We start from the raw sequence: 288,358 nt of genomic DNA, 5'->3' as shown, positions 1-288,358 counted from the left end.
CACTAAATAAATGTATCAGCAGGCACATATCTGTAGCTTCTCTGGGCAGCAATGAGGTAATCCGGGTGTGCAATGATCACCCAGTTAGACCTCAGAAAATAAAAATTGAGTCAAGGAATCAAGCACACCTCAGGCCTTAAACTTGACAGGATGCACTTGAAATGTAAGCAGAGGGAAAACTTGACCATCCTCTGTATTGTATGTTGTCTGCTTAGTTCTATATCTGACAGATGAAGCAGTGTTTGTCGCTGGTAAAAGCTCTACGGAGCGTAGGGAACGTCTAAAATGTCTATATAACAGCAAATGGTATCAATGGCATTTTTTTTTAGGTCAGATTTTTTTAATGGGTAATGTCACTTGTGATAGATGAAGAGTTTTGTATGCTTTATCGGTTTAACCATTTGTCGTGGGAAGCCATATGCTTTGTTTAAACTGCTGCTGGTCAGAATGAAAAGGTTTAGAAATGTAAGGAGACTGGGACAGTCGGTGTTACGTGACGCTAAAATGATGGAGAGGTGCACTGTGGATGGACAAACGTCAGTCATGTACCATTTTTTTTGGATGGTACACCCGGGAGTCTGTGTCCCAAAGCCCTTAACATGACCATAAATGTTAGAGAGATAAATAAGTCATTGAAATGCAGATTCTGCATCACTTGAGCGACGATTTCTCGCAGTTTTTGTCCAATTCCAACTGAAAACTACTTTCAGGAAGAGAAAAGCCAAACTATTTAGTTCACTATTCCAATTCATGTCAAAACTAATTTTAAAAAAGACACCTGTAATAATTATTTATTGTTTTATGCATAACCTAAGCGACAGAATAACAAACTATACCTTTCACTGGTATTTTGATGAGACTTCTTTTTGTTTAAGACAAAAAATAATAATGTCACTTGTTCAGTTTCTATCTACAAGCACAAGCACCGTAGCAATCCCGCCCTCCCCTCCACTTCACCTGATCGTCCTGCGTCACTTTTTCCGTCTCCTCTGCAAACCTGCTGTGAAATCTTGCCTATTTGCTTCAATCCGTTGTTATGTAATTTATTATTTGGGCTGTATAATGGCAATGAATTATTTATTAACATACGGTATATTGCTGTAAATTCGGATGTAAATTTACATTAAAATACTTGTAAAAACTCCTCACTGTTATTGTTGCATATCTGAGTTTTTACTTCTCTGAAATATTTATCAGAGGTCTGTGTTTGCATTTATTCAGCAAGTGGTCTTACACAGAGTAGCTGATTAAAATGTCATTATGTCTGACCCTCCATAGCTCAAAAAAACAAAACAAAACAAACCGAGAGCAGCTACATAAAACTCCCAATCCTTTGGAGGTCTTCGAAGTTTGCATACAAATTGTGTCCTCCATAATTATTATGAATGGATTTAATCATTGTAATTCTCAGACAGCGAGCATCTCCTGTGGACCTGGTGGTTATATTTGAAAGGATAGCATTACCAAGTTTTAATAACAGACTTTAACATGCACTTAAGGAGGCACTCTCAGTTGCTGTGATTGCTAGGTTTAAAAATAGTCCGCATCAATGTGTTGCTCACAGCATGCCTTCCCTTAGTCATTTCTTCACCTGATATTTTATTGCCTCAGTGTATGGGATTTAAACGACAGAAGCGGATACCGTTTGGATTTTTCTTTTTTAATCATTAGTGTAAGGCATGTCTGCACAGGGAAAAAAAGCCCTGATATCTAGTACGGTGTAAAAGTCTTGATACTCCCCTCATTTCTTCATATTTTGCTTCCAAAGAGCCAGACTTTGTTTTAATGCTTTTAAAGTACTCTCAAGCAACAATTCACCAGACTTTCTAAAGGTTTTTCTTTAATTATTGGCTACTTTTTCACTCACTTTTAATTTAGTCCTTGTACCAACCACTTAACACTGGCCCTTGAGTTATTACACCAGTCACCTAACTCAAGGGATGAACCAGTGTTATGTTTACACATAACAACTAATCAAGGAACCAATTTTAAATGTATGCACTTTGGCATTGTTTGTGACAGGCTGCTAGTAACAAAGATAAGTTTGATCAACAAGGTGATTTCCAGAGCACTATTAGCCAAAACCTTGACATATCTTATCAGGGTCTATAGTGTGTCATTAACAAATCTGAAGTACGTAAAGGAAACTGAAACAAGTGGAGGAGAAAAGAACAGTATCTGTAAGTCATGTCCATAGAAAACAAAATCCAGCAATGACCTGACACAGAACCTGAGATTCGACTCGATCTACTATCTGCTGTTCACTGACCATCTGAAATGGTCTCACTGGAAAGGTGGCTGTCAAGAAGGCAGCCTCAAGGAAGGGGAATCATGAAAAAAGGCTGAGATGCCAAATTACACAAGAATTAGACTGAAAATCAGTGGCAACAGGTTTTATGAAGTAATGAATCCAAATTTGAAGTTGTTGGCTCAAATCGTCAATATGTATGAAGTAGATCAGGAAATGTGTACAACTGTGAGTGTGACCCATTTATACAACACAGTGGAGGCTCTTTTGTGGTTTGCGACTGCATTTTAGCCAGTGGAGTTGGAGATCTTGTGAAGACTGACAGTATCATGAACATAGAAAAGTACATTCAGATACTGATCTATCTGGAAAGCATCACAAACACATAATGGATCAACATCAGTCATGGACTGGCCTCCCCATAGCCCAGACCTCAGTATTAATAAAGCAGTATGGCGTCATTGCAACAGAGAATGCAACAAAACGCAGCCAACATCCAAAGAAGACCTTTAAATGTCCTTCAAGAAGCCCAGAGAGCTATTCCTGAACACCGGTTCAAGAAATTACAAAAGAAACACAGACTGTGCTGGAGAATAAAGGTGGTCATACCAAATATTAACTTTCAAGGTTTTTAGAATTGTATGTTTCTGCCTATTTCCATTTATTGCACCTATTTCCCATTCTGTACTTAGTAATGTACTTGTCATATATTAAACTTTTTTTAGTCCCAGAACTAAAGGGACATCAGTTTTTGAAAAATGAGCTCTGGTCTCTGTTTTTTTGTTTTTAAAGGGTCTTTGTGGTCTCCAGCTCAGATAAGATGGCATAATAATCTATGGTATGGAATAAATACTATACCGTGGATAAGCATTAAGTCAACAAACCCTATCTCAGTTCATTTAAAAAAAATAACACAAGAGATTTTCCTGAAAAGATTTTTCACGATTGGGAGGTTTTGATGACCACATTTGAACATGCTGTATGACCTGATGCTCCAAAATCAGCAAAAGATTCTTTAACTGCATTCCGTGCAGTGACTGTGAAGACCATAACATGCGATTCAATTTCACATCCATAAAAACAGAAACATTTTCTGTGTTCTGCAGCACAGTGTGATCCTAAACCGATTCTTCTCTCTCATCTCGACAAAAATGTTTCAACTTCAAAACACAAGCACAAAGTAATTGTTATGTTTTATGTCGCTTTATATTTCTTGCCCGAAGGAAAACTTCTGCCTTGACATTTATTTGACAGGTTTAGCCAAACTAAAAGCTGTGCACATAAGATAGAAATGATTACTTTTAGTTTTGCTATCATCAGGCATGATTTGATGCAAGTTCACACTTAGAGCTTGCACCACTCCTTTATCACATGCTTTTTTTGATAACACCTAAGCAATTTTAGTCAAGTAGGTAGCTGAGCTTTGATTATACTACAATATTTCCCCACTGCAAATGACTGCTTTGACTTTTCTAAAACTTATGAATACTTTTTTGAACTTCTGGCTAAAACAGATCACTCTCTTTAAGATGAGAAGGGGATTCAAACTAACTGGTGAATCGTTACCATGTTTTTAATGACCACAGGTTGGAAAATGATTTGGATGAGAATACTGATACACAGAGGGACAATTCCAGGAGTTTGCGGCCTCCATTAGCATGACTATGGAGATCATCAATCTGCTGCTCTTTCTTTCAAAAAATAGATTTGTTTGAGTGCAATTTTTAATTTCTAACCAACTGCATCTAAGATATGTAGCATTATTTGACCATGATGCTTGGCTATTAAGACCAAAGACATATTCAGTATTATTACCTATTTATTAAAACTTCCTAGATTAATAATAATGGGAATATTACTTAAAACATTTTAACACGTTTAAAGGGAACCTACATAGACAAGGAGATAACACGTGACAAACAGAAAAAGACTAATAAACAAGGAGACACGGGTGAATCATAAAGACTAAAACTCACCCAGAGCATCCTGACCAACTGTGTCACAGTCTGGTACATAAATTGCTCTATTGCTGACCGCAAGGCACTGCAGCAGGTGGTGAAAACCGCTCAGTGCATCACAGGGACTCCACCTCCTGCCACTGAGGATGTCCACAAGAATAGATGTCTACGCCGAGCAAACATCATTCTCAGGGACTCCTCTCATCCTGCCAAGATACTCTTCCAGCTCCTCCCCTCCAGAAGGTGCTACAGGACCCTTCAGACTAAAACCAGCAGGTTTAGGAACAGCTTCTGTCCCACAGCTGTCACCCTACTGAACTCAGTCCCCTGCTGAACCTTTTCATCCACACTCACTCAATCGTTCTACACTCCTCCACTTATCCCTCCTAGTGACCACGATCATTGCTGTCATTCATTCTCAATATTCACCATATTCTCACATTGGTTACGGCTATAGATTTTAGGACACTGACATACATAGTCTCTGTTATAATGCGTACGCTGTTCACTATTATAGTCAGTTCAGAGCGTTACGCTTCCACTACTGTAGATATATTCATAGCACTCTGTAGATCTGTTTGCCACACACTGGTACATCTATGTATGTATTTATGTAGCACATCTGTGTATTTGTTCATAGTACATCTGTATTTTTGCCCATCTGTATAGCAATGTAGAGCATCTGTATGCTATACAGGCCATCTGTATATCTGTACATATGTATACAACAGTATACATATGTATACACAGTGTACATTTTGTAGCTCATCTGTATATTTGGTCTCTCTGTACATAATTATTACACCATTAATCCTGCCCTTATCTATATATATCTGTATATTTGTTCTCCACTTAAATTATCTGTATATAATCTGCTCTTATTGCACTTACTGCTCTTGCACTTCTGGTTAGATGCAAACTGTATTTCGTTACCCTGTATTTATACATGTGTAATGACAATAAAGTTGAATCCTAATCCTAAACCCTAACTAATAATAACAATACAGGAACTTAACATAAGAAATCAAAAATACAAAATAAACTTAAAATATATTTTGTATTTTGACACTTTATAGGGTAAAAGTATCAGTATTGGTATTGTATTAGCAATAATGGACCTGTATTTACTTGGTATTGTTTTTATCTGTTTGTTTGTTTTTTCATTTTAAAGCATGACATTATTTTGTAGTTGTAGGAGTAATTTCTTGAACTAAGCAATCATTGTGGTGTACCAGTTTAAGATGAAAAAATATACATAAAATCAGGCCTTTACTCATGTGTTATTACTGCTCCAGCCCAGTATTGACCTAAATTATCAAAAGTGAATACATACTTTACCTCACCGTGCCAGCACCTTCTTTCCTCAGTCTCATTTCGTGAGGATGACAAGAAACAGTGTGGTTCTTGGACAATGACAACTTTGAGAACCTGTTCTTGAAAAATATCAGCGAGCTCATCAAGCGGTACTGTACCAACCTGGAATGTAACTGATTTGCTTTTCCCTTTTATTAATTTGCATGTTCATGGACATCAGCTCGCTTTAATTCTATGCTTTCTGACATAAACGTTTCTTCTGCACTTCCAGGTGTTGATCATCATAGACGTGAAGCCCAAAGATCTCAGTCAGGCATACAGAAGTGTACATCTCCCTGGATAAAATCCATGATGTCAGTGAATGTTAAGTTGCACCAAAACATTTCGAGACAAGTATTAGTTTATTTATCCAAGACATTTAAACGTGTCACCAGTGAATTGAAAAAAATAACGCTGTCTTGCCATCTAGTGGTGACAGTGTGCACAGCCTCACAGTGTATGTGGTCTTCTTATGATGTGATTAAAAATGGCTTCAAGGACAGACATTGTTATTTTGTCTCCTTCTTTTCTTCTCTCAGCTGAAACATTCATCTCATCCATGTCTTTCAGCGTGCACACATCAATAGCCATCACTTCACTCCTTCTGTAGCCAACCAGGATACTCTAGTCCCAAGGGAGAACCTGTCTGAGGATAAGGAAGAGTCTGATCAGCAGGAGGAAAAAGAGGACGAGGAACAAGACGAATAAAGTATCAGGGCAATGAAGCTGTTTCTGAGACCTACCGGGAGTATGTGGATAGTGAGTCAATGTCAAGTTAGTGGAATGTGTGTACATACGTTACCTCAAGGGTAATTTGTATTTGATATGACGGAAACAGTTAAAAAGTGACCATATAGTGGATATAAAAACATATTTTTTCATGTAATTGGTTCTCAAAATATTTGATACTGATATGCAATGCTAGGCATACACCGTATTTGACAATTATTGGATTATATAATAATCCAGAGGTGACTTAGTATCCAGAGGTTAAGGTGATAAATTCCCTGATTCTGGGAACAAATGTCCAATGAGTTCAAAGAGTCCATTAGAACATTCATCTGGGACAGATGTGTGATACTCTTTGGCATCATCGTTGACCATAACCATGACCGGAAGTTGGAAAATTATGATTTTGAAGAAGACACTGATACACACGGAGACAATTCAAAGAGTTTGCAGCCTCCATGAGTATGAGGATGGAGCTCATCTATCTGCTGCTCCTCCTTTATGATCTTTTTACAAGCTAATCATTCAAAAAACAAACAAACAAACAAACAGAAAAATAAATCTAAAATTTGCTTTCGTACAATTGTGAGTTGAAAGATGCATTTGTAGCACCTGGTGATAAGGCTATGTGACATAATTTGACCATGGTGCCTGGTTATTTAAAGGCAGAAAAGATAAATAACAACAGAAATATTATTTAAAACATTTTAAAACTTTTCAGTCTTTCTTTCTTTTTCTTTTTGCACTTAGCAGGTGGTGCTGCAACACACTCAACATCCCTACCCCCATGCCCATGGAAACGTCTGGCTCAGGAAGCTTCTGGATGCCTATCACCAGATAGTTGTTCTCTGCAAAGACATAAAAGACAAGCTGAACCATGGAAATGCAGGCAAACAACTGAGCCAAAAGTCAACATCCCTATCACAGATAATCATTAAGTCAACAAACCCTAACTAATATACATTCACCTGTTACAACAATGATCTCATTGCTCTTGGAGCGGACTCGGAGGGCGCTGAGATCATTCTGAGGGTCAATATCTCTGACTGCACTTCTGGCCAATGCCACAAGTTGTCGAAGTTGCCCTGCATATTGTAGAGTCATGGACTGATCCAAAGTTGATCTGATGGGAACACCTTAACAGAAATTCATTCATTCAGAAATTCATCAGACATTCAGACTGTATTTTTAATATTTTCCTGGATAAATATTCTTTTTGGCAGAGGTTTAGTGCTTCCTATTTGAATAGCTGAGAGCATCAGTCATGCACATGTTTGAGCTGTTACTTGTTTACACACACTGATCAGGCATAACTGAGCAAAAGTGATCAAACAGATTAAATTTACAAACATAAAGTCATCTGTCTGACCATTTTCATCAGTTCATACATGGTGCTTTCAGTTCCCTCCTCCCTGGATATGTCTTCTCTCTCTGTTTCACACTATCCTGTGGGACTCTTGCCCACACACTCTAACTTTGAGGCCCTCTCACTCCCTCTCTTATTCTCTAGTGAATTTTGAATGTCACAGTTACAGATGTATGTGACAGCTCAGGTGGAGCGCAGGATTCATCCAGAGGAGAGCTGCTTTATTATTATTATTATTATTTATTATTCCACGGTGTAAACCTGGACTCTAACACTTGATCTAAGCACACATTTTTTTCTTCTGTATGCCATGTGAGGTTATGTATTTTTTAAAATTACTACTAAATACTGTAATTCAGACATTAATCTGCTCTCATTTTTTTTTAGTAATTTTTTCTCTCAACTGTTGCATTTTCACAGATATTTAAATGTTCTATATTACAGATCTGAGAGAAGGAGAAAAACAAACTACATAAAAATGATTTTTGATGTTGCAGAGCTTTATGACTGCATAATTTGACTAAAAATCTTAAACACTGCAAATCTATTATTTAAAAAAATATATCTCAGTTGCCTAATGCATCTTGTACCGTGGCTTCGCTGTAGTTCTCTGAAAGGGAAACCAAATACATATGAACTGCAATAATAACTGTGTCCATGGGCCAGATTTATTAATGCTCTCCTCTAGAACACAGCTATCTTTTGGCATTAAAAAGCAGCTGTTGGGATTTAATGAAGAGGCACGGTATCGGTTATGGTACTGAAAGCAGTTTAACAGTAAATTTAACATAGTAAAAGCTGACATATTGTTTTGGGGGTTTGTGACAGTTAGAGTGCTCAGTTATTTGAAATGAGAAGGCTAAATGTTATCAGAGAGTGTGTAATTTTAAATGGAAATAGACTGGTACTTACACGGCATTTTTCTACTTTAACTGAGCACTGAAAGTGCTTTGTGGCGGGTGGATGACTCAAAGCTGTGAGCACAGCACTCTGTCCTGTAACACTTCATTCTGTCCTCATGTAGAATGTTTAGAGCTGAGTCCCTTTCTGGTCCTCTGTAGTAATAGTATTTTACTGAAACTGAGCAAAACTGAGCTGCAGCTTTTCAACTGCATTTCTGCACAGAGATCATTACAAAATGAAAACATCTCTTCACACCTTTTTTCAGCAGTGTGTACACAGAGCGATTTGGATCGTTCCTCACACACATGGGGGGGGGCTCACAATCTAATGGCAAACAGTGTTGGTGTAAGAAAGCGTGTTAACCATGCAGTTACACTGTGTTATTTTTGTTAGGCAATAACTTGCTCCCTTGTAATCCTTCATGGAGCCACTAATCTGTGCTGCTCTTGCTAGTTATTTACTGAAATGAACTGTCGATAGCTGTCAGTTGCAAAACTAACACGGTGCCTCTTCGGAAAAACCCAACAGTAACTTTTTAACACCAAAAGAGGGTTTTAAGCTGCCGCAGACCATTATTTTTGTCCTTTACCTTTATTAACTTTCTTCCATTTCAACTAATTATAACATCCATGAATATTTTATTTCCTCTCTGTGAAAAAAAGTGACAGAGCATCATTCTGAGCAGTACTGCTCTGCTTTTTGGTGTTGCTTACCATCTGGATCGACGACTAGCGTTCCAATCACACCTTTAGTGGCTTCAATCCTCTTCATTTGTGCCTCAACTTCCTCACCCTGCTCAACCAAAAACATGATCAGGCGCATGTTTACATAAAAAATGTGGCTTTTCCAGAACTGATAAAACTGTAATCAACCTGATGGTTGAGGGATTTCGTGTCCCATTTAAAGTTAGAAAATGTTAAATAATAATAAATGTTAAATATATTCTAAAAAAAAAAAGGACATTTTTATTAATGTATGTGGCCTATTTACACCCTGCTTCTCAACTGTTAGTGGGATAACAAATTGGAATGATTTATAACAATGTCTTACAAGTATAAGTGGCAGCAGGCATACTCAAGTAATGGGAGTAAAGTCACCCCCATTTGACTTTACTTACTTATCGGAAGTATCATTCATTTTCAGATACTAAGTGTAGCTTGCTAGAATCAAATGACAGAACAAATACTAAGGCTTTCTGTCTTATATAGTTCATAATCCATCGTGATTAGTTTCGTATAATATTACTGAAATGTAGCAAAGAGAAAATAAAATTATAACATAATAAATGAACACAAAATTAAATATAAAGCCAAGACTTCTACTTTGAGTGGTTATTTGATAGTGGTTTGTATCATTTCGGTTTGTAAACCTGTTATAATACTTTTATACCCCTACGGTAGCCGGTAACTACTGGCAGGTTGATGTATTGTTCACCTTGTTTGGGAAACATAAACATTATTAAAGTTATCATTATGTAGTAATGATAACTTTAAGCGCCTTGAGGCTTCTGCTGTTGTGATTTGACGCTATATAAACAAAACTGAATTGAACTGAATTAAAAGTTGTTCATAAAGTCGTACCATTTCGTCGGTGTTCAATTGCCTTCTTGCTCTTTTTTGTGCGTCTCTACGGTCTCTCTGTTGCCAAGAGAAACGGAAGAGACGTCAGGAGCGAGCGGAAGTGTAGCGTAGCCGTCATTGTGTGGAGGTGTGTTGTGTTCTGTTTATCCTGCCTGCGAAAATGCCGGAGTTAGCGGTGGAAAATGTGGTCGTTCACCCCCTTGTGTTGCTCAGCGTGGTGGATCATTTCAACAGGTCAGTGAGATCTGTATTTAAGTTCCGTCTTATTATCAATATTGAACTCCAAAGTGTCCTGAAGTGTGACGCCGCAGCTAGGCTAAGCTAAGGTTAGCCATGCTGAGTCAGAGTGCCGTTAGCTAGTTAGCTTCTGAAAGTGTCAATGTACTGTATGAGCTGTAAATGAATCCGCAAAACAGTGTTATTCATTAGCATTTCTACAAACTAATCCACGTACCCGAACAGTTTGATCTGGTGTCATTAAACATGACGGAGCTGTGCACTGACTCTAGCTTAGCTTACAGGTTAGCTAACGAGTCAGGCTGTATGGGCTCCATTGATTACATTTTTACAGAAATCTGTGACGATAACAGCTTCCTCTGCTCGTTTCTTTTTTAAATTCTTGAATCTACAGGATAGGAAAAGTGGGAAATCAGAAACGAGTGGTCGGTGTCCTCCTGGGGTCATGGCAGAAAAAAGTTCTGGACGTCTCAAATAGTTTTGCAGGTAAAGTACATCCTCAGACATCTTTTCACCTTAAAATACTTAAGCCAAGCATCTACACTGTCAATTTCCACTGTAATATGTTTATATCTTTAGAAAATGTGTGTTCACGGAATGTGTTTTAGTTAGAACAGTCAGAAACGGACACTTTATGACTCCAGTGCCCATGTTAGGTTCTTGATTATCTTATTCCCACATATCTTTTAGCTTTATAGTCTACCAAGTCCAGCAGCATCTCACAGTCTGTGATTTCTGCTTTATTTTCTTTTCTTGCATTTAATACCATTAAACATCTTTGTCAATTGAAGTAAAGAAATCTCTGGTATTCTGTTTCTGACCTTTGCTTTTCATCCTCTTTTTGACACAAGCATGTCCACTAAACATATGGGTGACCAACCTGATTCATTTTCTGCCATGTTAATATAGACAAATGCTGTTTCTAAAGCAGTGATAAAACATTTGTTCAAACACCTATTTTTGTTTTCATTTTAAAGCTTGGAATCATTTTTATGAAGTTGTATGTGCCTGGACATGGCGCAGTGTGTTCATAACAGCCAGTTTTTACCCAGATTGTCCTGACAACACATCATCACTACCTTTAAGGGCTCAGTACTAGTGATGGGATTTCCGGCTCTTTTTAGAGAACCGGCTTTTTCGGCTCGGCTCACTAAAAAGAGCCGGCTCTTCGGGTTGTTTTGTTGCTTTAATTAATTTATTATTAACAATAATATAAAATTATGCACAAAAGGAATTACTAATGTAAAAAAAAGTTTTATTTATATATGTTTATATATAAATATATGTGGTGGCCCCTAGAGACAAAGCACGTACAAACTCCAAAACACACCTACCTAGATCACTTAAATTACACAATTGAAAGCATATATGTATGGTTTGTGTATTTATACACAAGTACTCATATATATTCAAGTAACATAAATAATATAAAATAAAAAAAATAAATAACTTAATTTACCTGTTACTACCACATACCAAATCCGGTCGTTGGTACTTGCTGGCTTGTGTAGCCACTAGGTAACAAAAGCTCAACACTGCGCCTAGCATCCTGGAGCACTTCTGTTGTCTTTTGTACGTGTTAAGGAGTTTGTACGTGCTTTGTCTCTAGGGGCCACCGTAAATATACTTTTATTTATTCACTCCACATGAAATGTAATAAATAAATCATATAATACAAAAACAAACTAGTCACAGTTCAACTTTTAACTATTTAAATTCTCAGCTTTTTCCTTTTAAACAAATTTAAAGTGAAACAACACAAAACACTGCAAACCACAACACAATTAAATATAAATTACAATATGAAAACAAAAAGAACATGCATATTCTCTGTCATATGGGCCTGCATGAATAAACTTTCTGAATCCTTTATCATCCACAACTGAAAATAGTTGTGGATGATTACTATACCTTTCTAATATGACGTTGTTGTCCCTGGCTCCCTTTCTCTGTCTCTCCCTCCCGCTCTGTTCCTGTGCTACTGCCAGTGTAACTACCACCCCTCCCCCTCTTCCCAGTGCAAAGCACAGGGCTCGTGTATGGAGTGAAGCGGGAAAAAAAAGTGCGAGAGAGAGGGTGAGAGAAAAAAACAAAACAAAACCCACGGCTCGCGATAAGGAGCTGGCTCGCGTCGTTCACGTCAAAGATCCGGCTCTAAGAGCCGTTTTGTTCGCGACCGACACATCACTACTCAGTACATTGGTCACATTGGTGACTTCATGTGCTATTGGTAGCGTCAGCACACAGCCGGTGTATAACTTAGCCAGTGCAGTGTTCTTCTGAATAATTGATCAGACAAATCTCCACATCAGCGCTGATATAGGAGGAAGAGAAGTCAAAAGCGAAAATAAATCATTTTTCCACAAAGTCTCATCTTTTCAGACTAATGCAACATCTCCCTTTGTATAAGCTGTGAATCTCTTTTGTAGTGATATAGCATTAAAACAGTGGTCAAAACTGACAGTTACACACTTGTGTCTTCAACTGTGTCTGCAGTGGCACAACACACCAGATTACAAAAATTGAGAGGTGCACAGCTGGCAGAAACAGACTTGCGACAGCAGATGTGACGTCAGTTTGGTGTCAGCTTTGCTATACGGTGGATATAATGGGGTCTTCACACCTACAAATCCCTATATGCTCTTGCTCCCCAGTATTTATCTGACATTCTCCTCCCCTGCGCCATGTCCTTATTCATTTAATTATTATTTTTGTTTGTTCTATTAAGCGATTACAGGACACCAGTGTAAAAATAAGTGATGTACCAGTTTAAGAAGATCTATTAAGTCAGGCTTGTCTCATGTCTCATTACTTACTGCTACAGCACAGAATATGTATTCTGAGCCAGTTTTTAACACACTCTCAAGTTGTTTTTGTTTTTTTTTCCTCCCCAGTGCCATTTGATGAGGATGACAGGGATGACTCAGTTTGGTTCCTGGACCATGACTACTTGGAGAACATGTATGGCATGTTCAAGAAAGTTAATGGTAAAAGCAGTGCGTCTGTCTCTTAAATTAGTGTTTTTAATGTTAGTGTGTCATTCATACATTTGCGTTCACTTTTTCAGCCAGAGAACGAATAGTTGGCTGGTACCACACAGGACCCAAATTACACAAGAATGACATTGCCATCAATGAGCTCATCAAGCGGTACTGTACCAATTCAGTAAGTAACTGATTTGCTTTTTCCTTGTATTAATGTGCATGTTTGTGGACATCAGCTCGCTTTAATTCTAATCATTCTGACATAAACGTTTGTTCTACACTTCCAGGTGTTGGTCATCATAGACGTAAAGCCCAAAGATCTCGGTCTGCCCACAGAAGCATACATCTCTGTGGAGGAAATCCATGATGTAAGTGATCGCTAAGGGGCAACAAAAGTTGGAATAAGTAGTTTGTTTTTCCTCAGATCAGATTAAAAAAATCTTAATTCATATGGATAATTCCTTCTTTCTAGGATGGCACTCCTACGTCCAAGACATTTGAACATGTCACCAGTGAGATTGGAGCTGAGGAAGCAGAAGAAGTGGGAGTGGAGCACCTGCTGAGGTACTGAACAAACATTTGAATTTAAACACATTAATGCTACACTGTTAGTCGAATAGAGATTTCAATAAACAAACAATAAGTGGTATAACAGTACAGAGCATCAACTGTGCATTGCTAGGGCTGCACGATTATGGCAAATTTTATCACAATTATTTTGATTGGTGTTGAGATAAAAATTTATTTTAGTGACAAAAATGTTTTTATTGGACTTTGATATAAGCATAACTCTGCTTTCATGTTCCTGCTGATGTAAAAATCTCTGCATCAACATAACATTCATCCTCGTTCGCCTAAATTGCACCTCTCAGAAGAAGAAAAATAGAAATAAAGAAATTGGACCAAAATTTAACACACAATTAAATTAACCGGGCACTGTGTTCACTTTTACACTGTGCTTCATTTCTTTTAATTAAAACATTTTTGCCGACATATAAAATGTTTATTAAGCTGTCTTAAATGCAGAAAAGGTAAAATATAAAATCCTTTGTAATAGAGCAGAGTGATATGGCCAAAAATATTTATCACGATATATATTTGAAAATTTGCGATAACGATATAACTGACGATATAATTGATGCGAGACAAAATACAACTCCACAACTTTACTAGCGCAAAAAAACCCCATCCATTCATTTTCACTTAAACAAGCAGCTGTTTTTTATGTGCATTAAAGCTATATAAAAATTTAACAGTGCAAATGCAAATTCCTTGCGAAAGTTTAACCAAAAGGCATTTCCAGTAGAAATGGGCTGACATATCCTGAGAATAACCATTTATAATATCCACTGTAGTTAAAAAGAGGTGCCTTGCAACATTAAACTGTGTGCCAAATGGGCACACTGCATCGCAAAAATATATCGCAAAAATGTCAAATACGTATTTTTCGGACCATAAAGTGCACGGGATTATAAGACAAATTAAGCGAAACAAAGCAGTCAGATAAATCAAACTTTATTCAACTCATTCTTCTTGCTTCCTCCAGTTCTGTACAATTGATTCATTAATGCTGTATTCTATCACAGCTGCTCTATTCCCATGTTGTTGCAGTATATTAATGACTAACCTCGTATTGTGGGTGGATTATCTCAGTTGTTCTCCTGAATGAAGTTTGGTAACTTTTATCGAGTGGAAAAGTGTTAGCGTTCATCCTCCAGCTTCACTGTTTATGTTATGCTAACATAGCTGTGTTGCTAGCGATCATGTAGCACATCATTATATACCACATAGCCCAACTTCAGTAACCTTACAAACGTCACTGCTGTTTAGTTTCCTGTCTTCATTTATGTTGGAAGTGATAGGAGAGCTGTACGTTTGAATTTTTTCAGAAATATCTCATGTTTAGGTAACTAGCAAAACTAGCGAGCTAACTTCCGCTAACTTCTAACTCCGTTAAATGTAATAAATTCTGTTTTCATGGATGCCTGGATGTTAAACTTAATAGTTATACCTGGTAAAGCAGCAATGCTGATCGTTTTATTAAAGATGAAAGAATTTAGACAGTTTTTAACTCTCAGTGATGTTGCAGTGTTCGTTTGACTGTGGGAATGAAATTGACGGAGTTTAGGACCCAGATTACTCCCAGAGCACCTTAGTCCGACAAATACGGCAATAACGATGGCCCGCTTGCATGTTCTACAAAAAAAATGTGCTTTGGTGGGTATCTGACGGACAAACACCAAACCAGTTCCACATAAATGAAGTGGCACCATTTTTACAAACCAATTCTGGTTCATCCCTTTCACTCAACGATCCGCTTTCTCCCCTCTCACATTCCGTTACCCATGCTTTTTCGGCCATGTGCATATGAAAACAAAAGCACTGCGCATGCGTGTTTTACCTATATTCTATCGCGATATTTCATTTTCTTATCAATGCCTAACATTGTACCAGTATTACTGTGAATGGTATAATATGGCCCAGCCCTACTTTGTAACTGCATGGATGTGAAGTGACGAAGTTCTCATGAGTTGTGATATACCTCTTCATGTCCCATGCAATATTTAGTTGTTCTTGTCAGAGGGAATAACTTATCTTTTGTCCACTGTGCTGATCAATTTCTTGCAGTCTTTGTTACTCACTGTCTTTAGTGAACATGCACACTGCAGTGTGTGTGTGTGTGTGTGTGTGCTTGTTTGGTGGGTTTTTTTTTGGGGGGGGGGGGGGTTTTGTGGGAACACACAAATGAGAAGAAAATAAAAAAACAAGTTGATTCTTGTTCACATGTGTGAGCCAAATGTGACGCAGCTGCATCCCCTCTACAGAGACATCAAAGATACAACGGTGGGCACGCTATCACAACGCATCACAAACCAGGTTCACGGCCTAAAGGGACTCAACTCTAAGCTGTTGGACATCCGCTCTTACCTAGAGAGGGTGGCTGCAGGCAAACTTCCCATCAACCACCAGATCATCTACCAGCTGCAGGATGTTTTCAACCTGCTGCCTGATGTAAATCTACTGGTAAGTTGTTTATGTTTGAGGTCTGTTTACTTCATGTTTAATCTGGCAGCTTTTTAAATGCAAGAGATTACAAAACACGTATAGCTGTATGTTACTTTGGGAATTTCATGTTTGCACTAAATTAAAGATGTGACTGTTACTTTTTTTTTCTTTTTCATTAAAGCTTTACAAATACTTTAATAATCAATGCAGAAACGTAATAAGGAAAATTGTGTTTAGTTTGATGGTGTTTTTAAACAAAACTCAAAAATGAACTGGCATTTTCAATATCGTGATAAAATACTCATATGCCTTACTAATGTGTGTTTTTAATTGCTGTGATAAACAAAACCTTGGGTGTGAATATGAGCTGTGTGTGTGTGTGTTGGGAGGGGTCTTATCTTAAAAAATATGTGGTCAAATACTGCATCAAATAGCAATATTAAATCTCTTTTATTATACATAATAAACTACTAAGATGTTTGCTGGGATAATATGTAAGTTTTTTTTATTTTACAGGAGTTCACAAAAGCCTTTTACCTAAAGACCAATGACCAGATGTTGGTGGTCTACTTGGCCTCGCTCATACGCTCTGTGGTGGCTCTGCACAACCTGATCAACAACAAGATTTCCAACCGAGATGCAGAAAAGAAGGAAGGACAGGAAAAGGAGGAAGGCAAGAAAGAGAAGAAGGATGACAAAGAGAAAAAAGATGACAAGGAGAAAGAAAAAGAGAAGGAAAAGGAGAAAGCAGACGGTGCCAAGAAAGATGAGAAGAAGAAAAAATAGTGAGCATTCTTCCTCTGCGGTCCTCTCTCAAATCACACCGCCATCTTCTGGATGGTGCTCTACTTTGTGTCCACAGGCACAGCTCTGTATGTGGGTCTCGGGCTAAAAGTAGGACTCTATATGGGGAACGGTGTCATTTGAGATTTGGTCTCATGGTCACAAACGGCACTCTCAAAGACTTGTTATCCTACGGAGATGATGTTGTTTGCTCGTCGGTGTTGGCCAGTGTGAGAACATGCAGCGTCCTGTTTTCATAGTTGCCATAGCCTCGATGTTGCAAACACCCGGTGTTGCTTTTTTTTTTTTCTTTTTTTTTGTATGTTCAAGGAAATGTTTCTGTATCACTCATTAAACTTGGATCATATTATAAGATGATTGTTCTGATTCTGTCTTTACATTTTTACACATTGTTTTTCCTTAATATTTAAAAGCAGACATGTGGTAAAGTCCCTGTTATAATTTTAGAATTGTGACTCCACTTATTATTATGGAAGGGGAAGTTGAGTTGGAGAAAAACAACAAGCAAGTGCTTATGCTGTGTGTGTTTGTGTAAACTGGTAGGGCAGTTTTAACTTGACAAATTGCCAATTGTCAACTGATATAGCTGACTTGTTTTAAAGCGATACTACATAAATACAGCAAAACTAAGCTTTAATTTAAATACTTAAGGCAAGAAAGACAGGGGAATAACAAATGTTTCCCTGTAGAGAAACTGTTATTAATGGAGCATAATGGGAAAAGAAAATACTTTAGATCTTTTAGAAATTGCACACAATTTGTTTTCACATTTGAAGCTCATCAAGCAGATGATGCAAAGCAATGTCCTCAGCAAAGGTTCTGACTAGTCTGAAAGACACAGCTAGCACCTTAATGAGTAATAACCCAGTGAATTGCCTGTTTCAGTATAACTTTTTCACACTTATTCTTTCATACACAAGTTTTGCATTAGTAAAAAATAAACACTTTAATTACAACTTTGATAATCATTTAACATTTCTGATTTTTTAAATTTGAATTAAGCTACAGGAAACATTTCTAGCAACATATTGTCAAATTAAAGGCGGTTTAATTAATATATTGGGCTTGTCTGTGAAATCATTGCGGAGCACAGTTGCGTGATAAACGCTCGCGCACATCTCTGATGAGAAGGAGCCGTCACCTGGCATGTTTGTTTGTTTTTTTTAAACTGCGTCATCTGCAGCTTCTCCCCAGCGCTGGAAGTTTCTCGCTCTTTCACTTACCAAAATATACGAGAAGTAGGAGTAACACCACCATAGCACGTTTAAGCCCTGGTTGTGTGGGACAAATCAGATTATCGGAAAGACAAACTGGATTCTGACGTAAAGGACTTAAAACCCGGCGGAGGAGCGTCGCGTGTGCCGCTCCAGCTCACAAGCAGTCCGTTTAAAAAAAAGGAAAAGAGGAGAGCCGCTCGTGCAGCCTCCTGTCATCAAACCTCCACACACCCCTCCTCTTCCCCGTCTCTCAGGACCTGAGCATGACTGTTCAGATTTTTCGCTGCGACTGAACGGATCGGACGGCCGCCGGTGGTGTCATGGCTTCCTATCTGCAGGTGAGGCTGCCAGCTGCCGTCCTCTCTCCGGGCTGGGGTGTTTCGTACTTGTCAGGGTGTGGTTGTTCGCGTGGCACGGTAGGCCCTTTTAAATAGAAGGGAGGAGGCACGAGCTTTTCCCTCACAATCTAAGCTGTCATGCCTTTTTACCTTACCGCCACCCTACCACTAATTCGCCCAGTAAACTGGGTAAACAGGTGGTTGAGAGGCTCGGTGTTGCCGGGGTGGGGGCTTCACTTTGATTTAACGCATCTTTGGCGCACATTATCTGTCAGTGCCAAATAGTTTGCGCATTTCAATTTATGGTTCCAGATAGCTGATGATGAGAAAGGCCACGACCTGGACCTTTTCTGTGTTCCCAGACATTACGAGAACGATTTGGACAAGGTGATTATCCCACATGGACTCATCATGGACAGGTAAAGTGATTTGTCACCTCTCTGGCTGGGTTTTTTGTTTTGTTTGTTTTGGTTTTTTGGGTGGGGGGGGGGGGGGTTCACAGCAGACATCTTTGTTGCACAGGTGTACTGATGATGGGAAACTGCTGCAATCGTGAGGTACTTAGTGGAGCGGACTCGTGTTTTCAGAATGTGTGCTATGAAAAACAGGTGTGCGCTATACAAAATACTGCTACCCACAACCAGGGGTGGATTTGTATGTGGGTTTGAGTGCATATGAAGACTCGATGCCAGTAGTGCTAAAGTGCAAAATCACTTGAAGGATATTCTCCCCATCATTTAAGAACTAGGCTTCATTATGATTTACAGTGCTGTCACTGTTTCTCTCTCCCACCTCCTCTTTGATGCAGGACAGAGCGTCTGGCCCGCGACATCATTCGAGACATGGGGGGACACCACATCGTAGCTCTGTGTGTGCTGAAAGGTGGCTACAAGTTTTTTGCAGACCTCCTCGACTACATTAAATCACTGAACCAGAACAGCGATAAATCAGTCCCGCTGACAGTGGATTTCATTAGGGTGAAGAGCTACTGCGTAAGCCGCCTTTCTCATTTCATGGATGTGAGCGGAGGGAAATGGAGTTGGCAGAAGTACAAATGAGAGCATTCTTGTTAAAAAACGCTGCAGTGCAGAGGCATTTTGGAAAAGTAGATTTTTTTTTTTGATTAAAAACTTTCATTATGAGGAAGTTTCAGCTTATGGATACTGTCTCATTTTTGTGTCCCCCCAGAATGATAAGTCAACTAACAATGTTAAAGTCATTGGAGGGGATGAGCTGTCCAATCTCGCAGGCAAGGTTAGTCTTTCTGTCACAGAGAAATACTGCTGTCTTCTTCATAGAGGTTTAAATTATTAACTTTGCTTCTGTTTTTTTGCTCTGCAGAATGTTTTGATTGTTGAGGTAAGCTCTTGTTATTATCATTCAGGTGGCTGATGTGGATTAAAAAAAATCTACATCTAAAACATGATCTCTATTATTAGGGTTAAATAAAACATTAAATACTCATATTTTATTACTGCTACTGTAGTGGCAAACTTTTAAATTAGTTATGTTTGCTTGCTTTTAACATTAAATATCAGACATGATATCTGATAAATGCTTATTTGTGCTTACATCTCTAATTCGACCACTTCCGGCCTTGTTGAAAGGATATTGTGGAGACAGGAAGGACAATGGAAACACTACTTTCCCTGCTGAGTGAATGTAATCCCAAGATGGTTAAAGTTGTAAGGTAGGCACCCTTAGATGCTGTTTATAGTGCATGAGACTGAATTACAGACCTCCACAGTAACTGGCTGGTATGTCTTCAGAGAGACAAAATGCATCTAGCTAACGGATACTCTCCTTTAGGACTGTATTAGAGATGTGATGTGATGGAAGGATGGAGCAGCTTAAGAGTTAATCTGCAGTTCTATTAACTGCACTGTGGAGGCAGAGGCCATTTCTCTGATGTATTTCTGATAGCTGGTTAGAACAGGAAAAGTGCTCAGCCGATACAGTTCCCCTCTGTTTGCACCACTTACAGTAGTTTGGGAGGGACATCTCTGTGGCTTTGATGTGTGCCGTGTGATAGTCTCCTATCAGTTTTTTGTCATACCCCTTTAAATAGAATTATAGACTTTTAAGGGGTAGTTTACCACAGGAAAAAATAAAACTCCTCCCACTTGAGTGTGATTTCGAATCATGTGATTATTTTCTGTTCCCCCTGAGGTTTTGCAATATCTACCACTGAAATGTCTTTTGAGCACACTGCAGCTGAAAGGACACTTTTACAATCCACAAGCTTCTATTTTTTCAGTTAGAATTGTCATTTTCTAGAATCTACCACAGTAAAAAATAAATTTTGTGAAATAGGATTCCCCAGTTTTGTCTGTACATGGGTCCATAAGCTCAAAAAAAGAGTTTAATCTTGGACTGCAAATAGCCATCTATGGGTGGATGTAACGGGGCAGTGAAAGATGTAAAATGTGACCTGAACGGTCTTTGTTTTGATGACAGCTTTTTGTCTTTGACTTCCTCATAAAGCTTTCCGCATTTATCATTCTAGTCTCCTGGTGAAGAGGACCCCAAGAAGTTCAGGATATAGACCAGACTGTGAGAACCTCTTATTTTTCTTCTACATTCTCTGTGTAGTGACGAATGGTATGGCTCAATTTGTGACTTTCAGTCATTTGCGACTCTTCGAAGATCCAGTGAAAATTTTAATGAAGCAGGATTATAATTAATCTCAGGGAAATCTACTCTAAATGTAGCCGAGCCTGGCACTTATGTACTAATGCAAGCCTTATAACCCCCTGCTCACACCATCTATGATTATGTAATGCTTTTAGGTTTGAGTTGGGTAATCTCTTTAAGATCGTCCCTCAAGGACAGCTGTTACTGTAAGTGTTTTGACTTTCCGCTGAGACCATAAAAGAGCAGTGACTGCTTGTTTATGTCAGAGCTAGTTTGTTGCTTGTTTTCTTCCAGTGGTCTTAAAAGTAGCTTCTGGTTTCTCTTATTTATAACCCCTTGTATCAGTGATGTTACATAGGGAGATTTCCCCTTCTCACAGCTCCTAATGCTCCTATCACTGCAGCCACTTTAGACCTTACCTTTCCCATCTGCTCCAGTTGTTTCTTCTGCCCTTGCTAGTTCTCTATTTTTTGTGTTTCTTCTTAGTTGCTGTCGGCTGAGATTCCCACATCTATCACAGATGCACTTTGTTAACCACCACTATGTCTGGTTGGTTGGTCAGCAGCTGCTTGTCTGTCTAGAAGTCAAGCTCTGATAGGACCTTGTTGTTATACTGCTATGATCAGAACTCTCCTCTAAGCCATCCTTTTCTATCCACTGGTAGTATTTCTTAATGCCAGCCTTCCTCTATCCGTTGATGGTACATTCCAGGAACAGATTTCCATAGGGGTTTGGTCATCCATGATAGTTCCTCGTCCTGTTCCCCAACTATCCTCAGTTGTCTGAGGTATTCTTGGCACTCACTAATCCTCTCCGTTCCTTTTTTCTGTTGCTCATAGACCCTCAGGGTGCTAGACTTCAGGTAGAGAGCTCCGCACATTGTGAGGAGTTTTGGTGTCTTGACATGAGTGCCATCTCTCTCCTCCTGTGGTCAGCTTATTATTCCAACTGGGCATCAGATGATCGATAGGGTACAGACATTGATGGCTTGGATCTTATTCCTTCTGTTCAGCTAGCTTCTTAGAACCTACAATACCTTTTGGAGGTATATGGCTGTGGCTGATCTTTGTGCGACTTTGTCATGGTTCTCGTTGGCCTGTGGGATATACAGGTACTTATAGTTGTTCTATATATCTGCTATTTTATCTTCTGGCGACTCCACCCCTTCATATCCATCGTATCAGCTCTTAATGATGAGCTGGCTTAGAGGGTTGAGGCCTATGCAGAACAGCAGCGGGGACACTTTGGTATATTCTGCATTTGATGGCAACTTGAGTGATTGCCTTCGATTTTGTGTCCTGTGTTGTGTTCCACAGACCCGCTGACTTCCTGATGAAGGTTATTAGTATACTATTAGCTTTGTACAGTGCAAACCACTCCAGTATCCATGTGATTTTACTTGTATGATATAAATACATATTATAATGTATGTATGTTTGTTTGTTTGTTTTCCCCCAGACATCGGTTTTGAGGTACCGGATGCCTTTCTGGTTGGCTATGCTTTGGATTACAACGAGTACTTCAGAGATCTCAGTGTAAGTGTTTTGTGGAAGTTGATTACTCAAGGTCTCCTATTATAAAGGTGATTTTTAACACAGATTTAGCTGGTTTGGGTTACTGCAACATCCACTGGAGATGGCTGTGGTTCTAATAATCGCTGGCAAGCTGGTATAATACTGGACCCTGATTTGCCCCCATGCATCCATTGGCATGCAAGTTTGTGAATGTGTGTGATAGGGTGAATGGTGCTTGTAGTAAAAAGTGCTTTGAGTGCTCAGAGTAGAAAACGAAAGTGCACAAGTGCCAACCATTCTATTTACACAGAGATGTGGAAAATGTTAGATGTTTTTACATGCTCACAAGAACAAGTGCACCTGAGAGACTGAATGAGTAATTGGCTTGATATTTCACAAATTATCTGTCTGCCCTAAGATGAAATTATTTTAGATATTATTGCTTATACATAGTTGTTTTGAGGACCCATCTAATATGAATTATCAGGATTTATCCTGCATTTAAAAACTGATTTTGACCTTCACTGAAAGGAAAAAAATTTTTTTTCTCTAAATGGTCTAAGTGGGATCACATTTTCTTTAGCTTAGTTTGAGTGCACTAGTTGTGCCATAACAATATGTGGACCAGTTATGCTTACATACATAGTCACCCACCAGAGGCCCAATTTTAACCTAATCATAACATTATTTAGGCAGACTGAGGTTAATTTTAGTCACTTTATCCTCAAAAATCTTCAAAGTGGAAAAGTATATTTATAGTGTTTTGTATAGTTACAGGATTGGGCAACAAATGATTTTTTTTTTATATGGTTGTGTAGTGTTGTATCAAAATGTTAAGGTATTTCTGAAAATAACTTTGCCTTAAATATTTGCTGCAGTAGGAATAAAAGAGGTGTAAAAAAATAAAAGGCAACTGCAGTTTCAGGGTCCTGATGTTCTGCCTGCTTACGCACCATGAGGCTGCCATGTTTGGTGTCACTGGTTTTTATTGAAACCAATGCTACAATATTCAGCATTTCTGTTAATGTTTTTTCCTCTTCTTTTCTTCAGCACATCTGTATACTGAATGACCAAGCAAAGGAGAAGTACAAAGTGTGAGCAGATGAAGTGCTGCAGAGGCCGATGTCTGAATCGCTGAAGACTTGGACCACTGTGACGAGCCTCGTTAGCTTTGCTGTGTTTTGAAACGTATTTATTTTTCTATATGCGAATCCACAAAAAGTGACTTGTGGGTTGTAACTAACTTTAAGAACATTTCTTTCCCCCCTTATAAGTGGGATTAATTCTGTATATTATCAATATTTTGGTTGTCAATTTATTGAATTTATGTTAAGACTTAAGGTGTAAATAACAGTTTTGAATAGAAGTGGAGATAAAAAATGTCATTAATTTGCTCTTATGGAAGTACACACATCTCAGGCTACTGCTTTATTTTCAGTGAGCTGTCAGATTATTTGTAGCCTTCGAATGTTTGAATGTTCCAGTTTGGATTTATACTGAAGACATATCCTCTCATTATGCCATAAAATGACTTGTCATGTACTGTATGTTTTGATTCATGTCCAATGTTTTCACCAAGGATCTCTTTACAGCAATACAAATCCCAGTGAAACCTCGAGTCTGTTTTCTATTTTTTCCAGAAGAGGGAGTAACACTGCATTTATGCATGTTTTTAAAAAAGTAATAGGCCTACTTTAAACTAATTACAAAAACACACTTGACTGTGGTACTATGTGAAATAGGAGTGGCAAGAAAAATGGATGTGAGGGGGGTGTAGGACATGTTTCAGGGCAGCAAGACTGTGGTTAAGAATGACAAGTACAGTTGGGATTGTATCATGAATGAGGCTGAGCTGGAGGTGACCAGGATATACAGGATTAGCAAATGAGTACATCAGATGGATAGCTCAGGTTGGAGAGACGAGGCTGAGGTGGTTTGGATGTGTGCAGATGATAGATCGCGGATATACTGGAGAAAGGATGTTGAAGATGGAGCTGCCAAGCAGGAGGAAAAGAGGAAGGAGTACGTACAGTGGGTTAGTGAGACAGAGGATAAAGCTACGGATAGGGCGACCTCTAAAGGAGGCAGCAGAGAGAAGAACGCGACAAAAATACCCTCTCGAGTTTCTCCGCAGTCATGATAATCTCCGTGATCCTATTAGAGAATGTTTTAAATTATCAAACACTCTCAAAATACACTTGTACTCTTTTTGAGGCTCAAGCATCAACACCAAATGCTTTAGCTAATTGAATAACGTGTCTAAAGCGGAAGTTGTCGCAATTCGTCATCACATCCGTTTCTGGTGTTAGCTTAAACTCGGGTAGGAAGTAGCTGTCAATGAAGGGCGAATGGTGTTGGGAAAGTTTACCATTATATATACACATTAGCTTTCCTACAACGCAGGTGTTTTCTGAACTACCATGGACTGATTAGACTTAGCTCTGCTGCTAACGTTAGTTTCACTGTAAGCATTACAGTATTGTTTTTAGCTGTCAACGTTTGTTTTCCAAGATTTTGTGTATTTAATAATAAGTCGTACCGGAAAATTCTGTTTCAAACTCACCTTCCAGATTGTTCAAGACTTGGACTTTAACCAGGTCACTCACTATCATGCACGTTAAAGAAGAGATTATAGGCATTTTAAAGCAGTTTGACATAGGAGATAAGTTTTCCTATCTGCCATTGCTGCCCAGAGCTTCTGTGCTGATCCCGCTGTTCGTGAGGAGTGGGCGGCTGTACACCTTGCTGACGCTGCGTTCAAAAGAGGTAACTTGAGTGGGTAAATGCGGTTTCTTCTGACTTCTCTATCTGGGGTTCGCCACAGCATTTCATCTACCTTTATCTGACCCCTATCCCCAGCTTCCTTTTCTGTCACACCAACCCCGTGCATCTCCTCACCATCCTTCTCCAATGCAGGCACCCTCTCTTCTCTGCACTTCCAAACCGTCCCAGCCTTGCCTCTAACCCGAACTATCCCTTTGATGTACTCATTCCTAATCCTGATCATCCCACTAACTTCCCCCAAAATCTCAAAAAGTCAGAACCACCATCTCCAAAACATACATAAATACATATAGGTCGTCTCACTAACATCTTACAAACTTTCACTCTTGCTACTGTCTTTCCAAGGGCAGTATTGTGGCAAGCACTGTTTCCTCACAGCAAGGTGGTCCAGGGCCTGAACCCACCATCTGGCTGGGGTCTTTAAGTCTAACGTTTTGCATGGCTACCTCCCATAGACAGCAGTTAGTGGGGTTATGTTAATGGTTGATTCTAAATGGCTGATAGGTGTGAAGGTGAATGCAAATGATTGTGTCTGTGTAGCCCTGTAACAGACCTGTCCAAGATGTACCCTTCCTGTCACCCTGTAGCAGCTGAGATAACACGGAGTTGGATACTATCTCCCAGTCACTGTCTTCATCTATCCTGTAAATCCATCTTATTTATGTTTGTTTCTTTGTAGCTGAGGACCAGTGCTGGTGAGGTGTGTTTCCCAGGTGGAAAGAGAGACCCCAGTGACCATGACGATGTGGACACAGCTCTGAGAGAAGCGGAAGAGGAGATAGGTCTATCACCTGATGACGTTCAGGTGGTCTGTACGCTGTTTCCAATCATTAATAAGGTAGAATAAAACATAATTTTCTTTAAGAGTATTGACTGACTTGAGTCTTATTCATTTTCTCAAATCACCCCCTCCTTATTGTCGTTCTTTGTCAACAGACCGGTCTGTTGGTGACCCCAGTTGTTGGCTTCATAGAGGAGTCATTTTGTCCCAGTCCAAACCCAGCTGAGGTCAGTGCTGTGTTCACAGTCCCATTGGACTTCTTCACCAGCAAGGAGGACCACCACTCTACATATGGTGTCGTTGGGATGTCGGGGCTGCTGCACTCATTTTATTTTGTGGACACTGATTCGGGAAGCCAATATCACATATGGGGATTGACTGCCTTGATGGCCATCCTGGTTGCCGTCCTTGCTCTTAAAAAGAAACCCGAATTTGAAGTTGGCTTTGACTCTGAGGACGCACTAGCATTCTTCCAACAGATCCTACACAGAAGAATCAGTAAACTATGAACAGCTTTTCCACAATACCTGAAGCCCCATTGAATTTACTGTATAATTTCTATGAATGTGTGTAATAATTGTTTGAAAGGATGTATATAAACTTTTCAGAGTGCGGTGAAAAGATGCAAATAAAAAGATATTCAGTTTTTCAAAATTCATTTAATGTAGCAGCAGGATTACAGATATAAACAAAGAGTATACAAATGTCCAGACAAAGGCAAAATTACATGTTAATAATAGTTCAGATGTATGATAACACACCAGGTTTGACCTTTATCCCTACTGCAGGGTCTTAAGGCTAGATACTAAAGCTCAAGCTACACAGAACGGATACAACAGAACTGTTGGAGAATGTGAAATAGAAGCGAACTAGGAAAAGTGAGCAAACTGATTACACACAAGATACAGCTCACACTATTGGCAATTTAATTTATCATGGTTGCCCCTTTTGATCAAGCGTTTCACAGCAACAATAGTAATGTTGACAAGCACATCAACACAAAGTTCTCGATAAAAACAATCTCCACTGTCTCGTCCCTTTTACCTCACATGTACAAATCTCATGAGGCATGAAAAGCATTTTCAATAGAAAACAACAAGGTGACAAATCACTGGTGAAGCTGCACAATATTATGTTGATATCTTGCAACGGATTGAGAACATGTTAAAGTATAACAGTTACGGTTATGTCCGTGTCAGGGGGAGGAGAGAGTAACGGAAAAGCTTTCGGATGTTAAACAGTCTTAGAGAATAAAAAGGAGCAATGAGACAAAAGGGACACCAGTAAACACAGCAGAGCAATGTTTAAGTTATCAAGGCACACAAAGTTCTGTTGAAAGCGTCACAATTGAAATTCAAAATACCCCTGCAGTATATTTCACATTTAAATATACATGGATATTCATTTACATGACTAAAGGACAAAAATATTATGCAAAGATTTGTGTGCTCTTTTCAACGCCTTTAAATCAACACGGCTTCTTTTTTTCTCCCCCCGGTGAAGTGGCTATTCGACAAAGTCGGACTGAAATGAATAATAATAATAAAACTAATGGTCGGTTTTGAAATAAACACCACAATCAAAAACAATTTGACCAATGTGCAGTGACACAAATGACAGCTGGTGCCGCCCTGCCCATCCCCTTCCCTCCGCCTCAAAATATATCTTCTCTAAGCCTAGGATTGGTCCGATGTCAGATGTAGAGCAAGCTCCATTCCACACACCATGAGGTAAAAATTTACATTCATGAAACCGAAGTCACGGGTTGGCTTTCTGTGTTGGTATGGCTTTAAGAGGCATTACTGTTCCGCACTTCTTCCACAACATCATGTGCTCTTTAGCTCCCCTAACTGAGAGGGATGGAATGCTTGGAAACATCACTACTGCACTCTAACTTGATCTACAGTTAATGGACGAGTCAAAGTGCCATTTGAGATGCATGATGTTAAAAAACAAAAACAAAAGAGGAGTTTAAAATACAAAACGCCCACACAAAACACACAGAACACAAAAAAGAGGAGTAAACTTCACGTTATGTTCTACAGTTTGCGTAAAGTCAATATCATGACAGTAGATTTAAGTCTAACATAATCGCTTGATGTCCACTTACATTTCTAGTTTCAGTCATAGACTTAATAAACCTGCGCTTCATTTCAGGGGGGAAAACCAACAAAACACTAGCAATGATAGTTCTTTGCTATGAGCAAAAAAGAAAAAAAGTTTAGTTTTACAAAAATACTCTACATTTTGATACATGGATTACAAAATTCTAAAAAAGATAAGTTACTTTTAAAATGGATCACTAACAGCTGCAAAGATAAAAGAGTATGACCATGAAAATGTAAACAATGCATGTGAGCAATGCGATACTAATGTCTGAAGTTTCCAAGAAAAAAAACATGTCCTTTTTTGGGGGGAAATAACACCAAATTGGCTAATATTAGATTTGGGAAGTTCAGCAATGTCAACGTCTTCATTGAAAAATAGAGTGATTGGTGGAAATGTTAATGAGATAAACTGATCCATGAAGCAAAGTACCTTCGCAAAACTATCAGAAATCTTGTAAAAGAGCAAAACAAAACAACCCCCCAGCATGCTGAATTGTTAGCCATGTGAGAGCTGCATTATGTGAACGAACAAATGCAAATGAGTAAACGTTACGATGGCGAGGACAAAATGGCGACCATTCACAATCAGGAGCTTTGGTATGCCTGGGTGGGTGCACTCCAGTCTGATCCCTCAACAACAGCCAGCACTGTAGACTCGACTTTGCTTCCAAACTAAAAACGAATGTAAGTGCTATTGATAGTACAAACTGTACTAACACGACGACAGAAGTGTCCATTACTCCTCTACATAGCACCAAGGATGGAATCAAAAATGGCAACCTCTATGTAACAGATTTCATCTACCAGTGAGCCCCTGTTCACAACACAAAGAACAGGAGCCAGCTTCATGCGGCGCCAACCTGCACGGGCTACAAACAGAAACAAAAACTTAATATTGAAACACAACACGAACAACAGTAAAAACATTCCAACGAGAAGAACCGAGACTTAGTACAAAAGAAAAAAACAAAAACAACAATGAAGATCCTTCATGTAAATGTACAAACTAAATGAATCAGTATTTCAGATGTGTTGTCAGTGTCTAAAACACAAAAGGCCTAGTTACCACTCAAACACTGACAAGTGACAATGCCGTTTGTGGGAATGGCTGTTTTTGGATAGACTGACTGGACCACTGGGACTGAATACAAAGAGGGACTCAACAGTGAGCAGATGTTCTATACAAAGTTGTCTAGACCTCAAAAATACTCTGACATGAGAGAAAATGTAAAAACGATGTATCTATTTGTACAAAGATGACTGCTTTCAGCTTTTTTTCCCCTCTTCTTCTTCTTTTTGTTTTTTTTAACCCCACCCACTGGACGTTTCAGAGTACAAATTCATCTTAGATCAGTAGAGAGCTGTGGACGGATATAAGGAGTAGCAGGTTACACAAAAGAGGTTATAAAGTGCTTTAGATAAAATGTTTATAAAACCACACAACACTCCATTTTCACTAGTGGAAAGTTTTTTTTCTATCCACATTTAACTGATAAAGAGTTAACTTTTTCAAAAGCAACAAAAGAAAAAACAAAAAAACAAAAAACCACACCCTAAATAGTTGAATGCTATTTAAAATTTCACCAAGAAAGGCCTGCACATAAGAGAACACTGGGAAGTGCCAAGCAAAGGCCACGTCACATGGATGAATCTCATTTATGAGTGTGCAATATTCCCTCAACTCACCAGCGTGCTTTCAGTAACACAATGTCTTTACCGGACTTTTTGTGATAAAAAATTAATTTCATACTTCATGTGCCGACACCAATATTAAACTGCGCTGCCTCTAATAATAAACCGCTTGAGTGCAGACTCCACCCATGCCAGTAAATGATATTAAAAGAAAACGTGAAACATTATCCTACAAAGAACTGTACAGTCTAATATTCTGTACTCTTGGAGCAAATTTAATGGCATTTTTGACATATGCAAATGTAAGCTGTGTATTAACAGCATGATTGTTCATATTCTCCACAGCAAAAGAAGCTTAAACCTAATTACTGTGATGTGATTTCATCCCTGTTTTTACCCAAACTGACAAAAATAAAAAAATAAAAAATAAAAACACCCACTGTCTCAAAGTGAAATGAAATCTTGGGGAGTTTACACACTCAAAATGAGATTCTGCCTTTATCTGACAGTTATGTGCAATCTGATATTCCATAACTGACTGTTTTTTATTTTTAAATCTGCCTTCACAACACTCTCCCATCACGGCACCATTCCTCTGTCACCGTTCCTCTGTTGCTGACATTCTTTATCCCTTTCCTGTTTTTTTCCACAAATATTTTTATCCTCATCATCATAATCATTACCACCACCGTCATCATCTCTTAGGCTCACATTATTTTAAAAAGAAACAGAAAAAAACCCAAACTGGCAACAAAACACTGCATTTGTGCGGCTGGATAAAGCAGTTATTACAGGCCTCTCTGATCCTGCAAGAGGGGTAATAACAAAGGTGGGTTCATTAATTCAAGAACAATGGATAAATGGAGGCTACAGTTAATGATAAATATTTCTTAAAAACAGGTCACATGAACTCATGATTTGGGTTTTCAGTAAAAAGGGCAAGTAATTCTTAAATATTTAAATGACTTTTTTTTTAAGCATTGGCACAAACCCCTACACACGGCCATTTTTAGGGTGTATAACTCTGAGCTACATACACATCACTCACCCCCTAAGTGCTGACAATGGTCCAAACAATAATCACTGCTTCTGTAGGCTTTCCAGTAGGTCCTCAATTTTATCCATGCTGGACGATGTCGATATGGATGCCTGCAGTTGATTCTGTAAGCTGCTCTGTATCTGTGTCTGTAGACTGGTCTGCATTGGTGTTGGTAGGCTCGCTTCTAGGTTTCCTTGTAAACTGGACTGAAGGGCTGTTTGTGTGTTTGCCTGCATTGCGTTCTCCAAGGTGGTCTGCATTTGTGCCTGAAGGGTGTTCTGCAAGCTGCTATGCATGGTAGCTGGGATTGGGGAGGCAGCCTGGGCCATGGGCTGATCCAGCAGAGTCTGCATGTGACCAGAGTTCTGGATTTGGTTCTGCGCAGGTTGGCTGGGTCCAGAAGAAGTGAGCAGCTGGGATGAGTCTAAAAGAAAAAGAAAATAATTTTATACATCATTAAACAGTAAATGTAGCATATAACTGTAGCAATGGAGTAACACAAGAAGCATATGGATTAGAGCTGTGCCTGACTAGATGACCAATTATCACTACTGTCACTAGTGGGTACCAGACATACTAGCTGTTTAATCTAATTCTTTCAAATTTTAATTGATGCCAAATGCCGGTATATTGTGTCCTGGATGCTATGCAGCCATCTATCACCAGATGGAGCATCGTTGTTGATAAATGCCAAAAATCTGTTAATCAGGCTTGATTTTTTTTGTTAAGACTATTAGGGTTAGGTCTTTTAAAGGCGAAAGAATGAGTTTGCGGATACAAGCGGTACCCTTCCTCTGAAGGGTGGATGGACTCTCCCTGAGTGATAGGGTGAGGAGTTCAGTCATTCAGGACGGGCTCAGAGCAGAGCCGCTTCTGCTCAACATCAAAAGGGGTCATTTGAGGTGGTTGTCTCCTGAGTAAGATGTTCCAGATGGGCATGTCCCACTTGGGATACACAGGAGAGATTAGACCTTTCGGCTGGCTGTGAACAACTCAATGTTTCTTCTGAGAAGTTGGAGGTGGTGGCTGGCAAGAGGGATGTCTGGGATTCTCTGCTTAGGCTGCTGACCCGTGACCCAACTTTAGATAAGCAGAAGCAAATGGCTGGATTATTAACTGATTTGTTCTTTTAGATTTTAACTTTTAATTAAGTGGTTGTCAAGAGTTTTTGAACAAGGTGCATCATTCGCAATGCACAGCCCAATACGCAACACTTTTCAGTTGCAATTTATTCATTTCTCGGATGTCAATTTGTCATATTTTAATAATATGTGAAAATCTTTTTTAGTATGGAACGCCAGGACTGCCATAATGAATTAATTAAATACACCATTAAATAATTAATTAAATGTGTCAATAATTAATTAAAATGGGAAATAATTAATTAAATAAATAGTTATGACACATGTAATTAATTAATTATTGACACATTTAATTAATTATTTATGTATTTCACATTTTAATTAATTATTGACACATTTAATTAATTATTGACACATTTAATTAATTAATTATTGACACATTTAATTAATTATTTATGTATTTCACATTTTAATTAATTATTGACACATTTAATTAATTATTTAATGATATATTTATTTATTTCATTTTGGCAGTCCTGGCGCCTGGCTCTCATCATGAAATAATTTTATCTGTCAACTTCACCCATCAAACTCAGGGGGCGGGGTTAACGCTGATCGACTCAAAACCATTGCTTTGGCCTGGTGGCCATTGTTTTTAGCACACAACAACCAGCATGTGGAAACTAACAGAACTGAACTTTGAAAACCCTGTTTATGTGTGTCACCAAATACAGTTTTAATATTTTTTTAGCCGAGAATGTAGTGGTTTAATCCTCATGTGTCTGGTCGGTTTCTCAAGATAGAGCCTCTTTGCAAAAGTGCTTCGATGATTTCGGAGATGTCTGCCCAGTCTCACGGCAAAGCGTGGATAGACCCGCTCGCCTCACAAGCAAACGAGCTGTTATTACCACCGACAAAGCTCAGGCCCCGGTACACAGCTGTAATAACCCCCGCTGACACGGACTTCTTTTACTGAGGTTATATTTATCAGGGTTTTATTTCCTGATGTTCGTCATACATGTTTCAGTATAATTCTGAATTATAACTAACATTAAAAACATGTTTAAGGAGGAGAGAGAGCAAATAAATTCGATTAACAGCTGATCTTTGGGTTTTTGTTCAGTAATCAGTGTGACCTGTGTATAAACGCATAAAAGAGATAACGTTGGTGTTTCCTCATGTAGTAACTGCTGGCTTTAACTGTACAAAGGTTGTTCGAAACTATGACACACATACAGACTTCATGATGTTCGGCTAATATTTTTATTGTGAATATTAATCATGAGGGTAAATGGACCTGTACACCACAGAGCGAGGTCAGCATATCCACGATATCTTCAGCTCTCTGAGGTAACACAGAGTTTCCCAGCTGACTAATCTAACTGTCATCTACGAATAATTCACGGGTCATATCAATATGATTTTACAGAAAAGCATCCTTAGTACTGCCAACTATTCCAGAGACGTGAAAATCTACAGCATAAAGAACACAAAAATATAGCAGTCTAACGCAACACTGTAACAGAGATGAACGCGTCAGTTTGTCAAAGTGGAATGAAAGCGATTGGTTGAACAGGTGTTCGTGATCTGTGTTTTCTGCATTTTCATCAGCGTAAGAGACTCAGCAGTTATAACAGTTATACATTTAATAAATTACCAAATGAACGCAAGAAACGAGCAAACCTGTTCCGACAATTTGAGTTTGTATTCCCTCAGCTGCAGACTGTTTAAATGTTTGAGAGGAAGATTAGATATAAAGCAATCGTCAAACATAGACTCAGTCTGCGTTCACATTTGATATGAGGCCAGGACGGATAATGGCTGTGTCCTGTTTTAAGATCATACATGTAAAATTGTTGTCTGACCTCCGTCGATCCAGCCGCTCAGAGTTAACTGAAGTTAACCTGGATAAATTATAGTTAAGGAGTATCACAGATAACACCCACGTGAGCTGTGTGACTGTTCACCACTACACTGAAATCAGTAGGCTATTACTGAAATACACGTGCTATTTCATAAACTATGATATAAATACTAAAGTCCTACTAACATGTTTAGTTTTAAAGGACACCTTCCTGCCTTATTAGCAGTATTAGTTTTCTTCTAACATCCAGAAGTCTGCACCATGTGTTTCATAGTTTGTAACAAACCTTTGACAGTTAAACATAACATGACCGAAAAAGCAAAAAAATAAATAAATAAATAAAAAGAGAGAGAGAGAAAAAAATCACACAAATTATATGTTAACCTCATTTATTTTTAGTTAAGTAAACTCTAAAAATTCTAACAGATCGCTGGTGCTTAGAAAACCTATTAAAAACAGATGATATAATATTTCTGTCCAGGTTGCAGTCTGCATTATGAACATGTAGTTGGAAACTCTGCTCCTCTCGGTGGAAATGCGCCTTCTCTTTCCTCTTTGTATAAAAACATTTTAAAAGTCAGTTTAATCTCAAAATTTACTGTTAAATCCAAAACACACCAGATAAAGAAAAGCGAATGATTCAGTCTAACACATGTGCCAGTGAACCATTAAACGTCTGTAAAACTGTGCAGTTATGAAACGTAACTTTAACCTCAGCCAAACCGATTTGCTCAGTTGTAAATAAAACAGCGAAGTAAACGTGACCCGACAGACAGAACCTGAGTGAATTAAGTCCAGCGTTTAACCACTGAGAGCTAAAACTCAGCTGAGGTTTCAAAGCTGTGCCGGTGATTGGACATCAGCCGCTGATGAAGTGGGTTCGCCAATAAAGTGCTCTGTTGGGAAACAAGCTCCAGCAGCTCTGCGCTCGGGAAAAACTATATTTACTTATCTTGTGCAGAAAAATGTGCTGACGTTGCGTAATATCGAGCACCGGCTGCCCAGTTAAACTGTGACTATCACCAGATAACGTGGGCGTGTTTCTTGAATTAGCAGCAGGTGTTAAACAGCTGACAGGTGAGGAGGAGGATGCATGCAGGTAAACTGAGGGTCTGTTGAGCTGATCGCTGGTTTCGTGAGAAAAATGTCAGCTCGTTCTTTATGTTACAGAAGCACAGAGACACAAGACCAGGTGGAAAGAGACGATCGTTCGGTGAAAATGAGAATCTGCGAATGCAACACGTGGAACACGGAGAGTGGAATATGTAAACAAACCGGTTAACGTAACCCCCTCGGTGCACTCTGCATGCTGACTGTTAGCAGAGCTACTGAAATCTCTGAAAACATCTGAGCACCTTTGCAAACATGTATAGAACATGTTTGCAAAGGTTGACAACCTGACCCGACATGTGAAGATTACAACGCGACATTCGCGGCTAAAACACGGTTAAAAGTGTAGTTGGTGACAGAAAAACGGGGTATTTTAAAACTACACCACCAACATTGCTGCCTGTGATTTGAAATGCATTCTGGGATACCTGGCTGCCCCAAGTCTACACAAGCAATCGATTATCTAGGATCGACCTGTTTTGACTTACTTTGCACGGCAACCAATCAAATGTTAGAGAAGCTGCATGGGCAGCGTTAACCCCGCCCCCTGCGTTTGATGGGTGAGGTTGACAGATAAAATTATTTCATGATGAGAGCCAGGCGCCAGGACTGCCAAAATGAAATAAATAAATATATCATTAAATAATTAATTAAATGTGTCAATAATTAATTAAAATGTGAAATACATAAATAATTAATTAAATGTGTCAATAAATAATTAATTAAATGTGTCAATAATTAATTAAAATGTGAAATACATAAATAATTAATTAAATGTGTCAATAATTAATTAATTACATGTGTCATAACTATTTATTTAATTAATTATTTCCCATTTTAATTAATTATTGACACATTTAATTAATTATTTAATGGTGTATTTAATTAATTCATTATGGCAGTCCTGGCGTTCCATATTTTAGTACCATGTTTTCTTATTATATTTAATATTGGATTATTTTAAGTGTTTTGCCTTTTCTGCATTGTCTGGAGTAAAACGTGAAATATTCATAACGCAACATGTGAGGTACCGCACAGTTAAGAGGCATGATTTATTGTTGATAGATGTGATTAATGGTTTCAAATGCCTTTGTTTAGAGATTTTGACATTGTCCATTATACTTAATATCAGAGTGTTTCTTAGTTTTAGACTATTCGGTTAGACTAATTTTTTTATCCCTCTCATTTAGCCGACTAAGAGAATAGTCACCAGGAACCGGATATGGATATATACAAGTTAATAGGTCGAGCATGATAGTACCATATTCTTCAGAAAATAAGAATTTAACACAGGTAACTTTGATTTACTCTACATTAAAAGGTGTAAGAAGATCAAAATTGTCTTACCATTCTGAATGCCAAAAACAAACAGACTGGCCTGTCCTTGAGAAGCCACATTGCCACCCACAGATGTCTGGAAAAGCTGCTCTGGGGGCTGCTGACCAGGGCTGGCTACCACACCGACACCACCCTGCACCACAAAGATGGTTGTGGCGGGGGCTGGAGCCTGGTTGTTGAGCTCCTGTGAGCCAATAGTACTCTGCAAGCTGGACAGATTTGTCTGTGGTATGAACAGCTCCACAGGTTGATTGTTTTGGACAGAGCTTGAACTTGGGCCCACTTGCATTGGCTGCTGTTCCTGGAACAAGCTCTGTTGTTGGTTCTCAGTGGTTGTTGAGTTGCTGCCCGAAGAGCTCTGGTCTTGGAAGGACATGGGCTCTGCTGTATCTGACTGGGTGATTCCAACGCTAATGGTCCCCATAGGGGAAGGGCCTGGGGTCTGGGTGCTAAAGAGAATAGTAGGGGCGATAGCCTGTGGGTTCAGATCTGTGGTGCAGAGAAGCAGACCTGTTTGCTGTGGTGCAGGGTTGCCCTGTGAGTGATTGGGAATACTTTGAAATAAGGAACCCTGCTGGCCCATTGGAAGCTGCGCTGGTTGTTGTTGGTTCTGCTGTGGGGACTGCTGCTGATCCATTGGGGTGCTCTGTTGCTGCATTTGAGACTGCGGTTGATTTTGAAACATTGAAACAGACTGATGTTGGCTGGCTGATGTCTCCATGGAGGAGATGAATGCCAGCTGCTGCTGTTGCTGGGGCTGATGGTTCGGCGTCAGGTATAGGGTTGATCCTGTGGACTGCTGCTCTGAGTTGAGACTGCCACTAGCCAGTACGGTCAGGGTATTCTGGATGAGGGCAGCCTGGACCTGCTGTTGGGACCCCTGGGTTTCGGCCATGGGCCTAGGCGACTGGAAAAGTTGCTGTGGGGGGGATGTGTGTGAAGGAGGCTGTGTTGGGAAGCTAGTCTGGATAGTAAGCAGTTCTCCAGCCTGTTGAAGGAGAGAGCTGGCCTGAAGGTGTTGCTGTAAATTCTCCAAAACCTGCTGCTCTTGAAGTTGCTGCTGTTGCTGTTGTAAGTTGCTCAACGCTTGATTTTGCTGCTGCTGCTGTTGTTGTTGCAGCTGATGTTGCTGTAAATTGGTAAGAATATGATTTTGTTGTTGCTGATCCTGAAGCTGAATATTGTTTAGAACTTGCTGTTGCTGATTTTGTTGCAATTGTTGTTGCTGTTGTTGAATATTCTCCATAATTTGCTGTTGCTCTTGTGGCTGTAATATAAGTTGCTGTTGCATCTGTATGTTGTTGATGACTTGCTGCTGTTGCTGCTGAAGGTTTCCAAGTATTTGTTGCTGTTGTTGAAACTGCTGTTGTATTTGTTGTTGCTGCTCCTGTTGTTGTATCTGTAGCTGTTGCTGTGCTGACAGTGAATTATCTGTACCCCCCAGTCTAAGGCTGTTCATGTTCTCCTGGACATGCTGCTGAAGGGATTCTGCAGAAGGTGTGGGGCTATACAGCACAGAATTTAGCTGCTGCTGAGCTACAGCTGCTTCTAACACCTGCTGGAGCGTGGTGTTACTTCCCCCCTGGAGTTCTCTAACTGCCCTTTCCAGCTGGGCCACCTCTTCCTGGGGAAAGAGGGAGACTTGGGACTGCTGTGGCTGTGCCTGAGAGGAAGGTGCTATCTGTGGCATGGCCACAACCACCACCCCTGCACTACTACTGGAACTCTCAGGTGACAAGCTTTCCTGGGGGTCTCTAAGGAACTGCTGGGGGACTTCTGGTGTCACAGGTGGTATTGTGGTGTCTCCTGACACAGAGAAGGAGGTTGTTGGGGCAATTTCTTGCTTTTGTATCGTGCTGAGGGACTCTAAGCTAGGGAAGACCGGGGGTGCCTGGGGAAGGTCCACATCTTCTGATGGTAAGGGAATTGTTCTCTGAAAGGACTCTCCACCTGGATGAGGGCTAGAGCCAAGGTCCAGAGTCTGCTGCACTGTGATGAGTGGATCAGGGGATGACTGAGAAAGAAAAACAGTGTTACAGACCGTATTTCTCAAGTAAATATTTTAAAATCTCTTCCTCAAAAGAAGAGGAAGAAGTAGGGGGTATCTTACTTTGAAGACCTCTGTGGATGGTGGATTGCTAGACACTTCCATAGGTGTGTCCTCTTGCCGTTTGGATGTCTGGTCAGAGATTTCTGTTTGTTCAGAGGGCATAGATTTGATCGGGGTATCAAATAAGCAGGTCTTGACCATGGATATCCCCTCCGTTTTTACTGTCAGGACATTTGAGTTATCAGCTGGAGGTAAGAGTGGAGAAAAGGACTGTTAGAATGTGAGATGGCAATGATTAGCTACTTGAAATCAACACGAGGAGCTTAGCACACATGACAATACATGACACGCTGCATGTTCCATGTTTGTAATGGATGATGTGGAGAAAAAAACCCATCCAACACCAAGCACAAGGCAGTTTGCAACAACCATACAAATCAGGAGGGTATTATCTACTTTTACCATAACCACTTGCCATCAAAACGCTTTTTGTAATCCAACTACAAATGTTATTTGTTAGATTGCGCACATGGCAAACAGCTACTTTGTGTTCCTGTTTTAAACTTAAATTGAATCAACTAAAACTACTAAGCTTCAACATCCAGCTTAAAAAGGAAGGAGTTTCCAAAGTTCAGCCAGGAATTTTAAAACCAAGAAATAGATGTTTCTGATTACGGCCTGACAGCAGCAAAGCATTCTGACACATTTTGTTAGTAAACCTTTCTATCCAGCGGATTAGATAGCGTTCTGTCTTAAATATGGAGGCTGTTTTTGACACCCTGCACCTTCACCATTTCCCTCTCACTCTCCCACTCTTACCTGTGATCCACCTCCTCTTTATTTTCTGTGCAGTTTCTTCTTTTCCCCTTGTCACTCAGACTCAGGCTACCAGCTTCACCGTGCCTAAAATTACTTGAACCCACACAAAAGTCCCCCTTCATCTTCCAACATTACGCTGATATGGACTTATAGATTCACTTAAACAGGATTTTCAGTGAGTTAAACAATTCCCGTTTTTGTCTCAGCTGGTGGGGGGCTTTGACAGTTCTGTGCCATTGTGAGCTTTAATTTTTTTAAATGAAACACAAGAAGAAAAAAACAATTAAATAACCTTGTAAAGTAAAAGCCATAAGTGTCTGTTTTATTAAATGTATTTGACATTTGCAGATTTCAAGTAAATCAATACGATATTCCAAGAGTTTTTAGTAGAGATCACTTACAATAAATCTGCTGACTTATAATTATACATTTCTTAAATGCTACATCTCCTAAAATAACAATAAAACAAATAATTCAGATTATTTAAATAAACTACCATCCTGCTACTACAATTCCTTGTTAATAATAAGATCGCTGAATGCTATGCCACCTGTTCCAGACATGCTCCAATGTCAGGACCAATTATATCTGCTACACATTTACATATTAAACCTTCATCTGTTAGTGGAAACACAAAGGACTGCCAGTGATCCCTACATCTCTTTTTGCCATTAGGGTAAATGTGTCTGTGACAGCAATAATTGCGGCACTGCTTAATCAGCCATTAGATTTGTCTATATGATTGATTATAATGGTGTAGTGCTATTAAAACTTGTTATAACTATCCGAAAACAGTACTATGTTAGCTCTATTCACTCTCTTCAAAACAGAAATAGCCCATAAGTGTCACACTTATAACTGTCAACATTTAAAAGCCATCAATGCCACGACGGCTGAACTATGTAACTTTCATGCATAGGCTGCTTGCTGTTACCTGAGTCTGGAGTGTAGGTGAAGGGTTGGGCTTCATGTGATCTACCAGCATTGGTCATCACAAAAATTCCCACAGAAACAGGAGAAGTGATTGACTGGTTGTGAAACGGAGGGACTGTCACTATCAAGTGATTCTGGAAAAAAGAGATCACATTTTTGTGTCAAGTGTATGCCAGAAAACAGGTTTGATACAGCAGCTTAGATTATTCAGTGTAAAACTCAAGGGGATCACCATCATCCCCACTTGCATATACCTGATGGAAAAGATCCATGTCAATCTTTGCTTCGGCTTGCCAGGAATTATCATCTGAGAATTCAAAAAGATTTGAGAGAGTTTATATGCAGAAAACCATTCACACACATGACATCGAGCTACAATGCTACTGACAAAAGAAATTGCTACAACACCTGTAATGTTCTCCTGAAAAATAACTTTGGTTCCTTTAAGGAAGTTCTTTCCGATTATAAAAACTTCCTCGCCTCCTTTCACTGAGCAGCTGTGGAGACTCTTTCTCAGGATCTCTGGCACTCCTGCTGGCTGAGCTGAAGAGTAAAAGAAGATTCAAACTATCATTAATAACATAAAACTAAAACACATATTATAAATATTAGCCATCAAATTGTTTCAGGAATCCTAGTTGACTGTTACTCACTGCAGAGGATCGGCGATGAGGGAACCTGTAAAGTCAGGGTTGATCCATCAGGCTGGGGGATGCTGACTCTGAAGGCCAACCTGGCTCGTGTACTCTTCTTCTTGGATCCTGCAACACCAATGCGGGCTTCGACATCTGCATTACGGAGCTTCAAAATTCCTACACAGTCCACTCTGTAGAAACAACACAGGAAGGAGAAGGAAGGGATAACTAAATATACAAAAGCACATACCCAATACTTTTTAAATATCAACACTGCAAGTAATAACTAGTCTTTAATTATCTGTAAGAACTCCTTACGCAAGTGTCATGTCATTGCTGGGCTCCAGGGGAATCTCAATAACTGTGGTGCCTTCTATGTCCACCTCTTTGCAAGCAGTGGTGTTGCGTCCTGTCACTCTGCATGCCTGGTAGAAACCATGAGGCTTCACTCTGCCTGCATCATTTGCTACAAACACCTGCAGCACAACTGATTCACTCACACCTTCCAACTGCAGACAAAAAAAATAAAAAATAAAATTAGTTTTCCAGATTCTAATAAAAACCCCAAAACAAACAAATAAACAAAACACCTCAGCCCTGAAAGATTTTCAGTTAAATATAAAAGTTTTAATCATTTGCTAATCAACTGAATCATTTATCTGTGAGCATTATTCATGGTACAAAAGAAGCATGTGATCTGTTCATAACCACTGAGCCAATCAAGAGCGATGTCAAGAATTTATTACTTTAATAATGAATACAAGGCAGGGTTAGGGTATCCCTACCCTGATTTATCATCAAGAGGTAAAGGTACTTGTTTGGTTGTTTGCAGTGTGAGTACTGGATTTACTGTTGATTTAAAAAAAAAAAAAAAAAAAAATGAAATCAAAGAGACAAGTAGGTTATCCATGTTAAATGCCAGCTATTGAAATAGGAGAAAGGAATCAAGCACGTGGGCAGTGCCTGTACAATCTTTCTCGTGCAGTACTCCACACTCAGTATATTGGTTATATTCGATCTTATTCGGCAGCTTCTTCCTTAGGTGGTAATATTTCGTTTTTTAAGAAGCTACTGGAAGCTTTTGTACTCCAACCTTGACAGTGGGGAATCCTTGTTGTGTACGATCTTTGACAGAACCTCTGCTGCCCTCAGTCAGATAGCGAGCTCTGTGCTGGGTCTCTGGCTGCACCAGGATCTTTAGCTCCTTCCCATCACTCCTCTGAGGGAACTGAGCAGACAGTGACCCACCTTTCACTGCAGTTCCTGACTCGAGAGAGCTGCAGAGGACAAAAAATGATGATGACATTAGTGTGACATCCAAGAATCCAATTACCCCAAGCAAAACTTTAATCGACCTTAATGTATTCCTACAAAGGGGAGAGGCACTCTGACCTAAAGAGACAGAATGTACTCTAGTAAGTGTCACCATACCTGGATATGGAACTGGTCTTATCTGTGCCCAGCTGGGATAGCACATAGTGAGGGGCTTTGGCGCTGTCAGCATCAAACACATCCATGCTGTCTTCTGGAGGAGCAGGCTTGGGACCGGGCCGCTGGCGAGGAGTGCGTTTTCTAGACTTGCGTGGCACCTCCGTGTTGTCATTGTAGGAGATGGAGCTGATCAAACTGAAGTTCGAGACAGAATCATCGGCCCACATGCTGCTGCTTTGCTCCGAGTCGGGACCTGGTGCACCAGATATGGTAGGTTCCTCTTGGCAAGACATCTGGCTGTCATCAAACAGATCCTCAGGTGGTGGGGATATGCTCAACACAGTCCTTCGCTTTGATGGAGTGTTCTGGGGCTGCTGGACTCCTAGCCCCGGCAACCCTCCCGGCCCTACATCCCCTACTGTAGCGTTTGCTCCACTGCTGCTTCTGTTGGGGGCACCCTCCGCACCTTGCATCTCTGAAACACCAGCGCCATCTCCTCCGCTGGAGTGGAGATGCTGGGCAACCTTGAGATGGTCTGACGATGAGGTAGAGGGGCCAGAGGATGTAACGCCTATGGCGAGGGAGGAAGAGGCAGAAGGGCTGGAGGTGGAAGAGGTGGCATCTGTAGTAGTGCATATAGATATAAAAGTTAGGACAGATGTTCACCACATAGCAGGCTAGCAGTCCCATTCAAGCAGCTGAATTTGTGCATGATTTGTATAGATTTCCCCTCTTCCCAACTCTAATTTCAACAAACTGTTGTGGGTTATGTGCTCTCACTGTGCATGCGAGAGCTGTCAAGCACTGACCAAATGTTCTGAAGTTAAAGTTGAGAAGGGTACTATAGGTCCCACAATGTTTTGATTTCCTACAAAACCTCTGATTAAAAATCAATGTGACAAAACTGACATGCCTTGTTTACAAAAACAAAAGCAAGCTACAAATTGTTACATACACATTGCCAGAAAGAAAAATAACAAAATCTGGTCAAACTTTCTTGTACAGCCAAATTTGCAAGCTGATAATGTGGCGCCAAATTAAATTTGCCAGGTTTACAGTAGAGTTTTATGCAATGTGCATTCAATAGTAAACAGTAGTTTGCGCATGCCAATTGGAATATTTGGTTGGGACTGAGCGTAGCCATGGAGACAGAATAAACAAGCCTCTGACCTATGGAGCAGTGAACTGCAGACCATTTTATATGCAGACACTCCCTGCCTCAGAGGGCACTTCCTGCAATAAAAACGAGACAGCCAATGAGCAACAAGAGAGCTGATCATTCAAGACTTAACTTCTGTCAATCAGTAAACTGGATGAGTTAATATACTGAAGGAAGGAGTATCTTTTGAAGTTTATCATTTATAGACACTCGGAAGCACGTTTGTTTGGTTAATGATGATCTAAAAGACATCACATGAGTCATGCTTTTGATCAGCACTGCTTAGGGCCAGCTGGGTCAGACATGATAGTAAAAAGGCAGCGTTAAAAAAGAAAAAAGAAAAAGAAAAAGCGCGCTCTCTCCAACATGATTGTTCACCGGTTAGTTTGCTTTTTAGATGAAAACCATGACTAGAATCCTTCACAGTTTTAACTGATGTCAAGAACATCAAAATGCACCATGATCCAAGATCAGGCCATTTTCTTTGCTTTTGATAAGTGATATTCAAAAATACAGTCCAACGTTTGCTGGGGCAACTTCACTGTTTCATGAGTAGACTAAACCATTGTAATTAGTGAAAATGTTAGCAACTCTGTAACATGAGAGTCAAACACTTGTGCACGGTTCACGGTGCAACAGATGCATCTCTTTTACTTTTGTTAAAGGCATTTAAAACTCAAACTATAGAGAGGGCAATACTCAAATAAAGCGAAAGAAATTGAAAACATGAAATGCAATATGCCAACTCTAAAACACTATATAACGTCATAACATGAGGGATGTTGTAGGAGATGATTTGGATCTGTAAAGCTGAGACAATCTGATGGTTTTTTTAAATTTACATTAAGAGCCAAGGGAAAAATAAAATTTAGTACAAGCGTCAAAAAGTTATAAAAAAAGAAACCCAAATCATCGGTGAAACAATAAATAAGAGGCCATATCAGCATGCAAACGCTGCATTCTGAATTTCAAATTTTGATGTAGCTGTACATGTAGCTGGTGTTTGTTGTCAAAGATGCAAAGGTTGAGTCTGCTGTGATGGTGAAAACAGGGGAATTCAAATTGGTATTTATCTGCTCAGCTATAATACATAATACAAACAATAAATGATCTGAACTGTTATTGAATAACATGAACGGCAGAACACTTTTTCCTGGTCACACTCAAAAGACGCATAAAATTACCGTCCCTGGCCTGTGGGCCACGCTTTCAGGAACCTGGCCACAAAGAGTGTTAAATGACCAGTTAAGACATTAGTCTAAAACACTACATAAATATATATATTTTTTAGAGATTTCGATTCTTACTGTGAACTGGTTAAGTGAGGTGGTGGAGGTGTGTTTGTAGAGTGGGTGAATATAAAAGGTAAAGCGCTGTTATGGTGCTTGATATGTTTTGAAATGTTTTTATTAACACTCTAAAAAAAATCAAAACATTGAGTGGTTAAAATGTTGCCACTGTAGAGTTGGTTCAGAGCAGCTTCAACTCCATTGTTTAAAATACTGTCAACACTGCCTGCAGCCTCTGTACCAAAGTACACAACACTACTTAGCACACAGCTGTGTGGAGTTAAATGATATCTTCACATCAGGTGCTAAGGGTGTTGAAATTTTTCACTAGGCCCGAAAACAGCGAGTGTCAAGTCAGGCTTCATAAGCAACGTCACTTTCCATGCTGCTGCTAGTTAACAGGATCGCCCACCACTAACAGTAAAAGATGCTGACAGACAACAACAGAACAGACATCAATACGGTATAATATTGGAAAAATTTAAAGTTACAACATATATTTGAATAAATCCTGTGTTTAGCTGCACAGAAGGGCTTTAGAACTAAACCCCGACTGACTTGTTGGTGCTGTACCCTTGTATAACATGGGGCCCAGCTGACACGTAATAACCAATGTAATAATGTATCGTCATGTCAGCAGTTTTGAAACACTTAATACACACTAGCCTATATAAATCTCTTTTAGTCACAAATCTTGCCTCGGAAACTGATGAAAGGGTGAAGTTGCCCCCAGTCACTCACACAAGGCCACATTTCTTTACCCCTGCTGACTTGGGTAATAGTTTGTTACAGGGAAACTGATCCCAGATCATGGTTTTCATGGACTGAGCAGGTAGCTCACCTGACGCCAAGGCTGCAGAGGGGGGAGGTCCCGCCTCTCCCCCACTATTCTGGCTCATGGTGGGTGGGTCTGTCTGGGTGGACGACGGCTGGAGCTGGAGTTCTTTGGGGAGGAGGTCATATACCGACTCTGCCATAAAGGATGAGCAGGAGAATACAAATTAGTTTCTGAAAAATAAATGAGATTATTGGTAATTAGAGGACAATGCAACTAAAAAAAGATCCATACCCGCTCTTCTTAGATGAAAATATTCTGTTTTTAAATACCCATTTTCAGCAGGTTTCCTTTTAACCTGTTAGGAACGGTGGACCATGATGAAAATAGCAACCTTCAAGTCACAACTGCTCCCAACTTTTAAAAATAGAACAAAAAAAACACCTGCCTTTATTGCCAGTTAACTCAAATAGGTGTTGTCACAATTTAACCCTGGAAACATGAAGCACACAATGTTCTAACTTATTCTACTGAAAACAAGGCCTCAAGGGTTGCATAAGGCAGCCGTCTTAGCCTCAAACTGAAGCTAATGCAGAACTGCTCTCAAGCACAGTTCAAGTAATAATACAACCGCTGGAGCTTAGTTCTAGAAATCGTCACAATTCTTTGCAAAATAGAACCTTGCCAACAGTCAATTTCACTTCCACTAATGCAAGCTTCATGGCAAAAACAAAACTCCTGCAGTATCTCACCAAAACTGGTTGTTTCCTTTTTTGCTTTTCGAAGACAAGTGGAAGCAATACTGCAATCCTCCCACATCTCTTACAAATTCTGCAGTCAACACTAGCACAACACAGGGTATCTTATGATGAACTAAATTAGCCTCCCGTGGGGTTTGGTGTAATAAAACCCACAGAGTCATGAAGATATTTAATGGCAACATGATTCCTTGTAGACATAACGACCACTGCAGCCACACTGGAATAAATCAGATCGGATGCTAGATAAACACATGATTAGGTAGTGCGGTTGCTAAGAAACAGGCACCTATCAACACCTTGATATGGATATTTCAGCTTTGCATCGACAGCACCAAGGATGCGTAGTAGTCATCTAACACTTGCCTATGATTTTGTTCCCAACAGAGCGATGACGCTGACAAGACACATGATCTTGCACTTCTGTGATGTCAGTGATGGTGCTGAGCTGGTGGCAATGCATCACCAAGGTTCACACAACGAACAAATAAAATCTGCTATTGTTTGCATCAAATCCCCTTACAGCACTGCTGAATGAATAGCACAATCTAAATGTCAAAAGGCCAGAGAAAGTTTCATCTCTTTTTCTTAACAAATATAGAAAGAGCTGTGATATTTCACAGATCTCGGTGAGATCAGTTTCCTGTGCAGCTAGAAAAAGAAAACGTGGATTTCAGTGAACCTGTTCACAGCGAGCTTCAGAGACTGCCAGCAACCGTCCAATCGTGTGCACGAATATCACAACAGCCCTCAATCTTTGCCTGTGGTGCGTGGCATGAAGAAAGTGAGTCTTTGTTGCTGATTGCATTACAGATTGACTGACAACGAGACATGACCTCAGCCTTAACTAGTATCCCTATGGACAATAGAAGCATGCATAGTGGGTCCACTGAACATGTGCTGTCACCTGCTTTGAACCCATGTATTAGGGCTGTTCGATATAACGATATATATCGGATGACGATATAAAAACGTCTATGTTTAATTTTACGCTATCGTTTGTTTCGTGGTGTTGCAAAATAAACTGTTTATGGCAATATTTTTTCATTATTTTGATGGTCACTGTAGTGGCTATATTAATTTCTTAAATTTCTCACTTTCTCTTATATTTAATATAACCACACTACAGACAGACAAGCGTTTGTTTTTATGCGTTGTGGTTAGCAACAACAACGGAAAAACCACCGCGTGTCTGCTTGTTCCACATAAACCTTTCACAATAAAGCTCAAGATCCTGTTGAGACTTTTCAAAATAAACAGAATCACGTGAAAGATACAGAGTGTTTACGGATGAGAAGCAAAAAAGAGCGGTGCTAAAAAAAATAAACCTTAGACTCAAATGTTAGAACAGGCTTTTCCCTGCAGCACGCCGTGTAATAAATACTCACAAAGAAAACGGCAGCCGTTACAACTTATGTCTAAAAATGTATCGTTTCATGCATCAGTTAAAACACTCGACTCCAGGTACGCGACGCCCAACTGGAAACACTTCACGCAAGTCGAGCTGCCCGAGATTCACAGAATTTATAGAAAATGTTACATTTTTGTGATTTATATCGTTATCGGACGATAGATGTCTTAATATCAGGATATGAGATTTTGGTCATATCGCACAGCCCTATAATGTATATGCTTCAGTATTCAGTCACATGCAAACAAATGTTCTCTTCATAGACTCCCAACACATGTGCAGGAGTAGCATGGCACTTCTGCTAAAAAAAAAAAAAAGAGCAGCACATAATAAAAAACAAAGGACAAAAATTGCTATTCACTAAGCTGGGTACCCTCTTGCCAAGGTTGGCAAAAGGCTTACATGTACTGGACAGATCAAAAGGAGTCCACACTGTGTTAAAGAATGTCACTGTTGGCCTGAAAGGGGTATAAATCACCCGTTCTCTCTGGGTGCTTGCTGGTCACACAGCAACACAAAACAACCACAGAAAGTCAAACTGTAAAAGGGTTCATTGTTCATGGGATTTTTTCTTTTAAAAAAAACAAAAAAAAAACAGCACACATGCACTACAAATGGTTGTTTATTAGAAATAAACTTTACAGAATCGTATAATCTGCTTGACTACAACTCAGAGCTCTACTAAATTACCCCTCTAAAAGTTCACCACAGTGCAGTTTAAGCCTAAAGGATTTGCTCGTGATGGGAAACCTACCCAAGAAATGTTTTCAAATCAGAGGCATTTTAAGGAGTCTGTTATGAATCATAAAAGCCAAAAATAATGATTAGCATGTTTACCTGCAGCACAAATTTGTTTAAATGTGCACAAATATTAGGTTGAGACACACACAAGATTCAATTATCTTGTGACACAGGCCAATAACCACACATTGTTATTGAGTCAATCACTTCAGGTTCATAAATGCACAGATTGGAGTGCTGTCAGCGATTTTATTTTTACTTTTGAAGCACACTTTCCAGTTTAGGGTGTGCAGTATATGCAAGAGTGCTTCTATATTCAAACTGTGCTGTGGCTTGTGCTCGTGGAGACTTGAAATAAAAATGATTAATTGGAGCCCTATTGTTTTCTCCCGATTATTCTCTATTTTCTTTGAATTTAAAATTCCATCTAAAGCAAAAAAAAAAATGCTCATAATAATCCATCAACTAAACAGCAGGATTTCCAAATGCTTTGTTGAGAGAGTCCAACAGCCATAATGTTTAGTAGGGCTTTTATTTTCATGTACAATTTTGGCTTCTGGCGATTATTAAATTAAAATGAATGTGGTAAAACAAATATTCTGCTGGAATCAATTTCATTTGAATGTTCCTGTTTAAATATAAATCCAGCAGAAGTTGTGCGTCTACACCCCTGCATAAACCTGCACCTCACTTATTTAATCTATCCAAAAGTATAACTTTCAAAACCAAACAAGCTTTCTGTAGGTGAAAATGTCATTTTCCCCAAGAGTGCAGCTCTGTGGCTACCTGGGCTTCTTTTTTACGCTTCCCATTTGTATATAAACCTCCAGTGGCGGAACCGCTCTATATACCTTTACGAAGATAACAACATCAAACGAGTAGCGCCGATTAAAGCTAGGTGATAGATTCACTTTTTCAGGAAAACCAGAAAATGTTATTTTTACTTTTTAAACAGACTCCGTGGGCTTAGAAGCCGTTTTGCAGCATATACAAAAAATCCTGAAGTTTGAAAACAAATGTTATCTCAATTTTAAATGTGTGTGAGAAACAGTATACTAAGTGCTTCAATTAGTGGAAATGCCATACTAAGAAACTGCTGCAGTGTCAACAGCTGCTGTTTGGATTTTGTTGCACACCTTCTCCTGCAAGTCCTTGAAGCCAGTCTCGTCAGTCATCACTGTCCTGAAATGCCTCCAGGAAAATTATCTTTAATTTTATTCGTCACCTGTGCTTAACCCTAGAACACTAACGTCGGATGATTTTCACCCACGTGCTTGTAGTCAAATGCCATCTTTTGTTTATTTCTCCCACAGTTGTCAGCGATGCACAGAGAGTGTGCCTTCTCTGGACAAGGCTCACACGACAAGGAAGAGGTGGGCAGAAGAAAAAGTTATGTCTGTTATTTAATTTGTAAACAATATTTTTGTTTACGATTCTCAGTTTATTTATTTTTTACTCATTTTGAAGCGTTTGTATAGGGTCCCCCAATGATACTGTTTTCATTTCATGAGACGTTGTTTAAGGGGAAATGTAACAAGACTACTTCAATTTGCCACATATTAGGTTACTTATTCGGATGGGAAGTATGTTTTATCAGGCATATGATATCAGGTAAAAAAATACCTGACATTAGTGACAGTGTTATAAAACTGCACATAAGTGTTCTAGGGTTAAGAACTGCCCTCTGTCAAAACAGATAAAAACCTCTTTAAAGGTTTTCTGACCAATCCTTAAAATAGGTTTTAAAATGTAGGTTAACTCTCCAGTTCACAAAATACACTTCCTGCACTACATTTTGGTCTTACTTTGTCTGTTTGGACAAATCTATAAGCTTGTCCAAACAGTAGCCTGCAGCACACTAACCTACCAGAAGGTGGACTGACTTTAACCTAGACTTAGAACAATTAAATTATTAGACAAGCACATGTTTGGTTTGTTTTTTCCATGTTAAAAAAAAAGGGGGCAGGGAATGCATCATAACCTACAGTGGTGCTTTAATTATGGTTTTGAACACATAACAATATGGTCAAGCCAGAGTAGCGACATAAAAGCTACTTGCCACATTTAAACCACAAAGAATGCCATTTTGGCTTTTAAAGCTAATGGTTTATCTTAAATTTTAAATTACTGCAAGAAATGGCCCAATACAATTTTTATTTGCTTTCAGCCTGCTAGTGCAAATCAGATGGATAAACAAGGTTTAACAAAATTACTTAAACGACATTTCTACAGTGTAAATTGATTGTACTGTACTCCTAATCATAATTTTATGGATTCTGCTTGTGGCTGTAGCTATAGAGGTGAGCATGCATGGGGATGTGGATGTTAGCAGAGGGAAACCACAAGGCCACATTAATTATTAAACAATACCATACAAAAGATGGTCCTCTGCTAATATATGTAGGCAACTTTGTGACAACTACATATCTGAGCAACAATCAGCTGCTTCTAAAAGTAGTCTCTGGTCTCTACAGTGTACAAACTGAGTCTACATGTAATACATGCCATACGCATTTCGACTTTCAAGAACAGAAGCTCTGTGGCCTTTAACTTGTGCCCTGTCCCCATTGAACCTGCCATTTGTCCACCTAGAGAAACTGTATAACTTTTTGGAAGTGAGGCTGAATTTCACTGGTCCTTGAGGATAAAACAAAACAAAAAAAAAACAAACAAAAAAAATGGAAACCTGCATCATGTGGGGAGATTTCAGCACTCTACACCAAGCAACAGCTAGCACTGTCTGATGTCCAATAACAACTCCAAGGACATTGTATTAAAAGAAAACATATGGCAATGATTGACTTTTCTACTCCTGCACAAGACAATCTGCATTTATGAACAAGCCGCCAAAGGTGCACCGAAAAGGCAAACACAAACTTGATTGTGATTTAAAGTTATGAGGCAGCATGCTTTAAAAGAATATTTCAAAGAGGAAATGTCCAGGTAATTATGAATACACAGATATCCACATAACAGAATGAAAAATTAACTCCAGTTTCATTAATAGTTCACCATTTATTGCAAGCTCAGCAGTCCTTGGGGCCACAGATACCACCTGGTGTGTGTAGGCGTTATTATTTATTAATTTCTGCATGTAAGAAACACAAAGGCACCCCCCCCCCAAAAAAAAAAAAGAAAAAAAAAAGAAATCAATAATGGCAACATTAAATGAAGGAGTCTTAAGGCAAATGACTGTTCTTTCAATCGATTCAAATGCAATTTGTTTCAAAAGCGGACTATGCAGTGGTGTACATCAGAAAATTGGCACAATGAACGCTAATTTAAATGATGATAAAGCACTTTGGATGTAGTTTCCAGTATGTAGCCCTTTGCTTACTTTGTCTAAGTAGGTATGGCCTGTTGAAAAAAAACAACAACAATAAAACGCTGTCCACCCCTGAGACTTTTTTTTCCTTGGAAGCCATTATTTAGCTAATGTATCCTAATGTAAACCATTTTTACACAGATGAAAGAAGCAGATGAAACTTGTTACTAAAGTTGTTACTTGTAACTTTAGTAACAAGTTAACTGACATCCACCTTACTTAGTCACCAGGATACATCATATATTGCGGCACGTGAATAACATTGAATGGGATTCTGTGCCTTCATTCAACATAGAGTAAGTAGCAAGAGCTGCACTTGCATACTGTTGTCCCGTTGCTATAGGCTGTTGCAAGCTTTTTTTGTTATACAACACTTAACGGCGTCGTTACTTTCCAATAATCATGGTTTCATTGAGTGTCTTGTAATAAATTAAATATTTAAAAGGGTTTCACTGGAAAGTACTGCTGTCTTTAGACTGTAGTGAAGTCAGCCCATGCTTTACCTTTAAAGGACAGCCAAGAATTACCCACAAGACTGCAGTCATTAAAGTGGAAGGCAGGGCTATTAACACTAAAGCAAGGGAGAGTTTACTATTGGCCTACATTTATACCTGAGAGACATAACAATGGGAGAAGGGCCTGCTTTCTTTAAAAAGAAACAAGTGAATGTCTGTACTGAGTGTAAACATATTACACAAAGCAAAGGCAGCCAGGGACAAGTGGTTAATGTATCCTGTATGTAACCTGTGGGAGAAATGTGTTGTGGAAGTAAATCTCCCTTGTGTATATGCTACAAACAAAACATGCTTCTTTTTCTTTTTTTCTTTTTTTTAAATCACAGTAATGAGAGTAACGTAAAATCTGTGTCCTGACATAAGGTAACATTGAGGAGAAAACCAATTAACACTTTCTCCAATACCCAATCCAATAAGTGTTTTCACTTAAACATTGTGCTACTTTCCTGTGAATTAAAACATATTTGCAGTGAATTGTTGTTCACCTAGCCTAACTGGATTTCCTAAAAGCAAAATATAAAGTCTTTCACTCAATTCACTGTACATGCATGATGGGTATGAACAAAACTTTTGTTGAGTATGTTGACAATTTTTCTGGACCTCTCTTTATGTCCTGTGATTACTGGACACTTATCTTTGGCCAAATAGACATGATCGAGTATGTAAGTAAGTAATTTTTAGGAAGGTACAGGTGCGCTTTTATGAGCGTCTGAGTTGGTGTTGGATGATCTTGTTAGCAACCACTGCACCGTTTTTCTCATCCTTCGTGCATTCATTATACGCCAGTCTGTGGTGTGTTTTCATGCGGCTGAATCACCAGCTTGTAATGCTTTGCAATGCAGACACACCTCTACAGCACTCTTTGCATATCATTTCTTCTAGGTTAACGTCATTTAGACTAGATTCGAGTCATTTCCAAACAACGACTCATGCTCCACTTCAGGGGACAAGCGCTACACATTTCGCTGTGCTAGACATTTAATTTCAGTCATTGGCTGTCTTCTAATGCACTGTTAGTCATCCAGGTAGTCCATAAAAGTTCAGTGGCTTTAATGCACTGCACTGTGTGGGAAAGCAAACATTTTTAACTCTTGAGCATCCCTTTAAATTTACATCCACTGTTGTCCCTTCGTACCCACACGGGTACCCATCCAAAAGGTGATATAGCAATATCATATATTAATTTTTTTTTCTTTTTTTTTCACATCAGATCTTTTAAACAACTTCAGACCTAACCACAGATATAAAGTTTTTCATTATTTTTTTAATTATTTTTAGGTTTTTATGGCTTTATTGTCATAAAAACCCCTGTTTTTTTGGGGGGAAAAAACCATAATATGCAATATTTTCAAAAAATTAGTTGCAAATGGAACTACTTGGCATGAGGTTATTACAGCCTTGAATGGGTAAATAATTCATAACAACATTGATTTGGATGCATTATTATTTTTGGAGCAATAAGAGTTTTTGCAATTTACATCCACTGTTGTCCCTTCGTACCCAAACGGGTCCCCATCCAAAAGGTGATATAGCAATATCATATATTATTTCTTTTTTCATTTTTTTTCACATCAGATCTTTTAAACAACTTCTGACCTAACCACAGATATAAAGTTTTTCATTATTTTTTTAATTATTTTTAGGTTTTTATGGCTTTATTGTCATAAAAAACCCTGTTTTTTGGGGGGGAAAAAACCATAATATGCAATATTTTCAAAAAATTAGTTGCAAATGGAACTACTTGGCATGAGGTTATTACAGCCTTGAATGGGTAAATAATTCATAACAACATTGATTTGGATGCATTATTATTTTTGGAGCAATAAGAGTTTTTGCAATTTACATCCACTGTTGTCCCTTCGTACCCACACGGGTACCCATCCAAAAGGTGATATAGCAATATCATATATTAATTTTTTTTAATTTTTTTTTCACATCAGATCTTTTAAACAACTTCAGACCTAACCACAGATATAAAGTTTTTCATTATTTTTTTAATTATTTTTAGGTTTTTATGGCTTTATTGTCATAAAAACCCCTGTTTTTTTGGGGGGAAAAAACCATAATATGCAACATTTTCAAAAAATTAGTTGCAAATGGAACTACTTGGCATGAGGTTATTACAGCCTTGAATGGGTAAATAATTCATAACAACATTGATTTGGATGCATTATTAATTTTGGAGCAATAAGAGTTTTTGCAATTTACATCCACTGTTGTCCCTTCGTACCCAAACGGGTCCCCATCCAAAAGGTGATATAGCAATATCATATATTAATTTTTTTTTATTTTTTTTTCACATCAGATCTTTTAAACAACTTCTGACCTAACCACAGATATAAAGTTTTTCATTATTTTTTAAATTATTTTTAGGTTTTTATGGCTTTATTGTCATAAAAAACCCTGTTTTTTGGGGGGAAAAACCCATAATATGCAATATTTTCAAAAAATTAGTTGCAAATGGAACTACTTGGCATGAGGTTATTACAGCCTTGAATGGGTAAATAATTCATAACAACATTGATTTGGATGCATTATTATTTTTGGAGCAATAAGAGTTTTTGCAATTTACATCCACTGTTGTCCCTTCGTACCCAAACGGGTCCCCATCCAAAAGGTGATATAGCAATATCATATATTATTTCTTTTTTCATTTTTTTTCACATCAGATCTTTTAAACAACTTCTGACCTAACCACAGATATAAAGTTTTTCATTATTTTTTTAATTATTTTTAGGTTTTTATGGCTTTATTGTCATAAAAAACCCTGTTTTTTTGGGGGGGAAAACCCATAATATGCAATATTTTCAAAAAATTAGTTGCAAATGGAACTACTTGGCATGAGGTTATTACAGCCTTGAATGGGTAAATAATTTATAACAACATTGATTTGGATGCATTATTATTTTTGGAGCAATAAGAGTTTTTGCAATTTACATCCACTGTTGTCCCTTGGGACCCAAACGGGTCCCCATCCAAAAGGTGATATAGCAATATCATATATTATTATTTATTTTTTTTTCACATCAGATCTTTTAAACAACTTCTGACCTAACCACAGCTATAAAGTTTTTCATTATTTTTTCATTGTTTTTTTAGGTTTTTATGGCTTTATTGTCATAAAGACAATAAAGCCATGTTTTTTTGGGAGGGAAAACCCATAATATGCAATATTTTCAAAAAATTAGTTGCAAATGGAAATATTTGGCATGAGGTTATTGCAGCCTTGAATAGGTAAATAATTCATAACAACATTGATTTGGATGCATTATTATTTTTGGAACAATAACACTTTATTGCAAAAAAACAAACTGAACTGACCTGAACAAACTCAACAACAAACTGAACAAAGATGTAATTTACATTTTATAGCATGAACCACAAGATGGATAGATTTTGCAGACAGGACATATCTTATATATATATCTAACATTTGCAGCAGTTACGATAATAATGTGCTGTATGCACGATGAGCCCTGCTTCCGCTTTTTGGAACGCTGCTCTTTCTCAGCAAAAGCCTCCCCTAAATTGACCGTGCGCTTCGTGTTGTTCGTGGCGTCTGTGCAGAAATGACAAGGCTGCAAACTATTCTCACAGACTTCAAAGGTGCACCTGAATTTAAAAAAAGATCATCCTCTATCTTATTGTACAGACAATTATCTTTTTCTGCCTCTCCCTCCTGTTCTGTGTTCCTGTGCCACTGGGAAACTGAACTGACCTGAACAAACTCAACAACAAACTGAACAAAGATGTAATTTACATTTTATAGCATGAACCACAAGATGGATAGATTTTGCAGACAGGACATATCTTATATATATATATAACATTTGCAGCAGTTATGATAATAATGCGCTGTATGCACGATGAGCACTGCTTCCGCTTTTTGGAACGCTGCTCTTTCTCAGCAAAAGCCTCCCCTAAATTGACCGTGCGCTTCGCGTTGTGCGTGCGCGTGTCAGTGCATTTCGTGGCATCTGTGCAGAAATGACAAGTAAGACAAGGCTACAAACTATTCTCACAGACTTCAAAGGTGCACCTGAATTAAAAAAAGATCATCCTCTATCTTACTGGATAGAGGATGATCTTTTTCTGTCTCGCCCTCCTGTTCTGTGTTCCTGTGCCACTGGGAAACTGAACTGACCTGAACAAACTCAACAACAAACTGAACAAAGATGTAATTTACATTTTATAGCACGAACCTCTAGATGGGTGGATTTTGCAGACAGAACATATCCTACCATTTGCAGCAGTTACAATAATAACGCGCTGTTTGCACATGAGCACAGCTTCCAAACTTCCCCAAAATTGACCGTGCGCTTCGTGTTGTGCGTGCGCACGTCAGTGCATTTCGTGTCGTCTGTGCAAACTATTCTCACAGACTTCAAATGTGCACTTAAATCCAATGACTGGAAAAGGATCTCTCTCTGTCTCTCCCCTCCCCCCGGCTCTGTAGTGTCACTGGCACAAAGACTGCCCTTCCCCTGTCTGCGTAGCAAACAGCCAGCCAGGTGGCTGATTTCACACCCCTCCCCCCTCTGCTTAACAAAGACGTGCCTGCTCTTGCACCCCACCCCCCACCCCCCTCACTGCTCAGAGCAAACAGGGCTCATTCAGAGTGAAGAGATTCAAACATTTAGAGAGATTTAGAGGAAGAGAAGAAAGTTGCAGGCTGTTGTTCACTTCAAGGAGGCGGCTCTATGGGCTGTTTTGTTTGCGACCGACACACACACACACACACACACACACACAGTATATATATATTCTCAATCACATTCACACCACTCTCTTATATCAGTTCCACTACATCAAGACTATTTTATGGTGGTCAGCTGTTTTATTGCCATGTAATTTGCATAATAAGATAACCATGACCTGCATTCAAAACCACTGAAAATGTCTATGGGAGTGCTGTACCTAATATTGTGCTCATTTGATCCAAAACCTATTTTTCCTTTATTTTGAAGGCTGAGGCTTAGATCCATTAGGTATTCACGAGAAAAGAATTATCACATGTCAGAATTACAGTATATCGAAAATATGCGATTATAATGGGAGTCAATGGTACCCAGGCGGGACGAAGGGACAACGCTGGTAAGCCATATGTGAATCTCCTTAACTATACACCACACCATAGAGGGGATCATTGAATTTTTAAAAAATCCTAAAATACACATCCTGGCCAAGTTTCATGCAACTAGTCTTTAAAATGACTGATATATTGAGAATCAAAAATCCAAAGTTACCCAGGCGGGCCTGTTTTTTCGCTAGGGACTCTCGAGGGTTAATATTCCTTGAACACGTTTATTTAACTGTAGGGGTTCAAAGCATGTTCATGATTAATCAATTAACTGGGCAGCCCTAATCTGTATATCTGTTGGGTAGGTATTTGGTTTTCAATTTTGGGATTTCAGCACTTGGATTTGGAAATAGCATTCCAGTTTGTCTGTCTGTTCATCACATTTCAATTCACTTTGCTGTTGCTAACTCATTTTTTGCAAGGTTGAAGCCACTTTTCATTTCCCTCTAGCAGATTGTTTTTCAAATCAGCCAAAAGGGGGGAAAAAAAACAAAAAAACAAACAAAAAAAACTGTTACAGTTTTGCTCGAGGGCTTGCTCTCCTCACACAGGAACAACAGTCTCTCTGCTGTGAGAAAGGGGAAGAGACTTTTGTTTCTCTCCGAGTAATCATAATTTTTATGTAAATATAGCCAAAAATCACTATCTTGATCATTAGTTATATGTTTATGGTGTATTGTCGCAGTAATAAAATCAGACACGAGTTCTTGAGCTGTCCAGGTTCCAGTAGGACCCTGCTTGCTTCTCAGTAAACCCTGTGTTACTATTTCTATTTGTAACTTCTGAGATTTCACATTTTACTCAAAACAAACAAAACTAAATAATGCAATATATTCTGGCAGCTTGGTCAGTTGTCTCTACTCACCCACATAGTCTGACATACATGAGCTCTCCCAATAGATCGTTGATGAGCATGTCTGTTACCTTGACCCCAACGTGAGAGCGCACACCCAATTACAGAGATATAAATAAACAGTCATCATGTGATACGGTGTGACCATATGGCAGTCTCAACTGAGAATTTCAGGGTCACAGAGCAAAGCTTTCTGCTGGCTCATGAGCACCCTATACATAGCAGCCAGACAGATGTGGGGCCAGCAGGCAAGTTAAGGCCCAGTCGTGTACAAATAATATTTGAAAAAAATAAAAAAAGGAAAGAATAATATTTGTTAATGTGATTAAAATGTAAGGGGAAAAACCCAAAGGGGTGAAATAGCACCATTGTTTTTAGCAAAAGTAATATGCATAAATTCTTGTGTCTCATGTTACATTTGCACTTTAGGATCAATAGTTTATATACAAGCCTCCTTCATAAACAAGCAAATGCATGATAGCTGCCTGAGTAGAGTAAGCATATTCAGTGACAGTTGCTTTGCACATTAAATTGAGGCGATGTTTAAAAAGGGAAAAAGACAGACTTACAGGCAAAGTGCTGCTCTAACCAAGCTAAATGCAACATTAGTTAACGGTTTTGCACTCCAGAGATGCAGCAACACCCACCTAATAATAACATAACAGTTGGCTGACAAGTGTGCAGCGATATTAGAGGCAAAATATATTTTGGCACTAGAGGGCCCCTTATCCTGATAGGCAGAATAGCACACTCTAGGCTTTGAAGGGCCAATAACTGCATTCTTTCAGTGAAACCAGAGAATGTGAGGAGGATACACTGGCTCAATTCCACCAAACAAACCAAAACAACAGAGGGACTGTCACTCGCTAAAACCAAACAAGGAGAAAACACAGGACAGCCATGCACTACTTTTCCATCCATGCGATATGCGCACCCACAAATACACACCTCTGCAGAACCCGAGCACTACTTAAGTACCTTAAACCACGGAACAATGTGGTGGGTAGGCAGCGACCTCACAAAGCTGTGTTAGCTCATATAGGCAACTAAAATGATGCTAGTCATCAATCTGCATGACAAGTGTAACCAAAAAACACACATAATTGTTGTTATATTTACTTTACTATTCTAACATACCATGCTTTTCCACGCATGTGACATGGACAACTAACCAGCAAGGGTAGTCGAGCTGACTAACTATGCTAGCTAGTCTTGCTACTAGCAGAAAAGAGGCTAACCATTGCTAGCTAGCAGCTTAACATGAGCTATCAAGACAATCATATTAGTTCCAATTAGACAAGGACAAAACGGATTAGCGACCTCACAGTAACCTTCCTTTAGATAAATCTTACCTTTAGAGTATAGAGATTTGGGGGAATTGAGGTCGATATCCGAGCTAAGGAGGGATATAAAATCAGAGGGCATCGCAGCGCTTCATCGAGGGGAGGAGAAGCGGACACTCTTTAGTAGAAACGAAGTCGGCTGCTCCTGGCGGATAAATATTACGTTTTACAAGCGGAATGTTTTAATATACATAGTATAAAATCGCAACAATCTTAAGGCGGCAAAAAGAAAACTTTCAAAACCAAGAAAAAAAAACAAAAACGTTATCTAGCACGTCTCACGTTTGTGTGTCTTTGCTGAGAGGAGACACGTTTCGTGCTACGTTGAGACGAACACACACACCGACACACACTCGACTACAGCGGGTCGACCCACCTCCTCCTAGCCCGCCTCTCTTTGCTTAGAGCATGCGCAGTGGCCCGAGTGAGAATAGAGGATTTCCAGCCATCAGAAGAAAAGGAGTATTGGATCGTTCTTATTTTAGGATAAATGGCATCAGGTTGAACCAGCTCGTGTGACCTAGATAGATTTATCCTGAGTTCACTTACACCGTAAAAGTAAGGGTATCTTGTTATAGTTTTTTATGTTGTTTATAACAAATTGAAAAATATGCAAACATTTTATCTCTTATTTACGTATAACTATTAAAGGTGGGAATCACCAGACATCCCGTGATTCCATATTATCACAATACTTGATTCTCAGTATGATATTATTGACATTTTTTAACATTCTGTGATGTCCTGAGTATTGTAATAATACATGTTGCAGTTTATCACCTCTCAAGCATATCAAGCATACTAACACTGTAAGATGAAGACAGGTCAGTCTGACTCTATTTTACAAAGACTCATTCAGACTGATGGCAACATGTTGGCACATCTGTCTGTTTTTATCGATTAGATAGTAATTATTTGACAATCTCTAAGAAAGTGATTGCAGTCATTTCTCGTCAGACTGAGACTATTTTCAGAAAGGTTGCCTCCTTGTAATCAAAGGGGTTGTGAGTACCCTTGAGCTTTGGGCAACCATCTAGTCACAAGAAGTTGCAAGAAGTCACAGAATGTGAAATAATTCAATACATAACCAGTCAGCCACTGTTTTTTCATTTTTCATGTTTATGGATAGATTTTTTTTGTAGATGCAGTAAGGTTGCATCATATCAATATCAATATTTACTGTCTCTGTATTGATCACAAGTATCACAATATTGATTTTACAATACACTAACATTAATTTTGTGAAGCTCAATAGTCAAAATCAATATTGATATTGCCTCCCTGAATCCTAACTAAATACTGTTGAAAAAACGAAAAATTATTATTATTGACAGTACTTCATTATAAAAGCTAGCTCAAACAAACTAAAAACTAGGTCATTATAAGGAATATACCTTTTTCTTGCATCATGCAACCTTTGTTCAATATCTGAAGTAAAGCATCCAAAGCAATGAACAGCACACAAGCATGGTGAGCATAAGGGAGCAAGCACGGTGACGTCAGTGAAGATGAGTGTCAGGAGTGATTTGTGACAGAAAATCGTAGTAAGACTGAAAGGGACAGTTTACAAGATGGTAGTGAGACCTACCATGGTGTATGGTTAGGAGACAGTGGCACTGACAAAAAGATACAAGCCTGAGCTGGAGGTGACAGAGCTTGAGATGTTAAGGTCTTCACTGACTAGAATGGACATAATTAGAAATGAGTACATCAGAGGGACAGCTCAGGTGGAGCAGTTTGGAGACAAAGCTAGAGAATCAAGGCTGATGTGGTTTGGGATGCACAGAGGAGGGATAGGGGCTATGTTGGATTAGGCAAGGCAGGAGGAAAACCAGAAAACTACAAAGATTCATGAATCTAGTGATAGAGGAGAGTGAAAGAGGAGGGTGCCAAGGCTAGGGTTAGATGGAGGCAGACAATATGCTGTGGTGACCTTCAAATGAAGCAATCGAAAGAAGAGTAAATAACTTTTAATAGTTTCTATGGTTTGAATGGAGCGCACAAAATCTGTTCAAGAGAAAGGTTTCATTAAGTTTATTTTTCAGGAGAATGAAATGGAGTAGGTGCGAGAGGGAGTAGGAGTTCTGTCAGGTTTATATAGTGGATTGTCATTTATGCTTAGAAATATCTACTCATATATGCTTAGAGTTTTATAATCAATGTCATGTTGGTAGAGGTTTGATCCTTAGTTGTCTGTGGAGACTCTGTGTGCCTCCCAGAGCACTCTGGCATGCACACACAACTTTTTTTTTTTTTTTTTTTTTTTTTTTTTTTTTTCCGCCTGTCCCATTTGGTTCTTTAGCCGTCAGAATTGTTGTCTGAAGACCAACAAGGATACCCAATGGATTTATTTTGCCAAATGGATCATCATGGTATTGCCGTATTGGTCCATTTGATCGACCTTTGTTTTTATTATTTATTTTATTTTCAGTTGTTACAGACGGGACAGACATGAGTGAGGGATAGGAAAGGGAGAAAGAAAGAGGAAGGAAAAGAAAAACAGAAGGGGAGAGGGACAGTGAGAAAGGGGGGAAGAAAAAATATCTCCGGGATCACCTGTTGAGAGAAAAAGAATAGAAAACAAGCAAAAAAAACAAAACAATGCAACATACTATACACAACACCATCGCATTAATCTAGCTAAGTGTAAACAGCAGTAAATACTAAATATTGAATGTTGTTGTGCAGCACGCAGGACAGACAGCGCACAATGTGCTTTGAAGTAGCAGCCAAGAAAGGTGTGATTTAAGTCTACGAACAGTGAACACCCATGTGCACACCTGTGTGGATCGGCGCGCTTGTATTCAAATGGTTTCCCCATGTAATGGTCTGCTAGAGGATGTAGAGAGCCATAGCCCCGTCCCCCAGGGCATGAAGCAGGCATGGAGGAGATCCAGGCCCCAGACATCCAGAGGCCCCAGAGTGCAAGAGCCCAAGGAGGACCACCGGAGGGGCATCCGTGCCACCTTCATGGGAAGGGCTGAGGATCCCCAGATGAGGGGTCACCCAGTAGCCACCGGGCAGAAGCTAGAGGGGGCTGCACCGGCGTGCCCGCCGGCTCCGCCGGCAGCCAGCTGTGCCAGAGTGAACCGAGCCGCAGGCACAGAGGCCGGAGGCCCGAGGGCCCCCCGCGCCCCGGAAGAGGCCTGACCGAGCAGCAGGCGCCAGGCCCCGCCAAGTAGCCACCGGGAGTGAGCTGGCACATGACCTGAGCGCCCAGCCCTGGACACCAAGAACCAACAATGCACCGACCCCTGAGGGCATCAGTCACCGGCAGGAGTGTGGTGAGGGGAGATAGGCCTCCACACTTTGGAGGGCCTTGGAGTTCCCAGAGAGGTGGAGTCTAAGACCCGACCTGACATATAGACACAGACAAACAGGCACACACAGACACAGACATGCATTCCCACCCTCATGCACACATATACAAACACTCAGCACTCACCCAACGTAGGAATAAACGTAAATGGACATGTACACACAATCACACTCCCCAAACATACTCTATACCCCGGGTCCAGGTATCCTCACCCCCAGAGATGGAAACGGCACCCAGACCCAAGAGATGTTACCCTTCCCTCTGGGGTGGAGGCAAGCAGACCGCCCCAGGCTCCGCAGCAGCAGGGAGGCCAATCGGACAGCCAGCATCTCTTCCCAGCCCCCCCGCCCCGATGGCTAGCAGAGAACGGGGGTGTGTTAAGACCCCATACCTCCCTCCTCCCGCTCAAGTGTAGTGTTGCTGCGTGTTGCTCTAAAGTGTATTTAAAACAAGGGAGAGCATGGTGCTGCTGCCAGAGAGCAGCAGGTGTTAGCACGGCCCCTCCCGAGAACCCTCAATGTCTACATGGATTTAAAATTGAGAGGTGGGCACCGGCGCCAGAAGTAGGTTTGAATACACAGACCGTCTACTGGACGCCGTTAACGTGCCCATCCTCAAGGCCCTATATATATATATATGTGTGTGTGTGTTATGAGAGTGTAAGTAATGTGGATGTCTAAGTTGTGAGATAAAATTGAGGCACAGGTGGCCAGAAGAGGACAGAGGGGGGGGGGAATGTCTCCCCTGCACCCTGGTGACACACCCGCACCCCAAAGCCCTACCTGTGTGGGTGGGTGTGGTGGAGCGGGAAGAGGGAGGCAGCCGGGGATGGGGAGGAAAAGAAGGGAGGGGAGGGTGTCCCTCCCTAGGGCCAGCTCCCCCGCTGACCCCAATATGCACCCCCGTCCTCTGGTATCCACCAAGGCAAGGGAGCCCAGGCCCATCCAGACCGGGGCCTACGGCAGCAGCACCGCCAAGCCCCACAGAACCCGGGGCAGCCCACCCCACCCCACCGCAGAGGAAACTGTACCCACCCCAACATTCAATCATCTCCCAGACTACACAAGACACAGACACCCAGGTTAAGTTTATTCTCCACCTCTCCTATGTCTCTCCCCCACCTGCAGAGTGGACTCCTGCAAAGATGGAACAACCTCCCTGCCAGTTCAAGAGCACACACAACTTAAGGTCAGGAGTGAGGTTATATCTGCTCTTACTGATATATGGTATAGCAAACACGTGTATATCTGTTTAAGTCTAAGTGCCTATTGTTTAGATGAACTGCTGGACTTCCAGACCAGCAGGTTTAGGGAAGTCGTTTATGGGGTCACACACTGACACCCCCCCCCCCCCCCCACACACACACACACACACATACTTACACAATGCACAATGCATGCAAGGTACTCTTTGTGTGTATGTAGACGTCATATGTTAATGAACCTATGTATATTCATGTAACCTCAATAAAAGAGCAGTGTTACGGGGGAGCGGACGAGAGCAACTGGGGTCAAGCGAAGGGACGGCGTTTGTCCAGTCCTCTCCCGTGCACTAGAAACATAAAGAACTTTGCCTACTCGTGTCTTGCTTTTGCTGTGTAATTAAATTGTCTTCAACGTTCCAGCGAATAGGTTTAAGCTACAAATCTATCAAGTTCTCTGGGAGGTGGAAGGTGGAAAGCAATGGGGAGTGAATAACCAAGTGGCTGAGTGGAGCAGAGAGTATACAGATAGGAGTGTGGCTGTGTGGATTTATCGGACAAACGATTTTGAATATAGAGCTGCCACGCAGGGGGAAACACATTAGTGAATGATGCTGAAGATGGCAATGACTGGCTGGCAACAAAGATAAGTTGGCCACGGTCACTACCCCTTCCACTGAGTAGTAGCCGTGGCAGTGCACATCCGACATTATCCGGCAAATTATGAAACAATCAGGTGGAAGGGTTTGGAAACAGGGAACATTGCACTACATGATCTATGTTTTAACTGGGAAACACTGATATGGGTGATGGGCTCTTAAAATGGTCCTGGGAAGTTTCATCTAGATATTATCAGAGAACAACCACATTTTCTGACCTGAATCTTGGTTAGAGGCAGGCTGCCTGGAACTGTTTGCAAGACATTCTTTGGGTGGTGCAGTCTGGGCTAGGGCAACACAGGCCTCCTTCCAAACTGCAACGTTTCATGCAATGGGCATACAAAATCTCTCTTTCCCTGCCAATAGCTCCTTATAAATCTTAATTGTTGCTCTTGGTGCTGTTGTTGGAGTGGCACCAGAGCTTGACCAAAACATATTGAAACTTGAAACAGGAATTAAACACCTTGTTCTGAGTCTATAACTCCTAATCCCTGTCTCCATATCCACAGACCTATCCATATGCACAGTCCTGCTAAATCCTTTAGGGATCAAATGTTTTAGTGTTTCCTTTTCTTTATCTCCTTTTGTATAAGATGTACTGGATCATCCTTTATGAAATGAGATTACGTCATCCCACAGTTCAGTACATCACTGTGATTTTTGTGCTGTTTTACATTTTTATTATCAGTTCAACCGTGCGCTATTCCACAGAAATTTCGCAGCCATTCTATGGAAAACATAGACTCTGCAGACGGACAAGACACATGTAGCAAGTGCACAAACTGGTTAACAGACACAACAGGCAGGTCAAGTGGCAGGAATAAGAGAAGCAAGAGACGGCCACAGATTTTGCATACAAAAGAGCTACTGAGCTGATGGGAACAGCTGTGTTGGTTAGGTCACATTGGCAGTTGTCAAATTTCAAGGCATGGGAAAAAAAAATACAGAACACAACTCGTTTCTTTTAATTTAGCTATATCTGAAACCTGTTTATATCTCATTTATTGTTTTTATTTAAACATGTGAACATTTAGAGGCAGAATAGCTCTAACTAATTTGCTTTTGTTAGTTGTTACGTGTCATTCCACTGTGTTGACTAGTTAATGAGGTGGTTTAATGCTACCTTTGTCCCCAATAGGTTTAGGGCTGTCATCTGTTCAGATTTCCTCTGGCCCTCTTGGATAGTCTGTAGGCTACTTTTCTATTACAATAGACAGGAAAGGTAAAACTGGTAAAATGTGCCCAACTGCACGGTGACCTCTTTGGTTGATAGATGTCTGAAATGTGTACAAAAGCGTAGTTATGACAGGAAAGGTGATTAATTAGTGTAGAATAAAAGGGTTGGGAGGAGATTAAAAAAACAGAAAACTTTAGCTGTGCAGATAACTCAGTGGGCCTGAGTTATCTGATTACATAAATCAACAGCTCTATCTGCCCACTTCCACCATCTCCCAGCATTATTCTCCTACTAGCTTTAAAATTTATATACCCAGATCAAAGGCTGAGAGAAAACCCAGCCAGTGTTCTCTAACATAAAGCCTTTAAGCTTATGGGAAAAAAAACCCCAACGATATTAAACTTGAGACAGTAACTCGAAATTTCGACTTAGTTCTGGCTTCTGGCTGCCATCTTTTTTCCGGTGTTGTGCCAAAAAGTGATTGCCTGCCAAAAACTGATTTCCAATGTTTGCGTGTATTTTTTATGTGTAATATCTATGTTGGTAAATAGACTTCGGTGAACAGCGTTTACAAAGGGGCTATATATGGAATTAAAAAATTATCTGTTTTTTCTAGTATCTTTACAACTCTGTGTTATTGTACTTACATTATAACCAATCCGGTCCTTTATCCCCACTTTAAATATTTTTACAGAACTATTGCAATATTTGAGCCATTTCTGCTGTCCAACTACTTCTTACAAAAGACATTTTTAATGTTAATTAGACTTTTTTTTAACGGCATAAATAAAGGTTATATAAAAGTCACTGCCAAAGACTGATTGCGGCTTACTGTTACACTAATGTTGTTTGTAGCTCAATATGACTTTATGTCATCCATGAGGGATGCATTTGACATATGTTTCACATATTATAGCCCAACAAGTTACTTATAGCAATTTAAATACGAGCAATCAGTTTTTGGCAAATACCGGAAATCAGTTTTTGGCAGACAATCACTTTTTGGCACAACACCGGAAACGTTTGAATCACAAAAAGCCGGATCTTTAAGCATATGGTCTACCGCCTCAATGTCCCAAAATGCAGTTCGGCAGTCGTCATCGTGTTGTTGCGGAAGTGCTGGAAGATCGCCGTGTCCGTGTTTCTGCGCTCTCTGACATCTGCATTCATTTTCCAGAGCAGATATTTCTTTCTGATTTTCATCATTCACTGGAAGCTATGGCAGCTCTGAAGTACGCCGGCATGGACGATACAGATAGTGAGGATGAGTTACCACCTGGATGGGAGGAGAGGTCTACTAAAGATGGTTGGGTCTACTATGCAAAGTAAGTGAGATCTCACCATTAACGCTATCAGCAAGCATGTCTGTGTATGAGTTCAGTCCTAACACTTACTGACATCAGGGCCATGCCATTTCTATTAGCACCTGGCTAACACAGCCTGCTAGCTACACTTGTTAAAAACCTCTGCCAACTGAAATGTAAAGTCTGTGTTATAAAGTGTGCCGTCCTCATTTCACTGTAGGGTTTGTGCTAATTGTTGTTAGTCTTTGATAAGTCTGTGAGTTTGTCATCTCGATTTATCCTGCTGTAGTGTCACTATTCACTAGCTGCCATGCTGTAAACTTAAGCTGAAATATAAAATCACAACCCTCCTCAGTAATGGGATAATGCATTAGAAATGTACATTTTGGATGTCCAGCTGAAAAATCTATAGCAACTGTGTGATGCTGTGATGCTATCATGACAATATCGACCAGAATCTCTACTCATCTTGGGCATGAGGAGTCATGGAGTCAATGTGGGGCTTTTGCTGATTTCTTTGAACTGTTTGACTTTATATAGGATTTTCTCAAATCCACACAAGTTCAAAGATCTACTTCCAGGTTCAAATATGTTCAATATATAAAACTTAGCAAGTAAAGCTCAATGACATACTTTTGGTAGCTGTCAACAAGCTCCTGTCTGGATACTTGACCACTCTTCTTGGCAGAATTGGCAGAGTTCATTTAAATTGGTTGGCTTCCTTGCACAGACCTGGCTTTTAAACATAGTCTGCAAATTTTAAGTAGATTAGTGGTCAGGCTTTGGGAATGTCATTCTAGAGCCTTAGTGTTAGCCTGCTTTACCTCTTAAAAAACAAGTTTTGATGTGTTTGGGAGCAATGGCTGGTTTGACATGAAGTTGAAAAATTTGGATGTAGTATTTCTTCATTATTCAGTCCACTTTGTGCAGTGTAAAATAGAATAGAACAATCCTTTAATTGTCCCACAAGGGGAAATTTTGTTGTAACAGCAGCAAGAAAAACACATATACAAACAAACAGGACACGGAACAGAAACAAACACTTTTTTTTTTTTTTTTTACATATTTACATCAAGGACAATAGTTTACCAAAAACAGAGTACTGTACAGTTGTTAAAATTAAATTAATGTAATTAATTTAATTACAGATAAGAGGCAAACCCAGGTTGTAGTGTGAATCGGTTGATAAAATAGTGCAAGTTACAGCGCTGATGTAAACTTCTATGTTTGTTGGGAGCAGTTTTGATTGTACAATCTGACAGCTGCAGGGAGGAAGGACCTGCAGAAACGCTCCTTCATGCATCTAGGATGCAGCAGTCTGTCACTGAAGGAGCTCTGCAGTTCAGCAACATTTACATGCATGGGGTGGGAGACTCTGACCATCAGAGATGTTATTTTGGCCAGACTCCTTCTGTCTCCCACCACCTGCACTGGGTCCAGGGGGCATCCCAGAACCTTCCTGATGAGTTTATCCAACTTCTGTACCAGCACCATTGGCAAAAAACTGCCCCAGAACATGATACTACCACGTATGACAGCTGGTACAGTGCTCTCAGGTTTAATAGCACCACATTTACAGCTCAAAATATACCTTTGATCATTGTGATCAAAACGCTAAATCTTTGTTTCTTTTATCCAGAAGGCAATTGGCTTGTCGATTCTGGAGCGGTGGCTTCTTTCTTGGTTGGCACCCTCTTGGGCCACGGTGATGTAAAACTCACTTCACTTCACTTCACTCACTTCACGGGGCGATCGTGGCTCAAGAGTTGGGAGTTCGCCTTGTAATTGGAAGGTTGCCGGTTCAAGCCCCGGCTCGGACAGTCTCGGTCATTGTGTCCTTGGGCAAGACACTTCACCTACCGCCTACTGGTGATGGCCAGAAGGGCCGATGACACGATATGGCAGCCTTGCTTCTGTCAGTCTGCCCCAGGGCAGCTGTGGCTACAACTGTAGCTTGCCTCCACCAGGATGTGAATGGGTGGATGACTGGGTGTGTAAAGCGCTTTGGGGTCCCTAGGGGGGACTAGTAAAAGCGCTATACAAATACAGGCCATTTACCACTGTGGACAGTGATGCTGATGTATCAGCAGGTTCCAGTACATGGCATGTGTTTGCATGTGTATACACGTATACATGTATTTTATGTTCACGTATGTGTGCTTGTGTGTGAATGTGTACATTTTTGTATATGTATGTGCATATTTGCATGTACACATATTGTTTACAAACATATATGGATGTCTCACAATGTTTCTATAAGGTTTTCATCTTATCTATTTTAATTCTTTTTATTATATTATCCCTCTGTTCAGCACTTTGGCCGATACTTGATGTCTTTTAAATGTGCTATATAAATAAAGATGACTTGACTTGACTTGGTGGTTCCTGGGTTGCTCCTGATTATTCTAACAAATTTTATCCCATTGAGGGTAACAGTTTGGGTCTATTTCCAGACTTTGGCAAAGTGATGATACATCCTGTATATAAAAAGGCATTAAAGATGCATACTGTATAATTAGTCCACCCTGGAAAAAAAAAACAGTTCAAAGAAATAATTAAAATCCCTAAATTTCCATGACATTCATGCCCATGATGAGTGTAAATACACTACTGACCACAGCTGTATATTGTAAAGATAAGGATTTTTTTTTTCATTCACTCTTAATCTCTATGTTTGTGCCAACAGTCATGATGAGATGAAGACACAGTGGGAACACCCCAAGACAGGAAAGAAGAAACGTTGTGCTGGAGGTTTGCTTTATTCACTTGTGTTTTTCATTTCCCTGGAGAATTGTAACATGTATGCAAAGCTGAGATTATTTGATATTTCTCTAACTTGGACTTGGAGTATTGTTAACCACACAACTTTTATGCAGTGGCCAGTAGCTAACCAGTCAGTTAAAAAATGAATAAAACCGGACATAGAATTCAGTTTTGGCTTGAAATGTATATACACTTTTTTTTTTTTTTTTTTTACAAACTTTTTCTGTTAAAGAATAATAAATGTCTGTCTTTTTCTACAGACTTACCATATGGTTGGGAGCAGGAAACTGATGAAAAAGGACAGATAATTTACATTGAGTAAGAAGACTTATGATCAAACCCCTTATATTTGTGGAAATGTTTGACTGCAATAAAACTACGTTGCTGCTTTCATTCCTGCTTTCCTCTGTCATTTTCAGTCACATTAACAAGCGGAGCACATATTTTGATCCACGTCACGCATTTACAGTAGAGGATGTGGTGGTGAAGCCGAAGCGGTACGATGGAAACACTGCTGCTCTCGAGATCCTGCAGGGTCGTGACCTCTCTGACAAGGTTGTCCTCATTACCGGAGGCAATGCGGGCATTGGTGAGCGTAATGTTTATTTATCTTTTTCTTTTGTCTGACAAACGTTCTGAAAAGTTGAAACCATCACTCTGCAGTAATGTGTGTTTCTGTGATGACACCACTAGGTGGTGATATGGTATTACGCTATAACAGAAGGGTGCTTGCCAAGACTGTCTCTACTCCTTGCATGTCCCCATCTCTTCACAACGGGGCATTCATCAACATTAGCCTCCAAAATGATACACTTAGACTCAACAAATCACTCCTTAATACCGAACATGACTGTATTGAAGTTCATTAGCAGGGCTGAATTGGATGTCATTGTTAACCGTAATGAATGGTGTCCATTTGTACCCAGCAAATGCATGGCTCACTATATAATGGTCTGGAAACAAATTTATTTCCTCTTTCCTTTAGTTTAAATTAGCACAAGTCCTGGCCATTTGTTCAGACTCGCTTCTTTGTTCGAGATAGATAATGACAGCATGAGGAAAATCAAATAAACATAAAATCGTTAATTGTCTTTATATTCAAATTCTTTGTCCCAACGAAAGTCCCTGCAATGCAATTGCACTGTGTGTGGGAGTGTGTGTCTCTGTGTGTATCTGTGTACGTGTGTGATATGAGATGTAGCAAGGCAGCACTGTATTACACAGATTTACAGCAGCCTGGGGACCTTCACTGAGGGAAGAAGCTTGTGAACTTAAATGCCTGCCTGACCCTGATGTTCTTCTATCTTTTATCTCTACACACATTAAGAGAACACCGTTTTTAAAAAGTAACACAAATGAAAATGATTTATTGTTTAGTCTCCTGGGACTGTGCGTCCTCATGTGGACACTGCACTTTATACTTAAAAAGTGTTTTATACTTTTTTTTAAACAATGGTGACTTTATTGTGTTTCTCTGTAATATAAACCCATTGCACCCATATGAGGACATACAGTTTTTTTCTTAAATAAAAAAGAGTTTCTGTTCAAAGATGATGCTTAGTTTTTATACTTACTGGGTCCAGCTAATGCCCAACATTTAGGAGAAATTAAAAAGAGCTCAGGTCTCAAGAGGTTCAGATTCTTGCCACACACAATAGACACTTGTTAGCTGACCAATAGGCAGTTTCAGCACTTAATAATAATAATAATAATAATAATAATTGGCTTGTATCAAATGACCTCTGATGACTGTATTTCCATTAAACCTGTGACCGTCACTAAACCAAGATCTGTTCAACCTATTTTTCTTTTTCTTTGTCTCTGAATTAAAAGACTCACAACAAACATCAATTAAAAATATAACTGACATCCATCAAAACATTATTAGTGAGAAATTACTTTTTAAAAATGTTTTGGGTTAGGATTACTTCTACGTATAGTTAAAAAAGTAATAATTTTACTGTGAAATCCGTCAAAGGAAAATGCACATGAACATGTGAAATGCAGAAAATCTGTATCCAGAATAAGAAAAAACGCCAACATTAAAATGGGAATGCCTATGATTACCAGAACAAAGTGTAGTGTGTCAGATACTAAAGGATAATTATCAAAATAAAGAAAGCGTGAACATTTATGGCTGCAGAACGACTGTAGGCATCAGAGGTTAAAAGTGCATAAGCCTCTCATTCCAAATGTATTGCTTTCACTAGACGCGGATAGAGGATTAGTTCTAAAATACATTCGATATTTGGCCTGAGCGATAATTGTATAGGATGAATGGAGAAAATTACTAATAGCTTTCTCCACAAGAGGGCACAGGAGGTCTGTGATGTGCATGCTATTGATATTAAAAAATGTTATCATATTAGCTGTTTTACATGTACTTATTTTTGCCTTAATTAAAAAAAAAACACTATATAATGAAAAAGATAATCCTCATTCAACATTTGTTGTGATATATTTAATAAAAAAAATGCTGGAAAAAAATGCAGTTTTTCACAAAAGACTGCATCAAGTAGTGGTAATACACTGACACTATATAGTGCATGAATACTTATTAGAACCCATATTAACATAACCTTTGTTTTGCTCATATTAAATATGCAGCAGCTATAATTAACAGTATTCTAATAGTAATTGCTACTTCTCATGTACTCCTTTGACATTCCTTTAGTGAAATGTGGTTATGCCAATTGGTTGGACCCACTTAGCATTTTAATGGCATCAGTAGTGTTTTAATCCAAGTGTCAAGGCTATTTCCAATTCCTGTAGTGCTTAATTCCTCCACGGGAAATGTGACATTTTTATTAGTAATGGTAGGATATTAATTAATTCCAAAAAATTTACATTAAAATATTTTAATTTAGTTTCAAATGCACATAAACATGGAAACCACATATATAACATTATTTATGCATGAAATATTACCGCCTCCTGTTTTTGTGACCAGTCTTCAAGCTCCACTGCAATAGTGCTGGGAGGCGAGACAGTGATGCAGTTTGTCTTGCCAGTGTGATCACTGCGCTCGCTTTACAACATTAGTCTTCCTCTCTCTGCTTTCTTTTGTAAATTAAAAACCAGTACCAACCCGAATGGCAATTTTTAATTGTTATAATGGAAATGAATGGTCGTAGTTTGTTTCCCCCCTCCCCCTCCGCTCGTCTCCGTCTCCCTCCCTCCTCCTTCTTTTTAAAGGTTTTCTTACTCGTATAGACCTGTGGTTGTACACCTGTACCTCTGCATTGATTCCTAAGCGGCTTTGACCCAAGCCTGAGCCTCCTATCCATCCCCATTACACAGTACTGCTCTGGCTCTAATTCGCCCCTATCAACTAACTCTCAGGTTATTTACTGGCCAGGGGTCCATGGAACAGTTGTCCTTAAAGGGCCATTGTCCTGATGTCTCTAGCCCCCACTGGGTTCAGAATGAGGATACTTGCTTTTTAAATATAAAACTGCACAACATTGCACAAAAACGTATTTCTATTTTCCATCTCAGGACACGTGGTCTTATTTACCCAGTGACAGCTCCTTTGGGAACTGTTTTTATGGACATTTATGTGTCCAAATACCTGGGGAGGGTCATCAGTCTCTCAGGTGACTTGTTGACATATGTTTAATAGTGGTCAGAAATAACATATCCGCCTCCTGTCTTACTCAACTAAAATGGTCCTGCTTTTTTTAAATTAGTCCAACTCAGCATGTGTTGTGCACAAAAGAAAGAAAACACTTGTTCAAGTGTGTTTTTTACTTATGCAGATCTCTTTTATTTTTCAAAAAGTTCTCACAGATTATAATTTTTTATTCAGTAAGTGAAATTGTGAGTTTGAAAATAAGTTTTTATTTATTCTGCTTTTCAGTGTTGACGTGTTTCATACCTGAACTTTTTGCACCTTCTATGGAGCGTCTTGCTGTTGAGCAGTGCATACAGTTGCAAAGCTTTACTCAGTCTAAATGCATGCACTAAATTCCACGTGGTCTTCTTGTTAAGGTGCAGGGTCAATGTAGGAATAAGAAGCAGAAAAGACTTAGGATGTCCAGACGGGGAATAGCGAGGATTTAAAAAAGGAGCGCTTCGTAATGTTTTAGTCTCTCTATGCATTGTCTCTGCAGTGTTTTAGGACTTTCAATGTTATTCTTATTCATGAAAGACTAACAATGTTCCATAGTTGTGTTGATCCCAGTGTTGTGTTGTGAGGATTAAGTGTCAGGCTGGTGCTCTCCTCTCTCTGGATGGAGAGATCCCTAAGCATATTCAGTGAGTCGCAGAGCTGCGGGAGCCTCTGTGTGCAGATTAAACCCATAGCCTAGCTTTGTGGCTGATCATTAGATTGAGGCAGATTTGTTAAGCATAACTGCCATTAAATTGGTTGCAAAGCTCTGGTATTTACTGCACTACTGTTTATGAATAAGGACCTCCTTAAAGACCCGTGCAGCGATGCGTTAAACCCAAGCCTCAGTAAGGAGGGAAATGCATTATTCATAGTGGGAGGAATTAGATGGATAAAAAGATGTTCCTGGTGAGGATGGTGTGTGGCGTCTGTGTGTGTGTGTGTGTGTGTTTTTGTCTCTGAGCATCTCTCAGTGACTACGTGTGGTTTAGATGACATCCAGAGTGCATCTGTGTTTATATTAAGTCTTCATTGTGTGTGTGTGGGTGTGTGTGTGTCCACCGGGTGAATGGCCGGCCAGTGTCCTGCGCTGCCTTCTCCGTATCAACTTGTGAACTGAACCGCCGAGGAAATCAAAGGGAAGTTTTATTTTATTTTATTTTTTTCATCGGGCATTTCATGTTCTCACTGATGAATGTGTTTATTGGCTACGTAATAAGAACCAGTTCCGGTTGGTTAGTCAAATTATTCAACTTTATTAACCTTAGATGAAATTTGCTATGCAGACCCAAACTGGTGTAACGTGCAGAGAGTGTAATGCTGGAGGCTAGCAGGGTTCAATAATGATTACAGCTCTAATATAATGGAACTGAAGTGGTTAGAGAAAGAGAGGATGGAATACATATATGTGCTTAAAGGCTGTAGGTAAAATAAAATGAAGGGGCATTGGGTTATTGTGTGTAGTCAAGTAGTTTATAGACCTATCGAGTTTACAGTCTGCACATGATGAGGGGGATGAAAGTTACATGACGGGGGAATGCGGGGGGGATTTTGATGACAGTGATGAAAATAGCCCTAATGCTCAGCAGCTATGTGTGCATGAGCAGGCCTCTGGGGTTTGTGTTTATCATTGTACACGTTTGTGATTTGGTGCGCTATGTGTTTATCAGCTGTACTGTCCTCCTTCCTCGCTCTGTGAGGCTGACTGCTGGAGGACCAGGGGTGTCCAGTGTGTTGTGAGGCCATGATGAAAGATTGTGTTGGGAGTTGGAGGTTGACACAGAGGGTCAGAGAAAGAAAAGGGGGGTTGGTGGCTGGGTGGGTGGGTAGGCGGGTGCTAGATAGGGCTGCATGGCTGGTGAGGTGGTAGTGGGGGTGGTGGGGGAGCCAGGAGGCGATAGGGAGGGGTAATAGAACCACTCCAGTGCTCTCACCTGGAACAGCTCAACCTTGGGCTGTAATTACTAACCATACATTCCACTTTTGGGGTGACATCTCCCTCCTCTTGGACTAATGGAGGGGAATTAGAGGGGATCTTAAAAGTCAGAAAGAGCGGGGGAGTTGTCCCCTTCTTCACTTCTTGGGCGAGAAATACACGGTAACCGCAGGAACAGGTGCACTCATGACATCAGAGATGGTCAGGAGTTTGAAGATGTCTCTCAAATCCGGCCACTCTTTGCTTTCATAGATACACATGCATATATTAACCTCCTAAGACCCGAACCGTTCCACGGCATGCATTTTTAATTTCTCTTTGATATTTGGGCTGATTGGGACCCGATGAATGTAAAAACAAAGAATTACCAGAATTTTTATTTTTATTTTTTTTTACCTAATTTTTGTTTCTGAGAAAAATGAGAGCCACATATGAGGATATTCGTTTAAAATTTTGATAGAACAAAAGCAGTATAATGTCCTCGTAAGTGGATATCAGGCCCTTGTAGAGCAAAATTGAGTATTTTGGTCTAAATAACCCAAAATGTGATGTCCACATATGTGGACACCAGGTTCTAGGAGGTTAAAGACTCGTTTTGGACTAGAGCTCAAATAATTAGTTGACAGTCAAATAATTTTTCTGTTGTTTATCAAATACTACTTTTTCGTTTTTTTAACTAAGGAATTCCCCTCGCTGTGAAAAATAGAATAAAATGTATAAAATATAGAATATGAATATCTGTTTATGTATATCACAGTTATGTTGAAAAGTGAAATAGATGGTGCTTATTAACTTATTATTTTTTAGAAACATACTGCATGTGTTATATAATATCTATAGTAACTGGGATGAGATGGGCACGTGGGATAAAGCCGTGTAACAGTGCAGTGTCGGGTCACATGAAGGTGATTGTGGCAAGTTGTTACAAAATCTACAAATTTCTAAACGCTTTACCAACTAAAATAAATCAAACAGAAGACAGAAATAAACAGCAATAAACATAATAATAAAAACCATACTTATCATGTTTATTAATTGCCTCATAAATAGCCCAAATGCAATTTCAGTTAAAAACACCTTGTAACTCAATGAGTTTGGGCGATATGTACTCTGTTCATAATCATGTTTTTTTTTTTTTTTCTCTCGTGGTCTTTCGAGCACAAATTCAGCTCTGGAAAAGAGGGATTGTGGGAACCCGACATGTTTACCCACAGGTCTTGTAATGATGTGAACCGACTTCTGTTTGCCCAATTGTACTGCAGAGCTTATTTTAGTTAAATGCCTCTTTGGATGCAGATCAAGAGAGGGAAGGAGCAGGCGGCTCCGTTTGCCAAATAAACACGTTTACTGACGAGGCTGGTAATGATCTCATTACATTGAGCCAATACACCTGTGTACGAGGGGGATCCAGAGAGGGGCAGTGGGCCAGGGAGGACAAACAAAGCGTGAAATCACTAAATCACACTCATTATTGGGGGATATCAGTAGGGCCAGGATCCTAATGTACCATGAAGAGCATTCACAGCTTAATGGACATTTTACACATTTTTATGCATTTTATACATTACAGTAAAACACATTTTCAACAATAGCTGAGCCATGTAGTGCATTCTTGCTACTTTATAAAGCTTGAGATTGAACATAAACACATTCAAAGAAAGTCTCCCCCCCCCCCCCCCCCCCCCATCTACAGACTCTTCTCTGTAAACCTCTGCAGCTACTACATCTGTTTAGACAGAAAAATCTGGGTGAGCATCACATCCAAGCGGGCCTCCCGTGCGCTGTAAAACAGCTTATGGCGTTTGTCGATCCACCAGCGCAAAAGAAACCCCTGTCTGACCTCTTGTCATGTTCCACCATCAGCATACAATGCTGAAACAGGCTCCCTTTGTTGTACACCTGACCAGGAACTAATTCCGTCGCGGCCCTCTCCACCGGTAACACGGGCAAGAGGGCGGGGAGTCTCTGTTACAGCAACGCCACACTCGTTATTTCACAATTAATGTCAAGCCCTTGTTATTTGTCATTGCAAATACATGGCTTCGGCGCTGCTGCTGTTGTCGCTGCCATATTCTAATTTGTTCCCCATTATGGAAAACACTGGTGTCGATTAATTTCACTTTCATGCTTTGTACACACAACCAGTCGGTGTGAGGTGTTGTTGTTTACCAGAAGCCAGTAGTCTTGTCCAATTTATAAAGACCGGGAAAAAATGCCTTTAAATGAAGCTGCGTTTGCGGGGGAAAAAAATGTAAAAATCATTTCGCACACATCCGTATAATTTTTATCAGTCTTAAAAGCAGTGTTCAGATTATGCCGGAGTGAAAACGCAGACACTTTGCGTGACACTCAGAAGTTACCATAACATTTATTTTCTAAAGCCCGCCGCCGCTCATTTGGATTCAAAGCCTATTTTTACCCCACCAGTCACTCTGCTTGTTTTTTCTGCCATGCTGTTTTTATTTTCATTTCCATTTCCTGTGAGTGAAATGATCTCCGCTCACAGTCACAGTCCCCTCCATTACACCTAATAAGGTGTCATATAATTTCATTCCATGCTTCACTTGTCAGAAAGGGCTTCCAATCCCACTCCAATTTTGAGTTTTAATAGATATTAGTCCTTAATGCTCTCCTCACAATTAGGCCTCCCAGTTTTGCTCTTAATGAAAATCAGATTAAGACATATAATCTAATTACAGTCCATATTAATCCACCACCCGATACACTCTGCCTACTGCTCTGCCACTCAGACCCTCTTGCCACAATCAGTTATTGAGCCTTTCACTTTGTCAGTCAGGACTCTCATACTGCATGTGGATATGTACTTGTGTGTGTGTGTGTGTGTGTGTGTATACATACACACAGGTTTGTATATTGAAGTAGGATTAAAAATATGACACGACTCTGTGCTCTTGAACTTTTCTGTGACACATGAAGGGTAGTAAATGTCAAAGGAAATAAAAATACGGTGAAGGAAAGAAAGTTAATCTCGTAAATTAATTCAACCTACGGGATGAAATGACCCATTTAGACTTGTAATTTAGAAATGAACTTCTCTCCCTCTATCTTCAGTTTTTGTCAGTTTTATCGTGACTACATGATTTGGATGGAGCTATGAAGTAGTCTTGGACTGATAAATTCTGCGCATATCGGCGGACCTCGTTTCATGGGAGAAATGTCCTTATCAGAGGCCCTTTGATGTGCCTGAAATATCACGCCAAGGTTCAGCGTGAATGTCATGTCTGTTCGATTGCTCATTTAGTTCAGTTACGAGCCGTGTTTTCATAATTGCTGCCATAATTATTAACGCAATTAACAACAGCCTCCGTTTTTCTGACTCTATGCGAGCGGCGATACCTCATTGAGAGTTGGCGGTCAGATCCAAAACTTTATCTAAGACGAGAGGAAGAAGTCGTGAACCACAATAATTCAATCAGTTTCATCACTTCAGAGAGAAATGATTAACTCCACTAGACCACTGGGTTACTCAATGAAATAAATTATATGAAAAAATTGATGGGGATCTGAAGTTATCTTTAGAAAAAAAAAACCCTCATCTTTGAGGCGTTGCTTGCCTGTAGACTTTTTCTCATGTCTGTGTCTCCCTGTCCGTCTGTCTCCCATCTCAGGCTTTGAGACAGCCAGGTCTTTTGCTCTTCATGGCGCCCATGTGATCCTGGCTTGTCGAAACCTGACCCGTGCCAACAAGGCGGTGAGCCTCATTCAGGAAGAGTGGGTAAGTGACAGTCTAAGTAATCCCGTTTTCTTGGAGCTCTAAAAGCTGGAAAGTGTGGTTAAGTTACGTCTTTCTCAAACAAAAACAAATCCTATAAAAAGACGCCAACAATAAACCGACTTATAGTAACTTTCTTATTGAGGTTTAAACAGAATAAGCTGTTAAACATCAGTGAGCCACACTCGTGTATTAGTGAGCATACATGGACTGGGATTTCTGTAGTGCTTTTCTGGCCTGACCGATCACTTAAATCACTTTTTTACCAAATTTAAACCAAATTCTCACCCATTCACACACAAATCGCAGTTGCACTTCCTCAGCAATGGATACAACTTCAGCTTCAGTATCTTGGCTATGTACACTTGATATTTCAGGCTTCCCGGGATGGGGATCAAAACAGTCCGAAGCCCAGCAAAAAGGGCTTCTCCGTGGAAAAAAGGGTCCCAAACCAAATAACCTATTGTTGTTACACTGACACTACATTTTCAGACTGAGCTTAATTTTTATAAAACATTTAATGTGATATAAGCAAAGCAATTTTTTTGGGTCTCGGTATATGCAGAATATGACTAAACAGTAGATAAAACAGTAGAAATGACTAGAACAAATACTAAAATTAATTTTTTAAAAAGTACAAAAATATAGTAAAATATAAATAACTTAATAAATGTACAATTTTGCACAATGTGTGGCAGGAAGCAGCAGGATGATGTTCAATAATACATGTTGTCAATTTCTGTCGAGTTCATACAATAATAACACTGAAACATTTTTCAAGAAAATAAAACATTGAAATTTTTTGTTGACTATAAAACTTCTTTTGGCTCTTCCCTTATTCTTAAGAGATTGCCTCAGTGGCTGGACCCGCATGTTTGATTTGGCACAAATTTTTACCTCTGATGTCCTGACACAGCTCCACGTATCCCGCGGATATGAGCCGCCTCCCAGTCTTGAACCATGGGTTACTTTTTGCTGTGGTTTGTGGAATGTACTGTTTTTGTGACATAATAGTTTATAATAGTTTAGAGTGTTTGTGTTAACTGGATGTTTTAGATTATAAAGCTCAAACAAATACAGGACTTGGAGCTTCATAAGTTCAAATTGTGTCAAGCATAACATTTATAATTTAGATTACTGCACAACCTACCTGTTTAGGGCTCTGCTACAAATAGAGGCCTTTTATTTTATAAGAGTGTGCTTTAAAGCTTCAAACCCCGCTTCCACATTTCACAGGAGCAGTCAAAAAAAACTTCTGAATGAGTGTCTCTCTTTAAAGCAGTAGAGAGAGTGTTAAACGGAGAGAGGGAGAGGGAGGAAAAAGTGAGAGGGCATCTGATAATTACCTGAGATTATTGCTCTAATATCGCTGCGCTTGTGACATGTCCCCAGATTTACGAGTGTGGGAAAATAAACAAGTGAAATGTGGGTGCTGGAGCAGAAAGAATAAGCCATTAGCACTGAGTTGATTACAGAGAGCAGGACTTGAAGAAGACGGAGAGTGGGTGCTCGGCGTAGATATGAAGAGAGAAGGAGGAAACGAGGGAGAGAGAGGAAAAGCGAGGGGGAGGGAGACAAATGCCTTTGAGCGGGAGTAGATCTGCAGTGTTTAAACTCACCAAAGTCTCTAATTGAAGTATGCCCCTGGGGCTGTCAGTGCTGCTCCACTCTGTGAAATCCAGTACTTTGACTAAATGAGTGAGGAAAAGCTCTGATCCAAGCACCAGATTTTGTTGTCAAATTGATTTTTTTTTTTAAGCTTCACACCTGCCACAGAGTTATCCATGTTAGTAAATTAACAAATGGACGCTGCCCAGGATTGCTTTTAAAGAATAAACAGCTGTGACCTATGTGCCATAAATGCTAATCTTCCTTTTTTTTTTGGTTGTACATTGGCATGTAGCATATGCAGATTGTCAGCAAAATGAATGACTGAGTTAATAGGGGTTGGTATAGTTCAAATAGAGCTGGAATGGAGAATTAGCATTCCCTAAGCCCACTCTATATTTCCTTTTCAAGGAATCCCCCTTGTTATAGGCTAATGAATAAAAGTCACAATATCAGAATAAATCTTTGCTGCAAATTCCCCCCTCTGGCGACATTATTAATAGATTCAGGAGAAGAATAGAGAGGAGGATTAATCTTTAAGATGATGGATGGGCTGTGCTTACCTTCCCATGCTCCTATGTTAAGGTCATTTTGATAAGAGGGTATATTTTGGGGTCCTCTGTACAAAAGGTCATCATATCTACTTCCAGGTCCCTCTCAGAGTTCCGCTCTGGCTGCCAGGAGTGGAACTGCTGTCCCGATTGCGCAGCACCTCTGACCTCTAACTACCTGCTTACTATTACGCTGTACTTTCTCTTTCTCTGCGTGTGGGCTCGCGTTGCTGTTCAGGGGTGAGAGTGATGGCTCGCTCGCAGCGCAGGGTGGTGCGGTTCAGCGTAGCGCCGTGTACCGACAGTAGGTATAATAGTGGGGTCGCTGACGGATAATGGGGCAGGTCAGAACAGGCAGGAAGAGCAGGGTCGGAGGGCTCATCCTTCCCAGCCAATCATAATGTATTCTCCCAAGAGTGGCTCCTGAACTTCTGCTTCATATTTAACTCTTCAGTCATTAATGCTTTATGTTGTAGAGCTTGTTTGGCACTTTAGTGATTATATTGCTTGTTTTTTCCCAACTTTCTTTTTATTAGTTTTCTTTCTGTCTTCCTTTCCCTTCCTTTCTTTTTTTTTTTAAACTTTGTTATTGCTCGTTACTGTTTTCCCGATTAGACTTTAGTGGCGTCTCCTATGCAGTCCTAATCCGAGTTGAATGTGCTGTTTTCTCTGCCTCTATTTGAGCTGTGAGGTGAAACCCCTCCAGCAGGCTCATTAGGGGAGTTTAGAGTGGCAGAGAGGGGATAAACATTTAACTTATGATTGTGTTTTACAATAAGCCTGATGCTGGTTGCCTTTATAGGGTTCAAAGGGGGCTGTCTTTACTGTGATGAAGCCACAGTAAAACCAAGGGAATAAGCAGCAGATGGGAGCTGGAGGTAGAACAGAAGGACATGGGAAGGCAGAAGGAGAAAATGCACAAGAGTTAAGCATGATAATAAAGATATGCATCAACAGTTATATTTGTGGTGCCAAAATCATTTGAGTCATGCACACCAGTGCATGTAGACACTATGATGCCACCCACCCATTCAAACTACTCTTTTGGAGCTTTGAGTCTGGAATCTTGTTGTTGTTGTTGCTGCTTTTAAAACTGGATTTGACATTGTTGCTATAGTGAGCATGCATAATTGACAGTAATATTAAATAGGATGGTAAGTCTGATTAAAAACAAGTTTAAAAATAATATATTTACAGAATAGACTAAACATCAATGTTCCCTCTAATTTTTAATGTGTCTGAGCGAACACACAAACTCCCTGAGCGATCCCTTGGACCGCTGTGAGCGACATCAGACGTGTGCACTGTGGTCACGCCACCATCGTATCCATCCAAGTTACATGGTTTATTAAAAATAATCAAATTACAGCATTTACATTTATGTTAGACTACTTTTAATTAACTGCTTCAGCCCACTTACACTGAAAATGTAAAAAAATCTAGTCCTTGACCTGTGCAGTATGTTAACACTATTGGAAGTAAAAATAACTTTTTATATATATAAAAAGTATATAACTTTATATATATATATATATATATATATATATATATATATATATATATATATATATATATATATATATTTGCAGCTATTTTGTGTTTAAATGCAGCCAATTCGCTTTTAAACAAACATTTCAAACTATTTACAGAACTATCAGGTGTTCTGCATTAAATCTGATGCCACACAAATTATTTGTGCCACTCCAAAAAAATAATTTCTGTCCACTATGAGATAAAGGAGAACAACAGCCTGATATCTGCAGGCCTGACAACAGGAGATGTATCACTCCTGTAAAACCTGTAACATTCAGCAGTCGCCTCATTGTTCTGACACACACAACAAAACTATTGACTACACTACACACTCACTTCACAAGATTTGCGCTAAACGTCTCAAATCTCTCACATCTCAAACACTCCTAAAACTTCCCCCCGTTTCTTAACAACTAGATGCCACGTTGCCATATAATTTTTTGATTAATGGGGCAGGTCAGCTGCATATATACGAGGCCCCTCTTCTGTGGAACCAGCTTCCAGTTTGGATTCGGGAGACAGACACTATCTCTACTTTTAAGATTAGGCTTAAAACTTTCCTTTTTGCTAAAGCATATAGTTAGGGCTGGACCATGTGACCCTGAATCCTCCCTTAGTTATGCTGCAATAGATGTAGGCTTTTTTTTTTTTTGAGTGATATGTTTTTTATTGATTAGCATTCAAATATCTCAGTGAAGACAGAACAAAGATTTACCACAAAGCAAGAAAGCATGAGACAAGGCTAATCAAAAGGTATTGGCTGAAGCATTTGCTTATTACGCCAACCCTTTTAACAAAAGATCTTTTAGCATGCAGCTCCTGTACACAGGGCTCGAAGCAAATAATAAAATTCAATTCAATTCAATTTCATTTATATAGCGCCAAATCACAACAAATGTCGCCTCAAGGCGCTTCATAGATACAGAGAAAAGCCCAACAATCATATGACCCCCTATGAGCAAGCACTTTGGCGACAGTGGGAAGGAAAACCTCCCTTTTAACAGGAAGAAACCTCCGGCAGAACCAGGCTCAGGGAGGGGCAGCCATCTGCTGCGACCGGTTGGGGTGAGAGAAGGCAAACAAAGCAAAAACAAAACAAACAAACAAAAAAGAAAAAAGGCTGCCGGGGGATTCCCATGATGCATTGAGTTTTTCCTTTCCAGTCACCTTTCTCACTCACTATGTGTTAATAGACCTCTCTGTATTGAATCGTATCTGTTATTAATCTCTGTCTCTCTTCCACAGCATGTCTTTTATCCTGTCTTCCTTCTCTCACCCCAACCGGTCGCAGCAGATGGCCGCCCCTCCCTGAGCCTGGTTCTGCCGGAGGTTTCTTCCTGTTAAAAGGGAGTTTTTCCTTCCCACTGTCGCCAAAGTGCTTGCTCATAGGGGGTCATATGATTGTTGGGCTTTTCTCTGTATCTATGAAGCGCCTTGAGGCGACATTTGTTGTGATTTGGCGCTATATAAATAAAATTGAATTGAATTGAATTGAATTGAATTGATTGGTCGACATGGAACTTTTTTCGACCAATAGGAAAGGGGGGGGGGGGGGGTTGGTTTTGTTTTTGCTCGCAGGCGGAGAGTGCTTTCAAGCGTTTTCCTTATAAAACGCAGTTTTTACCGTTTCTTCCCGCAGTAAATATAAACAACGATAGTATTCAGGAAGAAAACCAAACATTGCATATTTTTATCATAACTCTGGTTTTACGTGGCCTATCAACACAATTTAAAAACTGGTATAAAGACCATACTTTTTCCGTCAGTTGTTCCGTCTGTCCTGCTCACATCTCCAATGGTTGTTCACGTTGTCATTAACGTGGCTTCACTCCACATCAGCCACGCCGTTTTGCTAGCTAAAACACCGGTGTCGGCACATAAGGACACTGTCATAGCCAGTGTTGGGACTAACGCGTTATTAAGTAACGCGTTACAGTAACTACGTTATTATTGTGGTAACGAGCACGGTAACTAGTTATTATGCCAAAATCAGGAACGCGTTAGTCGTTACTGGGATTTAGATAGGGTCGTTACTCGTTACTTCGTGTGGTGGCTATCGCGGAGCTTCCACAGATTCTGTAACATTAGCAAGTGGTGGAGGCAGCAGGTGGATGAGGGAAAGGGGACGCAGAAGGAAAAGAGACCCGAGGCGGCCGCCGGTCCAAGTGTGAACTGAACTTCAGGTAAGAAGTTATGACCTGCAGTCTATCTGGGTCAGATATAAACCAAGTTTAGGTGAAGTTTATTTTCGTTATTCTGACTTTTTCCGTACTGCGTACTAGCTAGCATGACGGAGTTTCTATACAGCTGGGTGGGTGCTATGATGTTACTGATGTTGAACTTTATTTTGTTCATAAGTTATTAGAGTTGCCAACCGTCCCGTCTGGTATTCAGAGAAAATATTACGCGTTTCTTATTGAGGTGAAAAGGAACAATTTGTCCCGTAATTCAGCTACAATGAAAAGGGCACAAAGCTGGAGTTATTCTGTGTCTTTGCTGCACAGCTGCCTCTTCTTCTTTCATTCCCCTCCCTCTCCTGTTTCTACTTCAATCATGAAAACTGATCAATGATCAGCTGATCGGCTCTCTTGTTTGTTTATCGCCCACTTTGCGCCAGAAAGAGGAAACCAGCCGATGTCGCGCTAAACAACAGCAGCACGTTTAAGCTTGATCAGCAGTTGTTAGAATTTATTTAATATTAATTTCTAGTATCAGCTGATGATTGCTGGAGCCACAGCTGCAAAAAAGCTGCTGGTCATGATATCGGTTTGGTTATCTGGTGAGAGGGAAACATGAAGATGAAACCAGGAGATGTCCTTACTGAATCATCAGAGCTGAACAGGTGATGGAGAAACAGGTTTATCTTTTAGGTGACATGAATGAGTTGAAGGGAAGTTATGAACTGTTTCTGAGAGACAAATAACCCCAGGATCCTTTTTTAGGTAGCTGACAGCTGGTAACTGTGCAGGAGCGGATCTAGCAAAGGTTTGCCAGGGGGGCCAGGTAGCGCATTAACAGGGAGAGGGGGGCACAAGGAAATACTTTTCTTTCTTATTCTCATTTAAAATGTCTGGCTTTTAAAAAATAATTATCTGAATCTTACAACAAACGATTGATAGATTGGTGCATATATACCATCAAAACAGTGAACATCACTGTCACAACAGCGTTTGTTTTCATTCAAAGGCTTTATGATCTTTCCTATAATGGCGGGCCAGTCTCAAGTCAAAATGCCCGGGCCAATTTTCTGTCCCAGTCCAGCTCTGTATGCAGCTCATCTGCAGTCTGGTGTTACCTACATCTTCCTATTCAGAAGCAGAATTTCCGAGTTCTGAGTACAATCAAAGCACCACGACTGCAGTTTTTTGTGTTGGATGTAAAACGCGCACATGATGCTGTGACGTAGGCTAGAATCATGGCAGCAGTCAATGACGGTCCAGGCGTGGGATTTCTCTCATGGAAATATGCACGTTATCTTTTCCTTTCTATTGGTAGGTGGCACAGTGCACTTGTGGCAAGTAAGCAAGCTAGAAGACTGGCAAAGTTATGGAAGCAACACATTAACAAGAGAATTCTGAGTAAAACCAAAGTTACTTTCCCTATTCAATTTCAATTCAATTTTATTTATATAGCGCCAAATCACAACAAATGTCGCCTCAAGGCGCTTCATAGATACAGAGAAAAGCCCAACAATCATATGACCCCCTATGAGCAAGCACTTTGGCGACAGTGGGAAGGAAAAACTCCCTTTTAACAGGAAGAAACCTCCGGCAGAACCAGGCTCAGGGAGGGGCGGCCATCTGCTGCGACCGGTTGGGGTGAGAGAAGGAAGACAGGATAAAGACATGCTGTGGAAGAGAGACAGAGATTAATAACAGATACGATTCAATACAGAGAGGTCTGTTAATACATAGTGAGTGAGAAAGGTGACTGGAAAGGAAAAACTAGTAACTAGTAACTAGTTACTTTGAAAGTAACGAGTAACTTGAAGTAACTGAGTTACTTTTGATAGCAGTAACTAGTAATGTAACTAAGTTACTATTTTAAAGTAACTTACCCAACACTGGTCATAGCCCGTCAACGACGTTGATTAGCTGCATATATACGAATGTGAATCGCATTATTGGCTGGACTATGGGATAAGGTGGCATCGTTCTAATCCCATACGGGAGCAGCCAGTCACTTACTGACTAACACTGCAAAACAGAATTTTTAATGTATTAATTTTAATTTCAATTCAGGTTAGATTTTTTTTTGTGTGCGAAACGCAGGTTTTCTGTGCGCAGATTGCGCACGTGCGCAGCTTAGAGGGAACATTGCTAAACATCCACCTACTTAGAGTGTCTTTTACTATAACTGAAGGCTAAGATAACCGTCCACACTTGTCTTTTCCAAGCAGAATCTCTCCTAATAATGCCGGGATGCCGGGAATAGAATATAAAATCATAAACTGAATAAACAACAAACCCAACAAAAAAATTAAATAAATAAATAAATAAATAAATAAATATATATATATATATATATATATATATATATATATATATATATTGTGCCAGGGTTTAAATATGTTTCTTCAGGTGTAAAATTAGATATTTAATCACTGGGAATTTATTTTCTTTTGGGATTCAGCCCCAAGAGGCCATTGGTGGAACTGCAGTTTTTTTGAACATCCACATTAATATCCTAGTATTGTCATCTAAGTTTCTCCAGGGAGCCTCGTTCAGATTTTTAAGCACTGCAGCTCTTGGCCTTTGCCTGACGCTTTAACTATATGCATTCTTTTCAATAGCCTTTTACCTACCCATCTCCTATTCCCCTCACAGTGTAAAGCAGGTTAAGTTGCTGGTTAACAACCAAAGTGTTGTCTGCATACCAGAGATGTATTTTTCCTGATTGCCTTTAAATTTATGCTTATCTTTGATTCCAGTGTCTCCCTTAGAGAGCTGTAATGGACTCCCCTGAGATATAGACCACTGCTTGGTGGGCCAACCAAGGCCCTCGGCCCCTGAGTAGAATATAACATACACACACGTGCGCCTAGGTCCTTTTTTGTAACTTCTTTCCTTTTTTTAAAAAAATCTAAAATGCTCATTTCCCCCATTGCCCCTCTCTACAAAACATGCTAATGAGATGCTTTGTAAGGGCGTTAATTAGCGAGTTAGTCACTGATTGCTGTGCTTGTTTTTGTTGTGTGTGCGCGTGTCAGGATGGGAGGGGTTGGGGTGGTGGGGTGTTAATATGGCTGTGTGCCGCTGAGGAGAGGTTCTGTCAGGGTCTGCTCTGGAACCAATTAGGCTAAAGCCTAGTGTCCACTGAGGCTGCTGGGAGAAAAAAAAAGCCTGCTGCTTGCAATGTCAAACAGCAACATTAACACAGGCCAGAGAGGAAGAGCAAGACAGGCAGAGAGCTGATAAGCAGCGGTCATTTATACAGACAGGCAGACAGCCTAAAACACAGACAGTCCTTCACTGAATATGAAAATCAGGCAGAGAATGCACTCGTACCCCTCTACCCTCTATCATGCAGTGCTATCTTTGCCATTGTTATCAGTCCTTTAGATCTATAGATATATATGTATATATGCCTTTTTTTTGCGGGCTGCTGTAGGATAAATTAAGATCCGAATCAATGGCACAGGATGTTCCTTTCCAAGCACCTGCTATTTCAGGTGGAGTAACTGAATCTTTTGTTTTTTTAACAAAGTGGAAATGGAAAATGTTTTAAAAGGCAGACAGGAAGAAGGCAGTCCAACCTTGATGTGAGTACATAATGCTGTGTTCCCATGACTTCCCGATGCACCATCTTACCGAGGCACACTGGCTTCTTCCTGCTGGTGGCTTATGATTTATAAGATAATGCCACATGTTTATGCGTCATGGCCTACATACGGCAGTATGAGGTGGCAAAGTTCTACACGAGTCCCACATTTGTTCTAGAAATCTTCCCTGCATGACTCTGTGCGTTGGGATACATGCAGGGTTTTCAAACCCTTTGCCGTCACCCCCACTCTACCTTTAACCTGAATCACACCGGTTTGGAAATTTGTGTGCGTGCCTCCGTGTGTCCATTTGCTCAGTGCATAACCTTCTGTGTCAGTCTGACAGGCCCTGTGCCCCGCTGGCCACCATGACATGCCACGCTATAGCCCGGCTTCTCTCGTTTGGGCCAACATGAACTGACACTTGTGAAATGCTGACCTGGTCCGTCGCAGACCCTCCAGTGCCTCAGGATGCTGCTCTTTTAGTCAGTGTTCCTCACTTCTCCCCTCATTTCATCATTCCTTTATTTTCCCTTCTTTTAGAAGGGCCTCAAAAGTCCCTTCTCACTCACCTTTCAGACCCCTACCAGTTTTTCCTCCTCCTTTATCTTCCTAAATGATTAAGGAAATTGCAGCCCATTTCCCAGGTCAGTGAGCAGGGCTGGAGCACTCTCTTCTGCTCCCAGAGTAACCAGTATATCATAATTAATCATTTTCAAATCCTCTATCTTGCAGATGCGAGTTCACACTGGTACACTGGTATCCCCACATCAACCTCTTCTGGGAGGATGCCGATTAAAGATGAACATATCAAGCAAAAATACTGCTCATATATATTTTCTTTTTTTTCTGGGGAGCAACAACATGTATAGATGTGTGCACTTTGCTGGTTTTACCTAATTTTATTTTATTATTATTTTTTTTACTGAAGGAGTTCTGTGCACCTGTAGTGGTCTTCGCGTTTGAAAGTTTATTCAGTTTGTAAAAAGCATGAAATCTCACCACATAACACACGTTTTACTGGTTAGATTGTTAGCAAGGTTATTATTATACTTAACTCAAGTTTAAATTAAACTAGATATGAAAAACATAAATATATAAATAATAAAATAAAAATAAAAACTACAAATTTAAAAAATATGGAAACTAACTGAAACTAAACTGAATTAAAAATATAAATTAAATAATATTAATAAGAAATACAAATTTATAACTGTGGTTGTTAACAACATGTCCTTCTAATTTTTTTTGTTATTCAAAGGTTAGCTTATAGGTTGTAAAGCAATATGACCACATGTTGATTTAAAAAAAGTAATGCAAAATATTTGAGGAAAAGAAGTAGTTGCAAAATATGTTTAAAAAAAATTAAAGACAGAAATAGACAATCATGACCTTCCCAACCAGTGCCAGCAGCTGGGAGACCTAATTCCTCCAGCTTGTCCTGTCTGTCCTGGCTCTCCTCCTGCTTTTAGATGCCCAAAATACCTCACCTGGGAAGCCCTTATGACAGATGCCCCCTCAGCTGGCTCCCTTTGATGTATAAGGCTTTACTCTGAGCTTCTCCTGAAAGGCTGAGATCCTCACCGTATCTCTCAGGGTGAGCTCAGACACCCTTTGGAGGAAGCTCATATCCACCACTTATTCTATCAGTCTGTACCCGCAGCTCGTGGCTATTCGTGATGGTAGAAATGTAGATGGACCAGGAAATGAACTTTTCACCACAATCCACAGCATCTGCATCCCTGGAGATGCTGCACCAATCTGTCTGTCATCTCCTGCCCCATTCTTTCAATATGTGTGTGTAACACTGGGAGATACGCATTTTCTTTCTCATCTAGAAATGAGGCAATTTCTTCAGTGTGGGGTTTTGCTTACATATCACTGTTGGAGCTCAGATAAATCCAACGGAGATTGTTGCTGGTGATGTCAAGACTTGTACTTAAATAGCCCCTTAGGTTGTCTCCGGACCACAGCAACATTACACCTGCGCCTCCCTCTGCTCACCCAATCGTCTCCTCAGGTGCATCCACTAAATCACTGAGGTAGAGGTGGTTCTCTTTTATTTCCAGGATTGTACAAATCGTTCTGTTTCTTTGCATATTAGCAGCATGAATCTGCCTCTCCAGGGAGAACTTCTCATCTCTCTTTATTTGCTTATTTGCTTGTTTTCTACTTGAGCTCTGCCTGCGAATTAGGATCCCCCAGTCCCATGCCTTTAACTACTTTCTACTCTAGCTTAAGAGCAGAAAGGATGGATTGAATGAAGGTGCACCCATGATATGTAAATTTGATGAGGAGACCCCCTCCCCCCCCTTTTTTTAACTCAAATTTATTCCCCAGCAAGTGACCACACAGGGCTAAGGAACAGCAATAAGAGTTACTGTAATATACCACTGAGGATTTCTTTGCATTACACAGGTGACGGTTCTAGTTTAGCTTGTGGGAATACTAAAGGAGGCTTTGTGTAGTAGAGACTATTAGTACAACAACCTTAAGAGTTGAATATCGTGAAGTTTTACAGTAGTCCAGTGTGTGATTGTGCATCTTTGCAATACGCTCCTCAGGTTCAGTATGTATGTGCCCTCACATGAACAGTGCACACACACACACACATTCGCATGGTGTGTATTTAAATGCTTAATTATGCATTTTGCATAGCTTTGGGACATGCATCACTCTTCCCAGACTGCTAATAAAGTGACCAGGGAGATGGGGAACCTAAATGAATCCTAAAGTGCCTGGCTTGCATTCCTCACTCTCTCCCTCTCTCTCCCTCAGCGCTCTGCTTAGTTATTCCAGCCCACCGTGAAAAGCTGTGTGCCGCTCAGCTCTGTTCCTCCTTATGTCTGTCTGCCGTAGCCAGGTGCTCTGTCTCCTGAAGAGGTGTGGCCTGCTCCTAATTGCCTGGACCACAGTGAACTATGGGCAAATGCTTTGTGTGAGGGAGCACCGTGGAGGAATAATTTTGAATAAATCACGTAGTTAGCCGGTTGATATTTTCTGCTAAATAAGCACTTCAGCGGGCGTCTCACAAGGAGGTGTGAGCGTTAGAATGATGGGTCACTTGCCATAGGTCATGTTGGGGAGGATTTAAATGATTTAAATGATGTCACTGCCACTGAAGGGGACGGGTTCAGGAAGGATGTGTAAGGCAGCACCTCTTTGTTGTTTGAACCTGACAGATTTCCATCCTTCTCTCTTTCACTTTTCCCTCTGAAGGAGGACCCATTGCCCTGGGATGAGGGCTTCTTATGATGAGAGAGGTGAGAGGTTGCCTGGATCTCTTTCCCTCTTTCTGTCTCTCTCTTTTTCTGTCTGCCAGCAGAGAATGTTATTATTGAAGTCTGAGAAGTGCTGACCACAGAGAGACACGTCCAGCACACACTCTAATGTTTTAAATCAAGAGATGAGCCAATTGTAATAGACTGCAGTCAAATAGACCGAGGCTTAGTTGACGTCTGCCAAACAAGCAAGCATAGTAATGTTGAGTGCAGGAGCCATCTGGCAACGGCCTGTAACATTTATCTGCCATTACCCCGAGCTTTTTTAGCATTTTAGCACAGTTTGAAATTAGCATAGGCGCTCAGATCCCGAGATAAAGTTCATAGGCGATGCAGTAGGCTAATTACATGTAATTCTGTGTTTGATGTCTCTGGGAGATTGAAATTGTCGGATGCTGTCTCTTGTCATCATGAGATGGGAACCTAATGAGTGTATTCGGTGCCCTACAATGTCTGGTTGCATTTCACATATGAGGCAGAGGAGGGGGTGAAAACGGAGAAGAAGGAGATTGTGAATGTTAGTAGCGTGTGTCGGTTGAGAAGGACATTGGGATTTGTTCACTAATGAACAGACAAGTGTGTCATAACACGTCAGCTGCTGGGATATCCGACTGTTCTGACGCTGTAAGTTACAAATTTCAAAGTCAGGCTGGTCGTCCATCTCCACTTTCCACAAAGCTCTTCGAAATAAAAGGATGACGTTATTACAGCTGGATGAGACTGGACCCTTTTAAAGATGTGCCTTTAAAAAGCAATACATACCTGCAGCTCTGTTATTTAATTTCTCCACAGTCAATATATGCAGTTGGATTTTGATGCTGAACTCTGCATGCCATCTTTTTTGACTGCGCAAAGTGTTTTCTGCTTATATGGCTGTGTCTCCGAGCCTTTGACTTGTGTTTATAGGGTATATTCTGCAGTCTGGTCTCATGGAATGATACCAGTGAACTGCTTCAGGCATCCGAATAATCCTGCCCCAGGCACAGCTATCATTATTTTCTGGGAAGTTGTTTGTGTGCATGTGTGCATGTGCACATGTAAGTATGTATGTCTGCGTGTTTGTATGTGCTGTGACACGGCGTTAACACTGGTTTACAGCTTAATCAGTCTGTGTAACTGGATGCATATTTATCAGAGAGAAAATTCATGCTCAAAGAATTAGACCTTAGCCCATACATCATTATCAAACACACACCCACCCACACATGCGTGCCCTTCAACACATACACAGACACACACACACAGATCCACATTTCATTAGAGAGGCAGATTCAGGCAGCAGTAGATTAAAAACAACGTGTGTTTTTACAGGTCCATAAATCAAGCGCGGGACGAGGGGGATTCATTTAGAGAACACCAGAGTTGTGGCGTAGTTGCCCTCACGTGACTAATGCTCAGCTGCGATACTTTGATACACTGCCTTTTTATTAGTTTCATTCTCTCTTGCCCCATATCAACGATTATCTCTCAGCTCACATCTGACTCGTGGTCTACGTTATATGTTGAGTTCATTTTGGTGAGGAAAGAGCTAACATTGTGACGCACGATTATGCCTACATACGTGCGTGCGATTAGGCCTACACTACAGATTTACCAGATTAATTGTATGGCATTGTTTGTGTGCTGTTCACTGGAAAAAGTCAGGTCATGTTCTTTGTTCTCTGCATCCAATGGGAATGTTAGATGATTAGCATCTAATATTTGGACTGCTCAGACTTACCACTGTTTAAAAAAAAAATGTTATTAGTGATGCTCTGCAATAAAGGTAACACCCACACATTCACCACCGCTTCATCTGTCATACAGCTATTGTCTCAGCCACGCTGAGGCTTAGCTGTTTGGTCATGTGTGTCTGTGTTTGTGGGTGTGTAGCCCTGATTTTCAGCATGAGTCTGACACACGGGGAGCTAGTGTAATTTCCCCCTGCACTAAAACCCCCAACAAGTGGCACCAGGGGAGAGAGGAGCATATTACAAGTTCAAGCGGCTATGCTTTCCTTTACCTCAGAGAACTACAAGCGCTCCTGACCTGTGACCAGGCATAGCCTGTGTGTGTGTTTGTCTGCGTGTGTGTGTGTGTGTGTATGCGTTTGTACGTTGAGGGAGGCTCAAAGGTGTCTGAGCTACCTTGCTGTTCTTTCAAAGTGTAAAGCATTTATTAGGGTCCAGACCTGTTTGGGGGGCCGCAGGGCAATATTATTTCATGTGTTCCAATTGAGGTGTGTGTGTTTGTGTGTGAGAAAGAGAGAGTGTGTTTTCTGTGCAACTTTTTAGATAACCAGCTCTATATAGGAGGAGGCTAGAAGGTGAACAGGTTTGGTAAATATATCAAATAACTCTGTAATAAAAACCCGCTGTAAACCAGTGAACACAGTTTGACCTTTGACCTCCAGCTCCCTCGGTCACAGTGCTACATGTAGACCACATGCAGCTCTGCTGATTAATTCTGCTGTGGACCATGAGGAGGAAGTATGTGTCTCAGACTTTGGCTTGAAACTTTTCTGTTCCATCTAATAAAGTGTATTAAGGAAACTGTGAAACCTTTCTCTCAAATAGTGGTGATCCATTTATATCTCAGAGACTACAGTAAAATTAACCACTATGTGTCACGGTAGGTTAATTTAAGTAAATTGAAGAAGACTCAATGAGAATGGCGACCATCTAAAAAGTGGAAATCGGGACATTCCTCTTCTCGAGTCTTTAAACCAGAGGTTTGTCTATGCATGAGTTATGATACAAAAACCCATTAGATTCAGGTTACTGTAGTCTCTAGTAGAGATGGACCGATCCGATATTACGTATCGGTATCGGTCCGATACTGACCCAAATTACTGGATCGGATATCGGCGAGAAATAAAAAATGTAATCCGATCCATTAAATATCCAAAAAGCACCTCACAAAACTTGCTACGCGGCATAACTCGGCTCATAACCGTAGCACGTAGCAGCAGTGTGCATCACGTGATAGAGCGGCTGTGTGTTTTTGTAGCCTTGCTAGCAAACCAGCATTTCATCTATGAGGACGTTTTCCCAGAGAGAAGTAAAGCAAGTGTGTAAGTTCATCTCTGAATGTCTGTAAAGCATTCCAGCGTTAAGCTTAACAACCATACCTGGAGCGACTGCCTCTCTTTTTCTCTCCCTCTCTGTCCTGCTGCTTCAATCGTGAAACAGCTTAATGATCAGCTGATCGGCTTTTCTGTCGCGAGTCCGTCTCTCTTCTTAGTTTTTGGCCCACTTGTCACCAGAAAGAGGAAACCAGCGGCTGAACAACAGCAGCACGCTTAAGCTTGATAAGCTGTTGTTAGAATTTATTTAATATTACTTTCTACACCAGGATCTTTTTCTACGTAGCTGACGGCTGGTAATTGTGCAGGGGCGGATCTAGCAAAGTTTAGCCAGGGGGGCCGATAGGGCATGAACAGGGAAAAGGGGGCACAAAGACATACTTTTCTTTCTTATTCTCATTTAAAATGTCTAGTTTTTAATAAATAATTATCTGACTCTTACACCCAAAGTTTTAATCTTGTGTAAAATATATAGAAGTCCATTACTGTATATAGTAACTGTTAAGTCTAATATACCCTAGTAAGCTATAGTACTTTTTCCTTTGGGAAGATACCATCTGTGCAGTCTGCAATTCTGTTGAAGAAAGATGTTGAATCTATTTAATTATTCTTGAAAAATAATTTATTTTTGTGCATTTTCCCCCTGCATCAAATTAAATTTGATTACATCGATTAAGCATCATGAGGTGGAGGGTGGTTCCCTATTTTTTTTTTTTTTTTTGCTGGGAGTTTGCAACCCTATTATTTAGGTTGCTTAAAATTTCTTCTAAGTACTCTTTAAAATACCAGAATAGGGAGGATGGAGCAGGTTTAACTTTATTAGATTGATCAGTGTTGCTGAACTATGACATATTTTGGACGCAGTGTATTTTTTACATACAGGTATAACAGAATAGCTTTAGTGTTGTTATTTATTTAAACTTGAGTATAAACTTATACAAAAAGCAGCAAGATATTAAAAAAACGTTTTGTTGATTAAAAAACACACTATATCGGATTCATATCGGTATCGGCAGATATCCAAATTTATGATATCGGTATCGGTATCGGACATAAAAAAGTGGTGTCGTGCCATCTCTAGTCTCTAGTGATTGAGGGTGGTGACATATAACCCGAGTCTCCTGACTGAGAGTTTTGTGTTTTATTTCAGCCTCTAAAACAAAAACCAGCTCTAAATCTGCTTTGCCGATCTGTAGGGCTGCTGGCACCAGCCACCACTCCAAACCTCCCGAGGAACTTTTTGTTGTTGTTGTTAACAGATTACCTGACAGCACAGCATAATGTGCTCTTAAGTCATTTAACATATTTCTGTGAGATCCGGCTGGTTGGAAAACTAGAAATGTGAAAGTCTGCTTTTGTCTCGCTTCGTCTGATGTAACTTTGTGTTAAATCTTTCTTTAGGATCATTGTGAGCTGCACGTGAGCTGTGCTAGAACAGCTGTAACTTCTGTCTAATTTAGCTTATCATCTTATGCTACAGGACATAATGATATGACAGCCCTTTGTCATTCCTACAGGTCTGTTTGTGGAAGCGAACGGTGAATAGAGATAATTGCTGCCTCTCGTTTATCCTGTGAAGGGCACTTCTACATTTTGCCCCAATTGCAACTCAACGGATATATAACTCAAGTGTGAGTGTAGGGGCCATGTGTACTTGGATATTTCCTTGGATCAGTTTGCTCCATTAATTTTTTGGAAACCAAATCTCTATTAGGGCTTGAATGAATGATCAACAAGAGCCAACTAGGGCAGTGTAGAAGACCGGACTTATGTGCAAAGGAAGGGAAAAATCATGAAAGTAAAGGGAGGAGAAGAAGATGGGGTGAAGAAAGGGAAGCATGGAGGAGTGAGGTGTGGTTACGTGGGGGTAGGGTGCAAGGATGCTCATCTATTACATCGCACAGGAGCCCAGGGGTCAGCTTCAGCAAGACGGATTCAGAGCTATTGGGTTTGGACTCCATCTCCCATAAATCCTGGCACGTGACGCTGATGGATGCGGGCCATAAAGCCTCCCGCGCTGACATGTGGAGAGCAACATGGGAGAACCATGGGAAAAAGTGAGTGCTCCAGGTTAATGTCAGCGAAGCCTGGGAGTGAAGAGGGGATGATGGAGAGAAAGAAAGACCTGGGCAGCGAGAGATCAGAGGTGTAGAGAGGGAGATTGAGAAGAATGAGCAGAAAAAGCCGAGCGTTTGTGGGAACACTGTAACAGAATTTGCTGTGGCATTCGCAGTAATTCAGCTGTCATCATACGGGTTTAAAGGCACGTTGCTTGGAGTGCAGTGGATCGCTCCACAGTGTTTGTGTGAGAGAGGAAAAAACATTCACTACTGTGTGACTATAACAGCGTTTAGCAGAAGTAGATTTGTATTATGTGCATTTATTGTTATTATTTGCTTTTATGGTGTCTGACGCTTTACCAAGATGAATATAACTCATTAAAAAAAGCAATAGAATTATAATAGACTCAACTACAGGAACTGCCGACCTGGCTAGACAGGAAATAGAGACATGTATACTTCCTCATTAACAGAACCCCGTTTGGGCCATAAACCACCATCCCAATGTGCTCGAGGAAAATGCCCTGATTAGGCGGGTGGAGGGGCATTGCTGCCCTAATGAAGGCTTCCCCCACAGTCATTTATGATATTGGTATGGGTAGTATGGTGACTAGGCCTATGGGATGAGCTGACTTACAAGAAATATGGATGTAAGTGAGCGGATGCAGTATTTTTGTATGGATGGGAGAGTTGAGAGGGCCGGGGGAATGCATATTCACAACTCATTTGGGGGAGTCAGTTTTACTAGGTTGCGGCTAATGGAGATGAGCTTGTGTTAAGAGCCGGGGGAGACGGTAATTTTACATAAAACCAAAAGAGGTTTGAAATGGGTGTGTGCGCGGTCAGGTTGTGTTTACTTTGTTCTGCCATCTTTTTTTTCGTTATTTGCTTTATCTACCCAACTGAAAAAGAAGAAGATGTGATTGAGAATGACATTACTTATCATTATCATTTTTCTCTTTTAATTTACATTTTAATGAATTGATTTATGATAATAATAAAAAAAAACAACACATCGTATTTGGTTTAATCTTGCGGAGAAAGACTTCAGTGTAGATGTATTGAGATTGAGTTTTGAGGTTAATCTGCATTTTTGCGCCTCACTTGTTAAGAGGGCAAACTTTAATTCCTGCTCTCCGACAAATGCAGGCAAATTACAAAAAAGTTTTCGGCCTTTTTTCAAAGGATTTTATGAGCACCACTATAAATTTTTTGGGAGAGTTGGAAAACGTTAATAGACACAATGTTTTATTTGCACAGTCTTGTGTAAAAAAAAGCTATTATGCGGGCTGGATAATAGGATTTACATCGTGTTTATGAGGCTTTATTTTTTGACCAGTGGTATTGTGCGTGCCTTACACTCATTACGATGCTTTGCAAATAGAGTTGCATTCTAATTTAGTCGTTTTGGTGATGCTGTTGGTACCGTTCGCCCTATAAACTTTCAGTAAATGCAGTGGGATTTTTCGGATTTTTAAACTAGGTTGTGTTCATTAGGAAAAATAAGTCTGTGAAGGAAAACGAGACACATAAATATAGATTTCAAGGTCTTACAAATGCCTTGAACAAATGTTACAATAAGCTAATCCCTCACCACCATTGTTTCCTCTCCGCTTCCTAATTTCTCGCTTTTTCTTGACTCACCCCTCGTCGCTCTCCCCCCAACATCGCCACAGGAGCTACCTGAGGCCCTTGTGTCCACCTCATTCATCACCAAGGTTTGATTCCTCTGCTTTGAGAGAGATTGGGGAAAAAAGAGTTTAGGAGGAAGAGTAAAGAGTCATAACAAACCCTCCTCTGTTCTCTCCCCTTCTTCTCTACCTCCCTTCCTTCAGCGTGTGAGGGAGAGATGAATGCAGCCAGTGGAATTAATTGCACTCCGTTACTGAAGATCAGCAAGTTTGCACTGTTGGCGTGCTGATCTGCCATATGGCTGCCCACTAGGTGAACACTTTGATTAATGTTGCCCACTCCCCATTTTTTCCCCCACTAATATTTGATTCTGATAACTGAAACTCAGCTCCTCATTCTTAGTCTTTCCATCTTCACTCCTTGCACCCCTCCTGTTTGCCTTTTGTTTCCTTCTTTTTTAAATTTATTTTTTGCCATGGCCACCCGAGCCATCTGTATTTGCAGGTAAAGTTCGGTCATCTTCGTCATATTGTTGTTTTGCTTACAAAGAGTTTGTGTGATGTGGCATCGGTATCTGTGAGCATCCGTGAGATTAGAGGGAGAAAGAAAGGCCAGAGTGTTTGTTTAAGAGAGAGCTTTGGAGCTGTGGGTATGTGTCCTTCGCACTTGATTAGGCCCCTGGTGTGTTCAGTGGTTCTCTATTAGCCTCCTCAGCCTCTCGTCTTCTACTGTGCAAAGTGACTACTCTCATGCCCAGAGGTCTAAGATGCACACACTCACACACACAAACCATGCACACAGTCAGATAGGACAGTGTGCTGGGGTCCATGCAGTAACAAGGAGGTGAACAGATGCTGGAGTCACAATATCAATAGGGCTGACTGTAGGTAATAATGCCTTAGCAGGGTCCAGCCATGAGACAGCGCTAACTAGAGAGGCAAGTCTCAAGTGGAGCATTCACTATCTGCAAATCGCACCATGTGGCTGTGTGCGTGTGTGCCTGTTTGTGGGTGCGCATACTCCCATTACACGTTAGAAAGAGCCTGATGTTGCTGCAAGGGGTGCAGCGCGGCGATGTCAGTGTCATCATCAGCTCGGAGACGAAATGTTCTCACCTGAGGTCACAAGTTCACATTTGTTTTCTTTTTTCTTTTTTTTCTTTACCCCCCTGCTATAACGAGGCAGCAATTCAGAGCACTATGCAGACATCTATGCGGGAAGATGTATTACGATCACATGGGTGCTTTGTTTTCCTTCTTTTTTTATGGCCTGTTCTTGCTGCTCGTCTATTTTGGTCTTCCTCAGTCTTGTTAAGTGCTGCCATTCTCCGGTGTTTGGATGTGGCCCAGAGGGCCCTTAGCGAAACCAGGGGCTGGGAATGAGCAGCGAGCCCCAGCCAGGGGGTGCCCATGGTAGACTGCCAGTCCCACTAAATCTCGCTGATTACCTGGGGTGGCTGTGGTGTGATGGGGGTGTTACCAAGGTGCTAGGCTCTCCAAAGAGGCTGATTGAGATGCAAATGGAGGCCATAACTCAGAGGTAATGCAGATCTGAGCACCCTTTTCCTTGTCCGTTCTTGCTTACCTCACTCTCTCATCACTCCCCATTTACCCCAGCATAGGAGGAGGCATTGTTATCGTCTCGGGATAAAGTTAGATATTTATCATAGAAGGAGAGAAATACTGGGCTAAGGCTAGGGCTGAGTATGGGAATTGATGGTGGTTTTGACTCGACAAAAGCTCCACAAACTACCAAGTTAGCTCACACATCCCTGCATTTAGCTACATCAACACAAGTGCAGATGCACCTGAAGAGACCAGAATGTTCTCCTGTTTCTTAGACAGAACAGATGGACACTATAAAGTGTGAGGGACTCTAGGCTTGCCGGTATAGAGAGGTGGAATGAACAGGGGAGGAGGAGAGGAGGAGTAATTGCATAGTCCTTTGCCGAATTGTTCTGTGGATGCAAATTTAAATCCCTCCTATTATTTTAATAATCTGCCTTTTACTGCTTGTGCTCGGATCATTTGTTTGCAAACCAGGTTATTTGGAGAGGGAGGCTCGGGGGTAATTTCATGCTTTGGAGCATTTATATCTATAACTTAATGAGGAGAGGGCCTGTTGTTTCCTGGTAATACACTGCTAGAGGGGAGCAAACTTTTTATTCTCCGTTTAGGGTACTGTTAGAGGGCAATAATGTGGGATTACTCTGATGGAATTAAGGAGCAAACTGAGGAGAGACCTAATGTAGCTTTGGGTGATAGACGAAAGTAATACTGATGGTTTAGACGGGGTTTTTTAGGTTCATGGGTTGTAGGATGGATGGAGGATGGGCTTTCCTGTTTGCCAATCACAATAAGGAGATTTCTTCAGATTTTAGGTCTCCTTTTTTCCATCGCATCCACCTCTAAAAGAAGAAACCTCTTCATCAACATGCTCTGGGTGCACCAGTTTATAAAATTCAGATATTGTCACTCAGTTAGCGCCAGGGCAGAAAGTCAACCCAGTGGTCCCAGCTCGAACTTAATTTGACACAACCTTAATACATTTAGCTGAGAGACAAAAGGAAGACGCGCCGTCTACAGAAAGCAGCACGCAGTCTTGCGAGATGATCGGGACTCTTAATGCAGTTACTTTCCTTCAGTGGAGCCAAAGACATCGTGGGATGGAGTGATGGAGGGGAAGGTGTGTGTCCACGTCGTCCTCTTCTTTCCTTCCTGCTCGCTGTCACTCCTTCACTCCTCCGTTCCCCCGTGTAGGATCGCTGCTCCCGCAAATTGAATCAGACTGCATGAATTAAAGCAATAATTCAATTTGTTTACAAGGCATCATTTATTCTCTGTCACGCCAGTGTTCTGTTGACGATCCGTGGCTCACCGACCCTCGACCTCTGCCGAGGTCACATGACGTACTTATTATATTTTTCAACCAGAGTCTTTTAGGCTATTATCAGGCGACAAGGGGCTAAAGATACATGATGAGAATCCTATTATTCAAATCTGCCAAGCATTTTCACTGAATGCAAAACTGCCCTTATCAGCAGACAGGACAGATCATGTAAATCGTGCTTCAGCAACTGCATTTGCGGCTTGCTGATGAACGTGCTCCTGACTTTGGAAATCGAAGTAATGTTAATAGTAAAAACAAACACTCTGATGTCAGATGGTGCCTCCCTTTTATCCCTTTGCTAAAAGGTCACTCTTACGTTCCCCGTTTGTTGCACGCGTGGTGATAACAGAGTATCTCTACCGTGTGATTTCACACGAGCGAGGGCAAGATTTTCTATCCCAGAGAGAAAGACCAAAAGGCACCATCTCCTGTCTTTCCAGACTAAACTATTGTGACAGTGGAAAATGGTAAGCAGTTTAGAATATTGCCGAACAAAAGAGCTTTTAATCAAAGTGCATACCAGACCCTGCGGAGTATAAAACATTCCCTCATCAAAAGGCCTATTATACACTTACTCACATCAAAGGCCTACACGTTCCTTAATTGCAAGATTCTTTTCTTATTCAATTATGTTATGCTTATGTTTTTATAACGCTGATACAAAAAAGGAGGCTCGGATAACCAAATCAAAGGGGCTTAATTTATTATCTCTGAACAGCCGATGTGTGTTCACTACAACAGTATACATTTGTGTAAATGGTTTTGGTGCTTTACCAGGCCTCTGGATACTGAGATGGCACAAAGCACGAGCGTTTCAGGAGAAATTAAACAGAGTAAAACTAGCAGGTTTAGATAAAGCAATCACATTACTGTCGCACTTGAAAAGAACGCATTATTTTGTACTTGAGCGAACGGAGCTTTATTGCTGACACGCCCAAACCGAAAGTTGTATATACAATATAAATGCACAGGGCCTAGGAGTTTTTCTCCATCTCTTTTGTTATCTAACCACAACATAATCAGCAGCTAAGTCTGCTTGCGCTGTTCAGCCAGACACTAAAGTCCCCGTGCAGAATTGCAAAATAAGTTGGGTGTAAATATGTAATTGCCAGTGCTTATTCTGAGATCTGAAATATTAGGGAGCAATATGGAACGCATTAAAATCCTGGTTGTTAGGGGTATCGGTTACACTGAAGACATGCAGGAAAATGTGCACTGTCTGCGAATCTGGCGGAGATAGAGGGGGTAAGATGAGGGGGGGAGATAGGAGCAGGAGAGGGTGAGGAAATGGAGAAGAAGAGACAGAAGAAGAGAAGAGTAAGATGAAAATCTCTTGATGTCTTTCTGAGAACATAGACACATTATTTAAATCTCCATCACTTTTTAATGTAAATCTGATCAGGCTGTGGCCTGGATGAAGGAGGGGAGAAGGGAAGTAGAGGCAGAAATGGAGACACGCACACTGACACAGAAAGCTTTATGATAAAACACCGTTAGGATTGAAAGCTGGATGTTGCTATCTCACTTCACACTTGATTCTTTATGAAACATAAACAAAAAACAAAACGATTTTATATTAAGCGTCTTTTTTTTTTCTTAATGAAAAAACACTTACTTCCACTGTGGTGGAATATTTTTAATGTGCAATGTTTGTATATACGGGTGCACGTGTCAGCTTGTACGTGCGTGCTTTATGTGTGTGTTTGTGTGCAATCTGATATCTGCCTCAGGCCCCATGGCCCTGGTCTGTCTGCATCCGAAAAGCAAACTCTGCAATTATGATGACCGCCCTGTCCTTTTCATTTCCCATCGCTGTCTCTCTCTCCCTCTCTCGTTGTCTGCTCTTATGCCTTCCCCTCTCTCTGTCTTTATTTTTCCTCTTGTCTGACCTGTCTGTCTTTGGAAAGGTAGCCAAAGTCTCAATAGCTATAAAATAACGCCAAGCTCGATCACCTCAAGTTTCAATGCAAAATCATCTCGCTCTTTTTTCTGTGTGTGCAGTCCGTTCAACCTCACAGATAGCCTCCAAAAAAATTGCTCATCTGTATATTTACATGGCCATTGTTCATGTTTACTAGCAGTAACCCCCCAAAAAAGCCAAACCCCAATACTTCCCTGCATAATTTCTTATATATTGTTGTGTGAATTTGGTTTTATCTGGTTGTACGTCAATTTAGATTTTTGGAATCGCTTTCTAAAAATGACAGCATATTCTAAGACCATTTTTACTGAATTATATTATGCTGTATTATAATGCATTGTATGCATAACTCCCACTTTACTACATTAGAGGGAAATATTGCACTTTTTACTTCACTAAATTTATTTGACAGTTAAAGTTAAAGATTTTGAAAACCTGTAATGAGCGTATAAAATGTAACGCCTCACTATTCAGTAAAATTAAATTACACACCAGCATATAAAGTACTTAAAACTGCTTCACCTCCACCAGCTATACCATTAAAATTCTGCTTACACATTATTTAATAAGTGTTATAAAAAGTAATTGTGTAACGTTGCCTCTGTAATGACTACTTTTGGTTTATTTAAATTACACATTGCTGCTAAAAAAGATTCGATGTAATTATTCGTATATTTTTGTACTGCTGCTTTTACCCATTAAAGTAACTAAATACTTCTTTTACTGTTCATCTTTAAGTTCTTTTAAAGTCATTTTCTGCTCACCGCGCTTTTCTCCAGCTTTCCGCCTCCATGTGACTCCCTGACAGGTTTGAATGAATGATTAGCTCATCGAAGTGCTTACTAATTCACGCATTTAATTAATTACAGTTATTAGAGCCGCGCTTACTAACACGGCACGGCCGTCGCTGACCAGAAATGTCAACCGAGTACTTAACCGAGGCCTGGCCTCTTTGCTCCCCGCGCGCGCGTCAGGTGCCCCTGATGTCCGCGTTACGAGCAGCGGCACGTGGGCGCCTCATTCTTCATGTTTCTCATCTGGAAAATCATCCCATGTCCTTCCTTCACCTTTCCCATATCTGCCCCTGCAATTGCTTGATTTGTAACTTGATTTCAGGAAAGGGAAAACCTGTAGATTATCCAGCTTTCATTAGAGGGGAAAAACCCAGTCCGTGTCAGAGAAAGAAGAAATCAATTTAATACAGACTTAACTGGAGGAAATTGCATATTCTGCCTGTATGTGCTGAACAGGCACTTTCTCTTCCTCACCAGAGACCTGCCTCCCTATTAATTGCAGTGTGCGTGCATGCCAGTGAGTAAGTGGATGTGTGCGTGCGTGCGCGCGCGTGCGGGCGTGCATTTTGTTTGTTTGTGTGCGTTTAGTGTTTGTAATGTGCAGAAGGCGTGCTTTCATTCGTGCGTTAGGCGCTCGAATGCATGTCGTTACCTGAGTGTGTATTCAGTCTTTTTGTCTGTGTGTGGAGGTCAGTTCTCAGACCCGTGGTAGGGCACCCAGCCAGATGTGTCCTTTTCTTTATTTGCGATGTGCATGTGCGTTCTCCACACGTGGGGTGTGTGTGTGTGTGTGCGTCTAATTTCTTTGTTGGTGTATAGCGCATGCATAGGCACAAGTGCATGTGACTTAGCCAGGTGGAGAGGAGATTGGTTGGTATTTATGAACAAACGTCATAATTGTGACAGGATGATATATGACCTGCACATTCCACAGTCGCCCCCCCCCCCCCCCCCCCCCCCTCCTTCCTTCTCTCTTTTTCTTTTTGCTAAAAATATATATCTATGATATGAGTCTTAAAAGCTGATGGCCAATTTAGTATGGTGTGTTGCGGCCAAGGTCATAGAGATCTGAGTTCCTTGGTGTTCCTCCCTCGGAGGCCTGTTCTAATCTACAGAGCAAGAAGAGGGGCTCAAAGTCATTTCTCTAATTGCTTTTATAAGGTGCCCTTTTCACATGGTGTCTTCCCTGCTCATTCACTTTCATCGCCATTACAACACCTTACCTCTGCACCTGCTGGTTAGGATATGTCCATATTATACTGCTGTTGCTTTATATTAATATTACGAATCTCATATTCAGAAGGAGTGATACTTCAAACCGCAGGAATTCGACACTGCGTCGTCTTCCTTTACTCGCTTCTTCTCCTCGTCCGAAGCGTTAACCGGGTTCTGCGGGCTAAGTGTTTTGTGTATATATAGGGTTTTTTTTTCTGATTCCTTAAGTGTTGCCTCTGCATTGGTGATCTATAAGAGGCGCTGAGGTGGTGAGCAGCACAAGGTGAGGGAAGATGGAAGCAGGGGTTAAAGTATGAGAGTGAAGGCTGAGAAGGATAAGGGGAGAGGGGGATGAGATTGAGTCTAGTGCATTAAGACAGTGTATTATTTGGTGGTTCCACTTGCTTGCGTCCATTAGGGGTGGCTTCTGTGCTATTAAAGGGGTCAGCGAAGTGTGTGCACCTGTGTGTGCCCACACGTGTGTGTGTGTTTTAAGAGTTAGTAAAGTGGTCCAGTATCTTATTGAACAGGATGGGACTCCCCTGCTCTAATACTTCTTCATTTTATTGGATTGGATGGCCCCGGTTATAATTGTATTAGAGCGCTTCCCCATCTATCCTCTCCTCCTTCTCCATCTTTCTTTCAGCAGTGATCACATGTCATTCCTGGGTACGGCGTGGAAAAGAGCAGGATAGAGAAGGAGAACCTCTGCAGTTGCCAACTTTCTGTATTCACGGAGGGAAAAGTTTAACTGTTTGCCTCCATCCTTGCTCTTAGTCCTTCCTTCTTTTTTCCTTATGGCGGAAGTCCTAAAGGTCATTGTCTTGTTACAGATAGCTTGTCTTCTGGGTTTGATGGCAGGTGACAGGTGAGAGGTGTTGGCAGCAGCGGTAGTCTGAGGCATCAGGTGATGTTATCTTCACGGTGACCTTGCCGATTTCTGTCCTGAACACGTGGCTGTTTTGCGGACGCGTAGACACGAGGACGCTCACTTTGCAGCGGTTTCTCATTTTCGGAGCTTATTTACCGCGTTTCTCTCAGAATTAGCCTTTCTGTTTTAGTTGTAGCGATAGGTTGTGTGTAGCTGGGGGGCGGTAAGCACTGTCACCCTGAGCCGAGCTCTGTGGTGTTGCCTACTCAGCGATTGCTCCAGAGTTAACCAGAGAGGCTTCGCTGCCTCTCACTTTTCCTTCGCCCTTGAAGAGACCAGGAGTTGTCAGGGTCCTCATAAAAACCCTGAACGATTGCGTCTATGCGTTCTCCGTCTTTTTCTACTCCTTTTTTTCTTCTTCTCCTTCCAAAACCTGGCCATCTGTCTAATTGTTCACCTCCATCGCTTTAATGCTTTTTACATGCTTTTTCCCCCTCTTTCCAGGCAATAAACTTTATTTTCTTCGCAAGACTTCAATCTGCAGGGGGAGGGTAGGCGGGCGGGCGGGCAGGCTGCTCACCTTCTCCCTGCTGGATTTGCTCCAGTGGCCCCTCTTCAACCCCCCCTCTATCCTCCCTCTGGTCTCCCATTACTCCATCTCTCCTTTCCTTTCCCTCCATGTCTCTAGAGAAGAGGATATGTGTTCGTCAAGCTGACACCTGCTCTCATCTTCTCTGCTGGTCATACACACATAGAGAGCTATCCTGTTGAGGAGGCCTTATAGTGACCTGTTAATTATCACACTGCTGTCTCTTCTGACCTTGTTCGGAGGTAATGCCTCATTTTTCTCACAGTAAAATGAACAACTGAAGATGATTTTTTTTAAAAACATATGTGTTACAAATGAGGTTTTCCTACTATGTTGTTACTTTGGTGACCAAATATTACTTTTCAATCCACCTGCATTTATGTGCATGTATACATTGTGAAAGTGGCAAAGAGTATAAATGCACACTGCACATATAAGCAATTAAATCAGACAGTTGTCTCCTCTCACCTGTGATTACTGCTGTGTACAGATCATATAAGCAGGTACCCTATAATCATATCTATAATAGCCATAATCAGCCCTTTAATGCTCTGTAATAGCATCCATATAATGGCATAGAGTGGCATCAAGAGAATAATTCAGGCATAGATAATGGTGTGATAGCGTGGTTTTACCCTTGAGTCACAACATTGAATTTGTTGTGTGCGTGTGCGGGCGTGCGTGTGCCTCTGTATGCATGTATAAACACACCCTGGGGCAGTTAAGGTGTCTGTAAAATGCCTGAAGAATCACATTTCCATCAGAAGATGCTCTTAACCCTTTATTGTTTTCTTTGTGCTCACTGCTCCATGGAGCGTCCTTGCTGTGAGTGTCATGTGTACTTAGCTGTGCTGAGACAGACACGCTGAGGAAAGACGTTCCCATATGACACCCAGAGACAGGAGATCAGATCAGGGGAGAAGGGATGCAGGGGAGCAACACCAGTGGTGGCGGATGGCGAGCTGAACGCCTTTCCGGGTGTAATCTGAGCTGACAGTGTTCCTCTGGGATGGTGGGTGGGAGGAAGGAGGAATACCTGGTGCTACTACAGAGACCAGAGCATGAGGGATGCTCTGGAGTCTGGAGTCTACATGCTCCATGTCAATTCATGCGGCACGCACTCGTGCTAACATATGCCAGAGTCCCATGTGAGCTCATATGTTGCAGGTAGGCCGAACCTGGCTTTTTTGGTCGAGGGCCTAAAGGGAAGAGTGGGGAGAGACAGAAAGGCATGGAAAGACTGTGAGTTGACAGACTTGATGAACCCCGTTGTATGATTTTATTAAACAGATATGGTCCTTGCATGCATTTTTGCTGAGGCCTTTGCCCTGCAGCACAGTGCTACAGTAGGATGGAGGGGATGATGAATATTTAGCCTGTCTTCAGCAGTGTGTAAATGCAGCTATGCATTCACTTCTCAAGTCATTTATCTTTTTCTTCTTCTCTGCTATCTGTCTGCCAACATATGGTGTGAGATGAGCCACACACAAACACGCAGGGAGAGGACACCGTCACTACTTATGAGTTTCTTAAGAGTCTTTAGACAGGACGCTAACTGGAAACCTGGATTCTCATCAAAGTAAAAGTGGGGAAAACATGGGGACTACAAGCAAAGAGCGATCACTCTTCCAGGACTTGAATCACTGCATTGTCCTGTGAAATAAAACAGAATGCAAACATTCAGCCTCTACTTGTGATCACTATTTCCTTTGACAACAACGATTAAAATGGGCAAAAACTTTAAAAAAAAGTCTCTGAAATTTATTTTAATTTGCCGTTACGACTGTATTTTTCCGATCATATTGTTTTCTCTTTCTCAACAGCACAAAGCGAGAGTTGAAGCAATGATGTGCAACCTGGCTTCTCTGCGCAGCGTCAGGGAATTTGCTGAATCTTTCAAAGCAATGAAGCTGTAAGTATTAAACACAATGTTGTTCTTTTTCATCCCTTCCTTGTTTTGGAAATGCAGGTTGTGTGTTTTTAGGATCAAGCACGCGCGGCGTAATAGATGCCGTTTATAAATTTTGTCTCCTCTTACTCGTGCCTTTGAGGTGGTCACAACTGAATTCAGCTGGCATTTGTCCCACAAAACCACACAGTAAACGGTGATGCTCATGCAGGTGCCCTGCATATGGAAAATTGCCCTGCGTGATGTTGGACCTGGACAATCAAACAACAGGGAGAATCTCCAGTGTGGAAAACACAGGAGAAGAGCTGGTTTAAAACTGATTTGTTAATTAAAGCTATGGCAGCGTGCCCAACTAAAAAAAAATCATGGCATTTCCTATTAGTTGCTCAGACTTATTTTTAGTCTAAGAGCAGGAGAACAGTTAAGTTTAAAACGGTGGGGACTAAATAGCATCTTTTATTTAGGACTAGCAACTATTTATCTCTTTTATTATGCCATACTGAAAGGACATCTAAAATGTTACTGATGGACACCATATGGGGAAGGCCCCAGGAGTGAGTCTGTCTATTTGTGTCGATTTGCTTGACATTGGTCGAACACACTTTATGGCACTTATTTTGTGGCGGTCAGCTTTTATAGCATGTGTCTTGCGTCCCGTGGCCGCTCGTACGGTTGCTATTTTGGGGTCATAATTTCTATCATCCATACGGCTCATCCACCCGCAGGTCTCTAGGCAGGGGAGTGTGTTTTTGTGTGTGCGCAGGGGGTGTTGGTGTCAAGGGAGCCCCTTGGGGAGAGGCCGGGCAGTCATCGCCCGTAGCAGCCCCGGGGCAGGTTATGGCCATCCAGGACACGTGTCTTGGGTCACAGCCAAACCTCACGGTGGCTTCCCTCACTCTGTGTCCTATAGTTCCCTCCCCGCGCTTACATATATCCCTCCCACCCACACTCAAGTTATGCTGGCCTCCTTTCAACTCCTCAGTCCTCTCACACTTTCGTTTTTTTTTGCATATTACCGTTTTATCTGCCTTAGTTTCTCTTTCTTTCCCATTCTCTCGTGTCGTCTCTATGTCTGTGTCGTTCTCTCTCCACCTCAGTATTTTGGCAAGGTTGTATTTCTTCATTAGCCGTGCTGTTGGGGGGGGGAGTGCGGGACTCCCAGGGGACGTCAGAGTACATTAATTCTCATCAGAAGGCGAACAGAGCAGAGTGGAGGCTGGGAGCTCTGAGCTGTGAATGGCACTGGGCAGCTGTCTGAGTCTACCACCACTCTATTACTGCACGTATGTCTTCAGGCATAACATGCACAGGAGCGGCAAACACAGCACGCACAAATATGTGCATACAGACATACGCGGGCACACACACACACACACTTGTAAACACACAGAGACAAACAGACACAAACACACACACATGCTCATACGCACATGCACAATAATGCTCCTGCGCCGTGTCATTGACAGGTGAAATGTAATCAGAGTCTTTTTCTTTTCCTTCTCTCGTTTCTCACTCTCTTGCTTTTAAGTGCTTTAGTCAGTGGCTTTCACGCTGCTTTGTGTTCCATTGACCCCGATTCTGCTTTAATTGCCTGTCCATTGAAATGAAATTACCTGGATATTGATATTGTTGAATGCGGCGCAGTTTCATTGGGATGTAATTGATGGAGGACGCCACTGACAGAAGGCCCTAATACAATTTCTACTGAACGGTCCGTAATTAACACGTGGAATTTGTTTTCACCTCTGATTTGTTTTTACTGAGTTCAGTTTTAATTTCAAGCATTTAAAATGTAATAGGTGATTTGTAAAAGCTAAACAAACAAATGAATATAACGAAAAATAATATACAAACCAGACAACCTTCGTCCACAATTCTTCCATTCCTTTATATTCTCGTAAGGGTTGGATTATTTTCTTGCTCCCTTCTTATGTTGCTTCTGTAGTGCGAGTTTAAATGTGGGTCAAAATGAGTGGCGCTCTCATATCCACTGCATATGTGTTTGGAGCAAAGTGCATCGTTAACGACCAGCAGTACGAGCCAAGCTCACACAGGCAATCTCTTCCTGCTGGCCTACATTATCATAGAGGTCAGGGGTCATACCCAGGGGGGTTATTTAAAGTAAATATATAAACTGATGTCTCCCCGTTCGGTAGTTAACACCCTCGTTTGACCAGCGCTGAGATTGCACGGTGCACACAGTGTTGTGTGAGGTCTTAATGTGGACGGAGGGAATGTGGTGTGCAGCAGTAGGCCTATTAAAGACATTCATTAGACCTGCGCTTATGAGAGAGGGACTAACTGGTGGGCAGTCGAATTAACAGGCCTTTTACATTACAAGCAGACTCACCAGAGGCCCATCTGAGCTGCATGGGAGAAATCGCTGCACTGACCAGAGGAAAGTTGTTTATTTGTGGAGTTTTTTGATCACCAATTTGTGATGCTTTGTTTTTCTTTTGCCTTTACAGGTCACAGCGTGCAATTCTAAAGGGGTGTGAGTGTCGTAAGCGTTGGTTTAAATCAACAGCTGTGGTAAAAGGTTGAGAAGGTCGGGCTTTGTGTCTGTGATATTACTGCCCCTAGCCACTAAATTAGGGATGGAGCCAAGAGGTTTGCACACTGTTACTGTACTTCACACTCTATTAGACATGTGAACACTGGGGCAAAAACAACCAGTCTTTTTTTTTTGCCTACATTTAAGCTTAGAGCGATTTCTGGGCAAATTTCTGAGCATTACAGCAACTTTTACTCTCCTATCTCGTGTTATCAGGATTAAACTCAGGTCGCAGAGGTTGTTTATTTACAGATGTTCTTTTAATTAAGTGAGTCTTCCTCAATTGTTTTATTTTGGGCGAAAATTTAAATATCTCACATTCCTAGTGTGTGCGTCGCCGATAAAGCGCTGAGGTCGGCGTTCTTTAAGTTGACTTGTGCCTAGGTTGGTGCTCTTTAATGAACCTCGTGTGTTCAGAGGCCTGAAGGTGATCGTACAGTACACTACTATGTAATAGCATGGGATGGCTCATTATAGCAAGGCATAACAATTCACACATTAATTTTCCAGCATCCAGTTTTTAATTAATCCAGTAGGCAGTCTTAAACACAGGGTACACAAATTGCCTTCGGCCTCATAATTAATTCTAATGGAAGAAATTAAAAATTGGTGGGGTGTGTTTGGATTGTTCGACTGTGTTACTGTGGTTTTGAGCTCGCTGGAGCGACGCTGTCACCGACAAGGATCTCTCGCTGCCCTGACCAATCCAGCAGTCTCCTTCCCTTTCCGTGTGAGCGGGAAGCGTTGCTCAGTCGCCCACACGGATTCTGCAAGAATAAAAATGCTTTGCATGTCTCCGTCTCCTAAAACATATGCTTTCTCACTGGACCTTTTTAATAATGCCGGCTCCTTTTTTATTCCATGAGTTAGCGCGTGCTTTTTCTTTGATCTGTTTTCTTCTGCTTGGCCTTTCTGAGTCGATGTGTTGGTAGGTTTGGTTACTCAAAGTGCTTCCACAGAGCCAGTATCAACATCCATTACTTTCACCACCCCTGTGTGTTGAAACTGTTTGAGATTGCTTTTCATTGTGGTGTTGCTCTTGGATCCCAGCCAGCTGTATTCGGTATCTACAGTAGCTGTGTAGCCATAGGGAGTTGCACTGGAAACCTCTGTATCATATCAGCATTACTGATGCTCTGTCTCTGGAGACCTCTAAAGTCTACCGCACTCTGGAATAAGAAACCCCGTTTCCTCTCTCTGCTTTCATTTTTCTCTAATTCTCCTCTTTAAAAAAAATCCTCCCTCTGTCTCTCATTACATCTTCTTCATCCTGATATGGTAGGAAATCTTTTTCTTTGGCCGTTTGTTTTCACTTCACAATCAGTCAAACATGTTGTGTTTTTCTGTTTTCTCCCTCCCATAGGCCGCTGCACATTCTAGTGTGTAACGCAGCAGTGTGCACTCAGCCCTATATGCTGACTGAAGACAACCTGGAGTCCACCTTCCAGATCTGCCATCTGGGTCACTTCCTGCTAGTGCAATGTCTACAAGACGTGCTGCGTCGTTCAGCCCCAGCACGTGTCGTGGTGGTTTCCTCTGAGTCACATAGGTAAAGAAAAGGAAGATAGTTTTGTGTTAGTGAGTATAAATATGTTTGATTGTTTGTGGAGAGGTTGCTGCCTGTATCAGTGAGGTCTTTCCATATTAAAGTCACGCTGATAATTGCCCAGAACTAGCCTGTCTAGTCTTCAGGAGTTCATCGCCGGTCGTGCACTTAAAGCCGCTGCACTGGCTAGTTTTCTCGACGAGTTGACAGATAAGACTTTATGCGTATTGTCAAACATGACAGCCTCACTCACTCAAACTCATTCCTTTCCGCATGCTGTCACTGTGAATTAAACGTATCATCAGCATGATGGATGGCCTTATCAGCTAAAATTTACTTTGATCAAGTATCTGCTCTTTTATGTCTGACCCCCCTGACTCAGCCCTTTCCTCCATTTTTTTTTTCGCAAGGAACTCCAAAGGCTCAAGTTTTTCTGTTATGCAGCAGACAAGCGCAGAGTCTTGCAGTAATCTGTAAGCCCAGACCCCGAGCCATGTATTTTAGAGCCAGTCCCTGTCTGTGTGCAGCATTGATCGTGGCTTCAGTCAGTCAGACGGCCAAGCAGTGATTGATTGGAGCTCGGCAGAGTGACCTGAGACAACGCGAACATACGCAGAGTTATTCTAGCAGATCAAACAGCAGCACTATTACAGGGGCCCTCCTATGAGTTATGTTATACAGGCTGCCATGCATGATTGGGCAGGAGCAGCGGAGGGGATGGTTTGACACTCAGATTCACTTGGGGTCACTTTGCTATTACAAGCTGTAGGAAAAGTCGGAGGAAGACGGAGTAGGAAAAGCTCATGGAAGGAAAGGTTGCCGCGAAGGGAATATTGACATGTGATTGACGCAAAACTTGCTAAAGCAGTAAGAAAAGTGGGTACAGGCAAGTTTTGATTGTGTAAAAACTGTCAGGTTAGAATAAGGAAGATGTGTACTATTTTGATGTACAGTGGGGCAAAAAAGTATTTAGTCAGCCACCGATTGTGCAAGTTCCCCCACTTAAAATGATGACAGAGGTCAGTAATTTGCACCAGAGGTACACTTCAACTGTGAGAGACAGAATGTGAAAAAAAATCCATGAATTCACATGGTAGGATTTGTAAAGAATTTATTCGTAAATCAGGGTGGAAAATAAGTATTTGGTCACCTCAAACAAGGAAAATCCCTGGCTCTCACAGACCTGTAACGTCTTCTGTAAGAAGCTTTTCTGTCCCCCACTCGTTACCTGTATGAATGGCACCTGTTTGACCTCATCATCTGTATAAAAGACACCTGTCCACAGCCTCAACCAGTCAGACTCCAAACTCCGCCATGGCCAAGACCAAAGAGCTTTCGAAGGACACCAGGAAAAGAATTGTAGACCTGCACCAGACTGGGAAGAGTGAATCTACAATAGGCAAGCAGCTTGGTGTGAAAAAATCAACTGTGGGAGCAATCATCAGAAAATGGAAGACATACAAGACCACTGATAATCTCCCTCGATCTGGGGCTCCACGCAAGATCTCATCCCGTGGGGTCAAAATGATCATGAGAACGGTGAGCAAAGATCCCAGAACCACACGGGGGGACCTGGTGAATGACCTGCAGAGAGCTGGGACCAAAGTAACAAAGGTCACCATCAGTAACACACTACAACGGCAGGGAATCAAATCCCGCAGTGCCAGACGTGTTCCGCTGCTGAAGCCAGTGCATGTCCAGGCCTGTCTGAAGTTTGCCAGAGAGCACATGGATGATACAGCAGAGGATTGGGAGAATGTCATGTGGTCAGATGAAACCAAAGTAGAACTTTTTGGTATAAACTCAACTCGTCGTGTTTGCAGGAAGAAGAATACTGAGTTGCATCCCAAGAACACCATACCTACTGTGAAGCATCGGGGTGGAAACATCATGCTATGGGGCTGTTTTTCTGCCAAGGGGACAGGACGACTGATCCGTGTTAAGGACAGAATGAATGGGGCCAAGTATCGTGAGATTTTGAGCCAAAACCTCCTTCCATCAGTGAGAACTTTGAAGATGAAACGAGGCTGGGTCTTCCAACATGACAATGATCCAAAACACACCGCCCGGGCAACAAAGGAGTGGCTCCGTAAGAAGCATTTGAAAGTCCTGGAGTGGCCTAGCCAGTCTCCAGACCTCAACCCCATAGAAAATCTGTGGCGGGAGTTGAAAGTCCGTGTTGCTCGGCGACAGCCCCAAAACATCACTGCTCTTGAGAAGATCTGCATGGAGGAATGGGCCAAAATACCAGCTACTGTGTGTGCAAACCTGGTAAAGACCTATAGTAAACGTTTGACCTCTGTTATTGCCAACAAAGGTTATGTTACAAAGTATTGAGTTGTATTTTTGTTATTGACCAAATACTTATTTTCCACCCTGATTTACGAATAAATTCTTTACAAATCCTACCATGTGAATTCATGGATTTTTTTTTCACATTCTGTCTCTCACAGTTGAAGTGTACCTCTGGTGCAAATTACTGACCTCTGTCATCATTTTAAGTGGGGGAACTTGCACAATCGGTGGCTGACTAAATACTTTTTTGCCCCACTGTATTTGCAGTGGTAAGAATGCACAGGTATTCTCCTTACCTTTCACCCTACAGTTTGCTCTCCTTTCCTGCCTCCCAAACACTGCCTCTCTCCTTCTGTCCTCAACAATCAGCAGTGGCTTTAACCCCTTCAAAGCAGGCTAAAGCAGAACCAGAGAGAGTCAGTTACACACTAACACAGACTAGAGAGAAGGAATAAAGGAGCAAAAGTAGACAATATCTCATATTGCATCTTCCATTCTGTCCACCTCATTCCAGACCTATATTACATCCACTGAAGTCCCTCCCTTTTTTGCTTGTGTTATTTTCACTTTCCGCTGATTTCATGTTTACTTACTTAGCCTCCCCTCACAGGCAGTGGGTGACCCATGACCTGGCAGTATATTGTATTCCCTAAGCCCCTTGTCCGCTTGGTAAAGCAGTGACCTGTAAGGGACAGGAATGGAAAAGATGGACGCAGGAGTAATGGCTGGACACTTTATCAGTTTCCACCACAGGGGCTTACTGTGGAATTGACCCAATACAGGTTTACTTTACTCTGGTACTGCATCAGATCTGGTCAAACGAGAGATCATATCCTTAATGAAATTACCTCTGAAATATCTAAGCTGCAGCTCAGAGACGGTAAACGACATGTTTGAAAACCAAAATCTCGACATTAATATCGCCGCGAGACCTCATTCGATTGTAACGAGGCACAGCTTCGGCTTGTCGTGCAAACAAGTTTTGATTTACAAAAAAAAAAAAGAAAAAAGGCTTTAGCGTCGAGGCAATTGATTTATTAACCTCTACTTGCTGAAGTAGTTACGAAGTTGCAGCACATGAAATGAAAAGCCTGCAGATGTTGTAATTTAGCCAAGCAAGGATGTTGCGGAAGGCGACAGTAAACAGGAGGCAGCGAGCTTGTAAAATCACAACAAGGAAACCAGGTGACATTTTGATTGGTTGTTTTCTAATGACTGGATTAATATGTAGGATGTGTTCCGCTGGTTTGGAGCCTCATCCCGCGCCTCTCACACATACGTACACACACAGACGCAATAAATACACAGTGTAGTTTTCGTGTATTGAGATTTTTGCGCGAGCGTGTAATAACACAACGAGTAGTGTAATGTTTAAGGGGCCTTGTCAAACATCTGGATTTTAACAGCTCTGTCGCAGGCAATTAAAGAACATCATGTCACGTCTTTGATTTGTATGCAGAAAGCGCCACACATCTGCCGGCGGAAAGCCTACGCGCAGGCCGAGGCAGACTCACACTGACTACTCTTAATGCAAACTATCTTTTCAGGTTCACAGACCTCCTAGACTCATGTGGCAAAGTGGACCTGGCGCTGCTGTCCCCCTCAAAGAAGGACTATTGGTCCATGCTGGCTTACAACCGCGCCAAACTCTGCAACATCCTCTTCAGCAACGAGCTCCACCGGCGGCTTTCGCCTTATGGTGTCACCTCCAACGCATTGCATCCTGGGAACATGATGTACACCTCCATACACCGGAGCTGGTGGCTGATGACCTTTCTCTTCACGTTGGTCAGACCTTTCACAAAGTCTATGGTAAGCGAGAGAAGAAGCTCGGAGAAAGTGTTATATCACCTCATGAGTGCGCAGGCCGTAGCTCAGCCTGCCCGAAGGCTCGCTGAAACGCTCGACTGGTTAACATTTGACATTACTTTTCATTGTGCCGGAGTAATTCTGCAGCTAGTTATATTTTTCTAAATGCAAAGCCAGTCTGTGAATTTGTGACTCTCATATAGCGCTTACAGAGCCGGTGTATTTGTCTTGGCACATTTCTGGGAGAGAGGACAGGAACAGGATGGAGAGGGGTAGATCTGCTGAAGGCTCAGGGAAAGAGTCTGGGTTTAATAGATAGAGAGATATTTGTGGTTTGTTTTCCTCTTCTGCATGGCACTGTTTGTTTAACCCTGAAAGACAGTTTTCTATCCTCTCAGTACTCTATGCCAGAGAACTGCGACTATTATAGGCTGCTGTTAATGCCTAATCCCAGCCCTAGCTCCTATGCAGTTAAGTACTAAAATAAAAAAAGTTCTGTGCCTAATACATTTTTACTGAATGTGGCAGCTCTTTGTTGTCGCAGTGATTTAAGTTTCCCCGACCAATCAGTATATTTTGGATGGGTATAGTTTTGTGCGGGGTGCCATTGCAAGGCCACTGCTGTTTTACAGACACAAGCGCACAGTATAGGAGAACCTCTAGCATCTGTACCTGAGTTGTGGCTGATCTGAGAACTCCTACTCAGTTCTGGAAGGATGGCATTAAGGAAGGATTTTGAGTTTGGCTCAGCACTTTTGTGATACAGTGTCTTTTTGGGGGATTACAGTAATGAAGCTGCCCAGCACTACTTCAGCTATACACACATGCATACAGCATCCGCTGTGGCATCTGGTTGGATCATAAGATATCGGACAACTTACAGCTAAACTCCCGTGAAGGGTTTAACCTTTCCAGTGTGGCTCAGACGCCAACTGTTGTGAATGTGTAAGCATCTGCATGATTTGTATGTGTGGGAACGTTTTAATAGCACGTGTGTGTGTGCGCACGAGATGATATAAGGTGCCTGAGGTTAACGTCCTCACACGCTTTAGATATGAACGATAAAATCCAGCACCGTGATTTATTTCAGTCCATATTGTGTCCTGTGCTCTCTAAGACTTTTCAATGGATAGCAGCACTCTACCCTTTAGGCTCCATAGCCTCCTAATATATGCTTTAGTTTGACTATTACATCTTTCCATTAGCTGTTCTTCATACTTTATCAATTTAGTGTTTGCACTGAAGTGAAAATGTGATGTTGAAAGGCAGCGTGGTGGAGTTTTAGTGAAGCGTTGTTCTGATCCATCATGTTTGACAGACACAAGGCCTCGGGCCGTCATTTGTCTCTCCGCCATTTGACATAGGATGAGAGATGAGAGGAACGGCTCCTCAGCACCTTTTTGCAAAATGCCAGGCTGAGTATTTCCTCAGTTTGACTTTTTCTGTCACAAAGCACTCTTTTGCGTCCCGTCTCTTTATTTTAGAATTAATTTTTTAATCACTTCGTCTCATGTTTCATTCTTAAAAGCCAAAGTTTGTCCAGCATTCCTTTTAATCCCATTATTTGGAATGCTACCCTAGTCTGGATGATACTTCTGTGTATTTTTTCATGTATCTTAAGGAATGGGTGCTAACGTTTTAGGAGCAAGCACACACAACCAATTAGCAGAGGGTTTTCTTTTTCTTTTTTTTTATTTTATATGTCATTAATTTAATGAAGTGTAGATGTTAGTAAATATTAAAGGACAAAGGTAGAGCTAGTAATTAAATTCTGGTGTGCTGACACAGCGATTAGCTAAAACCCATGTCTGATAAAGGCCACACGCAGACACACAGCCTTACGCACAGACTCACACAGATACACAGACGCACCCCTAAGCTGAGCATTTGCTCTTATTTAAATCTGGGCTTGATAAGGCCCCTGAAAGTGTATCCTCTTTAAAATCCCACTCCTCACTCCTTCTGCCCCCACATTAAGGGCTTAATAAAACAGTGATATTATTTCAGTTATTGGTTGCGGGGATATGAAGATGCTATCGCTTTAATTGCTTGCGTACGCTTGCGGGATCCATGGAGATTGTTCTGGGATGCAAACATAAGCAGAATGTTGACTCCAAAAAACAATCACAAAGCCCCCATGTGTGTTCTTGCGCAAATAACCAGCCCCTCATTTAAAGCACAGGTTTGATTTATATGAGCACAGGTGGGGTAAAATAGAGCTTTTCAACACGAACAGACACACACGGACACGCACACGCATGAATTCGCTACACAGAGACGGCTGGAACACCTGGAGCTACGCGTGATCCCAAGTCATTAATCGACCGCTATTGTAAAGGTGATCAAATGTCATGTAGGGCTATATGTGCCGTGGTCGGTCATTTAATCACACCCATGTTTTCGCCCCTTATTAATTGTTTCCTGCTCTTTTATGTTATCTTTGAACTTGCACGCTTTTTTTGTGTGTCTTTTCTCGTTGCCGTACTTTGGTCCCGTCTAATCAAAACATGCGCGACTTCCTCGCTTTTGCATTCCTTGTGTTGTGGTTTGAACTTAAGAGAAAGAAACTTCTCTATTAGCAGGGAGCCCCAGCCCACTCTGCTATTGATGCACAGAGCTGATTCAATTTTGCTGAGTTGAGAAAGACATCTATAAAGAGCCATGACATTTTAATCAGCCAAACTATCTCTCACTAACATCATGTTCCCCTCCCTGTGCCTTGATCTACTTATCAGAGATTGTGCAACCAGGCCTGTAACTCCTGTTTCTTTAATTCAGCGTGTTTAGTGTGGGAGTTTTGCCTGTGTCCTTTGGTGTGATTATCAGCACCAAATGATCTGGCCTGAAGTTGTGTGTGTGTGTGTGTGTGTGTATGTGTGACAGAGAGAGAGACCTAAGAGAGAGCGAGAGAGGCAAAAAAAATCTGCTATCAAGTGATGTAGTTAGAGCAATTTAATGCAGAAAAGTTTGATTGATGCAGATCTTGGTCGATTTATTTGATCAAACATTGTAGGATTTGTGGGTCTTTCTAGATTGTAGATGGTTTCCTTTGAATCTGAACTCTGGGCACACTTTTAAACAGCACATAATGAATTTCAGTGACTGTTGCAGTTATTAATTTGGCTGTAACCTTTGTGAAGTTGTCACCGTCCTGTCATGCTGGATCGCTGACCCTGTGACATTTTGTTGACTGACTGATTGCTCCCTCAAGATCGGTATACCCTCAGGCTCTGAGCAGCTGGGCTCAGCCTATACCCATCAAATATATACCTTAACTATAGGCAGAGACAGTGCTGAGCTGAATGAAGACCAGTGTGTGGGCAGTGGCTCCAGTACATCATCCACTGTAATGGGTAAAGAGAGGGGAGGGGTGCTGTGGGCACAGGCCTAAGAGGCTCTACTGGTCCAATCAGACGCCTCGATTCTCCCAGAGGCCGGTTTCATCAGCGCTCACGCCTAGTCCCATGCTTCTTAGCGTTTTTGCATGATTATTTTACCCAAGATCCTGCCTCGGGCACCCAGCCACCTTTTTACATATGCACAAGCTGAACTTTTGACCAGGCACCAGCAGTCAGTGGTTCAGGCACGAGATGTGGGACTGGCGTTGCCTCCTTCTCAGCTGAGCCTTGCCTAATGTGACCAGGAGCTCAATCCTGCAGCTTGGGGGTTAACCCAAGAGACAAATCCTGCAAGAGAGACATCAGCATTACCATTTAGCAGACACACCGTAGAATGGTTGGTTGGTGCTATGTGTGAGTACAGCAGGCACTGTTACTTCGGTATCAGTTTCTCTCCTGCAGCCAGACATAAGGTCAGATGCTCCATCTCCTATCTGGTGTAGCCCAAAGAGGCGGGCAGCTTTGCTGTACACCTAGAAAGCCTGTGTGTATGTGTGTGTGCTGCTCAACCATGTGGAAAGAAAGAGGAGCAGAGGTCCCAATCTCCTCGCCCGCCCCCCCACCCTTCTTCACTGTGAGGTTAGATGAGCTGCCAGGCCGTTGTAATAGAGTCCTCTTGGATGATTAGGGGCTACACAGGAGGGGGTCAGCTCCAGCCTGACTGGAAACACTGTGTAGGTTTCTCTTTAGTGGGGTAGAGAGAATATTACATATTATGCCAACTGGCATGAGGTTCACACGCTCTGTCATGAGTCAGATTTCCTTTAGAGGCCATGTTTTAGACCATTTTTGAAGAACTAGATATAATCAATGTGATATTCCTGCGAGATGTATCCTGCCGTGCTGCTGCACTACGTAGAGAGAGACATCAGCGGGCAGTGAGAAACAAGATGTGTTGGTGTGGCATGATAAAAGCATACAATCCTATTTGCCTGTATTGACATGTGTGTTCTGCCCAATCCTGTTACTGGGATTATTGGCCATGGAGATACCATTTCATTAAAGAAAACACACAAATGCTCAGGCACACACACACACACACACACACGCGCACACACACACACGCACGCACAGTGGGCGCACAGAGATGGCCTGAGGCCTGGTTATGTGCTCCATTGCACAGGGAAACTGTGTAAATGGTTTATTGTGGATGAGTTGATGTGATGGAAAGCGTGTCTGGATCAATAAAGAACCAATCAAATGCTGACAGTCTGCTGCTGTATGCAGTCAGTCATTCACCCCTCATGCCTGCGTACAGTTATACAACATGAGTGTGAAGGAAGGATGAACAATATCCCTGTTGAAAACAGAAGAAGTTTAAGAAGAAAAGAAGTAATTTCTCAACAATGAAACAAACAAAAAAAAGCTTAAGTCTGCAAAAGATTGTCACTTTTTTTTTTTTTTTTTGCGTGCATGAGTTCTGCATGTACCTCTTTCTAAGACGTGTTTCTGTGACTGGCTAAGATTTGTTTGTGAAGAAACATCATTTAAAGAATCAACCACATCCTCTGCTCCTCCAGCTCCAGACACCTCAGGGAGACCATTAGGACGGCTCCCCAGCTGGGGTTGTCTGAGTCGGGGCTGAGTCTGAGTTGGGGCTGGGCTAAATTACCCCAGAGCTACAGGTCAGAACCAGCTAGACCCTGACTGCCAAGGGACACTCTCTCTAATAGAAGGGATCAGAACAGGCCAAAGAGCCAGAAAGTGACCTGGCCAGAGAGACATCCTTACTCACTTACCCTCTACTCTTCCACATCGCCTCCTTCACCCTTGGTCTCTCATAGCTTTAGAGCTTCAGAGCTTTTCTCCTGTAACCCTCAGAGAGGAGCGATGTAACCTATCACCTCTTTCTCACTCATCCACTGGTACCGTTTTCCTGTTGCTGACCCTCACAACTTGACACACGCACACACACATGCACGCACCACTCCCTCCCTTCTTTGTTGTCACACAGAGCTGATGGACTATTTTTCAAATTGATTTCAAAAATGTACATAAGCAGCCGATCCCCTAGCCCAGATTACCTATTGATTTTTAATATGAAAAGCTCATTATATAAGCAGGAACTGCAACACAAAAAGCTAGCCAACCTTTGCATAAATCCTTTAATTGAATTTCCAGAGCCCGTGGTTCTACATTTTTTAATTAAATCCATTTCTTTTTTTAAGGGTTGCTGTGTAATTTGCATGCTGTGAAGTGGGTGCTGTCCCAGATAAAGTGCCATTGATCCTTATTAAGGCTCACCTCTGGGCTCGCTGAAAACCAACCGCAGAAATTAAATGTGCTCATGGTGCATACACTTATTGCCCGCATGATAGGATTAGAGGCGGAGAGAGAGAGCGAGAGAGAGAGAGAAGGAGTGATGGGGCAAGAGGTGGTGCAGGAGGAGGGGGTGGGGGGGCGTTATTATTAATAGTTGTTCATATTAATGTAATATTTCACCTGTCCTTCTGTGGGATGAGATTGTGAGGATGCTGTTTGTACTGTAAATACAGCTCTGTTTAGGTTTCGTTCTGGTTTCTTTTCAAACGTACTCGGGCCCGGCGGTCTCTGCCTGGGGTCGCTGTGAGTTCACCTGCTCTCCAGATTAAAGCAAAAAAATCTGCTTGTCTTTGTCTAACAAATACACGCATTGCAAACATGCACGTTTTGTTTTTATTTATTTTGTTTTTAAAAAAATGAAGCGAGGATGTGAGCATGTTTTAATTGAATCAATGATCATATCGCTCATTGATGCTTATTTAGAAGTAGAGGGCGTTCGACTAACTTTATAGGGATTAAATGATGCTTAATTTTCTCGTCTTTACCCCACTTAACATGTGTGCAGAGGTGCAGGTGTGAGATGTTTTTTTCTTTTTTAAATACTGCATTTGTTCTGTGTGGTAGCTGGTAAGGCAGGCCTCCCCTTTCTTGTCTTCCCGTGCTGCTGTATGCAGACGGTGGAGTAAATCAATAGGGATTAACCTGTGACCTCAGTCACATACTTATAGCCCAGTCCTCGCTGCTCACACATCTCTCATCAGTTTCACTTAAACACTGCACCTCACTCAATAAGGCACCACACGCTAATTCATTTCAAAGATGGAGAGACCTCTCTTTTGCGATAATCACACACAACACACACTCACACTCAAACACATATGCACATACTAAAAAGCTAAAGCACATGACCGAATAAACAAAAAACAAAAAAACAAAAGCTAATCTAACAGGATGCAGCAAAGAAGAGTTTTGGATGACTAATACATCACATTAAAATATTTTTTTTTTTATGTTTTCTATATGTATGCTGCATGTGCAATGAGGTAAAGGCTTCAGCTCATTATTATTTCTTTCATTATTGGGGAATCTGATGATTATCCTTAAACCAACCGCATAGTCATATGGTCTATGAAATGGGAAAAATGTAAATAAATAAAAGACTGAGATAAATGTGATGTCTTCAAATGTTTTGTGTTCTCCAGTCATCCGAAAAAAAAAATTGCTATCTGGGAAGAAAGCCATGAAATATTCACGCTGAAGATTGAGCGACTGCTTGCTGTTAACTTAACTGATTTAGATATTTTCTAATTAGTTTTCTGCTATTTTGATTGATCAGCTGGTGAATATTATTTGAAAAAAATCAAAACATGATGTAAAAAAAAATGGAAAAGGAAAAAAGTTAAGTTCAACTTGATTTGTATTAAAATTTTAAGTTAGAACCACAACAAGGAATTTGCCTGGAAACAGCTGAGAATTTAAATGAAACTGTTTTATTAAATTTTTGGGTGAACTGACCCTTTAAATCCTGGGTCTGCTGTTTTTCCTTAAAATATAGACAGCTGTAAGAAAGGTGGATGGGACTTAGTTCACTCTGTTGAATGTCCTTGAACGCAGTGGATATCCGGCATGTCTGACTTTGTTTTTTGTACAGCTACATACCTTCACACTCTTCTTTTCTCCGTCTTCCTCTTGAAACATTGACACCGGCTGACTGATTGGTCTGATGTCTGTCTGTCTGTCTGTGACAATGTGCGTGTTTGTGTGGCATGCATGTGTGCGCGTGTTGAGTGGTGCAGTGTCAGCAGTATGTGGTGCGAGTATTGACCCAGACCTGTCCTCTGCTCTGACTGGCTCTTGTCCCTAAGTTGTCATCTCTCTCTCTCTCTCTTGCATTCTCTTTCTTCCTGTCTGCCTTTTTGTTCTTTTCATAGTGGATCCCTTCATGGTTGATCTCCTCATGCATCGATCAGTGTTTTGTCACCTTTTTAGTCACTGCATTCAGCGTACCGACTAGTGTCAAGCAGGCTAATATGCTATAAATGAGAGGTGTGGAAGATCGGGTAAAACACAGAAGGGAGGAGCCTTTCTTCCGTGTCAGTCTTTTAGTTATTTTTTTTCACTGTTTCGAGTGTGGTCTCATTTTTTGCCCTCTTTTTCTGTGCAGAGCAGAAACAAACAGTATCTACTCACTCAGGTGTGTGAGGTGCTGGCCAAAAACGGGAGCTCTGATTTCCCCCAGATCATATCATAATCCACTCAGTCAGACTAACACAGCTCGGCTCCTTTTTTGTCCAAAAGGAACCAACCAACCATACATATTTACGCTCGCACACGTATAGAGCACATCCTAAATGCCTGTGGTTGGACGCCCTGCTCTCCCACCGTCGCCGCCACCACACACACCGAGGTTAGACCACTCTATATGCTATTGATTGCACTGCTGTTGCATGTTGTGCTCAATCACGAGTTCCATGCGTCTACCGTTGTCCTCTCCCACCTGGCCCATTAGATTAGGCTAATGCATTCAACCATTGATTAATCATTACACTCAGACCTGATCAGCCAATCGCCTACCTGGTTTGACTCTACTTGACCCGTGGACCCTGGCTCTCGTGTCATGTGGCCGGCTCTAACGCGTTAAAAGCACATGCAGCTCACAGCTCCATCTGATATGTATTATGTTAGGGTTATGGGAGGCGCGATTCAGATGGGTTCACTACCTGTATCACATTCAATACTGCGCATTTCCATGCATTTCCTAATCACATGCAACAGAGAGCTATAGATTGTATCATCGAGCACATTACTGTTGGAACGCTGATCTCAAAAGTTAACATGAATGAGCTTGAAACAGTGCAAGCAAGTGTGAAAACACTCCTCAGTCCCTCCTTGCACTGCTACAACAGGTCTAACTATTGGTTTCTCTGGTGATATCATGCTGTTGCTGAGGGAATCACAAGCAGGCTTCCGTAGATTGGGCTTTTCCAGCGCATCGCACAGTGGTGGTTTGGGACCTGGAGAGTTTGGAGGCAGGGTCAATGCCTTGGGCTCTTTGTCGTTTTCCTCGAGCCCTTCCTCAACAGCTTTTGCAGGGCAGGTGTTGTGTTTGGGGAGGCTGCTGCTGTAGTAAGGGAGTACTGCTGCCTCGGGGGGAGGGGGGAAGTGGGGTTGTCGGGTCTGCTATGATGTGCAGTTTGCTGCACTGTGTCAAAGTAAAATCCATATGAATGCTCGAGTCCCGGGATTTCTCATCAAGAACTAGAGGGACAGGTTTACTTGCCGTCACTCGTCAGTGGGTTTAATGTTGTAGCTGCTTAGTATACTCCTCCTTAACCGCTGAACATGTGTACTCTTTAGTTCGGTCTTATAGTTTACTGTCTGTGGCATGCTGTTTTATACAGCTCTGACAGCTACTAGAGACGCAAGTTATGCTGAAAATGAAGCTTTTTACACACAAAACAAATGATTAGTAAATAAAATGTGATAAATTGCCAGGATGAAATTGCTCAGCAGCATTCAGGTGGTTAAAGAGCACCCCGCTGATTTAGCATTGTACCTCTACAATATTTAAAGACCCACAGTAAAGACTCCCTTGGTGCCTATATTACCCAAAAAGAGTTTGCTCAGATATACGGATGTTTTTACTCTCTTTGCTAACGTGGCCACGGGTCGCTAGGTTTAAACGCAGACGAAGAGTGTTAGTATCTTTCCAAAACCTACACTTCATTCCCAACTGTTGAAACATCCACTAATATAAAATATAAAATCATAACCCTGACAGGCACACTTCTGCTGCACGTTGAGCACTTTTGAGACAGTATGGTGAGTAAATCTTTAAATACTTTATTTTCAGTGTTTCAACTCTTACCTTACTTTGCGCGCATTTCTCCCACCTCGTTTAGGTGTGACTAAGCCACACTTTGCAAATGCACACACAGTAAACTAAAATGAGAAATTCTCTCTGTTGGCTCTATGCAGCCATCAGTTATTATTCTTTCACCTTGGCAAGTTGTTTGTAAGTAATCATACACTAAGTCCTCCTCTTTTTTTCCACTCCCTTCCTCCTGTTTTGTGCTGTTTTCCTTCTTCCACACCCCTGTCTACAGTATTGAGTCAGTCAGTGAGGAATAGCTGTTTTAGGGACAGCCCTATTGATGTGTGTGTGTGCGTGCGTGCGTGCCTGTGCGTGTGGGATGTGAAGCACCAGGCTGAGTGATCGGGGATAGATGTCCTTATTGGATATGAGCTGGCTACTCCGTGGTTCTGCATTAAATTTGTATTGAATAGGAAATTAATGAATGGATAACTTTATTGATGTTTTGGTATTGAACATATAAACAAAATGTTCTTTTGAAGCATTGTGTGAGCGCTGCACCCCAGGGGGGGAGGGAGTGGTCCCAGTTGTGCTTAAGAAAGAATAAGTCCATGTTAAGTCCATAGTGCATTGGAAAAGAGAGCAGATAGATCAATGGGAGCTTGCTGCTTGAGACACACTTTAATTGTGTTGTTTTCTTTCAGATTTCTGTCCTCCCACATCCATCTCAGTGCAGCGGTGACAGATTTGATATGTATTGCAGTCAGTGTCATGAAGACAGATATGAATTTATTGAACATTTTCAAAAAGGGATTTGTTCAGCTTTTATTTGTAAACCCATATGGACTAAAAGGGGGATGTAGTTATAGTGGAGTGTTTGTCAAACGGACTGTTTCTTTATGTTTTCTGTAACTTTTTTTCTTTTTTGGTAAGTGCTCCGATGCCTTTTGGTGTAGCTTGAATCAATGCTGCGCTGCCGCAATCAAACACGTACAACTTCCTCAAAGTGGAGTCGGACTGATTCTTTCCCAGCGAGTTGGATGGGAACAGATCAAAGAGATGAGAGATGGCGAGTGGAGGAAACTTGTTTAATTAAAATGAAGTGATGAAGGGGGGGCGGGGGATAGAGGGATGTTCTTTGATGCGTGCTCTGGATGCACCGTATACGTTATTCAGTTATATTACTCACGATTTTTGTTTAAGAGGTTCCAGCTGAGGGTGGGACGGTAGGAGGTGTTGCAGACGCAGGGAAAGAGGGAAGGAAGGGGCGAGCTTGATGAAGTTTCTGATTATCCAGCCTCCTCTGGCACAGGGAAGAATTACTGAATGCCATTTGGGTCAGTGCTCTTTATGGAACTACATTTATGAAATACATCTCTCCCCCTCTTTCTTTCACTCTTTCCACCTCTCCCTTTTTGTAACTCTCCCTTCCTCCCTCCCTCACTTCTAATTGGCGATGCAATAAAGGTGTGTGGGGTCAGTGGTTCTTCAAGGTGAGACTGCATGTGTGTCTCTCTCTCTTTCTCTGGTGTTCTTCTCCAGACACACAGGCAAGCGGCAGTCGTTCCTGCCGCTCCAATCTCACATTTTCTGCCGTGCTCACAGAAACCAAAGGCCTAAATCCACCGTCTGCACCTTAAATAACTTAACTAATGCCGCGCCATCTTTTCTCTGTAATAAATGGCCCTATCATTGGAGAGCTCCGTGCTTACCGCCCTGCCCTCCTCTCTCAGCTCTGCTCTGCGTCCTTGTGCCAGCCTGGTAAGCCAGAGGGCACGCTGTGGGTGGATCAGAGACAGCTTCTCTGCCAACACACCCAGTGGGAGAGACCCTGCCAAGGGTGCCAAGGCCTCAAGAGAGGGAAAAAGGGGAAGATGAGAAGGTTTGATTTTGGAGGAGATGATTGAAGCGAATGGGGGAAGAAATGAGGTAAAAAAAAAAGAAGCAAGAAACAGAACGACTGGTGGTGTGAAGTTTGACGGAGAATATGCAGGATATGCATCACAGAGGGATAACATAATAACTTTTTTTTTTTTGAGGTCCTCACCATACTTGTGTATTTATTTGCTTTAAAGGTCCCAAACTATTGCAACGCCACAAGTTCCACACAGGCTCTTTGTGAAGATTGCACTGACCCAGTACCATTTTAGGCCAGTAGGGGTCATTGTAGTTCAACTGACTGAGCAGAGAACTCTCATCAGTGATTGTTACATCTGCGGTTCATTTGCAAACGCAACTCTGCTGTCAAGGGCTCTCATGCACATTTATTAAAAAACACATATATATTTATATTGTGCTGCACTTTCCGATAATAATCGGATGCCTTTTACTTCCGGTAATCTTTGCAGGTGATCTGGGGTCAGTACTGTTACTACTGACAGAGAGCTCAGTGCCTGTTTACCTGAAAATACCCGAAATGAGGCATGCACCCCAAAAAAACCAAGACACCACCTTCTGCTTCGCATGCCGATGCAGCCTAATTGATTCAGCACTTGAGCTGGTAATTTAATGTCCAGGATGAGGAAGCCTCTGTGAAGTCTTTGCCTGCAGGTATTGTTGGAGACACCAGTGTTGAGAAATAATTGCAGAGTCACTTGTTTTCTTTCACCAGGGCTAAGAGGAAACAAAAATCCTAGTTTCTGTCTGCATGCAAACTAATATTTCTTAAAGTAAATTACACAGTTCTGCCTGCAGATAGTGTCTGAATGTAAAGACAATAGAAGTGACTTGTAATGCTGAAAATTTGAAGGTGTAATAACATATAAACTCTGTTTTTGACCAATCTAAACTCTTGGTATCCACCCTTAATTTATGTATACAAATTAAGCATGCCACTGCTGCCATTGACCTCCAGTAGATGAATATTAGATGAAGCAGCAGCCAATATTTGAATAGCTGAGTTCAGGACGGCAACGATTTTAATGGCAGCAAGCAGCCATTAACAGTATATCTGAAAATAGACAGAGTATTTTTCCATAGATCATTAATGACGGAAAATCTATCTCTCTTTCCTTCCCCCCATCATTCAATATATATCTCTCCTTTCCTCTCTTCGTATTTTTCTACCTTTACTATATTTCACCCATGTCATTCTGTATTTGTGCCCGAGCTCGAGCTCATTCCTGCTTCCAACAGCGAGAGAGAGAGAAAGAGAGGCCTTTCAGAGCTTCCTATTAAAATGCACCAGATATTGGAATAGAGGCTGCTAATGTCTGTTTAGTATATAATCCACGTTCCCTCCTCCCATATTCCTTGTTATTCTAGTTTAGTGCTGTAATCAAGCAGGGCTTGCCAATAAAGTTTATTGTACGGAGCTAAGTGTCAATATCACACACACACCCAGGGCAGAGAGGTCCCTTTAATTAGAAAAGGAGAGAGAAGAGGCTGTGTGTGTGTGTGTGTGTGTGTCTGTGAATACCTGTGCATGTGTATGCGTGCATTTATTTGTATGTTCAGATTTCTTTGTTGATTTTAGCCATCATAGACTATAAATGGCATTCAGCGTTAACAGCAGGCCCGTTCTTTTAAAATGTATGGAGGGAAAAAACAAAAACAAAAAATATGACGCTGGGGAAAAAAAAAGAAAAAAAAGAAAATCATAAATGTGACACCAACTTTAAAAATTTCACTGCTTTTATGAACAAATCAATTCTAGCTTTACATGACTATTGAGCCTAGATGTTTTGAATCTATGTCAACGCTGAACAAACAATAATCCCCGCTATATGAAGTATTGATTAGACCTGCTCCCTCTCTGTGTGGCTTTATTAAAGGTACAGTTGTTTAGGTCTTTATGATGATGGTATAACCTGATGGGAGAAAACTTGCACAACTACAGTGGGCTACCTCCAGATGACAAAATAAAAAGAAAAGACACTCTTTTTGCAGATGAGCAACTCTGGCTTTAATCGTTTCTCCACTGCGACAATAAAAATGTTGACATTTTCAGCCCGCGTGTAATCCAGAGTAATGTTTTCTCCGATTGGAAGCTTCTTTCATTTTTCTCTCTGGCTTGATTTTTTTCTTTCTCCACTCGTCTCCTCCTCCTATTAGGCCACTTACAAACAGCCTGGTTAATATGTAGAATGATATTACTGATACGAATTCTTTGATAGAAGATAATTTGAGCGAGGGCAAAAATTGAAAACGCCTCCCACTCCTAAACACAGTGTCCCGCGGTGGTGAGGGGTGGGCTCGTGGCTTCAATCAAATAATAAAACACAAAACCATTTCCCATTACACTGCAAAGAGATTAAAGGCAGATTAAACGTACTGTATGGGAGCTGGGGCCTGTGTCAACCGCCGATAGCGGCGCGGTCCTGACAGGGAGAAGGAGAAGATGAGGAGATGATGAGACGAGAGGAAAGAAGAGAAGAGAGGAAGAAGAGGGGAGGAGGAGAGGAAAGAGGAGAGGTGAGGGGGTAAATGCACGACGCAGAGAGGGAGAGCAGATGGAGGAGTAATTTGCGTGGGATGTAGATGGGGGAAACATGGCTGTGTGTCAGTGCTGAGCGATGCCTCCCGTTCTGAAAGAAATCAATTTAGGGTGGGACGGCGACGCCGTGCATACAATAATTGAATATTACTGCGTACTATCTCCTTCACATGCAACTGCTCTGCACCGACTGTATGGGAAAAGTGAATCAGACGCTAGAGCGAGAAACACAGGGTCAGTGCCCTTCAATATTGAAGCGGTTCAAATATTCCGCGGATATTAAGTTGAGACTCCAAATAATCTCTTCGAGTTAGAACGTGATGGAGAAGAAGAGTAGTTTGCGCTCATATCGTCGTGACCGTCGCATCCAGCGACCGAGCAGCCTTTCTCTCTGTATGTCGGACATATCAGATGTGTCAATTCTGTCTGGACCACATGGTGTGATCGATAATCACAACTGTTAATCAATGAGCTTTTAAATAAGCAATGACCCTCTGTTACGAGGTTAGCCTCATTTATTGGTTTACTTTAGGCTGAGTGACACAATCAACTGGTCATAAGAGCAGTTATGTCTCAAGAAGATCAGAAGAAGTTGTTTTTTTCTCCCACTCTCTGCTTGTAAGTTCACCTTTTAGGGCACAAACACACACATAAAAAAATTATACAGGTCAGACAAAAGACCTGTATAATATCTAGTCGTTTTTAACCCGATGCATTTTAAAACGAATTAAAAACGTAATGTTTCTTCAGTTTGTTCTATATTTAAATAATTTAAAAAAGTAGAAACATAACTCTTCACCTGTGATTAAATGGCAGGAAGTTTGTTATTATTGCGGCTCACAATTAGTCTAGAATTGATTCAATCTAAGTTAATCCAATATTTAATTTACGCCTTACTTCCACATGGTTCCTCTGTACAAACGCTCATTAATTCTTTGAAATGATATCAGACTCCTCTGTTATACTATCATTTAATCATCTCTGAACATAATAATCATCCATATATCATAACGGGTGATCAGGAAACATTTAATTAGGATAATTACTCATTAATCCACCGAAAGGGCTTTTTTTCCCCCCTTCTTTTTGCAAGGTGCCTCACAGATTGTTTGTGCGGTTTGTGTGCGGATGGCTGTGTGTAAACCCACGAGTGTGCGTTGTCTGTGTGCGCATTTGTGTGTTCATATGCACGCAGCGTGGCCCGTGTAATATTCGTCACTGTCTGATTTACTGTAGTGAGGCTGCTGTAGTAGGCCGGGATCCACTGCATTTATCTCCATTTCTTAATGGTATTTCAACAGCTCCTACACCATCGGCTGTTTCTCATTTTAATGACTAGAGAAATGACTCGTGTGTGTGTGTGTGTGTGTGTTTTTATCCACACACACACGCACATTTTTCATTCAGAAGGATGCAAATGTAGGACTGAGCTACCTGGGCTGCTGTCCATAAAGACAAAACAACATATATTTTTGTTTGAGTAGGGGAGTTTCTGATTGATGCGATAGCGACTGGTGGCTATTGAAGTGACTACTGTTACACTGGTTGACGTGATTGAAATTGGGTTTCTCTTCTGCCCTGCTCACACACTAAACCCCCCCCCCACTCACTCCTCAAACACAGAGATGGTTCCTACAAGATCTGACAATTACAAGAGGAGCTTTTAATCAATCTGGAATGCAGCTCGGAGGGGCAAGTGATGGCAGTGGAGGAAGAAAAGGACTGATTACTCCCTCTCAATCTTTATCTCTTGTTCCCTTTCTCTTTGTTCCACTTCTCTCTCTCCCTCCCTCCCTCCTGTTCCTCTCTCGTCCCTTCACTTTTGCTTTTCTACATGGTCCATCCCCTGTGATTTCAGCCACGGAGTATTTAAACAGCCCCTCACTTCACTTCCTCCTATTTCTTCTCCTGCTTTTCTTCCCCTCCCTCCCAGCTCTTCATGTTTGACTATTAGCTGACATGCACACAGGGAGCATCGCTCATCTCCCCAATTTCTCCTCCTCTTGCCTTGTGCCTACCCCTCGCCGCCTCCTCCTCCTTCTCACTTCTTTCTCCTGCTCCATGTGTAACTATTAGCAGACATGCTCTCAGGGAGTCTGATGAATATTTTAGCAGCCGCAGGGAGGGGCTCCAGCCCTCTTCCCCAGCATCCAACACAACTAATGGACCAGAGTCACTGTTTCCCTTTGCACAACTTAGCATTGTACTCTGCGCTTTGTGCACACGGACTCTGGTTTGATTAGGCTACGAGTTTTAAGAGGCCGGAGAAGGTACAAGGTGAGAGTACAGCTGAAGTGTAGTAAGTGCTTTCTGTATCAACAGTGTCTAGCTGCACAACCACAAGACACACCTACTACAGGACACGCCTACTTGGTAGTAACATCACACTATAAGCCACACCTACATGATGCTGCGCCTCTGGGTAAATTAATGTTGGAGTTGAGGCAGATTTATGGTGTCCATTTGCGTAGCTGTTTGGCTACACTCTGCTGAATCTGGTGACGAGCCAAATTAGGACTGAGATTTGCATTAGACTGAGAGAGACCTCTTGTTTCCAGCTCACCTTACTGTCTCCGAACAAATGTGGCACTTTGTCATTTTTAAAAAAGCCATAAAATCATACATCATTGATGCTGTTTAAAAAAAAACAAAACAGTTTGCATTTTTCCTTTAATTTTATTAAGTTGGACAGTTGTTTGTGTGCATTACCACAAGATGAAGCATGTTCTGCTTTTCATTTAATCATATAATCAGCATTTTTGACTCGACATCTGTACGACTCAGAATGGGAGTCTGTCTACCAAGTTTTAGCTCTACAAGGCACCGTGTATGAAAATTATGTGGATATCACGTCTTCCTGGTCCTTACTGCTTAAAGCTGAATGTTTTGAGTTTCAAGATGATAATTGGTTACTGATATGTGACCACGTGTGTGGCTTTGCACCTACCCGTATGCTCTGTGTCCTGGACTGAAATGGTTCACTAAAACAAAATCAGCACAATCCTCCTTGCACCCACCTTAGCATCCACCTTTCACTCATCTTTCTCACTGCTTCACTTCCCTTTTTCCCCCCTCTCGCACCTTCCATGTCTCATCTCTCTGTGAGGTACAGTACACGCCGTGCATGCGGGCGCTTTTACAGTACGTGTGTGTGTTTGCGTGCACGCTAATCTTTAGATGAGGGGCTGGTGGTTAAATCATGATGCATAGTCCAGGGCTGCTCTGGCCACTGTCATTAATCAGTACAGGGGCGGGGGACGTATCTGCTTTTTATCCATCTCTTAAATCAGTCACTGCAGCTATCGGCAGCCCTCCCTTCTCTCCCCCCTCCACCACCCCTCCATCTCCTCCCTGTCCCCCAACCCACCTCCCCCCCCCTCCCCGACGGGCCGCTGATTGAAGTGGCATTGTTTGGGAGACAAGCGGCGCTCAATCAATAGGCAGTCTCACTAAATTACCGTTTGCATGAAGAATGAAGGGCCGCCCAACCTGACTCCATTCAACTGTGGATGTGCTCTGTGTGTGTTTGTGTGTGTGTGTGTGTGTGTGTGTGAAGATTGGTGCGACAGATAGAAATGTGTGCATGGGACGTACTGTAGGGAAGAAAACTGTGCGTGTGCGTTTGTCAAGGGACACAGAAGACAAAGTGGGCCAGTAATAGAAGCAGGATGCGTCTCTCTGTGCTACAGTGTAAAATGTTTGCAAGACCACCTACAGATGCATGGGTATGAAGCAGAAACGAGGCGCTCAGATCGTCCCGGTCACGTATTGATTATCGCTTGTTAAGGACTTCTGCCGTGGACATTTTGACCTTCGCCCTTCAACTTTACCTTTCACCCTCACCCCTGATTGACCTGCTGTACAACTCCTTTGTTTAACTACTGTCTAAATTGAACCGCTCCACTGAGTGGAATCTGGATTCAGTAGATCGGTTTTGGTTTTTATGCGTGTGTACATGTACAGATGTACTATTGAAAAAAGTAAGGATATCCTGGCACTTAAGTGAGTTATTGTGTCCAGGTAGGCTGGAGTGAGGTCTCAGTCTCTCTGCCTTCTTTCTTTTTTTTTGCTCCACCCTGACCTCTGGCTATTAATCATCTCTAGATCTGTGTTTACCCTCAGTTCTGCTCTCCAGCACACAGGCACCTAGAGGGGCAATTAGAGAGGAACCATCACCCCAGCACAGAGGTTTGCCCCCCTCTTTCAGCCTCACTTACACACACGCACACACGCGCACACACACCTGAGAAGCTGGACCTCGCCTCCACTAGAGAGACGGCTATAATGTTTTTATTTACTTTAAAAGCATCCTGCTGTTAATACAAGTGCCATATCGCAGTGCTGCCATAATATTTGTATGGGAGAGAGTTTGCACATCTTTTTGTTCAAGCAGCGTTATGTGTGTGTGAGTGTGTGTACATATGCGCGTGTGTCTCCCACCCCCACAGGGCATACCAAACATGCATTAGTATAAGTTGCGCAGGCTGAGTCTCATCCAGTGTACATATGGTAATGGATGGTGTGTGTGGAACATGTCAGCCACCTCATCATGTAAAAGCCTTCGTGTACAGGGGCGGGGGGGAGCGTAGAGGGCTGGCAGGTAAGCATTAGGCAATATAATGGCCTCTATTTTTACACTGTGGAACACAGTTGAAGAGGCGACGCTTATGAAGCTTTCAAAAAAGCAGACACGCAAGTCGGGGGGGGCGTTATAAGTGGGTAAGTGAGAGAATAAAGCTGCTTTTCAAATCGCCTGATTGTTGGACCCGTTTGTCTGTGCCAGTGTGTCTGAGAGCAAGTGTGCATATGTGTTTGTGTGTGTGCACATATTTCTGTCTCTGGCTTTTCTTTTTTTGTTTATTAACAAAGCCAAGAAAAAGCAGTATGGCGGTGATGTGTAATCCATTTTGTTTTTATTGCTCAAAGTGATCAATGACGTGGGAAAAAAGAGGGCATTTAATGACCTAATCTCATCTCTCACAGTTTGGATTGTAGTACCTCAAACTGAACTATTCCCTCATCCATTTTAGAGAAAAATCAGCCAAATATTAGTAAGCGATTCAGAAGTGAAATATGCGATCTTGTTTCAGTGCGTCACCTTTTTTGTCAGTCCTTCAAATGCTGATTGAATGTTTCCTTTAACTTTTCTGTAATTAGTTTCAGCTAAGTCCTTCTAGAAGCAGCTCGTGCCACTCTGCAGCCATCACAGCAATGCCTCCAGGTGCTTATTTTGGCTAACAAGACCCAGCACCTATCTAAATGACTGGTGGGAGAGCCATAACCTTTATTTCAATGTTCTCTGGAACCTTAAAAAAACAGCATGCATGGAACCTGCGGTCATATTTACTTTACAAAAAAGAAACGTTCAAAGTTTGATGAGGAGTTTAAAAAAAAGGAAGAAAGTTAAGGTGATGTGATCAGTGCCTCGGAGAACTTCGAGAAATGTCATGCTAGTTCACTTCCGCGTCTTTAATACGAGTTAGATCTGCAGTTTAAATAGCGATAAAGCTCGTGCAATACGATTGCTTCACATGGCTCCTTGTTTGGCTGCAGCACGGTGGAGCTGCTATCATGTTGTGGAATTTTCTGTTTAATATTCATTTCCTGTCATGTCTCCTCCTTAGACGATCTCGGGGTTCAGTGCCAGTGCACGTTCTCACACACGCACGCACACCTTCAAACACATCTGCAGTTGGAGTGAGTGTGCCAGGGTCTCGTGCTGAGTGAATGTAGGCCTGCCCTGGGCCCAGGGAGGTACTTAATCTCTGTGTGTATGACATGTGTGAGCTCAGGGTATTGTACTGTATGTTTCCCTCTCACTCAGCTGTACTTAATGTAGCCCATAAAGGCTACACAACAATAAGCTACGCCTGGCACTCAGGCCACCATTCCGCACTACACTAGCCCGCTGAGCAGGATAAATGACTCCTATAAACCTGTCACACACATACATACACACACACCGGAGCGTGCACAGACTATAGAAAGTCATCTCTCCGGCTGTGGAGGATCTGCTGGGCTTCTCAGTGTGGTCGTGTGAAGTTTGGTTCTCTGCGTGCAGTAAACAGAGCGCTGCTCGTAAAAATCTTCAGGTAAAAAAAACCAAACAAACTTGGATGTAGGAAGCTTCTCGTTATCTGGAGCGGTCGCTCTCAAAAGATATTAACGGCGGCGAAGCCTTCATGTGATGGTTCCATTATACATTTGTGTATCTGTCCCAGTTGATGCAATCCCTTTCTATTCCTTCACCCTGGCTCAATGTTTAATCAGTAGCCGAAGACAGATTCCACTTCTCTAATGTCCCGGACCTCCCTCTGCATCTCACCCTAGAAGACTGATCTACATTAAGAGGGAATTAAATCGCCTTTCCATGTGATGGCTAGCCACACTGTTCGTAAATGAATGCCATTTAAAATCCATAAAACTGTTATTCTGCATAATACCTTATGAATATATGTGTGCATGAGAAGTAGTTGAGGATTGCTGGGTGTTGCGCGGCCAGCAGTAGATGGCCCTCGGATATGCATGCACGTGTTCGCATCTCCCACTTTGCGTGATATCACATAGCGCGAGCACCTGAGATGGAGGGGATTTTATCATTTCTTACAAAAACACCCACTAACCACCATGACTGAGTGCATTTTAGTGGGAGCAGAGAAAGAGCTATTAGTCTATTTATGGATCCTGCGCGGTGTTTATCAGTCACACACCGACTGCGAGACAGACGGCATCATCTGGCCCCTCGTGTTGGTTTTAATGATTTTCCTGTTAAAGATGTCGGTGTCATGTCGCTTTTGTTATTTTCACAGTTGTCCTGGAAACCGTGGAGGGAAAGCGGTGCACGCGGCTTTAGTGGCTCCCAACTTGATTTTGATAAAAATGTAAATGTGATGTAAATCCCAATATTTATTCTTTCACTTTAAGAGAAGAAAATGAAAAAGGGCTAAACACATTATCTCTGTATTTTTATGTTTTGCCTATTTTGGCACCAGCTGTGGTATTCATAAATAAACCACAGAGATAATAGTCGTCGACGAGAAATCCATTTTCATTCTTGATATTTATTCAAGCAGTTCTCTCCCATGTTTATACAATCCGGAGTATTAAAAGATTGATTCAATTTGATGTTTTGAAATAAAATGCAAACAAAAACAGATGCTTGTGTCTTTCTTCCCCCTTCCAAGCTGAAGGAGGTATTGTGATTTATGTAAACCGTGGAGCTCTGAGCTCTATTCTGGGCCTGGAGCTTCCCAGAAAGACAGAAAGAGTAGGCAGGGATGCTAAAAGTAGCCTGCTGTGCTGTACAGCGAGAACTCTGTGTGGGTGAGAGCAGAGGGCTTAAAGATGTTGTCGGTCTAAGGGTTGGTACAGGTACGATAACATGACCCCATTTTAGGTGCTGTAATGGATTTGTGCAGCCACCTAAAGCTTAGCGTATAGGATAGTCTATAAAGCTCCAGTCGATTTCCCTACTAAATTTAAAGTAGTTTTACGCCATCGTGGCTCAGTGGTTAACACTGTTGCCTCACAGTGAGGGGTCCTGGGTTCAAACCCGGTATGGTCCTTCTGTGTGGGGTTTGTTCTCCAAGTGTTTGTTCGGATTTTCTTTGGAAGTTTCTGATGCTCGATGTATGATCACCCCGGAGGAACACTGGCAAAAACCCGTAATAATCTCAAGAATTTGACTTTACTTGGTTAAATAAAGAAATTCCTTTATATATATATATATATATATATATATATATATATATATAAAACAACCTGAATCTAAGAACTTAATGTAGATACAAATGCTAAAAGGAACGTTTGGCTGACTTGCTCTATCCGACAGCTGCCACAGCTCCCATTTGTCCAGACTTGCACTTGGACTACACCCACTTGGGTTTGTGTCTCCTCCTGTTCTTCACCTGGAGATCTTTCAGGTGTAAGTCAAATGTGTTAAGCACTCCACTATGGAGTCAGATTCACCTCAGATTAAAAAGTTAAACCTTTTTAAATTAGAATTGTTGCAGCTGGATGTTTTTTCTAGTGTCGCAGAATTGAAAAGATTCATAAAAAAGATGAGTTCATTTAAAGTGTGCGGTAAGGCAGAACGCCGACCTGACTTACTTGAAGCATCTGCCTAAATACTGTTTAGAAAGAGGAATTGCATACAGAAAATAATGTCTACATGAAAGTAAACTAATAGACATTATGATAAAGCAAACAGAAAACCTGCAGAGGTTAGAAGCATGAAAAAGAAAGTGCCAACTTTTATAATTTTAGATTTTTTTGCCATGCATATGTGTAGAGATATGCAGATATGTGATTAGAGAATGTGAATGTCCTTTGCTGTGGTGGATTTTTGGATTTTTGGTGGGTAGATGGACAATAAGTTTGTCATATCTTAAATTATCAGCGTCGCTTTTCTCTCTTAGTCTAAAGGTTGTTTCTCCATTGATAAAAATATCTCCTTCAAGCTTCAATCAGTTTTTAGTTAAAAAAAAAAACACTGATACTTGGCATTAATGCAAAGATGATGTACAGCATCACAATGTCAGACCTTTGAAGCACACTCTGTCTATGGTGGGCATCTGCTGCTTGTTTCTCCACGGTACGCTTGCTTTGCTTTACCAAGCTGCCGCACATAATTGAATCCTCTGTTGGCGTCACTCACTTTTAGGTTCCCCGTCTCACTTGCCCATCAAGGTTTTCATTTTGGCCTTCGGCTGGTAGAAGGCCACAGTGGGACACGCCCTTGATGTTGCTGCTACTGCTTTCCACAAATCCGAATTTTCAGATTAATATCTAGGTAAGCAGGCTTTATGGGATTTCTTGTGAACTGTATTGTTTGTAAAGTAACTTTTACACTTAAAGAAAGTTTTGTATTTAATGTTTGTATTTAACGGAATTGCACGTGGTCCTGTCTATTTTTTTTTTTATATAAAAAATAATTTTTTGATTGTTTGCTCACAAAAATGACCACATACATTAAAAAAATAAATAAAAAAATTCACTTAGTCTTCTACATTGTGACTTTTTGTTCCACCTTATAGTGCAAAGAGATCCACTCTGCACCAAGCACTAATTAAAGGCATATTCTCTCCATCCTGTTTTAGTGAGTGCTCATGTGTGGGACTGAAATGTGGGCGTCCTTACTGACTATATGGGGGAAGGGAGGTAGAGAGGGTGGGTTGATTTTACATGGGCGCAGATATGCAGGGGGAGTGGCAGCTAGACAAGGGGGTGTCGAAGCATCCTTCATGTAATTTAAATGCAATTATACATTCCCCCACCCCGTTTCTTCGTGCTGGGGTGAATAACAGGGGCGTATCTTCATCTAGTCCTGCCGGTGAACTAGTGTTTCTGTCTGAGAGCCTGACTCCTGTCTCAGCTGCAGTCACCTGCTCCTCTTATTATTGGACATTATTCCACTGGCAGAGCAGAAAGGAAGAGAGGAGGGGAACTTTAATAGCACACCTGAATGGAGGGTGTCATATAATCAATGCATACAGGCCTGCATTACAGGCTGTCACTGAGACTCCATCACACACTAGCAGAGAGGAGGAGGGAGAATGGGATATTAACTCTTGTGAAAGGAGGGATGGGTATCAGTGGCCTGAAATTAAATGGCTTGCTCTAAAGGAGATGAGGCCAGAAATGAGGCACCTGTTTGGGCTGGAGTTCAGCGTACGTGTTTTGCACAATATTTGCCTCTTTGGATTCTGATCCGCTCCGTCTCTTTCTTTTTGTTACCTCCCTCCTTTGTTTTTTCCCCGTGTTTTCTCAGCGTTGCGACGTTATGATCGGAGAAATCGGTTGCTGCTCTTTCCAGACATCTAGTTAAAACTTCCTCAAACAGAACTTCCCTTAAGAAGTTTTCTGTTTTTATGCCTGTGTGTGTATTCATCTGCTGTCGTCAGCAGACTGTAATCCCTCTGAGCCATCCCTGCGTGTGTGTGTGTGTGTTTGCGTTAGTCCATTTTTTTTTCTGGGTTGGAAAATGCCGGACTGCATGTTTGTGTGTGTCTGTGCGTGTGTGTGTGTGTGAGGGATGTTCAGTGGGATGCCCTTTGATACAGAGAGAGTTTTAGAAATGCAATTTCCTCCCTTTCTGTATATGCGTGTATTCATGTTGGGTTTATTAGAATATGAAAGTGTTGCGCCGCAGTGCCATGGTTAGCCTCTCCCTCCGTCTGCTCTCGCTCCCTCGCTTTTGCTCGTTCTTTGGCCTCGGCGGTCTCTCCGGCTGACTCATGCATTAGAGATGAGGGGCTGGAGAGAAGAGGGAGACCAACGCCAGGGGAGACCAACCGCTTACACCAGGAAACTCGCCATTATAAACAGAGTCAACACGCCTCGCATATCAGACACTTTCAAGTCCGAGGGTGTATGTGTGTGCGCTCCTGTGTGGGAGGGGATGTGGTAGTTAGGAACAGATGAGTGCGTGTTTTTAAGTTTCTGTATTTCTTTCACAATATTGTCTTTTAACTTCAGGCTTTGAGTCAAAATTTTGAGGAGGCCTCTTTTTCTTTTTAGTGCTACAACTTCAAAGTTTCAAAAGCGTTAACGTCAAGTGATTTTGGGATTGTAGGATGACGCTGTCAAACTGAAGAGGTGAAGGACAGAAGAGGCTTTACTGCATGTCAAAATCCCGCCCGTCCCTCTTCCCGCGTTCTCTTTACTCTCACAACCCATTCTCTAACTTTTGTGAGCGCTCGTTGTTCAATGAGCTGTTTGATAATGCCAGATGAAGAATTGAGCCTCTGTTCCTTGTAGGTGCTCGAGACAGTGGGCCTGCTTGTTCAGGGTCTTCCCCCACGAGAGGTGAGGGGGTAGAGTAGGCACAAAAAGGCGGTCTCACCCCTGGGGCCTTACCTCTGTTCTCCCATCAGCAGACTGGGATGAGGTCAGCTCTGGGGTGATCTGCACGATGGCGCTGCCCGAGTCTGCAGATGCCAAAACCACATCTTCCCTCTTACTGTATCTGGAAAGTTGCCACTCTGTCTTTTCAGTGTAAGACATTTATGATGATTGACTGTGTCTGTATACCTAGACTTTTTGTTTTTACTCAGTCTCTGTGCTTTATTACTACGTACAGATGGGCAGGAGTGTCGCAAGCTGATCAGCAAAGTGCATCACAAAGCCAATCAATATCCTTTAAATGATCTTTTAAATGATCACTGATTAAAAAAAAAGTCAAGTATGCTGCAGTTCTAGTTCTCATCGATCAGCGTCTATCACCAAGCTACTTGTCAAAAGCTATAATGCTTCTTTAAATCAGATGAATCTTTTACAGTGTATAGGTGTGAGCAATTTTAAATAACACATCACCACTGAGTGGAAGTGTGCATCAGTGATGGTTTAACAAAAATATGCTGGGGCATTTACTGTCTCACAAAAATCATACATCTAAAGTAATAATAATAATAATAATAATACATTTTATTTAAAAATAGCACCTTTCAAAGCACCCAAGGACACTGTACAACAGATAAAAACACAAAAACTGAAAATATACACAATAATAAAAATAACAGATAAAAGTTAAGAGCATACAGAGGTTTAAACATAAGCAATTTTAAACAGATGAGTTTTGAGGGTGGACTTAAAAAGAGGGAATGAAGTAATGTTTCTGAGGTCAGGGGGTAAGGAATTCCAAAGTTGAGGGGCAGAGCAACTAAGTAGATTTGAAGTTATGAATGGAAGTTGAGAAGACAGAACCTAATGAAAGGGATGCAGACTGTTCACCTTGTAATATTTTGGATGTATGTGTATCTGTTGCTTGGACTATAAAGCACCTTGAGTGGCCAGTAAGACTAGAAAAGTGCTATATAAGTGCCACTCCATCCAGTCCATAATTTGAATTTGTGGCTGCATGTTGTCATCGCACATTGTGCGCAGTCTTTTTGGCTGCCAGCAGATGGACAAGGGCAGATTTACATCACACAGACCCATGTGGACACTTGCAGAATTCAAAACTATAGATGTGGCTTATTTATTTATATATGTATAGCTTTTCACACTTCTCTTTGAATTAAGAATGTGTTTGACTGATAAAAAAAAGCTGATCTGCGTTTCTTTTCCCATTTTCCTGCAACGCACTCATGTGACACGGCACACTTGTTTGGTTGCGCATGAAATATGTGATTTTGTTTTTTAATTATCATACGTTGCTAATAGTCAAAAAAATATTTCTATTCAGCATTTTCCACCATTAGAGACTTTTACTTTTTTCCTAATCGCTGACCTCTTTCAGTCCAGTATGGGGTGGTCCCTCCACGACCCCACCCCACTGACCAGGGGCTAATGTTCAGGAGACCCCCATCCAGACAGGGGCTCTCCTCTAGCCTTTGACCCCAGCCTCCCCCTCCCTCACCTGGGTCAGCCCACAGAGGACAGGGGCCCAGGAGAAGATTAATGGAGCTCCCTGCTGGAGCAGGTGTGTATATGAGTGCGTGTATGTGTTGATGCAGCACACGAGCGAGAAAGAGAGAGGAAATGCAGGAAGGCTTGAGAGTGTAACAGTGAAAAAATAAAGCAAAAGTTACCAATTTTTGGTTACATAGTTTTAAGATTCATCAATAATGATACTTATCTAAAGTAAAAAGGCATCAGTTTGAATTCTTTTATAACAGACTTGCACAAGTAGCTTTGGCAGTTCATAAGAAAGCTTATGTATGTTTTTATCGTCTTTTTCTGGTACAAATAAAAGCATTATTTTGTAGGTGATTATGCAGCCCCACGTGGCACAAACTTGTCTCTCTCTCTTCCTCTCTCTCTCCCTGTATGTGTGTGTGTGTGTGTGTGTGAAGAGTGCTGTTTCAGCAAGGTCTTCTGTTCATTCTCAAGGTGTCCTCCGTGCCGGCTCTTTTCTGAAGGCCCTTTTAATGGATTGGCCTGATATACCTTCCAAATGGAGCACTTTGAGCGTTAATTCGCTTTCTGATAAAGATCCCCCCCCTTTTTACCTTCCCTTTCTATAAGTCTTCTCCCCGATATGAAGTACACAAGGAAGGGCAGATGAGCACAAAATCCTCTCTCTGTGTCAGGCCGGGTGGGAAAATGGACTAGGGTGAAAAAGAATCAATTGGATACCCATTCATGTGTTAGTGGGGTGGAATGAGGAGAGTGTATTGTGGAGAATGGCTGGAGGTTGTCTCTCTACCCCCCTACTGCCTCCACAGACTGGCCTAGTGTCTGGGAGGGAAATTGGAGCCTTTCTGACAGCTTTGTGGCGACAGCAAGGGTTATCGCCAGGATCTGGCCATTGGCAGGTATAGCTGTCAAAGCTGTCACTACCTCTGAACTCGGGAGCATGGCGACACACATGCAGCATGTGCACACGCAGACGGGAGCACATACACGGGCAGCAGCATGCTTAATACACATACAGCACACCTACACAAACAAATGGGGAGCATGCACACACAGACGCGCAAACAGCATCCAAATTATGGAAGTATGCTGCATAAGATAAGCAGTACATTTTTGGTCAACCTATTACCGCTCCAAAGCTCATTCACTCCGTTAACCCTCGGTGTGCCGGAGTCCCACGCTGTATTTCGGCTGCTCACGAAGGAGCACAATGGAGGTGGTTTGACCTGTTTGCCCAGTCAAGTGTGACATTATTGAGCCTGTATATGCAGCTGGACTTGAAAACTTCTTTTGCTCAAACTAAAAATTAAACATCATGTCTTTACACAAGTGCTTACATGGTCAGATTTTTATGAATAACTTCCCACCCGCCTTCATTACCCATCGCTGCAGGAAAGTACGCTATGTCTACTGGCCCTCTGATGCAATGTGGTGTGCTGGAAGCCTCTGACTCTTCAAACGGTTTCTCTTGCGCTCGATTATTTATTTATTTTTCCTGTCATTGACTGAGCGGGAGCAGCGCTCCGAGCGGTTTGTGTTTCTTTGTTCATCACTGGGAATAGAGTGTCGGAGTGAAGTCCCATTTCTTGTCGTCTTGGATTGTAGTTTATTTGTTTGATCAGCCTGCCCTATTGTGTTCTCAGATTGTGTGTGTGTGTGTGTGAGGAAGAGAGAGAGAGAGGGAGAACTGAGAGCAGCTCTCCCACCCAGAGAGAAAGAGATGGTGAGAGTAAACTCATGTTTACAGTGTTGTCCCAGCGGATGAGGGCTCCCTGCGGTTCAGCCCAATTATGAGCGGAGAAATTAAAGCAGCCCAAAACATATGCACATCTCGGCTCTGGAGAGGGAGGGAGAGAGAGAGGGAGCAGGAAGAGGGTAAAAAGTGCAGAGCACAGGACCCAGTGGGCTCTCACTTGGACCACTCGGCATACACGCTAATTAACAACGCACAAACGCAAACTCACACAGAGACACTGCCACATTTTTCAGTGGGTTGACTTAATTCCAATATTTTCTTTTCCACTCATTTGATTATTAAGTGCACTTTGGCTTCATTATATTTGTTCTGTGTCTAATACAGTAGCGTTAGTCTCATTTGTGAAAGAGTTGATTCAAGCCCACCCCCGCCTCCACCCCCATCCCTCCCTGACATGGCCGGGCCCTCCCCTCTCTCCCCTCAGCGAGACAGTGAAAGACAGAGACAGAGAGCTAATCCAACAGCATGTTTGATGCATTTTTAAACAGCTCTGGACTTTTTCAAGTTTCCAGCCAACAGAAGATCTCATCTGCTATAATTTAATCAGCGGCTAGAATCACACTGCATATTTAAGCAACATTAAATATCTCTCGTTCTCCCTCGCTGGCCACTTAACTGGGAACAGGAAAAAAAAAAGGATTTTATTTTATTTCCCGCGTATTTCCTCCCATTTACGCTTTTTCATCTGACTCTTAAAAGAGGCAGCGATTTGTCAAGTAATTACCATCTTTCTTTGGAAAGAGAGAATGCTCAAGTGGCGTTTGGAGATTCGTGGTTTTTCTTTCTGTTTTTTTTCTTTTTGGCCCACAGTGTGGAAAGCTGTAGGAGGACTTTAAAAGCACCATGTCATCCCAGAGGTCATAATCTGTTTAAAGTAAAACACAGTTGAATCATATTATAAATCTAGTGTAATTTATACTCCATTCAGTGATGATGTAGAGTCACATCTGTTATCTGATGCAGGCTTTTGTAGACTCTCAGTGAGTGTGTTCTCATTTCTGGATGCACGTGTGTGTTGCAGAAGGCCTTGTTGGGAAGGCTTTCCTATTTTTGCCCATCACAGCCCTTTTCTGTAACATGACAAAAAAAAAAAATTAATATTTATCACCTGTGCAGGAGTGTGTGCTGTGGGGATAGGGAGAGCGAAGAGTAGCTTGTCTGTCCGGATCGGCGAAGCACAAGAAGAATTGATTTTTGACCAAATGTGTTTTGGATTTAATTCAACTGCTGTATTTTTCTCCACTGCATTATTTACATAGAAATCAAGTACAGTATGAGGTGAGTGAATTTTAGAGGACAACCAAGATGAGTGAAGCTGCAGTCCTTTTTTGTGCACCCAGGATCATGTGTGGTTTTTTTTGTGTGTTTGTTTACAACAAGCCTGGGGAATCCTGGAGTAACTGAAGATAGGATACTGTCATGACAAGTAACAGCGCTGTCGTGTTATTGTTCTACATTGTAACACATAAATATCTAAAAAACTAAGAATTGCCCTAAAAATAACTGTTACACATCTATTCACCGTGTTGAGGCATTGGCCTCTCATTATTATTTGGTTTTAATAATGTGATAATTAATTCGTTTTACCCTGTTTTCTCCACAGTAAGTTGGTTAACTTCCATTTACTTTCTGATCATTTATTTTGTAAGCACCATCGTGAGGAGGCATGAAGTCGAGCCTCTTGTAAGGAAGATTCAAATCTGTTCAGTGCATTTGCATATTTTGATATTTAATGTTATCATCAAGCAAATTGCAAAAGGAATACATTGAAGTCCATGAATTACATCACTACAGTGGATTTTAAATCAAACAATCAATATGTGATTGTTTAGGGATTATATCCATTTTTATATACTGTGCATTTTCAGAAGCTCAAAATTAACTAGATAATTTACAATTGATAATAAACCCTTTCATGGCCAGGTGAGATTAGTTTCCTCATTATTGTATGGCACATTAAGCAGATAAAAGAGCTGCAGAGTGTTGAGCTCATTGGTAGCTTTTCACTTTAACTCTCATTATGAGGTCCACAGAGAAGATGCAAGTGAAGGAGGCTATCATTAGGCTGCAAACCCAAAACAGAGCTGAGAGATGACAAAAACCTAGAGTGGTTTCAAATCAGCAATCTGGTGCATTCTTAAAGAGAAGGAAACCAGCTCAGAAACCCTAAACGGCCGGAAAGACAACAGATGAGAATTAAACAGGAAATCAGAGTGATCAGAGAATTCTTTCCTAGGGGATGAAAAACCCTTTACAACATCTAACTGAGTTGAGTGCTCTCGAGGTAGTTAGCGTCTCATTGTTTAAGTCTACAAAACAGGGGCGCCTTCATAAATGGAAATACAAAGGGTTTATAACAAGGTGTAAACCACTGGCTGCATTGAAAAACAGGAAGACCAGGTTAGACCTTGCCAGAGAAAAATCTTCGAGCCTGCACAGATCTGAAAAACTTTTTGGACAGATGAAACCGAGATGAACTTGTACCAGAATGATAGGAAGAGAAATGTATGGATAATTAGAGAAACCGCTCACGATCTGAATGCCACATCATCTGTCAAACATGGTGGAAGCAATGTTACAGCGTGAGCATTTACGGCTGCGGGTGGGACCGGGCCATTTGTGTTTACTGACGATGTGACTGGTGAAAGAAAGAAATGCTGAAGTGTGCAGCTCTATACTCTCTGCTCCGATTTAGCCAAATGATGCCAAACTAAGCGGGCAGCGCTTAATGGTGCAAAGCATGCTACAAAAGCAACCTAAGAGTTTCCGAAGACTCTAGTTGAGAAGACAGCCAGCTTGCACACGTTCAAAACCTAATGGAGTTTTGGGAAGTGGATGCATAATGTTCACCTTCTGATACTTTGGGTGTAGATGTGTATCTATAGCTTGTATTTTAAATTGCTTCAAGTGGCCAATAAGACAAGTATAAATAGCTATATAAATGCCAGTCCATCCAATCCATAATTTAAATTTGTGGGTACATGCTGCCATTGCAGACAGCCTCCAACAGTCTTTTTGGCTGCCAGCATTCAGGCACAGGCAGATTTATGTCACACAGAACCATGTGGACACTTGCAGAATTATTAATTTCAGGCTCTGAAAATGGGGGACTACGTATAAAAATGGCTGTAATCATGTCTGTGCATCATGATTATATGAGTTAAAATGCTGTTGAGCTGTTGTACAGAGACAAAACTACAACACTTGTCGTTGTCCAAGATCTTATGGACCCATCCATCCATCCATCCATTGGCTTCCGCTTATCCTTTTCAGGGTCGCGGGGGGCGCTGGAGCCTATCCCAGCTGTCATAGGGCGAGAGGCGGGGTACACCCTGGACAGGTCGCCAGTCTGTCGCAGGGCCAACACACAGGGACAGACAACCATTCGCACTTGCATTCACTCGCACATTCACACCTAGTGGCAATTTGGATTATCCAATTTACCTATCCCCACAAGTTGCATGTCTTATGGACCCATATTTTGATCTTGACCCATATTGATATTGTGTTTATAATGCACGCACGTGTCTTTATATTGTTTTTGCATTTGGAAGCACTGTGTATGTGTTTTCTCTTTTTGTGGGCTCTAAGCTGCGCTGCCAATGCGAAGACAGCAGCGCATAACCTAGTGCACTGACTCACACATGCACGTATGCACGCACACGGGCGCATCAGATTCTAAGAACCTTTTTATACTCTCCTCTGAAGGGGAGCATTCTGATCACAGTCAATTGCCCAGACAGCAGAGCTTTGTCAATATTTAGACAGTACTATAGTGTTGTAAAATGAACCAATACACAACGGATGAAGCTCCTCACTGGATTAATGATGCCTGACTGACTGGCTGGAGACACGAGTGGAGATGAAGATGTTATTTACCCCATTCTCTCTCTCTCTCTGTGTGTGTCTCACTCACTCCTCTCTCACGCATACACTCGTTCCTTCATTGGAAGCCGCTCTTGTGTTGTTTCATGGTGATCAATAAGTCTATGTTCAGTTAAAGAGGAATTTGATTCCAATAGAATAACACAGGGCTTTGTTCACTTTGCATTTGTGGCTCTCTCGACACTGTCTCAGCTTCACAAGAGCGCCGTTTGCACCTTAAAAACAGTAGAAAGAGTCGCTGCTGTTCTGCTTTGGATAGGTAACGGGTGTGAGAGGAAATGTGGATACTGATTCCAAAGTTTTGGAATGCACTCATGTAATAATTTATTACATAATTCATGTGTGCCTCTGTTTTGTGAGTTTTTCAATGTGGGCATTAGAGCCACCACATTTCCACTAGCTGTAGTGGAACATGATGATTAGTGATGCACAATGGGTCTGACACCTCAGTTTGGACCTGTAGGTGATGCATTGTGGGATACCCTAAATGATACCCGCCTCATTTTGGATGAATGTAAAGACAGGGTTAAGCACATCATTCTTTTTTCCCCAATTTCTCCTGGAAGAGTGCAGAGTGTTAGGGAGCAAAAAATGTGTTTCTAAATGTCAAATGTTTCTGAAAGCCAGTGAAATCATCATTAGCTGTCTTAGAAAGGGAGAGGAGTAAAACCTAGCCTTGAGGGGGACTTCAAAAAATACCCTGAACTGATGGGAACAGTAAAGTGTTTGGATGTAAAAGGTTAAAGAGATCTGGTGAAACTTTTTGATGATCCATTTATAAAACTTGGACTGGTAGCTGCATTGTCTCATTGTTCAATAGGTGCAATCAAATGTTCTGCAACTCTGCCTTTTCTAACTTTAGTCTACTTCCATTGCTTTACAAGTCTCCATCCTGTTGTGAACTTTTGGATCCATGCTCTGTGATTTTATGACATATGCAAGCCACTGTTGTGTGTACAGCTGGCCTTATTTGAATGTCCAAGAAGCAATTTTCAGTCAGATACTCCATAGCGTCCAAACCAGTGTTAATTTTCAGAGCAAATTTTGATGAAATTTTAAAGATGTCTTTCAATTTTAGTCAACACGTAGTCAAAATTTAGACATCTAAATTCAGTTAATTTTTTTTAGACTGGAATTGATAAGATTGTAGTAGAATAAATCTAAAGTTAATTCAGTCGGCTGAAATCTAAAGTGTAAATGTTTTTTTGTGAAGATGTGTTCAGATGTGAACTGGGCCCATATTTCTACTCTTCTCTCTTTCTCAAGTCTTGACATTTTTGCGTTTTGTTGAGAAACTGGGAGGATGGGAGGTATTTATATCATTTTCAAAAAAAAAAAAAAAAAAAAAAGGAGATCTGCACAAGGAGATTACTCGTGATTGGGTCACTTTCAAACTCGTCGCGACTTTCTACACAACCTAATTAGTTTTGATTGGTCGCCATCTCTTCAGAATATGTTCATCTTGTTTTCATTCATTGATTCAAGTGCCAATGACATCATGTTTTTTTGTTCTCTTCGTTTATTAGTTTTTATTTCTGCCCGAACAAAAAGGTTGTTGAGCATGATGAAAATTATTGGCCAAACAAATTAACACTGGTCCGTACTATCCAAAGTTGTGCATCAAGTCAGAAGCAAATCTCCTCTGATTTTCTATTTTAACATCTGAAGTAATTTGTGTAATAGTCATGCATATATAACCAGCATACTTAAGTTCAATTTAAGTTAATTAAATTCAATTGAAAATGGTCATCATAAGGCACTTGAATTAGGCAGTTGGCACCAGTGGAATAGTGGACTGTGGAGAATATTAACCAGAGATCAGAACAGGGCACAGATGGATCTAAATTTTAGCATCCACAGTGGAAGTGATCCAGAGGTGCACAAGAAGATGACCTGAAAAGGGAGATTAGGTCCGTTTAAACCAGCTGTGTTTTTTTTTTAATTAGTTTTTTTTCCCTTTCATTTGTTAATCACGCACAGCATGCACACTTTATGGAACCTGTTTGCAAGAGGGTTGTTTATACTTATGTCACGCGCTTTAGTTGCAAACATATATCTTTACTTCAGTGTTCACTGTTGGCACTCTTTCTAGTGCACTGATGAACAATACTGGTCAAATTTCCTGTTTTGAATAAGAACTACCCAGCACTTTGAGTGCTGCTGTATCTGGAGGCTCTTTCTGTTTTCACACCGACAATTTCCGACCTGTCTACTTCAAATAAGCAGAATTGAGAACAACTGTAATGTAGCCGGTTTGTGTGCATATCCCAATCTCCCCAGAGTCATGCACTTCTTTGATTGTCACCTTAGCTGGCTCCAGCGCCTCCTGACAGTGGTTGTTAGGCCTTTGCCTCACCGCTATCTCCCACTTCCATAATGCCGCTTCGCTGAAACAGATTTAATGAACACAATGATTCTTTAATCAGATAACCCATGCACCGAATAGATTAACCTTCCTTAACTCAGGTCCTTTTCCCTCTCTCTCCGTCTCCTCTCCTCCTTTCTCCTCAACCGGAGAGTGGAGGTCCACAAACTTTAATCTTCATTACCTGCTTTGATTTCTCTGCTAAAGGAAGAAATGCATAATTTACATCCTTTGAAGTAGCTGCACTATTACTGACAACATGTTACCTTTAATCTTAAGAGCCCTGGAACATTAAATATTTAGTCATTTACCGAACAAAGGAGGACTGAGGCGATGCCTTCTTACCTCTTTGACTTTCACTGTCATGTGCACTCAATGTCCCCAGTAAGAAGCAATTAATTTCGGGGGGGAGAAACAGCTTTTACTGAAGTGCAGGTAACTTGAAGTTGTTTTCACACTTTTACCTTGTTATTTTATCCTGCTGAAAAGAGAGCTTTAAAGTAAAGTGCTATCCTTAGCAGAACTGGGTATTGGTGACCGGAAGGCTAACAAGTTAGTGCCAGTCTGTCTGAATGTATGTCTGACTGATTTGTCACTTTCCGGCCCATCCTATTCAATCTTGTCTATCCTTGCAGCAATGGTGGATTACTGCTAATGCCTCTGATCCCTGATGATAATTTCCTTTTTCCCATGAAGCGATAGAGAATTCACTATGTTGTAGCGTTGCCTTTAAGAGTACTTGCGTTCGCACACCTATATGACATCTATATGAGCTGCTGTACATGCATGGGCGAAGATATCCCCTGGTGCACACACGTGTATAGGTATATCTGCCCTATTTGGGTCTCTTCCAGGGAGTGTAGTCCTATCCCCGTGTGCTTTGGCTGAGCAGGTAGATGAGTGAGCTCAAGGTTTTGTTATTTTAGTTTTTTCTTTTTATATCACCGGCAAACAACGACACCCTTCTCCACACCTGGAGACAGCCCTGGGTTGAGCATTTATGTTATTTCAGTGTTCATTGAATCACTGGTAATGATGCAGAAAATCAGCAACTTTTTCAACTAGCGTGTATTTTTTTTAATGTTTGGGACTTCTAGTGAATGGTGAATGCTTCAGTAACCTTCCTCTTTTTTCCAACCTTGGAAAGGAGCGCTAGCAGTTTGTTTTTTAATTCCTCGTTGGGCTCTGTGAAGGAAAATTAGACAATTACCCAGACTCATAATGTTGTTCCATCCTCCTCCCCCCCCCCCCCTCCCTCTTTCCTCATCTCCTCCCCCTCTCCGCCTTTTATGATTAATTACTCTGTGAACATCATATGCCGGCTGAACAGAAACATAAGTGTGGGACGACGTAATTGTGTGTCTCTGTTAATGAGTGTTGATACGCGCTTGCAGTAGTTGCTCAACACCTTGCTGTTGTTGTTCGCCGTCCCTCTCATACATATATATACACAAAACATGTATATGTATATATACGCACACACATGCGCGCACCAAGGGTATAGATTACCATAGTAATAGCTGCTGAGTAGCTTAAAGCTGGTGACGGATGGTCTTACGGAGCACCTCTGTCTGCCACTTGGTCAGTGAAATTAATATCCACTCCATGCTAAGCCGGGCTCTGAGCCTGAAGTCGCTGGTAGGAATTGTAAGCTGTAGCCCCACGGCTAAGATCTACTCAACTTCCCCTCTGCGCTCTGAGCTGTGAGCTCCAGCTGGCACCGTAGACACCGCTGCTACTGAAGTCGTTAAGATATAGACCCAGCTCTTTCTCTCACTGTCTTTCCTTCTTCGGTTCCCTCCCTCGCTCACACCTTCAAACATGTCCGCGAGAGCCTGCAGGAATAGAAATTCTCTATTGATCAGAATGAACAGTGGAATAATCTTTAGTAATCAGCCGGGGCCCTCGCTTTATTAACAATTGATGCGACTGGAGTTGAGATCAAGAGAAATGCGGCCGTGTATCTTTATTGTGTATGTTTGTGGGAACAAGATGTAGGATGGTTTATGTTTGCATTTGGTTCTGTTTTTACGTGTGCACAGATCTGTGTGTGTCTTGATATTTCAGTACCTCAGTCCGTCGTTGTCTATAGTATCCTGTCTTAGGGTCTCATAAATTATTAAACACTTACACTCCTGGAGCCTGCCCTGTGCCTTTTTGAAATACACAATACACTGAAATACCTATTGTCTAAAGTGTGTGTACAGCACCACTAATAAGCAACTAAAACCAACAAAACTGGAGGAATGAAACTGGGCATGAGTGGGCGTATCTGAAAGCCCCGGCACTCTTTCCCTCTCCTTAACATTGCACTTGAGCTTGACATATCACCGGCTCATTTTTCCAGTATCAAGCCTTTTGTCTTTTTTTTGCTCATAGCGCATCGCAGTTTGTCTCATTGTTAAGTGTGTATGTGTGTTTTTGTGTGGGCCCGTGTGCAGCCACCCCTGGGCAGAGCATTTTTCTTCTTTCAATACGACATTGATTTCCTGTATGACTTCATCAGACTAATACCCGCTTTTGCCTCCTTCTGTACACACACACACACACACACACAGATGCCCATAATGCCAGCGTTTCCTCCCAGCAATCAGTCAACGCAGCTTGTCTTTGGATCAATGGCCTCTATGAGCAGACTTCAACACTGGAAATGGAAAATGGTCCATTCAGAGAAACCGAACATATAACATAATGAGCAGTTAGCCTGTCACTCCAGAGAGGGCACCGTGAAGAAAACTTAACACATCTGGATTTCCATTTGCATTACATTTATTCTCATGAGACAGTTTTCATGTTGCTCTGCCCTATTTGCAATCCCTCTGCATCATATGAAAAAAAGCACACATAATCTCTGCAGATATTTCACTGGAAAGACCTTTAACAAGACATATTTCCCCCAAAATACTATGTGACAACAAAGAGCTATGAGTGGACTCACCAGAAACCTGTGTGTCTGCAAAGCCAAAACTACAGGGAGCGGTGATCAGATCAAGAATTTTTGGGCTGCTTAAAAGATGTGGATAGTTTTTTTCAAAATGTTATTATTACCCTCACAAACACACATCCACATGGCAAGTGTGCACGCACGCACAGACAGCCAGTAATACTTTACACTTTGATAGCACAGCCCATGCTCTCTGTGATAATACACTCAGTGATCCTTATCAGCACTACATGAAGTGTTAGACGGAAAAGAAAAAAGGGGGAGTCTGGACAGAGAGAGGAAGCTAGTTATCCTCATACTAACATGCAGATTAGACCCTGCTGGCTTCACTACATGTAATTGAAGTGAGGCACTTATCTGTGAACTCAACGGAGAATATAACTTCCCCTACATTGCAGGATGTTTCGAATAGAATAGATATCTTAAAAATACGGTTGAAATGCATGAAAACTCACACGCTGGTACATGCAGAAATGTGTGTGCGTATGTGTGTTTAAGCGTGCATTGCCAGTTAGTCAAGCTGTGAGAACTCAGGAGCAGACTAAACCTTGTCAGGTGTCAGGAGTTGCGAAAGCAAAGGTTCCCTGGTATTTTTGGCTCCCCCAGGCTCAGAGTGACAGAATACACTGTCACAGTATTATCACAATATTTGTTTCAAGCCTTCACATTATTCCAGCAAGCATGTAGGGAACATTTGTAGGATTAGACACAAAAGCTCCTTCAGGGATAGTCCTCATTTTTCTGCCCCTCTGATCTGTTTGGACACAGTTATTAAATGTGTTTTCCCCCACTGTCACAGCACTTTTGTTCCTCTTTATGTCTGTCTTTCTATTTTTTTCCCCCGCTGTCTTATGTCACTCTCGAAAACCCTGCGTCCCGCTCATTAATCAGATGATACACTTTTTTTGGTATTGGCTAAAAGCAAATAGGGAATGCTAGAAATTCCAGAATAAAGGGGTGTACGCAAGAAGAGGCTACCAGCAATGTGGTGAAATTGTGAAATCCAATGTGGTGGAGTTAAACCACTCTCAGCTTTGAAACAGTCGATTAGAGCAACAACCAATGGGAGTGAAGGGTATTGCTGATTGGTGTGTAATGGCACGGAAAATATAGTGTTACCTATACATTTGGAGCCTGGGATGTTTGCAACCATCTAAATGCATCAGCTATTTCTTAAATCAATAATATTGCTATTTAAAGATGTGTTTTGCATTTGCTGCGGGTTTTAATCTCATATTTTGGGAAAAGAGTCTGACAAGAATTGGAGTACAGTCGTCTTATCCGGTTAAATGATGACGTGACGAATCCTACTTCTGGGCCTAAAGTAGTCTGCGTTTAATATGGCTTTTGTGTTGTTAACATGTTTAATGTTATGTATTTTCTTCTATTTAATCTCAATAAGCTCCTAAAACAGTCAGTGATCACTGTTGACCTCCCTCGGCTTTTATTACCGCTAATCATTTATTTAAGCTCAGTTTTTAAAACCTTAGGATGTAACTACAGCCCAGCCCATGCAGCAGTATATGACTGACTAACCTCGTATTGTGGATGGATTATCTCAGTTGTTCTCCTGGCTGAAGTTTGGTCCTTTTACAGCATCCTGCCATGCGATTACATTTGTTCCTGACCACCGAGAACACTCACGTTAACTTTTATCGAGTGGAAAAAAAGTTAGCTTGTTTATATTATGCTAACATAGCTGTGTCGCTAGCGGTCACGTAGCACATCATTATATACCAGCTAGCCAAACTTCAGTAACCCTACAAACGTCACTGCTGTTTAGTTTTCATTTATGTTGGAAGTGATAACAGAGCTGTACGTTTTAATTTGTTTCCAAAACCCCGCAGTAAGGACATGCTATATTGTATTTAGATAGAAGCTAGCGAGCTAACTTCCTGCTAACTTCTAACTCCGTTAAATGTCATAAATTCCGTTTTCATGGATTCCTGGATGTTAAACTCAATTGTTACACCTGGTAGAGCAGAACGCTGATCATTTTATTAAAGATGAAAGACTTTAGACAGTTTTTCAACTCTCAGTAATGCCATAGCGATCGTTTGATATATGGACCTGCAGCGGCGTTTAGGCCCAGATACGGCTAGTGACGTCAGACTTAACAACCAACATAAAAATCTAAAGTAATCCTTTCAGAATTTGATGTGTTTGCAGCTTTAACAAAAATGTTGGCGACTATGGTAACATTTTGTTCTTGTGTTATAAGATCTTTGTTGTTTTTATGAACGCTGTCAACATCAAGCAGACCCGTTTCTCACAGATATTCCAGAATTACCGGAGACTCTTTGACCTGGCGGTGCATTTTGAGCAGCGTGTACTTCGGCCCTTTACGACACCGTATTTCCAGCTGTGAGTTCAGGTTGTTAAAGTTTATCCCCTTTATGTACTTAACATCCTTTAATATCAGCGCATAAACTAGCACCAAACAGGCCATGGAGGCTCTCTCCCTCAGATAGATAACACACTAATGAACGCTCTGCCAATTAAGCGTTGCTCATCTCCAACACTTGACTGCCTCAACTGGGAGGAGCTGGCAAGTGTGAGTTTGCGAACACGTGACGCCGTCAGTGTGAGCAGCGGCAAAAAGGACTTTTCCTCTGAGGTAAAATAACAGTGTGAATGTGTGTGTTTGTGTCCCAGAGGAGTGTGTTATCTCTGCTGTGTCTGTCTCCTGCCTGGCTCTGACGCAGAGGGAGGATGTGATGGAAATCTCCCTCTATTTAAATCCACCGCTGGCACATCAAAGCCTGCTGCTGCTGGAATAACAGAAATAATTAGACACAAACGTCTCATTTACATAAAAATGTTAATTAATCTCGTCTCTCTTAGCCCAGTCAGACTGAGATGGTCCTGCTACTGTACATCTGCCATGTGATCAGTGTAGAGACTGATGCGCTTTTCCTTTTTTGGTGACTTGAATGTCATGAGTCATGAATGAGGAATCATGAGTTTGTATGTGTTAACATTTTGGCAGACTTCATAATAATCCAGAATGAGACCATGTGTGAGAACAGCATTGAACCGCTATTTAATTTAATCAGTTATCCTCTATCAAATGCTGTTCTCTTCTCTGAATAGCTTCATTTTATGCAGATAAGCTTTCTGCTTGATTAAGCTGCAACTTAATGCTCTATTATTAATTCAAGTTCAACTTCATTAGTTACATGTTACTATTATCAGGTTGGAGCTCCTTTTGCTGTCAGAACTGCTTTAATTGTTCATGTCACAGATTCAGAAAGGTGCTGGAAACGTTGATATGCCGATTTGTCAGCGGCACATCTATGATTTGAATCTCCTGTTTCACCAATTACCTAAGGTGCTCTGCTGGAGTGGGTTCACAGTTCTCCAAAGATGGTGCAGGTCACTGGAGTACAGTGAACTCATTTGAACTGATTTGAGCTTTTTGACATGGTGGATGTAGCCATCAGGTACGCTGTGGTCATAAAGGGAGGGAGATGACATGGTCAGCATCAATAATCAGGTAGGCGGTGGTGGTAAAACACTAAATTTTGACCTTACCATCTATAGGTTATAACACAAATTGAGACTCATCAGATCAGGCAGCATCTTTCTAGTTTTCTATTATACAATTTTATTGATCCGGTGTTAATTATAGCCTTGATTTCCTGTTCTTAGTTGACCAGAATGAAATCTGGTGTGGTCTTCTGCTTCGAGGTTCAACCAAGATCCTCTTGCTTGTGACGAGTGGTTATTTGAGTTACCGTTGTCTACTTGCCTAAATGCATCAATTTGCTGCCATGTGTTTGGCTAATTAGATATTTGCGTTAACCAGCTGCTGAACAAGTGCACCTAATGAAGTAGCTGTGGGGAAATACATACGTACTTGCAACTTTTCCTTTATTTGATGTTGTTTTCCTAAACTGATTAACCTCCACATTAACTGCCTAACAATGTGTCGGCCCTCGTCTCGTTGCCAGAAAAGCTCTGACCTGTCAGGTTATGGATACCAAACATCTCGGGGTGTCCTGTGGTGTCTCTGTGTTGGCCATGATTCTTTCTGGATTCATTTGTGTTACAAGTTTGGGCCTCAGTGGATTGGGCTTGTTTCATTATATCCCATTGATGCTTGATCAGATTCGAATCTGGGGAGCTTCATGGCTGCAGCGGTACCTTAAGAAGTTCTCAAGTTGTTTGACCCTTTCTGCAAAGTATTTTTTAGCAGTCTGGCAGAAGATGCTGTTTGTGTTTCCGTGATTCTTCAGTCTTTCATTGTAAACCATTTTCTTGTCTTCTTAAACCAGAAAAGTGCAAAAACCCTTTACCTAGTTGGTTAAACGCATTAAATGTAAGATAAACAGGATTTTACATGGTTGTCACAGTGAAACATGCGTCTGTATGTTCTGTCTATGCAGTACTTAATATTCTAGATTACAGTCTGTCTGTAGAGGTGACCTCCGCCTCCTCCTTTCATCTCTGTCTGCTTAACCTGAGACAACGCTCTCTGACTGGAGAGTACAGGCACACCAAGTTGATCCTGATTATAACAAGCACTTAAATCTACTTCTTCACACCCCCTAACACTAAGGTTTTATTGGAACAAGCATTTACATCAGCCTCTACATCGGCTTTATTGGATCTAAGAGCTCTTACATCATGCGAAATATGTGCTCATCCTCCAGTTTTCTTTTGCTCATGCTTTACGGACCACTTTTTGTTTCGTTTGATTAACCGTTTCTTCAGACAAGACTATAAAAAATTTACAAAGGGGGAAAAATCAGGTCACTTTGGGTAATGTTTCTCATTTTTATAAATAATTAGATGACGAGCCTCCCAAACCCTCAAATTTCTTTAAAATCTAAATACTGCATTTTAAACAATTAAGACTATATAAAACTATATATACTATACTATAAATAATATAAATATTTATATGAAGTCTTTGGCGAATAGCTGAAATCCGCAAATACTTACCCCTCTAAAAACGCTTATAGCTGCCTATTTTAATAGTTCAAACACCAAGTGCACCTTAAATTATCATCCCAATGAAAATAATTAGCCAATATTTTAGATATGCTCTATAAAAAAATATGCAAATAGTCAAGTAATGATTTGGAGTTACGTTCCACAGAAAAATCCGCGAACACTGAACCGTGACTAGGCGGGGATCGACTGTATACTGAAACTTTTTTGGACTTCATCGCCCTGTTTCTCTGTTTTCTGTTTTATCATTAACTGTATTGTTTTTTATTGTAGCCTCAGGCTTTATGTTTTTAAGATAATGTTTGGTAGAGTAATAAAATCAGATTCTGTTAGAGAGCAAGCCCCTCGCTTATAAACGCTACTCCTAATAAATTAAAGCGGCAGCATTTCTTTTTCATCCTTTTTCTTTTTAAACGTAACAGCTGCTCTATCAGTCCTGCTAGTAAGTTACTAATACCAGTGGGTTTTGTGTATGTGTGTGAGTGTGTGTGAGAAACAGCCCTCACCTATTCCTAAAGCTGTGTCTCAGTATGACTCTCCAGTAGCTCTATTGACTGGCTCTCTGCTCCTCTGGTCCAGTCTCAGTTGCTCCTTTCATTTACACAGCCAGCGCACAGCGGCCCTGCTCCGGGGAGAGCCGCTGAAACAAGACTTCATCAATTCCAGATGAAACACCAACATTTCCTCCCATTACACCAAAGCACCGCTCCTGTTCACTCTCCACGATCTCTCACTGCTCTGCTCTCGCTGTGTGTAATGAGGAATGGGACCGCGTGTGCGCATGTGTGAGTGTGTGTGCATTTATGTGTTTTGTGTGTGTTTGTGTGTAATGAGGAATGGGAGCGCGTGAGTGCACGGCGGAGGCAGGGAAAGTTGGGGCAGTGCTGAGGGGATTGGTCTGGGGAGCAGGTGTGTTTGTTTGATGTCTTCCTGTGGAGAGAGAAAAGAGAAGGGAGGGAGAGAGATTTTCAGCAAAGACTTTCTCCCCTCAAACCCCATCTCTCTCTTTCTCCCCTCTTGCCTCCTACACATGAGTGCAATAAGGCAGAACTCCTTTTCTCTCTCTCAAGGAATTCAACAATTCAAAGTCTGACCCAGAGCCCAAATTTTAATTCACATTTGCTCTATTGTTAAAACCAACAATTCGGTGCATGTTTTACAGCGCTTACATTTTCATATATAAAGTACTGTGCACTCTTACACAAGCTTTCTCATTTTCTTTACCTAGTCTTCAGGAACAGTTCTCCAGGTTTCTTGAAGCTCTTCTTTGGATATTAGCTGCCGTTTGTTCCCTTCTCGATCATCATATTTCCACACTGCTTCAATAATGTAGAGGCCCGGACTCTGGGGAGCCTAATCTATGACTGATAGTGATCCATTGTGTGTTTTTCTATCCAGTTATGCTTTTACTGCACTGGCAGTGTGTCTGGAATTATTGTCATACTGAAAAATGAAGCCATTGTCAGTCAGATGCTTTCCAGATGGTATTGGCGTGTTGGATCAAAATCCGACAGTACTTCTGCGTTCATGATTCAGTCAGTTTTGACAAGATCCCAAACCCCACTGGCTGAACTGCAGCGTCTATGCTGTGCCTCACCGTACTTCTCTTCTCGCCAACTTGAACCAAAAACTTCAAATTTGGATTCATCACTCTGTAAGACCTGTTGCCACTGATTTTCACTCTAGGCCTTGTGTAATTTGTCATACCTCAACATTTTCTGTTTCCCTTTCTTAAGAAAGGCTTCTTGAAAGCCACCCTTCCACTTGACCATTTTGGATGAGGCTTCTGCAAACAGGGGGAGCCGATGCAGAAAAAAGTATCCAAAAAAACCCCCTATAGAAACCCTGGAGAATTACTGCTTAACACCGCCTAGAAATTACAAGAAGCTCTGGCAAAAAAATGCAAAATATGAAGAAATGAGCTTACACCTCTGTTTAGTCACACACTCCATTTAGGATATATTTATATATTTAGGGATGTCTGTGGTGAAAAAGTAAGCTTTAATTAGTACTCCAGCTAGTTCAACAGTCTCCAGAAGTAAGTCCTTAATTCAGTAATGCTTTTAGAAAATAAGCATTGGTACATTGTCATGATCCTCTGCGTTCTCATGTCAGAATATTGACTGTTTTAGTTTTTGTCTATTTGCATGATACATCATGGTACACTATAACTGAAGAAAAATCTAAATGTTGACCAGTGATAAGTTATAATTTAATCCTAATTTAAATTGAGAACCATTAAAGAAAGATTTTATCTCTTATTTTAACTTTTAAACATACTTTTCGGCACGGTTGCACTGCAGACAGTATAACAGTTATACTAACAGTTGTTTCCATTTACAGTGATGACTTTTATAAATGAGCGAGCTGTAGCCGCACAGTCTGTGCTCACTTAATGTCTTTCTCAGTTTCTGTTTGTTCACAGTGCTCAAAATATCTGCTTCTTGCTGTTGTCTGGATGGGGCCACGTAGCCTTTAAGACAGCAGATGGAGACAGCTAGTCTGTCCCTCTCCCTCTCACAATCATAGCTGTTGTGCTGCTGAAAATGCCTTTAACATGTTTTTAAGAAATTCTTCCAAAATGAAGTCACTGCTGTTTCAAAAGCAGAGCAAATGAAGGAAGCAGGATCTCTCCTCCCTCTCTCCCCACCTAACCGATTTACTGGTATGGACCTGCACTGCTCTGGAACAAATAGTGTCAGACATACTGGCCTCACTGAGCCTCAGTGTAGTGGAAAAGTGAAGCAACAAGCCTGGCCACAAGGGGAGGATGTGCTGTAGGAGGGCAGCGGCTGATACGGAGGGAGAAACGGGCAGCTGGGGGAAGAGTAGGGCTTCTTGTTTGTTTAATATCTTTATCTTAATCTCTGCCCTCGGGACACAAAGGCGAATTCATCCGGAAAACTGGATTATCTCACTTAGATGACTCAAACACACATAGTCCTGCACTCTATGTGGGTGTGTTTGTCAGTGTGTGTAAGTAAGCGTGGGAGAGGGAAAGAGGTGCATGTGGGTGAGTGCTTATTTATTTAGGGGTTACGTGTCCTGTTTTCTTTAAGTCACCGGGTTTTCACACTCGGGGTTATTCCTCGAACAGCTTTTCAAGCCGTCGATTTGGCTGCACCTTGTGTTTTCTAACAATCTGACTGCTCTGTGAAACTTGGTGCCGAAAGTTCAGATCATACCCGAGTCGAACTTACAGATAGTACAAAATCATCTTTAAAGCCACTACCGGAAGAAAGCCAAGACTTTAAAACTAGGCACGATTATCATTTGTTTAGAGTCACTCCACTGATTAAAGTTCAGCTATTAATCTCAAGGAGTACTGCTGACCCTAAGAAAGCAGTTGGTCAATGTCTTCTTGATGGAGCTTTCTAAAGTCTGAGAAAATATCCTTGATATCATCAGGTAGTATCAGCTGGATTTGGGCCTTAGAAGGTTTAAGCACAAAGCCTGCATTATAAATTGGAGGCAAGGCAAATACGCTTTAGCACTCTCCAAACAAATCAGCATCATGAGTCTTTCGGGCATGCAGTCTGTTCTGCTGTTGTGATGGCATTTGAATGTCATCACTTCGGTTATTAGCAAATCTAATAATGAGAGATATTAGATATTATAAAGTAAGATGAGTGCGTAATTGTTTGGCAGATTTCTCTAACCTATATATAGTTTTGTCAAATTCAATATTAAGCTTCTTAATGTTTCATGGAAACCATGCATTGTGTTGAGTCCACAAATTTATTGAGGAGCTCAGGTAGCTGGTATAATGTGGCAGCTGAGAGCACATTATATGCTGTATTTAGTCAAAGCATGCATGCCAGAAAACCTCTGTGGAAAGTAGACAGACTGATCAATCTTCTGAAGGAAGGAAAACATTTGTGAGACGGTAAAAAGCTCGCTAATTGAAGTTTTGTTTTGAATCTAGCAGCCATTAGAGGAGCTCCATCTTAAACTCTTGTCCAAGTCATTTAATCCAGGTAATTGGAAATCTAGCTCAGTTGCTAAAGATGGTGAGATTCCTCTCTCTCGTCCTTAATCTAATAAAATGGTTCCTATCTTGATTATGAAATTCTCATAATATGTAAACTCCTATAAGTGTGTGATAGGAAGGCTGCTAGGGATGGGTATCGAAAACCGGTTCTTGTTGAGAACCGGTTCCCACTGTTTCAATTCCTTGGAATTGTTTGCCATTTTTGCAAACGATTCCCTTATCGATTCCAGTCGCCCCGAATGACGTCACCACGTTGCGGAGCGTCATTTACCTGGCAGGAAACACGGCGCCTAAGCGGCTCAGACGCTCAAAAGTTTGGTTTTGCTTTACGAGAATGGATGACAACAGGGCAACTTGCAATACTTGCAAAGTAGATATTTCATTTAAGGGAGGAAACACTACAAATATACAAAAGCATTTGCTCACAAAACACACGATGACCTTAAATGAATGTCGTGTTTTTAATTCTCACTGTTGGGTTTGTAAGGCCATGTTACTCCTAAATTTCTATCTTGTTCAAAGAGAAGATATAAAACAAAGTTCTAATCTATTAGACCTTAGTGTTCTCCTTTTTTAAAAAGAATCGATAAGAGAATCGATAAAGAATTGAATCGTTAAACAGAATCGAAAATGGAATCGGAATCGTGAAAATCTTATCAATACCCATCCCTAAAGGCTGCAAAGCTCATGGCGTTCATACGGGAGGCTTAAAGATAGTTTCATGTAGGCTGCTTCTTCATTATTGTTTAGTTATTATCTTGAGTTAATGTCTGAGATAATAAGTAGCTCAAATAGGATAACACTGAGCTTGACACTATATTTAAAGCATTTTTGCTTTTACGTACATACTGCGTGTATCTCCACATGTGTGTTTAACAGCTAAATTATTCATACTTCCCTTTGCTTTTGATTTAATTGGCCCTCTTTCCATATTTGCCATGATGCCACCTGCTACCCTTGTCCTTCCTCTGGCTCCTTTTCCCCCGCTCACCACCTGACTTTGCTCCCAACTTGACCCTAATTGATTGTAATGAGTATAAGCTCTTATACTTTTCTCCCACCATCTCATCGTCTCTGCCTTCTTCCTGTTTCATTTATTATTTGTGCGTAGCGGTGTGGGAGACATGGATTCCTTCTGTTTCCATGTGAGTAGCAAGCACTTGCAGAAGCCCATATTAGTGGGGACATGCCCAGCAGGTTGTGAAAGGCCCCAAGTGTTGTACGACTAATACTGTGCCACTTTTGAAAAAGACTCACAGTGCCTACTTGATTATATTTCCTTGGTTAGAATCCAATGACGGGATTAGGGATGGGTTATTTTCTCAAACACTTTCCAATTCCTTGTGCCTCTTTTCATTTCCAGTACCGCTGTTAATGAATGACCCTACATGAAGTCACTGCTAATTCAAAGCAACTGCCATTTTTCTTTGCTTTGGAATGCCAATATGATTGAACACCATGTCAAGACCAACTATCAATCTGCACCTTCATAATCAGCACTAAAGGGATTGAGCAATATATACTATAACACACACAAACACATAGAGCGTACATGCACAGCACATGCAAGCCCACGTTCGTGTACATATTAGTGTGCTGCAGCATTTGCATCGGGTGTTAGAGTTATGGGGGTCTTTTAACATTGTAACGAATGAGCTTTGACACCCCAGAGATGACAAAGTGCAGGGTTGTTTATAGTAGAAGGCCCTTGCACTCTGTTGATACCATACCACTTACATGCATGACAATGTACCAACGTGTGAGAGCCATACCCGTGCCGTACTATATGTTATGCATGTTATAGCTCTTGTATAAAGTCCAAGTCCTTGCGCCTGCAAACCAAGCAGCCACTAAAACAAAGGTCAAAATAATAATAACCTTCATCTCCATCCGTGGCAGAAGATTCCCCCTCCTTTAATGTACGTGGATAGACACCATATATGTAAATTGTTAGTTTGACTGATGTTAAGGTGGCATTTACATTAAAGTCCAAGTGATCATTGGGGTTTTAAATGACAGGTCGATATAGCTGAGAGCTTTCAGCCTTAGTTTCAACCCAACATTGATCCATTGACTTATGGATTCATGGGAACACTGATGATAGCCCACAGAGAATGTGGTAATGACAAATAGTCCAAACGCGCACACAGACACGCGCGCGCACACACACACACACATGCAAAGCGGCAGTTTTAGGTGACCTCTGAGCATCATCAAGGTCAGACAGGACATCTGGGGTGAGATGTTGTGGTGTCAGGCACTATGACATCGACTTGTCTGTCAGATGTCTAATCCCCATCATGTTATCTGTTCCCACAATATGCTGAGCACTTGTTGCCTGTTTTCCCTTCCTTCTGCTGTCCGCTTCATCCCAGAACAGGATGCGGAGGCCACGCAGTGACCCATATCTGGCAAATAGAGTAGTTAACGTGTAACTGTTGTATTTACGTAAGGAATAAATTCACAGTGCAAAACAATTCACACACATCCTCCTGGCTAAGCCCCTGACTCTGTGTACTCTCTGCACAATTTGAAGGTCTGTGGCGAAACTACAAATGCTTTTATGCAAGAGATCAGACTGGGACTTTTACATTTTCTTTTGTGTGTAGAATGGTAATATACATGCAAAAGCTTCTAAAATAAGCTATTAAAAATGCTGTCTAGCTTTACAGGTAAAAGTGTATGATGTGAGTCTTTGAAATTGTATTATTTTTGCAGCTTTCTTTGCCTCAGAGTTGAACCAGTGGTCAGTAGAGAACCAGAATTGTGGGTGATGGCAGGTTGATGTCAGGGTCCTGCTCTCAACACTCATATTTACAGCAACACACTTGTCTGTACCCATATATAGGTTACAGCATTGGCCCTTGTGAGAGGGGGTGAGATCGATAAATCTGAACGAGATGCGTGCATTTATACCCTCCCCTATTACAAACACACACGCACGTACATTACCTTATGCATTGAGATACACACACACACACATCGGCACTCACAGTCAGTCACCCACCCTTCCCCCTGTCTTCACCTGTCTGTGGAGGTAAACACATGCATTTAAATCAGTTGTGGGGTGCCGTGGTAACAAAGACAAATGATGTTGTATGTAATATTTTTCTATTAACATAAAGTAATATAAAGTGAAGGGCAGTGGTGTATGGAGGGAGTTAGGGGCTAATGTCCCGTATCAGATGTGGACAATGTCAGGGCTGCATACTGAGCAGTCTGTGTCCTTCTCTCCTGCTGTGTGTGTGTGTGTGTGTGTGTGTGTGTGTGTGTGTGTGTGTGTCCGTCCTGCTCTTTCAGAGGGCTAGAAGCCGGTGACACACCGAGCTGCCAACCCTTGTATTATTCCCACTGTCTTATTAACCCCTCTGCCCTCACCCCTCTTTCCTCACTCTGTTTTTTTTCGCACTCTCAGATGAACTGAATGTATATCTAAAAGAAACTTGAGCTCTTGAGCTTCACCCACCTCTCCCGTCATGGCCGCACGCCTCAAATTTGTCAAGGAATAAGACATCAGAGTTTCTCTTCCGTTTGCTTACTTGCAGAAACAAAAATAAATCTGTAACAATTACCTAAAATCTTGAAAGCTGCCTTTCCTTTCTTGTTCATGTCAGGATAAAGGTGTGACACACGAGGCCGGTGAAGCTGAGGAAAGAAAAAAAGAGTAACAGGCAGCTGAGTAAGAAAAGTCAGACCAAAAGAAAATAAAAAAGTAATTGATTTTACTTGTACTTTTAAATACTTTTAACTAAAAAATAAAAAATGCACAAATTAAGCAACTGACAAACCAAATCACAACTTTTCCCCTGCAACTCATAATGCATGCTTGACCACAACAGCTGATCTGTATATTACTGCCAGTAGTGAACAGCCTTCTGTAGGAATGCAATTCATGTCTTTGTAGTGTGAGGAAGAGAGGTGTGCGACATCTTTATGCGTGTGAGATGAAGGATTCTACCTCCACGTACCGGTGATGAATGCAGTACACATTTAGACTGACAGCCACAACACTGACAACTGATCTAATATTCATCTGCCGTTACGCACTGCCACAGCATTGCTCCACGCTACTTGTTAGCGAGTTCACCCTATATTGGCATCCTTATTTTGCAGCATCCGCGCCTGTATTTGTGGTGTGCGTTTTTTCTGCGTTATTATCCGTCTTATGCTGTGGGATAGACGGGAATAGAGAGCTGGTCCGGTTGAGCCTAGCTGGCGTATGGATTGGATCCACTGTAATCTACTGTAAGACACTGCTATCTCTGAGAGACTCGCAGAACGCCAACTCAGCCCTTATTCTCACACACACAAACACACACTCGTGCACATGTTCCCCTAATGCAGGGGGATTTCAGGGGAAGTAAGTGAATAGTTTCAGGTCACCAGCTAGATTCCAGTATCAGGATGCTGCGTCAGCGGGAAACAGCAGTGAGGATGTGATCAGAGCAGCCTACACTGTCCTTAACTCTGCAGACTGTCCCCGCACTGATTCCCACACACAAAAACATGCACAGAGGAACACCAGATGCCATGAAGCATAATGCGTTTCCCACATATACCTGCGTTTATCATTACTGATACCATCATCATACACACAGTACACACAGATGTTAGGTAATTATTGGCCTGATCTCCACTCATCAGTAGGGAGCCACTCCGAGTGGGTTGCTACATCAAAAGTAGAGCGATATCTGTTTCAGGGTTTTCCCAGCCTTTGTTGAGCAGCAGTGTCTGGATCAAACATGAATATTCATTCATCAGACTGAGGAGATGTTGGCACAGGGAAGGAAAAATGTCTAGAGGGCTCATTCTTTATCGTTCTCTTTCTGTATCGCAGACTCTCTCTCTTGCTTCTCTCCTCACATCTAATACTTCAAGGACGGCAGTTAATTTAAGATCTATTATAAATGATTAATTCAATATTTATGAATATTTTAAAATCCCTATTAAATTACTTTGTATCTGTTTAGCATGACATCTTTCCGGATTTTTTTGTGCGTGTATATTCTCTCAAAGAGACAAAACTGTTACTATTACTATATTCTTTCATCCTCTGAGATGCCTCGTGCGAGATGTATTTTGCCTTTGATGTGCTTCGCGATTAAACCAATGTTATTTCTACCATCATCCTGCAGTGGATACACGGTTTGTGTATGTGTGTGCGCGCACACAGGGATGCCTCTGTGACTGCCTGTGTGTGAGTTTGCTCCACCGACTGTTGGTGTTAAGAGATAAGAGTGGAGGAAAGTCTCCTTTCTTCCTCTTTCAGGACCATTACCTTTCATTCCAATCACAGAGGAGAGCCCAGGGGAAAAGGAGGGGGAGATGGCTGGGATGTATATAAAACTGCGTCGTGCATGATGCATATGAGAAAAGTAAGATTGGTAACTGGTTCCACCCTGTTGTACCGGTTGCCGTTTTTAAAATAGGAACAGTAATGACCTTTTCTTTAATACCTTTCACTTGTTTCAGTTAAAATTCAACTACAGGTTAGCGTGGAGTTTAATGGAAATCATGGAAAGCAAACTGCAAGTAGCTAATTTGATTGGTCACGATTTATTGATTTTACGTCCATTATCATTTTATAAAAATTGGAATTGCTTGTCTTGCGCTGGCTTTTTAATGTTTGTACATGTTTTCCAAGTTTTTGTTTATCTGGTGAAATTTATCACATATTCATGCGCAGCTAAATACTTTAATAATGAGCTTATAAAATGATATATTTGATCTTTTACCTTTCAGTCTGTTGCACCAAGGCTGTGGAACAGTTTACCACTACAATTACGTTTGCTTGACTCTGTGGATTCTTTTAAAAAACAGTTAAAAACTCTTCTGTTCAAACAAGCCTTTTGTTGATCTACATATTTTATATTTTTTACATTATTTACATTTGATCTTTTACATTGTATATATTGTCTATTGATTTTATTGTTTATTTTAATATTTGTGTACAGCGCTTTGTGATTGTCTGTCTGTGAAAAGCGCTTAATAAATAAAGTTTACTTACTTACTTACTTTTAGGATAGTTTAATGTGTTTAAACAGCTCGCACATGTTTACCTCTCACATTAGAAACACAGATACAGTGTGTTTTAAAGGAAATATGAAAATGTAAAAAAAAGAAAGTATACAGGAAAATAGGAAGGATAATGCCCAAAACAATTTGAATTTTCTCTCTGGTCCAAAATGGTTGAGGAGTTATGGTAACGGCAAAGCAGATATTTCTGTTTGTGTTCTGACAGCAGTACCTCATGAATAGTTTGTTCTACCATAATACACCAAATATGCCCATAAAGCTCGTCTTACGAGTTACGGTCTCTTTTAAAGAGCCCCTGATCAAAAAGGGTTAACGTCCCACTTTGAACACATTCAAGACCAGAACCAGTCTCACATATACGCACACGTTAATCCTAAAATATTCTTAATTGCACAAATTCTTCAAGTTCATGTATATTTTCCACAGTAACAGTAATATGTCAAAGAGAAAGACCATGATTCACCTGCCACACTGGTGATGGTGTAATGACAGATGATGTCATAAAGCAGCAAGAGGAAGTCATTATATCTCCTTCCTCACCTTACCTCTCTTCAAACTGCACTACCATCAAAACAGGAAGTGCGGTTGATCTCAGAGAGGTTGATCAGAATGAGAAATCGATCAGAAGGCTGTAGATCTTGTGGGAGGTTTCGTATTGATCCCTCTACCTCCTCCCACCTTTGCGATTATCTGCAGCATGGATATTTTACTGATGTCTGGGGGGACACTTGCAGAGGTTTTGTTATCCCAGGTTAAAGCTCAAAATAATCCCTAAATTGTTGCGTTTCATTTATTAACTTTTCAATTTATTAGAATTTTTTTTAAGCTAAAACAAAAAAAGGGTTTCGGGTGATTACTTGGTTTTTACACAGATATGATCAGGAAAACTGTGAGTACAGTAGATCATCCAGGTGGTGTTTTTATTCATAGCTTCTGGTGCTGACTCCACCTTCTGTTACGGTTAAGTGGAAAGTATTAACAAACTCAGGAAGACGTTTTTAAGTATAAATGATCGGCTGCTGTTCTCTTTTCTCCTAACGATAGCCGTCGTTCATGTTTTTTTCTGCGGTTTTTCACTTGGTCGCTTAGGTTCATCTGCCATCATGTCATTCGCTTAAGTAAGGGTCTGATCTGAATCTGGGATTTGTGTCTGCGGGTGTGGGTGGTGGGGGTTGGGGTTTCGACATCATGTAAGGGTGACATCTGTCATGTGTGACCGTAGGTTGGCCAGGTGACAAAAGTGAAGGCTGATTTACTAAAAGGACAGGAGCATCAGAGTAGAACCTGACCACACATCCTTCACTCTGTCAGAGAGATAAAGCCCCCTCTCTCCATCTCTGAAAGTGAGTGAGGGACAGAGGGTAAGAGAGAGCAGGAAAAAGACACTGAGGCCTTCACCTGTCGACTTTCAGGACAAGTCTAAGCTGTCTTGGTCTGTCTCTATCTTTTTTTTATCAACATGTACTTTTTAACCATGTCGTCGTCTCGCTTCTTCTTCAGTTTCTCTTTGCAAAAAACACGCACATGGGGATTTATGTGCTTCGTAGATGCTCAGATGTTTGCCTTTATATGGATTTCAGTTCCTTCCTTTCTTGATCCTCGAGCTCATCTTGAATGTAAGGCTGTGCGCACGTATATGCTATCAATATGCCCTTGTGCTCTAAGTATTGTAATCAATAACCATATGATTATCTGTATAGGGAAGGTATAAATGATTTCAAACAGGGTGAGGGTGACGGATGTTTGCTTTTCACAATGAAGTTACTGTCAATAATTAATGCATGTGATTAATCTGTAAACAACTTCACAAGTGAGCAAGAATGAAAAGGGCGTCGTGCTGGTATTGTGTGTGTGTGTGGGTGTGTGCTTGAATATGTGCGACCTTGACCCCTTGATTCTCTGTAAGAGAAAAAGCTTTGGAACTTTATGACAGCACTTATCACAATTATATACACGTGTTGTACCAGCTAACATGGAAATGCATTCAAAAACAATGTCACATGTGTGGCTGGGAGTCACATTAATATCTTCACAAAGGTACTCAGACTAGAAGAATGAATTACAAGGATTTTCTCCTTAATAAAAGGAAGGAAATTGAAAAGATTTTGAGTATTGCAATATTTCCTGTCGTGTCAGTTGTCATTTGTGTGCTCATGTGTGTTCATTTGCACCTGACAGTAAAACAGGTCAGCGTTTCTCCCATGTGGTCATTAATGGGCTTTGAAATGGTCCAGTTTAAAATCTTTTTAAGTAGTTGTTTGGTAGAAAGTGAATGTGCCACTCTATTGTTTTGATTTGCTTGAAGTGGTAACAAATTGTAACTGTGTGTAAGAAAAAGTGTAACTGAAAGGTTGATGCTTTTTATCAGTTATCACGGGATTGTCACACTAATTAACCCTGTCGTGTGAAGGAAAACAGCTGCTGAGAATGAGGGAAACACAGTATAGTAAAACCATATATATCCATGGTACATCAGCTGGTTACTATGTAGCGCTTTTCTACTCTACTGGAGTACTCAGAGTGCTTTCTAGCAGCGGTCCCCAACCTTTTTTTGCACCACGGACCGGTTTATGTCCGACAATATTTTCACGGACCAGCCTTTAAGGTGTCGTGGATAAATACAACAAAAAAAACCACAATACCGGTGCCAAAAAAAAGAAGATTCATTCGTAACACACGGGAAAAGACCCAGGAAAACGAGTTAACAATAAAAACGCTAAAAAAATAATGCTAAAAACCGATAAAAACGCCAAAAACCATGAATTTCACACCCGACCACCTGGATTATCTACTCACGACCCGGTACCAAACGACTCGCGGGGTTTGGGGACCGCTGCTTTCTAGAGCCCCTACAACAATTCACGGCTATTCATACAAGCACTTTTTTCTAGGCCTAAGTGCTTTCTAAGATTCACACAAATTCATACTCCAATGAATGCATCAGAGAGCAACTTGGTGTTCAGTATCCTGCCAATGTTTTGGCATAGAGCCACCTCCATCCATCCATGCACTCATCCATCCAACCATCTTCTTCCTCTGAGCTAGATCGGGGTCATCGGGGTGCTGGATTCTATTCCAGCTGCCGTTGGGTGAGAGGTGAGGTACACCCTGGACAGGTCGGCAGTGTGTCTGTTTGTGCCAACACAGGGAGACAGACATCCATTCGCACTCACATTCACACTTATGGGCAATTTAGATTCACTAGTTAAACTAACCCCAATTAAGGTAATCTACGCAGACACAGGGCAAACCTGCAATTCGACACAGAAAGGACACAAGCCAGATGGTGGATTCAAACCCTTCTTGCTGTATTATTCAGAATATCAGTTAAATAACTTGCTGATATTTGACGTTCACTGTTTTCTAAACAGAATTTTGCAGACTGACGTCAAGCACTCATGCGCTTATATTAACCTCCTGGCGTCCACATGCGTGGACATCACATTTTTGGTTGTCTAGACCAAAATACAAAATATTGCTCTATAAAGGCCTGATATCCACTTACAAGGACATTGTTTTGTCACTGTTCTATCAAAATGTAAAACGAATGTCCTCATATGTGGCTTTGATTTTTCTCAGAAACAAAAATCAAGTAAAAAAAGAAAAATCTGGTAATTCTTTGTTTTTGCATTCATCAGGTCCCAATCAGCCCAAATAGCAAAGAGAAATTAAAAATTCATGCCATGAAAGAGTTCAGGTCTTAGGAGGTTAATGTTATAGATGCTTGTTAAATTTTGAACTCATTGATATTAAGTTCAAATTTTCTGTTTTTTTCTTTTGACAACTTTGGAGCATTTCAGGCGACCTACTTAGTTTTTCTTCAACACATCACTCAGGTGTCACATTCTTGTGTAAATCATCATCTACAGCACGAGTGATGAAAGGGGAAGAGCCTTAATAGACAACACGAATTCAAGGTTCAAGCAAGGGATTCACTGGCCATGAAGCTTAACAAATCTGGGTGGCAGCTCCCACGTGGAACTACTTTTGGAACTCTAGTAATGTTGCTGGTGTTCAGAAACTGCACAGGATGCTTTGAAATTAAATGCCACCATTGTCACGGACCGTTTGGACTTTTAAACTGTCATACCAACAGAAGAAGGGGAAGTGATGGTATACTGCCCGAGATGCTGGGCTTCACAAAGCGAGTGTGATTGAAGCAAACTTTTCTAAACACATGACATGCTGGGTGAGAAGCAGGCATGTGCTATTACAGGTTGACACATCAAACACGGGCTGTTTTGTGTTGGTACCAAAATACCAGTGTTGTAACGACACTAGCAAAAACATTTAAACAATACCCAGAATCTTCATCCTTGAGTACACACCTTTCTTACTTTCTGTAACTTAGCAAAGTCAAAGAGTAAAATGGGGAAAAAGGTTTAGCCATTGAAGGATCCTATGCCCCCCGTGCTTCTCTCTCCTCCTTACACACACTCTTTTTCTTCGACTGTGTGTATGTGTGTGTACATGAAGGAGAAGCCTATCTTGCCTGCTATCATTTCCTGAATGACCTCTGCTTTCAGCCTATGATGGATTGTATTGCGCTCATAGACATTAATTTTCCTGAACCAGGCAAAAAAAAAGAAAAAAAAAAGAGCTTTACTCACAGGAAGAGCATGTTAGTACAAGGGTAATTCTATAAAACAACAGCTAAGATACAGCAGAGAGTCAGGCATTATCAACAGCAAGCCTTGGAGACTGTACACATTTCCCTCCTTCATCTCACTAACTCTCACTCTGAGTCTTTGTCTCGCTCAGGCGTTATCAAGTGTATTTGCGTGTGTCAGTAGTTAGTAGCAGGTATTAACATGCACTCTCCTGTGAGCGTGTGTCTGCAGCGTTCAGGTAAGTTGCAGCTGCTGTCTCTGTGGTGCTGTCTTCTCATTAAGGCAGGTAATGAGCTCAGTCACATCCACCTCTGCAGGTCACCCCACGAGAGAGAGGAAGGGAGGGAGAGAGGATTAGAAACAACAGAGGAAGTGTTGCAGGAAAGAGGTACTCTGTGTGCGCACGAGGGAGAAAAGGGATGTCTTAATTATTTCACCTGCCTGCTGTTCCACTCGACTGCAGCACCTTTGGGTTACTCCCTGTTTACACTACTGTGCGAGCCTCTGTGCTCCGTGCGCTCCAGGAATTGGATGATGGGAAAGCAGCAGACGAGTTGAGATAATTCGGGGTGTAGTCGAAAGGGTTGTGGACGGGGGTGGGGTGGGGACAGAGACAGAATGAGGTTGTTGAAAGCAACACAGGAAAAGGGTTAAAAACAAGCAGGAGAAGGAGAGGGAAGGAGAAGGGAGCGTTAAAGAAGAAAGCAAAGGAGTGGAGGAGTGGGGAATAGAGGGAGTGTGTCTTCCCAGGAGTGAGCAGGCTGTCTTGTCGAGTAGTTCATCATTGTGTCCCCGGTGACTGTGTCTGTGGCCTGGCCCCGCTGTAGCTATAATAAGACATAAATAAGGAACAAGACTGCCTTATCTACTCTGTGGCCCCCATCTCGTTCTCTCTCTTCTTTCCTCTCCTCCTCTTTCTTCTTCTTCTCACACGTTTGTGCTGCAGCAGATGTAGAGTGGTGCTTTTAAGTAGTGTTTCCCCCAATGTTTACCATTGCTGCTGTCTGATGACCCACAGGTACTCACAACCCTGTGCCCACATATAGATGGACAGGTTTTAGTCTTAACCGTCTTAAATTCTCTAATACAAACAAATTACCCATTAATGCTGGTGTCAGACTCAAGCTGCACACCAAAATAAAAACTATCTAAGTAGTTTGGTCGTTATTTATAATACACTAAGTGCTCATTCTTAAAATGGCACCAGAAATATGTAGACAAAAGTATGTGGATTTACATAGAGAGGAACAATACATGTTTTGGATACTCTGTCTGATGTTGCTTTTTTTTGTTATTTAGTCTGATTATTACTTTATTTCTCTGTGTATTTAGTAGATTTTGTGAAATGAGTAAAAACGTGATGAATTTGGCTGTTCGAGAATGAAAAAAAACAAGATTGGGGTGAAAAATGAAGTTTTCACATGTAGGCCTGTGAAAAACAAAGTATACCTTTATTGCTTCCATAGGAAGATAGTAAGTAGCAGCTAGGTGCTGCTAATCAAATGCACTTGATTAACTGATCATCAGTACGTGTGATCATGTCTATAAAGGCAGAAGTTCAAGTTAAAATGATTATTCACAAGTGAAAAACATTCAAGACAGCTGCCGGTCTTTTTAGGAGGGGACATTCCAGAAAGTTCACCCCAATGATTGATTCCTAGAAAAAAGAGCTACATCTCAGACTCCATATCTCAGTTTGCATGTTTTATTTCATGACAGTTAAGTCAGAAAAAGACTGGGCAAGTATGGCATGTTTGAAAGGGTAGCCAGGAGAAAGTCACTTCTCTCTAAAAAGAATATGGGAGCATAGCTTTGGTGTCCAAAGTTACTACAAACTACAAGACTTCTGGAACGATGTCATTTAGAAGGATGAACAAAGTGGAGACGTTTAGCCAAAACACAAAGCACCATGTCTGGGAAAAACCAAACACGGCACACAATCACCTCATATCAAGTATCAAGCACAGCGGTGAAGGGTCCTTTGATTTTACAGTCAAGAAATCAAGGTTTTGCAATGTGCCAGTCAGGACCATACCTCAACCTGATTGAAACGCTGTGGTGAGACCTGTGCAAAAACAAATGCCTACAAACCTCAAAGAGTGGAGCAAAATCCCTCCACAACCATACTGGGAGCTGATAAAGCTGCATAGAGTCCTGTGAAAACTTTCTTTGACTGTCACTGTAAACCTAGCTTTGGAACATATCCTCGAGAATAGGTTGAGTGAGTAAGGTTAGTTAGGCCTGATTTAGACTTCTGCGAGAATCTTTGTAGAACTTACGATGTAACTTAGTTAAGTGGCCGACACTGTTGCCGGCATTTATGCTTTTGCTGGTGCATTATGTGTTAATTGCCATGTGATTATGTCCCACTATTTATAAATGATGGGGCTTTTTCCTTCCTTTATGGTCATTTTTTTTTTTTCAGACACAGACATATTTTTCTCTCCAGTTTTTCCACTTCTTTTCACATTCCCTCATGTCCATTCTGATAGTTTCAGCAGTCTCCCTCCAGGAATCTGCTGCTGACATTTGTGAGTCCTTTTATTGATGTTATGATTATTATTCCTTATACTGAGATGATGATTGTTTCTCTCACTGATCAAAAGCAAGAACGAGCCAAACCGAATATGCGTCAGGTTATGGTGTAACTTGCAGCGTAGGGTTTCAAAGAGGTTTGCAGGTACAACATAGCCACAGTGTAGATTTCCCGCTGAAGCATAAATCCCCAGTAACATCTCTGACATATTATTCATTACCCACGGCAAGAAAACTCTGTTTTTGGTAACATGTGTGTGTCATTATTATGTCTGCAAACACGGTAGCTCGAAATGTTTTTGTTAATAATCTGTCTTGAAGGTCAACTTAAAGATTTATTGGTTAAATATTAACAGAAAACAGTCGTATATCTTAGAAAGTAGGTTTCTTTGAAATGTGGTGTTTATTGTCAACATATAACAGAATTATATAAAGATTTAAAACATCATGCCACAGTTGACCTTTGACCTTTCCTTCACAGTCAATTGATTGATCTAAAGGTTAAGGTGATAATGTTTTTTTACTTCTATTGTTTGTGTTGATAACATATAAAGGAAACAATGGGATGGAATGATGAAGTATGTTAAATTAGAGTAACAGGTTATGACCATTTAAACACGTAATCATTTGAATACGTGTACAGTGTCTCTGAAGAAGTATAATATTTTTGAAAAACAAAATAAACGTATGATCGAAAACGTTTTTCACTTGATATTTACTGCTAAAACTCTTAACAAATTTACTAAACAATGAAATGAATAAATTAAAAAATTAAAAAAATATTTCAAGTATACTAAAATGGATTTACACAGGGTACAATTAAAAAAACATACTTTACACTTGTTTTTACCATGCTACAAACTTCTTAAAGTATGTTTAAGAATACATAGAAAAAAACTATATGATTCCCTAAAATGTAAATACTGCCCAGAAAGACAGAGAAGATGTTTGCATTCTCTAAATGCTTTTTATTCCAGTAACACCATTTCTCGCAAGTTAAATGCAAGCGCGAATTATAAGTGAACAGTTCATTTAGAGGGGTAAAAAATCATTCTTACACACTAAAAACTATGACATTTTTAAACAAAACTTAGACCTGGGAGGATTAACACACATTGTTTCACTTTCTGTGTTTTCACATGTTTCTTATTTCCCACATATAAAACCCCTTTATTGTTTTCTTAACTTCGTAACCATTCCTGTCTTTTTTGTATGTGTGTGTGTGTGTGTGTGTGATCAAGGCGCTATATGAAGTCAAGTTATTAATGTTTGTGTTTACTAGATTTGCAGCTTCACTGGGGAGTTGGATCTCAGTGATGTCTCACTTTTGTTTACACAACTTAACGCTGCTTGGCTCTGTGGCAGGCATGCCCGCATGTGTGTGGATGCGTGAGTGTGTGTGGGAGTCAGAAAGCAAAGAGAGAGAGAGTAAGGTCAGAGCCTGAGCGAGAGGCAGAGAGGGAGACCCCAGGAGAACAGGGTTTTTGCAGGGGCTTTGGTTGTTCCTGCATCATTACCCCGACTGCAGACAAAGCCTACTTATGTCTCTCTTTCCCCTCCCTATCCATACAATCACTTGTACACACATACAATCACACACATACACTATACTGTATGTGTCAACAAAGACCGAGGGAGTCCTGCACAGGGGAGAAAAGAGGAAATATGAGAGACGAGGCAAAGGAGGGGATGCAGAGAGAGGAGAATGGAGAATAGATTTATGAAATAAAGCATTCCAAACAGCACGATCTGCCTGCTGTGAGAAACACCTTTCATAAATCACCACACAACGGCAGACAATAGAGCATTTGGTGGAGTTCTCGTCTGTGTGTGTGTGCAGGCGTGTGCGTTTGTAGTTGGAGGGACAAGGGGGAAAGAGTGAGAGTCTTTTATTATTGTCACCGGTCTAAGTGAAAAGTGTGGTGCAAAGTAGTGTTACAAGTGATGCATATACTGCATGTGTCCAAGCAAGTGTTTGTGTGTGAGTGCTCACTCGTATACATGTCAGCGTATACAGTCAGAGTGTGCGGTTGTGTTTGTTGCATACTGCCCTCCCACAGGGTATCTTTACAGAGAGCATGATATAAAAAGAGACAGATAGGGTTAGAGAACGAAAAACCGAGAAAGAAAGGGGAGAGGGAGAGCTGAGTACAGTAGCTTGGGGGGATCTCTGTCTGGGTCAGAGACAGAAGAGTCAGAGAGAGAAGGCGAGAAAGAACGAAGGAGGAGAAAGGCAGAAAGAGAAAAGGGCGACGTGCCGAGAGGGGAGTTTTTCCTCAGGTGAGTTGTTCTGTAAGTGAGCACTGATCTACCCCGATCCTGTCACGGAGAAGAACGCGAGGTCGACTGCATCGAGAATACAAACAGCGCCTTACTGCACACGCACACCTACACACAAACATACATTCGGGAGTGCGCACTCCGTGCAGCATCTTTCAGAGCTATTCAAATTCAACTGTGAAGCCAGTGAACTATTCACCTAGCTGTTGAACACATTGAAAGCTTATTAAGTGCCTTTGCCAACCATAGAAAGGCCAAGGATGTAATTTGCCATTCACACACTGGTTTTACACTCCGTCTCTTTAACACATCTAGCGCTCATCTAGCATCCTTAAGTCCTCAGAATGAGACAATTAGCGCTCAGAGACAAGGCCAGTGCACTCAATGGACGAGGAATGGCAATGCGGTGAGAGACAATTTAGCCGAGGAATACATTGTGACTGAGGAAGAAAGAGAGAAAAATGAAGGAGAGACAGCCAGATAGTCGAGGAATGGTCTTTTCAAATTTGTAGCAAGCCAGATGAGATACGGGAGGAGGAGAAGGGAGACTTTTATGGGTCTGACAATGAAAGGCAATCAGATAGGAGTAATATGAAATAAGAAACATGGAGCATGTGTTCAACAGCAGACTAATTTCATGAACCTCCTTCACTGATTGCACGTGGAAGACTGAAGTGAAGAAGCTTTGGAAGAAAACCGATTGATGGGTAACACGCTCATATGTGTAGTAGGAAACATCAGCAATGATTAGTCATTTAAACTTGGCTGACCTTTTCTGAAAATGAGCAGAATAGTCTTCTGGCACTGTTGTAGACTGGCAGAACACAGAAAGCACCACCTACAGAACTACTACTGCAGCTTAAACTGGATGTGGGATTTGCTGTGCTTCACACTTTTGCATCAGATTTAATAAAATCACCGATTCATGGTTTTATTTTTTGTCAACATGTGATGGTCCTTTTTCAAAATGCACTCTAGACTGATAATAAGCAAAAGGATTTCAGATAGCTGTTCTCTCACACCCACAGAACCAAACGTTGTTCACTTTGACTTTGCAGTTTTGCAGCTGTTACTCACTAAATATGTGGATTTGAGATCACCCCTTTAGACAAGGTGCCTTCTGCTTTGCAGAGTCTTTGTCAAGTCATTGCCCATCATGCTCCTCATGTCCTCGCCTCTATTTGCTGCTGCTATCAAACATGTTTAAAAAAGAAAACATTCAGATTCATATGAATTACAAGGGAAAAAAAGACTTTGAAGCTCAAAATGACATGCTAATATTGACAATTTGTGCAGCGTATATTGTGTAACTTTACCCAGTCGTATGACTGGTCTACAGGGTTTTGGACAGAGGGCGGTAATGTAGCATGCAGCTGAATTAAAGGGGTTGGTATTTAATTGCAGCCCACAGATGGCCTCATACATCTTTGGATCATTTAAAGGGGCGGTGGGCTGAGTAATGTGTGTGTGACACGGCGCTGTGTTTTATAAGAGAGCTGCTATTACACAGACTGCTCTATAAAGGGACACAGTCAGCGGGGGAGAGGTGTGGTTAAAAGCCTGGTTTGTAATTGGAGCGTGACACCCTCTGTTTAAATTCTCTTAATCCAATGCCAGTTTTGTTTACATATAGATTTAATAAAGATCTCAAAATTATTTTTTTTTAACCTGGAAAAGATGTCAGCAAGGACTTGTTTGTTAATGTTATTCTTGAAGAGTAATTGAAAATCTTTTTGTTACGTTATTGAAGGCATACAATGCCATTCTGCTGCATTTCACTGGCTTTACACACAGTTTTACACAAAGACAAAGAAGTCTTCTAAACAATAATAGGCTGGTTGTGAGACACAAATAGATACGAAGAGGGAAAAAATGAAAAATATAAGACCAGTGACGGATGAGATTCAAAATTAAATGGATAGGAGAAGAAGCGGGAGGAAAAGATGAGGCTGGGGAAGGAGGGATATGGAGATGGTTAAGAAGAAATGAAGTGGGATATGTTAAGAAGTGTGTGTTCGTGGTTGAGCCCCAGCTGTTTTCTCCCTGGGGGTTCAAACAGCTGTCACGCACTCCAATAACACACACGTACACTTACGTTGTTTTCTTTTCAATATCTGTACACCCCCTTTTATCCTCAGCTTTGTGAAATTTCCTTATTTTCTGTCTTTTAACCCCGTCTTCAGTTCAGCCTCCTCTGCACATGTTCATTTTTCTGTCCGCATTTGCCTCCCTCCTCTTTCTACATCCTTCACTTTCTAAGCGAAACAGGAAAAAAGCGAGTAGGAATGATGGTAAGGAAGGTTTAAGGAAAGAGAAAAGAGGCACGGGAAGCAGGAAGGCTAGTCTTTCATGTGGCCGTATCCTCTGGTCTGCATAGTCCAGATTACATTCCTTCTCTTTGGTTAGACAGCTTTTCCAATTTCTCCCAGGCAGAAGGAAGACAGGTTGAGAAGACGTTGCTGGTCATTAGCTTATTTTGGCATCCTCAATGCATCCGGTGCCCTAATCCCTGTCTGTTGACATGGCAGGATGAGGGAGTGTGGCACTGGTTGATAGGGAGGTCCTCCTGCCGCTCTGGTAGACACATGCCCTCCCATCTTCCTCTCATCATGTACCCCTCTATTCTTTCCTCAACGTTAAGCAGCTCCAGCTCACAAAATTCCTACAGACAAATTGGAAATTTTGTCTTTAACTGCAGCTTGGCTCTTTAGCTCATGCACTACACGCAGTGAGACAAGAGGGGAAATTGGATTGGTCTTATGAAGGAGAGGCAGCTTGTGACAAGAGGACAGAAAGGAGTGAGAAGAGGGTGAGGTTGGTGGAATGGGTCAACTTGGATAGAGGCAGGTAGAGGTTGGATATATGTGTACATGCACCGCCATGTACACTTTGGTTGGGGGATGGAAGGCATTGTTGTAGGGGTGGATACAGGGGAGATCTGGAGGGATAGAGGGAGATCAGCAAAGAAAAAGGAGGAGGGGGTAAGAGAAGAGTGATTATGGTGGGTCTTGGCTGCCAGGCCTGATAAATGACTAATCAGGAGAACAGGGCCTTAGGTCCCTCACAGGACCACTACTACCACAGGCTTATCACATGCACAGGCTGCAGACGCACACACACATACACTCTTTGCCTCTCGCAAACACGCTTCACACATGCAGCCTTGTACACTTGGACACAAAAGGAGAGGGTAAGAGAAAAGAGAGGGATGGGTTGAATCCATAGCTGCCTCTCCTGGAGCAGCACTCAGTTTGGAGAGCTGTTATAGATCCACCTCTGCCTCCTACTCTCACCTGTCTCACCTCTCTGACTCCTTGCTCCAGGCCTAATAGTCTGCCAAGACTGGGACAAAGAGCAGGTCACATAACTGACAAACTGGGGTTTTGTTAACTGATAATATTGCCTCTGTTTTTAAAATGATGGCTCAGGATACATTGTGTTCATCTATTTATTTTTTACTTTTGAGCTTCATGAGTTTTTGCTCAGGATAGAAACAGTCGCTCTCTCTGGTTAAATCCAATCTGGCTGTATTCCAAGGTAATGATCAGGAAGGGATGGAAAAGGGCGGGAGAGGGAATTATTGAGAGAAGGGAGTAGGAGGAAGCGGTGGCGATGGGATGTCTTTGTGTGTCATGCTCCATTGACTCAGCCTCCATACCTCAGCAGCCATGTGATCCTAGTATGATGCTGCTAATAGTGACACCAGTGGGGTCGAGAGCACGCGTGAGGGTGAGACAATAGAGGTTAGGTGCCTGGGAGTGCACGGAAAGAAGTGGGGAGGGAGGAAGGAACAGGAGAGGAGGAGGGCAGAGACGAGGGGAGAGCTGGAAGAACAAAAAAATTACTGGGAGCAGAAATGCAGGAGAAGGAGAGACGGATGAGACTCGGGTCTCTGTGGGATTGTGTGCAAGGACGGCCAAGTTGGTTTCTCCATCCCCTTGTACCTTTGCGTCCCCCGCCATGTGTCTCTGGATGCAAAGTCACTGCCTTAGCTCAGATCACCTCTGTAGCTTGTAATACTGAATGAGCAAGCTGTGTTTTTACTCCTGTGGCTGCAGTTGTACTGACGATACAGCTCTGTGTATATATGTGTTGAAAGTTAGACATTAACCTACACAAGCAAGGTTTTTCTGCCTCCCTGGGGCATGAAGGGTATAGAACAGTTCTTATACCCATTCATTTGTTCTATATTGGGCCTTTTGTGTGTTTTCAAGGTGCCTTCTTTTTCAAATAATTCATCTGAACTTTTTTTCTCTAATTATTTAACTTTATTTTATTGTTGTTTTGCTGTTGAACCTGAAATATACTCATAAAGGTTTGTTGCAATATGTTTTTTTTGGCATTTATCTACCATATTAAACACATAGTTTCCTCGCTATATGCTCCACAGTAGATAAAGATGAAATTGTACCAGTCTAATTTGTATTTCACACCCAATATGCATCTCTGCCATTCCTGCGGCAGCCGTTATAACATGGGAAATGCTTAAGCCTTTCCCGCTCTCCGACTGTCACTCCCTACTAACTTCGAGCCGCGCTGAAGCCTTGTGATGCCTACTTCCCCCTGACTCTCTGTCTCCACCAGTCGTAACCAGCAGCTCCGTGATGCCCTGTGATGTTGTTTCTGCAGATGCTGGTGTCTGTGGCGATAAGGCCTCACAGTTGGGCAATCTGATTGGATTAGGGGGCTCTTTGAACAAGCCCTGACTGGCTGTTTGCCGGGGGGATGCAAATGAGCTCCTTAAGAGGAAAGCAGGGACTTGACCCTTATTGGGCCTGGCAGTATGGACAGTGGCACGGAGGGAGGAAGGAGGGGTGAGAGTCCACCATCTGAAAGCTGAATTGTGGAAAGTGAATGGGTGAAAGTGTATCACTGGCAGACTCTATCTCTTCCTCTCTTCCTCTCTTTCTCTCTCAGTCTGGATAAGTGTCTTCATGATGCCGCTGTCTTGCCTAGCCGGTCGGCCTTCTGGCTTTCTGGCTTAGCTCATTTGTGTCAGAGCCACTCGCTGCTGTGTTTCACCCACTGTGACAGCCACTTAACCTCCAGGTCTGGAAGTATCCACAATTAAGGTTCTTGACCCAATGAACTGAAGCTCAGCTTAATCAGCACCACTGTTGTAGCCAAGATTCGATCATTTTGAATCCAGACAGAGATACAAAACAACAAAGGCGAGACTATCTGAACTATTTTAACTGCCTACTGCTTTAAAGTTGCTGGTCTGCAGATGTATGGGGCTTCCATGCAGCACAGCTATAGCTCATGTACCATAAGTGCAGCAGCACAATGTACAAAAGGGCTCCGTGAAGTTAAATATAAAGTCACATTATCGGATCTGAAACGGCTCTGCCAATGACAGCTGCTCAACAGACAGAAATATTTGCTTGTTGTTGTCTGGATGGTGCAGTTTAAGCATTTTCCAGTCATCGCTGTGGTATTCATTTCCTGTTGTTGACAAAAATCACTAAAGTGGGTGGCAGCAGATTGACGTGTTAGAAACAGATGTATTTTGAGGCCTCTATCTGCTGAAGACACTCGTTTCACCAAAATAGGAACAACTGTGCTGCAGGTTGATTAAACTTCCCACCTGTGTACATTTGGCAACATACCACAGAGCAGAAAGCCCGTTTCAAGGTCAGGAAATTAGCAAACTGCTGGAGTGCTGCTTGTGCTGGTTGTTGCACAAGCGATACACAAACATCCTTTATAGTCAATGAAAAAAGAAGTTCCAGACCAAGAGAAAGACAACGCCATCCCCCTGGTCTACTGAACCTTGTGTGCAACATGTTAACGTTGTGTTAATGTTGTGGTCTCGTGTCATTTAGGCGCAGCTCTGTGTGGATTCGATGTTTGAGAATCTGCTGTGGGGGCTTGGAGGAATCTTATGCTGTTTTATGTGAACACACAGACACACTCACACATGCTAAATGACCTCTTACTGCCGACAGAGGAAGAAAGTCAGGTAGGGGCTGTAAGTCATGCTAGATAAATCCTGCTTTTGTACCAGAGAGACAAGGTTGTTTTGGGTGCAGATGGAGAGAGGATTGGATGAATGGAGTGGTGCCTATACAGTTTTAAGAGCACATCCCGCTGTTAAAGGCTTTGTAGGCAGCATGGCCCTTCGCTCACCCCCTCCTCTCCCCTGGGGGGGGTTTTATCTGCCCATTTCCTCCTCTCGTGCTGGGCCCTCGGGATGCCTTAATGGTGCCATGTTCCCTGTCAGTCAGATATTTAAATGGAAACCGACCATGAAAGTATGGCCGCTCAGGGCTGGCTTGCCTGTGCCACGTCCTTGCTCTCAGCAGCTAGAGTCAAATTCAGAGACCCAAACTCCAGCCCCGAGCTCCAGACAAGCCTGGGGAGGGCGAGTCAGGCTCAATCTGCAAGTTTAATTTCCCCCATCAGGTTTTAAACCTGTTTACCTTGCAGATTTGATCAAGGATACTGATGCAAATGGAGGCAAAGGCTCCTTGCTCTGGAAACCTTATGTCCAGAGGTTCATTGATTCATGCTAAATGGGTTCAGGCATCATTATTAATCACTCACTTTATTTAATTGATATTGTCCTAAACCCAGAAGAATATTAGTCCCTCTGCACGAGCTGCACTTGTTGTGTGTTTGTGTAACTGATGTTGCTTCACTATTTTCTTTCCCCACAGTTATAATAATCACTGTGACAACTGACAGCTGCAGGTGGTCTTACCAACCCTCACCAGACAACCTAATTTAACCCAGTAATAAATCTCTGTGCCCAGTTGGCCATTTTAGCTGTTTGGCACGGGGCACTGTAAATTCCCCCTAATTAGATCCTCCCTCTTCTCCTCCCACTCTCTTCCTCCATCTCTTCCCCCCCAATCTCCTCCCCTGCTCATTGGTACATATGCTCATACACCTGGTCTGCATCGTTACCTGTTTACAAATGACCAGGCTGGTTCTGCTGGCTTCAGCATCCACTTCACCACACCGCAATGAACGTCTCCCTCTCTCGCACTCTAACCTCCCCTGTGTCATAATTAGACCTCAGAGCTCATGTTTGCTTAATATTATAATCTAGTACACCTGCATTTCTCTCTCCATAGTGCATCGGTGTACCATCAGCTGCAACAACACCTCCAGTCCCCCCCCTTTGACCTCATGCTGATAGAGATTTGGAGTTTATGTTAACAGAAACTGTTAGCGAGCGTCTGTATTTTGTTTTCTCCGCCAACACAGTGACACTGAGAGGTTTTCGTAGCTCCTCTAAAAGGTACCGCATAAGTTTTGCTCCTGCGTGTGTGTGTGAGTATCAGGGGTATCAGTGTCATGGCTAATGGTTTCTAGCAGGGGTGCCTGCCTGAAGATTTATGCCACAAATTAGTCAAATGTGATCAAACAGCCACCCAGTTAATCATGCAGGACCTACGTTTATTCCTACTTTATCTACAGGCATAATTATAGACACCCATTCCTCTGACAGGCCAACGCCAGGCCCCTGCGGAGTGATATTGGGAGGCCGCCATGCAGCGTTGTCACTGTGATGAATGTGTTAGTGGCGCGGGGAGTGTTTTAAACATGTATATACTTTACACCCCCTTGTGATTGCTGTGAGTGAAGGCATGGCCCCTGCAGAACCGGTGTAACTCTCACATGCGGACCCTCTTCCTAAATGAGTATTTGTGTGAACGAGTCTAGTCCCTCGTCCCTCTCCAGCTTCACAATTTAAGCACTTCAGGTATTAACAAATCCAATTCATCATATGACTCCCAATTCATTATGTGTTAAGTGTTGACTGGTTAAAGCCAGCTCTATCACTCACCGACTCGCACTCCAGCTGCCTCCGCTGTAGCCTCACACAACTTGGAAAAGTGGGAATGGGAATCATCCAGCAGTATTCTGTTATTCCAGGCCATTACCATGTGCCAGGCTGGGAAAGAGATCCAGTGATGTGTGTTGCAGTTTGTGATTGGAGTGGATCCTCTCTCTCTCCCCCTCTGACAGCCATTTTAAACACTCGTTTATGCAGCGCTTTTAATATCAATAAGAGAAGCAGGCAGGCAGGCGGACAGGCAGCAGTTTCTTACACACACACACACACACACACATACACACAGAGTGACACACACGGCCTGGCTGGAAATCAGCAGCCTCCATCTCCCTGGTATGACAGGGTGTGGTAATTATGTCTCTGTGAGAGTGTGTGCTGTTTGCTGGGTGAAAAATGATAATGGGGTGATTTTTAAGTGCCATATCTCCCGCACGGGTAATGAAAAGTACTTTTAATCCAGTCGGAGGAACGGAGGGGTGGAGGAGAGGAGTGGTTGGGGGAGAGGAAGCAGAAGGGTCTGTTGTGATGGGAGGAGAGGAGGAGGAGTGGAGGAATAAGAGAGTGCTCTGAGGGTGGAGGAATGCTGATAGAGGGAGCCGAGGAAAAGAGAGAGATGGGTGAGTTCTGTATGGAGATGAGGGGGAGAGGACAAAATGAGGAGCGAGGAGAGGTTTCAAGGCAATCCGGCGGCTGAATCATGCGTGTGTGTGTGTGTGTGTGTTGACGTGCATGTGCGATAGGGGGGCTTGTGTTGTTGTGCCAGGGGAATGCCTAAGTCTTGGCATGATGCTTGAGCTCAGCAATTAGAATAATTAAGAGGGACTGACAAGCTTTTAGAGTCTCTCCCCCTTCCTCTCTCGTTCTCTTCCTCTCTCATTCATGTTCCAGCTGTAAACGTGGAGTATGTCAGACAACACTATGTCAGTTATGTCAGCTTAACACACACACGTGTTTGTTAGAAGCCCGCGACTGTCAGGTGCACGAGTGCCAGCCACACAAGGGAAACCCTGCAAACTGCGTCGGCTCTTATTTCTCTCACCCACGCATTCCGCCCAATTTGTGCACACAATAAAGCTCGCTTTAACACAAACGTGTGTGTGATACACTCGTGCTGTGGAAATCTGTTTTTGAGAGGCTGCGCAGTAAAAGTGCAGTGCGCTAATATTACCCAGGAGTCGGGATTGCTTAACAGGCTTATTACACCTCACAAGTGTAGACTGAAAGAACAGATCTGTTGTTATGAACATGCAAGGTTTTTCGTGCGCGTGTGTGAGAGAGAGTTCACTAATGACTTCACACCCCATTAGCGCCTTTGCTTGATATGTCACACTTCATTATGTACTTAAGTCATTGGTGCATAAACTTGGAAAGTGTGCGTGCATGTATGAAGCATATTTTCACTGGGGAGTGTGTGGCTATAACAACTTTTGGCTGCAACTCTCTCCTTGCATATGAGACCGATGGGCATTACTGTTTTCTTTTGGGACGTTTTCAGTGAACCAAAACTGTATTGACACCTAATAAAACGATATGGCACACTGACAGGCCGCGTTCTATGCCTTAATATGGAAAGAGACTGCACTAATAAGTGCTCGATAGCAGAGACATATTCATTTGTTCAGTTATTCACCTTTCAGCTTTGTGACCAATTTTATTCTTTCTCCGTCTCAAGCCTGGCAATGAACTCAGGATGATTGTTACCGGGTTAGGCTGCATAATCTGTATGCAGGACACCTCGGAGCCACAAATAAATGCCCTTGTCTAAGCAGATACATTTCTGTTTAAATCTGCTTAAGAATTTATAATAGGAGTTTGATATATGGAGAGTTTATTTGTATTCATAATTTACAAGATCTCTTGTGTGTGATTCATAGGTCAATTACTCAAAGAGCCACCACTGTCCAAACATTTATTCTACTGTTTAAGCATGCCTTTGTGTATAAATCCATCATCAAATCCTAAGTGTGAACCATGAGTGTGTTTGCATGCGTGAATGTAGGTGTCAGTGTTTATGTGCACACGCCTGCATGCGTGCATGTGCACGCAGCGCATGTGATATGTTTTAATTCATGGTAAGCAGACAGCGGTGCAGCCAGGCAGGTTGGTTTTATCAGAGTGTGTTTATCTTAATTCCCCTCAGTCTCTTTCAGTCCGACCATCCATTACCCATCTGAGGAGGCAGTGTGCTCTCTTGTGCCTTGCACACAAACACACAAATACACACACACACACACACACTCGCCATGCGCTTAAAATATGATGATATGACTGTGAGAGTATTACTCACCTTATGTGACTGCCTGTGTCATTGTCAGTTTCTTATGCATTGTTGCCTTGGCTTATATAGAAGATGATGTTTTCATAGCGGTCCATTGTGACCTTGGCTGTGTAAACAGGTTTGTAAAGTAACCATAAGTGAAGGAGAGGAGCAATACTGACAAGGACCCATAAACAGGCTAAGCAGGCCATGCAAACATGACACATATCGCACGTCACGTCACAGCGTATGTCACAGACGGCGCTTTAAGGACAGGTGTATGTGTGTCTGCAAAGAGAGAGGGCATCAACATGTAAACAGCGGAGATCCGCATTTTCGTGCACACAGTCTATGTATGCTCACGCTACATCACCCCCCGCGTGGAGAATGACAAGCTCTTTCGAGGGTATGACCCTCTCCCCACGCTGTTTGTCTTTAGGGTCACGTCCTGGCCTCTAACTCTTGACCCCTGACCTTTAACCTTAGTTTGTCAAGCACCAGACACCAGGACTGCGCTGACAGCTCCCAAAGCCCACTGACCCCAAAAACAGAGAGAGCGAGAAAGCCGCAGACAGAGGTAGACAGATTTGACTGTCGACCTCTCTTGGAAGGGAACGCCACACACTCAGCATGAGTCGAACAGTTTACCTGTTCGAATAAGTCAGCGGTGCTTTTATATTATATGAGTAGTGGCTTGGGCAAAAAGAAAGGGAGGTGAAGATTGAGGAGAGGGAGAGAGGGGGAGGAAGTGAGAAATGAGATGGGAGGACAAACATGGGTGAACCTGGCTAGTGGAGGTCATACTCTGCCTGAGGAGACAGGTGCCTTAAGATTAGCCTCCACATTAATAGCCTTTACTTACTCACACACAAACGCTCTCTCTCTCTCTCACACACACACACACACACACACACACACACACATGCATGCATACATGCTGCAAGCCAGTTCCACAGAACTCTTATACCACAGGGACGCAGAACTAGTGAGAACAAGCTCTGACTCTCATATCCTATTTATACATCCTTTCCTGTACATTACAATCCTATTTAGCTCGCCCTGCTTCCTACACAATCCTATTTATGGACTCAGTCCCACCCCACCCCACTGCCGCTGCACACCCCCATACCACTTTCGAATCCTATTTGTGTGCCCCCTCCTCCTGTATGCAGGTACCATCCATCCAAAAGGCTGAGTGTGTAAGCTGTGATTCAGATGAGTGTTTGTGTGTGTGCTTGTGTGTGTTCACCAGTGATTTGTGCGGTAATGTAACACTGAAATTGGAGTAGTCCGTGCAGGAATAAGAGAAGCACTGTTCTTGGACTCCTTTTGTTTGCCAACATTAGTCAGTTGTATTGTGACTAACCAACAAGCTTTCTTTTTTCTTCTCTAAAGGCAAAAAACTTGAATTTTGTTTTGGAAATTCAGACTGTCTTCTAAAAGTGAAATGAACCCAAAGTAAGGTGAGACCAGAGGTGTTTGCCCTCTACCTCATCCTCTGTGATCTGATGTAACACACTGCACATCCCCTTCACTGCATTTACAAATCATCCTTTAGACAAGTGTCTGCGTCTTCTGTCCCATCCTATCTCCACCCGTCTCTATGACAGGCCTCTTATCCTCCATTAGTGTATTTAAACAGGACAAAGTGCCTGTCCATATCACGGGCCTGTCTCCACCTGACTCCCCTACCTGTCACTCAAACGGTGATATGAAAGCTTGCTCATTCTGTTTGAAGATGGCAGATGAAAGGAGAATGGCAGTCCCGGACCTGGTCGGCCTGACAGACTAGATTATAGTTGCCGATCCCGGAGAAGGAGGAGTGTCGGAGGGGAGAGGGCGAGGATGTTCCTGCCTAACTGGATTAGGAGAGAGGGTGAGGGAAAGGTGTATGTAGAGCAAGGGTCTCTGCCTGTCTTTATTAGGGGAAACAGGTGTAGCAAAGTGGGCGTGGAGAGCCGTGTGCCCGTTCATATTAGAGAGACAGGTGCAGGTCGGTTTTCCATTTGGGCTTCGGTTTGAGCTGAAGAGCCCGTGTCTCACAGACAGACGTAACGATGAGCCAGCAACAGGAAACTTTGCATGCCGAAACAACGTCTCGTACTGATGAAACCGAGAGGGAGACAGACATTTTATGATGCTGTGTATGTTTATACTCTTATTAGATAAATGTGTGTCATACAAATACATCACAAATGAAAAAGGATGTAGAGCAGAGGTGTAAAAGGTTAGATTTCTGGGACCCTTTCCCCAACAGTATGCTGACGGGGGTCACTGAGGTTTGGACCTCGGGAATTTTCCTTCTAAACAATACCGTAAAAATTGGATGATCTGATATCGTCGTGTTGGTGTTGTTCCCAGATCATCATGAAAATGTTGTTCCAGGTTCAACATTGCAAGTGACCAATCACATTATTGTGACGTTATTCTTTTACGCACCAACCCATTCGTGCATTTATGAAATTCCAATGTCGCAAGGACAATATCAATTCTGCTTAGCGTTTATTAAAGGGTCAGGGTTAGGGTCCGTTGATCGGCGGATAAAGGCGGTTTCTCGCAGCTTAAGTACAGTTTTTTGTTTTACGCCGTTTTTTCCCGAAGTCGCAAAAGTATGACATCACAACATTCTGATTGGTCACTTGCAATGTTGATCCTGGAACAACCTTTAGTATGATGATCTGGGAACAACACCAACACGAGGATATCAGATCGTGCGTAAAAATTGGCACGAATCAGTGTGATGCTCTAGTAGTAACCAACCTTTTCACCTTGTGATATTTGTATTTCAAGTGAGGGAATAATTCTGTGTAATATTTTGCTATTTTTTCATATTTCATAGTTTTGCAGTGTAGTGGTTTACACATTCGCCTAACCAGTGAAAGCTGGATTGCAACAGGTCATTGAAGTGCAGGCCTTAAATATGATACTGGACCTCACTAATTTCCAAATCCTTCTTACAGCCTTGCACAACAGGCTTTAATCTGACCACCAAGAGCCATCAAACTTTACTCTGAACGTCACACGTGTAAATCGCGGTGAATCGTTTTGCACGGTTGTAAAGAAAGTCTTCTTTCAAAGCACAAAAGCATCTTTGTCATAGGCCCTTCCACAGTGTGCCTCCAGGACCAGGCAAAGAAACAAAAAAAGCACACAGACGCTAAAGGTGAAAACAATGCCAGCCTTGCTGCTGCTGCTGCTGGTAATGACTCGTCCCATTTGGCAGACATTTTTATCCAAAGCAAACACCCGAGTGAAATGTGTGACTGAGCTGAATTTATTAATCATTCAATTAACTAAATGTTCCTTCTTGGTGCGGTTCAGATGAATAGACCGTCAGTATTTAATGCAATCTCATTCTCAGCACACCTCAAGAGAGGAAGCTGAGAACTTAACTGCTCTGCAACTCTTTAATTCCCCCGCGCCCCCGCCCGTCGACGCCTTTTATCCGCATTACTCATTCCCCGGTATGCTTTTGTCATGCTCATTTTTACTTTTTTATTTCTCTGCAGGGAAAATCCTGATTTCTTCCTCTTGTAGCAACAGTTCAAGTCACCCCGCAGTCTGCCGTCTTCATCTCTTTCCCTCTGTGTCTCTCTCTTACCTGCGCTTAGATAGAGGCTTCTTCTGTGTCTTTGGGGCTGGCTGGTAACGACAGTCAGGGCATTCGATCGTATCAGACTATCAGGCCAGTTCAACCATAAATTACCTGCAGCTAACAAAGCGTGATGCTGTAACTATTAAACAGGCAGTCAAAGTCACCCCGGCCCACACTGCTAGGTTACACCATCTCACACAGTGTATGAAAGTGCAGGGAGAGTGTTTGCGTGAACGTGGCCAGTCACTCACTGAAGTGTCAATATTCTCATACAACGTCAAACAGAGATGGTAAAAGCTAATAATACAGAGCGGGGCAGCAAAACTATATTCACCTTATGTCTTTGCTGCTATAAAATTAAACTGACACACATATTATTGTTACTGGTCTTTGTACATATCTTAAACATAAATATGTGTAAGTTAATAACCTTTCGAATTAATATCGTTGTAGAAGAAGAACAACTCAGCCCATCAACCTTTGCAAATGATGCTTTTAAAAGCAAATCCTTCCTGAAATATGAGGATGAAATAACAATCTACAATGAAAACCAAATCATGATATATATTATGATAAATAATATATAGTTACAGCCTCAGAGGATATCTGTGAATTTCTCCAGCACTGAATTTCAAAATGCGTCCACTTCTTTCGTACTGCAAATGGTGCACCATCGTCTTCTCTCATAAGCTAAGAGAAAACAGATCATACTCAGACTATTATGTTAATGATAAAATGGCGTTTGAAGTAATTAGAAATATGTTTAATTTATGTGGGTTCTCGATGGGCTGCTGTTGTAGCTGTGTCCACTGTTTCTGTATGTTTAACTATTTCTTGTGTCAAGACAAAGCTGTGCCTCCCTCTCTCCTGGCTGTATGTGCAAGTCTGTGTTGTTGGCTAATTGAGAGCGTGTTCTGTGCTGCCCTGGAGGTTAGTGTTGGCACACACACACCGTAACAGGACAAATGAGAATACACCCCGCCATCTGCCCAAGAGAGACACTCCCTTGCCCTCTCCTTGTCCCTCTACCCTTGTCCCTTCTCTCCTTTTATTCCTTTCATCTCATTTTTATTCCTTCACGCTCCCACCTACTCATTTCAGCCTACAACCCTCCCTCTGTGTTCCTTGTGTTTTCTATATGACATTACTACACTTTGATCCTCCTCTTTGTCTCTTCTGCGCTTCTTGTTTCCTCTTTCTTATTCTCCGCTTCCTGTCTTTCTCTGCCCTGAGCGATTCCGTGAGAGGTGTGTTTGTGTTGTGATGCGGGGGCCACGAGTGTGAAGGTGTTACTGTACTCCGGCCTGAGACTTTCAGAATGCGATCCATAGGGAATGACACCGAAGGTGACCCCGGGTTGGTAACCTTGGAGACCAACTTTATTAAAATGAATTTGAGTAGAGGGGCCATCCTGACAGCAGCATAATTACATCGCAGAGCATCAGCACTAATTTATGCAGCCTGCATTCAACCGGTCAGGAGTGCTGAGATGGGGTCAGCGTGGACACGCAGAAGACACCCACACACACCCACACACATACACACACACACACACTCTCTCTCAAGAACATATTGGCATGCACACATGCACACTCTCACCCTGCCTTACAAACACACACCCATGCACATGGATCAACATACCAGTAAAAATAGGTAAATATGATTCTTTTTAAGTAGCACAATGCACACACAGTCCCTTTGTAGTGTGTTTACTGCTTTAAGGGTCACTGCGTGTTTGAGTGTATGCAGGCATGTGTGCCTGACCTGTGTGCTCCAGACACTCTGTGGCTGTGTGTGTGTGTGTGCATGCAAAAAAGTGTGTGTGAGAGAGTATATTTAGCGGTGTTATCGAGACAGGTGCTGGACAGGTCTTATTAGTGTTAGAGTCTGCTTAGCTGCTGCAGAATGATTGTAGGCTTGCGCTGCTATAAAAGCATAAATACTCACCAACCACTTCATTAGGTACACCTTGCCAGCACTGAATTGAACCCCTTTTAGCTTCAGAACTGCTTTAATTCTTTGTGGCGTGGATTCATGTTGAAATGGCAGCTTCACACAGCATATTTGTCGGCTGCATATCTGCGAAGTGACTCTCCTGTTCCACCACATCGCAAAGGTGCTCCATTGGATTGAGATCTGTTGACCGAGGTGGTCATTTAAGTACAGTGACCTGACTGTAGCATTAATGAAACGCGTCTGAGATGATTTGACCTCTGTTTCAGAGGAGGGATACACTGCGGTCAGAAAGTGATGGACGTGGTCCACGATAATACACAGGTAGGCTATAGTGTTCGCAGTGTTCCAGAAGAAATCAAGAGTCATTAGACCAGGTGAAGTTTTTAGAGTCTCTCTTTTTGTAAACCCTGGAGATGATTGTGGAAAAATCTCAGTAGATCCGCAATATCTGAAATATTCCTAGCAGTCTGTCTGGCAGCATCAACTCTACCACATTAAAAGTCAAAATCACTTTCTCCCCCCTTGAAGAGCTGTACTAATAAAGTGTCCAGTGAATGCATGTACAGTATATACATATTCACAGATAAAACTTCCACATATTTTGTTTTTTGAATAAAAGCCCAACAAATGAGGAGAAGATGAATACTATCAGTAATAATTGCCATGTAATAATAATAAAGTATTTGAATGTAATATTGTAGATTGTGATAGCTTCTCATTCACTAAATGGCTAACACTTCAAGATACCCAGCAATGTAATTCGCACGCTGATTAGTAAGCTCCTCTGTAGTCACTAGGCTTCCTTAAAAATGATGCCTTTTTAATTTTGCTGTGTGTCCCTATTTCTCAGCCTGGTTACAATACAAACAACACTGCCATCCTTTTCCAAGAAAAGTGCAGCTTCTCTGTGTTTGCTTCTGGGTACCAGACGCTTTCCAGTTTCTGTTTATACTCTGATTCTAGTCCGTCTTCTACTGACCTGACTGACTAAGACAGTAAAAGTGTGATTACATAAAAAAAGCAGCCTTGAAACCATCAGCTAGCATCAACTTTTTAAATTTAATTTAATTTTTATTTTGCCAACAATGACCAATAGACTGAACAGGAAGTATTGCAGGGGATATCAGGTATCATGGCTACCAGAAGCCCCCCCAAAAGTGACCTTTGTCCTCAAAAGCCAATTCATCAGACAGGCTGATGGGTCGAGAGTGGCACACTGCTAACACTTCAAGATAGTCATCCGTCTGTGCTCATTATGCTCAATTAGCAAAATCATTAATGCAATAAGACAATTTTGATAATATCTCATGCTTTTCAGTCAGGTTGCAACACAAACACCTCTGCCATTCTTCCCTAGACACTGCAGCCTTTGTGTTTGACAAGTTTCCGCTAGGCGGTCATGAACTCCATGAACCTCGTGAACCCGGGGAATGCAAAGTAGGCAGAGTAAAATGTGAAGCTGAGAGAGGAAGAAGAGGAGGAAGTAGAAGAAGAAGAACGGGAACGGGAAGGATGAAAAAGAAGAAGACAAAGAAGAAAAAAAAGAAGATGAAGAAGTCATCAGTGGGTGAGAAAATGAGGAAAGTGTAAGAGTAAAGAGGGTGCATGGAGTCGATGGGGGACATGGATATAAGTCACAGCTCCAGTTGCTCAATTGTAGCCGTTGTGACCAAGGGCACGCTAATCTATCCCATTAGCAGATCTCTCTGACTCTCTCATAATGTTACTGCTAGCTGCTCTCCTGTGACATGTTCCTGGTTTGTGTGTGCGTGTGTGTGTGTCTGTGAGAGACACACAGGAGGAGTTTGTGCATGTGTGTGTGCAGACACAGTGTGAATGAGACAATGCTTTCCCTATGTGTGTGTGTATAATGACAGTTCAGCTAGTTGCTCTCCTGTGAAAATGACACGTTCCTGCCAAATTAATATCATTACTATCAGAGTTTAATGGGCCAGTGCTGCCTTCTTATTTAAAACAGAACATCCCTCTCTCTCTACCTCCACCACAAGGGAAGGGGGTGGTTGGAGAATCGGTTAGAAGAAATGACTAACTGAACAAGACAGACAATAGGTCCAGATGATTTTTCTCTAAGCCACAGTCGAAGGAGGTAGATGAAGGGAGGAAACTGAACTTAGTGTAAGGTTAATTTGAGTTTGACAGCAAGATAACTTAATATTTAGAATCAGGGAATATTCAAGTATTCTAATTCTCATTTTGATTCTAAGGATAAACAAACACGACAACACAGAACACTGTTACAGTAAGATTTGGGATTTCTGTGTTGTCGTACTGGATTTTAGGGATGACTGGAAAATTAGCTACCCCTCTGCTGCTGGCTTGCATTGTCTTTTATTTGTTAGAGGGCAGTTGCCTTTTTTTGTTGAGGAGTATCTTGCCGGTGACTTGTGCGTTTTACAGTACAGTGTTGTAGTCTGTGGTTTTCATTTTCTTTTGCTGTGCTTTTAAGCAGGAGAGCGTACATTATAAGCAGTATCTGCTCAGGTGTCATTCTTCACTCAGAGTCAGCACTGTGATAATGAGTTGATGTGGAGGTCCACTCTGCAGGCTGCCTGTGAATGTAGACACATGCATGGTTGTGTTCACACACATGTGCGCATTTGCACAGTCAGTTTACACGTGAGTATGACTATTGCGAGCTACATTGCGTGTATGTGCGCGCGCGTTGGAGTGTGTGAATATGTCAGGTTGCCGCAGGAGACCAATTAGCCGGTGCATCAGTGGGAAGGTGAGCATACACACACCTGTGTGTGGCCCTGTTACACCAGCTCATCACACAATCACATTGGGACAGACAGCATTGCTCTGCTCGTAATAGAAGCATACTGACACTTACAGTACGTTGACCATATGGAATTATGGCTTCACTGTGTCAAACTGTCAGACGTGACTCGCTAGCACGCGTTATGCCAACTAACTTATTACCAACTTAACAAACTTGTGTGAATTACAGCTTATCTGGCTGGTTGTCTTTAGCTATATGTACTTTATTTCTGCACAGTTCCTCACATTAAAGTGCATCTGCGTGCCTTGTCGCACTCATGTGCAGTAGGCGAGATCACAGAGGGATTGAGTCCAGAGTTGCAGGTATCATGCACTGATGCAATTAGGTGAGAGTGAAAAGGAAGATCACAGCCAATAAAGCAGCCAGGCCTCTTCATGTATAATTCAGATTTTTTATGGTGGGCAATGCACCCATATGGACATGCTAAAGGAAGACTAAGACTATTTCGAGCCAGAGAAAAACCCCGTTAAAAGCTAATCCCTGCGCCAGAGTCCTACACCTTTTACTGCTCCTTTTTAATGAATAGGTGTCCAATAAGGCCTTTTATTGTCTTAGCATATGTTGCTTTTATTAGGGGAAAATAATTAGGTTGTGCGGATCACTTCGGAAGTCCTCTCACAAGATAAAAATGAGATAGTTTCACAGTCGCTGCGCAAGTCCTTCTGACTCCCCGTCGTTTTCCCCTTGGATGCATTGTGTCCTAGCTCCTTCATCTCCTCCTCCTGCTTCGTTTCCTACTCATACCGGTCTCTCCTTACTTCTTTATGCCCTCCCCTCCCCTCCTTGTCCTTTGCATTCCCTGCACTTCGTTTCTTACCTCCTCTTCTATTGTTCCCTTGAACATGGGAGCATTAAATGTATGCAGCAATGTCGCGTTGGACTGCACATTTACACAAGCATATAACAGTCGAACAATCACTGTGTGACAGGAGGCTGTTGATGACTGACACTTGGTTGATCTTATCTGGCGCAAAAGGGGTAAAGGGAGGGCCGTGGAGAAAAAGGAGGGAGAAATAGTGCAGAGGCATTGGGGGGTTTTGCTGCGCTTTGTGTTGTGTTCTGTCACTCCTGCAGTTTACCCCTCTGCTCCTTTTTCTGTTTGCCTTCGCATGCTTCACTGTATTAGAGAAAGAAAGACCGTTGACAGTGCTCATCTGTGATTCAGGGCTCCAGGGAAAGAGATCCTTTTACCTCCAAGAGGTCCTACTATGACCATTTACCCGTGAGGCCTCAGTTACAGTGGGTCTGTACGCCCACTTCAGTGAGTTATGGGGATGGAGGAGGATGAAGTTGCAGGGGAATAAGGATCTACACATGGTTGATGGAGAAGATAGGGCTGAGAAAGAAGCAGGGGGCAAGGCAGATAGACACAGAGAATGAGGAGGTAGGATAAAGGAAGGGAATGTGAAGCAGGGAGGAGGGAAGCCGGTCCCTCCATCCTATCCTTAATGCCCCTCAGGGGAGCACGATGCCTGTAGGTGAGTATTAGCCATCAGCCTGTGCGCTAATGGACATTATGAAATAGCGTTTAGTGCATACAGATGACCAGAAGTACACTAGTCACTGGAAAGAACCATGATGCGAAGATCTGATCTTCTCTGGGGATCTAACCAGGCTCTCAGTTTATACATAATAGAGTTTTCTTTATGTTTTTTTTTTAAAGAACAGAGCACTTAGACTTTTGGTTATCTAACGTTACCTCAGTCAGGGTGACGGAGGCCACCTCGGATTCATGGTTGTGAGTGTCAGGGTGCTTTCTGAAGTGTGCGCTGGGGTGTTTTAGGTGCTAATCTCTTCTCATCTTGGTTGAGTGCTCAAGCTGAATAGAAGGGCAGCTTGTTTATCTGTGGGGACCGCATTACCCAGGATTCCCTCTACAGCTGGGCCGGGCACGCTCAGCTGAGCTGTCAGCTCGCAGAGGTTACTACAGCTGAGGGCAAAGATGGGTCTGAACGCACACCGTCGTACACGCATAAACTGCACAAAAACCAAGCTTTGATTTCAATGGTTATTTATTAAATGTAAAATATCTTTAGCACAGATTAAAAATCAGACACCTCCATCTATTTTAAACATCACAGGTTCAGGGTGGAGAAAAAAAAGAAAAAATATTCCTGGAACAGAATCACAATCAGTTTGGAGTCCCACTTTTCAGGATAGTTACTCCACGAGGCGTGGCAGAGGGCTGAGGCAAAAACTGCACTCCTCCTCTTTACTAAGACTACAAGCCAGGAAATACTTTTCCAATTGAGTGCCGTAGCCTTATGACACTGGATGCTTAAAAACGACTTTTCTCAAAGTACTTGTCTTTAGAATCCAGATGTTTTACTAGTTACAAATGAGGACAGAAAACATGTCAGTTTTCCTAAAATGCGACTGTCTAAAATGGGCTAAAAACAGTAGGTTCTCCAGATTATTAAACTTAGAAAACCACCCAATTTGTACCTTTGCACATATATAGAGGGCCTTCACACTGCAAACACTGATTTACAGTATGCTGTACAGTATGAGTGCTTCGGGCCAGGCACAAACTTTTTAAATTGTGTCCCAGGCGCAAAGCGCTTTGCCAAAACTTAGCACTGCTGCTGAAATGGAGTGCCATCACAGAGGTCAGCTGGTGAACACTCCCCCTCTCTTCTATTCTCTGCCTCAACCCTCGCTGCTGTACAAATGCCAACTGACAACAACTGACACAGATGGTGAGCAGAAACACAGGACAGGCAAAGGGAGAGAACCACCCACAGGAGTAAGAAAACAGGAAGACTCTACACACACTGTCCAAGAGAGGATATTGCCTGACAATATTACCAACGCATTTATTTTAAACTTTTTTTTTTTATTTGAATCTTTTACTTTTTCTACTTTTTTATATTATTTTTTTTATAGCACATGCCATATGAGAATTTGGGGATTATAAAAGTACCTGAAAGAATTGCTAGGTGTTCAGCATGCATAGCCATTAGTATTTACAGGTTTGTATGTACAGGGATGGGCCAAAAACAGACTGCTCTACAGTACTGGGTTATTTACATCCAGGTCAGAGGGAGAGGTCAATGACGTAACTACAGATGTGGGGGTCAAAGGGTCACATGCACAGGGTCGGAGAAAGCTTATACAACTCGGACGATGAAGACACAAAACAGAACACGGCAAAGTAACAATACTGTTAATTCAACATCACATCTCCCCCACGTACCCTTTTTGCTTTTGATACGCTCAGTAAGATGTTCTCAACAACGGGTTATTGCGTAACACTATACAAGGACATTTCTATTGCAAGTCCATGAGGTCCTTGGGTATTGAGTCAATGCTGAGATTGGAAGACTTGGATCTGGTCCCAGAGCAGTTCCAGAACCGTAGTGTTGAATCCCAGGCTAAGTACAGGCTTATTGCCACTTATCAGCAGTCAGCTTATTGCAGGGTGTTTTGTAAGTCTTTCCTCAGTATTTATGTTTATTTTTATTACCCACAAAGGAAGATCTACACACACGTAATCTATAAAACCCGCTTCTGCACTTGGCATTGGTTTATCATATTGCTGAGATCTTTGCATTTTATTTTTAGCATAGAGAAAAAATTTTCGGTTTGGAGTTGTTTTGGTTGGTTTGGATCCTCCCTGTCTGTCCCCTTCCTCTCTCCCTCCCTCCCTCCTAGAATCAGTGTGGTGGTAACAGAGCTAGTTTTGTTTTGGGGAATGTGAAAGTGAAGTCTGAAGTCATCCAAAGAAGTCATGCTTAAGTATAAAGTGGAATTGCATTATAAAGGAATTGCAAGATGGTCGTCTAAAGGATTTAAAGAGTTTCCCTCTCAAAGCATTTAAAGTTAGATTTGTAACTGCATTCCTATACTTGTCTCACTTTTTATTTTTTGGGCTAAAATGCCTGAAGAGGCCAATTCCGAAAGAGTATCCAAGGACAAGTCTTATTTTTTGGAGCTTAAGCCAGTGTCAAGTCAGCTTCTCTGGGCAGACGTCGTAGCTCTGGGTACCATAGATGTCTCTGATAATAAAACTACTGTAGTCAAGGTAATGCTTCACATTAAGGTGCACAGTATAGAAATACACACACCCATCATTTTGTAGACAGCCTAATTTACAGACTTAATCTACAGTTTAACTTGGATTAGAAATCATCTTTGGACGGCACAGATGTGTTCGATGCACACTGGTTTAGTGGCATTACCTTCCGTGCGGGTTGTTCATATGTGTATCTGTTCGTGCTTGTACGCAGATACGCTCTTGTGTTCAGGCAGCGTGTAACTGTAAGTGTAGCGAAATCCTTGCCCGCCACCTACTTGCCTGGTATCTGCAAACACACACACACGCGCGCACACACACAGTGATAAATGGCTGTGGTGGGTGGTTGAGCATGTTAATGCCTAATCTCATCAGCCTTATCTTTTACAGAGGTCACAAGGTCAAGTGGTGAGGGGGATGAGCTAAACACCAATAAGATAGCACATTGCTGGGCACACCACACAAACAGCCCGCGTACTGCTCCGTTTGTCACTAACTGCATGCGTGGCAGCCAGCAGAGCTTTTTCTAAAGAATGGAAATGCCTTTCAGATTTCAGCCACATAAATCTGGATTCTGAACATGAAAGTTGTTTTTTTTTTTTATATCAATATTTAAACCCAACTGTCTGGTAATTGGACGCAAACAAACTTGTCTGAAAGTCAGCCAAGTTCAAGGTGGTGTCAGGGTGTCAGAGCCGGCGGCGCTGAAATCTTCAGTGAAGTTTAAAAGGCATTTGGCTTTCAGGCGAGCTAAATCAGATGCCCTAAGTGAGAGAGATGAGTTGAACTGAGTGCGTGTGAACCTGCAACTCAGAGACACTGCTTGGCATTTGTCGGTCTTTGATATGGCGACATGTGATGTGGATGAAGTTATCGCCTCACTGGCAGGTGAGACAGACAGCGGCGCACAGAGAGATGCTGCCTTTTTCATCTGCTGTTTACGAGCTCTCTCATCACGGAGCACTTCAAACACGCTCAATCTGCTTCTGCGACGTTACACACCAGGGCTCCTCCTGGTGGAACTTTACTCAGAGCTTAGAGGGAGTTGTGTGTGGGTGCCCGTTTTGGTTTGCGTGTGTCGATGAGAGAAACATTTCCTGGAATCTGCTTTATGTGTGTGTGTTTTTGTGTTCGTAGCATTTGCATTTTGGTGCATATTTTTGTACTAGGCTGCGAAAGCATAAATGCTTTAGATGACATAGGATCTTGCCACTTTTAGTGTGCTGGCCTGTGCTTTGGGAATCTGTTCAAACAGTTGGCCTGTAATGTTGCCTCCATTACGCCTGTGTGTACGTTTGTGTGTGTTGCCCGCGTTTGACTACTGCATATACGTGGTTGTTTCAGTGTGTGCCAGTGCTCTGTGCTAAACACTAGCCTTCAGTCATCACATCAGTGTTCCCTCTCATTCTTTCTGCCCCCACCCCCGTCTCACTCTCGCTCCCTCACATCAGGAGATAAAGAGGCGAGCCATTTCATGTGGCCGCATAGAAGTCGTCTCCAGCCCTGGAGTTCGCAGGGAAGCTGTCACAGCAGCTTTTAGCCGGAGCTGCAGCATGAAAGATCCCTCTTTGAGCGGTCGGGTTATGTGTGTAATTCTCTCTGACGTGTTTATTCTGCCGCAGTTTCAGCTTTCATTTTCAAATGTCACCGAAATCTCTCTCTGTGAATATCCCTGCTAATTACTGACTGATGGGATGGGGTGTATTAGAGAACTTAGCAGGTTGCGTAAAAATACTGTTTCACTTTTACAGCGCGTCTTGGCTTGAGACGACGTGTAGCAGAGTGAGTTTTCCGGGCTGAGTGATCTTCAGGTTTTAAACTTGCCTTGAGAGGAGAATTACTGAGAAAGAACTGGAGGGAAAACCGCGTGACGTGTTTGTGTGTTGTACGCAACAACCAAAAAAACTTTTGATTTAAATAGTTAGTTGTACTTGTATTTTCCAGCACTTGAATATTAATAAACATCACGTGAAAAATATACATATTGATAATCATGGCATTGAAACCTGCTGTTCACACATCGCACGTCAGAGCTGTAGTTTCCCTGGCGACTCCCATCCAGACAGGAGCTGGTGTAATATTTTTGTTCCCGCCTTATCCACTGTGAGTCTATACATCTGTAGCATTCACACGGTCCCACATAGCGAGATGTCCTATACACACCTGGCAGAGAAATAAATAAATAAATATATGTATATAAATATATATACAGTAAGGAGTTATATGACCCAGTCATCGGGATGCAGGGAGAGGGGAGAGACAGCGTGTGCGCGAGTCTTTTTTTTTCCCCCCCTGTAGACACAGTCCTGCTGTCTCTTTTTGTCTGTGTGTGTATGCGTGTGTCTGTCTATGTGTGTGTGGGTCTCACAGAGGACAAAGGAATGTGGTCAGAGTCCGCTTTATGTCCTCTGTCTTTTCCTCCATACAGCACACATCCTAAAGTCTGCGTGTCGTTAGACGAGTTCTCCATATTTTGTCTGCTCCTGCAGGCCGACGCCGCCTTGCTGTCTCAGCGTCGCGATTCGTCCACTGATTCTTCTTCTTCTTTTTGTGTTTTTTTTTTTTTTTTTTTTTGTCTGTCCACAGCAACAAGGGGCGGCCACCACAGTGTACTGTGCGGTAGCACCGGAGCTGGAAGGGCTGGGCGGCATGTACTTCAACAACTGCTTCCGCTGCCAGACATCCGCCCAGGCCCAGGATCCGAGCGGTGCTGCCAGCCTGTGGGAGCTGAGTGAGCGCCTGGTCGCAGAGAGGTCAGTGGGCATACAGGCCCTCTAATGGACAGAAGACGAAGAGGAAGAGGAGGGCAACTAGCCAAAGAGGAATCAGAAAGGAAACAGCTGATGTTTCGTTAGGTGTGGACTAACTGTAAGAGCTGCCAAACCATGGAAGCCCATCTGGATATGTCACATCACTACAGCGTCTAAAACACTAAATATACAGCACAGGAGGGGATTTCATATACAATCTATTGAATTAGTTAAAGTTTAAGTGAAGTTAAGCTCTGCTGTAGTATTTTAAAACCGGGAGTGGGGGAAAGGTGAAGATCTGAGCCGAACCTGTCACAATTTGTTCTTTGTCTGTGTGTCTCTGTAACCTTTTTAAGCTCTAAAGTCCTTTTTTTCTCAAACGTCTACTTAAATTAGATGTAAACAAAATGCAAACGACCTGTTTTGATAACAATACAAGGTTTAACTAGTAAACATACACTCTACAGCATATGCATCTGATTCCAGCAATAGTGGGCTATCAGCAAATATAATGTCTTCCCAATTAATGTCTCTAAGTTCAGTATCCTCTTGTCTAGTTCTATGTTGGTGTTTATGTTTCCTATTCTGATACAGAGTGCTTGCTAATCGTTGTGCTAAATTTTTTTGGGCAAGAAGAAATAAATAGTAATGGGCATGTGAAACTTATTGAATTACAAACACAGTAGAGGTGTGATTCTAATGGCTATGTACACAATTTTGCAATAATTATATTTCTTATCAATGTCCCTATTTGTTTTCTGTACAGTATTTACAACATCCTGATTTCTGGCCATGTGCTAAAGGGTGGGGGGGTGGACATCATATTTTTTTCTGCTATTTTACTCAACCTAAGTATTGACAATCTATGCTCTGGTAAGTTACAATTTGGAGATATTTACGGGTTAATCTTTGTCCATTTGAATGACAAATACAGAAGGTGGAGAATTTTATTTACAGAGTCCAGGATCTTTAATTTCTTCAGTTCTCCTTTTTTTTTTGTTTTGTTTTTAAATCATCCGCTTTAGTATTGAACTCCGGCTTTGGATTTGCTGTGGATTGGTTGCCCTGAAGCCACAGGGGGTGGGACGCTTTTGAGACATTGTGCTTTATGGCAGTCCGGATGCCGTAGGTTGGTCTTGAAACAGCATTCCAGTGTCATGATATCTGCAAAAAAACACACACACACAAAGAGAGAACAAGTCAATAAAAATCTGTTGTACAGAAATATGTGAATTCCTTCTATAGAAGTCTGAAGACCATTAGGGGGGATATTTGTGTGAGCTGAGAAGTAAGCAACAAGTGTAAGTACGACAGTTTCCAGTTTTCCAGAATGTACTAACCAGGTATGAACATCACAGAGTAAAAAGCTGTTTTTACAGTATTTTATCCCCTCTGACAGAACAGGAAATGCACTCATCATATATTCAAAGAACAAATCAATCGACGCATTCATCAGAATGACACAGCATCACAGTTATACTTAATATAATTTACTCTCACACATTGTTCACGTATTGTTTCTTTTCTTCCCTTCCTGGCAGACATACTGAAGAGAAGAAAAAAAAACACAGGAACAGACAGAACATTCAGAAACATGCTGTGCCCTGCACAGAAACTGATACTGCTGTTATAATCTGTTCTGTACCCAGAGTACAGGTGTCTTATCGCTGTCCTTTCACAGCACTGCACACACCTGGAACAGAGATGCAGTACGAACACTCACATGCACGCACACACAGAGCAGGAACAGTCAGCAACCCGCATGTACAGTACAGCAAGCAAAACAACATTTTATTAAACTGTCCAGAATCTTTTTGCCTCTTTATTTTGCATCAGATTGAACAAACGGTATAAATAACGTGTGTTTTAAAATTGTTTTAGTATCTGAAAAAACTAAAAATACAGAAATCTGTCATACACAGACGAGGAGTTGAACAGTAATAAAGGATGTTCCCAGCTGCTGTCCATGGTGCTGATAAGGCTCAGGCCCTTTCATGGCCATACTTTGGCAAACATGAGAATTCGCCTACTTGTCAATCAGTTACAGAGCATTTTGTGTATGTGCTGACATGAGCCTCTGTGAGAGATGTTTTCCTCTTCCCGAGTGTGTGACTGATCAAGTCGTGAGCAGACGTACTCGCCAGTGTGTTAAGCACGTCAGCTGTTTGGTTTCCCTCTGTGTTTTATTTTGTTTTAGTTGGTCTGTCCTGATGTGTTCTGTTGTTTTGTCTTTGTTGACTTCATATGTGGTTTATTAAAATTGTTTGGGGTTTTTTTTGCTCTATTGGGCCTCTAAAAATTAAGTCTCACTTCTTGTTCTCACACTTCACCACTACTGAAATATAATCTTATTCAAAGGGATTCTGACTTGTTCAAATAGTTATGTTATTGTAGGCTCTTATAGCCTCCTGAAATGATCTTAAAGAGTGTAATTCTACACCTGGGACTTCTGTAATGTTAGCCCGCTTTCCCCAACCTCTCTGCTGGAGGAGAAACTCAGAATAAAATAACCATAATGCTGTTTATGACTATATATCAAGAAACTGGTGCTAATGATGAAGGCTGTGTGCTGGAAACACATCAGTTTGACTGATACATCTCAGAAGTGCTGCAAATTTTATATTATCACAGTCTGACACCAGCTAAAGCAGTTTATACACGTGCAATCATGTAACGTAGACCATTTGTGGCCTACAGATATCGCCACTCTCGACTAAAAGTGCAGGCTTAGTCTATCAGTCGCAATTCTATCTAAGCTGAGCATATAAGAAAGCCTTTGACAGAAGGGCCAGATTCAGAACTCAAAGGAGAATCTTCAGGAGAATTACAAACAACTAGACTTGTATGCGGGTGTGCACTGCAGTGGCAGATCAGTGGGTGTGTGCCTGAGTGAAGTGGGAGGGTCCTGCCTGGCTTTCATGCAAAGTCTTATCGATCAGGCCCTATCGGAATCATCTGATAGCTAATCAATATGCTACACTTCCTCTCAGCGAGCAGAGAAGAAGGAGAAGCACGACTCTCGCAAGAGGAGGACCTTGATCCTTTGACCCAACAGTTAAGGCTCGACACACACAGACGCACGCACACACAGTCACAGTCTGTTTCCCTTCCCTTCTTTTTCTCTTTATTCCAATTCTTAGAATAACGACACTCAACAATGTAATAACTGAAAGCCTGTGTAAAGCAAATAACCGATATACATTAGAATGTTATTTTAATTAGTCGGATTTACAGTTGAGTTTTTTTCCCCCTTCACCGAGTTCATTTCAATTTGGGCAGTAATTGTTTACGACTGATCATTTCATTTTCCATTATTGTTTTTATTTCTTCTTGTGATTAATTTCACCTCTCAAAGAATAATTATGAGAGGATTGATTTGATTATGCCTTTGTTCTGCTCCTATTGGCTCCATCGACCGAAGGAATGCCATGTTGCCATTTCGAGCGGATATATTTAATGATCACAATCAATGTTAAAGCTCTCTCTAGACTCAACTAACCCAATAAATATCTGCCAGGAGGAAATTTACCATCTAACTACAGCAGGCAATAAAGTCTTACTCTGTGTTATCCTCCCTCCCCACTGCTCTCTTTTAATCTCTCTCTTTTGAGGATGGCATTAGGATGAAAACTGATGATCAGTTTTCATAAAGTACCACAGCAGAGTCAATGGAAATATGATTTTCTTTCAATATCTCACGATTTGGATTGCTTGCAGGCTGCTTTTTTGATAGAGTCTTAAATTATATATATTTTAAAATTAAAAGATTATTTCCCCAGGCTCCTTTCCACTTAATTAGCCCACTTTAATATAAGAATTTGCCTGTCAAAATGTTTTTTATGTCTTGTTTGCAGATTCTTAAAGAAATACTTTAATTCTGTTGCAGGATTACAAAAACAGTCATTCTCCATGCCATTACTGTACCATTGATTTCTGAGATGTAATGAATAAAAAGCAGTAAAATAGACTTATTTTTTGGGCACATTATTATTATTAAAAGAATGCACTGTAAAGATCATGCAACTGCCACATATGGCAGGAAGTGGAGCATTTTAAGGTGAGTTCTCTTTTAAATGATTAAAAAATATGTGTAATATGCATGCAAATGTAGATGTTTTTAATCCATGGCAATGCTTCAGTTTATCATTTATTCTTCCATGAAGACTCATAGTCATGGTAACATTTGAATCCAAGTTTACTGAGCTTGTTCACTATCAAATGCACTTATTTCCCCCTGTAGATCTGCTCGTGCAATCTATAACTTTCTGTTTTTTATTGAAGTCTCAACACGGCACCTTTGAGGAAATCCTTCCACTCCCAAATCCCCAGCGAGTCCTCACCGCTAGACAGCATGACCTTGTAAACCCTGAGTTATTTTACTCACCCATTGTGTGAGGATAGGAAGAAAAGGGAAAGAGAAAGGGGGAGACAAGGGACAGGGGGGTGGAGGGGAAAAAAAAAAAGGAGCTCCTGCCTGTCACAGCTTTCAAACACAAAGAAAAATGAGCACTTGGGCTGAAGTACAATTATTAGCCCCTGTCTACAGATTCATCACACTATAGAGAGCCAGGGAGTTGGAAGGAGATAGAGGGAGGAGCAGAGCAAGAGGTGGAGTGGAGAAAGGTAGAAAAAGAAATGTGTAGCTTTCAGCAGAGCCGTGCGGAAGACGGAAAGACAATGAGGCGAAAAGAGGGAGGAAATAGAAAATAGGGCTTTTATGCTGTGAGGGAAAACTTGCGAGGGAGCCAGGAGAGGTGCAAGGTGAAGCATGCAAAGCTAGCGTATGCAGGGCTGGAAGGAAAGAGAGGGAGGAGGTTTTAGGTGAAATAAAAGAGTGAGAGGAAAAGAACAAGGCAGAGGTAGAGGAAGGTAAAATGAAATAAGAGGATTTGTCAGGCCAGTGGTTGGTGGCAGTAATAAAGCCTGCTAATCTGAGGGAGAACGCTTGACTGCTCACACACTGACTCTCTTGACGCCCCACTTTACCACCGGGCCAAGCCAAGGTCACACACACACGCACACACACGATCATGCCATTGCAAACACACACACACTTGCAGAGACACTGTGCATGTTTCTTAGATCGTTCTTTTTGTGAATCAAATTCGCGAGCGCTTTCCACCTGAGCGTCTTCCTCTGAAGGTTTCGCTGGCACGACTTTCCTCGCTTTACTTTTGACATGATTTTTTCTCTCTCTCGCTCATGTCACTCATCTTCTTGTTTAGCTATCATCTCCACCAAACACCCCCCTCGGCCATGTTGATTTTAAAATCTCATTTTTCTCTATTTCTTAACTGGCTCCGCCGTGTGGATCAATACCTATCAAAACCATTACATAAATACATTTGTCACGAGCAGATAGTTGAGTGGGGATGTAATGTGTCTGGTTAAGGCCGCCATGGGGTGAAAAAAGATATGCTTAGTGTGTGTGTGTGTGTGAGCATTCTCAAAGGACAGCATGTGTCATTTTGTGTGACCAGGTGTGTCGGGCAGAGAGAAAGGTTGTTATTGAGCCGCGGTAAATGACGCATAACCTGGTGTACTGCTTACTTAGCCCCAGACCCCTGCTTTATGTCACTTTTTTCTCACTTGCTGTGTGTGCCTGTTGTTGGTGTACAGTCGTGGGAATATGACTGAAGCAGCTCAACAGTGCAAAATATTTTTGGAAACCCAAATGGGAAAGAAAATATATTAGGTTTGTTCAAGTTGCTGGGAGCCGGTTAACTATTCTTACAACTTTTAGTTTATTAAAAAAAATAAATAAAAAAAATATCTTGTTTTATTATAAAGTTTTCTTTAGCAGTCTTCTAAATGGTAACATTTCTCACAGATGCCTAAAACCAGTCTGAATTCAGAAACTATCTGATCCAAGGACTAATAAAACAATATTACAGACTTCCACCAATAATACCTTCATATCTCCTTGTAGCTAAATACATGTAATGCACTATAGTGGTGGGCATGAGAACCCTGAAAGCTGAGCTCAACAACACGTCAAAAATACCAAAAGCACCAAAATACCAAAAGACAAAAAGTGCAACAGTCTGTATATAAAAGATGGTCACAGTCACTGTGATGTCACTCATTGATTTGTGAACAGCCGAGCTTATATTTTTTTTTCTTTATGTGGTCAATCTTAGAGGAGCCCCACCCTAAAGCATACCCCACTTCATATAATGTGTTTTACTCAACGTATGACCCTAATTTGCAAAATGAACATAATACTGTAATCAACAAACTTTAAAACTAATAATTAGTCTATGCAACTTTTGGAAGTTACTGATTTTTTTTGTATTATTCATTGCTGTTAGGAATGGTTTATTATTATTATTAGCTCATTTACTATTGCATATTTAACTGTGGAACAGGCTTTTAGCCAACTTTTACTTTTTTAGCTACTCTTAGGAACCGCATAATTTACTTGATTTGTTTACTAGTTACCCATTAAATAAGCACAGGGATCATTTAAAAATATCATATCTTTAAATAGCTCTTAAAGACAAGCGAGACAATCGGGCAGTGCAAACTGCCTTAGGCTGTGGTATACTGCCTGGTTCATGTAACAGACTTGTCCCTATAAAAAAACTACTTAAACTAAACCAATATATGAATCATGGCATTAAAGCTAAGAAAAACAAATATGTACATAACCTCAACACCACCAAAACAGCCATAGTAACAAGCATGTCTCAGCTATTGTTATATCATTTGTTTGTTGCCCCCTTGAAGCATTGCCATCACAGTCTGTGCTGTTTACAGCTGGTCGGTGTGTTTCTGTATTTTGTAGCGTTTTTTTTTTTGCATGCATTCATTTTTACAAGTTACATTGTGATGTACTAATAATGGCAAACAGTAGGACAAAGACACTGGAACCCAGTTTGTATCCAGCATAGAAAACTCTTATCGTTCTTTGAAACATAAAAATGAATTAGTTTTTGAGCACTAGTCATTCAGATGTTTCCTTCTTCATCCTTTGGGGTTGTCATTGTCATTTTCACACATCACTCTGCTGACAGCCGGCTCTGTGATTGATGGAACGATGCAGATTTACATGTCATGCTGAAAGAGCACAATAACCTGCACGCAGATAATCACCTCATTGAGAATCACTCTGGCCTCTCTCCACTCACAATTACTATTGTGTATTTGATCATATAACCACTCTCCAACAATGCACTTAATGGGCTTATTGGCAGCAGACCAGCAGTTGCTTGTAAATAATCTTGATGGTGTTTGATTCTAATAAATTAGGCTCATATATGCAAACACGGTAAAATCATAACAATATCCAAATGTGTGTAGGCAGAGGTGGGGTGGTGACAGGGGGAGATTTATGCTGCTAGCAATTGGCTGGCTTCATCACTCACTCAGCTATCTTCAACTTTTTTTTATTTGTTTAATTTCCAAATGCGATTGCTCCACCACTCCCACTCCTGCTGATGAATGCAAAGGATCATGGGTAGAGACGAGAGCAAGATTAATACAGTTAATTTTTTAACTGTATAATCTCCTCCCAAGAAATGAAAAAAGAGAGAGGGACAGGACTGTGAGGGCTAAGAGTGTGAGGGCCATTTCTGCAGGGACACGATGAAAGCGAGCGCTACAAGGTAAATAAATGATAACATGATTCTTTTCTCTCTTTCAATCACTGCACGATGTGATATCACCTTATTGGTGTTATCACGACAATCTACAATGGAAAACTCAACACAACAGTTCAACTTTCGACTTACTTTAGGTTTCAAAACAACTGCAACCTCGTGTTTGAACTATTCATGTTTATCCTTATACTGCCTCATGGGGTATTGTAAAGTATTTTCCCTCTAAATCCTAAAGCTTTGCATCACAACAACTTGATATACAAACTGCAAAGATACTTTGTGTGACAGCAGCAGCACAGCAATATCAGATACGTAATTGAAAAGTATTTTAACCAAAAAAACAAAGACAGCATTTCTGGAAACCTTCTATTCAGACATATCCAACTCCTTTAATTACACATAAAATGTCTTATTATGTTTTTGTTCAGCATTTATTACACAGTGAGAGGTATACACTAGTTTGAAAACGCTAGAAAATGAAACTGCATAGGTTTTAAGTTACTAAACAATTAGAAAAGTAACAAATCATACCAAACCCTGTGTCAAGTATCAAAATATGTCAGCTCACTGATTGAATAGGTTTTATTGGCCATAAATATATTTAAGAACAATATAATCAATAATAACAACAACTCTAATAAGCAGATAATAGAATTTTTGTGTTGTAGCCTTAAGGAGGACTGGTCTGTGTCTGTTAGTCTGTGTGTCTGTGTGTGTGTGTGGAAGAGTGTGTGTGTGTGTGTGTGTGTGTGTGTAAATTATAAATGGAAGGGAGAAGAGTCACCTCTCAAAAACACACTCACATATCTACGAGATTAATTACAAGTACCGTGAATCACTGTGCAATTAATTAACTCATCCTTAGTAATGAGTGTGTGTGTTGTGTGTGTGAACTGAGCGCACTACGTGTCACACAGACAGCCTCTCCATCTCTCCACCTCTCGGCCTGTCCCCTCTCTAATTGCTTCCCTCTCTATTAAAATGCAGTCTGCTGTGACATCACTCAACCCTCTGTTAGAGCAGGCCAGGGTGCTGTGCAAACCACACACACACACACACACACACACACACACACACACACACACGTATGCAAAGATTTAATTTTAGAGAGCATGGTTTGTGTTGATTTTAATGAGGATTCGAGATACTGAGCAAAAACTGATTTTGTCTCCATGAAAGAGCCAGAGTGAGGGGAGAAAGGAAACAATGGTGGCCCTAATGATGCATTAAATCTGTTGCATCAACAGCAGAAGGCTACTGCACTACTTTCTACCTTTATTTGTGTTTTATGTGTTTATTTGTGTACTTAAAACTGAAAAGACCGACAACTAAAATTTTAAAATTCCAAACTGAAGTTTCATGTGTCTCTTTTATGCCTGAAGGATGAATTTATCATTTATTTATCAGTTTTCAACATTGTAAAAATATGTTTTGTTTCACAAAGTTAAAAGTGAAACACTATTCAATAAAACAAACCAAGAAATTTTATTTTAGCTTTTAAAAATTGTATTTTAACTTTGACCATCATTTAGACTCCTTTATTTACACTTACTTTTTCCCGTGTATATCATTTTAGAATAGAATTAGAATAGAATTCAACTTTATTGTCATTGCACATGCACAGGTACAGGGCAACGAAATGCAGTTTGCATCCATCCAGAAGTGCTTTAGTGATATAGATATATTACAATATATATTAGCAATAATATAGATATGTAAGTATATTACAGAAATGGGTCTATTATGGTATGTTATAATGTACACGGTATGAAGTATGTTATGACTATTCTATAACTATAAGTATGTACAGGCTGTAGTGAGTACAAGCTATGTACAGGCTATGAACAGGATATAAATATGAAATAAAAAAACTATACAGAAATCTGAGATATACAGTTATACAGAAATGTGAACTATGCAAGTTATAAACAGTTGTAGGATTAAAAATTATCGTATGTACAGAATGATTATTTACACAGAGCTATACAGTAGTGCAGTTAAGATAAGTGAGATATGTGGATAATTTCTACAGAGGTATATAAAGTGCTAGTGGTTGTGAGTGGTGGTTCAGTCCATGTTATTATTGTGTGTTTGAGGGTACGGTTTTGCACTCATTATTACCATTTCTGTTAAATCTTTTTGAGCTTCTTTTCTGAATGTCTACCATAAATCTAGACCACTTAAAAGGTTATGAAACAATTATCTGTTATGAACTCTTTAATGTATTATTAAGCAAAAGTTCTCCGGTTTGATTCCGAGTTGAATCAGGCTGGCCTTCCTGCATTAAAAAGATCGGCAAATCACACATGTGGAGCTACCTCTTATGAATAAGGGATCAGCTGAATGTAGCTTCTTCTAAGTCATTTCATTTTACATCTGGATATAGATATATTTTATGAACAATAAACCTACTGATTTAATTTCCCCTCCAATTCAGCTGGGTCGTTACTCAGCACAAAAGCATAAATACTTTCCTCCAGGCACAATGCCTCGTCTTTACTGTATCCATCTGTATTGAGCAAAAAATTAACACAGTGATGAATGCACAGCAATGCGAGTAGAAGAATAAAAATGTATTAATGAAATGATTTTTAGCTGTTCAAAGTCTGTATTCGGCCAAATACCCAACGAAAATCACTATAAACCAGAAAGTCGCCGAATATCTAATGTCCCACTCCCTTTCTCGCACTGTCTCGCCCTCTCTCTCAGAGCTAATCTGATTGGTGCATAAATCATGCTGGCATCAGCAGGGATTGAAGTTGGACTACTCCTGCACACACACACACACGCACACACACAAGCTGAAGGCTCCTCAGCGAGGTGAGAACAGCGGCGTGCTCGGTGGTGATCATGAGGACATGGATAACAGATCTCTCTTTTATCATTCCCTGACTTTCCCTGACATTTAAAAAGCCATTAACACCACTGAGATTCACCCTCGTGTACATTTCATATGGAAGCACCCCCAACACACATACATGCTTGCTTGCCATTCACTCACAGGGCTTCCGCGCTCCTGTGCGTGTGGGAATGATCTCAGTGATAATACAAGGCCCAAATGACACAGACAGAGCAGTGAATTATACCTTAACAAGCTTTTCACAGCTGCCCCCTGTTCTGTAAGATTAAAAAAAAAAAAAGAGATCCGGTGTACTGCTGGTGTATCGTAACAGTCGTAAGGCTCAGCTTGTGATGCACTTAACAGTCCCTTGTTGGAATCAGTGACATTTAGGGGCACTGTCCCGGCAAATGGACAGTAAGTGTCTGCTGTGTTGGAAGGACTGCCTCTGTGAATAGTGATTATCCACCGATTCAGTTACATATACATGGGTATGCTGTAAACACTAACAGCATAATAGTATTTACTGCTGAGCACTGTATTAATTTATGGCCCATTATTGTGAAGCCCATCGTTACAATGCGTGGGAGCATTTATTGTAATCAGAGGACTGATAGAGACTGGAAACGTTGCTAATGTATGTAATGTACTTGCAAGCGGTCTCCCTGACAAAACTGTACAGTGGCTAATGCAGCAAATGACATATGGCTTCACTCTCTGTTGTTAGCATTTATTAGCAACATGCAGAGGCCTGAGTGCAAAGCAGCTATCGACTAATTATATTCCATTGTGTCTGCGTGGAAAACAAGAAGAGAACATGCTGCGCAGCGATGGAGTGGCCACCCCACCGCTTAATCTGAAGGATATTAACGTGAAACTCAAACCGAGCGTGTGGTTCGGCTCGGCCCGCAGTATACGAGTCACGACCGGCAGTGATATACGGGAGATACAGCTATGGACGTCGGTCATTTAAATGCTTGCTATTGTAATTCTGCAGAAGGCAGAGGTACTTTTGGTGATTATGGATCGGACCTTTTTTCAACTCCTCTGAAAATGGCTTTCAATCTTACGTGCCCCGAGGGTGTACAGACACGTTTAGAAGACGGGGAGACATGCTTGAATTTTGAAAATCATGAGAAGGAAAAGAGAAGAGAGACAAAGTCAGAGAGGGCTTTGGGGAAAGAATGACTTCTGGTTTAAGGGAGTAGGGGTCACGGGTGTGAAATAACTGGCATATTCAAAGATAAAAAGGGAGCGAAATGACAAGCGGGAAGCAAGGGTCGTTAAAATATTCAGGGGGGGGATCTAATATCGCGGAGAGCGTCAAAAAATTGCTGGACTTTTAAAGAGGGAGAAGGGTTCGATGGAGCGTCTGTAAAACGCACTCCCGGAGCAGTGCATTTTTTTTATACTGGATATGTGTATGTTGCAGGAGGTGTTGCAGAATGAGTGTGTTTTGTTTCTTAACTTTAGGGCAGCTATGGCTCGGAGGACGTGTTGGAAACAACAGCTGGATTTGGGATAAACACCGAGGGAAAGAAAAGGAGGAGGAGGAGGTGGTGAAGGAGGAAAGGATATAAACAAAGAAAGTCCCATTCTCTCTATCGTCTCCTACAAAGGTCTGCTCAGCACATGATATGATGCTGACAGAGTTTGACTCTCTTAGCTGCACTTTTAATGCCGCAGGCCTAAACAGCCTGCAACTCAAGATAGTAGGTGTTCTTTCTCACATCTGTTTTCATCGTGCGTGTGAAAGTTTGGCATTAATACTCATCTGTTATTAGAGTTTCTTCTCGCGCTGCGTTTATCTTCGCTCATTAACATAATGAGCTCAAAGACCTAAGATCCCACCACCCTTCTTCCCCTCAGAGTGACGAGTTGTTTATCACTCCTTCGCTACTCGAGTTCGGTTTTTGTCTATCATCCTCCTGTGTGCGTCGTTCCGTATTCAGCACAGTATTATACAGTAGTGTCTGGTCTCTGTTGTGCTTTGCTGCAGAGGAGCGTAATGCACTGGGTCTCGGCTCATGTCCATCACTCAGCCTGCTGTAAGTCAGGCAGGCAGCCAGACAACCTCCCACAGGAGAGAAAGAGATGAATGGCGGGATTTGGAGGAAGTGCACAACAAGAGTCTTTTCTGTGACTCAGATCTTCAGCGGATAGGAAAATTTCGTCGAGACGAGCGAGAGCAAAGAAAAGAGAAAGAGGAGCCAAGTGGTACAAAGACATAACTGTGAATGGCTATGAGGGAGCAGTGAGCGAGCAGGTTAGAAATGAAGAGAAACCCAGTGACTTATGGGAAAGGCAGAGCGAGAGGGAGGAAGAGAGCGACGAGACAGACAGGATGAGTTACAGACCTGAGGGGAGGACAGAGAGAGAGAGAGCTTTCACACATTGAGACAGCCCGGTGATTTAGGGCTAAAGGACACTGAGACGAGCTCTGCTGCGAAAGGTGATAGACCTAGAGGTGTAACAGATCCACTGCAACACTACAGCGCCGACTGTGTCAGCATCTGCACCTCCTCTCTTATCTTATCTACGCAAGCATTCATGCACCACATGTTATGAAGACAAGTGCATCACGAGAGCACTCCACTGTTAAGGAGGGAGAGAGCGCGAGAGAGGCGCTTTCAAGTAAAAGCAGTAAGCACGTGCTTATCTTGTGCATCAGGATGAAATGATAACACACACACACACACGCACACACACGGAAATGAAAGCATTTAAGCATTTATGTCTATAACTAAAAATACCACTAAGTTTTTTTTTAAAATTGTGGAACAAAACCTGTTTCCGGTCAAATGGGCTAGAAAAATAGTAGTTTGTATCTTCCAGTGCAAAACTGTTCAAATCGTTTAGCTGGGAAAACTTGTGCCATAGTTAAAGAACCACCTGACTGCTGGGCAAATAGAAGCAGCAAAGATCCAGTTTTACTCAAACGTTATAAACCGCGACTATAAGAATTCCTATGATACAATGCACATTTAGCATTAATGGGACATAGTAAGGAATGCTGATTGTGACGTGTAATGTTAGAAATGTTCAGTGTTACAAACAAAATTTGCAGAAGACGTCTTGCACTTCTTGATGCCTGCTCCAAGCTGCACTGCCACATGGTGTCATTGCTAAATAAATATCTAAATAGTTTGTTTAAGGATCACTGTTTCTCTGGTGAAACACAGTGACCTAAAAACAAACAAACAAAAAAAAACCTCCAAACACTTACAGTTCCCAAGACTACATCCGCACTAACGCTGTCTACTTATAAACACAGTTGAGTAAACCAGTCAGATTTATATCAGCATGTGTGTCTGGGACCGTGTTGGTACAGGCACGATGCTTTAATAGCTGCAGGTATTTGTATGGCAGCACGGTTGTGTCTATATTTGGCCGGTGCGAGGCGGTCACTAATCCATCTGACCTTCTGGCTCATTTGCATGCGCCGGCCCCCCCGACTGAGAGATGCCATGACCTTTATTAGCTAATTAAGAAACATAACAGAAATAAACCTGACAGAGTGGGAATGGACACACACACACACACACACACACACAAAGACATATACACACACTCTCAGCGTGGCTGCTGACAGAATGGGGATGGGGAGAAAAGACAGCAGACAGGGGCCAGACCGGAAAAATGACACGAGCAGAGAGAAATTTGGCATTCATCAAATGGAAACAATCACAGCAGCCACAAATGCAGCTGTTTGCAGATTCCCACTAATATTCAGCCTCTTGGAGGAAATGTTACCACACACACACACACACACTCTCTCTCTCTTAATCATTACATTCGCCAGCAGACATTCAAGCATTATAGTATTATAGAAGTAGTTTCTCTTAATCACATACTGAGCTCCTTTAAATCTTTGTGTGCTGGAATAAGAGAAGTAAATCTCCCTGTCTGTGCTCTGTGCTGCCACTTAAGTGTAGTCGGCCTCTTGTTCTCTCTTCACTCTCCCACTAAGGACTCATAATAAGCTGCTAGACCCCTCAGGCTATAGGAGGAGGTGTGTGAGCGTGTGTGTGTGTGTTCCCTCACACTACAGACAGACAGGAGCAGCGATACAAACACACACGTGCACATACACACACACACACACACACACACACAAACAGCTATAGTAAGCGCACAAAACATATTGACACATTTCAGAATAAATTTTCAATGACACATATTGAGACACTGAGGAAACACTGAGATGTAGAAATTGGGGTTGTTTCCTCTGACACCCTCCCAGTGTTCATCCTGTGTTAATCTGAGCAGTAATCTGCAGTGTGGGCAGATCCTCATCTGAGCAGCACCATTTTGATGTTTGTAAGATTACGCAATCAGCTCCCCTCCCACAGTAAATCACACTGCTTGACATACAATGGAAACACACACACACACACAAACTCACGCACATGCATTTAATGCTGACGCCAGTATAGCATCTGGGGCTGACACACTTTACGCACAGTTTCTTTGTGCACTTTTCTAAGATTTTCAGATTTTTTTTTTCTGTCTTTTATAAAAGTGAAAAACTTAGTTTCACAAAACGTTTCATAACATGGAACAAAAAATGAAACAGAACTAGCTACAGATCACTTTGATTTGAATTAAGCGTAGGATGAGTACGATGCGAACGGAGACGGCGTGAAATAAGTTTTTTAGTAGAACCACATCAGTTAGAGCAAGAAGTAATGAAAAACAAACATTACTAATTTCACAACACCCACAGCTTGTTTCCATCGCAGCTTCCGAGACAAAGCGGGGAAGGCGAGAGACTGTTAGACGCTGAATGAGAAGTCCAGAGAAACATGAATGGATGGGTATAAAAAGAGAAAACTGGAGGGCTGCAGCCTCTCTCTGCCCCTCTGTGTCAGTCTGTCTCTGTCATCGTGACAGGCCTCCAACAGCGGGGAACCCTAAAGAGCTTCATCCACCCTGCTGCACACAGGGGCTTCACCCGCTGACAGACAGAGCCAAGGGCTGTCCTGTCCACAGCATATCACAGCCTGCACACTGAGTGCCAGTTTAGCTCCAACAGGCCACCTCCCTCTTTCATCACCTACTGTATATGCACACAGAAACCAACTGGATGTAGAATAAGTGTTGGCGTATCAGCTTGAGCTGTCGTGGAAAATTTTGCACGTCTGTAATTGTCACGAAACATAAAACATGAAATTTCCAGAAGATGTTTATAATGAGTGCAACAAAGTGTTTTACAGTTTGGTGTCCAAAGTCAATACTGTAGCTTTCCCTCTAGAAATGTGCAATGGGAAAAGCTACAAATTCAGCCTATGGAGGTTTTTTAGTGAATCTGAGTGAATATGGATGGAAAAATCCTACATTTTTTACATTTGAAAGTAAGTACAGTTGTCCTGGTTAAAATATACATCTTTTCCATCTTCTATTTATATTTTATAATGCAAGTTTGTCACATATATTCTCCCAGTGTCTTCTAGATGCACCTATTTGAAAGCACTGTGACAGCATTTTTTTTTTTATCTGCATAGAAGAACTTGAAGATAACAAACACTGTTGACCTGGTAAGTGGGAAAAAGATCAAAGAAGATGATGAAAGGTAAGCTGTGGTTTGTTAGTCGCAAATATAAGGTTTCTTTTATGCTTCTGCTGACATTTATGTTTCTTTTGTGTTGCTGAAATAACTGTCCTTTCATTTAGACTCAACAATCAGCACAGATCCTTGACTGAAATTAGACGGCCCCCCTCATTGCTGTGTGGCTGGCATTCGGCATCACCTTTTGACCTCTGGAGTTCTACGAATTCACTCTTTCGCAAACGCACTAATAACACAACGGGAGTAACTTACAGTACAGCCACTGGCCCACTGATGCTTCTGCATGTGGCGGGGCCACGGATCAAAATGCTTCACCACCTGAACCAACGCCATCAAAATAACAGATAAAATCTCTATAAAGTCACAGGTTGTAATTCTCCAGCTATAGATACTTGCTGTGAACAACGAGGCCTTTAAATCTAATTCATTTGCAAATGGTTCAATTTCAGGAAAGCATAATTTATATATTATTTGAAGACGGATATACTTAATAGCTTTCTGAACTAATGGTTTAAAGAAAAATGCTCTAAATTTCTTTAATCACAGAACAGAAGCAGGATGCTTGCAGCGACACGTGCTGCAAGTGCGCCGTATGTTGCATCTTTTCTCCCGCGCTCCCCTTTATCTGTCTGTGTGGGCTTCCTCTGCCTCTCTGTTTGTTTGTATTTGCCTGCCTCTGTAGTGTGATGTCTAGGGTTGTGATTTTTATCCTCCCAACATTCTAGTAAATACTCAGACAAAATCCAGCGTGCTCCGAGGAGCCTCGGGCCACTGCAATCAATCAGGGAGAAAACAACACAAAGATGTGGCTGTTTCTGCTCCATAAAACAACCTTCAGAATAGCAGCAGCCATTCAGCGTCTGGGATGTAGAATTAATACGCTCTCGCTTTGTCCCTCTTTATTTCTCAGCCATCCTGTTTTTGAATCACTAGATCAAAAAAGGAAAAAAAAAAAAAAAGCTGTCACGAATCCAGCAGTGAGAGCTATAAACTGTATTTGTGACTGTCACTGTGTAATTTACCCAGTGGGTCCTCAGCATAACCAGCCAAGGGTCCCCGAAGAAAACCTGGTGGTGGATGAAAGCCAAAGTGAATCTGTAACGGCTCCAAACCAAGGCCGGAGCTTGAATACCGAACATATGTAATGCTACAGAAAGTCAGCAGAGTGTTTGCCGTACTTACAGCCTATAGGATCGGGGATAATGTTGTATAAATATTTGATGGTTTCCTAGCAGGGTCCTATATGGCAAGGGAGTGCAGCATTAAGGCTGACGATCAGGGAAAACTTCAAGGCATGCTTTCACACATGCAGACACATTAACGGCAATACGCGCACACACATATATGCGATCCAGACTTCTCTGTCTGTCTGCGTCTGCATTGGGTTTCACTTTCGGCGTGTGCTTGGCTTACAGATGTTGCTCATGTCTCGCTGAGCTTGCAGTGAAAAGAGATTCTTTACATCTTTGAGACCACGGCCAGTCGCGCACAGCAACTTGTTATTGTTTGACAGAAACTGCAGAAAATGCTTTGATTGTATGCAGAGGCTGCAAGCATTAGAAAGCCTCTGCAAAGTTTTGATAATGCAATACAAGAAAAGTAGTTTTCCTTTAGCTCTTAGTCTGCCGAAAATGGTTGTTAGGAACAGTGTTAACAAATGAGTTAACAATGACTTTTTCTTGGACAATACGTGGCATTAAACTGCAGAACTGCGATGGCTGCCCTCTCCACAGCCCTACAAGAAACTGTCCAAATTTTTCAAGTGTGAAATGTCAACCGGCATATAATCCTAGAGTGATCAACCCTACAAGCAGAGAGACAAGGAGTGTTTTTCTCCCTCGGAGCTGTATGCAGATGGCAGTTGATATATGATATTAACCTTTGCTATTGTAAGTCCTGTCTATACCACCCCCCACTCACACACTTAGACTCACACATACATGCGTGGCATACTAATCATATTGATCCACCTCTAGAGACACTGTGTTGTTTTTCTCCCTCTTGGTCAAAATGTGCATGTGAGTTGTCGGGAAATGATGCAAAATTGTCTCATATTTTATTTAGGAAGTCAAGATATATTACAGTTGTCAGATCACTTTTTCCCCCCTCCACGAGCATCCCAAAGTAAGTAAACCTGCCATAGGTGCAGTATATTTTACACAAATTAATTTGATAAATGTGTAAGTCCTCAAGTATTTTCCTCGGTTTAGATTGCTTGTCAGTGCAACATTTTTAGACAAATGGGCTCCTCGGTTTTAGCGTCACTCCTCTCTTTGTCTACTGAATTGTCAGTTTTAGCGAGGAGGGGAAAAAAAAAAGAGAGAGGGAGAAGCAGGAGGATGAGAGAGGAGGCAAAGTATAAAAACAAATTGGCACAGAGGGATAAAGTGAGATATCAAAAGAGTGGATGGTGAGGGATGAATGAAATAGAGTTTCAGACGTGCTGTGGTCTCTGAGGTCAGGGCGTATATCACTCTCTGCTTCTGAAACAACAACCACCACAAGAAGCATCGGGGAGCCAACCAATCTGGGCTACGGCATTGTTCACTATCTGCTGAAGGAAAAAAAAACCCCAGCTTGGTCTCTCGCTCTCTCTCTCTTTCTTACACACAAACTCACACACACACACACACACACACACAATCACTCCTCACTGTTCATATCTGGAGAGAGAGAATGGAGCGTGTTCCTTATTGTCCCCTTAGTGGTGATGTGGGGGTGTGTGTTAGGGCTTGATTGTTACTGGTTTACATAAGGGTATTAAACTCTAGCATAGCACTATCTATCTGAGCCAGGCAGATATATTTGTGTTGTGGCTCCTTTATGCATTTGTTATTTCCAAAGAGGATTGGGATGCACAGTGGAAGAGAGGATAGATAGCCTGCTGATATTACCCTCTTCCTCTCTCCCTCGTTTCCTCCTTTTTCCTCTAAAAACCAAACTCTTGCCTCTTTCTGAGTGTCTGTGCAAGTGTGTGCATGTGTGTGTGTTTGCGTATTGCCTCCAGAAACAAAAGCGGGTAATTAATTAAAGAGAAGTGCACTTTGGCGCCATTGTCCTGTTCAACAACTCTAACAGTGTTCAGCATAGCAGCACTCAGTGATATTACTCCTAATTATTAGCTGTTGTTTCAGTCTGAAATGGTCTCAAATTGCAGATATTTAAGCACTGTGCAGAAGCATTTAGCCGAGCCAACACGTGCAGAGAAACATACATACTTACTAGCATAGTGTACAGTATATATGTGCTAGTTACGAAACACATTTATACCAGACTTGTACGAGCTAATTTACTCAAGAGCACCTGCTTCAGTTACTTTCTGCTTCTCTAGTCCCCCAGCACGTTTTTCAACAAAAAACTTTATGGCTTTTCTACTACCACAGCAAATGAGCGAATGCCTTCTGGAAGTTTTTCATCCCTGCAGTACAGACTTGCTGCACTGGCTGTTTGACAGTGTCCACTTTGTGTTGGTTTTCCTTCAACTTGAAACCAGTCTGTATTAGCCAATTTCCAGGGGTTTAAAATGGGATTTGGCAGATGAGATCAGCTGTAGCAGTGCAGCATGGGAAAATTAATTGCTTAAAAAGAGAGAGAATGGAGCGTGTTCCTTATTTAATTGCTCATTAACTGGAGGTGCCCATTCTGGCCCATTTTAACCCCTGCCTGTCGCTATCCTGACCTGGATGTGCTGCAATATAGTGGTTTCTATTTTTACAACATAACAACGGAGGCTTTGGAGTTGTTAAACATCAACTTAACAAAAGTAATGAAACAGATATTTCAAGGATTTTGTTTCACTGCAAAGCAATAAAACCGGTAACTGAGTCTATATTTGAGGTGACTTCCCCATCGCTATAAATAATATAACTTCTGAAATGGTGACATCCTAAATACTTTATGAATGACTAAGTAAACATAATGTAATTGTAAGTAAATATAAACATTTATTTATGCATTTGTCAACAAAGTAAAATGTTATAAATTAAAAAAATTTGCACAGTAAAGCATTGCCACCTTTGATTATTAGCTACAAACGTGTATACTTGTAAATTTTTCAAAGCAGCGTCTTGATTTCTACACTGTGGTATAGCCACTTTCATCAAAATAAAAAGGATCTGAAGCCAGTAGTATATTCTGAATGGCATCTTTAACATGCTCATCTCTTAGAGGGCGGCTGGTATTCTGAGAATTCCCAAATCTGCATGTGTCTGCGAGCTTCTGAGGATCAGGCAGGAGAGGTTAAATCAAAGTGGAGTCAATAACTTCATCCCTCCCTCCTGGTCTGCTGCGCCGTGCTGCTGGGAACGCCTGCTGCTCACTCTCGGGCTCAGGAAAGAGGAGGACAGGATGGGGTTCATCACTTTCACAAACACTAAAGGAGGGAAGAGTCGTGCCGCTAATACAGAGGATGATCTAAGTTTCGTGCACACACACACAGACACAGACATTCATCTGCACACAATCACCGACAGAAGGCTTCCTCACTATGTCTGAGAATGTTAATGAGCTATATTCTCTCTTCTTTCCAACCTGAGAGCCCAAGTCCAGTCATGGCCATAGCCCCGGCTAAATCAATATCATCATCCATAATCTTTATTGTGGGATGAAACACAGCATAAATCAGCACAAAGTCTTTCACACATCTCTCTCCTTAGCAGCCTCCAATTGCATGCAGCACTCTCTTGGGCTGAGAGGGCTTTCTTTTCAGTGCAGACAGGTTGTCTCCCAGTGTCTCGAGCCTCTGCAGCACTTGCTCATACATGCACGACACATTAGTTTGGTGGTTTTGACTCTGTTTTATCTACAGCAGATGTGAAAGGTGAGTTTAGAAAGCAATGCAGGTGTATTTTTGAAAAAAAAAAAGAAATCCTCCTCTACCTGGAGGCAACAGAGAGCGGGCCGTGGTTTAAACTGTTAAAGCTTCGATAGAAAAGCGTGAATTTAAGTAGGAAAGAAACCTCTGTGTGTACATGTCTTTGTGAGTGGTGTGTGTGTCTCTGTGTGTGTCTTCCAGTTCTGCTCTCTTTGAGTGTGAGTAATGAGGTTTAGAGAAGAAAGCTTAGCCAAATCCTCTCATCAGTCTTCACTCCTTCAATACAAAATCAGCAGGCTAATTCAATACCCAATCACAGGGCTAATAGCATCCAGCCAAGAGTAGAACCAATGAGAACTCGGCTAATGGACCTTTGGGAATAACTAGCTGGACAAAAAGTTAGTGCAAAAAAAAAAAGAAAAAGAAAAGGGAGATGTTTTTTTTTTTCCTCTAAAGAAAATGTACCGTCTAACGATCTTGTCTGGTTTGCAATCGCCTGCCACCGGAGCTGAAAAGCAGAGGAAAAAAAATCTCTCTTTAAACTGTTTCAGACATTTGTGTCTACTCGAGTGTGTCAGAGGGATGGATATTATGTTCCATTCAAATCAGAAACTTAAATGAAATAAGAGATATTTCTGTCATTTTCCACAGCATCTGACTTTAGTGCTTGTTTTATTTTAGAAATACAGCCTTGTTTCAGCGTCGCACAGCGCACGGTTCTACAGCATTTAACATGCAAACAGATTCACATATCCTTCACTCATTTTTCCCACTGGAGCTGTGAATGGAGGGTGCATAAGTGCATAAGGCTGCAGGAGTGTTCCAACCATCGTAGTGTCACAAATCCCCTCATCCTGACATGCACTGAATAAACTGTCACGGGCATTATATAGTGTCTCCATAAAGCCTACCATCAAACAGTTACTACCTCCATAGCTTCAGTCCACTGCACCAACAACACAAACAAATCACTCGGCGGTGCGTCCCAGTGTTTTCTGGTTTGTGTGTGTGACACGGTGTAAAGTGGGGTGCATACATAACTGTGTTTTCTGATATGATCATACACCATATAACCTTCTATATCTTGTTCAGCTGCAATCCATATTGACCTCCCTTTCCCCACCTCCGTCGCTAAAAGCTTTCCAGTGTGTTTCACGGAGCATATTCAGTTTCCTGCTCCTCTGCTTTCTGTCACTGCAGTTTTGTGCTTGGTCATTAAAAGCACACATCAGCATTCATCACATTTATTTTGGTGGTGTGATTCCAAGTCTGATTTAATGTAAGCGCCACTATCCATCACAAAGATAGATTGTCTTTATATCATAAAAACAAAAATGTTTTTATGAATGAGAAAGCTACTGGAATGAAATGTTAGTGGTGTATTTCTACTGAATACCCATGTTGAAAAAACAACAACTTTTAACCCTTTGCCATTTCTCACAGGGAAGAGGTTCAATCATAAGGTTTCAAAACTCTGACTATTAACAAAAAACTGAACCACATCCACCTTAAATTGTTCCACCTTCAAGGTTCTCTCACTGGTCAGCGCTGGACCTCTTCCAGCTGCGCTTTCAAGAATGACCAGTGTTGGTCAAGTTACTTGAAAAAAGTAAAAAAGAAAAAATTACTTCCCCCAAAAGTAATCCTGTTACTTTACTGATGACTTATTTTCAGAAGTAATTAGTTACTTAGTTACTTTTTTAAATCATTATTTACAACCTGAATAGGTAATAAAGCGATAGATCTTTCAGCCCAATTCTACCTTTTCTGCATAATCCATCATATAAAATGTAATCCAATGAAAGTCTCTTTTTAAAACTAGTTTTATTAATTTTAATCTTTTAACTTTATGCACCAAGTAAAAATTTAATTATATGCAACATTCTCTGACTGGAAGAAATTTGTTTAACATTTAAACCCATTTTCTGCACATTCCAGCACATAAAAAAGTTTTTTGTGTTTACACTCAGTCTTTCAAATAGATGCACGTAAAACACAGCAGAAAATAAATAAAATCAAAGACTCAGTGGTCCTGTTGCTCTATTTTCATCTGTTTAGCAGGAGTGGGGCAGGCAGAGGCGGAGGTTTGTCCTGGTGCAGGTGTGCTGCAGCGGTCATGTCCAGTGTTGGTCAAGTTACTTGAAAAAAGTAATCAGTAACTAATTACTGATTACGTCCCCAAAAAAGTAATCCCGTTACTTTACTGATTACTTATTTTCAAAAGTAATTAATTACTTAGTTACTTTTTAAAAACACGATTTACAACCTGAATAGGTGATAAAGCGATAGGTCTTTCAGCCCAATTCTCCTTTTTCTGCATAATCCATCATACAAAATGTAATCAAATGGAAAAGTCTCTTTTTAAAACTTGTTTTATTAGTTTTAATCTTTTAACTTTATGCATCAAGCAAAAATTTAATTATATGCACCATTCTCTGACTGGAAGAAATTTGTTTAATATTTAAACCTATTTTCTGCACATTCCAACACATAAAATATTTTTTGTGTGTGTGTTTACACTCACTCTTTCAAATAGATGCAAGTAAAACACAGCAGAAAATAAATAAAGTCAAAGACTAGCGGTCCTTTTGCGCTATTTTCACCTGTAAAGCAGGAGTAGGGTAGGCAGAGGTTTACCCTGGTGCAGGTGAAGAATCCGCGAGTTTCTCTGTGAATTTCCCATTACGTGGTAGCGCACTCGGTGCTTGCTTGGAAGTTTAGGGGTTTTTTTTCACTGTAAAAAGAAGTTTTCTTCCAACGCACAACGGACGCTAATGTTTTTGTCACTTTTTATGGAATCAAACTTAAAGTAAGGTCAGTACTTCCACGCTTTAAACGCTGCACGCTCATACTCTCTCCCGCACTTGATATATTATCCACTGTTGATCTGCACACAGCTGTTGTCACGAACGTTGCACTTGCTTACGTCACTGTCATGAGACATTCTCGCAAAAAAATCACGGTTTAGTAACACAGTAACGCAGAGTGCTGGGAAAGTAACAGTAATCTAATTACCTTTTTTGCAATAGTCATCTCTTACTTTACTTGTTACTTGAAAAAAGTAATTGGATTACAGTAACACATTACTGCCCATCTCTGAGAATGACCTACAGACTTGCATAACCCCCATAAGTGGTGGAGCTCCTATGGGGTGTGCAAATATTCTAAGGTTCTAACTGCAAGTTGACAGTCAGATAGATACACAATGTTCAACACAGTGACTGCTTAAAAAAACAACACTCCTCACCTGATGAGCTGACTTCGGGCTTGGCACTATAAAACTCTTCACTAAACTCTGCTTTTTGGTCTCGGATCATAGCTAGAAACCCAACTCCAACCAGCGGTAATCCTTGACAAGAAAGGAGAGGTTTCATCTGCAAGTTTGAAGTCTACGGTGAATTTAAAAACAAGAAGGCAAGTGGTCAGAGCTTCCACTGAGCAGTGTAAAAATATGAGTTGCACTGAAAGCAGCACTTTAATTTTTCATATTGTTATTATCAGTGATGGGAATAACGGCGTTACAAGTGGCGTTACTTTTTTCAGTAACGACTAACCTAACTAATTACTATTCCTATCATTACAACGCCGTTACCGTTACTAACAAGAAAATGCTGTGCGGTCGTGTTACTATTTTTCAACAAACAGACGGTTGAAGCTGTGTTCATATCAGTTGCACGGAAGTAGCTGTAAGTAATCTGGGCGCTACAGCTTTAAGCAGCTGCACGCGCTCCCGCGTGCGGCAATCACTTTCTGCCCGACGATCACTCTCGAGCACAACACCTGGAGCTAAGGGGGCAAAACAATCACATGAGTGCTGCTGTTTGACTGAGGAAGAATAAAGTAGTCGTGGTAAGCCAATCACATGACCACTTCAAGATGACAAAGCAACAAGGTGATATATACCAGTTTTTAAATTGTGCTGATAGGCCACGTAAAACCAGAGTCATGATAAACAATATATACGCGTGTTTTTCCTGAATACTTTCATCACATTTACTGTCTAAGGACAGTGCTCGCAAGCACTCTCTGCTTATGAGCAAAAAGAAAAAAAACCCAGCCCTTTCGTGTTGGTGGAAAAATGTACCATGTCGATCAATCAAAAAAAATGATATGGCAACATGACATTTGGTTGTTTAGAAAGAGGGGGAGAGAGAGTTTTGAGATGTGAGAGATTTGTGACGTTTAGTGTGTTTGGAGTGTGTAGTTAATGTGTTGTCTTGTGAAGTTAGTGTGTAGTGTTGTGGATAGTTTTGTGTTGTGTGTCAGAACAATGAGGCGACTGCTGTCTCCAGGTATCAGGCTGTGATGTTCTCCTTTATAGTGGACAGAAATTATTTTTTTGGAGTGGCACAAATAATTTGTGCAGCATCTTATTGAATGTAGAACAGCTGATTGTTCTGTAAATAGTTTGAAATGGTTACTTAAAAAAGGGCAAAAGGTAAATGGCTGCAAATAACTTTGTATGCAAAACTTGTGCATAGAATTTAAAAATTGGCAATTTATATTTGCATTTAAAGTTATGAAATATGATTCAATAAACATGTTTGTGGTTGTTACAGTAAAAAACCTTTTCTACTTGGAATTTATGGGTTTTTTTTCTGATTTTAGATAAATTTTGTTAATACAGTATGTCAAAATGAAAACATAACTGTAAAGTCAGACACACGAGGTTGTGCTGAAAAGGATGATACCAAACAAGGCAAAGTAAATAGTTTTTAACAGTGAAATGTAGAGGAAACATCAAAAGTAGTGAAAAATGTGAAAAAATTATACCCTGGACCCCAGAGGGTTAATTTGTTTTTGTTTTTAAAAGTAACGCAATAGTTACTTTTCCAGTAATTAATTACTTTTAGAATCTTGTAACTCAGTTAGTTTTTTGAAGAAGTAACTAGTAACTATAAATTAATCACAAGTAACTTGCCCAACACTGGTTATTATATATATTCTTTAAATTGGGCCCCGAGGCCCCGGAGAAATCCTGTGTTGTAACATCTTCTTAATGATGCTCAAAAGACCAAAGTGCAACCGAGCAACATTTGCATTTTTACTTGCAACATGTTTTGGCTGGAGAGTAGCACTCTGGGTTATGTAAAAGATCACTATTTGAGGAGGCCAGGCTATTTTAGAGAATCTGTACCATGAAAAATAATTTCCGCACTTCAGAGAAAAACCATAACAACCTTGAAGCACTAAACATCACACGCTAATGATATACTGTACAACGGCGTGAGGGTATGTGAAGAGGAAATTCCCTTTAATCTTCTTCACGGCTACATCATCTTTTATTGGTGGACAAAGTGAATCTCAGCCTCCAGCCCCAGTCCCATAGAAATGACAATTGATTTGCAGGTTATTTCCTGCTTCCTGTGAGCTAATTGAAATAAAGTGGGACGGTAAGCTCAGGCTCTGCAGCATATATCAATACTGCAGTTGTACAGCAGAGAGAGTCTCATGCCTACTGCTGTGCCTTAACCAGTCCCTCAGAATACTTGTTTCCTTATTTAGTCCTTCAGCATCTAAGTGCTTACTACTTTTGCATTAGCCTCCTATTTAAAATCTGTTTAAGCAGGCAAGATTATCCAGAATGAACGTTTAGATAAGCAAATGCTGTCAATATATATTTATATTTGTTATTATACTGTTTACTTTGTGAAAATGGTCACACAAGTGTCACACTGTCTCAGTGTAATATCATGAATATTATTTAGTAATTAATATAATACATTTGATATTTGTTATATTAAAGTTCAGGATTGCGTATATATAATAGTGAATGCATATGATTACATCCCACAGAAAAGAATTATGAGTATTTGTGCCGATCACAGAGTCAGATACACACACACACACACACACACACACACACACACACACACACACACACAAGTAACGCCTTTTCCCATCAATTTAATTATGGTGAGCCCACTATAGATAAATATAAAGCATCCAGCAGTGCACATCTGTCCAGGCGTATGTACAGCAGGAGAAGGGAAAAGAAACAACTCGTTGCGCATGTATGGAAGGCAACCGAGGAATAAGCGTTGACGTGTGTGCATGCCTGTATGTGCAAGCTCAGGAGCCACGTTTTATTTAGTTATAATGTCCCAGCTGTCGTGAGCATCTGGATGTTACACAGATTAAACTGGTAAGTGTATGAAATCAGATGTACAGTAGCCTTCAGTGTCTTTGCTGTCAGATAAACAACCAGAGGAATTTATCCCAGACAACAATTTAGACAAAACAAAACAAAAACCATGCACAGCTTCACAGCCTGAAATTTTTACATGATCCAAGTCTTTTTTTTTTCTTTTACAGACTGTATTCATTTTGAAACTGCTTTTTGTTTTTAAAAGGTATTTAGATATAAACTGCTTTTTTGTTGCTTTCTGACACACGTTAAGCGTGGATTTCCTTAAATCACATTACAGAATATCTTTGAGAAATCTGCCTTTCAGAATACTTTAATTCCATTTACATTTAAATGCCTTTTAACAACAGTTCCTTTTCTTCCACTGCTTTTCCCTCCAACCACAGTAATGATTTCAGCCAACGTCTTCCAATGGTCTAATCTAACTCTCGTTAGACTGCAAGATACACTGAATCATCATTAAACCAATCTGCATATTACCTGTGCTGCTACACTTAGCTATGAATCTCATTTGAATCTTATTTAAATTCCTCCTATGAATCTCAATTAAACAGAGATTCAAACAAACAAGCGCAGCATCTAAAATAACACAGACACACACAGACACACACACACACACACACAGACACACAAACACTGCACCTGCTGTTATCATTGCTGTTGTTTTAAATGTGTTCAGTTTAATTAATTTGTTTTGATACTCAAGACAAATCCTTTACAAATCCTCATGTGGTAATTAACAATTATCGCACATTTAATAAGCATACTGAGATAATGAAACAATTAGAGAAACAAGCCGTTTAAAGGCTGGAGCTGCGCTTTGAACTAGTGTATATGCTTTAATTGTCGCTCGGTGCCTTCCGACTTCAGTAAGCTAGCAGATCCTAAATGTACTCAGAGCTTACAAATCAAACACCCTTCAAAGCAGAATAACAAACCAACAACGTATTACTTGTAGAAAATGTGAGCTTTCAGCACTGCTGTAATATGAAAACGTCTCCACACACACTTTACCTTTGTCTCTGGTGTTATCACAGGGGCCAATTAGCGGGCCCCAGCTTTCTGCTCAGGCATGTGTCAGGGGACCTATAGGGAGCCCGCGAGGCTGCAAGAGGCCTCAGGGTAGCAGAGGAATTATCACTCTTTTCATCTCTCCGTCTCTCACGCATCCTTGCATACAGACTTATCTGCTGTTTGTTTGGTGCGAGCGTGTTCCCTTTCATTCTTTCCTTTCCTCTGTCGTTTTCTTGCTGCACAAGCTCCCAGAACAGTGAACAAAGGACGATCCTGAATAATATAGAGCACACGAAGCTAATTTACTCGACTAAGGTGGCCGAACTGGACGAGGTTCAATAAACATATGCATAACCTCGACATACGTGCGCACCAGTCGATGCATACTCATAACCTTTGATCCCTCTGAACTGTAGACTGTTTGTAGGCCAACGTTGTGTCTGTGTGCGCATTTTTAGGCAACAGAAAGGCAAAGTCATCACAATACATGCTGATTAAAATCCATGTTGCACTCTGTATCGTGACTATTAGTGATGGAGTGCTCAGGGAGACCTAACAGATTGCTGGAGCACGTGCTGAGCTGTGTGTGTGTGTGTGTGTGTGTTTCTCTCTCTCTCTGTGTTTGTTACCATGTGTTTGTTCTTGCTGAGAGTTTTATCCTTATCACACTCTTTCCCACCCCCTCATCTTTCTTTCTTTCCTCAGCCCTATGTGGCCCCCTACTGAGTGGCTGGTAGGTGGCTTACACACACACACACACACACACACACGCACACACACAACCACACACACACACACACACAAAGACAAAAACAGACAGTAAGCCCTCCACAGGCTGCAGATAGCTGTAGATCCCTCTCTCTACTCCACACCACAGGGAAGAGAGAAGAAGGGAAGAAGAAGGGAGTGACAGGAAAAGAAGAAGAGGAAGAGTGTAAGAGAGTGTGTGTGTGTGTGTGTGTGTGTGTGTGTGTGTGTGTGTGTGTGTTGGAGTGGGGTTTCCACTCATTGTGCAGAACAGAATGAGTGGACACCTGTCCTCTGTCAAGCCTCCATCTACCTGTCTGCCACACTGTGGGCTGTAAATCTTTCTTTCTGGCATGTGGGTGAAAACTGAGTCGGTGCAACCACCAACCCATGCTGCTGAACAAGAGTGAAACTTCCATCTCAGATGAACAATTAAGACGCTTCATAAAATATTAAAAATTATTCAAAGTGCATTTAATTTTTTTTGGCTGTTTTACTTTTTATTTTTTGCCCATTCAATGTTATTTTTTTCTTTGCGTGTGCCTATTTTTGTGCGTGACACTGGCAGGGAAAGAGACAGCAGAGTGGAGGCAGTAGATAAGATAAGCGTTCTTTATTTCTGACAGAGTCATTTAGCTGTGGATGAAGAGAAGAGAGGAGGAGAAGACGGCGAGGAGAGAGTTATAGTTATGGAGCTGTCGAAGGTTCGGGAGTGTTGAATGAAATGAGGTCCGGAGGAGCAGAGGGAAACAAAGGTGGAGAGAGAGAAAGCGGGAGGCTCCTACATGACCTTGCAGTGAGAGAAACAAACTGAAGAGGATAACCGGTTTCCTCTAAATCATGTGTTGTGCTGTGTTTTCCCCTCTTACTGTTACTCAATTAACATGTCAGCCTACATGCCAGTTGCTGAATCTCCCTTCTCCTCGGCCCACATCCCTGAATCACTTTCCTTTTCTCTTTTATTTCAATGATTAAGGGGTGCACCTGTGTTTTAGTGCTCAACTGCATCACACTCACACCAGTGTGTCACACACACTCATACACACTTCTGGAAAATGTTTCTTTGTCATATATTTGCTTGTACTGAGGCATCAAACTGTCAGAGGCCTCCTGTCATTTCAGCTATTTGCTTCTTTCCCCTCCTGTTACTCATATGAAGAAAAGTATTTATTTTCATTTATCAAAGCCTTTTACCCCAGAGAGAGAAAAAACTGCAGTGTCTGCAATACTCTGTGTGTGTGTGTGTGTGTGTATATGTGCACATGTGCATGTGTGTCAGGGGGTTGTGGAGCAATGCTGGAGGTTATTATGAAGAGACTGAAATGCGACAGGAGATTCCTCTGATTGGGAATAAAACACCATCTTATCTATTTAAATAAACCCCACTGCGACCTCATTTGCACACACTCGCACACACTAAAAATAAAGGGGCATATATATGGAACGACACAGGAACATAAAGGCATCCACTGAAGCATACACAAACGCGCACAAAAGTGCAGAAGCTGGCAAATCTATGCATGTAAACAAACACAAGAGCAAATTCACAAAGGGATTTGTAGTAATTAAATTGCAATGATCGCCCTATTTTAGCTTTCACTTTGAAGATGAAAATATAGTGTTCGAGCGGAGACGTGAAGAAAAACAGTCCTAATAGAACATGAAAAGAACATCTAATTATTCAAAGGAGATTAGTTACTGTAGGAATAATACAACAAAAATAAGATAAACAAATAAAAAGGTTTAATGCAAACAGCAAGCAGAATAACGCAGAAGAGTGCTTCAAAGTTTGACCATTTGTGAGCTAGGCTCTGACGTGAACCTGCTGACCTTTGACCTCTGGCTGACGAGAGGCACAGAACATGCATTTAACTTGTGACAGTGCAGGCTCTTTAATAAACAGCATGCATCGCTGCAGAAATGGGCAACTGCATGTGTATGTCACCAAAACACGAGTCATCTGAAAGGAGAGCTGTGTGCATGTGTGCATGTGTGCATGTGCGCGCGTGTGTGTGTGTGCACATATTTGACAGTGAATATGGAAAGGAGGAACAGTGATGTATGTTGGGTCTGCCGTTTGAGACTGCAGATGTTCACCCCAGGTGGTCTGACGCTAATAACGTTCCATTCTTTACAAGCCCTTTAATTCACTCAAGATAAAACCACATAAAATATACAGTATAGGATACACTGCTGCACCTATCCGGGAAACACGGTCAGAGATGCAAGTTTGAACTTCCCTTACACTCATTTGTTTCTTTATTACGCACTGATTATGAATAAAGTGCCTCTAAGACTTAACACGGAGGTATATAAGAGGTAAATAACTTCTGAGAAGACAAAGAGGTCACTAGCACTTTCACATAGTAGCGTTTGAGTGTAAAAAGAGGGCAGTGGAGAGGCGATGGTTTATATAGGTAGGACAATATGTTCAAACGTGCCAAAAGTGAGCGTGCTTGTGCCTCTCTAGCCCGTTGGCTCCTCCTTTCCTTGCGTCTCCTCCCCTTTTTGTACTCAAATGTGTCTCAACCTTGAACCAGAGCAGATGAGGAAGACGAAGAGAGTGAGAAAGAGGTCAGCACTCTTCCTATGTCACACGAGTATGCTCGAGTGTGTGTGTGTGCGTGTGTGTGTGTGGATTTATATGTATATGATGTGAAATGTGGAGGATGATGGTGTTTAAAGCACAAGAAATCCCCTGCACATGCTAATACTTCCACCTACGTTCAGTCATTTTATTAATATATATTTGAAAACACACGCACACGCACACATTATGGTATAAAACCACGGTAATATAAACATATTAAAAGGCATTTCTGCCAAAACTAGAAAACAAGTCAGAGAGAATGAAAGGACTCACATATCTGTCCTCTGCTTTGGAAGATTTTAGCATGCTTCACAGTCTTTGGCAATACTTTACTTACTGCACAAGTACAAACACACGCACACCCCCAAACACACACTCAGTGTTGACTTTGTATTCTGGTACAGTTAATGTGTACACAGATTATTTTTCTCCCCAGAAGAGCTACTTTTGTCGCAGGAACCAGCTTTCAGAATCACTCTACTGGTAAAGCCACAGACAGCAGGGCCCTCCCTGCCTCTGTTGAATGCAGCGTTAACACATACACACAAACGCACACTATACGATAGAGGTCTTTCTGCACAGTACACAAACAGGCAGTTGATTTGAAAACGTTGTAACTCTTTAAACAACAAAAACATAGTCACACACTCACACACAGCAACTGCTGAATCCTAATCTTCTGCTGCAAACCTGACTGACTCAACTGACTCTCAATGGTCACATTGTAAAGACTTTAGCCAGTTAGCGATTGCTGTCTTTAATGAATGAGAGCTCCGACTGTTGGCAGAGAAACCACAGCTTGTCTCCTCTCTTCTTCTCCTCTCCTATCTTCAGCCCATTAAAAGAGGGTTGTTTCTTCTTTTATTTTGTTTTGTCATGAATCTTTAATCAGCCTTTTCAAGTGAGTGCGCAGGCTGACTGTCAGCATAGCGCTGACCCTTGCTGCTGAAACACACTTTCTGATGTAACTTATACAGATGCTACGCAGCTTAGAGCACATTCACATCCAGGAACAGACCTAAGCTTGAGCTTATGTGCTCAATTTCTATAAGGTGAGGTCACAAAGATGTAAAAATCAAAGCATGCCAAAGTTTTAACTATAAGAGAATTTCCACTTATGCGCTGACAACAATAAAGCATGCTGTAGTATAGCTAGGCTCCTGCTTAGGCTGGGAAGAAATCCATCAGCAGTGAACGAAATGGGTGAACTGACAGTTCTGCGTTCGAGCTCTCTGAATCTCTTTCTCTGTCGTGACACTATTGCATTTGCTCGTGCAGGCGTGCACACAGCTGCACACGTGAACACAAATAAATAAAGCAGTGCAGTCAGGTCAGAATCACAGTAAACCCCACAAACAACTACCATCTGCCTCTTTGTCTCTGCCTGTATGAGTCAATGAGCCTCACTGGCAAGAGTTTATACAACGCCCGAACACAAAAACATTCAACGCTGTTAAAGAAATGAAAGAGGAAAATCTCTGTGAAGTGGTACAGGCGATCCATTATTCCTCTCCCTCTCTCTTATCACTCTCTTGTTTCCGCTTTGCCCAACTCTGTCCCTCCTTCGCTCGCTGTAAATGAGTGATTTATCAGCCTTAATTGCTGGCAGTGGTTCGTGTGGTCATGTGACCACAACATGACAGCATGTGATAAATACACCCTTAAGATTAGACCCTGCGTTGCAAACAGAAACATGCACTGCTTGCATTGCATCTAGAAAGGGACAGAGTGTGTTTTGATAGTGACAAAAATAGAAATGGTCTAATAAAAGCACCACTTAACAATAAATAAATAAATATATTAAAAAAAAACCTAAATCTTTGCTCCTCTTTTGCTTTAAAATGCCATAATAAATGACATTTATCAAAGTGATACAAAGGGCAAAAGGGAAATTTGTGCAATCAGCATTGACAGCCCACACAAATTTATTGTTTTAAAGTGTTTCATTGTGGCCACCCATCAACACTAGGTGAATACACACACACACACAGCCTAGAGTTGAATCTGTCACTCCAGTTTGCATGTGTGTCATCCTCACAGCGCTCAGCTGCAAGATGCTGACTGAAGGGTCTGCAGCGCTCTGTCCATGCATCTTATTGTTACATGAAGCTAGTTCCCAACCACTGACCTTTTTATTCACTGCACTATACATTGTTAAAATAATGAGGTGTCTAAGCCACAGCCACTTCATGGTGTGTGCATGTGTGTCTGTGTGTGTGCTCAGCTTAAACCGATTTTGGGGGAAAAAAAACCTCCTAGTAAAACATTTAAGATAAACATATAATACATGCGAATAATTTTGCACGTTAAAGCTTTTCTGGCTCATGTGTTTGGTTGATGTCTCTTTACTTTTTGTTTATAAATCAGAGGTAAAAAACCTTTACGCCATGCCTTTGTTGTTATTTGGCAATGTGTTGTGTGGTGAATGAAATGATAAAAATAATTATAAAGAATAAAGGACGGCAAAAAAAAGAAAAAAGAAAAAATGGACAGGCATCAGGATAAAAGTAAAACATGATGATTCATCTTTAACCTTTTATTCTAACCGAATTTCACTATTCTAATCCCCCCTTCTGTTCTCAGGAGCAAACCAGGTACAAAGGTTCAACTGACACTGAGGTGTATAGCTGTATGTCAAGAGAACAATCATGAAAACAAACAGTACAGATCAATCCATTAATAATGGGAATTGAGAGAGCAAGAGGGGATATAAAAAGATACAGTTTAAAACTCATCGGTACCAACTACTAAAGCTAGAAACCATTTTTGGGGGTCTTTTCTAAAAAAGAAAATTTTAAAAAAATTACTACTTAATTATTCTGCTTTGTTGTCTCTGAATACACATAAATACAGTTTAATCCAGATCACTGTGCTCCAGATGGAGCTCTCCCACCATATTGCAAAAAAAAATCAGTAACACTGAAAGAGAAAATAAGAAATGCAAATAATAAATAGAGATGAATGAAGCCAATCTTCCTTACTGATTGACTGACCAACTATCTGCTTCCAATATGTCAAACATTTGACTTTGCCGGAGCTGTGCTTATAACAGGACAAGCTGATTTTACAGTTTGGACAACAACAGAGGCGCCTATTGAGAAACCGAGTGTGTGCGCTTGCTTGACTTTGCCCCATTTGTGTGTACGGTATATTTTTGCAGGTTTGCATATTGCGTCTATGAATGCCTGTGTGTAAACAGGTAAAGGGGGGGGGGGGGGGGGGGGGGGGAGGGACAGCACTGACTCCAGCACCTCTGCACCTTCCCTCCCGCCTCCTTATTTATTTGTCTGTATTAGTTAGCTCCTTCTCAGCACTTAAAATTAATGTCATCCAGCAGAAAATAGAGGCTGAAAGCTAAAATTCAGCACTTTCGCAGCAGCCTGGTTATTTATCAAGCTAACAAGGAGAAGATGCATCCCGTTTCAGCCGGGCCCAGGAAATATGTGCCATTAAAGCCCAGAGCTAATGTTTGAGAGCCAGGGAATAAAAGTGAAGGTGTCAGGGAGAGGGGATGGACGGCATCGCCAACAATATGGATGCAGAAAGACCAGCAGACACATTTATATAAGCGACAATGGATACACTCAAGTGGAAGCATGAGAAGCAGGAGGAGACGCACACACAAGTGTACCAGCGGCGTATCCACAAGACATATTCTGCATGTTCTCGATGTGTGTATATAAAGTGCTGATTTGCTGATGGCTATAAAAATGATCCTTTAGGGGATACAGAAGACACAGTTTGGAGCTTTGAATAAATCATGTGTTGCCAAAACGAGCTTAGCACTAATTTTCTCATTAAAAGAAAAGTGTTGAACACGTCCTGAGGATTGTTAGTATTGTGCTGTGTTAACATAGCATCAGGAGCTAACGCCTAAGCGTTGGAATTCAATTAGACACTGCGTGCAGTGCTAAGCAGCTAACACTGGGTAGTCACCGCAGGGAAGAAAGGGAGAGGACGGTGAGGCGAGGGGAGTGTGGAAGGTGTGTGTGTAAGGAAAAGGAGGCTGCGGGCAAGAGGAAGGCCCTGGGCTGCTGGCTGCGGTGATTCAGGGGAATACATTATATCACACTAACCTCCGGCTCATCGCAAGTTCCACTCTCAATCATGCTGTGAACACACAGTAACAACCAGAGGACAACAGTGGCTCTGAGGCTCAAACACAAACACACACATGCGTGCAGCAGTAACAGCTTTACAACTAATTATGGTTTGAATAAAACAACACAAATCAGGCTTAAACAGCTGAAACAAAGGAGAAAAAATTCATATATTAATGTTAGTTGAAAAGAAAAGTGGCTTGATGTTCAGAGGTTTGGCTCGGGGGTGAAACTTTATCCTCATCAAGTAGCATCTAATCTGTGGCTTAGAAATAAAAACACGCTTTAGAAAAAACAATCCGAATCTAAAACACGGCAATTCTGTGTTCGTCTTGGTGTGTCTTTACAACTGCACGGAGTGAAATTTCTCGTCTTTTTGTTATTTCTAACACCGACCCAGTTCCACTTGGTCCCTTCTCTTTTCAGACCAGGCCTAATAATGAGCATACATCCTGTTCATATCCTCACTGTCATTTGGATTTTCTGGATGGAGCGATGACGTCTGTGTCACTACCGAAACTCTAACACTGTAATGAGTCTCACTATAGGCAGCTAGTAGTTATATATATCCAAGGCAGTGAAGGATAGTGAAGTGTGTCAAACTGTGGATGGAAAAAAAAAAAAATCCCGTTTGCTGCTGATGACAAATGAGTGCAACACAACTTCAGTGTTTCATAAATGACACTTCAGTGTTGGGGCATACAGTGAACTGCACTGTTAATCACCTGAACTTTAAATTAAGTTGTAATAAAGTTAAAATTCAATACAGATTTCCTCCAGAATGTTTTCTGAGAAGCTGAAAAAGGTGATTTGATTTGAGTTTTTACTAAATGCGCTGCAAAAATATTGAATAGTTATCAGGAGATACAACATATCACTATTTGTGCCTATGTACCCATTTAATTTTTCTCATAAACAGCCAACCTTATTGTATAACCTTACTGTTAATATCCACCATCTTTTGCAAAAAGCTTTTCGGGTTTTTCACGTATGCACCCCATATGTTCATTTAAAGATGTGCTCGCTACCTCACCGTAAACTCGCACCTTAAAGCTTCCGCGTGCACACGTGTCCTTCCTCCTCTGCCATGTCTACAAAAACCTGACCTGCCTGCTGTCAGCCACAGAGGCACCTTGCCCCTATGCGCCCCCCTCCCCCCGAGTGGCTGACTCACCCCATCACCGTGAGGAGAAGGCGAGCCGGAGTGAGCGGGAAGAGGAGAGGAGGAGGGATGACGGGGAGAGGGGATAACAGGGGGAAGAAGGAGGAAAAGTGAGGGTTGAAGTGGTGGGAGGGAAGAAACGGCAGAGGCGTGGTGTGTGGGTGGGGGCTCTGAAGCTTACTCTAATGTGCCCTCTCCACTCCCTCTGCCTGTGACCTCAGAGCTCCCGACAGCCAGAAAGTGCTGAAGCACGCAGGTGTCCTCGCGCTGCAGCCACACACACATGCGCAAACGCAAACACGTGCTCCGCTCACACCGACAGATGCACGAGTCCTGCCTTAGCAGGCTGCATCCTGTCAGCTTTTAACTCTTTCCCCGCCTGCATCCACGCTACGGCCATGCTTCCACATTTAAAAATGTTCACATCGGCCGTTATCAGTCAAGAGCAAAATAACAGGCGGTGATGGAGAGCGTGTCAAAAGCAAAACTGGCGTGCGCTTCACAATGCTGAGCGCATGAAGAAAGTAGAGTGTGCTGCCTGCTGCATGGTAAAATTAGCTGATGCTGATGCGGTAGTTTCCTCTGTCCAGCCTCCTGATTGTACAGGGTAAAACCTGAGGTGTCCAGAGAGTGTCCTGTCCTGTGCATGTGTGTGTGTGTGTGAGAGAGAAAGAGTGGGGGGGGGGGGGGGGGGGGGGGGGGGGGGGGGGGGGGGGGGGGGGGGGGGGGGGGTTAGCATTAGAGAGTTGTATTACAGTGGTGATGAGTCGCCTGGCTGTGAGGCTGATACCTCAGCAGCACCCAGCATTGACCAGGCCTTTAAATAAAGCCTTCGATCCTCCAGCAGCAGAGAAGGTCACCGCCTTCCTCTGGTTTCCCTGCCTGTCTGTCTGCATCCACGACCAGGAGCCCTCCCGCCATGCGTTCCTCCCTTACCTCGCCTCCTAACCTCCTTCTGTCCTCTCGTCCCGGCGTGTATGTCTGCATTCAAAAGCAGGCGCCTCACTTTCCACAGTTTCTTACCTTCAGTCTTAAGTTTTTCTCAGTTCCTTTCATCCATCCTTCCTTTTTTTTTTTGCTTTTATAGCCTCTGTTTTCCTACTGCAAGTGTCACAGTATAAAATCTAGTCTTCGCTATCCCTCACTCACTCCATCAATCCCACATCCCTCCATCTGTGTATCTGCCAGAAATAAAACAAAATAAAAAAAATACTGTATAGTGTCTCTGCAGAGTGAGCAGAGGGGGACACAGGAAGTCAGGGGGTCAAGACAGAGGTGAAAGGTTTTGGTCTCATCCCATGAGTTCGGTGCATGTCACCCCTCCGTCATTCAAGCAGCACTGTCAGAGCCCCAACACAGTGATGCCAAACATCGCATACAATGGATGCTGTGAGAGAGCGATGAGTTTGGTTGTGAAGTGAGAAATAATGATAATCAGCAGGTGTCTGCTTTCCTTGTTAAAGCAAATCATTTAATCTAATATCTGATGCAAAGATGAACCTTTTAGATGAACTGAAATATTGATTATCAAAATACTGATCAGAGCTAAAGATTTGAAGTTTCAATCGTTTTTGTCAGGAGATCCTGTCTGTATTTAAAGTGCTTCAATTAAGAGCACAAAGCAGGTAACAGAAATATTATAGTAGCTTTCATCTTTTCTACTTCTCTACAATAATGTAATAAAACATAAAGAGAGCTTTCAGGAGTTAAAACAATGCATAAGCAGGTCTCTAGTATGGTTATTGTTTATAATTAATGTTTTGCTTGATGCATTTCTTTTCATTTTAAATCTATTTTGTTTTGTGCTGAAACCTGCGAGTAAAGGAGATTAATCCTGAGACCTTTTTGTATAACTCTAGAATTTGGACAATAAAATATAAAAAAACAAATTATTTCTGCGTATATTTAATGGCTACTGAAAGCTGTATCATTAAAATCTTAGTAAGAACATGGTCTGTATTTAGTTTGTATCTGCAGGAGGATTTAGTCTCCAGTGCCACCAATCATTAAAATATTAATTTACATTTTATTTTCACCTTGCATCAAAAACAGCAAAAAATGTTTTAAAAATGTTGTGTTTGTTGAAAGTGTCAAAGATGAGCATCAAGTTACCTCAGACTCCAGGGTGGCGGGGCCGAGAGGGCACAGCTCTCTATCACAGATGGAGGAATTTTCTTGAAGTCCTGCAAAAAACAAAACAGGACGAAACATTAACACACTTTTTGATGAAACAGAAGTGCACACTGGTGTAAACACAACATATATCTGACATTAAGTAACGGCTATCTGGTTCCCAAAACTGGCAATGACTGTAAAAGTCAGGGGTAATTTCAGTCCGCTTAGAAAACCGGTAATGCTGTGACTGAATAATGAATATCAGGTGCTCGTACAGTTCCCCAAAACCAACCTGTTATGTTATTAAAATAATATCAAGTGATTCTGAGCTAATTTTTATTCATATTCATTTTTTAAATTTGTATTTAATGTGTTAAATGCAGGGATATTTTGGTCAGTTAAACATCAGGAATTAGATTTGAATAAAAGGTTTAAATTCAAGCAGTTTTTATCCAGCTCGTTTACTAAACCATGGATACAGACTGATGCATTCAAATATGCTGACAATGAGACATAACTTAATTATTTTAATAACATATACAAAAAAACTGTATGCACAGAACAGTTTAGCACAAAAAGGAAATCACTGCAGTTCACATTGTTATAATATTTTTCAAACTATTTTGTAATCTCCTATAATATAATTTCTACTCCATCCTTCATAAAACTATCCACATTTAGGCTTCTTTTTTTGCAAATAATTTCATTAGAATATAATTAGATGTATCATAAATGATAAAATCCTACATTAGGTCATGCTTACATGGTAAGGGCAGGGTATTTGCATATTTTTGCAAACATATGCATGCATGATCTGCACACCTGTGGACATTATATGAAGACACGGCAGCGATGAGGGTGAATAAAGGAAACCTGAGTAATGAATCACACTAAAAAAAAAGAAAAAAAACTTTTTGCTTCTGAGAGTGAGAAATGAGGCAAAAGAAGGATGTTTAATGCCCCTCAATCCATCTTTAAGCAACAATGAAAGCCATTCATTTCCCTGTAATCCGATTCACACTAGCACCAAATGAACTCTGACGCGTTCGGGTATGAAGCAGCTCCCAGTTACAGACCTGCAGCACAGAGAAGACCTTAAAAAGCACCAAAGTATGTAGAGACTCCCAGATGTACAGCAGTTTAAATAAACTGCTGTACATCTGGGTGAATCTGCAAAGAACTGCATGCACCTGTTCACGAAAGTAAACACAGAGCTGGTTAGGCACAGGGTCAGAAACACGTAGACACGTAGCGTCGACGTGCACGTCCACTTTCCAACTCAAACAGACACGCACTGACACGCACATGCAAACAGGGCTTTGTACAAGGGAGGTCCATGTGCACAAGGCAACACACATAGTGGCAACGTGTGGGGTCAAGGCCTTTCCCAGGTACAAATGAAAGGGAAAGCAGAGACTTTGGAAGAGCTGAAAACACTGTCGGTCACCTTGCTTGGCAAAGAGATCAATGTCTGCTGGACTGACAGAGAGAGAGAGACAGACAGAGAAGTGGCTGCAGCAGAAGGGTAAATCACCTCTTGCTTCATTGAGATGCAGGTAAAACACACAGGGGTCGGGCTCGGCTCCAGCTCCACCCTGCATAAAACAAACTCATGCATAGCCAGACCTAAACATGCACACAGACAGCTTCTCACACACCCACCCACACAGTCGCATAATGCACTCACTTGTCAAACACCCCCCCCCCTCCCCGAAACCACGTTCGCCGCGGTCCAAAACACACCACTTCACCGACTCTGTGCCCTGAAACTCAACTCACTGTTGAAAACATCAACACAGCCTCAGTTATGTTTATCTGCAAGTCAGAATATTGTGATCCCCTATAATTAAATCATAATTAGCTTTCATCTATTGCCCTTTAGTTATGCATTCTGAGGACAGCTTCCTCCACAAGCAAATGCAAATCCACCCCAGTGTCTATAAGCACATTCTTTTGCATCTCTGCATTTAAAGCTGTCTCAATTTAATGCGCAACACTGTAGATTTGGATCCACACAATCACATTTCAATCACTCTGCCCATGATTGTATTTGGCCTGTGGAAAAAAAAAAAAAAAGCATGCAAAGCCAATCAGAAACATTCACAGGAAACACCACCAACGTTTTACAGCCGTTGCTTTTTTTACCACATGCATAGCCGTGACAGGACGGACAAGTTAAATTATTAAGCTTTTTAAATAAATGACATAACTCAGGACACTGCGAGAGGGTGAGAGAGGAAGAGAAGCTCGGGCACTGCGGGTCTAGATGATGGACGGACCACAGAGGAGCATAAAGGCAGCCGATTTAAATCACTTTAAATGTAAATATTTATCGTGTGGAGTGATGCAGATGCGGAATGAGTAGGAGAGATTGAAATTGTTTCCTCTTGTGAATGCGAAAATGTTTTTAACCCTTTTCAGGGGTTTGCCACGCTTGGGAAGGAAGCGTTCGCAGGGGAATGACGGAGAATGAACGTGCACGCGTAAAAACTGCCGTGTTGCTGTGCTGAATGAATGAGACATGCAGAGACATGCAATCCTAACATTATTTTTGTAAAAGAGCAGCTTTTTTGTTTTGTTTTAAGTCAGTGGTTGGTGATAGCTCTGAATGAAATGATAACATATATTTTTACATTATGAAAAACAAACACAGGTACAACTGTAAAGATCTACTGCAAGGGCTCGAACTTTAACTGTGTTGCTCTTAAATTAATTGCAATTGTTTTTTACTACAAAAAAATGCATAGCTTCTTATTTTTAGCATTACACAATGAAGACTGCAAATATCTGAATTTCATGACACAACGACTCATTCTTACAGATTTACCACCCTCCCTTAAAGCATACATACACGCTTCCGCAACAAGGTCACATAAAAGACAATGCAGGCAGGTTATTGAGCACTCACACGAACAGACACTAACCACTGTGCATATCCTTTTGTCCTATTAATTCTGAGACATTAAAGCAAAGTACATGATGATGATTTAAATGTCAATACTGATAAATTTCAGAGTGATTTCCCATAGTTGACCTGAAAGAGAGTCCAATATTGTGACAGCAGACAACTACATTATCTTTAATAACCTAATCATTGGACAGACTGCAAATGATCACAGTGAAGAAGTCAATATGCTGGGCCAGAGAACAGAATTACAGTTCATACTGATAAGATTAATAACGTGGAGTGTCTATATGGTGCGTGTACACACTTTTTCACGCTGTGCAAATAACAGAGGAAGCAAAACACAGCGAAAGAAGCAGTGATTACGGCTGCTGAGAAGTGAGAAGGAAGCCCTGAATTGTTGTTTCCTGTGCATTCTGTCCTCCTCCAAAACAGGAAGTGAATCAGTACTACTAAATCCCGCAGCCCCTCGGTGTGTCTAGAGGTCAAAACACACCCACAAACAACCGGCATCCCACACAATTTCCACAGCCCTACAACGATCAGCAATTTTCCGTTTTATCCTTCTTACGCATTGATGCCGGAGCACAAACCCTAGAAGCCTGCGAACCGCGACACAAAAGCGGCCCTCGATCTGCTGCTTAACAAATTCACAAAACTGTTGTTGTACAAACAGGTAGAGCCGTCCTGAGCAAAGTCCAGAGGAAACCTCGCTAATCCTATCAGGCTCACATAAGAAAGGGGTGACATGAAAGAAGTATAGTATCTCCAGTTCTAGGTTATAACACAAATGTAATTAAATAGCACACTATATTGACCTAATCAGATAGGAGGGCCATAAATTAGTGGACACATGCTCACTAAAAGGCCGTCTCCTCTCAGCTAGGATGCATCTCTGATCGTTTATCATCTGAAAGGAGCAGGAAGGCAGCCAGCATATCTCTCTCTCTCTCCCTCTCCTCTGTATTGCTCTCTCTCTCTCTCCCTCTCCTCTGTATTGCTCTCTCTCTCTCTCTCCTCCTTGGGCCCCATCCCTGTCTCTCACTCTCTTTTAATCACAGAGAAAATCCTTCCTTCAGGCATGAGTGGATCATGCTTTGCCATCTTGTCCCTCACTCCAGGCTTTCATGGAATCCATATGAGCCAGGTGACAGTGTCACTGTTGTACAAGTGAGACTTAGAACCAAATACACAGTCCACAGTCTTTGTTTTCAGCTCGACACTGAAACATTTACCACTGTGGTTCATTTTAAGGTTTCCACGAGATGGACACTTTTCCTAGTCTGCACACACTCTGTCAAAAGGTCCCTCAGAGGGACAACCCAGTAGCACTTCTCTACATACACTCGCGTGCAAACACACACACACACGCACACACACGCACGCACACGCACAACCACAAAGATTTCCAGCAGCATGCATTGTAGTGACCTTGTATGGGAGCCTGAACCAGACCCCATGCAGCTTTTATAGCAGCCATACTCCTCTTAGGGATGCACCGACTTCATCGGGAAGGAAAGACGTCCCAGGCCACATTTACCCGGCAGGTTGGAGGGCTACAAGACCTGTCACTCGCTAGCAAATCAAATTACCCCCCGAGTGTCTCCTGTGCCTTTAATTCAATCTTTTCAGCATTTTTGTGTCATAACTCGAAGGATTTTTTTTTCAGTGAAATGAAAGTGAGGCATTTCAAAAAAAAAAAATGTTTGGTTAAAAATATGAGGCGTGATTTGATTTCCAAAAAGAAAAGAAAAAAAATATGCAAAACTGCGGAATTATTGTGAACTGGCAAATGACACGTCAGGAAAAAAAAATTGCGACGTTTTTGTTCAATCGCACATTTGCCTGCACACACGACTAAATGCATCACGTTTGCCACGCAGAGCTTTATCTGCGGTCGATCTGAATTAAAACCCTTCCACAGGCGATGTTCAACAAGTGCACATGTACCGAATGAAAAGTGCAAGTTTACTCTAAAATCAATCATTAACTGAGCGTTTGCAGGTGACCTGCAGCACAGATATCAGGCCACAGGGCGAAAAACGAAAAATTATATAAGAAAAACTGAGCGCTATTTTTTCATTTTCACACACGCTTAAAAAGAACAAGAAGATTTTGTCTTTAAATACGCAACAGGTGAAGGCCGTAATTTTTTTTCTAAAAAAAAAAAAAAAAAAAAAAGCAAAGAAAAAAAAGCAAAAAAGCAAAAGCCATTAAAAGAAACCCCTTAAAATTATTTGCCAAGATAATTTAAAATAATAAAAATTTAAAAAAGATAAAACCGCATTTAAATGAAAACACATGGATAAACTGAACCAGATCACAAAGTTGGAATATCGCTGTCTACTTGATGTTTGGGAGCTGCGATAATTACACGGCTTCCAAGCAAACAACACGTTTATGAACGAGATGCTTTTGTTATTGCAACCCCGCAGAGGAAATTCGGATTCGTTACAAGCCTCAGAGTGTGTGGCGTCGCCTCAAAGACACAGAGACAAACAAGCAGTAAAACTGAACAGAACAAAAACGAACATCATCAGGAAGGTGCATTTGTTTCCATTCATGGAGGTTTATTGACGAATGGTAACATTAGATTCAGCTTTTTAAAGTGAACAGGGCGTGTGCCTTTTACCTGTCCTGTTCAGTTTCTAACTGAACAGATAATCAGGGCGTCACAAAAAGACGAATGGCTGCTTGGTGCTTTTCCTTAAATATTCTGCAACACCGGGGGAACCTTAAACTTCAATTTCCAAACAGTTCACAGTGTGTTTATCAGAAAATAAAGAGGAAAAAAAAGACCCATAGGGCTCCGAGTGAACTTAATCAGCCTCCTTAAATGAAAGGAAAACACATGAACAGTGAACTTCTACAAGACAAAGATCATTTGTTGCATAAAGTAGCCCGTCCTCCACATATTTTCAGGAAATCTGCTTCTGCTCTGTTTTTATCTTCAGCTCCACTTGTTGATCGCAATAATTTTAGTGCTAGTGTTGGAAATTTTATAATTATTGCTTATAGTAAATATGCAGATGCTGCTCATCTTGATGCCATATTGCCTAACAGAAAAAATCAATACTGAGCACATTGTTGCTTTACATGAAGTCCCCTTTCACCCCCCCCCCCCCCCACACACATACACAAGGCTCCAAAAGAAGCCAATAAAATGTTGAAAGGGTCGAAAACGCGGTGAACTTTCATTAAAGAAAAGAGGCGCATAAATAGCCCTGTTCACTTGTTTTACAAATAAAAAAAAATTCCAAATGATAGTGAAACTGAGCAATGCAGTCACGGTATAATACAATTATACACAAGTTCACAAAAAGGTAGAATAATAATAAAAAAAAACAGAAAAAGAAGAAAAAACAAACAAACAATCCGTACATGACCAGCATGCATGGCTTCATTTAACTCACACAAGTCTCTCCAAACTTTGGCGCAGTTTGGATATTTTTCATCAGACAGGATGAATGACATGAAAATGAAGTAAAGCATATTAAAACAGAGTGACTTTAAACAATCAAACAAAATCACATCAAATAAAGCTGATGAGTCTGAAAAGTTCTTTGTTTTAATTCACAAAACAAATATGGGTGTAAAGGGAACAGGATGGATGAGGCGCAGGAGGAAGGCTATGCGATCGGTCGCAGCAGGATGGTAAGTTTATGCAGTGTCTATAAAGGCAAACATCACAAAGTGGAGAGAAATCCTTTTAAAAAATGTATGGGTACTGTATTTTTATCCAGAGTCCTTTCCTAATTTGTATTCTTTAGAAAGTAAAAAACAAACAAAACAAAACAAATCTGGGTTTTTAAAACAATATACTTTTAAACTTACACAAATTGGGAAAAACTGGTTTAGTCCTTAACTAAAAGCAGCTTCAACACAATCACACACAACCTATTTTAGCTGCGCGCAAACTCTTTTTCTTTTCTTTTTTCTTTTTGGTGAGGTTCGCTTATTAAAACTTTTCAGCGCCGGGACTCACATGAAAAACTCCGGGGAAGAAGGGTTGTTGTCGCTGCTGGATCCTCCGTTTTCTCTGAAGCCGGTGCTGATCAGCTTCTCGTATTTCTCCTTGTAGGCGTCCCTCTCCCTGGCCAGCCGGGAGATCTCCTGCTTGAGGTGGTCCACCTGCTGCATGAGTTGCGTCTTTTCTCCCTCCAGAACGTGCCGCTGCTGGACCCGCTTGTACCGACAGGACTGGGCATAGCCTCTGTTCTTTAGCGTCCTCCTCTTCTGTTTCAGACGGATCACCTCTTCCTTGCTGACCCCCCGCAGCTGCCGGTTCAGTTCCCGCACCGACATGGTCACCAGCTGCTCGTCCGTGAACCGGTCTTCCAAGCGCAGGTGTTGGTGGTTTCCCCCCGGGCCGCCGCTGGACTGAGACCCGGAGGAGGGGTGGTGTGCCCCTGTGTGGTGGTGGTGGTGATGATGGTGGTGGTGGTGGGGAGTCCCGTTCTGAGCTGCGGCTGCAGCGATAACCGCGGACACCACTGCGGCCGCTGATCCCATCTCCTCCCCGGCCATTGCGCCCCCTGCGCCGGCTGCGCCGCCGAACTGCTGCCCTCTGGCATAGCCATCGAAGGTCTGGAGCTGATGACTGCTGCTGATCAGCGCCTCTACGGCGTCCTCCGGGCTAAAACCCAGAGCTTCGGGGTTCAACTGCTGTTGGTACCCGGTCATCCAGTAGAAATCCTCCAAGTGCGCCTTCTGTTCGCTCCCTGATCCCGGACTGGGCGCCGAGAAGCTTGGAGAAGGGGGAACCGAGCTGCAAGGCGTGCTCATCGGGGTGGAAGATAGGGATCCCCCGGCGACCAGGCGGCTGCACTGGTTGATGCTGCGATCGGGCTCCACCGGCTCCTTTTTCACTTCAAACTTCATCAGATCGAAGTCATTAACATATTCCATGGCCAGGGGACTGGTGGGCAGGTCGGAGTTGCTCATTGCCAGCTCTGATGCCATCCTCTTGCTGTTGACAGTCCTCCAAAGGGGGTGAGGAGCACCTGTCAAAGTGGGCTGCTGAGACACGCACTGAGCCAGCTTGATTTCTTTATTTATTTTCTTCAAAACCGGAGGAAAAAGTGAATTTTCTCGCACTAATTGCGCAGCGCAGGTTCAGGTTTTGTGAGTCGATAAGTTTTTTTTTTTCTCTCTCTCTTCAGTCTGTGTTGCACAGACGCATTGGAGCAGCGCTGTTTCCTCCCTCTCTCCCAGCGTGCGGGTATCTGAGCGCCGCTCTCTCCGTTTCTACCGTTTAACACTTCATGGCTCCTTTTAGGATTAGTGCGCCAATTTGAGGAGGTTCACGTACGTGTCCCGGGCAAATAGTTGCCTTGTGGAGACGGGGGAAAAAAAAACTCCACCCAAGGATTGATAGATTTTTTTTTCTAAGGGATCAGTCAGCCGACGAGTTAAAAAGCATTGCTTAGTTTTATAGGCGCCCTGACGTCAGGACTGAAATATGAAATTGACTGAGACTCAGCCAATGAGCAGCGCGATCCCGGGACGTAATTAGCATAATAGTAAAGAAACGAAGTTTTCGGACCGTCCAAGTCCATACACAAATTTACACAAGAAACCTGATATTCATTTTAATGTTTTTTTCTAGCATGCGTATGAAAATAAAGCAAGCAAAAGAAAACGAATTACGCTTAAGAGTTTAACGATACATTAAACTGGTCTGTAGCGCATTTTTGACATTTAAGTTTTTTTTCACTTAACCAACTTAAATATTTCAAGTCGAATTATGTCAGATTTATTACAGCCTCTCTTCTTAAACACTAATTAGACAAACCTTCTTGACCCTGGCCGCACATAAAACCTTGTATAGACTTTTGAATTAGTTATTTATCCCATTTATTTCACAGGTTTCTTGTTAATAAGCGAATAAATCTCCAACTCTTCTTACACACTACCTACCGTTTTAACTCTCAGCTCAAACACAAAGTAATTGTATGAAAAAAAAAAACATTTGCAAAATGAGCGTCACATTAATTGTTCACACTCTTTTCTTCGTCTAATCGCAGAAATAGATGACACGACTCGGGTGGTTGAGAAGGCGAAACAGTTTGAAAAGAGCACGGCACGGGTCTGGCTCGTCTACACTGTTTGGAAACCCAATGTCGCCACCATTCGGTGCAAAAAGATACTGCAGGCGACTCCTATCAGGCGGTGTAAACCCATTTTCTTATACATGTCAAGCGATAATGCTTTTACACTAAATACAAGTCAATATCAAATCCTTTTCTTGTGAAACAGTCTGCAGTGACAACATCTTCATCTGTGTCCTCCCATGTAATGATCACAGCATTAGCGGGCCTTTCTCTATCTCTTTGTACGCCCCTTTCTCTCCTGAAGCGCAGTCCTCAGGAGTGGTGGCACATAAGAACAAACAATGAGCAGGGCTATACACACAGGACCGGAGAGTAAATAAGAGCACTCTCCCTGGAACATGTCACACGGGGAAACTTCAGGAAACTACAAAGCCGCCAGCAGATAATCCAACTCCCTGGTGTCCCAACACAAGTAAATATTCTCTTGGTCCCCGTGACTGTTCATGGGGACTTAACGTTAAACAGGAAGGATAAACATCGTGTTTTATTCATTACAGCACACATCAGGGGCCCTTCTGATGCCTTTGAATAAATATTAGCTAGATGAGATGTCCCATCTGATGCTGCTACATGCTTTTGCTGCTTGAGTGTAAATTTCAGACTGGCAGGACCGTACAGGAAGCAAACATTAAATTAACAACAATGAATATTTGCTTTTATGTTTAAGGTGAAGCCATTTTTAGGTCTTTGAACCACTGTAATGGCATTACACCCTCTCAGTGTCCTATAGAATAGTAGCTATGTAGAAAACGATCTTACAATCAAGAAAGTTCAATAAGAAAGTTCAAGATGAGGCAGTGAATAAAAATGATAATTTTGCATTTAAGATAAGCTTGAATGCTCAAAATATGTGTGGTTACAGAGAGCTGCTCAAGTCATATACGAGTCTGGGCAGATCTGTAGTTGATGCAACAGTAGACACAAGTTGCTGCGTGAGCTCTGGGTTTGCCAGATCTCTTAAACCAGGATTTATCTGCCTGGAGTCTCAGGGGTTAACAAGAAGACTAGAGCCAATGCATCAACTGCATTACTGAGGGCTAATAGTCCTGTGTGCATCACTTTCTGCCTCCCTTTGGAGTTTCATACACATGAAGTTTACTGCCGTCTTTGTTACATCACACACACAAAATACAGGGGGTCCACATAAGTGTATATCATAAAAGATTGCTTTGCACACAGTGTAAGTGGAGAGGAAAGTTAAGAGCATATGAATTTAAACGTTATACCGTAATCACATGCTTGACTATAGAATAATAAAAACACACTACAGGATTGGCTCCTACTAGAAATGTTTCTCCAAATGAATTAAGTGCAGATAAAATGAACACAAGTGTCTCCTTCCAGTCAAAGTTTAAGTGTCCCACTGGGAGCATGGAATGCTTAAACCTCATCAATAGCTTTAAACACATTAAAGAATGAAACATTGAACTCTCGGAGGCTTTTACAAAACATTTTTGCGTGTGTTACAAATGCCATTGTCGCAGCCGTTTACAACCCAGCTTCGTGTTAATTGTCCGTCACCTACATTTGGAAGCTACAGAAACTGTAAATGAGACACCGTCTGACCTTTCAGAGTTTAACCCCAGGAGAACACCGAGGCATTCTGGGTAACTGATAACCAGTGCTCCAGGACTTCCTTATGATTTACTGGTACAGTGACTTTACTAATTGTTACATCTATTTAAAACATCCTCATTACAGTATGACTTATGTGCATGTTGCAATAGACCTCACTTTTTATTTTCAGCACGTTAACCTTTTGTTTGCCTCTGAGGTTCCTTCACGTTCTGCATTTACAGATAATGTTCGTGTGGTTGTTTCGTGCTTTGCTACAGTAGAAATGGTTTGCTTATATGCTTGCTCAGCTGTACCTATTTGGAGAAGACGAGGCTAGTTGTGTCTCCAAAATATCATAATTTCCACACAACATATAGAAAAACCATACAAAACCCCTGCAGTATATTCATTTAAATGAGAAATTTGGGGGGGGGGGGGGGGGGGGGGGGACTCATTACACGCACTCTATGCATTTTCAAAATATGGATTTTATAACCTCAGTGTTGAAATTTTAACTGTGCCAAAAATAGCCAAAGTCATTACCACATTTAAAAGACAGTAACTTAAATAAAATGACAGAAACTAAAGGATTTCTGTATTACTAAGATTATGTCTTCTAATCATCCATTACATTCCCAATGGGAGGTAGGCTTCATTTTCATCCTCAATCCCTGTTTAATGCCATATATTAAACTCTGGTGGCACTCCAAATGGAGGACAACCCGACAAGTGGGCTCAGTGGGCTCATCTGAGACACATTTAATTAGAGGGAAAGAAAATGAAATGTTTCGTGGGGTCTTAACTAACCGTTGTATCTTTTGTAATAGAATGTGGAACCGTGAGAAGCTATTACAAGGAGAAGCAAGAGCTCCACGCTTCCCTTTGCCAGTGTTTTATAGGGGGAAATAAAAGAATGCTTAATAAGATAATAAGCTTCCACATCGCAGAAACACGGTGGCATATTTGCAAAGAGGAACATCTGACAGAACGGTCTTGGTCGCGATTTCCCCACCCACTATCTGACTATCCAGCTCCCCAGCCCTGAGTTAATCAGACTTTTACAACCCTTTCGATTCACTTACCTGCTCAGGAAGCAGATAGCTGCTATAACTGTTGGTTAGTGCGGGGATTTGATAAGCTGAAAAAACTATTCCAGGTTGATCGTGAAGAAGCAGGCCCTCAACAAGTGAGTTTGTTCATTACTTTATATCAAGACAGACAGGGCATCCTGATATAAGTGAGGTTGCTTTGTTGTTTTTCTTCAGTCTATTTCTGCTGTTTGAACTCAGATGGCGGAGAAGATTTTTGAGAATCCAGCACAAGTAAACACAGGTTTCGGCTTCACCCGGGTGGATGAATTTGATTAGGGGAAAAAAAAAAGCAGCGTGTACTGTAGCACCCTTTCTGTGTCGCTCTGTGGCTGACAGAAAGATGCTTCAGCCTGGTAATTAGCCACAATGAGCAGACTTGCATGTGTCAAACTCTCCTCTTCACATCTGGTTATTGTCTCTCACAGCAGGTGGACATCACAGGCGTCGTCTGAGCGGTCTCATCAGCTCTCTGGCTCTGTGCAACATGGGATACACTTCTATCATATATGTTAAAAAAACCCAGCAAAATGTCAAGTGCAGTTTGAGTGGGATATCGGTAGCGTGCCGACAGCGCAGTCTGTGCGCTGATGATTTTTAAAGGCTTTTTCAGCACACAAATACGTCGACGCCGGACGTAGCAGGTTTTCTGTGAAGTAGTTAATTGTGGATACAACAGTCCTGGTTCAGGAATGTAATAATGTTTACACACAGATACACAAAAATTAAATGTGAATTGTATGGAACCTGGGCTCATCTTCTCTCATTAGGCGCACACTGCTACATTATTGGCCTCATTAACTAGCCCCACCGTGCATCACCCAGCATGTGGAGAAGCAGGTAAATAACAAAAACAATACAGTGTGCATGAGCTATTCATTTCCCTTTAAAGCTAATGGTTTCTAATAGTCTGCTGAACTGAGAGAGACACACTGGGACAATTTTAGCCTTTTGCGGCTAATGACTGTGATGTTCTATTTTTAGGTGTTTACATGAACACAGGGTTTGCCTGTGTGACTTCCAGTGTCCACATGGCATGATGATTCATGTACTAGTTGGAGATTATGAGTTATTATTGATGTGGCTGTTCTAGTATATGTACTGCGCTATATGCTCTCTGCAACTGTACACTGTTATTAATGTCCACACTGTCCACTCTGTGTTGTTATTAATGTGACTCATATACATAAAGAGTTTCCCCATTAGTCAGAGTCCAACTGTGCCATCATACATAGATGAGTTGCAAAGAGTCCTCCTTCTCCTCCCCCCCCTCCTCCTCATCTTCATCAACACACACGTGAGTGTGCATGTGTGTGTTGAAAGAATTGAAAGAAAAATAATGAAAAAACATTTTTAAATAAATAATCAATTCTTTAAGTTCATTATTAAGCAGCAGAGCCCAGAACGGTCACCGACGACCCCTGAAATGTGAGGATTTTCTGTGTTTTACATCAGTGTAAATTAAATATATATTTATTTTTGTCAGACAAAAGTACTGTAATGATGTTACCATAGTGCTGATAGACTGTTTAAAGATTAAGCTGGTTGGCGACGTAAACATAAATAATTTAAACTAATTAAAATTCTGTAAAATGTTGCATTTGTTCCATGCATATACTTTATATCCCTGATATTAAAGCACAGTTTGTTCTGCTTCTCCAAATCAGGATCAAGGGGGTAGGGCGGGGTGCTGGAGCCTATCCTAGCTATCACAATGTGAAAGGTGGGGTACGCCCTGGACAGGCCAATGTGTTGCAGGACCAAAACATAGAGAAAAACAAGTATTCACTCACACATGGTCAACTTAGAATCACCAATTATCCTAACCTCCTGCACGTCTTTGGACTGTGGGGGGAAGCCCGCACAGAACCCACACACGCAAACTGCACACACAAAAACCCCCAGATTGGATTTGAACCCATCTTGCTCTGTGGTGCCAGTGCTAGCCACTGTGCTACCCTGAGTTAGATTATATAAAAGTGTAAAGTTAGAAAAAAGAAAATAAGTGCTGATATATAAGGACCAGAATGTGGAAGTAAATGCTATGTGCCATGGTAACTATGGTAAATCTAATTGGGAAAAAAACGAAAGCTTGGTCAGAAATATAAAGAAAAGAAAGAAGATGACTACAGGCTGCAGTGGTACTCTCAGTCTTGCACGCACACACATACAGACAGCTTCCAAGAGGCTGATGTACACAGACCTCTGTGTACATCAGGGAGCAGCCATAACAGACAGATGTGAAGTACATTACAGATACAACAGATCACATGACCCAAGTCTTCCCACACAAACCTCTTTTCTCCAGAGAGACTCTTCTAGAGAGTATTTAAAGATTCAGACAAAAAAAGAGAGAGATGAGAATATAAACACCTCTGCGTACAGTGTGATTTAAGATTATTGCAGATGAATGCAAATATTAATTTTAAATTCGCTGTGATAATCCCCTCATCCGTCCCCCAGAAATTGAAGAATAATTTGGAGCGGAGGAGTGTGTGTGAGCGTGCGGGCAAACTAAACTCACATCCTTCTGCGTTATTCTGCACTCTGTCACAGAGGAAGCTGCAGAGACAATACAGCCCACAGAGCGCCGTGGCCTCATACAGCAATCCTTTACATCTCCACTAGATTAATGCCACGAGACAAATGCACTTCTACTGGGATATTCTCTTCTCTGGGGGAGGGCGGGGATGGGGAAGGGGAACGGAGGGGGGAAAAGGGTTGACCGTTACTGGACTGAGGGGCGAGTGAGGCGAGATGATGAACAAGCCTCGTGTAATAGGTGGGCTTTTGATTATGGCAATATTGAGTGTGGAAATGAGATGTTTATCAGATGTGGTTTTGAGGAAGAGACGGGAGGAGCGAGGGTGCAGGGGGAGGGCAGTGATAAGCTTTAATCTCCCTGCTAAATGGAGGGTTTGACGTGTTGTGTCTGTCTGGAGAACCCAGTGGAACAGGTGCTCTGTAAACTCTGATGACGCTCACAAACACTCACAATTAACACTTCAGGGAAATGACTGGAAAATGTGGGCGCATGTGGCGAGTAATACATACACGTAACACTCAAACGGAAAGAGATCCTAAGAGCGACAGATTATTTAGTTATTTATTTTTAGAGGGGGAAAAAGGAGGTTATGACAGCAAGAAGAAGCGAGATGAAGAAGAGAGGAAAGTATCTTTAAGCTTTCCCTAAAAACGCACAAACAGACTTAGTCAGAGTTAGTCATGGTTCTTTGCACACTCACAGTAGATTTGGATGCTTACACAGGAGCAGAGACACCCTTCCTGTTGCTTATCCGCTTCCTGAGCCTCAATTTGTATTGAAATCCCTCACAGGCAATTATCCATATGCGAATGGTGTACTTACTCTGAGCTTATATAAGTTTCTTTCTCAGTAAGCCGCACCATTTTCATTTTAAAACTCTGATTACAATTTCAGAGTTTATTCCTATGAGAAAATGGCAAAAATGGGTGCTCATAGTTAACACAGAGCATAAAATCCTGCTGGACCTCTTGCTGGCTGTATAATTTGAAAGATTGAATAATCTTTCTCTGGCATGATGTTGAAAATCCTTTCGCAAGAAGAGAAGTGGGCTGCAATTGGCATCTACGCGGTCAAGAAGGCATTTTGTTGAGTAAAGTGTTGGCAGGCAGGCAGGAGGAAACCCTCGCCACTGCTCACCCCCTGCCTCCTCACCCACCTCTCAGGCTGTCAGGAGTGTCATATATCTAGGGGATATCTGAGGGCGAGAGAGATCGCAGCCCAATTACGGGCTGATAACTAATCAATAGGTCGCTTATTCCTACAGCAGGAAGTAAAGGAATGGGCCCCTGGGACACATAGTTCAGATTACTCTCCTCTCAACGTGGGACAGCCTAATGATGAAACAGAAAAAGAAGTGGCGAGAGGCAGACGGAGGAAAGGATATATATTAAAAAAAAAAAAAAAAAAAACAGCCAGGAGAAGCTGCAGTTTGGCAAAAGACAGTCATGTTATGAGGGGAGAAAGACATAAAGACAAATAGAAAATGGAGCGACAGCACATTCAAAGGACAGTTTGTTGTGCCAAATAGATAATGTGCAATATGCACAAACTGACGCTTTATCAAATTACTAATTATTAATTCAAGAGTCCAGCAAACATTGTTCAGACAGTGACACAAAAAAGGTCACACTAAAACTCTAATGGAGGGCCCACCTTTTCATGTCCAGCGGTCCAGGTAGATCATTACTTACAAACCAGGAAATGTGGCCTGACAGAAGCAAATAAATGTATCGTTTTTGGGGAGGGGGCAAAAATGATTAAATTTGACTAAGAGCTGGTTAATATTGGCATAGAACATTCACTCCATGTACACCAGGCATCCGTGTTTCAGACACATTTATACATGACATGTACATTTCATTGTTTGTCCTGTTTCATTGTTTCATTCCGAGTTCTTTTTTATCTTCTGTACTTGGTCAAATCTTTCTTTATTTGACAACTAGGGCTGGGCCATATCATACCGTTCACGGTAATACCGGTATAATGTTAGGCAATGATAAGAAAATCAAATATCGCGATAGAATATGGGTAAAACGCGCATGCGCAGTGCCTTTGTATTCATACCCACATGGCGAAAAAAGCATGGCGGCGACGGAGAATGAGGAGGGCGAATGCGGATTGAAACAGATGAACCAGAATTGGTTTGTAAAAATGGTGCAACTTCAGTGGTGTGGAACTGGTTTGGCTTTCGTCCATCAGACACACCAAAGCACAATTTTTGGTAGAGCATGACAGCGGGCCGTCGTTATTACCGTGAAAATGAGGCGCTCTTAAAATCCTTTGATTTTCTGAAAACTCGACAGTGCACCTTATAATCCGTTGCACCTTATGTATGAATTCTGGTTGTGCTTACTGACCTTGAACTGATTTTATGTCGTACACGGCGCTCGAAAATCTGTCAAAAAATGTCTAGTACGACTTTCGTAAGCTACGAAGCCGCACCGCTTGATGGATTGTCGGAGCATTACGGCTACCGTAGTCAGGAGCCTCGCGGAGCGATACGTACTATGCTTCAGCATAGTTACCGCAATGTGTGTGTATAACTTCTTTTTAAGTTTTGTGGATATTATACGTGGTTATGCTGAGGATATGTCGGCCAATTTCCACTGGAAATGCCTTTTGGTTAAACTGTCAGCGAGGAATTTGCATTTGCTATGTTAAATTTAGATATAACTTTAATGCACATAAAAAAAACAGCTGCTTGTTTAAGTGAAAATACAGTGATGGTTTTTATTTTTTATTTTTTTTGCACTAATAAAGTTGTGGAGTTGTAAAGTATTTTATCTCACATCAGTTATATCATTATCACAAATTTTCAAATATATATCGTGATAAATATTTTTGGCCATATTGCCCTGGCCACACATCCAACCTGGGTCTTGGGTGGCGGCTATCCCTGCTACCATAGAGTGAGGGGCAGGGCAGACCCTGGACAGGTTGTCAATTTGACGCAGGGCTGATATATTTTTTATCCACTTTATTTTTTATCCACTTTACACCAAAGGCATATTCAGTTTAACTCCGTTTATCATTGAAGATTGTTCAGAGTTAATGGGTCACCATTTCTGACAGAAGATCAGGCTGAATTAGATGTTTCACTATTTAGAGGACCACTTTATCTTAGGTGATGGAGAATAATCTGAAAGATGAATGTCCTGTAGGTCCTGTACACATACACATGCATACCGAAAACTCACACGGGCATGTAGAAAACACAACAAACATGGCCTGTCAGGGTCGGAGCATAGGACCCTCTTTTTATAAACCAACTGTTAACAACCACGTTGCCCTTTTCCGAGCATATTTTGACTTTTTTTTTTTTTAAATAATAGATAAAGTGTTGATGTGTTTGCTGCTACTGCTACTGTACCACAGCAACAAAAGTAATGGATACTTGTGCACATCTCCGAGACACCAGAGGCTTCAGAAACAGGAGCAATAGATGTTGGCCAAACATAAGAAAGTTCAGCCATCATAAGTTTCATATTTGCACTTGTTTTCCGACTCTGGTGCCGAGATATCATCCATGTAATTTGACTAAAAACTGGATGATAAACTTCTAAACATTTAATTCACTGCTAAAGGCCTCGTCACTGTTGAGCATTACTATAGTAAGACTCAGGATTCAAAATAGCCAGCAGTTATGCTAGTTGTAGTCTGGGTTCTGGTTTCTGCCTCCAAACAAACCAGCCCTTGATGCTTGAAGGGTCTTCTTACTATGTAGTGCGAGAACTATTTGTTCTCATTTCTTTTGACAGGCCATTCGTTTTGTCGCTCCTCTGTCACTGTCGCCTTCATGAAGAAATATGGCAGCAGCTTCTGCCCCTGTTCCCCACACCCTCTGCCCTTAGCTGACAACCTGCCCAGACCCCCCGGTGGTCCCCCCCTGTTTCCTAAGGCCCCTCATCCAATGCTGCTATCAGCCGTACCGCGATAATCTCTGAGCTGGGGGTGGAGGACCCTCATCTGATAAGTGTTTATGTGTTATAACGTTTAAGAATGATTTGACATAACTTAAAGACATTTTAATGTTCACAATCATCCTACAGAAGATGAAGAAAAAACACACGAGCATGACTGAGTCTCTCGTGTCTGTCTTACTCTCTCAGTAGAGCCATCTAATCAGTAGAATGGCGTTTTTGGCTGTCAGGTACAAGGCGTCAGTGAAAGACAAAAGACTAAACCTTCGCCATTAATACTGATCAGGTTTCTCCCAATCTGCTTGTTTATCCTCCTTTCTCCTTAGAACAGTACAAAGCTACTTTACAGCCTCTTAAACCAAACACGTTTCTCCTTGGCAGTACAGTGGAACCACAAAACAGTTCTTAGTGACTTCAGTGATTAAACAGAAACAGTAGCTTTGGATGAAATGAGACAGAAGAGTGCAATAGAGGGAGAGAGAGTGAGCGCGAGGGAGAGAGAGAGCCACAACTTCATCTTCAAATCAGCTGCATTTGGCATCAGCACAATGGCCAGATCCAAAGTTTTCCACTCATAAGAACACACCACGCTCTTTCCAAATCGATTGGTAATACATCTCATCCCATTGATGCCATCTCTAATCCATTCTGGGCTTCTTTGCAACATGGAGATGAAGGGACAGAGGAAGAGGTATGGCAAGGCGTGCGGAGAGAGAGAAAGTGTAAATACTGACTGAGCAGCCATGTATTCTGAGGAATTTGTGTTGTGTTGTTTTTTTTTTCCCTCTCTCTTTCCCTCTACTGCGATGGGGCTGTGTTGTTAAGCTCTTTAGTCCGCGTGGCTAATGGAATAGGGTTGGCAGGATTACACAGGGCTAAAGCACTGTGCCTGGTGAGCCTTGGAGAAACCGCTGTAGCTCCGCCAAGTAAAAGGGAGGGAAGGATGGAAAAGGACGAGGGGTTTATAGAGCAGAAGAGGGCAAAGAAAGGGTTGGGGGTGGGGGGGGAGAGGGTAGGTTAATTGTAGAGGCGAAAACTCCTGGCAATTCAAGGACCATTATCACAACTGTCAGGTCTCATTCTGGATAGTTTTTTAGATTTCTGTTGCAGTGAACCAGAGGTGGTTGGCCTCTGTTGAACCCTCCGCTCCCTACAGGCTCTTAATTTTTAGGGTCACCAAATGCTGGTGGGGAGAAAAAAACAGAGTGGAGTAGAAGATAGCTCACACTTAGCTTCTAATAGCCATAAAAGCAGCAGAAGGTTTTTAACTAGTCGTAAAATCAGTGGCAGGAACAGGAGGATATTAATTGGATTAGCGCATTCATGGTCCCGTGATCACCTCTTCTGCTTCGATGACCATTTCTGAGCGATGGAATTAGATCAGTTCATCATGCGATAAACCGTATTTTGGTCGGTCCTAAAGCGATACTGACAAAAACATTTCACGTATCACACATATCAATATTAGTAGGCTACATGACAGCAATGACAGGATCAGTGTTTGCTGGCTTTATTTTTAAAGGGCCATTCCTCTAATTTGAAGTGAATCTATACCACGGTTGTACAGAAACAGCTGGAAACCACTGAAGATGATGCTTTTTAAAAAGAAAAGTAACTTTTATTTTGGTAAGCTGTTTTAAAAGTCTTATATAGCTGCCTCAGATCCTTCATTTCGGTGATTTCCTCAAGTTTAAGAATGTGCAATACTTAATAGCATACTACGCCCTTAAAGCATCATTTACTCTACGTCTGTTTATCCCAGAGAGTCATCTCTCTGCCCTTTCCCTCTCTTCTCTTCTTCCTTTCTCTCCTCATCTCCCCTCCTCTTTTTACTTTGCAGGAATAAATCTGTTTCAAACATAATGGAGCCCTCCGTGGGGGAGGGGCCTCAGTTTAGTATACCTCTCCCTGATTGGCTCCTAGCCTTGATGTCGTATATGATGATAAATCTGGCCCAGGTGTCACCTCCTCGGCAGCAGGTGAGGATTGATGGGATACAGGAGGACTATCCATCATCCTGGGCAGGTGGCACGCTATCGGAATTTGGGAAATCTGTTCCCAATCAGGGTCCCGCAGTGCTCGGCGGGGTTCGCAACGCAGTTTGGGAGGCGTTACTGGAAATCAATGGCAACCACTCAAGGTCAATGTACTGTTAGAAAACTCCTTAAGCTCTGACAGATAGACCCCTCTACTCCTTCTCTGCCTTTCTTTCACTTTCTCCACAGTTGAATACGAGGAGACACTGACATCTTCTATCCTCTGCCGCCCTAGCCGCCCTGTTAAAGGAAAGGTGGTTTTTAGGTGGATGTCATTGTGGCTGTCTGGAGTAATTTGCGACGTAGCCCTTCTCTAGGTGGAGCCAGCAAGTGCCAATCTGGGGCCGAGCCTGGGACTGGGGTTGGGGCCGGGGAGTATTGGAGATCTAATAAAAGCCCAGGGCGCCTGCCTGGCTCCTTATTCTTATAGATTACCTGTAAGTCACCTTGTCCCTGCTACTGTAAAGGTTGGGAGTTAAGCTGCATAAAGGCAGACATTCACCCTCACCTCCTTGGCTGGCTGAAAGTCAATTCAAACTGCAGATCAGAGAAGGGGGGAAACTTTGTTACAGACTTGCTGCAAGTCAGTGATTCAGCATCTAGTCTAATTGTGGTTTCAGTTGCAACCTAAAATGGATGGGAACCCAGTAAGTAGAGTTTAATCATAGCTTGTCAAATCAATACTGTACAGCGCAACATGTGTTGTCTTCTTTTCTTCGTTTCAATTTAGCTCCCAAAGACAGACAACTATTTTTTTTTTGCTTAACAAAGCAACAGGAAAAAGAGAGACAATGTATTTAAAGGCCTTAAAACAACTTTGGCTTACTGCAGAATTACACCTAACTTCAAAAAGAGTCAAGTCATCTTTACTTCAGAGCATCTACAATCAATGAAAAAGGATCACAAGACTACTTTTTTTAGAAGCTTCAACATCTAGTGGCCGACACAGAATGGTACTATGAAGCAAGTTCAACATACCGAGGATAGAATTTCTTTACCTGGGTTTACATCGGCAGTGAGGCTAAACGGTCACATGAACATTCGTTATCAAGTCTATAAGTAAATCCGGGGTTTTCCAATCTTGCTGCAAGTGCCTTAATATGAAAGGCATCCTTGCTGGAAGCATCTGACCAATCACAAACAGAAACACATCTACTGACAGCAGAGCGACTATAAAAATAAAGAGGTTATAAAGAAGACGAAACTAACTGTTTCACGCTACGTCGATGAACAGAATCCACTTTTTGGGATCTACTTACCTAGATGATTGAGCATGCATCAAGACAAGATCAAACTATGATATTAGAAAAATATAAATACAACTTTAAACACAATACTGCAACAAAGCTATGCCAGAAAAATGAGCAGTCTGTGAGTGTGTTTGTGTGATAGGAAAAGTGTTGTACATAAAATTTACCCCACATCTCGGGCTGCTTATATGTGTTTATGCTTTGGGTGCTTTGGGCAAGTAACACTAAAAAAAGACCTAGTATATTAATAACTGTGAGCTGGGGTCCTGACTATGAAGAAAGTTCAATACACTGAGGACATCTTTTTTTATTTTATTTTTTTTTATCTAGGTTGCTGGCTGTACTTTCTGGACAATCTGGAGCCAGAATGGAAATCTGGTAACTGAATGTGTAAGTCAATAGTTTTGTCAGGATCTAACCTCTATCATTAAGACATACCATACTACAGATATGTACTCTATTATTCATCTGTTTACATGTGTTTCAGGATATTTTTTTTTGCTGAATCTTGTTTGAGAGTAAAGAATTTTAAAAAATGCATTAAAATATAGTTTTAGTCTACTTAGAAATTTGGTATAAGATCCACAAGCACAAATAGGTGTCCAATTGCATAACCATATATTGGTTCTTTTAGAACTTTCAAACTTGTGAAATTGAAATTGTTTGTAGCCAACGGGACAAAAAAGGAAAGGATAAAGTTGTTTAGAAGTTGCCAAGAATCTGCAGAAAGAATCTTCCAGGAATAGAGATGCTATTTTTCAGAGAACAAATTGGTGTTTCATTAGTTTCATGGCTCCAGACCTGACTTGGTCAGCGCCAAAACTCGCTATGGAGATGTAAACCTGTAAAACGTGAGCTGCCTTCCTGCTTTCTACTGCAGGCCTCCATCTTTGCTGTTCCTCTGACCTTGTCTGAAAGGTTAAGTGTCTTTCAGCATTTTGTTTTGGACCACAAATGAACTCTGAACTTGGACTCCTTTCATCAGTGTGGTTTTAAGCTGCAGTGACACAAAGTGCGTTCAACTATTTTTAGACTTAAAATGGTGATGCTTTGAACACCTGACTTTACTCATGGAACCTATAGCAGCTCCTTTTTGTGCCCAAAGCGTTTTCTGTAGCTGCGGTCGTGTACAAGTAGCTGTTGATAGGGTAACACTTTTGACAGATCCGCTAAACAAGAGAAAACGTACTTCACTGGCCACGAGTTCCCCAGACCACCAGAGATCACTGCCGCTATAAAGTCATAAAAATCAGAGTCAGACATACCTTACTGCAGTTACTGAAAATCACTCTTTGTCACATTGTTGGAATCCCAGATGTCTAAAATTCTTATTTAGTCTTGGTTTTCCAGGTGACTGTGGTATGTCACTACAAAATAACTAAAGTAGCACAACTAGATTATTAAGGCTCCAAACACAGCTGTGTAGCCTACTTTGGTTTAATAAGGTACTATGGTTGTCGAGGATTTCACGTTAGATCACCGAGGAAAGTTTGGCTGATGTAGCGCCAAACACCGCAGAAGACAGGAAAAGCTGCAGTCAGGGACCGTCTCAAAATAGTTCGACGAAACGAACTAACAGAGCTTATGAAAAAAAGTACGTTTTTTTCAATTTTCATGTTAGCATTAGCATACATACACTACTAAGCTAAGGTCATCTTCATCAGATCCACACACAAACAATCAGCAGTTTAACACATGAAATATTTGCACAATGTGCAACATACTCAAAAAAACCCAAAAAACCCCCCTAACGACCAAATTAATATCAACAGCCATCTGATGCTTCAATTAAATTTGTTATTATACAAACATTACTCTTCCACATTGCACCCTTTGTTTATGTAACTTAGCAAACAACATGCCAACAACTAAATGCATGATATCATTTAGTGAGAATCTGTGTATCTGTGCATAAGAATGGTGACAGCTCTATGTTTTTGTTATCGTTACTAAGTGAGGCTAATAATATTGTTGGTTTACATAAAACTTTAGGTTCTAGACTTACAAAGATCAACTTTTGAAACTTGTTTTGAACATATGGGAACAAGTTGGGCTGTTGATAAGTAAGAAAGCACTAACAAGTGTGCATTTACAGCCGTTCACCCTCACCTTCATCCCTCCTGACACATAGCAGCTATCTGTCTCCTCATGTTGACCTCATTACCTATCTGGGGGGTCAGCTGCAGGGAAGGTCAGAGACCTAACAAACTCTGTCTCTGTTCCTCTGCACTGTTAACTCATATCTCCTCCTTTTACCTTTTACCTTCCATGCTCTTTCTTCTTTTATCAAAATTCAGCTGTTCAGAACATTTCATATGTCAGTCTTGTATGTCTAAGTCCATCTTACCTTTACCTCTACTAGTCTCCCCCGTACACATTTGCCACCCTGCCCCTCTATCCCAAGGTGACCCTGCCTCACAATCCCCACTATCGGTCAGGCTCGGGCCCCTATTAATCCTACTTCATTTGTCCTGCCTCTCCCCTTCACTTTGGGAGGAATTTATGACAGTACCTTAAATGCTAATGGAGTCTAATCTGTGGAGAGCTTCGCTCTTTTCTAAAGACTCCTATCACTCTTTGTGCCACATGCATACAATGAGTCCACACATATAGGGACAGAGCCAGACTGGTATTAAGAGAAAGTTCCCTCAGTGAATAGACAGCACATGTCCATTCAAGTACATTTCCACCCAGGAAATCATGTTCTCTTTGTGGACTGGTGCAAATAATATTTTTTGTCAAAATGCCTCAGGTTCAAAAGATGAATCCTCTATCAAAGTTCAATGGCTCAGAGTAAGAGTCACTTTAGTGAACTGGAGACATTAATTTTGGCCCATGGTACTTTACTGTGACTAAATGTATGTCTGTCCTGGTGTCTGTCAGTCTGTCACAGTGAATATTAGTCTGAAAACTCCTGAAGAATGTTTAGCCTCACTCAAGGATAAAACCTGTCAAAAAATAAATGCCTCCTTCGAAAAATGCGTGTTTATAAGAGAGCGGATAAAACTGGACAATTTTCTGCCTCACTAGTTTATTCAGTACAGGGGTAAAATAATGCACATTTTAAATGGATGTAATTACTAGTTATCATTGGCAGTTACTCCGAGTCACTTTGTGCTAGAATAGAGTAAAGGCACCAGTGGTTTTTCACTTCTCACTGGAAGCTATATACCAAACACACAATGGCTCAGTGAGGAGAACCATTACGACACTTTTTGTCAGCACAGAGATCCACTTCATGCACTCAGTGAAAACTGTGAAGGACGATACTCGTGAGCAACAAAGATGGAAAACATGTGAAGGATCTGTGCGAGTAGATGGACCGAAATGACTGTATATACATGCAGATTACACACACGTGCACACATGCTCACGCTTACCATCGCAGACCACAAACTGTGATCTCAGCGCATTAATCAGTGAGACATTTGTCTGTCTTGCGCACCTTAATATTCTAATCAGTTTGAATCCAAATGGTCTGATAATGAAGTTCTGATCCCACTTATTTTGAGTAAATGTCACATAACTAAAGCAGCAGTTTAGACGTGCGCGCACGCAAGCTCCATAATTACACTAATATTTAGCATGAATACAGTCCTGTGATAAATCTGAACTCAATTACCTTTGTTGTCCGCTCATTTTCATTTTAAGATTTTACATAAAATATAAAGAAAAAAGACGATATACTGTTACTAACTTAAGAAAGGTAAAATTCCCAAACCACCGTAAACATTTTATTAATTAATGACAACTAAAATAATTAAACACAAACACAGAAGTTTGAACTGTGGCTGAAACTGATCGTCGCTTCCTAAACAATACTGTATAGTCCACAGACAAATCTCTTTTAACAATCAACACAGCATAATTACATCCGTAATATCAATGGAGGAACATCATATTGGAATCCAGTGAGGCGTGTGTGTGTGCGCAATTGTGTATGCGCCGGGGTGAGTGCGTATGTGTGTGTGAGTGCATGTCCACGCACATGTTAATTCTGTGCTGGTCACTGGAGGAAGCTACGCAAGAGAAGGCAAAGCTGTGATTGCGTTGAGCACTGTGCTGCGACCGACAGACTTAATACCAGCCCCACTGGGCCGAGATCAGCTATTAAGATAAACCGGGCCAACTTAGTTTAATTCCTGGGCAGAATTACGCTGAAACCTGGCCTGCATTTGCATTCATGGAAATTTCATTAAAAGCCTAATTTTTGCAAAGATTTAGGTTCTCCTGTTATTTCTTAAAGCAGACCGTTGCCATTTGAATGAATGCATTATGCATGAGAAGCACTGTGACATAAAGCAGTTTAGGGAGAGACACACCTTTTATTTCAAGCCCTTGATTTATATGAGAGAAAAGAGCGCGCGTATGATCCAGCATCATGCGCAGGCCCCGTCTACAGCTGTGCTCTCTTTGTGGTCACGACCTCTTTGAAGATGCCTGTGTGTGGTACAATTGTTGGTCCATTTATCTGAATATAAATTGAAGCAGGTCACTGACTGATCCAGCAGTTCAGCCACGCAATCAGATTAACCACGTCTGCTGTGACTTCAGTGAGGCTTCAATAAAGAAAACTGTAACAAACCTGGTCACCCTACGGTTAAAACACAGCCTGACAGTGAGCTATTGGTTCCTGGAACTGTGGCTACCCATAAGGCAGTTCTATTCTCATAATCACCACACATAATGGATGATATGGGTCAACGTGGAGGTGGGGTATTTTTCATGCTCACTTTTAGCCAGCCAGCCTATTCTTTTTTAGAACCTCTTCATGAGCAAGTTGGAACATCGCTGAATCTCACGCTGCATTTCTTGCTGTTTTAACCTTGGTTTGACTTGTTTACCTCGGTACGTCAAGAGGAGGTCACGCTCGAGCCTCTCAGAAGACGAAAAAAAAAAAAAAAAAAAAGCTCTAAAAACTAAAAACAGCATATTGTGACGGGGGCAACAAGTTTTACAAAATTATTTTCACACTGTATACAGTAGACTAACACGATTCTCTAAAATGAATTTACACCAAAAGTTAGAAACATTTATTGAGAAATAGCTCTGAAAACCATTTTTGATCATTGTGTAATATGCACACACGTCTGTCAGATGTGTTATATTTTCATATATGTTTTTATATTCAGCCATGTATTTATTGCTGTGTCCTGAATATAAAACACAATAAACCATATGGCGTTTTTATTTGTTTTCTGGCGCAGGTTTACGGTGACAAATAAAAGTAAATCTAAAGGTGTTTTATGACAAAGGAAATGGCACGAGGCTCGCTGCACCCTGATGACTGAGGACAGTAAATATGACCATCAGCAGCCAAGACTGTAACCTCTGAACATGACTTTTGCTCACCGCATCTATTCATTTGTATTACAAGACATGGACGCTGTTGACGCTGGCCCCCGGTTTGCCAGCGTGCTTATATTCCTCTGCTTGTCATGCTAAGACTTTTTACAATCAGGATCATGCAAGAAATAAATGCATTTATCATGTCCAGTGTCTTCTCCTCACATACTGTCTGCATACACACACACACACACACACACAGAACAGCTATAGCCTTGTGCACTTTTGCCTCCCACTACCTAAATCCACACTGTAACACTGTCAGGGGTTTTTTAGTGAACATGTTTACAGTGCTGTGCGGACAGTGATCATGAAGTAGCCTCTTTTCCCCCCAGCTCCATCTCAACCGCCTTAAACTTTAATAGTGGACAGTTAAATATTAATAACTGATATCAGTGGGGGCTGCTTTACTGTTTTTGGCAGCGGTACAACATTTGGCCGCTTGAGCTCCATAACTACTGCACTGGTCCTGCTCCAAAGAATGCTTACACACACACACACACACACACACACACACACACACACACACACACACACACACACACACACACAATGCAGAGACACAAAGGCTATTTTACAGAGAAATGGTGTATTACTCTGTTAGGCGTACTGTTACAAGTATTGTTTACTTAAAAAAAACAAAACAAAGAGAAAGATCGTTCCTGGAGGTAAATAATTTGAAGTTACATAACACAAAAGAATTCAAGGTAAAATAATTCGGGAAAACTAAAAGTAGGCCAGAGAGTGCAGGTGTTTTTTGCTTGTTTGTTTTTCTCTATGTGAAAAGGTTTCATTCTTTTTTGTTAACTGAAAATAAAATATGACTAAGATAGATTTTTATTCTGAATGTGGACTCCTGTTTCTCTGCTTGTACTATGCACTACAAAACATCTGATCTTAAGTTATTTATTTATTTTATAATACTGCCGTATATGGAAACAGTAATCACGTTTGAATAATACACTTCACCAACATGCTCTAAAATACAGGCAGTTTTGTACAGTAATGTACTTTTGTGCAAATATAGCTCAATACTGTAAAAGTTGATGACTTTGTGGACAAATTTATTAAGACACACAAGTATAATGTTATATATATATGAAAATGTAAAAATGCTTTTTACTTTACTTGAACGCTCTTTACTGGAATATGAAATCTTTAACTTCCACTCGCTGCATTAGAAGCATTGTTAATTTGAGTTCAGTTCTTTATTTCTTTAAATGCAGATTGTTGTGAATGCCCTATGATATAGCATAAAAAAGACCACCATTACTATCATGCAGCGATTCCTCTTCAGGTGGTATCTTGTCACAGGTGAAGAACACACACACACACACACACACACACACACACACACACACACACACACACACACACACACACACACACACACACACACACACACACACACAGTGCCAGTAAACAAAGAAGTGACATCACTTTATGCAGGTTTTTAGCTCACATTCTGACTGTTGTTGTGGATTACAGGTACTTCCATGAAAAACAGTTTAATGCTGGTAGAGCTAGCTGGTTATTTATTCAAATTCCAGTGAAAATTCCTTAAAATGTAAGGCACACCGTTTGAACATTAAAAGGAAAAACACACATAACTGTACATGGGTACAAATGGAAGACAGAGAAAAAAAGGAAAGGCTGACATTGTAGTTCAAAGACACATCATCAGTTTGGGGGCACTAAAAAAATTAAGCATGATGCTTATTTTTATTGTTTATCTTTTGCTATACAATAGTAACTAGCAGTATATCTGCTGTCTTATCTGTACAGTATGAGATCTTATTTTCAAACAGCATCCATGTGCTCTGCTTCTTCATGTTTCCCTCTCAGGTATGCCAGCTTGTTGACAGAGATGTCTCAGTTTGTCTTTCCGCATCTTTATTGTCCACAGGTCATCTGAGATTCCACTCTCTGTCTCCTGGTGGTGGAGGGTCTCAGGTTTGACCTGGTACCTCCATCAACCTCCACCAACTATCAGCTTAGCGCTGCAAAAACACAACCTTTTTGTGCCTCAAGGCTACAGTAAAACAGGCCACACTTCAATCACAATTACCTTAATTAGAAGAGAGAAACTAAAACTCAGCATTTGCACGAGCGACAGAAAATGCTAGAGACAGTCAACCGAGGTTTAAATCAAAATATAAGCTGTGTGCTTGAACTTGTGGTGGAGGATTTCATCAGCAAAACTAAACTAGTTAACAAGCCCTTGACTTGAGCCTTGCATTATTATCTTCAAGCTTCAAATATGGTCAACTCCTTTAAATTATTCTGGAGCATATGAATGTATAAATAAGCGAAAACGTGGGATCAAATTGTTTGGGGGTACTTCACAAATTTCAAAGTAAAAGTAAACAAAAACATAAATAAATATTTCTCAACTAAACACATATTCCCAACGAGAATTTGCCTATTTATGTTTTATCTGAGGAAAAGACTCATCCAGCCGGCACAGAAGAGCGGGCGTCAGCAGTTTTGGTCCGTTCTCTCTTTTCTTGTTTTCACTGTTTCTCTCCGTCTCTCTCATCCTCTTGCCTTATGTTGTGCTTTGCATTTCCCAGATGAATCAGATGGGTTAAGAAGTGAAGTGAGCACATACGCAGTAATCCTTTATTTGCTTGACGAACATATTTGTTTACTCCAGGGTCCTCGCTCTTGGAGGTAATTACATCCCCCCATATCTCAACCTCTAATTACAGGTTTTGTAGTACAATCAAGGTCCTCAAAGTCACTTGCAGTGAAACACCTTTTTATGAGCTGTATTTATTTGCTGTTAATCATATTCCATAACCTAACATTTTGTACAAACCTCTTTGCACACTTTGAGAACGGCTCTCTTTAAAAAAATTTAGGTAAACTCCTAAATGTCCTGTCTTTCACCCTCCCATCTCCTGTGAAACTCTCCCTATAACCGTTCATCTGGTGAAACTTTGTTGACTACCAGTCGCTGCGATGAAGCTTCAGGCGTACAGCTTGTAAGCCTGTTCTCATCCAGAGGTCATTGTGGAGGAGAGCTCAACGGGCCGGCACCGGTCCCCACTGCGCTGCCAAGACGAGAGCAGGAGCGCACTAATCTGAGAATTGGGGGGGATTAGGCTGCACTGTTATTGTCTGTTTGATGAGGGATTAAATTTGGTTAATCCAGACCTTCATATGGGATTCCTCATTTAAGATAGCAACCCAGTTCCATCACACAGCTGTACCAAGCCTCTCTCACCCACTCTCTCTGTCTCTGCCTCATCTTTCTCATACCAATCAATATTTCCTCACACTTTCTCTCGCTCTGTCTCTCTCTCTCTCTTCCTGTATCTACACCTTCGCTCTTTATTTACTCTGATTGTGATCTTTTGGTCACGTCTGAGCACGATTGGAAAATACTTCTACGTTGGTCTCAGCGTCAAGAGAAATGTGTAGCAACTGCAATATGTCTTAAAAAACAAACTCCAAATTAATATGTGGTGTTTGTAACAAAGAATATCGTAATATTTCACAGGTGAATACTGAAGAGCGTTATTATGAAAAAAACATTAATGAGCTTCATACATTGATCCATCATCCTTCAGCCAACAAGTAATTTATTTACTATAATTTTGATTTATTTAGACAAGGTCAGATGTTCCATACGTCACCTGCTGGAGATAAAAATTATATTTTTCTTTCAATACTGTCCTGTTATTTCAAATATATATATATATATATATATATATATATATATATATATATATATATATATATATATATATATATATATATATATATATAAACCTTTTGATGTTATGAACCTTTCAGTTCCCATTCATTTTCCTTTCAAAGACCTTTCCAAAGACCTGTGACACATGGCTGTTCAGGCTGGAGGACTTGTTGTTCTATTCCATGGGTCCATATGTAGTATCTGTTGTTTTGCAGCTCCTTCAAAAAGCTAATGTGCTCTGAGATTGAAAAAAAAAAAAAAAAATCTGAGAACAATGCAGTTCACTTTCAAGTGTGTTATTTTGCTTTTTTTGCTTGTTTTTTGTCCTTAAACGTGCAGATTCAGCTTTGACAGACGGTACCATCTATCTTAGCGTAATTTTTCAAAGACGAAATATTGACATCATTTCTCCTGTTCATAACACTGATTGATGAAAGTGAATAAATTATTTCTCAACTTCAAATATTCATGATTCAAATGTAATTTTCTATATATTTCTGTAGATGCAGCGAGTCTCCGGAGAACACATAAAAAGACAATAACAATTTTCTAAGTACCATTTTGCTGCATCATCAATGTCCCTGCTGATGTATTCAGTTTTATTGTGCTTTTCATTCAGTCGATACAAAAAAGGAAGTGGCTTCTAGATGGCTCGCCACTTGCCAATACAAAGGCACAACCATAAAAGTATATGATCTAATTGATTCGTAGTGAAAATATATTCCGGAGTTTTATGCATCCGAGTACAGCCTGCACAGAAAACAGATGTAGATATATTTCATAATCTCCCAAAATATGCTTACTAGTGACAGGCAAATAAAGCCACATATGTACATTTAAACAGTTAATAAAACAAAGGCTGTTTAACAATCAGAGCGTGTGGGAGGGCAGGAGAGAGAGATGGGTAGAAGTCGGTATATCATCCATTTATATCTGCACAGCAGCTTGTAAAATCCCAAGCATTGTCCTTGCCACACGTGCACTGCTTCCTTCTCGCTGACATCTCCCTCCTCCTCCTCCTCCTCCTGCGTTCACTCAGCTCCGACACCATTTAGAACAGTTGGCATCATTAATGGGAGGGATTGCCTCTAAATTGGCAACAATGAAAAGACAAATTATGAGTGGCAGAGTGCTGGAAAGAGAGAGAGGGTGGGTGGGAGGAAGAAGGGAAGAATTAGAGTATTTGAATAATTTAGCCCCCTGTGGCTGGGATGACAGGAGTGTTATTCTGAAGGAAGGCCCCGCTGCTTGAGAAATGAGAGGCTGTAATGAAACGTAAGCGCGCACGTGTCTCCGTGTGAGTGTGTACGTGTGGGTGAAATGCGCTGCTGTTCCTCAGTGTGTTTTTCCTTTTTGTCAGAAACAGAGAGGCAGTTTGGCATGTCAGCAGCGAGGTTTTTGTTTTGTAAGCTCTGTGCACACTTTCTCCAAGTCATTACTCTATTTACCCCTGAAACTATCCTGTATGTACAGCAGACCAGAGCTTCCACAACTTTAGTGTAACTTTTCTTAAACAATATTGAAAAAAGGAGCTAGTTCCCAAATGTGGTGCAATCCGTGAAGCATTTGTACTGGACCAGTCAAACAGTCCCTGTCTTTTAAATGTATGTGAATGTGGGCCCAGTGACAGCTCCGTCCCTCACCTGTCCCCCACAGCGCTATCTAGGGACCTCCTCCCAGGCCTTCTCTGTAGGGAAGAGGGGAGACACCCCAGACACCTCCCCACACTCAACTCCACTTCTGCCTTTGAACACTTCCACTACTTCAATGAGAACTTGTATAAAAAAGCTCCTGCACTCCATTCCTCACACAGCCACTTATAAGAAAGAATTCTCTCTTTCTCTCCTCTCCCACCAGTTCTCCTTCTCCCTGCCTTCTCTCTCTTTCTCTGCTGGCACTTGTAATTATCTTATGCCTGGGAGACAGGTTTTAAGCAGAGGTGTCAGGCCAGGTGCTTCCTGACAGCTGGGGATGATTAGGAGACTTCTGGAGTTCTGTCACTGGTCTCCATGGTGCACCCCACGGCGGCCGGGATGCCTTGTTGTCACAGCAACAATAGCAACTCTTAATTTGTTGACGGGGAGAAATTCATCAAGGCCTAGGTGGCTCTGCAGCCCTAAACAACAGGCCCTCTGGGGGGTAGAAAGGCTCACCAAGGGACTAGGAACTGGACTACTGATGGAGAGACAAAACTTCTGCAGCTACTCCTCACTTTGCTCAAAGATTATACACACTTCAACTTCTCACGTTTTATCCATTGCCTTCTCTCACTTTCTGTCTCCTGATGCTCCCTCTGCAAAACTCTCCATTCCACAAATTGACCTCGGCCCATTTATTTCTGTCCCTATCCACACACACAAAGACAGGTATACAACGACGCATGGACTGATTAGTTCGTTAGAGTCCAGCTCACTGTTCTTGCTATCCCCGCAGTGTATGTGTGTGCATCTGTCTGGGTTTTTTTTGTGTTTTTTTAAGTGCATGTTGTAAAGCACGTCTGGCAAATGTGCTTTCAAGAGCACTAACAGCCATGTGTGTAACTCTTCCCGTGTTATAACCTGTGTTTTGAGACTACAAGAGGCCAGAGAGTTGCACACAGACACACAGACCTCATAAATGTTGGATTGGAGTCCCTCTGCTGTGCTACAGACACTCTCACTCAGCCTAACAATTGAACCAGAGTGCTGCTGGGATACATTACAGCCCCAAATCACACATGCACAGCCTGCACAAGTACAGAATGAGACCTGCAATGTCTCACAACAGAACAGTTTGAATTTAAGCGTGTTAATATGTATATAAATATATATAAACTATGTAGGAATATTATGGAAATGTATTAATTTTTATTGGACGGTGTGGATACATCGACTGGATGCAGGTCTGACAGTGTAAGTCTAAAACTGCATGTAAGCACAATAATGCTGAAAAGAGCAATGCAAAACATGTTTAATATTTACATGAATCTGAGAAAAACTATAGGTGGCGGAAACATAAGAGGTTACGATGTCTTGATGCATGCGCAATCATCCAGGTAAGGAATGGAGACTGAGACTGAAGAAGTCACTTGGATGAGTGACGAAGCATTTCTCGCACCGAAAACGCTACGCCCATAAGGGGTTACGATTATCTGCAATGGCACTAAAAAATTAAGGAATACGAAAAGATGGAAACATCTTTTTTAAAAAAAAACTGGCTAGTCTGAAAGTTAGAAACATCTGACACCATGTGTTTCTTGCCCTTTCTGAATCGCTTCAGTTGACTTTGTGACTGTAATGTGTAAATTAATAACCAAACAAAACAGATCAAGTGACGTCTCTGGTGCTGGACTATGCAGGCAAAGGATCCAGAAGAACAGTTTGATAGTACTGTACCCTCCTTAAGGATGCTACTTACTGAGTACTTCATGTATACTTAGGCATCTGTTAACATCCTTTCTTTTTACTGTATGCAAAAAAGCCCCAAACCTGCATGCTAATTTGTAATTTGGGAGTTTTGTATAGTGCATACTGTCTCCTCTTTGTCTGTCATCTCCAACAGGATTTTTTGCAGCTCTAGACACACAAAGGCAGTAGCTATCCTCTTCTAGCCTACTATTCTTTGTTTCAATTTTATGCAGGTTGTTAACCTGCATTAAGATCCAAATGAACGTAGCTTCCTGGACTTAAAAGTGAAGCCAATGTGAAAATGATTGAAACCTGCATTCTTTCTAAAAGCCAGGAGGGGGTGATTCCTCTAGTCAAATCAGACCTTAGCCTCAGTAAGCACCGTCCTCATTATTTCATGGTCTCAGTTGCTAGTTTCAAGCTGTAATGAATGCAACATGATACTTTTTTAAAACTTATGGTCAATATTATAGTAAAAAAAGACAATAAAGCAGGCGTATGCTTTTGTGCAGGCCTGCATGTGATTAACGAGTCACAACTCTATGAGCCTGCAGTGACCCCAGGAATCAGATCCACACCACACTTACCAAATCTGGTTAGCAATGGCAAAAACACTCAGCTGCAGTCTTCAAGATGGAACTTTACTCATCAGTAGGTGGTGGGTATGTCCATTTTTTGCATTGGGTTTATAATGTTATGTTTAGGATATTATTATGTGTGTGTCATCAACTTGATATGAATACTTAATTGTTTTTTTCTGTATGTTTGTTTTGTTTTTTAAAAAGGCCTAAATGCAGCAGGGCTGAACTCAACATTTGTTGGTTGTGCTACTGCTGCTACTGCGCCATGCAAGCAAATCCCTCTAAAGCTATGTATCGCTATTTGTGGGGCACACACACGCACGCACGCACGCACACACACACACACACACACACACACACACACACACACACACACACACACACACACACACACACACACACACGCGTGAGAGGAAGAGAGAGAGAGAAAGAGTTGGCCTGTCCAATTATGTCTAAGTGATCAGTGAGAGAGATTTTCAGCGGAAACACTCTTCAGTTGTCTGTATGATGAACTCAGCGGGGTGAAAAGCACATAGAAACACACACACACACACACACACACACACACACACACACACACACACACACACACACACACACACACACACGCACACTGGCTCTGTGGAGGCCCACGGTGGCAAAGCGAGAAGGTCTAATTGAGGGGAGATAATGAGTGAGTTTGGGCCTCCCCGCTGGCACCACCACGGTTGCTCTCTCACCTCTCATCACATCTCCATTCACTGGCAGAGACAAGGTGCTCAACATGCAAAGGAGCCTCTTAGTGATGCCGCTATTGATTTGCCTTCATGAAAGGCCTGAAATTAATATTGATTTAGAAACATCCACATGATAAATTTATTATGCACTTGGTATATTTGATACATCTTAAAGGCAAAGAGAATGAGTAGGATGCGATGGACTGAGTAAAGAATAACTTTTTTTTTTTTTGCCGTTCCTTACCCATGATGACACTTTCAGGGAGAGGGGGTACACTTTCAGAAGTAAAGAGAGAAAAAAAACAAGTTAAGAGGGAAAGTTAAGTAAAATGCTGATATCGGCAGAAGAGCGTTCGTTGTGAGCATTGTTCGTACGCTTTCTTGCAAATACAGAAAAGAGGAATACTAGAGGGGAATAGGAGCTAATTAAAACCAAGATCAAAGCTTCCCTCTAAGTGTTTTTCCTCGACACATCCGGGGAAAACTCAAAACACTGCTTTTATTTTTCTGCCACCTCAGATATTTCATTTTGGGGGGAAAAAAAAAAAGACAAATACAGTGAACTTTCTTTGAGTACATATCGTTAACTAATCATCCCATTCAATTTGCTAACATGACCTGGTAACAAAAACACTGTGTCAGTCACAGTTTGTGTGTTGTGATAACCAGCACTCGTTTATGACCCTACTGCACATGCCTGGAACCTTTTTACAACCAAGATTGCCTGGATCCTGATTTAATGTCTCTTCATAAACGATCTTGTCCTAATCCAGCACCAAGCAATTAAGAATTGAGTCTTCATCTCCATTAACATTTCAATTAATTTTCAGTGCAGTGTGTGTGTGTCTGTGTGCATTTGTGTGTGTGTTTGTGTGTGTGTCTGTGTGCATATGTGTGTGTGTCTGGGGCCCAGGGTACTGATAGATCCCCTGTAGCTCTGCGAGGATTACACCCCTAATCTACACTGTCACTCTGAATGAGCCCATAGACACACACTGCACTGAGGGGTGTGGGAGCTGTCAAAGCTTGTTATTGCGGATGGTATAGCCACACACATACACATACACATGTGCACGTACACGTAGGCCCCTCACCCACAATAGATTCTGACACAGTATACATACTGTATGTATGGCTGATATAAGGTTCCCTGTCCACAGAGAGTTTTTACCTCATCAGTAACTTCTGGTTTCTGTCCCAGAATTGTGGGCTTTGTAATTTGTCTTGCTAACAGCATTAGGTAAGAAAATCTAGGTATGAGTACATGCTCTGTCTCTTTTGAAATCATAAATCTCTGTGAATGACAAAAGTGACATTTTTCAGAACAGATGCACTCCATCCTAGTGATTTTATATAGGTTTAAAGTAACTGAAAAGTGCTTCTGTTAGATTCAACACAATTTTAGCTCTGCAAAAGCAAAATACCAGTATTTTCTAAGTACATTTTACAATAAACTAAAGTGCACATAATTTTTAACACGTATTTTTCATTATCAGCTAACTATGGTGTAGTGATAGCACCTTTTTGCAACAGAGTAAGAAAGTGCATTGTTTGAGCTGGCCAGCTGTGGCGCTTCGGTGTGAAGTTTGCGTGCTTTCTCTGCACATACCTAAGATTTCCCTGGATGATCCTGTTTTCACTGTGTGCAGTTGTGTTTAAAAATAGAACCCAAAATGAGAAAAGTAGAACCCCTGATTCAGTAGCCCTCTTTGTAATATTAATTGATTTATTTAAGCCTCTTAAGGTCCCACTACAGCATTTCAGTCATGTTGATTTCTGGACTAAGTGTCCAGACTCAGGTGCCCAGGTCATCACCAGCTACTGTGCTTGATAGCTGTAATAAGGTGTTTGTGCTGATCTTCTAAGTCTGGTTTTCTTTAAAAGTGGTGCTGTGTTTTCTGGTCAAACATATCAACTTTGGTTTCATCTGTACAAAGGATATTATTCCAAAAACATGTGGTTTGTCCAGCTGTGCAGCCATGTCCTTCTAAACAATCCATATTTGTTCAAACTGCTTAGCAGCGTCGAGCTGCTATTTACCAACGAAAGGAGCAACAGTGTATATTCTTTTGCACATAACTGTAGATGTGCAAGTGTAGTTAGTTGTCTCTATCTTGCAATGATGAACAGCCTCCCTCTCAGTATCCAGTTACCCCTGTTACCCCAGTTTGTTCAGCAGATAACAAAAAAGACAAACTTTTAAGCCCAATGCTTGTTTTGTTTGAGAAATATCCATAATTTCTTCAATGTAACTGAGATCTTAGAAACTAGACACTGGAACACACAGAGCTGAGACGTGATAGATGCAGTGCTTGGAGTTTTAGCATTTTTTTTTCATAGAGCATGTCTGACTCCAGCATCTAAGGCTCAATAGTAATCAGCTTCTAATTTAACGTCACCATTTCTAAGACCAGTAAATCCACAAACCTGAACATAAATTCTACAGTGTCCTGTCCAGTATGATGTGATGGAGGACGAGTCATGTTTGGTTGCTTCAGCCTGGAATATAAGGAGCATCTTTTTCAGGTGGTCAGTTGTCATGCAGGGTTTCATCAGAGTATTTCACTTTGTTTATATTTGACAACAGTTAGTCAGTAACACAGCTGAAAATATCAGGAGCTGCAACCCAGGATTTCATTAGCACTGCTGTTTATGGAGAACTAACTTTGGGCATCTGTCCTTGCTGCCTGATGTTTTGGACAGCTTCAGTAGCTTCCTCATAACTGTCCTACAAATGCAGTCCCATAGCCCTATAGTACAATCCATGTAATGCTCAACCATTTACTATGGTGCTCCGTGCACCAGATAAATTGATGTTGCCACTCATCACTTAATGAACTTTGGAGTGGATTTTACAGATGGGTTTTGCCCAGAATCATCTGCAGTGAAAACATCAGCTTTGTGCATACGCTGCATGAGACCTGATGATGATGATAATGATAAAATTGAGGGGAAGCCAGGAAACACACACGTGCGCACACACACACACACACACACACACACACACACACACACACACACACACACACACACACACACACACACACACACACAACTGCATTAAGTGTCCAGTAACTGGCCCACTGGCTCCTATTTCCCTTTATAAATTGAGCAGCCCTGCCTTATAAAACCTTACATTTTTAAAAATTTAATAAAATTTAATATCGCAAGTTTTTATGCAGGGCTCCAGTTAAAAGTTTCATTGTGAACTATTTTTCAGGCAAATCGTCACTCTCTGCAGTTATTTAACTTCTTAAAATGATTATTTAATTTGTTCCTATTAAGTTCATGTTGATGAACTAAATATTTTGTTAATACTTAGAGTAAAATGGAATTACATTTTCATTTAAAAATATAATATAGAAATTAACTTTTGATCTTTGATCTATGTTGAACTGATTTTATAGCAATAACAAAATATAACACAATCTCTTGATTTGATCATGTCAAATTTCTACTACAAAAACATTGCTTCTGTGTTATGCCCCTATTTCCATAATTGCAAAATGCTTCTTGGAACAGATTCAGAATAACTGAGGCGATCGACTGAAATTTGGTATCTACAAGTATCTGAGTCCCAATATGAAGGGAAACATTAAAGTAGATTTATACCCAGTTGAAGCTGTAACATCACCATCACTCTATAGGTTTGTAGAGGTCAGAGTCATCTTGTGATGCTCTCTGGTCCAATAGGAAGTGACATTATTACCTGGTCCACTCAGAAATGTAAGTGATTGAGTTGTGCTGTAATGTGACACTGTATTGAGTTAGACCCAGACAGGTCATGCCAACCCTTCTTTCCTCATTAGCATCACCAAGCTTTAAAAATGGCCCGCTCACACCGATCAATGACCCTAATATACATACATTTGCATACTAACCTAATGGATCTCTGGCTTGATCAGACCTGACCGACACATGGACATTTGACTGTGTGTCAAGCACTTATTTGCACTAACATCAGGTGTCCAAACATGTCATGAAATAAGGTTTACTTTGGTTTCAGCGCAAAATTATCAAGCTTGAGTTCTTGATTTGGACACACCAACCAGGTTGGCAGTCGTTCCAGCTTTGTGGCTCTCCAGCATTCGGTGTTATAAGCATCGAAACTGATTGGCCATTTTAGTTTTAATCAGTATCAATACTGTAGTGCTGTATATCTGTAAGATTAAAGGGACTCATTTAAGGACAAAAATTGACTGTGATAATAATACAGTTTCACTGTGCCATAGTGTTAGTGCCAGTGTTGGGTGAGTTACTTTAAATTAGTAACTTAGTTACATTACTAGTTACTTCTATCAAAAGTAACTCAGTTACTTCAAGTTACTCGTTACTTTCAGAGTAACTAGTTACTAGGGATGTAACTTTGGTTTTACTCAGAATTCTCTTGTTAATGTGTTGCTTCCGTAACTGGATTCCCAGCAAGATTGCCAGTCTTCTAGCTTGCTTACTTGCCACAAGTGCAGTGTGCCACCTACCAATAGAAAGGAAAAAATAATCTGCACATTTCCACGAGAGAAGTCCCACGCCGGGACCATCGTTGACCGCCACCATGATTCTAGCCTACGTCACAGTGTCACGTGCACTTTTCTACATCCAACACGAAAACTGCAGTCATGGTGCTTCCGAGTAGGAAGATATAGGTAACACCAAACTGCAGATGAGCTGCATACAGGGCTAGATTGGGACAATATATATATATATATATATATATATATATATATATATATATATATATATATATACCTTTTGATGTTATGAACCTTTCAGTTCCCATTTTGTAATCTAGTATCTCATTTTCCTTTCCAAAGACCTGTGACACATGGCTGTTCAGGCTGGAGGACTTGTTGTTCTACTCCATGGGTCCATATGTAGCATCTGTTGTTTTGCAGCTCATTCAAAAAGCTAATGTGCTCTGAGATTGTTTTCACATATATCCAGCATTTATCGATATTTGTGTGTCTGTCTGCCTTTCTCAATATCTATCAATACGCGACTCTCTCTGATCTCTAACAAAATCACTATCACAAGAGAAAGAAAGAGTGAGAAAGAAAGCTGACTGTGTAAACTCCTGCCAAGTATTCTCCTCAGGGCAGGCTTAGATGAGTCTGTGGCAGTCCATTTATTTATCAGTGAGTAAATTCAATAAAAATGCCCATTTATGAAAGAGGGGAAATAGGAGTGCTGTCTGACCAGAGGATATATCACAGCTGGGAAACTCACTGCTGCTCTTATCTGTCCAACACTGCTCAGATTTTTCAGCGCTGATGACGTCTAGCACTCCCTATGCGCTTTTACAGTGGCAGCGTGGTAGATACCTCTGCTGGGGGGAGATACCATTGATCCTTTATAACGTGTAGAAGACAATGACACACACCAGCTTGTGATATAATAACAACAATGAATAAAACAGCCACAATGTACATTTTTAGTGTCAGTTGCTGATCACTCATTTAATGCAAGCTTTTGCTCTTCTCTAGAACCGTTGCTTAAATAGATATAAGCAGATTATTAATTAAGTAATTTCCAGATTTATAAAATCTCAAAGCAAAACAAAACTTTTGGTATTGCAAGCTTTCTGGTTTCCATTTGTACTCCCCTTGTGCTGACTAGTACTGATCATTCATGCTTCATTTTGGTTGCTTTGAAGTCCGTGTGGAGAACAAAAGAGGGAATTTAACAGCTGAACTGCAATCTCAAAGCCATTGGCTACCTTCAGGTGATGATTTAGATTTTCATTAGCTTCTTTTTAATTGATCTGAAAAACGATGGGCGCACATAACCAAAAATATTGACTGGGGTGTCCCCAAAGGCAAATTTGCCAAACAGTAACCAATGGGAGCTTTGGCAGGAAAACCATGCGCACACAAAAGCACACATCCCACACAGCCAAACATCCCGTAAACACTCAAAGTTGTAGCAGAATGACCTGAACTCAGAGCCATTACAGCATTATTAAGTTGAACAGTGACAAACACATACACACACCCTCTCTGAGTGCACATCCTGAGATGTTTACAGCTAACAATGTAGGAAACCTCGTTGGACACTTGGTGATTAAATGAGCAGGACAGGGCAACAGCACAGTCCCCTGTCACTCAGCTGATGGCAGATTAGTTGTCTGAGTGGCAGCCATCAACTGCCATTCTGGACACACGCATACACAGAAACACACACACTTGCAGGTGTCAGCAGGCCTATCTCTGTTGACAGGTCTGGCCACATGTTTGCCTGTTCCACTGCCTGTCCAGCCCTCTCTCACCACCTATCTGTCTTTAGGTCCTACATTAACCACGTTACCTGAATCCTTTTTTGCCGTATTGCAGTTGGTGAAATGCATACACACCCTTTTCTGCTCCTAACCGAAAAACAGACCAGGCAAGCGCCTGAATGACAATTGGACAGATCCATGCAGGTCCCCAAGGGCAACTGCAGTGAGTGTGATTAGGCCCACTCATGGGTCATTGCAGCAATTTACACACACACAAGCACACACAAATTGACCTGACATAATATTCTCAGGAACCATGGCACTTGCTATTGAAAGGTGAATAGATGTGTGTCAGTAACCTCGCACACATCTATTCAGGATTTTTTTTAAAACCCTCTTCATTAGTGGCTGTTGATCTGTGGTAGATCAAATGAGGGGATGGGATGGAGTAGTCTGGAAATTCATTTTGGTATGAATAATTCACAGTTTGGGTTAGTTCATGCTCGTATTATTAATCCAACAGGCTTAAAGATCAGATATAAGAGTGGTATTTTAGTTCATAGTTCACCAACATGCAACCAAACAGGGATACCAGTTTTCTCCTTTAAATATGTGGATTTTTTAAAAATTTTTTAGGTTCTGTGAAAACGGTTTATAAAATTTTGCCTTCATACACTTTTTAACACTTTCTTTCTACACTCAGCATTTTTTTTTATTCACAGTTTTATGTCACATAGACATCAAAAGAACTACTTGGTTAGATTAAGATAAAGGCATTATCCATGAAAACCTGCTTTAATATAAAACCAGGGTGCAGTTTAAAATGGAAATTTGCACGTCAGTTTGTGCTAAAACACCACAATTAATGAATTAATTATAAATAATAATAATAATAATAATAAATAATAATAATAAATAATAATAAATAATAATAATAATAATAAATCCTTTTCAAAGCATTATTTTATTTTTTATTTTTCACCAGCATACACGGTGCTCACACAAAATGTACTGTCAATTAAAATTAATAAGTTTTAAATGTCGCCTGCCATGAGATGTAGAACAAGCTGTATCCATGTACACAAACAATACATTTTGCGTCAGTTTTGGCACTTTTAATGTGGAATGGCCAGTACTGCACTGATTTACTTTGTACGGCAATAGAAAGTGCAGTGTAGCCAGTGTCAGTATCATATTTCTATTTTTACTGTAAACTTGCAGTTTAATAACTGCTAACAAAATAGTGGAAAAATCTGAAAGAGGGTTTGCTTCATATTCTCGCCTTTTGGGTAAATTGTAAATTTTCAGATTTTGAGAAAGTGTTTGTAAAATCTGTGATATAGCTGGAGTATGGAATGAATGAATGTGGTCGGGGTTGTCCATACACTATCGAGGAAAGTCATTCTTACATCAATCAAGCTCTACAACTTAATTTTCCACCACTCAAAGAAAGAGAACTTCCCCTTTCTCCATGGCTGCATTCCCATGGCAGTTTGCACAAACCCCTCTGGCAAAGCTTTATCCCACAGCTAACATGCTGGAAAGCCTCTGAGTACCCCAATGATCAAAGTCGCCCATTTGTTTGAACACTCTGAGACAGAGTCATTAGAAATGCATATTACACGACAGCTATTGCATATTAACACAGTCAGGCAGCCAATTAATCATTAGCTCATCAATATCTCATTTGCATGAAATTATTCTCTTTTAAGAGCCCGTGTCTGAGGTGACGGGGTGAGCTCATCGATAATGCTAATGTCCCTGCGGGCCTGAGAGAGGAAAGGGAAGAGAAGGGGGGTGGGATGGAGAGGGGGAGACCTTGTTCAAGTGTTTGACTCCCACTTTAAATACCATATGAAGAGAATTAGCATGTACATCAGCTAGAAGAGTTTTATATCAAAGAGGTAAGGGGGAGTAAGTGCAGGAGAAATAAATGTATGCAGGTGAGACGTGTTTAACACATATACAAATATACGCACATGCACACAGACACACCTCCACTTATGCTATTGGCAAGGCCAGCGTGAGTGGAGTGTCTCAAGGTCGCCTAAGGCTCAGGGCTCTTATAGATTGCAGCTATGCTGTGTGTGTGCCCTGACCACACCTCACTGTGTGTCAGCGTGTGTTCGAGGGCTGGTAGATGGAAATGGCAGCGCTGGGACTGATTCTGTCACCCTTCCCTAAAGAGGAAGGTGAGATGTGCCATGCTTGTTATCCATCAAGACATCGATTCCTCAGACGGAATATAGAAAAAAGGGGGAGAAGCGGAAATCCAACAAGGAAAGACATTAGAATTACTTGTTAGCCAATTTGTATAATGATGAAGGAGACAGCAACGTGAATGAAACATGTTTACCTAAAGCTCTATGATAAACTGCATCTGAGCAATTTTCCAAATAAGCTTGAAAATTGATTCATAAATTCCAATTAACTCAAAAATAAGCAAGTAAATTTACATCAACGCGGTATTATTGTAAGAACCTACTCTTTCCAAACTTTGAAACTTACATGTCAAGAACAGTAGTTTTAACGGTAAGAGCAGCTGTGCAAACTCCATCTGCTGATGAGGAAAGTGGGATGGGTTGAAAACTCTAATAAAAGCTGTTGAGTGAGTTAGAGTTCATGCGTTTACAGTCTTTGTAGTCTGTGATTATAACGGTTGCAGTTACAGATAGATGTAAACAAAATCTCTTTACTATACCAAATGCAGATGTGTGCATATGAGCGTGTGCAATTTTCAGGCAAAGAGCAAGTTTTTGGCACCAAACATTTTCTTGGCCAATCATGTTTGAGCTGGTTTTGTTTGCATGCAGGTAGACGGTCTGTGCAAAAAGCAAAAGATGGATATTCTGGTTAAATCAGAAGTTCCTGGTTTCCAAAGTTGCTCTCAAAGTTGTCTTTATCATATTTGGCATTCTTTACATAACTGATCCTGCATTTGTGGATGGCACAGTAAACTGTTTTCACAGACAGTGATGTCTTGAAGTGTTCTGAGCTCGTGCAGTCATTTCCATATATGTTTTAAATGCAGTGTGGCCTGAAAATCATTGGTGTCCAGTATAGATTTTCAGCCTTGTCTCTTGCACACAGAGATTTCTCCAGATTCTCAAAATCTAGTCATCATACAATGTACTGTAAATGATGTGTCAAATTGAAAATGACTGCATTTTTTCTTGAAATAGGCGCATTAGCATTGTTGCTGCACCGCAAGAAGGTGCTGAGTTCAATTCCACCATTAGGCCGGGGTCTTTCTGTGTGGAGTTTGCATGTTTTCCCTGTGTTTGCGTGGGTTCCCTCCAGGTACTCCGGCTTCCTCCCACCGTCCAAAGACATGCAGTTTGTGGGGATAGGTTAATTGATTAATTTAAACTTGCCCATAGGTGTGAATGTGAGTCTGTGTGTTAGCCCTGCGACAGACTGGCGACCTGTCCAGGGTGTACCATGCCTCTCGCCCTGTGACAGATGGGATAGGCTCCAGCGCCCCTCGTGACCTGAAAAGGATAAGCTGGAGCGAATGGATGGATGGATTTTTCTTAAAATTGTACAATTTCTCACTTTAGACTGCTGTTTTGCATTTTATTCTAATGTTCGATTATGAATACTATAAATGTTTAAAACATAAACATAAGAACGCCATAAAACAAAAAGTTTATGTTTTATGCAGGGTTTTGACTTTTTTGGAATTGGGGTCATATTTTAATGATTGACCCCGAGGATTATTACATAAAGCTGAAATCCATCTTGTCCTCTTTCAGCAGGCTTCTTTCTCCTTCATGTCCTCGTCCCCATTCTAGCTCGACAGGGTCACACAGGCCCTCTTAGCTGATTACCAAACATGAAAAGGGTTTCCTAAGTTCAAGACTTTTCATTGATTACTGATGTTCTCCTCTTTCTTCTCACTCTCTGTCTTTCCTCTCCTCATTGTCAGTCCTCCCACTTCTCCCCCACCTTTACATCTTTCTTGGTCCCTTCCTCTCTTTACTAGCACCAGACCCTGCACATGTCACCCACGTTAAGTATGGTCAACATAAAGCAACGCTGCCAATTGCTGTAACTGTGCATGTGTGCATGCACACATCTGTGTGTCTTTCTGTTCAAGTGTTTGTGTTTGAGGATACACTCGAGGCCTAATTAGAACTGTTATAGCTGCAAAGGGAGTGGTATAATGGCACATAATGAAAAATGCCAA

The 288,358-nt window shown here is 41.4% G+C and overlaps 8 protein-coding genes across 19 annotated transcripts in view; 5 read left to right on the top strand and 3 right to left on the bottom strand.

The window, feature by feature from the left end:
- LOC146515664 (genetic suppressor element 1-like) overlaps positions 1 to 1,144 on the top strand; it is a 40,084-nt gene extending 38,940 nt beyond the window's left edge. For all 7 annotated transcript variants that reach the window (XM_085165322.1, XM_085165323.1, XM_085165326.1 and 4 more), the window contains exon 16: positions 1 to 1,144. This exon is cut by the window's left edge and continues 2,363 nt beyond it. The gene's annotated coding sequence lies outside the window, so the exon portion shown is untranslated.
- Positions 1,145 to 3,019: 1,875 nt separating this feature from the next.
- On the bottom strand, positions 3,020 to 10,253 carry LOC146515663 (dynein light chain roadblock-type 2-like). 2 transcript variants are annotated; one of them, XM_085165336.1, is made up of 5 exons: positions 10,138 to 10,253; positions 9,271 to 9,349; positions 7,257 to 7,424; positions 7,072 to 7,136; positions 3,020 to 6,201 (listed from the first exon to the last, which is right to left on the bottom strand). In XM_085165336.1, the coding sequence occupies exons 1-5, from the start codon at positions 10,138 to 10,140 to the stop codon at positions 6,184 to 6,186; spliced, it is 333 nt and encodes a 110-aa protein (XP_085021462.1). In that variant the 5' UTR covers positions 10,141 to 10,253; the 3' UTR covers positions 3,020 to 6,183. The 2 variants fall into 2 exon arrangements, with proteins under 2 accessions (XP_085021462.1, XP_085021461.1); XM_085165335.1 differs by having other exon boundaries at positions 3,020 to 6,205; positions 10,138 to 10,248.
- On the top strand, positions 10,232 to 17,520 carry psmd7 (proteasome 26S subunit, non-ATPase 7). The gene is made up of 8 exons (XM_085165330.1): positions 10,232 to 10,371; positions 10,769 to 10,860; positions 13,269 to 13,361; positions 13,442 to 13,539; positions 13,646 to 13,726; positions 13,831 to 13,922; positions 16,184 to 16,382; positions 16,881 to 17,520. The coding sequence occupies exons 1-8, from the start codon at positions 10,298 to 10,300 to the stop codon at positions 17,148 to 17,150; spliced, it is 999 nt and encodes a 332-aa protein (XP_085021456.1). The 5' UTR covers positions 10,232 to 10,297; the 3' UTR covers positions 17,151 to 17,520.
- Positions 17,521 to 18,229: 709 nt separating this feature from the next.
- On the top strand, positions 18,230 to 24,483 carry hprt1l (hypoxanthine phosphoribosyltransferase 1, like). The gene is made up of 9 exons (XM_085165334.1): positions 18,230 to 18,723; positions 19,036 to 19,142; positions 19,532 to 19,715; positions 19,912 to 19,977; positions 20,065 to 20,082; positions 20,331 to 20,413; positions 21,230 to 21,276; positions 22,816 to 22,892; positions 23,922 to 24,483. The coding sequence occupies exons 1-9, from the start codon at positions 18,706 to 18,708 to the stop codon at positions 23,967 to 23,969; spliced, it is 648 nt and encodes a 215-aa protein (XP_085021460.1). The 5' UTR covers positions 18,230 to 18,705; the 3' UTR covers positions 23,970 to 24,483.
- On the bottom strand, positions 19,208 to 60,106 carry LOC146515659 (nuclear factor of activated T-cells 5-like). Of its 3 annotated transcripts, none has more exons than XM_085165317.1 (12): positions 59,736 to 60,106; positions 45,767 to 45,933; positions 42,478 to 43,099; positions 42,140 to 42,323; positions 41,365 to 41,555; positions 41,065 to 41,237; positions 40,820 to 40,954; positions 40,666 to 40,718; positions 40,413 to 40,545; positions 38,720 to 38,904; positions 36,619 to 38,623; positions 19,208 to 31,639 (listed from the first exon to the last, which is right to left on the bottom strand). In XM_085165317.1, the coding sequence occupies exons 2-12, from the start codon at positions 45,900 to 45,902 to the stop codon at positions 31,257 to 31,259; spliced, it is 4,200 nt and encodes a 1,399-aa protein (XP_085021443.1). In that variant the 5' UTR covers positions 45,903 to 45,933; positions 59,736 to 60,106; the 3' UTR covers positions 19,208 to 31,256. The 3 variants fall into 3 exon arrangements, with proteins under 3 accessions (XP_085021443.1, XP_085021442.1, XP_085021445.1); XM_085165316.1 differs by having other exon boundaries at positions 45,767 to 45,895; XM_085165319.1 differs by lacking the exons at positions 45,767 to 45,933; positions 59,736 to 60,106 and adding an exon at positions 43,648 to 45,665.
- Positions 24,769 to 30,620, top strand: nudt7 (nudix (nucleoside diphosphate linked moiety X)-type motif 7). Of its 2 annotated transcripts, XM_085165331.1 has the most exons (4): positions 24,769 to 24,893; positions 25,565 to 25,637; positions 26,335 to 26,493; positions 26,592 to 30,620. In XM_085165331.1, the coding sequence occupies exons 1-4, from the start codon at positions 24,769 to 24,771 to the stop codon at positions 26,943 to 26,945; spliced, it is 711 nt and encodes a 236-aa protein (XP_085021457.1). In that variant the 3' UTR covers positions 26,946 to 30,620. The 2 variants fall into 2 exon arrangements, with proteins under 2 accessions (XP_085021457.1, XP_085021459.1); XM_085165333.1 differs by lacking the exon at positions 24,769 to 24,893 and having other exon boundaries at positions 25,482 to 25,637.
- A 6,411-nt stretch (positions 60,107 to 66,517) lies between the features above and the next one.
- Positions 66,518 to 204,934, top strand: wwox (WW domain containing oxidoreductase). The gene is made up of 9 exons (XM_085165327.1): positions 66,518 to 67,407; positions 70,073 to 70,137; positions 70,410 to 70,467; positions 70,569 to 70,738; positions 79,325 to 79,431; positions 109,021 to 109,109; positions 113,024 to 113,209; positions 117,049 to 117,313; positions 203,951 to 204,934. Exons 1-9 carry the CDS (start codon positions 67,163 to 67,165, stop codon positions 204,140 to 204,142), a joined length of 1,377 nt encoding a protein of 458 aa, XP_085021453.1. The 5' UTR covers positions 66,518 to 67,162; the 3' UTR covers positions 204,143 to 204,934.
- On the bottom strand, positions 198,119 to 253,751 carry LOC146515657 (transcription factor Maf). Of its 2 annotated transcripts, none has more exons than XM_085165329.1 (3): positions 249,703 to 253,751; positions 242,810 to 242,880; positions 198,119 to 232,371 (listed from the first exon to the last, which is right to left on the bottom strand). In XM_085165329.1, exons 1-2 carry the CDS (start codon positions 250,677 to 250,679, stop codon positions 242,853 to 242,855), a joined length of 1,005 nt encoding a protein of 334 aa, XP_085021455.1. In that variant the 5' UTR covers positions 250,680 to 253,751; the 3' UTR covers positions 198,119 to 232,371; positions 242,810 to 242,852. The 2 variants fall into 2 exon arrangements, with proteins under 2 accessions (XP_085021455.1, XP_085021454.1); XM_085165328.1 differs by having other exon boundaries at positions 198,119 to 205,278; positions 249,703 to 253,750.
- Positions 253,752 to 288,358: the final 34,607 nt, after the last annotated feature.

The sequence above is a fragment of the Neolamprologus multifasciatus genome, chromosome 7, assembly GCF_963576455.1.
Source record: "Neolamprologus multifasciatus chromosome 7, fNeoMul1.2, whole genome shotgun sequence".
Lineage (NCBI taxonomy): Eukaryota > Metazoa > Chordata > Actinopteri > Cichliformes > Cichlidae > Neolamprologus > Neolamprologus multifasciatus.
Note: the sequence above shows the minus strand (reverse complement) of the source record. Positions and strands in the feature narration are given on the sequence as shown.

Bases quoted from the DNA above. Each gene is read 5' to 3' on its own strand.
- LOC146515663 (XM_085165335.1), bottom strand. The intron at 7,425-9,270 runs GTAAGCAACACC...ATTTCTGTTAAG, and splicing joins GCTAGTCGTCGATCCAGATG to GTGTTCCCATCAGATCAACT. The intron at 6,206-7,071 runs GTAGGGATGTTG...CCTTATCCTCAG, and splicing joins ACGTTTCCATGGGCATGGGG to ACAGGTTCTCCCTTGGGACT.
- psmd7 (XM_085165330.1), top strand. From the start codon at position 10,298: ATGCCGGAGTTAGCGGTGGAAAATGTGGTCGTTCACCCCCTTGTGTTG. The intron at 13,727-13,830 runs GTAAGTGATCGC...CCTTCTTTCTAG, and splicing joins CTGTGGAGGAAATCCATGAT to GATGGCACTCCTACGTCCAA. The intron at 16,383-16,880 runs GTAAGTTGTTTA...TTTATTTTACAG, and splicing joins TGCCTGATGTAAATCTACTG to GAGTTCACAAAAGCCTTTTA.
- hprt1l (XM_085165334.1), top strand. The intron at 19,716-19,911 runs GTAAGCCGCCTT...GTGTCCCCCCAG, and splicing joins TTAGGGTGAAGAGCTACTGC to AATGATAAGTCAACTAACAA. The intron at 21,277-22,815 runs GTGAGAACCTCT...GTTTTCCCCCAG, and splicing joins TTCAGGATATAGACCAGACT to ACATCGGTTTTGAGGTACCG.
- nudt7 (XM_085165331.1), top strand. From the start codon at position 24,769: ATGGATAGCTCAGGTTGGAGAGACGAGGCTGAGGTGGTTTGGATGTGT. The intron at 25,638-26,334 runs GTAACTTGAGTG...GTTTCTTTGTAG, and splicing joins TGACGCTGCGTTCAAAAGAG to CTGAGGACCAGTGCTGGTGA. The intron at 26,494-26,591 runs GTAGAATAAAAC...CTTTGTCAACAG, and splicing joins TGTTTCCAATCATTAATAAG to ACCGGTCTGTTGGTGACCCC.
- LOC146515659 (XM_085165316.1), bottom strand. From the start codon at position 59,808: ATGCCCTCTGATTTTATATCCCTCCTTAGCTCGGATATCGACCTCAAT. The intron at 40,955-41,064 runs GTGAGTAACAGT...TTTACTCTTCAG, and splicing joins CTCATCGCCGATCCTCTGCA to CTCAGCCAGCAGGAGTGCCA. The intron at 38,905-40,412 runs GTAACAGCAAGC...TCTTACCTCCAG, and splicing joins CACCTACACTCCAGACTCAG to CTGATAACTCAAATGTCCTG.
- wwox (XM_085165327.1), top strand. From the start codon at position 67,163: ATGCAGTTCGGCAGTCGTCATCGTGTTGTTGCGGAAGTGCTGGAAGAT. The intron at 67,408-70,072 runs GTAAGTGAGATC...TTGTGCCAACAG, and splicing joins GGTTGGGTCTACTATGCAAA to TCATGATGAGATGAAGACAC. The intron at 70,468-70,568 runs GTAAGAAGACTT...TGTCATTTTCAG, and splicing joins GGACAGATAATTTACATTGA to TCACATTAACAAGCGGAGCA.
- LOC146515657 (XM_085165329.1), bottom strand. From the start codon at position 250,679: ATGGCATCAGAGCTGGCAATGAGCAACTCCGACCTGCCCACCAGTCCC. The intron at 242,881-249,702 runs GTGAGTCCCGGC...TGTTTTTTGCAG, and splicing joins TCTTCCCCGGAGTTTTTCAT to GACTTCAAGAAAATTCCTCC.